Raw genomic sequence first — 288,358 nt, 5'->3', positions numbered from 1 at the left:
GGTAGACTAAAAATGAAAGGCAAACCTTTCAAGAGTGAAGTCAGGAAACACTTATGAATTCAGCTGTTTGGAATTATCTTTGATCAATAGCAACTGATGTTCAATCAATTGTTAATTTTAACTCAAAGCTTATTGACCTAACTTATGAAGGGATGAGGGGCAAAAGCAGGTAAGTAGAATTACATCACAATTATCATTGAATGGTGGAACAGGCTTGAAGGGCTGAATGGCTTCCTCCTGTTCCCATATTCCAAAGAGACTTTCAGGACCAGGAGAATACTAAGGCATTAGGTACAAATGGGCAGATCTCTCTGGTGTTTCCAACTAGAGATTACATGATCCCATTCTGGGTTGAGTTCCTATGTTATTACAGCTGTGTAAGATGGAACTGTATCACACTTGGTAAAATAGAGCAAACTGCTTAAAGTGAAACACATTCAGACTTTAGTTATGTCAAATAACCACATTAATAGCATCCATTTGCAAAGGAAAACATTCTGCAGAAGAACACAGTCATAATTTATCTCCCGTTTTCCATTTGATGTCACAGGAGCTGCTTACATCTCTGTTGGGAAGTTAATCATCATGTTTCAACATTCCTTCACATAAACGTTATTAAAATTATCCAAAAAGACAGTGAGTTTGGCAGGAAAATCCGTATTAAGAAAAACTTGACTGCCAGGAAACCATTGAGGTCAAACTTATTGATTGCTGTTGGATGTGACTTTTTCATTGGTTGAGAATAGGAATATAAAGACTTTAAAAAATGAAGTCTCATACAAAGTGTTTACACATAATTAATGGTACAAATTAAAAAGAAGAAATGAGCTAACATTGAATATTAGAAATCTGAAGTTGTCAAAGCACACAAGTCAGTTAACAATTGCTGGCTTAGCCAATAATGCCCACAATCCTGTGGAAGGACTTAATAAATCAGCAGGTTAATGTTAAAGTGTAAGACTTTCTTTAGAATAGGGAGATTTCCCAGCAGGTGCTTACCATCTTTATATTGACGCTCCAATGCTGTCTCTCTGACACTGAGGTAAAAACAATGACTGCAGATGCTGGAAACCAGATTCTGGATCAGTGGTGCTGGAAGAGCACAGCAGTTCAGGACCTACTTATATTGAGCTCCGAACATTGATCCACAGATGTTGAGTTCTCAATATCGATCCTCTGATACTCAATTCCCAATGTTGCCTACCTCTTATTAACTTACAGATGCCGATGCTTTGATATTGAGTTCTCAATATTTACTATCTCTTATTAATTCTATTAGATTGACTGCAGACATTGAGGCTCCAGTATTGACTGTTATATTTCAACTCCCTAATATTGACCCCTTCCCACAATGATTTTGAGGTGTGACTGAAATGTGGTAAATTATCATATTAAATCCTTATACTAATCTAGGGTGACTGACAACAGAATAGGTTATGGTACTCCTTTTCCTTCCTCTTTGACAATGCCAATTATTGCCTATCCCTAATTGCTCTTGGGAAGGTTTCCAATTTCCTCTGCTGGGTGGGGGATACCGTCCAAATAGGTGTGTGTATTCTTAATATTATAAACATACAGTTCAAGATTAATGTCAGATGTGATTCTTCACACAAAGGCGAGTGGAAATCTGGAACTCTTCATAAACAGATCTTCGCTGTTGAGGTTCAATTTAAGTTTTCAAGAGTCAGATAAATTATTGTTAGGGAAGGGCATTAGGGATGTGGAGTCAACTTTCAGATTAGCCATGATCTTATTGAATGGCAGAAAAGATTCGAAGGGATGAATGGCTTCCTCTTTCTCCTATGTTCCTCATTCTTGAGTAGGTCTTAGAGTCACAAAGTCATACATACAGCAGGGAAATAAATCCTTCGGTCCAACCCGAACATCAGGAATCCCGATCTGATCTAGTTCTATTTGACAGCATTTGGCCCTCTAAACCCTTCATAAAGTCATAGAGGTCTAAAACACAGAAAAATGCCCTTCAGACCGTCAGGTCAAAATCAATCAATTAACTACAGCATTCCAATCCTAGTTTCCAACACTGGACCCATAGCCTTGCATGCTTTGGTATGGCAAGTGTACATCTAAATATTTCTTAAATTTTCTGCCTCCACCATCTTTCCAGGCAGTGAGTCCCAGATTCCCACCATTTTCTGGATGAAAAACATTTCTCCTCAAACAACCCAAAACTCATAACAGTGTTCAATGTTAGATATGATTCTACATTGGACAATTTTTCATAGAACATAGAACATAGAACATTACAGCACAGTACAGGCCCTTCGGCCTTCGATGTTTCATTAACCTGTCATACCAATCTGAAGCCCATCTAACCTACACTATTCCATGTACGTCCATATGCTTGTCTAATGACGACTTAATGTACTTAAAGTTGGCAAATCTACTACCATTGCAGGCAAAGCATTCCATACCCTTACTACTCTCTGAGTAAAGACATCTGACATCTGTCCTATATCTATCACCCCTCAATTTAAAGCTATGCCCCCTCATGCTCGCCGTCACCGTTCTTGGAAAAAGGCTCTCCCTGTCCACCCTATCTAACCCTCTGATTATCTTATATGTCTCTATTAAGTCACCTCTCAACGTTCTTCTCTCTAAGGAAAACAGCCTCAAGTCCCTCAGCCTTTCCTCATAAGACCTTCCCTCCATACCAGGCAACATCCTAGTAAATCTTCTCTGCATCCTTTTCAAAGTTTCCACATCCTTCTTATAATGCGGTGACCAGAACTGTACACAATACTCCAAGTGCGGCCACACCAGAGTTTTGTACAGCTGTAGCATAATCTCATGTTTTGTACAGCTGTAGCATAATCTCATGTTTTGTACAGCTGAAGCATAATCTCATGAGTGTGCAAAGAATTACACTGATCTGGAAACATAGAAAACATAGAAAATTAGAGCAGGAGTAGACCATTTGGTCTTTCCAACCAGCTCTGCCAATCATTATGATCATGGCTGATCAATCAACTCCATTCCAGTTTTCTCCACTGTTCGATGTCTTTAGCCCAAAGTACTATATCCCACAACCAATCGCCTGTAAGAACTATATCTAACAATCACTGACAACCAAGTTGGAATAAGAAAAACCAAGAAAGTTCCGATGAAGGGTCACTTGGACCTGAAAAGTTAACTCTGCTTTCTCTAACAGAAGCTGCCAGACCTGCTAGGTTTTCTTTTCAGCAATTTCTGATCTTGTAGCCAATTTGAATTGCCAGTCAAGCTCACAATGGAGCACACTATATATATGAATACACAGGGTCCTGGTTTTTGAAGACAGAATGATCATACATGCAGATTGTGCCTGTTCTAATTCAACTATCATTCTCTGGTTCTTTGAGTCAACGTGCCTGGTTTAAAACTTAAATAAACGCTGGCTCTTAACTGTCAATCATCATGAAATGGTGTTTTTCACATAGCAAAATCTTCACCAGTCAGAGTTCAGTTGTGAACCAAACAGTACTGTCTTCTCATGCAGTATGAATGCTAGTTTAAACCTTGAATCAGTATTCTTGCAAATTGTCCTGATGGATGGAAGACAAAGAGCTTTAATAAGATGTCTTTTTTCAGCAATACTCTAGCTTTATGCTATGAAATGACAATTTGCATTTATGTGTTAACTTTCACAATACTGACTTTTCAGCCAGTTGTGCCCAGCACACTCTCACCAACAGAAACAATAATAATAACCACATAACCAGTTTTTCGTAATGTTACATCAGGGATAAATATTGACCAACACCAAGAAAGTTCCTCTACATGTCTTCAAAATATTCTCATGGAATCTCTTATGTTCATTTGTGAGAGCAAATAGAGCCTCTGTTTAATAACTTATCTCTGAAAGTTAGCACCTCTGGGAGTGTAGCTCTCTTTCTATATACCTCTGGGAGTTTCAGTGTGAATTTTTCTGCTCAAATCTCTGGAGTAGTATGATGAACCCATGACCTTCTGACACACACATATGAAGACTATAGACTGCTATAGCAAACACCCTTTAATAAGCCTTATCAAAATATATTTTTAAACTAACTAATTTAAAAGAAAGCCGTAGAGATCTGAAATAGAAACCACCAATCTCACTTCTGATCGTTTCTCAATGAGTCACCAGTCAGAGTTTCTGAGAACAAAGATGGACTTATATCAACTAAGCATTCTGAACAGACAGCAGTGCGTGCTGAGAGCAGTGCCATTGTCAACAACCTGCCTCCTAAACCCACATCGTGCACTTAACCTGCATTTCAAAATGAATTGACCTGTGGAAATAGCTTTTTCCTCAGGTATGATCTGCATTTGATCTTCAGATTAGCAACCAAACTCAAAATGGTAAATATCTCCTCTTCAGAAAGAAAAGCTTTTTTTTCTTTGTGATGCAGGCTCTTGCAAATATCTTCATGCAATCTCTACATCTATTTTTTGGAGAGGCACTAAGTGAACTGCCTTGTCCTAAACTGCCTGTCCTTTCAGATGGATCCCATGGTAATACTTCAAAGTAGAGCAAGGTACTGTATTGTGGTGATGAGGGTGAGAGTGTTGGGGGTGGGTGTTGTTTCTCCCTGGTTTTCTGGATAATATTTATATTTCAATCAACGTCATAAAAAGCAGGTTTACTGGTCATTGTCATGCAGCTATTTGTGCAAATTGGCTAATGTAACACCTATTCAACAACAGCAACTACAATTCAGTAGTAATTAGTTATTGAGCTCTTTCAATTTGAGATTGTGAGGGTTGCTAAAGAAATGCAATATTTTCTTGCTTTGATTTAAAAAGTTTAATCTTGATCAACTATTTGTGAGCTATTTGAATGGTCAGACTAAATACAATGTGGGGTCAATAATAGTTTGAGTTATGCGAATGTCAAATCTTATTATTGAACAATATCATTAACTTCATCTACTGCCTTTTCAAAGCAGAGTTTCTCATTCACGTTCAGTCAAAACCCTGCCCCGCTTTGACTGTCAATCATCAGTGATCTATTTCCCTGGTATTCACTCATCCTGCGATCAAAGTAAAACAGGCAGATCTGGAAAAGAAACGGTGCTGAGGGGGATCTCAGACATTTTCACACACTCAACAAAGTGAGTCGTAACATTGGCTCAAATTTACCACGATCAGGTCATGTGCAGTGCCCCTCTTTGCAACCCCTTAGTAGCAGGACTACTAACCAGGGCGATAGTGAGGTCTGCGACACAGTTTATTGTCAAAGGTCAGGAGCTTTAGAGGGAACTTAAGGAAACATTATTGGGAACTCACTGTCCAAAAGGGTGGTAGAGGTGAGAACTCTCAAGATGGTTAAAAATTATCTAGATGAGCACTTGTAATGCCATAGCATACAAGGCTATGGGTCAAATGCAGAAAAACAGGATTAGAATAATGGATTTTTGACGACTGGCATTGATATAATGGGCTAAAGGGTTTCTTTCTGTGCTGTAAAACTCTATGACTCCATAACTCGAGTCACAGGTGAGGTGCCGGAAGACTGGAGGTTGGCTAACATGGTACCACTCTTTAAGAAGGGTAATAAGGACAAGCCAGGGAACTTTAGACCAGTGAGCCTGACCTCGGTGTTGGGCAAGTTGTTGGAGGGAATCCTGAGAGACAGAATGTACATGTATTTGGAAAGGCAAGGACTGATTCGGGATAGTCAACATGGCTTTGTGTATGGGAAATCATGTCTCACAAACTTGATTGAGTTTTTTGAAGAAGTAACAAAGAGAATTGATGAGGGCAAAGCGATAGATGTGATCTCTATGGACTTCAGTAAGGCGTTCGACAAGGTTCCCATGGGAGATTAGTTAGCAAGGTTAGATCTCATGGAATAAAGGGAGAACTAGCCATTTGGATACAGAACTGGCTCAAAGGTAGAAGACAGGGTGGTGATGGAGGGTTGTTTTTCAGACTGGAGGCCTGTGACCAGTGGAGTGCCACATGGATCGGTACTGGGTCCTCTACTTTTTGTCATTTACATAAATGATTTGGATGTGAGCATAAGAGGTACAGTTAGTAAGTTTATAGATAACACCAAAATTGGAGGTGTAGTGGACAGCGAAGAGGGTTACCTCAGATTACAACAGGACCTTGACCAGATGGGCCAATGGGCTGAGAAGTGGCAGATGGAGTTTAATTCAGATAAATGCAAGGTGCTGCATTTTGGGAAAGCAAATCAGAGCAGGACTTATACACTTAATGGTAAGGTCCTAGGGAGTGTTGCTGAACAAAGAGACCTTGGAGTGCAGGTTCATAGTTCCTTGAAAGTGGAGTCGCAGGTAGATAGGATAGTGAAGAAGATGTTTGGTATGCTTTCTTTTATTGGTCAGAATACTGAGTACAGGAGTTGGGAGGTCATGTTGCAGCTGTACAGGACACTGGTTAGGCCACTGTTGGAATATTGCATGCAATTCTGGTCTCCTTCCTATCAGAAAGATGTTGGGAAACTTGAAAGAGTTCAGAAAAGATTTATAAGGATGTTGCCAGGGTTGGAGGATTTGAGCTACAGGGAGAGGCTGAACAGGCTGGGGTTGTTTTCCCTGGAAGCGTCGGAGGCTGAGGGGTGACTTATAGAGGTTTACAAAATTATGAGGGGCATGGATAGGATAAATAGACAAAATCTTTTTCCTGGGGTGGGGGAGTCCAGAACTAGAGGGCATAGGTTAGGGTGAGAGGGGAAAGGTATAAAAGGGACCTAAGGGGCAACTTTTTCATTCAGAGGGTGGTGCGTGTATGGAATGAGCTGCCAGAGGAAGTGGTGGAGGCTGGTACAATTGCAACATTTAAGAGGCATTTGGATGGGTATATGAATAGGAAGAGTTTGGAGGGATATGGGCTGGGTGCTGGTAAGTGGGACTAGATTGGGTTGGGATATCTGGTTGGCATGGACGGGTTGGACCAAAGGGTCTGTTTCCATGCTGTACATCTCTATGACTCTATGAACTCTAACCTCTAAAGACACACATTTAATCTCAGGAAAGTGAACGACTCTTCCAAAGATGTTTAGTCCACTCTCAAGGGTAAACAAGCGCCGTCTGTGACTTGGAGACTGTGATATTTGGTGAGGATTTGAATTAAGATTCCCTGATCACATTCGGATTGTGTTCCTTGGGGATTATAAGGGAATGAGGGCTTCACTCCAACTGTGAATCCTATGGATTAACATATTTTCCCACTAGACTAATACATGTTTAATTCTTCCATACATGAAAATCTGGAAAATTAAACTGTTAAAATTCTCAACCATCTTTATGCCCTGGTAGCACAATCAAATCAGATTGATTCTTTTCCTGAAGGTTTCATTACAGGACCTCCTGCTGTGACTGCTCCAGCCCCACCCTCACCCAATTTTTGCAGTTCCTGTCCAGCTCCCTCCCATTCATAAAATAAACAGCCCCTGTGAACTCAACATGAAGGCTTCTAACTGCCAGTCAATCACATTACCTCAAATATTTGTAGAACTGGTAAACAGAGTTGTTCAAAGAAAATGAAGAAGATAACAGCTTGCTTCCATGTACTCATGATTTTTATTTCCCATGGATTGACCGTCCATGAGTCTAATCTCCAATTCCTGAAACTTTCAGGACAATTCCTAATGTGTGTAATTTAGCTGTCAGAGTTCCTGTAGCACAGCAGTGACCACACTCAATGGCCACGAAGCAGTTTGATTTTATGAGCAGAAATAAAACTTTTTTCTTTTTGAATAAAAATGGGAAAAGGAACTCAGTAGGTCTAGCAGCATCTACGCAGAGAAAGCAGAGTTAAAGTTTTGAATCCAGTATGACTTCCGCAGAACACCTGCAGCACTTTCTGTTTTCATCTCAGATTTCCTGCATCCACAGTATTTTGCTTTTATTTGCTACCTAACTGTGGGACCAGAGACCATCAAAAACCATTAAACAAAAGTATCTCTCCAGCATTTCTACTGGTGTTTGAGACAGCAATCAAAATATTGCCCCCTGTTTATGCTTTGGATTAGGAAGCCACCACTTGTCAAACCCTTAAAAAATTTCAAAATCATTTGAAGGATCATCATTCGCTCAAGCGTATGTAGGAAAGAGAATCAGCATGTGACACAATTATGAATAAATATGGAAACTGCTTCACTGAGGTGTTTTCAGCTCTCAGCTTTAAAGCCGAACCAACCATTGTACAGTTCGAAGCAATGGATTTTTAAAAAATTAATCTTTATTGAAATCATAATTACATCAACTGATGGGGCCAAGAGGCAGCAAAAACAAATACTGAAATATAAACTGCAGTGGGGTCAAAGAATTAGACACAGTTTGTGTAAATTAAAAGCAAATAAAGAAATCTGTTAAAAATCACAGCCCGCACTTGTGATGCAGCACAGTAGGAATGTTCTGTTTATTAGGTAAAAACAATGACTGCAGATGCTGGAAACCAGATTCCAGATTAGTGGTGCTGGAAGAGCACAGCAGGTCAGGCAGCATCCGAGGAGCAGTAAAATCGACGTTTCGGGCAAAAGCCCTAGGCCTTTATTCCATGTTCTGTTTATTCTCTAAGGCGAATGAGAGCCAACCTGTTTGCCTACTTTTTCTCATTTCCTGAGCATCATCAATCCTACTTCCACTTTCTGAACATCACCCGTCTCCAGCCCACTTCATCGACTGCAAAAAACTCTCATCTGTCCTTCTTATTTCCCAACTCAACTATTTCAATGCTCTCCTGACCCAGCTTCCTGTCTTCAACTCTCTGTAAAATTCAATTCATTCAAATGCTGCTGTCTATAGCCTAATCCACACCAAATCCTTTCCACCCATCCCTGATTTTACTTGCTGCACCATTGGCGTTTGCACCTTCAGCTTCCTGGGCCCTAAGTTCAGGAATTCCCTTCTGAAAACTTTCCTTCTCTCTGTGCCTCAATCCTCCTTTAAGATGCTCCTTAAAACCTATCGTTTTGACATTATGTGGCTCAGTGTCAAACTTAGAAGAATAATATCCCTTGAAACGACTTGGGATATCTATTTAAATCAAAGATGCTGATGCGGTTCAGCTAATTAAATTTACAAATTATGTCCATGAATCAATCCAGAAACCATTTAATTCCAGGCACCCATTCTGTTTGGAAGACACCGCACTTGTGGGAGTAGCAATCTTCATGGTGCAACATTTACCCTGGCTAATCACTTTATCACTTCAGCAATGAAGTCTGTACCAGTTCTGGGCTACAACAAATCAAAATTCCTTCCCTTTCTGCAGTCCCTACTCACGAGGGACTATGCTTTAACCCTGTGCTCTCTCTTATCTCCATCAAGCAGATTACTCACATTTTTCAAGGAAGTACTTCCTGTAGTTGGCTGACTAAGCTACTGTCTGCAGACTGGCTAATCCAGCAATGGAAAAACCCAAAACACCAGGCAAATAGACAGAGTTGCTCAGTCGACAGACAACAAATGAGTCCATAGATCAGATAAGACAAACTCAGTATGATGTTGCCCACCCACTATCAGTCCATTCTGAGAGTTGTACAAATACAGCTTCAAGCTAATACTGATCTCTGGAATGGTCTCCACTGTTGGTAAGAAATAAACTCTGACCTCTGAACATTGTTTCAAGAAACGTCAACTCAAACAATGACAGCAGCATCTTCTTCCAAAAACTCTGTAGCTGGTTTGGCCTGTTTTTTCGAAAGTGATATCAGCTCACACACACTGTGAGAGCCAGCAGCTGCTTAATGTAACTGTGATAACATTGCCGAGGTGCTCTGAAGTTGCTTTGTAACTGCACTAGAAACTCAACGATGAATGGCTTGCCTTGCAGTCAGAACGTTGTGTGTTCCAAATCTCCAGAAACCCAAGGATAAAGTTTCTCACAATGCAGTACTGGGAAAGTGCTGCACGACAGAGGTGCAGACTTTTAGATGCAAGCAACTCATAAACTCAAATTACTTATGGAGATATTAACTTTTAAGTAAAACGTGTGATTTTTAAAAGAACAATGTATAAGCCAAAAGATGGCTGAGAATGTAAATGTAGCAGCTGTCTGGAACATCTCCGTGTGCATTACACCGAGACCTGAGAGGAATGTTGTACCTGAAGAGTTTCAAGGGAACTTCAAACAGCAACATTTGAAGTGGAGAGGTATTATCCACTAAAACTGGACTGTAATGTTCCCTGGCTACAGAGAGAATGACGGGGTAATTAGCCTCTCCAGCAAAAAAGATTTCCTGTGGGTTGTGTTCCAGTTAGTGAACATGATATGAATTGAAAGAAAAGCAGTTTTGGACTAAAGACGTGTTTGTATTTTATCCCTCCAGAGATACATAAGAAAGAGGAAGGGTTAAAACCAATTGCAATCTCTCGTCTCTGTGTGCTCGAGAGCCAGTGTGCTGGCTTGAAGTTCAAGTTACACTTTGTTAAAGAGTGCTATGAAGGGATAAAGCTAAGGATTTCCACTAGACATTCCAGTTGTGCAAATAAAAAGAATTAAAATCTCCCTCTCTCCGATTGGTGAAAACAACTCTTTAGCATAGTTATTGTTGAAGGAAACTGGACAAACTAATTCCAGCCAACTGCGGAACCAAACATCTCCAAACAAATAACTCAACTTCCAAATTCAGTGGTGCAGGAATCATCCACCAAAACACAGCAACATTTCACAATCTATTGTCACAGACTGATTAATATTTATTTTTTTTTTAGATTAGATTACTTACAGTGTGGAAACAGGCCCTTCGGCCCAACAAGTCCCTACCGCCCCGCCAAAGCGCAACCCACCCATACCCCTACATTTACCCCTTACCTAACACTACGGGCAATTTTAGCATGGCCAATTCACCTGACCTGCACATCTTTGGACTGTGGGAGGAAACCGGAGCACCCGGAAGAAACCCACGCAGACACGGGGAGAATGTGCAAACTCCACACAGTCAGTCGCCTGAGGCGGGAATTGAACCCAGGTCTCTGGCGCTGTGAGGCAGCAGTGCTAACCACTGTGCCACCGTGCCACCTTGTTGATTTTACCTTGTTGATTTCATCTCCCATTCATGATCTGTGTGCATGTGCGTTGAGTTTTATTATCTTTTCTTTTGGTTCAGCAGCCAATAAACTTACATTTCCTGTAACTGAAGAAAGCCTGGTTAACTTAGCTCCTTTTAAAAGACAGATCGATTTTGGCTAGGGAAAGCTACTCGTAGGGGAACAGAGCCTTTCTAAATTAACCTGAAGTGAGGGATGAGTAAAGAAAGGGACAAAACTCATCTCTCTTTTCAACAGATCATAACCGTCTTGGAGGGTATCCCATCCAGAATTGTATTGGATTGAGGACCCTCTCTTGGGGACTGGTTATAAAATATTGCATCATCTTTCTTCTCAAGTAGACAGGAAAGATCCCACAGCCACTACATTGAAGAAGAGTAGGACAGTTCTTCCTGGCTAGTGGATGATAAATATCCCTCCATCAGTGTCATAGTTGCTGCTGGTGGAACCTTGCTGTATATAATCAGTATTCCTACATTACGAAAGTGACCACACCGCATAAAACATGCGTTTGAGGAGTTCTGATGCTGTCAATTGTAAATGCAATCCTTCCTTTCCTTTATTCTCTCTCATGTCCTCTGGTATGACACTGTTCCTTGAGCAATTCCTTCCTCATTAGTGCCCCACACTTAATCAGACTGTTTCCATTATTGGTTGTTCCATGAGTTTAGTTTCTGAGCACACATTTTCTCCATCATGTCTAGATTTGAATATTTCAGTGCTGTCCTGCTGAGTTCCCCATCTTTCACATTATGTAAACTAGTTCATCCAAAGCATACTATTTGTTAAGTCCTGTTCCTCATTACTCCTGTGCTTACTGACCTGCCTTGGTTTCTTGTCCAACAATAACCCAATTTTAAAATTCTCATCCCACAGTTCAAGTCCCTCCATATCCTTACTCATCCTCGTGTCTGCAAAATTGTCCAGTCTTAAAACTTTCAGATTGGGAAATCAAATATGACTTCTCTGTCTAAGAGGGAGGGAGGCAGAAAACTTTAGGTTTGTTAGTTTGGCACAATCGAGAAGAGCCAGCATGGTTTTTTTTTTAGATTCCCTACAGTGTGGAAACAGGTCCTTCGGCCCAACCAGTCCACACTGACCCTCCGAGAAGTAACCCACCCAGACCCATTTCCCTCTGACTAATGCACCTAATATTATGGGCAATTTAGCATGGTCAATTTGCCATCTTTGTGTGTGTGGGAGGAAACCGGAGCACCCGAAGGAAACCCATACAGACACAGGGAGAATGTGCAAACTCCACACAGACAGTCGCCCAAGGCTGGAACCCTTGGGACCCTGGTGTTGTGAGGCAGCAGTGCTAACCACTGTGCCACCCCTTTGTCAAAGGGAAATCATGTTTGACCAATTAATTGGAGGTCTTTGAAGGAGCAGTGTGTGCTGTGGATAGCAGGAAGTCTGTAAATGTCTGTGAAGACACTTAACAAGGCTCTATGCAAAAGAGTTTTGCAAAGTCGGGAGTTATGATGTACAGAGGTAAGATGTTAGCAGGGATAGAAAATTGGCTAGTGGGCAGAAAACAGAGGGTACACATAAATGTGTCTTCCCGTGAAGCATGGGATTTGACAAATGGAGTCCTGCAGGAGTCAGTCTTGAGCCCAGTTTTATTGCAATTTATATCAAAGATAGATAAGGGAAACAAAGGCATGATGGTTAAGTTTGCAGATAATTCAAAAATAGATAGCAAAGCATATTATGAAGAGGAGGTCAAGAGGATGCAGACAGGTTTAGACAGGTAGAGTGAGTGGATAAAAATCTAGTTGATGGAAAATAATGTGGGAAACATGAAGTGGATCACTTTGGCAGGAAAGTGTTTACTCAACGGAGAAGGACTGCCGAATTCCAAAGTGCAGAGGGATCTCAGTGCTTTATGCCACAGGTCAGAAAAAGTGAATATGCAAATACAGCAAGTAATTAAGAAGGCTAATGGAATTCTATCATTTCTTTTGGGAGGAATTGAATATAAAATTATGTATTAGTTATAAAGAATATTGGTGAGAGTTCACCTCAAATACTGTGTGTACGTTTGATTTTATTGAAGGAAGGCTGAAAATGAATTGGAGGTGGTTTAGAGGAGATTTAGTAGATTGATACCTGATATGAATTGGTTGACTTAAGATGAAAAGTTGGACAGACTGATTTTGTTTCTATTGGAGATTAAAAGAGTGAGAGGTGATTTGATTGAAGTAAAACATACTCTAAAGAGCTTGATGAGGACGATTTAGAAACCACGTGTTCTTTTTGGGTCAGTCCAGCACTAGAGTGAATTATTTTAAAATTAGGAGATACACCTTTAGGACAGAGGTGAGGAGATTTTTTTTCTCTATCAGAATGTCGTGTAACTTTGGATCTCTCTGCCTCAGAGGGTGGCAGAAGTTGGGGTCATTGAACATCTTTAAGACAGAGTTAGACAGATTCTTGATCGGCAGGGAAATCAAGGGTTGTTGGGGCTAGATGAAATGTGGAATTCAAAAACAGACAAGTCAACCACAATCTATTGTATGGTGGAGCAAGCTTCATCGGCTGGAAGACCCCCATTGTGCTCCTAATATATGCATTTGTATGGTCGTAGAAATGTTAATTCAGGAAGGTTTGTTGATCATCAATGAAGATAGTACATTGAAGGCTAGAGGGATATTGAGAAACTTCATGACTCAAGTAGTTAAATATATTGATTGGAATTGATTGTTGTTTCAGTTATGGATGGGCTATGGCAGAGGAATTGGATCGATTCTGTGCTTTATTTAATTGTATTTCCATGTGCTGTTGTGAATTTAATAAAACCTGCATTTGAGATGACATTTTACACATTGATTTCAAGATGGCACTAAACCGATGCAAAGAAAATAAGGTTTGGCTGAATTGGACACTTTACTGTGATTTGGCAAGTACATTTAACATTTGTAGACAGAGCCTGCCATTTTCCCATGGGTCAGCAAGAAAGCATCATATTCATTGACAATTACCAACTATACTTTAGATTGCATGAGAGATTGAGGAAGGAAAATGGATAATACTTTCAGCCTTTGAGGAGGCCAATTAATTTAATTTAATAATTACCTTTCATTGACACTTATGGTTGCCAAGAGGGGTTCTGGCCTCGAGAAAGTATTCGTTCTTACCTTCAAACAGTACAAATCATTCTTACATGTCAGAAAAGGTTTGTCACAGCCTCATCAGACAGGCAGCATCACCATCAGTGTAACACTCCCTCAGTACTAGGCGAAAGTGAGGACTGCAAATGCTGGAGATCGTTTCGGGCAGGAGCCCTTCATCAGGAATGAGCTCATTCCTGATGAAGGGCTCCTGCCTGAAATGTCGGTTTTCCTGCTCCTCGGACGCTGCTTGACCTGCTGTGCCTTTCCAGCACGACTCTAATCTTGATTCCCTCAGTACTGCACTGGGAGTATCAGAAAAGCAGCATCACTATCAGTGTAACACTCCCTTAGTACTGCACTGGGAGTATCAGAAAAGCAGCATCACTATCAGTGTAACACTCCCTTGGTACTGCACTGGGAGTACCTGAAAGGCATCATCAGTGTAACACTCCCTTAGTACTGCACTGGGAGTATCAGAAAAGCAGCATCACTATCAGTGTAACACTCCCTTGGTACTGCACTGGGAGTACCTGAAAGGCATCATCAGTGTAACACTCCCTCAATACTGCACTGGGAGTATCAGAAAGGCATCATCAGTGTAACACTCCCTTAGTACTGCTCTTGAAGTATCAGAAAGACAGCATCACCATCAGTAACACTCCCTTAGTACTGCACTGGGAGTATCACAAAGACAACATCACCATCAGTGTAACACTCACCCATACTGCACTGGGAGTATCAGCCTAGATTTTCGTGCTTAAATCCTCATGTGGGACTTGAACCCAACTCTTTTCCAATGCAGAGGCAAGACTGTTATCCAATGAGCTGAATCTGATAGGTCTTGATGCTCAAAAGGAATAAATATGTAGGGAATCAAGAAAAACAGGAGGGAAGCCATTACCCAGAGAGCTCTTTCAAAGAGCCAAGTTAAACATCACACAACACCAGGTTTTAGTCCAACAGGTTTATTTGGAAGCACTAGCTTTAAGAGAGCTGCTCCTTCATCAGGTGGTTGTGGAGTATAAGATCGTAGGACACAGAATTTATAGCAAAAGTTTACAGTGTGATTTAACTGAAATTATACATTGAACAAGACCCAGATTGTTTGTTAAGGCTCTCATCTTTTAGAATGGCTATGTTGATTGCAATTCTTTGAAACCCAGAACTTTCATAAAGTTACATTCTCAAGTGAACTTTAACAATAGGTATCATGTTGGCCCAGATTATGCATTGAAGGTGTGAGTGACCTGTGTGAGGCTGTCTGTGCCCCAATGTTCAGACTGACTCTGATCTAAAAAATGGATTTACAGAATCTTACATGGATTCATGCAGTTTTTGAGCAAAACAAAATGTACTTCTGCAAGTCCAAATTCACCCCACATACTTGTGTGTATGTGTGTGTGTGTGTGAGTATGTGTGTGGGGCAGAGGTGAGTGTGTCTGTGACAGAGTGTGTGTATGTGCAGGTATGTGAGTGTGAGTGTGAGGCTATGTCAAAGGCATCTTAAAACCCATTGTAGTGTCGCGACACTACAGATTTCTTATAGAAACTCAGTCGAACTGGGAACATTCCTCATCACAATAAGTGTTTCAGCACTCTACACCAGCATCTCCCACAATGACGGCATCGCGGCAACAGCCTCAGTACTCAACACCAACAACTGCCAACCTCCAAGCACTGTCCTACAACTCATCTGCCTTATCCTTGACCACATTTTCACCTTTGAAAACCAGTTCTTCATCCAGACACATGGAACAACCAAATTTGCACCCCAATATGCAAACATTTTCATACACAGTTTCGAACAAGACTTCTTCTCTACACAATACCTCCAACCAAGACTATACACCAGATATATTGATGACATTTTCTTCCTCTGGATCCATGGCGAGAAGTTGCTGAAACAACTACACAGTAACATCAATGCATTTCATCCCACCATCAAACTCACCATGGACTACTCTCTAGTATCTGCCTCATTCGTGGACACATACATCTCCAACAAGGATGGGCACCTCACTCTACCACAAACCCATGAGTAATGTCACGATGCTACACTTCTCCACCTTCCACCTGAAACATATTTAAACAGCCATCCCCTACGAACAAGCCCTACGCATACATAGAATCTCTTCAGATGAGGAGGAACGTGATAAGCACCTGGAAGTACTCAAGGATGCCCTCATAGGAACAGGTACGACGCACAACTCATGGACTGCCAGTTCGGACGTGCCACAGTGAGAAACCGTAATGACCTCCTCAGGAAACAGACACGAGCTGCAACTGACAGGGTACCTTCGTTGCCCAGTAATCCACAGGAGCTGAAAAACTACTCCATGTTCTTCGCAGCCTGCACACATTATCAATGAGAATGAGCACCTCACCAAGACCTTCCCCACACCTTCACTTCTCGCCTTTAAATAATCACCAAACCTCAAAATGATCATTGCTTGGAGCAAACAGCCCAGCTTTCAGGACAACACCATACGACCTTGTCATGGTAGATGCTGCAAGACGTGTCAGAGTGATGACATGGACACCACAATTACACGTGGGGACACCTCCCACCATATACGTGGCAGATACATATGTGACTCGGCCAATATTGTCTGACAGGCAAGGATGCCCTGAGGTATGGTACATTGGTAAGACCAAGCAGAGGCAACAGCAACTGATAAATGGACACCTCACATCAATCAACAGACAGGAGTGTTCCCTCCCAGTCAGAGAACACTTCAGCGGTCCAGGACATTCAACCTCGGATCTTCAGGTGACCATCCTCCAAGGCAGACTTGGGACAGGTAACAATTCAAAGTGGCTAAGCAGATGCTGATAGCCAAGTTTGGTACTCATGGGGATGGCCTCAACTGGGATCTTGGGTTCATGTCAAACTATGTATGACCTCACTGCACAACACACACACACACGCACAAACACATTCCTACAGACCCATACACTCACGCAGACCCTCTATCATACACAAGCTCTCTCTCATACGCTCACACACACAGACACACACACATCCCTACAAACCCATACACTAACACAGACCCTCTATCATACACAAGCTCTCTCTCATGCGCTCACACATACACACTCACACTCACATGCACATGCATCCTCTCACAGACGTATACCCCTTTACACTCACACTCACACGCATACACATACACACATTCTCTCACAAACACTCATACCTCCCCGCACATGCATTCAAACATATCAGTTTGTGGGGTGAATTTGTACTTGCAGAATTACATTTTGTTTTGCTCAAAAACTGCATGAATCCATGTAAGATTCTGTAAATCCCTTTTTTAGATTAGATTCAGTCTGAACATTGAGACACAGACAGCCTCACACAGGGCACCTCACACCTTCAATGCATTATCTGGGTCGACATGCCACCTATTGTTAAAGTTCACTTGAGAATGTAACTTTAAGAAAGTTCTGGGTTTACATATGAAAGAACTGAAACCAACATGTCCATTCTAAAAGATGAGTGACTTAACAAACAATCTGAGTCTTTTTCAATGTATAATTTCAGTTAAATCACACTGTAAACTTTTGCTATAAATTCTGTGTCCTCCAATCTTATACTCCTCAACCACCTGATGAAAGAGCAATGCTCTTAAAGCTAGTGCTTCCAATTAAACCTGTTGGACTATAACCTGGTGTTGTGTGATTTTTAACTTTGTACACCCCAGTCCAATACCAGCACTTCCAAATCATAAAAGTTGAAAGGTCTACTTTGGCTATATGATTCTGTTATGAATTTGTACTTGAACAAAAGTTTTATTTAGAATATAAAATTGGAAGGTGTGGCACATGAATCAAACAAACAAATGTGTACACATCACTTGCTCAATCTTCCAACAGTCATTAGACCTTAATCGAATGTAGTTTAACCAATGCATCCCATTGTTGCTGTGCCCTTTGTGTCCACTGTAAGGTTGTTTCTTGCAGATCATCGAATGCATACTGCCACCTGGTGCACATGCTAGTGAAAAACATCAGAATTCATCAAGGAGTGGAGAGTAATTCTTAGGAATAACTCTCAGTAGGTGGTGAAGAAGAGCTTTCTATTTATTTGGCTCTGGGTAGGTTTAAGGCATCAGTGGTTTCTGCTAAGATTACTTACTATTCTTTCGACACTGCATTTGTTGAGATGAGTGATCTCAGGAAGAAGTAACTGGCTTTGAAGAAAGATGTCAGTGAAGATATTTCAAAACTAATTCTTTGGAGGTGAGAATTGCAGACACCACCAACACTTATCGCCCACCATAGCTTGTCTGAGAAGTGGGCTGCCTTCTTGAAGCATATAATGGAATGATTTTCTGGGCCACTTCCGGGGATGGTTGTGAGTTGTTCTCATCCTCAGTGGGATCAACAAACAATAGAACAACGATCACCAAATAACCTCAATGAAAAATTCATTTACATTTTGCCTTATTTACGAATGTTAATCTAATAATAGTCAATTTGAATTACACATTGCACAGTGGATACAACAAAGTTAGGTGTTGCTTTATTCCAAGGTTGCTAAGTGATCAGTGATAGAGTTCTATTTCAGTTATGGTGACTGTAAGCTCCCATGTATGGTGAGATTTTGTACTGTTCCTGGGAGCAGGAAGCAAGATAGGTGTGGGAAATTAATTGAGCGTGAGGCTGAAAATCATGGTACTCAAACCAAATAAAAGTTTGCATTACGTTCTTGGACCTTTAAAGGCAGGTTGTGTTTCCCAGTGACAAATACCAGGAAGCGGTTTCATATGAATTTGCATTTTGTGCATGGAAAAGGGTGGCACGGTGGCTCAGTGGTTAGCACTGCTGCCTCACAGCACCAGGGTCCCAGGTTCAATTCCAGCCACATTCTCCCCGTGTCTGCGTGGGTTTCCTCCGTGTGCTCCGGTTTCCTCCCACAGTCCAAAGATGTGCAGGTCAGGTGAATTGGCCATGCTAAATTGCCCGTAGTGTTAGGTGCATTAGTCAGAGGGAATGGGTCTGGGTGGGTTACTCTTCAGAGGGTCGGTGTGGACTGGTTTCCACACTGTAGGGAATCTAATCAAAAAAAAGGCCAACTTGCTAGAATGAAGTTACCCTTTTGAATTAATTGAATGATCAATTTGTGCTTCCGATTTAGAAGTGCATTTAAGAACTGTGCAGCAAGTGTGGTACTGTACTTGCTAGACTTTGGAATGACTAGCTACTGCTTTATATAATTTTTTTTATACACATACATGCCATGACATGATTAACATCAAGTGGTGGCTGTCCAAATTGTATCGGGCCCAGAGGAAGACTGAAGGAGGGAAATTCAAGAGTAATAAGTATGGGTCAAGGAGGCTGGTCAAGGGTGGAAGTTTGCCTGTTTGTTTTTTATTTGTAAAATGTACATTTACTGCAACATTAAAGTCCCCAGGTATTCAAAGTGCAACACTTCTTTAACTTTTGCAGACAAGGCATCAGGCTGGAAGTGGAAAGGCCTCTATCCACAACCAGAACAAGTCTTTTCTAATCTTTGGTACAACAATTGAGCTTGAATTCCCAGTGTGTCCATGAGTACATTCACTTAAACATTGGCTACCCAGCTTTGTAATGTGATAACAGCATTGACATCTGTCACATTGAATTGTATTGAATTGAATTTATTGTCACGTGTACCGAGGCACAGCGAAAAGCTTTGTCTTGCGAGCAATACAGGCAGATCACAGAGTTAAGTAGCATAGATAGTAAGAATCACATGTAAACCCAGACTGGGTAAGGGTGGCAAATTTCCTTCATTAAAGGTTATTAATATCTTAGGTCGCTTTCACTCAGATCAGTTTCATATTCCCAAATTTTTAAAATGAACTCAAGTTGGGATTTGAAGATGTGCTCTGGCAGAATTGATGAGCTAAATGTCCTCTTACTATGTCATGGTGATTCTCAGAATCTGGATTATTCATTAAGTTACATGATTTATAAGACACCCTGGGTCATGACTACAAACTGTTGTGAAGAAAATGAAAACTTCTTCTTGTTACAAAGAACAGCTGTATATATAATGCAGAGAAATCCTTTCTGTAAATAGTGACAATTGAACTCTTCAGTTCCTTATTCTGACTGCGAATCTAAAGCAATAATCATTGAAAGCATTTCAAATCTGGAGCAAAGTTGGAGTTGGATTCAGTTGTAAATCGTTTTTGCTATTGTAGTCAATAACAGTAATGTCTGAAGAGATGTGGGTAATTAATTCCCAGCATCCCAGGTGCTTGAAAGAGGAGAATCACAATTCAACCTTGGATGATCTATCAGGAAACAGATAAGGAGCTTAAACTTCAACAATAATGAGACGTGCAGAGAAGCAATAGGCTATGAAACAGTGGCATACTCTCAAATCTAAAGAGAAGAAATAGATTGCAGAGCTGTGTTGTTTCCTCTGACAATCGCAGCTAATCACCTGGATTAATACCAGTATTGCGTCTGTTCATTCTCACACCTTATGTTTGAGGATCAAATTCATTTGTTCGGGACTAAAACGTTAATTTCACTGTCAGGCTAACATAATCCTTCAGTTCTATGATGTTCTCTCAGATCTGGAAAAAGGTTAGGACTATAATAGACTTGCAACATGTACCAAGGCAAGGAAAGCTGGAGAAGGTGGGGGGGGGGGGGGGGGGCAGGGGGGAGCAGGGAGCAGGTGGACAGGAAGGAACAACAGGGAAGGTCCATGATAGGTCGAGGACAAGAGAGATTAAATTCCAAGTGGTGTTGATGGTCCAAGAAAAAGAGAGATGGTAATGGATGAGAAAAGGAACAGGAGATGGGCACAGAGATGGTTTGAATGGTAACAGCAGGATCCTATCCAGCATCTGCTTTTCAAGGAATAATGGGAGCAGTAATTATAATCTGAAACTGTTGAACTCAGTGCTGAGTCCAGGATGCCATAAAATGTCCAGTTAAAAGATGGGCTGCAGCTCCTCAAGCTTTTGCTGAGGTTTATTATGAAGATTAACTCTGTTTCTCTCTCCACAAATGCTACCTGACATATTGAGCATTTTGATTTTTATTTCAGATTTTCAGCATCCACATTAATTTGTGTTTGTAACTACAGTGCATCTTATTTACCTTCTCCTGCCTTGATAATTACTTCATGATAATCGATTTCATAGAGTCATGGAGATGTACAGCAGGGAAACAGACCCTTCGATCCAACCCATCCACGCCGACCAGATATCCCAACCCAATCTGGTCCCACCTGCCAGCACTCGGCTCATATCCCTCCAAACCCTTCCTATTCATATATCCATCCAAATGCCTCTTAAATGTTGCAATTGTACCAGCCTCCACCACTTCTTCTGGCAGCTCATTCCATACATGCACTACCCTCTGTGTGAAAAAAGTTGCCACTTAAGTCACTTTTATATCTTTCCCCTCTCACCCTAAACCTATGCCCTCTAGTTCTGGACTCCCCCATACCAGGGAAAAGACTTTGCCTACTTACCCTATCCATGCCCCTCATGATCTTGTAAACTTCTATAAGGTCACCCTCAGCCTCCGACGCTCCAGGGAAAACAGCCCCAGCCTGTTCAGCCTCTCCCTATAGCTCAAATCCTCCAACCCTGGCAACATCCTTGTTAGTCTTTTCTGAACCCTTTCAAGTTTCCCAACATCTTTCCGATAGGAAGGAGACCAGAATTGCACGCAATATTCCAACAGTGGCCTAACCAATATCCTGTATAGCCAAAACATGACCTCCCAACTCCTGTACTCAATACTCAGACCAATAAAGGAAAGCATAGCAAACGCCTTTATCACTATCCTATCTACCTGCAACTCTACTTTCAAGGAGCTATAAACGTGCACTCCAAGGTCTCTTTGTTCAGCAACACTCCCTAGGACCTTACCATTAAGTGTATAAGTCCTGCTAAGACTTGCTTTCCCAAAATGCAGTACCTCGCATTTATCTGAATTAAACTCCATCTGCCACTTCTCAGCCCATTGGCCCATCTGGTCCAGATCCTGTTGTACTCTAAGATAACCTTCTTTGCTGACCACTACACCTCCAACTTTGGTGTCATCTGCAAACTTACTAACTGTACCTCTTATGTTCGCATCCAAATCATTTTATGTGCATGACAAAAAGTAGAGAACCCAGCACCGATCCTTGTGGCACTCCACTGGTCACAGGTCTCCAGTCTGAAAAACAACCCTTCACCACCACCCTCTGTCTTCTACCTTTGAGCCAATTCTGTATCCAAATGGCTAGTTGTCCCTGTATTCCATGAGATCTAACCTTGCTAACCAGTCTCCCATGGGGAAGTTTGTCAAACGCCTTACTGAAGTCCATATAGATCACATCTTCTGCTCTGCCCTCATCAATCCTCTTTATTACTTCTTCAAATAACTCAGTCAAGTTTGTGAGACATGAGAGTTGTGAGACTTGTTGACCAATCACACTGATTAGTCTGTAGCAATGAGTTTATAATACAGTACACCCAGACATGATATGAAGAAACATCCCAGTGGTTAAAAACTATCGTTTTACACCACCATCTTTCTTCCCGAGCTGGACCTGTTTATGGTCAGTGTAGCCAGGCCAACACACTTTTGAATCCGACAGCAACTCTAAGAGTCCGTGCACGCACTCTAAAGAGTAGAAATCTGAATGTTACAATCAATGATTCCCCATCGGGTGCACTGCTGGAGTCCACCAACAGCAATCTACCTGGAATCATTGAACTATTGAAAATCTTTCCTTTAAGACTTTAATATCTCAATTAAAGACCCCTGGAAAAGGTTGCTATCTGTTAATGAGTTGTAACTGAGTTTCTAACAGTGCATTTAATGGCAATTATTTCTAGAAAGCTGATTGTATATTTGTGTAAAGACCAATTTTTCCACCCTGATTAATATTAAACCTTAGGCTTTTAAGTAGTTTTTCAGTTGACTGTGTTTCAGTTTTTAATGTATACATCCCAATCATTTATTTCATTATCTGAAAAAACAATTTAAAACTATCAGCATTTTATTCTCTGCTTTGCTGTCTGATTAACTGTTGGACACCTGGAGATCCATCCTCTCAATTAATGCTAGACATAAACTGATTTCAAGAAGGGGGATCTCGTAAACCTTTGTGAGCTGCTTTCTTTGAGGCCATTAGCAAGTGCTGCCACTTTGCTGCTGATCATCAGATTTGGGTTGATATTCGTTTCCTAAGACGTTTCTGCTTTGTGATGTTGCAGTGTTAGATTTCTCTTCCTTGACAATGACCCAAACCAAGCCCCCACATTGGACTTAATTATTTTCCTGCAAACTTTCATATCTTAATATAATTTTGCAGTGAAGAAATTAAATGTAGAGGCAGCAAGCATTAAAGGTCTCTCTCTCTAAATCTGACTCAAACTCAGAACAAACTGTTAAGTTTGTAGTAGGTTCTGAAGTTCTCTTTCTCATCAAGTGTCTGTTATGGTGGTTAGATCACCCTTCAATCTTCTTAACTCAACAGAACACAAGTTACACCTGTATAACTTCACTTCATTGTTTAATGTTTTAATCTCTGACATATGTCTGACGAATCTGCTGACACATGCACCCACCCTTAGTTGCAGTGCTGGTAACTGATGGACCAGGTTAATGCCCTGATTGGAAGTTCGACATTGAAGGGAGGATATGCTCTTTCTATTGCATTTTCTTCTTTGATTTTGCTTCATTGTTAATGATTCACATCTTATTTATAGAGAATCTTCAGGTGGGAGCACAACCCAATGAGAGCAACGTTTTGTCAGCTGCAGTGGGTGGGGATTGTAGATCACCATTCGCTGGTGCAGGGACTACTGTATCTGGTTCCTTCCTGCAATGGCACTTTTCCGGAGCAACTTGAAAATGTAGCTTGTTAAATTTCTGTGTTCAATGTGCAGACTTTGTTATCAAGTGTCACGTGTAGACTGCTCCCAGTTGTTGGCATCAGTTTAGCAAGAAATGAAGTTTAGTTTGCACGAGTCCTTTTATCTCAGCTTGGTCACCTCCTTGAGTCCACTGGCACCATCAGGCCCTCTATGCAGTGCATCAATTAGTTAGCAAGCATCATCCATTGCAACAATATCATTTTGCTATCATAGCTGATGTCTTTCAGGATGTCTCAAAGTGCTGTACAGCTGATGAATTCCATGTTTAAAAACAATTCTAATGTACGCAGCACAGCAACCAACGTATTCACTGCAATTTGCCTCACAAAACAGCAATGGGATAAATGATTAGATCATTTGCTTTTGGTGATGGATTTTGAAGATAAATATTGACCCAGAATGCTTGGGAGAACACTCCTGTTTTTCGAACAGCACCATTTGCATCACCAGAGCTGGGAGACTGAACTGGAGTCTAATGTCGCAACTAAAAGTGACCACCTCCTCAGTATTGCACTGGGAGTATCAGCCTAGATAATGTGTTCAAGCCTCTGAAATGAGACTTGAATTCAACGTCTCTGACTCAGAGATGAGAACTAAGGCTGAGTAGTCTGCCATGACTTGTCAAGATTAAGAAAGGCAAACCTTTTTGTCCTTGGAACATTTTACTATGTTAACATTTGTATACAGATTCAAGTTGTTGTTGTCTTTAAACATTACAACATCCTGGATGGCCATATGAGATGGTTAACATTATGCCTCATAACTAAAACCTGAGTCAATGCAATGGGCAGCAAGGAATCTTTCTTCATCTGAAGCAATTGCCGCATCATAGCAAAAATATTGTTTATTTGACAAACATTCGCTGAATCTTTAAAAAAAAGATAACAGAGACATCATTTGCAATGTTTCTTGCAGGTGAACTTATTCCCAGCACTTCATCTACAAACTTGCAACTCCTTGTTGAGGTGAGAGTGATGTTAGAGTGAGGTGAGGAATCCCACATTATCCACCATGTTCTGAAGAAGGGTCACTGGATCTGAAACATTAACTCTGCTTTCTCTCCCCAGATGCTGAGTCTTCCCAGCAATGTCTGTTTCTGTTTCTGATTTCTACCACCTGCAGTTTTTTTTAATCCACGTGAGTCAGGTAACTGCTATCCTTCGGAGGTTTGAACTACAAGGTGCAGGTAGATTATTATGTTAGTAAAACCGCATGCTGATGCACTGATAATCACTGAACTTCTCACACCTGAATGATTTAATGCACCTCCTTATCAAAACATTTCCCTTACCTTGTAAAGGCACAGCTTCTCCTAACAGCCATATGGAAAACCAAAAGTCTGGGTTCTGAACTCATTATGACTGAATCCCTTCTGCTGAAATTGACTGTACAAAAAATATAGCTATTAAGGTTATATTGCTTCCATTACTAAACTAATCTCAAATTAAACAATTCCAATTGAATGTATTATTCATGGATGCTCTATCAGCACCTCTGCATCCAACACCACAGATTCTTTTCTGAGATCCCATCGACAATTCTATGGCAGTTCCTGTCATGTACAATGTACAAACAGCAGACTAACAATGCACCTAATTGACTAATTTGGGAATAAATTGCTCGGAGACAGAGTTGAAGGGAGTTCTTGAATTGTCCTGTTTGAATGAAGAAATGGATTTTTATGCAATCTTCCAGAGTTACATTATCATTTGACAACTTGACTACCTGAACCAAATGACTGCCAGCTGAGTAGCATATTGTCTCTTGACAGAGTCAGACTACTTCGGTTTGGATCCTGGCTGTTATTATCCATTGGGAGGGTAGGGGAGGGAGTGGTTGGGGGGAGCAGGTTGAGGGGAGCAGGAGAGTCAGTGGATGCAGTGATCCTCACTCTCCCAGATTGTGGGGGCATTGGACACCATCAGAAATCAAGCTGCATTGACAGCATTTTCCACATCTTCCAAGATATTCAAAAAGTCTCTGTTTGCCTTTTCCTTTTAGATGTGGGTTTGCATCGACACATTCAAAAGGTCTCTTCACCCCTCCATTTTCTGGGAGTTTCCAGCAGGACCATCAGGCCTTTGGTGAAGCCACAGCAGGAGTATGGTGTATAGTTTTGGTTTCCTTACTTAAAGGGAGGATAAACGTACCAGAGAGCGGGAACAACAAAGCTTCATCTGATTTGAAAGTCTGTTCTTTGAGCAGATGGGTTGGTATTCTGCGATATTTATTGTGTGATGTTTAGCTGTGGTATTGTGTATATTCAAGATGGAGATTGATAGGTCTTTAGACACTAAGGGCAGTTAGGGTGAAGCAAATGGAGCACAGAAGTCGACTTGGTGTAGAAGATCAGTCATGCAGTCATTGAATGGTGCAGCAGGCTGGAGGCCTGCTCCTATTTCCTACGTTTTTATGTTAGTATTTCCCCAGAGTGGTTTGCCTTACATGGTGACTGCTCACTGTCGATTGATTGGAGGCACCATAAGTTGCTTTACCAGAGTGCCTGTGATTACATGGAATAACGCTGCCACCTTCTGGTAAATTCAGCATCTTGCTTCAAATAATTTAAGAAACTCAGCCATTTGCTCAACAAAGTAAATGAATTCAGATGCTTTTACCCAGTAATAGTATCACAAACAACGTCCACTTTGTGTACAATCCCATGCTGGATAACCTCAGAGAAATGAATAGGCTCCTAATTGCTGGGCCATGGACTGAAGCATTGATATCTGGATCTTGTTCTGGTCGGTGATCTGCCTAAAGGGCGCAGGGGATTGGACAAATTGCAATTGCAAGGCTGATAGGAAAAGCAGAAGAGGAGTGGGGCGAATCGGACAGCTGTTTCAATGAGCTGGCACACACACGATGGGCCAAATGGACCCCCACTGTCCTGTATAATTCTCTGATATTGTCAGCAGACAGTTGGTTCAGGTAGCATAAATACAGAGGAATCTTGATTATCCGAAAGACACAGATAGGGAATATTTTGTTGGATAATAGAATATTTGGATAATCGAATGCCGGATAACACAGTTTAGCCAAGTATCGGGACTGTACAACCTTGCCAGGTAATCTGAAATTTGGTTAATCGAATGCCGGATAATTGAAGTCCTTCTATATTATAATTACTTTAATCACTTAAGCATACAGGCAGGATTACTCATTGGTCTTGCACCTCTCTGAGGGAGGGTCGATATATATGCACCATTTCTGATATTCCTTAAAGAGGAAATTCACTTTGATAAGGAAAAGATAGGGCTGGTGATGGTGATTCTAGAGCAGTGTAACTTGTGTAATATTGCTGCTGTCAATGACGATGATGAGCACCAGACAGTGTGACATCATGAGGCCCTCAGTGTTGTTCCTGATGATACTCACGTTTCCTCATCCTCTTTCAACAGGTGACCCTTCACATCTGCACTCTCTATCTGACCTATCACTCGATGAATGGTTCCTGAACAGATTCTTGGACACAGAACACACTCTCCTATTACTTGCCGCTTCCTCCTCACTCCACCCCACCCACCACCTCAATATTTTGAGGAAGATCAGGCACGTGACTCCTCTGTATTATCCTGGCCAATGTTTACCCATCAGCCAGCATCATAAAAACAGATTATCTGGCTGTTTCTCTCAGTGTTGTTTAGGGCATCTTGTTGCGTACAAGTTGGCTGCTGCATTTCCAAACATGCAAATGTCTCACTGTATTGTGTAAAGCCTTGGTTATGAAGGAGTTAATGTTTATGATACATTGAGGTCCACCCAGTGTCACACAGTCTCTGGGTAGAGACAGTTGAGATCTGAACAAGTATGCAAAGGGGAGCAGATATTTTCTGTACAGCTCCCAAGACTCCTTCGTACTAAATCTATCAAGCTAGTGTAATTATTACATGTTGTTATCATGATTCGGAGATGCCGGTGTTGGACTGGGGTGTACAAAGTTAAAAATCACACAACACCAGGTTATAGTCCAACAGGTTTAAACCTGTTGGACTATAACCTGGTGTTGTGTGATTTTTAATATTGTTATCATTATATCATAAAATTACATTGTTATGTAAGTCAAATTCCTCTTCTGTTCAGATTCACCACTGATGTCTTCTCTACCGTAGATAATTAGTCAGGCTGGAGACTCAACATAGAGACAGAAGGGCTGTGGGAGCAAAGCAATCAAACCAAAATACCATGAGCCTGAGTCGGTGATATCTGGAAATAGAACATGGTGGTATTAAGAAGACGACTGGAGCTGTATGCTAGTCTATGGTGATCAGCATAAGGCAGACAGAACCCATTTGACCCTGAATTTCTTTTTGGAAGAAAAGTGAATTTACCAGGTTCAAAATATTATCACTTTAAGAATCAGTCAACAGTTGAAATGCAGAAACTGACCATCATCAATAGCCAAGGGAGCTGCAACAGGGTAAATGCTGCACTCCAAAGACAAACTTTCACTGAGAAGGTGATAAGAGATGCAGGGAAATAACGTGAGCAAGGCAAAGAGAAAATTCCAGCCACACTCAGAAAAGGACAGGCCTTGGTTGAAGAAGCTCAGTGTGGTATGTGAAGAGCTCCAGGACTAGAGTTTAATATTGCTGAGGGTAAGTGGGTGAAAGGACATGATAACTGTGCAAAGGTCAGAAATGGAAGGTGTGTGAGTTAAAAAGAAAAGGTGTTCTCATCTCTCAAACTGAATATTACCATCATTATTAGCAGGTTCCATAAGCACAGCTGCAAGGGACAGTGCAAGACATTATATGTGGCTGCAGAACGAGAAAGAATCCAAATTCTTCAGATGGAAAAGGGCAAGTTTAGAGAGATTTGAGTAAAGTGTCTCACAAATAAAGAGAAGATAGAAGGAACTTATGATTTAAAAGGACTGTGACTCAGTATTAAACTGTAATTTCAACAGGAAGAGAACTTTATTTAAAAACATCCATTTTGCCCATGGCTGCAGAAGATGGGTAACTTTTGCAGGAGGTGGAAAGTCATCAATTTGATAATCAACATAGAGACATGAAAAGCCCCCTGTAAGCAGTACAGAGCAAAACAAAACATTTTAAAAGTCTGAACACAGTAAATCACTGCAGAAAAACGTAATTGAAGAATATAATATGGTATTACATCAATAAAGAGGTTTAAAAGTCAGGCAGACAAAGAAATTACTGCAACACTGCTGTACCACAGAGTTTAGCAAACTGCACAGCAACAGAATTTAAAACAGCATTGATGAATGCAAAAATGAGCCTCATGATAAGCAGATTATAAGTAGTATTGAAATGCTACAGTTTTAAAATAGCAATGAGCTCATTGTGCTTAAATTAAACTCATTGGGGAGGAATGGAAAGAGAAACAATCCTTCCACAAAGATTCCAAGGTCTGAGATGGCCCATACAGAACACAGGATTAAGTGTCTTGGTGAAGACAGGATTGCTTCAATTTTAAAAGCTAAGTTTGAAACTATACTGGTTAATGAATTACTATATTCGACAGGCTTTTGTGTGCCTGGACAATTTTCTATATTGTTGGGTAGATGTTAGTGTTATAGCTGTACTGGAACAGTTTAGTTAGTGGCACAGCAAGTTCTGGATCACCGGTCTTCAGTATTATTGCTGGATTGTTGACAGGGACCACATCCCTTGAAGTGTCCCGTGCTTCCAACCATTTCTTAATGTCACGTGGAGTGAATCAAATTGGCTGAAAACTGGCTTCACCAAGTTGACTCATCATTTTTAGGCTCGTCTGATGCTGCTCCTGACCTGCCCTCCAGCACTCAACATTGCAGCAGGGGCAATCCCCTGACTGGATGGCAATGGTGGAGCGGGGGAAGATATCAGCCAATGAGGCTGAAGATGATGTAAGAGTATAATTCTGCTGTAATGTTGGCTTCATGTTCATCTTACCTTGAACTTCACCCAACCTGATGATTCTACGTAGTCTTTAGGTGGCACCTGTTGAGATCTATATGAGTAATCAAAGGAAATTGATGTTTTTCTCTCAAACTTCCTTGAGAAATATGTTAATAAGGTAATGTAAACCCTACCTGCTTTAATGCAGTTAATGTCCTTGTTAGTACAATGTAAGACGCATCATAGAGATGTACAGCACGGAAACAGACCCTTCGGTCCATGCCGACCGGATATCCTAAATTAATCTAGTCCCATTTGCCAGCACTTGGCCCATATCTCTCTAAACCCTTCCTATTCATATACCCATCCAGATGCCTTTCAAATGCTGCACTTGCACCAGCCTCCACCACTTCCTCTGGCAGCTCAGTCCATACATGCACCACCCTTTGCGTGAAAAAGTTGACCCTTAGGTCCCTTTGAAATCTTTTCCTTCTCACCTTAAACCTATGCCCTCTAGCTCTGGACTCCCCCACTCCAGGGAAAAGACCTTGCCCATATACCTTATCCATGCCCCTCATGATTTTATAAACCTCTAAAGGGTCACCCCTCAGCCTTCGACACTCCAGGGAAAATAGCCCAGCCTATTCAGCCTCTCCCTGTAGTTCAAACCCTCCAACCCTGGCAACATCCTTGTAAGTCTTTTCTGAACCCTTTCAAGTTTCACAACATCCTTCCTCTACCATAGATAAATAGACATGCCTAAACTCAGCATAGAGAAAGGCAATCAGTGACAGCATGCTACCTGTAACAGAAGACCACGTGCTTGTCCTAGTAGTATTTGAAACCACATGGTGCCATTGATGAAGAATACCAGAGCCCCATCACATGAAAGGCTGCAAAGTGCTTTGGGACCTTTCTCAGTTCTTAAAGGCACTATAGGAATGGAAGAAGGGTTCATGCCCGAAACGTTGATTCTCCTGCTCCTTGGATGCTGCCTGACCTGCTGCGCTTTTCCAGCAACACATTTTCAGCTCTGATCTCTAGCATCTGCAATCCTCACTTTCTCCTAGTTGATTTTAACTTACTGCGAATCCTCTTACAAGGATGCCTTCCTTGAAGAAGCTCTCTTCCTCCGGAAGAAGGGCTCATGCCCGAAACGTCGATTCTCCTGCCCCTTGGATGCTGCCTGACCTGCTGCGCTTTTCCAGCAACACATTTTTGGCACTATAGGATTGCCCAATCTTCCTTTTTTTTAAATTCACTAAGTTTAAAAATGTGAAGGACTGAGTGTTGTTTGCTGTTTCCCTCTGACTGCTCAGACCATTAGGGTCTCACTGACTCAAATCCAATTATCGGAGATCGTACAGATGCCCAGGTTTTCACACGCCTGGCCGACATTTAATTACATTGCCCTGTTAGTTGGCTGTAATTTGATGTTGGTGAAACCGGACCAGTTTCTAATTTGGTCTGTTCTGCACATGACCCTCCGTCCACCATCATGACCTCTTGCTGAGGAAATTCCAGCCCTGGATCCTTGTGACTTCTCCAGCACCAAAGCATGCACCTACCCAGCACACCAGGGGAGGGAGCCATTGTATTGCTTCTGACACAATCCTCCTTACCCTGGGACACATACAAAAACCCAGATGCTCCCATTGAATTAGCGGCAAACTTTGAGACGTCTGCCAAAGTTGCACAATGGGACACAGAGGAACTCCTGATGTGTGCAACTGAGTGGGACATATCCATAATATCAAAACTTCTGATAAGCTGTGATATGCTGCCTACAGTTGAGTTTTCAATACTTACTCCCCTACTGAAGTCTTGTACTGGAGACCCTGGCTTTGCCTCTAATGTATTCCAGGATGCAAAAAAAAACAGAACAAGTCAGAGAAACTCAGCAGATCTGATAGAACTTGTGAAGAAAGAAACAGAGTTAACGTTTCGGGTCGAGTAACCCTTCTCAGGAAACAATGTATTCCAGGACGCTTAACCAATACTTAATCACAGGCTTGGTTCCTGGGTTGAAAACTATTTACAGCAAAGCTGATTCAGGAAGTTCTAAACACTCACTGAACATTTAACACCCTCAATCTGCACCACCCCCTGTAGTCATCCCTCAGCAAAGCCTCTGACTGGAAGATCTGGTTAAAAATCACATAACAAGTTTATTTGGAAGTAAATTTACTATAAATTCTGTGTTCCATGTTCTTGCCCCGCTAGCTACCTGATGAAGGAGCAGTGCTCCAAAAGCTAGTGCTTCCAAATAAACTTGTTTGACTATAACCTGGTATTGTGTGATTTTTAACTTGGTCTATCCCAGTCCAACAGCAGCTCCTCCACATCATGGAAGATCTGGGCCATTGTGTTGGTTCAGGGTCAATTCCAATAATCAGACTTCGAGGAAAATTGTCCAAGCAGCATTTTATTATGGATGCAGCAGGAGCTATATTGAGAAATAAATATCATTTTCCATGAATCCTGTGTTATATCATCCTCACTATGAAAAATTAAGATGAAAAGATTTCGAGATAAGCTCGATATGGGGTCAGACCGATATGGATTGCTCACTTGTTCCCTCTGACTCAGGAGGTTCTGGGTTCAAGTTACACTTCAGAAACCTGAGCACAGAAAGGAAGGCAGAGTCTCCAGGGTAATGCTGAGGGAATGCTACACTGTCGGAGGCGCCATTTTTTAGATATGACCTTAAAGCTAGGCCCTACTTGCCCTCTGAGGTAAATCTGAAAGATCCCACAGCCACCATTCTGAAGAAGACCAAGTCCAGCCAATGTTTATTTTCCAAATCAACATCACAAGAATCATACCCACAATGCTGCTTGTGGCAGCTTCCTGCATGAAGAAAATGGCTGCTGTGTTTCTGACGTTAGAACAGTAACCACATTTTAAAGGGAGCTCATTGGCTGATGTCTTGAAGTTGTGAAAAGGCACTATAGAAATGCAAGTTGTTTATTTAAAGGTTTGGCAGAATATACCTAAGTCTGTAATTCATAGCAAACCTGCAGCAGTAATGACACCTAACAAGTGCACTCAGACCATATTGTTAGAACAACTTTGGGGCATTGTGCTAGGTTACAATATGTGAAAAAACCAGAAGTTTTTACGCTTAGGGTTTTTAATCGGTGTTTTTATCTGTGCATGTGATCAACTTCATCAGGGCTGTTAAACATCACCTCGCTCCGTTCACTTTACCCAGTTCCCAAACCGTTTCATTCTATCTGCCAATTTCCATTTGTGAGACTGCAATTTAGATGTAATTTAAGAAAATATTTGATATAATCATTGGATCTTTCAAACAATATCAATCCTCTGAAATGTAAACCGATGCTGTAATGAATAAGGTTTACTTTGTTTTAGACTTTAATCAATTTAATTCTTTCTGAATTTGAGGCCTATCTTCCATCTCGATTAAAACACAAACAGGTTTTGGTACAAGTTACCGAGACGGGGAACAATCAGAAAGTGCACACATGTGGATGTCGATAAGTTTGAAATCTGAAAGCTGGAATGAAGGCTTCCACATGAAGAGCTTCCAGCTAAGTAAACTTGAAGAAATCTGCTTTTGATTAATTAATTGACCATTCAAAAGTTACTCTTGCAACACACCATTCAATCTTTTTCTAAAAACTTGATTTTACCCGTTTTTCATTTCCCAGACTGAGGCACATGTGACAAAATAACATAAAATATTAGAGCAAAGAAAGACAGCGAAAGGAATTAAGTCATCAGTAAGGTTCTGGGTTGAGTATATACCCCATCATAGAAATCAGCAAACTGGCACAGTTATCTGTTGCTGTTTTTGGAATTGGTTTATACTGGTCTTCATACTCGACACAAGCCTCCTCCTATTCTGATCACCGTCTCCCAGACTCTCATTCAGATCTTCTCTCACTCATCATACCTCCAGCAAAACACTATATCAGTTTATGACCATATCATACTCACACTGCCTTATTCTGGAACTGACTGCAAGTGAAAAGAACATAATACATCCATAAGATGTACTGCAGCCTTTTCCAAACCCATGACTCTTTAAACCACCTTTAAAGATAAGGTCAGCGGATGCATGTGAACTCCACATATTCCTGTTTCCCTCCGAGCCACATACCATCCTAGATTGGAAATATATCACCATCCCCTTACTGTCGCTGGGTCAAAATCCTGGAAGTGAAGATTTAATTGACATATTTAAATTAAAATTGTGTGAGATGCTTGTTAGAGTAAATAATAAGAAATTGTTTCCACTGACAGGAGAGTTGCTCACCAGAGAACACAGATTAAAAGTGATTAACAAAAGAAATTTTTTTTTACACATACTTGTGGTCTGTAATGTGCTGCCTGAAAGGGTGGTGGAATCAGATTCAACAGTAACTTTCAAAAGAGATTTGAATAAATACATTGAAAAGGAAAACAAAATGTTTGATACAATATAGAGGAAAAACAGATGGGTAGATCTACTTAGACAGCTGGTTCAGTAACAATGAGCAGAATGGCCTCTTCCTTTGCAAACAGCACAGTAACCTTCCACAACTAGTAATGAGATAAATGACCAGTTAATAACATCTTTTGGTTGCATTGATTGAGAGATAAATTTACTGGCCAGGACATCACACACAGACGCTTTCCATCAGTGTTGGAGATCTCAGCAGATTCTGGGGCTGGAAGAGATTGCAGAGACGTGGAGGGATGTAGCCATGGTTGGATTTGAACACTTGAAGGTTGTGAATTTTAAACTGGAGGTATTGTCAGACAAAAGGCCAGTGAAAACGAGTGAGCACACACTGAACAAGACTTGGTGCAAGTTAGATTAGAGACAACAGAGTTTTGGATGAACTTTAGGGTTTTGTAGGTGCAGAATGTTGAAATCATCACGTTTGGAGGTAACAAAAGCAAGGAAAAGGGCATCAGCAGCAGTTGATCTGAGGCACTAATTGTCTCGATTCAGTTTGGTAGATTTGGACTTGCCACAACCTAGTGTGATAGGCGGCCTGTCTGTAAGTCAGATATGAAGAGAAAGAAGACTTCCACTTCGACACCAATCTTTTCAGGTATGCTTCCTTCAATGATTACACTTCAACTGAATTGAACGTGGCAAATGTACAACCATTAACATTCATCATAACAAGCCTAAACCTTTGGGACACCAACTCAAATCATCTCTTTCTTCACATTTCAGCAGAACCAATTGCAAGTACAATGTTTCAGATTTCATTGGGAAGTGATTGTGGTGCTTTAGTTACTGTCACATGTACCTCAATCCTCCCAGCCCTATGTGATGAATCCTGACAGCAACCAAATGCAGTGTAGGTCAGAGAAGGTCAAATAAACTTGATTTAATGGTGATGTTATGACATAGCGAAGTTGTGATGGTGCCCATGGATACAAAGACTATGAAAAGTGTTAAGGCAATAAAACTCCACAGGTTATTATATCATCAAATAATTTCCTTAGTAACATTGCAATGAAGTATTGTTACTGCTCATCAGTTCAGTGACTATCTCACTATCGAGGCAGCCTCTGAACAGTTCACTTCCAATCATCAAATGCAAATAGGCCATAGCCCAACCAGACCATGGAACTGCTCTCTCATTAGACGGAGTTGACTGGCCGTGGCTTAAGCTGAGGGTCACCGCACCTCAGAAGAGAGAATTTGAGATGGAGAATCTTTCATGGCAACCTCAGCCAACGTAGGAAGCTAGTCTGAGGTTAAAGGGCTCTTGTAGTGCAGTACTGCCTCTGAAGGAGGAGGTGTGCATTCACATCTCACTAAGGTGTAAGTGAGGGCTGCAGATGCTGGAGATCAGAGTCAAATTTAGAGTGGTGCTGGAAAAGCACAGCAGGTCAGGCAGCATCTGAGGAGCAGGAAATTCGACATTTCGGGCAAAAGCCATTCATCACAAGGGCTTTTGCCTGAAACATCGATTCTCCGGCTCCTCAGATGCTGCCTGACCTGCTGTGCTTTTCCAGCACCACTTTAATCTTGACTCGAATCAATTCTCACCTAGAGTCTAGAGTAACCTCTGAACAGGTTAATTAAAATATCTATACTATAGAGTCAAGTGTACATAGACAGTAAGTCCTCCTTGGATAATGATTTATGCACATTTTAAGTGGTCTTGTGGCATAATGGTATTGTCCCAACTTATAGGCCAGAAAGTCTGGGCTCATGTTCCACCAAACTAACCTGTCCCAACAGGTTGATTGAAAAGACAGATTTGTGGACCCCACTGGAGTGTTGTAGAATTAAGGGTTTTACCGTGATAATATTTTCACTTCAAACTATTCCAGAAGCAAGTATTCCACAACATAGACATTGGAAAAACAACTGAAAAACACGAAGCCTATATTTTGAAAGAGGCTTTACTCACTGAGAGTTCTATCATGGAAACAGAATATTTTGTCTGGGTAAGACTGGAGTTAGAATACTGATGTTAGAATGACAGATAATGATACTATATCAGATTTCCTCTGTTGTAGCAATCAGATGCAGTTACATTTCGATCGATAAGCAGAGGAGCACAGATTGTACGTGATTGGTTAAAGAAGCAGAGGTAACATGAAGAAAAGCTTTTTAATGCAATGAGTTGTTATGACCAAGACTGTACAGCCTGAGGGTGGCAGGAGCAGATCATATGGTAATAGATCACACCAGCATTTAACATGATCAACATTCAACATCAAGGCCCACCCCTCACTCTAACCCGAATCCTGCTTTCTCCCCATTCCACTTGACACTTTATCCTGTCTACCATAAGATTGTAATAAATAGGAAAAGGAATAGGCCATTTGGCCCCTCAATCCTACTCCACCATTCAATACAATCATGGCTGATAGAATAGAATAGCCTTTATTGTCACATGCACTCGAATGAGTGCAGTAGAAAGTTTGTAATGTCACCTCTCGGCATCATCTTAGGTACAGGGTACCTAGGTACAGATACTTTTAAGTGTTGTCACAGAATTGACATAGTAGAACAAAGATTAGCATGGGAATACACAGTTTAAAAGTCAAGAATGAGAATAAAAAGTGTCTATAATGTACACAAATTCTTGTCCTTTTCCAACACGAGTCTGTGCCTGCCAGCTTCAGAACGCGAGGCAACGCTGCCTCTACGCACGGGCTCAATCCAGAGCTCACTGTGCTGCAGCTCCGGGGTCTGGTCCATGTTCACTCTGCTCGCTGATCCAAGAACCCACACCTCACCATACTCCCCACTCCGGCACCCCAGCCCAGACTCACTTAGCTCGCCGCTCAGGACTCAGCCCACAATCGCTCTGGTTCCCCTCCGGGAGTCAACTCACACTCAATCTGCTCCTCACTCCAAGAGTCGTTCTGCTCCTTGCTCCAGGACTAGGCCCACACTCACTTGGCACTCCACTCCGGGATTCGCTCGGCTCCCCACTCTGGGACCCGTTCTGCTCCCCGCTCCAGGGCTTGGCCCACACTCGCTCTGCTCCCTGCTCCGGGACTCGGCCCACACTCGCACTGCTCCCTGCTCCAGGAGACGGCCCACACTCGCTCTGCACCCTGCTCTGGTACTCGGCCCACACTCGCTCTGCTCCCTGCTCTGGGACTCAGCCCACACTCTCTCTGCTCCCCGCTCCAGGGCTTGGCCCACACTCGCTCTGCTCCCCGCTCCGGGACTTGGCCCACATTCGCTCTGCTCCCCGTTCTGGGACACGGCCCACACTCACTCTGCTCCCCGCTCTGGGACACGGCCCACACTCGCTCTGCTCCCTGCTCTGGGACTCAGCCCACACTCTCTCTGCTCCCCGCTCCAGGGCTTGGCCCACACTCGCTCTGCTCCCCGCTCCGGGACTTGGCCCACATTCGCTCTGCTCCCCGTTCTGGGACACGGCCCACACTCACTCTGCTCCCCGCTCTGGGACACGGCCCACACTCGCTCTGCTCCCCGCTCCGGGTCTCGGCCCACACTTGCTCTGCTCGTGCTCTGGGACTCGGCCCACACTCTCTCTGCTCCAGGACTAGGCCCACACTCACTTGGCACTCCACTCCGGGATTCGCTCGGCTCCCCACTCTGGGACCCGTTCTGCTCCCCGCTCCAGGGCTTGGCCCACACTCGCTCTGCTCCCTGCTCCGGGACTCGGCCCACACTCGCACTGCTCCCTGCTCCAGGAGACGGCCCACACTCGCTCTGCACCCTGCTCTGGTACTCGGCCCACACTCGCTCTGCTCCCTGCTCTGGGACTCAGCCCACACTCTCTCTGCTCCCCGCTCCAGGGCTTGGCCCACACTCGCTCTGCTCCCCGCTCCGGGACTTGGCCCACATTCGCTCTGCTCCCCGTTCTGGGACACGGCCCACACTCACTCTGCTCCCCGCTCTGGGACACGGCCCACACTCGCTCTGCTCCCCGCTCCGGGTCTCGGCCCACACTTGCTCTGCTCGTGCTCTGGGACTCGGCCCACACTCTCTCTGCTCCCCGCTCCAGGGCTTGGCCCACACTCTCTCTGCTCCCCGCTCCAGGGCTTGGCCCACACTCGCTCTGCTCCCCGCTCCGGGACTTGGCCCACATTCGCTCTGCTCCCCGTTCTGGGACACGGCCCACACTCACTCTGCTCCCCGCTCTGGGACACGGCCCACACTCGCTCTGCTCCCCGCTCCGGGACTCGGCCCACGCTTGCTCTGCTCGTGCTCTGGGACTCGGCCCACACTCGCTCTGCTCCCCTCTCCGGGACTCTGCCCACACTCACTCTGCTCCCTGATCCGGGACTCGACCCAAACTCGCTCTGCCCCCTCCTCCGGGACTCGGCCCACACTCGCTCTGCTCCCCGCTCCGGGGTTCGGCACACACTCGCTCTGCTCCCTGATCCGGGACTCGGCCCACCTTCGATCTGCTCCCTGCTCCGGGACTCGACCCACACTCGCTCAGCTCCCCGCTCCCGGACTCGGCCCACACACGGTCTGCTCCCCGCTCTGAGATTCAGCTCATACTCACTCTGCTCCCTGCTCTGTGACTCGGCCAACACTGGCTCTGCTCCCCGCTCTGGGACGCGCCCCATACTCGCTCTGCTCCCCGCTCTGGAACTCGGCACACACTCGCTCTGCTCCCCGCTCTGGGACGCGCCCCATACTCGCTCTGCTCCCCGCTCTGGAACTCGGCACACACTCGCTCTGCTCCCTGCTCTGGGACTCAGCCCACACTCGCTCTGCTCCCCGCTCTGGGACGCGCCCCATTCTCGCTCTGCTCCCTCTCCGGGACTCGGCCTACACTTGCTCTGCTCTCCTCTCCGGGACTCGGCCCACACTCGCTCTGCTCCCCGCTCTAGGACTTGGCCCACACTCGCTCTGCTTCCCGCTCCTTGGCTGGGCCCACACTCGCTCTGCTCCCCGCTCTGAGAGTCGGCCCACACTCGCTCTGCTCCCTGCTCAGGAGCTCTGCCCACACTCGCTCTGCTCCCTGCTCGAGGCTTAGGCCCACACTCGCTCTGCTCCCTGCTCGAGGCTTCGGCCCACACTGGCTGTGATCCCTGCTCCGGGACTCGGCCCACATTCGATCTGCTGCCCGCTCTGTAAGTCAGCCCAAACTCGCAATGCTCCCCGCTCCGGGATACAGCCCACACTAGTTCTGCTCCCCGCTCCCGGACTCGGCTCACACTGGCTCTGCTTCCCGATCTGGGACGCGCCCCATACTCGCTCTGCTCCCTGCTCTGGGACTCGGCCTACACTTGTTCTGCTCCCTGCTCTGGGACTCGGCCACCACACGCTCTGCTCCCTGCTTTGGGATTCGGTCCACACTGGCTCTTATCCCCGCTCTGGGACTCGGCCCACACTCGCTCTGCTTCCCGCTCCAGGGCTCGGCCCACACTCACACTGCTCCCCGCTCAGGGAGTCGGCCACACTCGCTCTACTCCCCGCTCCGGGAATCGGCCTACACTCACTCTGCTCCCTGTTCCGGGACTCGGCCCACGCTTGCTCTGCTCGTGCTCTGGGACTGGGCCCACACTCGCTCTGCTCCCCGCTCTAGGACTCGGCCCACACTCGCTCTGCTCCCTGCTCTGGGACTCGGCCCACACTCACTCTGCTCCCTGATCCGGGACTCGGCCCACATTCGATCTGCTCCCTGCTCCGGGACTCGACCCAAACTCGCTCTGCCCCCTGCTCCGGGACTCAGCCTACACTTGTTCTGCTCCCTGCTCTGGGACTCGGCCACCACACGCTCTGCTCCTTGCTTTGGGATTCGGTCCACATTGGCTCTGCTCCCCGCTCCGGGATTCAGCTCATACTCACTCTGCTCCCTGCTCTGTGACTCGGCCAACACTGGCTCTGCTTCCCGCACTGGGACTCAGCCCACACTCGCTCTGCTCCCCGCTCCAGTGCTCGGCCCACACTCGCTCGGCTCTCTGCTCTAGGACACGGCCCACACTCGCTCTGCTTCCCGCTCCTAGACTGGGCCCACACTCGCTCTGCTCTCCGCTCTAGGACTCGGCCCACACTCACACTGCTCCCCGCTCAGGGACTCGGCCACATTCGCTCTACTCCCCGTTCAGGGGCTCGGCCCACACTCGCTCTGCTCCGGGATTTGGTCCACATTGGCTCTGCTCCCTGCTCCGGGATTCAGCTCATACTCACTCTGCTCCCTGCTCTGTGACTCGGCCAACACTGGCTCTGCTCCCCGCTCCGGGACTCAGCCCACACTCGCTCTACTCTCCGCTGCGGGACTCAGCCCACACTCGCTCTGCTCCCCGCTCTAGGACTCGGCCCACACTCGCTCTGCTCCCCGCTCTAGGACTCGGCCCACACTCGCTCTGCTCCCCGCTCTAGGACTCGGCCCACACTCGCTCTGCTCCCCGCTCTAGGACACGGCCCACACTCGCTCTGCTCTCCGCTGCGGGACTCAGCCCACCCTCGCTCTGCTCCCCGCTCCGGGACTCGGCCTACACACGCTCTGCTCCCCACTCCGGGACTCGGCCCACACTTACACTGCTCTCCGCTCAGGGACTAGGCCACACTCGCTCTGCTCCCCGCTCTGGGGCTCGGCCCACACTCGCTCTGCTCCCTGCTCAGGAGCTCGGCCCACACTCGCTCTGCTCCCTGCTCGAGGCTTCGGCCCACACTCGCTCTGATCCCTGCTCCGGGACTCGGCCCACATTCGATCTGCTGCCCGCTCTGTAAGTCGGCCCAAACTCACAATGCTCCCCGCTCCGGGATTCAGCCCACACTAGTTCTGCTCCCTGCTCTGGGACTCGACCAACACATGCACTGCTCCCTGCTCTCGAACTCGGCCCACACTTGCTCTGCACCCCGCTCCGGGATCCAGCCCACACTCGCTCTGCTCCCCGCTCCCGGACTCGGCTCACACTGGCTCTGCTCCCCGCTCTGGGACGCGCCCCATACTCGCTCTGCTCCCTGCTCCGGGACTCGGCCTACACTTGCTCTGCTCCCTGCTCTGGGACTCGGCCCACACTGGCTCTTATCCCCGCTCTGGGACTCGGCCCACACACGCTCTGCTTCCCGCTCCAGGGCTCGGCCCACACTCGCTCTACTCTCCGCTCCGGGAATCGGCCTACACTCACTCTGCGCCCCGCTCAGGGGCTCGGCCCACACTCGCACTGCTCCGGGATTTGGCCCACACTTGCTCTGCTCCCTGCTCTGGGACTCGGCCCACACTCACTCTGCTCCCCGCTCTGGGAGTCGGCCCACACTCGCTCTGCTCCCTGTTCCGGTACTCAGCCCACGCTTGCTCTCCTCGTGCTCTGGGACTCGGCCCACACTCGCTCTGCTCCCCTCTCCGGGACTCTGCCCACACTCACTCTGCTCCCTGATCCGGGACTCGGCCCACATTCGATCTGCTCCCTGCTCCGGGACTCGACCCAAACTCGCTCTGCCCCCTCCTCCGGGACTCGGCCCACACTCGCTCTGCTCCCCGCTCCCGGACTCGGCCCACACACGGTCTGCTCCCCGCTCCGGGATTCAGCTCATACTCACTCTGCTCCCTGCTCTGTGACTCGGCCAACACTGGCTCTGCTCCCCGCTCTGGGACTCAGCCCACACTCGCTCTGGTCCCCGCTCTGGGACGCACCGCATACTCGGTCTGCTCCCCGCTCTGGGGCTCGGCCCACACTCGCTCTGCTCCCCGCTCTAGGACACGGCCCACACTCCCTCTGCTTCCCGCTCCTAGACTGGGCCCACACTCGCTCTGCTCCCTGCTCAGGGGCTCGGCCAACATTCGCTCGGCCCCCCGCTCCAAGGTTCGGCCCACACTCGCACTGCTCCCTGCTCCAGGAGACGGCCCACACTCGCTCTGCACCCTGCTCTGGTACTCGGCCCACACTCGCTCTGCTCCCTGCTCTGGGACTCAGCCCACACTCTCTCTGCTCCCCGCTCCAGGGCTTGGCCCACACTCGCTCTGCTCCCCGCTCCGGGACTTGGCCCACATTCGCTCTGCTCCCCGTTCTGGGACACGGCCCACACTCACTCTGCTCCCCGCTCTGGGACACGGCCCACACTCGCTCTGCTCCCCGCTCCGGGTCTCGGCCCACACTTGCTCTGCTCGTGCTCTGGGACTCGGCCCACACTCTCTCTGCTCCCCGCTCCAGGGCTTGGCCCACACTCTCTCTGCTCCCCGCTCCAGGGCTTGGCCCACACTCGCTCTGCTCCCCGCTCCGGGACTTGGCCCACATTCGCTCTGCTCCCCGTTCTGGGACACGGCCCACACTCACTCTGCTCCCCGCTCTGGGACACGGCCCACACTCGCTCTGCTCCCCGCTCCGGGACTCGGCCCACGCTTGCTCTGCTCGTGCTCTGGGACTCGGCCCACACTCGCTCTGCTCCCCTCTCCGGGACTCTGCCCACACTCACTCTGCTCCCTGATCCGGGACTCGACCCAAACTCGCTCTGCCCCCTCCTCCGGGACTCGGCCCACACTCGCTCTGCTCCCCGCTCCGGGGTTCGGCACACACTCGCTCTGCTCCCTGATCCGGGACTCGGCCCACCTTCGATCTGCTCCCTGCTCCGGGACTCGACCCACACTCGCTCAGCTCCCCGCTCCCGGACTCGGCCCACACACGGTCTGCTCCCCGCTCTGAGATTCAGCTCATACTCACTCTGCTCCCTGCTCTGTGACTCGGCCAACACTGGCTCTGCTCCCCGCTCTGGGACGCGCCCCATACTCGCTCTGCTCCCCGCTCTGGAACTCGGCACACACTCGCTCTGCTCCCCGCTCTGGGACGCGCCCCATACTCGCTCTGCTCCCCGCTCTGGAACTCGGCACACACTCGCTCTGCTCCCTGCTCTGGGACTCAGCCCACACTCGCTCTGCTCCCCGCTCTGGGACGCGCCCCATTCTCGCTCTGCTCCCTCTCCGGGACTCGGCCTACACTTGCTCTGCTCTCCTCTCCGGGACTCGGCCCACACTCGCTCTGCTCCCCGCTCTAGGACTTGGCCCACACTCGCTCTGCTTCCCGCTCCTTGGCTGGGCCCACACTCGCTCTGCTCCCCGCTCTGAGAGTCGGCCCACACTCGCTCTGCTCCCTGCTCAGGAGCTCTGCCCACACTCGCTCTGCTCCCTGCTCGAGGCTTAGGCCCACACTCGCTCTGCTCCCTGCTCGAGGCTTCGGCCCACACTGGCTGTGATCCCTGCTCCGGGACTCGGCCCACATTCGATCTGCTGCCCGCTCTGTAAGTCAGCCCAAACTCGCAATGCTCCCCGCTCCGGGATACAGCCCACACTAGTTCTGCTCCCCGCTCCCGGACTCGGCTCACACTGGCTCTGCTTCCCGATCTGGGACGCGCCCCATACTCGCTCTGCTCCCTGCTCTGGGACTCGGCCTACACTTGTTCTGCTCCCTGCTCTGGGACTCGGCCACCACACGCTCTGCTCCCTGCTTTGGGATTCGGTCCACACTGGCTCTTATCCCCGCTCTGGGACTCGGCCCACACTCGCTCTGCTTCCCGCTCCAGGGCTCGGCCCACACTCACACTGCTCCCCGCTCAGGGAGTCGGCCACACTCGCTCTACTCCCCGCTCCGGGAATCGGCCTACACTCACTCTGCTCCCTGTTCCGGGACTCGGCCCACGCTTGCTCTGCTCGTGCTCTGGGACTGGGCCCACACTCGCTCTGCTCCCCGCTCTAGGACTCGGCCCACACTCGCTCTGCTCCCTGCTCTGGGACTCGGCCCACACTCACTCTGCTCCCTGATCCGGGACTCGGCCCACATTCGATCTGCTCCCTGCTCCGGGACTCGACCCAAACTCGCTCTGCCCCCTGCTCCGGGACTCAGCCTACACTTGTTCTGCTCCCTGCTCTGGGACTCGGCCACCACACGCTCTGCTCCTTGCTTTGGGATTCGGTCCACATTGGCTCTGCTCCCCGCTCCGGGATTCAGCTCATACTCACTCTGCTCCCTGCTCTGTGACTCGGCCAACACTGGCTCTGCTTCCCGCACTGGGACTCAGCCCACACTCGCTCTGCTCCCCACTCCAGGGCTCGGCCCACACTCGCTCGGCTCTCTGCTCTAGGACACGGCCCACACTCGCTCTGCTTCCCGCTCCTAGACTGGGCCCACACTCGCTCTGCTCTCCGCTCTAGGACTCGGCCCACACTCACACTGCTCCCCGCTCAGGGACTCGGCCACATTCGCTCTACTCCCCGTTCAGGGGCTCGGCCCACACTCGCTCTGCTCCGGGATTTGGTCCACATTGGCTCTGCTCCCTGCTCCGGGATTCAGCTCATACTCACTCTGCTCCCTGCTCTGTGACTCGGCCAACACTGGCTCTGCTCCCCGCTCCGGGACTCAGCCCACACTCGCTCTACTCTCCGCTGCGGGACTCAGCCCACACTCGCTCTGCTCCCCGCTCTAGGACTCGGCCCACACTCGCTCTGCTCCCCGCTCTAGGACTCGGCCCACACTCGCTCTGCTCCCCGCTCTAGGACTCGGCCCACACTCGCTCTGCTCCCCGCTCTAGGACACGGCCCACACTCGCTCTGCTCTCCGCTGCGGGACTCAGCCCACCCTCGCTCTGCTCCCCGCTCCGGGACTCGGCCTACACACGCTCTGCTCCCCACTCCGGGACTCGGCCCACACTTACACTGCTCTCCGCTCAGGGACTAGGCCACACTCGCTCTGCTCCCCGCTCTGGGGCTCGGCCCACACTCGCTCTGCTCCCTGCTCAGGAGCTCGGCCCACACTCGCTCTGCTCCCTGCTCGAGGCTTCGGCCCACACTCGCTCTGATCCCTGCTCCGGGACTCGGCCCACATTCGATCTGCTGCCCGCTCTGTAAGTCGGCCCAAACTCACAATGCTCCCCGCTCCGGGATTCAGCCCACACTAGTTCTGCTCCCTGCTCTGGGACTCGACCAACACATGCACTGCTCCCTGCTCTCGAACTCGGCCCACACTTGCTCTGCACCCCGCTCCGGGATCCAGCCCACACTCGCTCTGCTCCCCGCTCCCGGACTCGGCTCACACTGGCTCTGCTCCCCGCTCTGGGACGCGCCCCATACTCGCTCTGCTCCCTGCTCCGGGACTCGGCCTACACTTGCTCTGCTCCCTGCTCTGGGACTCGGCCCACACTGGCTCTTATCCCCGCTCTGGGACTCGGCCCACACACGCTCTGCTTCCCGCTCCAGGGCTCGGCCCACACTCGCTCTACTCTCCGCTCCGGGAATCGGCCTACACTCACTCTGCGCCCCGCTCAGGGGCTCGGCCCACACTCGCACTGCTCCGGGATTTGGCCCACACTTGCTCTGCTCCCTGCTCTGGGACTCGGCCCACACTCACTCTGCTCCCCGCTCTGGGAGTCGGCCCACACTCGCTCTGCTCCCTGTTCCGGTACTCAGCCCACGCTTGCTCTCCTCGTGCTCTGGGACTCGGCCCACACTCGCTCTGCTCCCCTCTCCGGGACTCTGCCCACACTCACTCTGCTCCCTGATCCGGGACTCGGCCCACATTCGATCTGCTCCCTGCTCCGGGACTCGACCCAAACTCGCTCTGCCCCCTCCTCCGGGACTCGGCCCACACTCGCTCTGCTCCCCGCTCCCGGACTCGGCCCACACACGGTCTGCTCCCCGCTCCGGGATTCAGCTCATACTCACTCTGCTCCCTGCTCTGTGACTCGGCCAACACTGGCTCTGCTCCCCGCTCTGGGACTCAGCCCACACTCGCTCTGGTCCCCGCTCTGGGACGCACCGCATACTCGGTCTGCTCCCCGCTCTGGGGCTCGGCCCACACTCGCTCTGCTCCCCGCTCTAGGACACGGCCCACACTCCCTCTGCTTCCCGCTCCTAGACTGGGCCCACACTCGCTCTGCTCCCTGCTCAGGGGCTCGGCCAACATTCGCTCGGCCCCCCGCTCCAAGGTTCGGCCCACACTCGCTCTGCTCCCCGCTCTAGGACTCGGCCCACACTCGCTCTGCTCCCCGCTCTGGGACTCAGCCCACACTAGCTCTGCTCCCCGCTCTAGGACTCGGCCCACACTCGCTCTGCTCCCTGCTCCAGGACTCAGACCACACTCGCTCTGCTCCCTGCTCTGGGATTCAGCCCACACTAGCTCTGCTCCCCGCTCTAGGACTCGGCCCACACTCGCTCTGCTCCCTGCTCCAGGACTCGGCCCACACTCGCTCTGCTCCCCGCTCTAGGACTCGGCCCACATTCGCTCTGCTCCCTGCTCTCGGACTCGGCCCACACTCGCTCTGCTCCCTGCTCCAGGACTCGGCCCACACTCGCTCAGCTCCCTGCTCAGGGGCTCGGCTCACACTTACACTGCTCCCCGCTCAGGGACTCGGCCCACACACGCTCTGCTCCCTGCTCGGGGACTCGGCCCAAACTCGCTCCGCTCCCCGCTCTGGGACCCGGCCCACACTCGCACTGCTCCAGGATTTGGCCCACACTTGCTCTGCTCCCTGCTCTGGGAGTCGGCCCACACTCGCTCTGCTCCCTGTTCCGGGACTCGGCCCACGCTTGCTCTGCTCGTGCTCTGGGACTGGGCCCACACTCGCTCTTCTCCCCTCTCCGGGACTCTGCCCACACTCACTCTGCTCCCTGATCCGGGACTCGGCCCACATTCGATCTGCTCACTGCTCCTGGACTCGACCCACACTCGCTCTGCTCCCCGCTCCCGGACTCGGCCAACACACGGTCTGCTCCCCGCTCCGGGATTCAGCTCATACTCACTCTGCTCCCTGCTCTGTGACTCGGCCAACACTGGCTCTGCTCCCCGCACTGGGACGCGCCCCATACTCGCTCTGCTCCCCGCTCCAGGGCTCGACCCACACTCGCTCGGCTCTCCGCTCTAGGACACAGCCCACACTCGCTCTGCTTGCCGCTCCTAGACTGGGCCCACACTCGCTCTGCTCTTCGCTCAGGGACTCGGCCACATTCGCTCTACTCCCCGTTCAGGGGCTTGGCTCACACTCGCTCTGCTCCCCACTCCGGGATTCGGCCCACACTGGCTCTGCTCCCTGCTCTGGGATTTGGCCCACACTCGCTCTGCTCCCTGCTCTGGGACTCGGACCACACTCGCTCTGCTCCCTGCTCTGGAACTCGGCCCACACTCGCTCTGCTCCCTGCTCTGGGACTCGGCCCACACTCGCTCTGCTCCCTGCTCTGGGACTCGGCCCACACTCGCTCTGCTCCCTGCTCTGGGACTTGGCTCACACTGGCTCTGCTCCCTGCTCTGGGACTCGGCCCACACTCGCTCTGCTCCCTGCTCTGGGACTTGGCTCACACTGGCTCTGCTCCCCGCTATGGGACGCGCCCCATTCTCGCTCTGCTCCCTGCTCCGGGACTCGGCCTACACTTGCTCTGCTCTCCTCTCCGGGACTCGGCCCACACTCGCTCTGCTCCCCGCTCTGGGAGTCGGCCCACATTCGCTCTGCTCCCCGTTCTGGGAGTCGGCCCACATTCGCTCTGCTCCCCGCTCTGGGAGTCGGCCCACACTCGCTCTGCTCCCTGCTGCTTGGATCAGCGCACACTCTCTCTGCTCCCCACTCCGTGACTCGGCCACACTCGCTCTGCTCCCCGCTCCAGGGCTTGACCCACACTCGCTCGGCTCTCCGCTCTAGGACACGGCCCACACTCGCTCTGCTTCCCGCTCCTAGACTGGGCCCACACTCGCTCTGCTCTCCGCTCTAGGACTCGGCCCACACTCACACTGCTCCCCGCTCAGGGACTCGGCCACATTCGCTCTACTCCCCTTTCGGGGGCTTGGCCCACACTCGCTCTGCTCCCCACTCCGGGATTCGGCCCACACTGGCTCTGCTCCCTGCTCTGGGATTCGGCCCACACTGGCTCTGCTCCCTGCTCTGGAACTCGGCACACACACGCTCTGCTCCCTGGTCTGGGACTCGGCCCACACTCGCTCTGCTCCCTGCTCTGGGACTTGGCTCACACTGGCTCTGCTCCCCGCTCTGGGACGCACCCCATTCTCGCTCTGCTCCCTGCTCCGGGACTCGGCCTACACTTGCTCTGCTCTCCTCTCCCGGACTCGGCCCACACTCGCTCTGCTCCCCGCTCTAGGACTTGGCCCACACTCGCTCTGCTTCCCGCTCCTTGGCTGGGCCCACACTCACTCTGCTCCCCGCTCTGGGAGTTGGCCCACATTCGCTCTGCTCCCCGCTCTGGGAGTCGGCCCACACTCGCTCTGCTCCCTGCTGCTGGAATCAGCGCACACTCTGTCTGCTCCCCACTCCGGGACTCGGCCACACTCGCTCTGCTCCCCGCTCCAGGGCTCGACCCACACTCGCTCGGCTCTCCGCTCTAGGACACGGCCCACACTCGCTCTGCTTCCCGCTCCTAGACTGGGCCCACACTCGCTCTGCTCTCCGCTCTAGGACTCGGCCCACACTCACACTGCTCCCCGCTCATGGACTCGGCCACATTCGCTCTACTCCCCGTTCAGGGGCTCGGCCCACACTCGCTCTGCTCCGGGATTTGGTCCACATTGGCTCTGCTCCCTGCTCCGGGATTCAGCTCATACTCACTCTGCTCCCTGCTCTGTGACTCGGCCAACACTGGCTCAGCTCCCCGCTCTGGGACTCAGCCCACACTCGCTCTACTCTCCGCTGCGGGACTCAGCCCACACTCGCTCTGCTCCCCGCTCTAGGACTCGGCCCACACTCGCTCTGCTCCCCGCTCTAGGACTCGGCCCACACTCGCTCTACTCCCCGCTCTAGGACACGGCCCACACTCGCTCTGCTTCCCGCTCCGGGACTCGGTCCACACTCGCTCTGCTACCTGCTCCCGGACTCGGCCCACACACAGTCTGCTCCCCGCTCCGGGATTCAGCGCACACTCGCTCTGCTCTCTGCTCCGGGACTCAGCCCACACTCGCTCTGCTCCCTGCTCTGTGGCTCGGCCCACACTCGATCTGTTCCCCGCTCCGGGATTCATCCCACGCTCGCTCTGCTCCCCGCTCAGGGGCTCGGCCCAAACTCACTCTGCTCCCCGCTCTGGGACTCGGCCCACACTCGCTCTGCTTCCCGCTCCAGGGCTCGGCCCACATTCCCTCTGCTCCCTGTTCCGGGACTCAGCCCACACTCGCTGTGCTCCCCGCTCCGGGACTCGGCCCACACTCGCTGTGCTCCCCGCTCCGGGACTCAGCCCACATTCGCTCTGCTCCCCGCTCCGGGACTCGGCCCACACTCGCTCTGCTCCCTGCTCTGGGACTCAGCCCACACTAGCTCTGCTCCCTGCTCCAGGGCTCGGCCCACATTCGCTCTGCTCCCCGCTCCGGGACTCAGCCCACACTCGCTGTGCTCCCCGCTCCGGGACTCGGCCCACACTCGCTCTGCTCCCTGCTCTGGGACTCGGCCCACACTCGCTCTGCTCCCCGCTCTGGGACTCGGCCCACATTCGCTCTGCTCCCTGCTTGGGGACTTGACCCACATTCGCTCAGATCCCCGCTGCTGGGCTCAGTCCACACTGGATCTGCTCCCTGCTCAGGGGCTCGGCCCACACTCGTCTGCTGCACGCACTGTAAGTCAGCCAAAACTCACAATACTCACCGCTCCGGGACTCAGGGCTCAGCCCACACTCGCTCTGCTCCCTGCTCTCGGACTCAGCCCACACTCGCTCTGCTCCCTGCTCTGGGACTCGGCCCACACACGCTCTGCTCCCTGCTCTGGGACTCGGCCCACACACGCTCTGCTCCCTGCTCTCGGACTCAGCCCACACTCGCTCTGCTCCCTGCTCCGGGACTCGGCCCACACTCTCTCTGCTCCCCGCTCGGGGAGTCGGCCCACACACGTTCTGCTCCCTGCTCTGACACTCGGCCCACACTTGCTCTGCTCCCCGCCTGGGGACTCGACGCACTCTCGCTCAGATCCCCGCTCCTGGTATCAGCCCACACTTGCTCTGCTCTCTGCTCTGGGACTCGGCCCACATTCGCTCTGCTCCCCGCTTTGGGTTTCGGCCCACACATGCTCTGCTCCCTGTTCCGTGACACAGCCCACACACGCTCTGCTCCCTGCTCTGGCACTCGGCCCACGCTCGCTCTGCTCCCCGCTCCGGGATTGGGCCCACACTCGCTCTGCTCCCTGCTCTCGGTCTCGGCCCGCACTCGCTTTGCTCCCCGCTCCGGGACTCAGCCCACACTTGCTCTGCTCTCTGCTCTGACACTCGGCCCACACTCGCTCTGCTCCCTGCTCTGGGACTCGGCCCACACTCGCTCTGGTCCTCGCATCGGGGTTCGGCCCACATTTGCTCTGCTTCCCGCTTTGGGTTTCGGCCCACACTCGCTCTGCTCCCTGCTCTGGGACTCGGCCCACACTCGCAGTGCTCCCTGCTCTGTGACTCGGCCCACACTCACTCTGCTCCCCGCTCTGTGACTCGGCCCACACTCACTCTGCTCCCCGCTCGGGGACTTGGCCCACACTCGCGCTGCTCCCTGCTCCGGAACTCGACCCACACTCGCTCTGTTCCCAGCTCCGGGACTCGGCCCACACTCACTCTGCTCCTTGCTCCGGGACTCGACCCACACTCACTCTGCTCCCCGCTCCGGAACTCAGCCCACACACGCTTTACTCCATGCTGCGGAACTCAGCCCACACTCACTCCGTTCCCTCCTCAGGGACATGATCCACACATGCGCTGCTCCTTGCTCCGGGACTCGGCCCACACTCGCTCTGCCCCCCGCTCTGTGACGTGGCCCATACTCGCTCTGTTCCCCGCTCTGGAGTTCGGCCCACAATCGCTATGCCCCGTGCTCCGGGATTCAGCCCACACTCACTCTGCTCCCTGCTCTCTGACTCGGCCAACACATGCTCTGCTCCCCGCTCCGGGACTCAGCCCACACTCGCTCTGCTCCCCGCTCCAGGGCGTGGCCCACACTCGCTGTGCTCTCCGCTCTGGGACTCATCCCACACTCGCTCTGCTCCCTGCTCCCGGATTAGGCCCACACGCGGTCTGCTCCCCGCTCCGGGACTCAGCCCGTACTCGCTCTGCTCCCCGCTCCGGGACTCGGCCCACACACGCTCTGCTCCCCACTCCGGGACTCGTCCCACACTTACACTGCTCTCCGCTCAGGGACTAGGCCACACTCGCTCTGCTCCCCGCTCTGGGGCTCGGCCCACACTCGCTCTGCTCCCTGCTCGAGGCTTCGGCCTACACTCGCTCTGCTCCCTGCTCGAGGCTTCGGCCCACACTCGCTCTGCTCCCTGCTCGAGGCTTCGGCCCACACTGGCTCTGATCCCTGCTCCGGGACTCGTCCCACACTTGCACTGCACCCCGCTCCGGGACCCAGCCCACACTCGCTCTGCTCCCCGCTCCCGGACTCGGCTCACACTGGCTCTGCTCCCCGCTCTGGGACGCGCCCCACACTTGTTCTGCTCCCTGCTCTGGGACTCGGCCCACACACGCTCTGCTTCCCGCTCCAGGGCTCGGCCCACACTCACACTGCTCCCCGCTCAGGGACTCGCGCCACACTCGCTCTACTCCCCGCTCCGGGAATCGGCCTACACTCACTCTGCGCACCGCTCAGGGGCTCGGCCCACACTCGCACTGCTCCGGGATTTGGCCCACACTTGCTCTGCTCCCTGCTCTGGGACTCGGCCCACACTCGCTCTGCTCCCCGCTCTGGGAGTCGGCCCACACTCGCTCTGCTCCCTGCTCTGGGACTCGGCCCACACTCGCTCTGCTCCCCGCTCTGGGAGTCGGCCCACACTCGCTCTGCTCCCTGTTCCGGGACTCAGCCCACGCTTGCTCTCCTTGTGCTCTGGGACTCGGCCCACACTCGCTCTGCTCCCCTCTCCGGGACTCTGCCCACACTCACTCTGCTCCCTGATCCGGGACTCGGCCCACATTCGATCTGCTCCCTGCTCCGGGACTCGACCCAAACTCGCTCTGCCCCCTCCTCTGGGACTCGGCCCACACTCGCTCTGCTCCCCGCTCCCGGACTCGGCCCACACACGGTCTGCTCCCCGCTCCGGGACTCGACCCACACTCACTCTGCTCCCCGCTCCGGAACTCAGCCCACACACGCTTTACTCCATGCTGCGGAACTCAGCCCACACTCACTCCGTTCCCTCCTCAGGGACATGATCCACACATGCGCTGCTCCTTGCTCCGGGACTCGGCCCACACTCGCTCTGCACCCCCGCTCTGTGACGTGGCCCATACTCGCACTGTTCCCCGCTCTGGAGTTCGGCCCACAATCGCTATGCCCCGTGCTCCGGGATTCAGCCCACACTCACTCTGCTCCCTGCTCTCGGACTCGGCCAACACATGTTCTGCTCCCCGCTCCGGGACTCAGCCCACACTCGCTCTGCTCCCCGCTCCAGGGCGTGGCCCACACTCGCTGTGCTCTCCGCTCTGGGACTCATCCCACACTCGCTCTGCTCCCTGCTCCCGGATTAGGCCCACACGCGGTCTGCTCCCCGCTCTGGGACTCAGCCCACACTCGCTTTGCTCTCCGCTGCGGGACTCAGCCCACACTCGCTCTGCTCCCCGCTCTAGGACTCGGCCCACACTCGCTCTGCTCCCCGCTCTAGGACTCGGCCCACACTCGCTCTGCTCCCCGCTCTAGGACACGGCCCACACTCGCTCTGCTCTCCGCTGCGGGACTCAGCCCACACTCGCTTTGCTCCCCGCTCTAGGACTCGGCCCACACTCGCTCAGCTACCCGTTCCGGGACTCAGCCCACACTCGCTCTGCTCCCCGCTCTAGGACTCGGCCCACACTCGCTCAGCTACCCGTTCCGGGACTCAGCCCGTACTCGCTCTGCTCCCCGCTCCGGGACTCGGCCCACACACGCTCTGCTCCCCACTCCGGCTCGTCCCACACTTACACTGCTCTCCGCTCAGGGACTAGGCCACACTCGCTCTGCTCCCCGCTCTGGGGCTCGGCCCACACACGCTCTGCTCCCCACTCCGGCTCGTCCCACACTTACACTGCTCTCTGCTCAGGGACTAGGCCACACTCGCTCTGCTCCCCGCTCTGGGGCTCGGCCCACACTCGCTCTGCTCCCTGCTCGAGGCTTCGGCCTACACTAGCTCTGCTCCCTGCTCGAGGCTTCGGCCCACTCTCGCTCTGCTCCCTGTTCGAGGCTTCGGCCCACACTGGCTCTGATCCCTGCTCCGGGACTCGGCCCACACTTGCACTGCACCCCGCTCCGGGACCCAGCCCACACTCGCTCTGCTCCCCGCTCCCGGACTCGGCTCACACTGGCTCTGCTCCCCGCTCTGGGACGCGCCCCATACTCGCTCTGCTCCCTACTCCGGGACTCGGCCTACACTTGTTCTGCTCCCTGCTCTGGGACTCGGCCCACACACGCTCTGCTTCCCGCTCCAGGGCTCGGCCCACACTCACACTGCTCCCCGCTCAGGGACTCGCGCCACACTCACTCTACTCCCCGCTCCGGGAATCGGCCTACACTCACTCTGCGCCCCGCTCAGGGGCTCGGCCCACACTCGCACTGCTCCGGGATTTGGCCCACACTTGCTCTGCTCCCTGCTCTGGGACTCGGCCCACACTAGCTCTGCTCCCCGCTCAGGGACTCGGCCCACACTCGCTCTGCTCCCTGCTCTGGGATTCAGCCCACACTCGCTCTGCTCTCTGCTCTGGGATTCAGCCCACACTCGCTCTGCTCTCTGCTCTCGGATTCAGCCCACACTCGCTCTGCTCTCTGCTCTGGGATTCAGCCCACACTTGCTCTGCTCTCTGCTCTAGGACTCGGCCCACACTCGCTCTGCTCTCTGCTCTGGGACTCGGCCCACACTAGCTCTGCTCCCCGCTCTGGGAGTCGGCACACACTCGCTCTGCTCCCTGCTCTCCGACTCGGCCCACACTCGCTCTGCTCCCTGCTCCAGGACTCGGCCCACACTCGCTCAGCTCCCTGCTCAGGGGCTCGGCCCACACTCGCACTGCTCCGGGATTTGGCCCACACTTGCTCTGCTCCCCGCTCTGGGACTGGGCCCACACACGCTCTGCTCCCTGCTCCGGGACTCGGCCCAAACTCGCTCTGCTCCCCGCTCTGGGACCCGGCCCACACTCGCACTGCTCCAGGATTTGGCCCACACTTGCTCTGCTCCCTGTTCCGGGACTCGGCCCACGCTTGCTCTGCTCCCTGTTCCGGGACTCGGCCCACGCTTGCTCTGCTCGTGCTCTGGGACTGGGCCCACACTTGCTCTGCTCCCTGCTCCGGGACTCGGCCCACACTCGCTCTTCTCCCCTCTCCGGGACTCTGCCCACACTCACTCTGCTCCCTGATCCGGGACTCGACCCACACTCGCTCTGCTCCCCGCTCCCGGACTCGGCCAACACACGGTCTGCTCCCCGCTCCGGGATTCAGCTCATACTCACTCTGCTCCCTGCTCTGTGACTCGGCCAACACTGGCGCTGCTCCCCGCTCTGGGACGCGCCCCATACTCGCTCTGCTCCCCGCTCCAGGGCTCGACCCACACTCGCTCGGCTCTCCGCTCTAGGACACGGCCCACACTCGTTCTGCTTCTCGCTCCTAGACTGGGCCCACACTCGCTCTGCTCTCCGCTCAGGGACTCGGCCCACACTCGCTCGGCTCTCCGCTCTAGGACACGGCCCACACTCGCTCTGCTCTCCGCTCAGGGACTCGGCCACATTCGCTCTACTCCCCGTTCAGGGGCTTGGCTCACACTCGCTCTGCTCCCCACTCCGTGATTCGGCCCACACTGGCTCTGCTCCCTGCTCTGGGACGCGGCCCACACTGGCTCTGCTCCCTGCTCTGGGACTCGGCCCACACTCGCTCTGCTCCCTGCTCTGGGACTCGGCCCACACTCGCTCTGCTCCCTGCTCTGGGACTCGGCCCACACTCGCTCTGCTCCCTGCTCTGGGACTTGGCTCACACTGGCTCTGCTCCCCGCTATGGGGCGCGCCCCATTCTCGCTCTGCTCCCTGCTCCGGGACTCGGCCTACACTTGCTCTGCTCTCCTCTCCGGGACTCGGCCCACACTCGCTCTGCTCCCCGCTCTAGGACTTGGCCCACACTCGCTCTGCTTCCCGCTCCTTGGCTGGGCCCACACTCGCTCTGCTCCCCGCTCTGGGAGTCGGCCCACATTCGCTCTGCTCCCCGCTCTGGGAGTCGGCCCATATTCGCTCTGCTCCCCGCTCTGGGAGTCGGCCCACACTCGCTCTGCTCCCTGCTGCTGGGATCAGCGCACACTCTGTCTGCTCCCCACTCCGGGACTCGGCCACACTCGCTCTGCTCCCCGCTCCAGGGCTCGACCCACACTCGCTCGGCTCTCCGCTCTAGGACACGGCCCACACTCGCTCTGCTTCCCGCTCCTAGACTGGGCCCACACTCGCTCTGCTCTCCGCTCTAGGACTCGGCCCACACTCGCTGTGCTCTCCGCTCTGGGACTCATCCCACACTCGCTCTGCTCCCTGCTCCCGGATTAGGCCCACACGCGGTCTGCTCCCCGCTCTGGGACTCAGCCCACACTCGCTTTGCTCTCCGCTGCGGGACTCAGCCCACACTCGCTCTGCTCCCCGCTCTAGGACTCGGCCCACACTCGCTCTGCTCCCCGCTCTAGGACTCGGCCCACACTCGCTCTGCTCCCCGCTCTAGGACACGGCCCACACTCGCTCTGCTCTCCGCTGCGGGACTCAGCCCACACTCGCTCTGCTCCCCGCTCTAGGACTCGGCCCACACTCGCTCAGCTACCCGTTCCGGGACTCAGCCCGTACTCGCTCTGCTCCCCGCTCCGGGACTCGTCCCACACTTACACTGCTCTCCGCTCAGGGACTAGGCCACACTCGCTCTGCTCCCCGCTGTGGGGCTCGGCCCACACTCGCTCTGCTCCCTGCTCGAGGCTTCGGCCCACACTCGCTCTGCTCCCTGCTGGAGGCTTCGGCCCACACTCGCTCTGCTCCCTGCTCGAGGCTTCGGCCCACACTCGCTCTGCTCCCTGCTCGAGGCTTCGGCCCACACTCGCTCTGCTCCCTGCTCGAGGCTTCGGCCCACACTCGCTCTGCTCCCTGCTCGAGGCTTCGGCCCACACTGGCTCTGATCCCTGCTCCGGGACTCGGCCCACACTTGCACTGCACCCCGCTCCGGGACCCAGCCCACACTCGCTCTGCTCCCCGCTCCCGGACTCGGCCCACACTCGCTCTGCTCCCCGCTCCCGGACTCGGCTCACACTGGCTCTGCTCCCCGCTCTGGGACGCGCCCCATACTCGCTCTGCTCCCTGCTCCGGGACTCGGCCTACACTTGTTCTGCTCCCTGCTCTGGGACTCGGCCCACACACGCTCTGCTTCCCGCTCCAGGGCTCGGCCCACACTCACACTGCTCCCCGCTCAGGGACTCGCGCCACACTCGCTCTACTCCCCGCTCCGGGAATCGGCCTACACTCACTCTGCGCACCGCTCAGGGGCTCGGCCCACACTCGCACTGCTCCGGGATTTGGCCCACACTTGCTCTGTTCCCTGCTCCGGGATTTGGCCCACACTCGCTCTGCTCCCCGCTCTGGGAGTCGGCCCACACTCGCTCTGCTCCCCGCTCTGGGACTCGGCCCACACTCGCTCTGCTCCCCGCTCTGGGAGTCGGCCTACACTCGCTCTGCTCCCTGTTCCGGGACTCAGCCCACGCTTGCTCTCCTTGTGCTCTGGGACTCGGCCCACACTCGCTCTGCTCCCCTCTCCGGGACTCTGCCCACACTCACTCTGCTCCCTGATCCGGGACTCGGCCCACATTCGATCTGCTCCCTGCTCCGGGACTCGACCCAAACTCGCTCTGCCCCCTCCTCTGGGACTCGGCCCACACTCGCTCTGCTCCCCGCTCCCGGACTCGGCCCACACACGGTCTGCTCCCCGCTCCGGGATTCAGCTCATACTCACTCTGCTCCCTGCTCTGTGACTCGGCCAACACTGGCTCTGCTCCCCGCTCTGGGACTCAGCCCACACTCGCTCTGGTCCCCGCTCTGGGACGCACCGCATACTCGCTCTGCTCCCCGCTCCGGGGCTCGGCCCACACTCGCTCTGCTGTCCGCTGCGGGACTCGGCCCACACTCGCTCTGCTCCCCGCTCTAGGACTCGGCCCACACTCGCTCTGCTCCCCGCTTTAGGACACGGCCCACACTCGCTCTGCTCCCTGTTCTGGGACTCAGCCCACACTAGCTCTGCTCCCCGCTCAGGGACTCGGCCCACACTCGCTCTGCTCCCTGCTCTGGGATTCAGCCCACACTCGCTCTGCTCTCTGCTCTGGGATTCAGCCCACACTCGCTCTGCTCTCTGCTCTGGGATTCAGCCCACACTCGCTCTGCTCTCTGCTCTGGGATTCAGCCCACACTCGCTCTGCTCTCTGCTCTGGGATTCAGCCCACACTTGCTCTGCTCTCTGCTCTAGGACTCGGCCCACACTCGCTCTGCTCTCTGCTCTGGGATTCAGCCCACACTTGCTCTGCTCCCCGCTCTGGGACACGGCCCACACTCGCTCTACTCCCTGCTCGGGGACTCGGCCCAAATTCGCTCTGCTCCCCGCTCTGGGACCCGGCCCACACTCGCACTGCTCCAGGATTTGGCCCACACTTGCTCTGCTCCCTGTTCCGGGACTCGGCCCACGCTTGCTCTGCTCGTGCTCTGGGACTGGGCCCACACTTGCTCTGCTCCCTGCTCCGGGACTCGGCCCACACTCGCTCTTCACCCCTCTCCGGGACTCTGCCCACACTCACTCTGCTCCCTGATCCGGGACTCGACCCACACTCGCTCTGCTCCCCGCTCCCGGACTCGGCCAACACACGGTCTGCTCCCCGCTCCGGGATTCAGCTCATACTCACTCTGCTCCCTGCTCTGTGACTTGGCCAACACTGGCTCTGCTCCCCGCTCTGGGACGCGCCCCATACTCGCTCTGCTCCCCGCTCCAGGGCTCGACCCACACTCGCTCGGCTCTCCGCTCTAGGACACGGCCCACACTCGTTCTGCTTCCCGCTCCTAGACTGGGCCCACACTCGCTCTGCTCTCCGCTCAGGGACTCGGCCCACACTCGCTCGGCTCTCCGCTCTAGGACACGGCCCACACTCGCTCTGCTCTCCGCTCAGGGACTCGGCCACATTCGCTCTACTCCCCGTTCAGGGGCTTGGCTCACACTCGCTCTGCTCCCCACTCCGGGATTCGGCCCACACTGGCTCTGCTCCCTGCTCTGGGACGCGGCCCACACTGGCTCTGCTCCCTGCTCTGGGACTCGGCCCACACTCGCTCTGCTCCCTGCTCTGGGACTCGGCCCACACTCGCTCTGCTCCCTGCTCTGGGACTCGGCCCACACTCGCTCTGCTCCCTGCTCTGGGACTTGGCTCACACTGGCTCTGCTCCCCGCTATGGGGCGCGCCCCATTCTCGCTCTGCTCCCTGCTCCGGGACTCGGCCTACACTTGCTCTGCTCTCCTCTCCGGGACTCGGCCCACACTCGCTCTGCTCCCCGCTCTAGGACTTGGCCCACACTCGCTCTGCTTCCCGCTCCTTGGCTGGGCCCACACTCGCTCTGCTCCCCGCTCTGGGAGTCGGCCCACATTCGCTCTGCTCCCCGCTCTGGGAGTCGGCCCATATTCGCTCTGCTCCCCGCTCTGGGAGTCGGCCCACACTCGCTCTGCTCCCTGCTGCTGGGATCAGCGCACACTCTGTCTGCTCCCCACTCCGGGACTCGGCCACACTCGCTCTGCTCCCCGCTCCAGGGCTCGACCCACACTCGCTCGGCTCTCCGCTCTAGGACACGGCCCACACTCGCTCTGCTTCCCGCTCCTAGACTGGGCCCACACTCGCTCTGCTCTCCGCTCTAGGACTCGGCCCACACTCGCTCTACTCCCCGCTCCGGGAATCGGCCTACACTCACTCTGCGCACCGCTCAGGGGCTCGGCCCACACTCGCACTGCTCCGGGATTTGGCCCACACTTGCTCTGTTCCCTGCTCTGGGACTCGGCCCACACTCGCTCTGCTCCCCGCTCTGGGAGTCGGCCCACACTCGCTCTGCTCCCCGCTCTGGGACTCGGCCCACACTCGCTCTGCTCCCCGCTCTGGGAGTCGGCCCACACTCGCTCTGCTCCCTGTTCCGGGACTCAGCCCACACTTGCTCTACTTGTGCTCTGGGACTCGGCCCACACTCGCTCTGCTCCCCTCTCCGGGACTCTGCCCACACTCACTCTGCTCCCTGATCCGGGACTCGGCCCACATTCGATCTGCTCCCTGCTCCGGGACTCGACCCAAACTCGCTCTGCCCCCTCCTCTGGGACTCGGCCCACACTCGCTCTGCTCCCCGCTCCCGGACTCGGCCCACACACGGTCTGCTCCCCGCTCCGGGATTCAGCTCATACTCACTCTGCTCCCTGCTCTGTGACTCGGCCAACACTGGCTCTGCTCCCCGCTCTGGGACTCAGCCCACACTCGCTCTGGTCCCCGCTCTGGGACGCACCGCATACTCGCTCTGCTCCCCGCTCCGGGGCTCGGCCCACACTCGCTCTGCTGTCCGCTGCGGGACTCGGCCCACACTCGCTCTGCTCCCCGCTCTAGGACTCGGCCCACACTCGCTCTGCTCCCCGCTTTAGGACACGGCCCACACTCGCTCTGCTTCCCACTCCTAGACTGGGCCCACACTCGCTCTGCTCCCTGCTCAGGGGCTCGGCCCACATTCGCTCGGCCCCCCGCTCCGAGGTTCGTCCCACACTCGCTCTGCTCCCCGCTCTAGGACTCGGCCCACACTCGCTCTGCTCCCTGTTCTGGGACTCAGCCCACACTAGCTCTGCTCCCCGCTCAGGGACTCGGCCCACACTCGCTCTGCTCCCTGCTCTGGGATTCAGCCCACACTCGCTCTGCTCTCTGCTCTGGGATTCAGCCCACACTCGCTCTGCTCTCTGCTCTGGGATTCAGCCCACACTCGCTCTGCTCTCTGCTCTCCGACTCGGCCCACACTCGCTCTGCTCCCTGCTCCAGGACTCGGCCCACACTCGCTCAGCTCCCTGCTCAGGGGCTCGGCCCACACTCGCACTGCTCCGGGATTTGGCCCACACTCGCTCTGCTCCCTGCTCTGGGATTCAGCCCACACTCGCTCTGCTTTCTGCTCTGGGATTCAGCCCACACTCGCTCTGCTCTCTGCTCTGGGATTCAGCCCACACACGCTCTGCTCCCTGCTCGGGGACTCGGCCCAAACTCGCTCTGCTCCCCGCTCTGGGACCCGGCCCACACTCGCGCTGCTCCAGGATTTGGCCCACACTTGCTCTGCTCCCTGTTCCGGGACTCGGCCCACACTTGCTCTGCTCGTGCTCTGGGACTGGGCCCACACTTGCTCTGCTCCCTGCTCCGGGACTCGGCCCACACTCGCTCTTCTCCCCTCTCCGGGACTCTGCCCACACTCACTCTGCTCCCTGCTCCGGGACTCGACCCACACTCGCTCTGCTCCCCGCTCCCGGACTCGGCCAACACTGGCTCTGCTCCCCGCTCTGGGACGCGCCCCATACTCGCTCTGCTCCCCGCTCCAGGGCTCGACCCACACTCGCTCGGCTCTCCGCTCTAGGACACGGCCCACACTCGTTCTGCTTCCCGCTCCTAGACTGGGCCCACACTCGCTCTGCTCTCCGCTCAGGGACTCGGCCCACACTCGCTCTGCTCTCCACTCTAGGACTCGGCCCACACTCGCTCTGCTCCCCACTCAGGGACTCGGCCACATTCGCTCTACTCCCCTTTCGGGGGGCTTGGCCCACACTCGCTCTGCTCCCCACTCCGGGATTCGGCCCACACTGGCTCTGCTCCCTGCTCTGGGATTCGGCCCACACTGGCTCTGCTCCCTGCTCTGGAACTCGGCACACACACGCTCTGCTCCCTGCTCTGGGACTCGGCCCACACTCGCTCTGCTCCCTGCTCTGGGACTCGGCCCACACTCGCTCTGCTCCCTGCTCTGGGACTTGGCTCACACTGGCTCTGCTCCCCGCTCTGGGACGCGCCCCATTCTCGCTCTGCTCCCTGCTCCGGGACTCGGCCTACACTTGCTCTGCTCTCCTCTCCGGGACTCGGCCCACACTCGCTCTGCTCCCCGCTCTAGGACTTGGCCCACACTCGCTCTGCTTCCCGCTCCTTGGCTGGGCCCACACTCGCTCTGCTCCCCGCTCTGGGAGTTGGCCCACATTCGCTCTGCTCCCCGCTCTGGGAGTCGGCCCACACTCGCTCTGCTCCCTGCTGCTGGGATCAGCGCACACTCTCTCTGCTCCCCACTCTGGGACTCGGCCACACTCGCTCTGCTCCCCGCTCCAGGGCTCGACCCACACTCGCTCGGCTCTCTGCTCTAGGACACGGCCCACACTCGCTCTGCTTCCCGCTCCTAGACTGGGCCCACACTCGCTCTGCTCTCCGCTCTAGGACTCGGCCCACACTCGCTCTGCTTCCCGCTCCTAGACTGGGCCCACACTCGCTCGGCTCTCCGCTCTAGGACTCGGCCCACACTCACACTGCTCCCCGCTCAGGGACTCGGCCACATTCGCTCTACTCCCCGTTCAGGGGCTCAGCCCACACTCGCTCTGCTCCGGGATTTGGTCCACATTGGCTCTGCTCCCTGCTCCAGGATTCAGCTCATACTCACTCTGCTCCCTGCTCTGTGACTCGGCCAACACTGGCTCAGCTCCCCGCTCTGGGACTCAGCCCACACTCGCTCTGCTCTCCGCTGCGGGACTCAGCCCACACTCGCTCTGCTCCCCGTTCTAGGACTCGGCCCACACTCGCTCTGCTCCCCGCTCTAGGACTCGGCCCACACTCGCTCTGCTCCCCGCTCTAGGACTCGGCCCACACTCGCTCTGCTCCCTGCTCTAGGACTCGGCCCACACTCGCTCTGCTCCCTGCTCTAGGACACGGCCCACACTCGCTCTGCTTCCCGCTCCTAGACTGGGCCCACACTTGCTCTGCACCCCGCTCCGGGACACGGCCCACACTAGCTCTGCTCCCCTCTCCAAGACTGGGCCCACATTCGCTATGCTCCCTGTTCTAAGACTCGGCCCACACTCGCTCTGCTCCCCGCTCCGGGACTCAGCCCACACTCGCTCTGCTCCCCGCTCCGGGACTCAGCCCACACTCGCTCTGCTCTCTGCTCCGGGACTCAGCCCACACTAGCTCTGCTCCCCGCTCTGGGAGTCGGCCCACACTCGCTCTTCTCCCGCTCTGGGACTCGGCCCACACTCGCTCTGCTCCCTGTTCTGAGACATGGCCCACATTCGCTCTGCTCCCCGCTTGGGGACTCGACCCACATTCGCTCAGATCCCCGCTCAGGGGCTCGGCCCACACTCGCTCTGCTCCCCGCTCTGGGACTCAGCCCACACTCGCTCTGCTCCCCGCTCCGGGACTCAGTCCACACTGGTTCTGCTCCCTGCTCTGGGACTCGGCCCACACTGGCTCTTATCCCCGCTCTGGGACTCGGCCCACACACGCTCTGCTTCCCGCTCCAGGGCTCGGCCCACACTCGCTCTACTCTCCGCTCCGGGAATCGGCCTACACTCACTCTGCGCCCCGCTCAGGGGCTCGGCCCACACTCGCACTGCTCCGGGATTTGGCCCACACTTGCTCTGCTCCCTGCTCTGGGACTCGGCCCACACTCGCTCTGCTCCCCGCTCTGGGAGTCGGCCCACACTCGCTCTGCTCCCTGTTCCGGGACTCAGCCCACGCTTGCTCTCCTCGTGCTCTGGGACTCGGCCCACACTCACTCTGCTCCCCTCTCCGGGACTCTGCCCACACTCACTCTGCTCCCTGATCCGGGACTCGGCCCACATTCGATCTGCTCCCTGCTCCGGGACTCGACCCAAACTCGCTCTGCCCCCTCCTCCGGGACTCGGCCCACACTCGCTCTGCTCCCCGCTCCCGGACTCGGCCCACACACGGTCTGCTCCCCGCTCCGGGATTCAGCTCATACTCACTCTGCTCCCTGCTCTGTGACTCGGCCAACACTGGCTCTGCTCCCCGCTCTGGGACTCGGCCCACACTCGCTCTACTCCCCGCTCTAGGACACGGCCCACACTCGCTCTGCTTCCCGCTCCGGGACTCGGTCCACACTCGCTCTGCTCCCTGCTCGGGGACTCGGCCCAAATTCGCTCTGCTCCCCGCTCTGGGACCCGGCCCACACTCGCACTGCTCCAGGATTTGGCCCACACTTGCTCTGCTCCCTGTTCTGGGACTCGGCCCACGCTTGCTCTGCTCGTGCTCTGGGACTGGGCCCACACTTGCTCTGCTCCCTGCTCCGGGACTCGGCCCACACTCGCTCTTCTCCCCTCTCCGGGACTCTGCCCACACTCACTCTGCTCCCTGATCCGGGACTCGACCCACACTCGCTCTGCTCCCCGCTCCCGGACTCGGCCAACACACGGTCTGCTCCCCGCTCCGGGATTCAGCTCATACTCACTCTGCTCCCTGCTCTGTGACTCGGCCAACACTGGCTCTGCTCCCCGCTCTGGGACGCGCCCCATACTCGCTCTGCTCCCCGCTCCAGGGCTCGACCCACACTCGCTCGGCTCTCCGCTCTAGGACACGGCCCACACTCGTTCTGCTTCCCGCTCCTAGACTGGGCCCACACTCGCTCTGCTCTCCGCTCAGGGACTCGGCCCACACTCGCTCGGCTCTCCGCTCTAGGACACGGCCCACACTCGCTCTGCTCTCCGCTCAGGGACTCGGCCACATTCGCTCTACTCCCCGTTCAGGGGCTTGGCTCACACTCGCTCTGCTCCCCACTCCGGGATTCGGCCCACACTGGCTCTGCTCCCTGCTCTGGGACTCGGCCCACACTGGCTCTGCTCCCTGCTCTGGGACTCGGCCCACACTCGCTCTGCTCCCTGCTCTGGGACTCGGCCCACACTCGCTCTGCTCCCTGCTCTGGGACTCGGCCCACACTCGCTCTGCTCCCTGCTCTGGGACTTGGCTCACACTGGCTCTGCTCCCCGCTATGGGGCGCACCCCATTCTCGCTCTGCTCCCTGCTCCGGGACTCGGCCTACACTTGCTCTGCTCTCCTCTCCGGGACTCGGCCCACACTCGCTCTGCTCCCCGCTCTAGGACTTGGCCCACACTCGCTCTGCTTCCCGCTCCTTGGCTGGGCCCACACTCGCTCTGCTCCCCGCTCTGGGAGTCGGCCCATATTCGCTCTGCTCCCCGCTCTGGGAGTCGGCCCACACTCGCTCTGCTCCCTGCTGCTGGGATCAGCGCACACTCTGTCTGCTCCCCACTCCGGGACTCGGCCACACTCGCTCTGCTCCCCGCTCCAGGGCTCGACCCACACTCGCTCGGCTCTCCGCTCTAGGACACGGCCCACACTCGCTCTGCTTCCCGCTCCTAGACTGGGCCCACACTCGCTCTGCTCTCCGCTCGAGGACTCGGCCCACACTCGCTCTGCTCCCCACTCAGGGACTCGGCCACATTCGCTCTACTCCCCTTTCGGGGGCTTGGCCCACACTCGCTCTGCTCCCCACTCCGGGATTCGGCCCACACTGGCTCTGCTCCCTGCTCTGGGATTCGGCCCACACTGGCTCTGCTCCCTGCTCTGGAACTCGGCACACACACGCTCTGCTCCCTGCTCTGGGACTCGGCCCACACTCGCTCTGCTCCCTGCTCTGGGACTCGGCCCACACTCGCTCTGCTCCCCGCTCCAGGGCTCGACCCACACTCGCTCGGCTCTCCGCTCTAGGACACGGCCCACACTCGCTCTGCTTCCCGCTCCTAGACTGGGCCCACACTCGCTCTGGTCTCCGCTCTAGGACTCGGCCCACACTCGCTGTGCTCTCCGCTCTGGGACTCATCCCACACTCGCTCTGCTCCCTGCTCCCGGATTAGGCCCACACGCGGTCTGCTCCCCGCTCTGGGACTCAGCCCACACTCGCTTTGCTCTCCGCTGCGGGACTCAGCCCACACTCGCTCTGCTCCCCGCTCTAGGACTCGGCCCACACTCGCTCTGCTCCCCGCTCTAGGACTCGGCCCACACTCGCTCTGCTCCCCGCTCTAGGACACGGCCCACACTCGCTCTGCTCTCCGCTGCGGGACTCAGCCCACACTCGCTCTGCTCCCCGCTCTAACACTCGGCCCACACTCGCTCAGCTACCCGTTCCGGGACTCAGCCCGTACTCGCTCTGCTCCCCGCTCCGGGACTCGGCCCACACACGCTCTGCTCCCCACTCCGGGACTCGTCCCACACTTACACTGCTCTCCGCTCAGGGACTAGGCCACACTCGCTCTGCTCCCCGCTCTGGGGCTCGGCCCACACTCGCTCTGCTCCCTGCTCGAGGCTTCGGCCCACACTCGCTCTGCTCCCTGCTGGAGGCTTCGGCCCACACTCGCTCTGCTCTCTGCTCGAGGCTTCTGCCCACACTCGCTCTGCTCCCTGCTCGAGGCTTCGGCCCACACTCGCTCTGCTCCCTGCTCGAGGCTTCGGCCCTCACTGGCTCTGATCCCTGCTCCGGGACTCGGCCCACACTCGCTCTGCTCCCCGCTCCCGGACTCGGCTCACACTGGCTCTGCTCCCCGCTCTGGGACGCGCCCCATACTCGCTCTGCTCCCTGCTCCGGGACTCGGCCTACACTTGTTCTGCTCCCTGCTCTGGGACTCGGCCCACACACGCTCTGCTTCCCGCTCCAGGGCTCGGCCCACACTCACACTGCTCCCCGCTCAGGGACTCGCGCCACACTCGCTCTACTCCCCGCTCCGGGAATCGGCCTACACTCACTCTGCGCACCGCTCAGGGGCTCGGCCCACACTCGCACTGCTCCGGGATTTGGCCCACACTTGCTCTGTTCCCTGCTCTGGGACTCGGCCCACACTCGCTCTGCTCCCCGCTCTGGGAGTCGGCCCACACTCGCTCTGCTCCCCGCTCTGGGACTCGGCCCACACTCGCTCTGCTCCCCGCTCTGGGAGTCGGCCCACACTCGCTCTGCTCCCTGTTCCGGGACTCAGCCCACGCTTGCTCTCCTTGTGCTCTGGGACTCGGCCCACACTCGCTCTGCTCCCCTCTCCGGGACTCTGCCCACACTCACTCTGCTCCCTGATCCGGGACTCGGCCCACATTCGATCTGCTCCCTGCTCCGGGACTCGACCCAAACTCGCTCTGCCCCCTCCTCTGGGACTCGGCCCACACTCGCTCTGCTCCCCGCTCCCGGACTCGGCCCACACACGGTCTGGTCCCCGCTCCGGGATTCAGCTCATACTCACTCTGCTCCCTGCTCTGTGACTCGGCCAACACTGGCTCTGCTCCCCGCTCTGGGACTCAGCCCACACTCGCTCCGGTCCCCGCTCTGGGACGCACCGCATACTCGCTCTGCTACCCGCTCCAGGACACGGCCCACACTCGCTCTGCTCCCTGTTCTGGGACTCAGCCCACACTAGCTCTGCTCCCCGCTCAGGGACTCGGCCCACACTCGCTCTGCTCCCTGCTCTGGGATTCAGCCCACACTCGCTCTGCTCTCTGCTCTGGGATTCAGCCCACACTCGCTCTGCTCTCTGCTCTGGGATTCAGCCCACACTCGCTCTGCTCTCTGCTCTAGGACTCGGCCCACACTCGCTCTGCTCTCTGCTCTGGGACTCGGCCCACACTAGCTCTGCTCCCCGCTCTGGGAGTCGGCACACACTCGCTCTGCTCCCTGCTCTCCGACTCGGCCCACACTCGCTCTGCTCGCTGCTCGGGGACTCGGCCCAAACTCGCTCTGCTCCCCGCTCAGGGACCCGGCCCACACTCGCACTGCTCCAGGATTTGGCCCACACTTGCTCTGCTCCCTGTTCCGGGACTCGGCCCACGCTTGCTCTGCTTGTGCTATGGGACTGGGCCCACACTTGCTCTGCTCCCTGCTCCGGGACTCGGCCCACACTCGCTCTTCTCCCCTCTCCGGGACTCTGCCCACACTCACTCTGCTCCCTGATCCGGGACTCGACCCACACTCGCTCTGCTCCCCGCTCCCGGACTCGGCCAACACACGGTCGGCTCCCCGCTCCGGGATTCAGCTCATACTCACTCTGCTCCCTGCTCTGTGACTCGGCCAACACTGGCTCTGCTCCCCGCTCTGGGACGCGCCCCATACTCGCTCTGCTCCCCGCTCCAGGGCTCGACCCACACTCGCTCGGCTCTCCGCTCTAGGACACGGCCCACACTCGTTCTGCTTCCCGCTCCTAGACTGGGCCCACACTCGCTCTGCTCTCCGCTCAGGGACTCGGCCCACACTCGCTCTGCTCTCCGCTCTAGGACTCGGCCCACACTCGCTCTGCTCCCCACTCAGGGACTCGGCCACATTCGCTCTACTCCCCTTTCGGGGGGCTTGGCCCACACTCGCTCTGCTCCCCACTCCGGGATTCGGCCCACACTGGCTCTGCTCCCTGCTCTGGGATTCGGCCCACACTGGCTCTGCTCCCTGCTCTGGAACTCGGCACACACACGCTCTGCTCCCCACTCCGGGATTCGGCCCACACTGGCTCTGCTCCCTGCTCTGGGATTCGGCCCACACTGGCTCTGCTCCCTGCTCTGGGACTCGGCCCACACTCGCTCTGCTCCCCACTCCGGGATTCGGCCCACACTGGCTCTGCTCCCTGCTCTGGGATTCGGCCCACACTGGCTCTGCTCCCTGCTCTGGAACTCGGCACACACACGCTCTGCTCCCTGCTCTGGGACTCGGCCCACACACGCTCTGCTCCCTGCTCTGGGATTCGGCCCACACTGGCTCTGCTCCCTGCTCTGGAACTCGGCACACACACGCTCTGCTCCCTGCTCTGGGACTCGGCCCACACTCGCTCTGCTCCCTGCTCTGGGACTTGGCTCACACTGGCTCTGCTCCCCGCTCTGGGACGCGCCCCATTCTCGCTCTGCTCCCTGCTCCGGGACTCGGCCTACACTTGCTCTGCTCTCCTCTCCGGGACTCGGCCAACACTCGCTCTGCTCCCCGCTCTAGGACTTGGCCCACACTCGCTCTGCTTCCCGCTGCTTGGCTGGGCCCACACTCGCTCTGCTCCCCGCTCTGGGAGTTGGCCCACATTCGCTCTGCTCCCCGCTCTGGGAGTCGGCCCACACTCGCTCTGCTCCCTGCTGCTGGGATCAGCGCACACTCTCTCTGCTCCCCACTCTGGGACTCGGCCACACTCGCTCTGCTCCCCGCTCCAGGGCTCGACCCACACTCGCTCGGCTCTCTGCTCTAGGACACGGCCCACACTCGCTCTGCTTCCCGCTCCTAGACTGTGCCCACACTCTCTCTGCTCTCCGCTCTAGGACTCGGCCCACACTCGCTCTGCTTCCCGCTCCTAGACTGGGCCCACACTCGCTCGGCTCTCCGCTCTAGGACTCGGCCCACACTCACACTGCTCCCCGCTCAGGGACTCGGCCACATTCGCTCTACTCCCCGTTCAGGGGCTCAGCCCACACTCGCTCTGCTCCGGGATTTGGTCCACATTGGCTCTGCTCCCTGCTCCGGGATTCAGCTCATACTCACTCTGCTCCCTGCTCTGTGACTCGGCCAACACTGGCTCAGCTCCCCGCTCTGGGACTCAGCCCACACTCGCTCTGCTCTCCGCTGCGGGACTCAGCCCACACTCGCTCTGCTCCCCGTTCTAGGACTCGGCCCACACTCGCTCTGCTCCCCGCTCTAGGACTCGGCCCACACTCGCTCTGCTCCCCGCTCTAGGCCTCGGCCCACACTCGCTCTGCTCCCTGCTCTAGGACTCGGCCCACACTCGCTCTGCTCCCTGCTCTAGGACACGGCCCACACTCGCTCTGCTTCCCGCTCCTAGACTGGGCCCACACTTGCTCTGCACCCCGCTCCGGGACACGGCCCACACTAGCTCTGCTCCCCTCTCCAAGACTGGGCCCACATTCGCTATGCTCCCTGTTCTAAGACTCGGCCCACACTCGCTCTGCTCCCCGCTCCGGGACTCAGCCCACACTCGCTCTGCTCCCCGCTCCGGGACTCAGCCCACACTCGCTCTGCTCTCTGCTCCGGGACTCAGCCCACACTAGCTCTGCTCCCCGCTCTGGGAGTCGGCCCACACTCGCTCTTCTCCCGCTCTGGGACTCGGCCCACACTCGCTCTGCTCCCTGTTCTGAGACATGGCCCACATTCGCTCTGCTCCCCGCTTGGGGACTCGACCCACATTCGCTCAGATCCCCGCTCAGGGGCTCGGCCCACACTCGCTCTGCTCCCCGCTCCGGGACTCAGCCCACACTCGCTCTGCTCCCCGCTCCGGGACTCAGTCCACACTGGTTCTGCTCCCTGCTCAGGGGCTCGGCCCACACTCGCTCTGCTGCACACACTGTAAGTCAGCCAAAACTCACAATGCTCACCCCTCCGGGACTCGGCCCACACTCGCTCTGCTCCCTGCTCCAGGAATCGGCCCACACTCGCTCTGCTCACTGCTCAGGGGCTCGGCCCACACTCGCTCTGCTCCCTGCTCGAAGCTTCGGCCGACACTGGCTCTGCTCCCTGCTCTGGGACTCGACCAACACATGCTCTGCTCCCTGCTCTCGGACTCGGCCCACACTTGCTCTGCACCCGCTCCGGGACCCAGCCCACTCTCGCTCTGCTCCCCGCTCCCGGACTCGGCTCACACTGGCTCTGCTCCTCGCTCTGGGACGCGCCCCATACTCGCTCTGCTCCCTGCTCTGGGACTCGGCCTACACTTGTTCTGCTCCCTGCTCTGGGACTCGGCCACCACTCGCACTGCTCCCCGCTCTGGGACCCGGCCCACACACACGCTCTGCTTCCCGCTCCAGGGCTCGGCCCACACTCATACTGCTCCCCACTCAGGGAGTCGGCCACACTCGCTCCACTCCCCGCTCCGGGAATCGGCCCACACTCACTCTGCGCCCCGCTCAGGGGCTCGGCCCACACTCGCACTGCTCTGGGACTCGGCCCACACTCGCTCTGCTCCCTGCTCAGGGGCTCGTCCCACATTCGCTCGGCCCCCCGCTCCGGGGTTCGGCGCACACTCGCTCTGCTCCCCGCTCCGGGACTCAGCCCACACTTGCTCTGCTCCCCGCTCTAGGACTCGGCCCACACTCGCTCTGCTCCCTGCTCTGGGACTCGGCCCACACTCGCTCTGCTCCCCGCTCTAGGACTCGGCCCACACTCGCTCTGCTCCCTGCTCTGGGACTCGGCCCACACACGCTCTGCTCCCCGCTCTAGGACTCGGCCCACACTCGCTCTGCTCCCTGCTCTGGGACTCGGCCCACACTCGCTCTGCTCCCCGCTCTAGGACTCGGCCCACACTCGCTCTGCTCCCCGCTCTAGGACTCGGCCCACACTCGTTCTGCTCCCTGTTCTGAGACATGGCCCACATTCACTCTGCTCCCAGCTCTAGGACTCGGCCCACACTCGCTCTGCTCCCCGCTCTAGGACTCGGCCCACACTCGCTCTGCTCCCTGTTCTGAGACATGGCCCACATTCGCTCTGCTCCCCGCTGCTGGGCTCAGTCCACACTGGCTCTGCTCCCTGCTCAGGGGCTCGGCCCACACTCGCTCTGCTGCACGCACTGTAAGTCAGCCAAACCTCACAAAGCTCACCGCTCCGGGACTCGGCCCACACTCGCTCTGCTCCCTGCTCTCCGACACGGCCCTCACTCGCTCTGCTCCCTGCTCCAGGACTCGGCCCACACTCGCTCTGCTCCCTGCTCAGGGGCTCGGCCCAAACTTACACTGCTCCCGCTCAGGGACTCGGCCCACACTCGCTGTGCTCCCCAGTCTGGGACTCAGCCCACACTCGCTCTGCTCCCTGCTCAGGGGCTCGGCGCACACTCGCTCTGCTCCCTACTCCAGGACTCAGCCCACATTCGATCTGCTCCCTGCTCAGGGGCTCGGCCCAAACTTACACTGCTCCCCGCTCACTGACACGGCCACACTCACTCTGCTCCCCGCTCCGGGAGTCGGCCCACACACGCTCTGCTCCCTGCTCAGGGACTCGGCCCACACTCGCTCTGCTCCCCACACCGGGACTCAGCCCACACTTACACTGCTCCCTGCTCACTGACTCGGCCCACACTCGCTCTGCTCCCTGCTCTGGGACTCGGCCCACACACGCTCTGCTCCCCGCTCTAGGACTCGGCCCACACTCATACTGCTCCCCACTCAGGGAGTCGGCCACACTCGCTCCACTCCCCGCTCCGGGAATCGGCCCACACTCACTCTGCGCCCCGCTCAGGGGCTCGGCCCACACTCGCACTGCTCTGGGACTCGGCCCACACTCGCTCTGCTCCCTGCTCAGGGGCTCGTCCCACATTCGCTCGGCCCCCCGCTCCGGGGTTCGGCGCACACTCGCTCTGCTCCCCGCTCCGGGACTCAGCCCACACTTGCTCTGCTCCCCGCTCTAGGACTCGGCCCACACTCGCTCTGCTCCCTGCTCTGGGACTCGGCCCACACTCGCTCTGCTCCCCGCTCTAGGACTCGGCCCACACTCGCTCTGCTCCCTGCTCTGGGACTCGGCCCACACACGCTCTGCTCCCCGCTCTAGGACTCGGCCCACATTCGCTCTGCTCCCTGCTCTGGGACTCGGCCCACACTCGCTCTGCTCCCCGCTCTAGGACTCGGCCCACACTCGCTCTGCTCCCCGCTCTAGGACTCGGCCCACACTCGTTCTGCTCCCTGTTCTGAGACATGGCCCACATTCACTCTGCTCCCAGCTCTAGGACTCGGCCCACACTCGCTCTGCTCCCCGCTCTAGGACTCGGCCCACACTCGCTCTGCTCCCTGTTCTGAGACATGGCCCACATTCGCTCTGCTCCCCGCTGCTGGGCTCAGTCCACACTGGCTCTGCTCCCTGCTCAGGGGCTCGGCCCACACTCGCTCTGCTGCACGCACTGTAAGTCAGCCAAACCTCACAAAGCTCACCGCTCCGGGACTCGGCCCACACTCGCTCTGCTCCCTGCTCTCCGACACGGCCCTCACTCGCTCTGCTCCCTGCTCCAGGACTCGGCCCAGACTCGCTCTGCTCCCTGCTCAGGGGCTCGGCCCAAACTTACACTGCTCCCGCTCAGGGACTCGGCCCACACTCGCTGTGCTCCCCAGTCTGGGACTCAGCCCACACTCGCTCTGCTCCCTGCTCAGGGGCTCGGCGCACACTCGCTCTGCTCCCTACTCCAGGACTCAGCCCACATTCGCTCTGCTCCCTGCTCAGGGGCTCGGCCCAAACTTACACTGCTCCCCGCTCACTGACACGGCCACACTCACTCTGCTCCCCGCTCCGGGAGTCGGCCCACACACGCTCTGCTCCCTGCTCAGGGACTCGGCCCACACTCGCTCTGCTCCCCACACCGGGACTCAGCCCACACTTACACTGCTCCCCGCTCACTGACTCGGCCCACACTCGCTCTGCTCCCTGCTCTGGGACTCGGCCCACATTCGCTCTGCTCCCTGCTCAGGGACTCGGCCCACACTCGCTGTGCTCCCCGCTCTGGAACCCAGCCCACACTCGCTCTGCTCCCCACACCGGGACTCGGCCCACATTCGCTCTGCTCCCAGCTCTGGGACTCGGTCCACACTCGCTCTGCTACCTGCTCCGGGATTCAGCCCACACTCGCTCTGCTCCCCACACCGGGACTCGGCCCACATTCGCTCTGCTCCCAGCTCTGGGACTCGGTCCACACTCGCTCTGCTCCCCGCTCTAGGACTCGGCCCACACTCGCTCTGCTCCCTGTTCTGAGACATGGCCCACATTCGCTCTGCTCCCCGCTGCTGGGCTCAGTCCACACTGGCTCTGCTCCCTGCTCAGGGGCTCGGCCCACACTCGCTCTGCTGCACGCACTGTAAGTCAGCCAAACCTCACAAAGCTCACCGCTCCGGGACTCGGCCCACACTCGCTCTGCTCCCTGCTCTCCGACACGGCCCTCACTCGCTCTGCTCCCTGCTCCAGGACTCGGCCCACACTCGCTCTGCTCCCTGCTCAGGGGCTCGGCCCAAACTTACACTGCTCCCGCTCAGGGACTCGGCCCACACTCGCTGTGCTCCCCAGTCTGGGACTCAGCCCACACTCGCTCTGCTCCCTGCTCAGGGGCTCGGCGCACACTCGCTCTGCTCCCTACTCCAGGACTCAGCCCACATTCGCTCTGCTCCCTGCTCAGGGGCTCGGCCCAAACTTACACTGCTCCCCGCTCACTGACACGGCCACACTCACTCTGCTCCCCGCTCCGGGAGTCGGCCCACACACGCTCTGCTCCCTGCTCAGGGACTCGGCCCACACTCGCTCTGCTCCCCACACCGGGACTCAGCCCACACTTACACTGCTCCCCGCTCACTGACTCGGCCCACACTCGCTCTGCTCCCTGCTCTGGGACTCGGCCCACATTCGCTCTGCTCCCTGCTCAGGGACTCGGCCCACACTCGCTGTGCTCCCCGCTCTGGAACCCAGCCCACACTCGCTCTGCTCCCCACACCGGGACTCGGCCCACATTCGCTCTGCTCCCAGCTCTGGGACTCGGTCCACACTCGCTCTGCTACCTGCTCCGGGATTCAGCCCACACTCGCTCTGCTCCCCACACCGGGACTCGGCCCACATTCGCTCTGCTCCCAGCTCTGGGACTCGGTCCACACTCGCTCTGCTACCTGCTCCGGGATTCAGCCCACACTCACTCCACTCCCTCCTCAGGGACACGGCCCACAATCGCTCTGCTCCCCGCTCCGGGACTGGGCCCACACTCGCTCTGCTCTCTGCTCCGGGAATCGGCCCACACTCGCTCTGCTCCCCGCTCCGGGACTCGGCCGACACTCGCTCCGCTCCCTGCTCCGGGACTCGGCCGACACTAGCTCTGCTCCCCTCTCCGGGACTGGGCCCACACTCATCTGCTCCCTGCTCCGGGAATCGGCCCACACTCGCTCTGCTCTCTGCTCTGGGAATCGGCCCACACTCGCTCTGCTCCCCGCTCTGAGACTCGGCCCACACTCGCTCTGCTCCCGGCTCTGAAACTGGGCCCACACTCGCTCTGCTCCACAATCTGGGCCTCGTCCCACACTCGCTCTGCTCCCTGCTTCAGTACACGGCACACACTCGCTCTGCTTCCCGCTCAGGGGCTCGGCCCACACTGGCTCAGCTCCCCACTCTGGGACTGGGCCCACACTTGCTCTGCTCCCTGTTCCGGGACTGGGCCCACACTCATCTGCTCCCTGCTCCGGGAATCGGCCCAAACTCACACTGCTCCCAGCTCTGGGACTCGGCCCACACTCTCTCTGATCCCAGCTCTGGGACTCGGCCCACACTCGCTCTGCCCCCTGTTCTGGAACTCAGCCCACATTCGCTCTGCTGCCCGCTCTGTGACTCGGCCCACACTGGCTCTTCTTCCTGCTCTGGGACTCGGCCCAGACTGGCTCTGCTCCCTGCTCTGGTCTCGGCCCACACTGGCTCTGCTCCCTGCTCTGGAACACGGCTCACACCCGTTCTGCTCCCTGTTCTGGGACTCAGCCCACACTCGCTTTGCTCCATGCTGCGGAACTCAGCCCACACTCACTCCGCTCCCTCCTCAGGGACACGGCCCACATTCGCTCGGCTCTCTGCTGCGGGATTCGACCCACTCTCGCTCTGCTGCCCGCTCCGGGCGTCAGGCCACACTAGCTCTGCTCCCCGCTCCGGGACTGGGCACACACTCGCTCTGCTCCCCGCTACGGGAATCGGCACACACTTGCTCTGCTCTCTGCTCCGGGAATCGGCCCACACTCGCTCTGCTCTCTGCTCCGGGAATCGGCCCACACTCGCTCTGCTCCCCGCTCTGGTCTCAGCCCACACACATTCTGCTCCCGGCTCCTGGACTGGGCCCACACTCGCTCTGCTCCACATCCGGGACTCGGCCCACACTCGCTCTGCTCCCAGCTCCAGGACATGGCCCACACTCGCTCTGCAACCCGCTCAGGGGCTTGGCCCACACTGGCTCTGCTCCCTGGTCTGGGACTCGGCCCACACTGGCTCTGCTCCCTGCTCTGAAACTCAGCCCACACCCGCTCTGGGATTCGGCTCACACTCGCTCTGCTCCCTGTTCCGGGGATCGGCCCACAATCGCTCTGCTCCCTGCTCTGGGACTCGGCCCACACTTGCTCTGCTCCCCGCTCCGGGACTCGGCCCACACTCACTCTGGTCCTCACTTCGGGGTTCGGCCCACACTCGGTCTGCTCCCTGCTCTAGGACACGGCTCACACTCGCTCTGCAACCCGCTCAGGGGCTCGGCCCACACCCGCTCTGCTCCCTGCTCTGGCACTCGTCCCACACTGGCTCTGCTTCCTGCTCTGGGACTCGGCCCATACTGGCTCTGCTCCCTGCTGTGGTCTCGGCCCACACTGGCTCTGCTCCCTGCTCTTGGACTAGGCCCACACTGGCTCTGCTCCCTGCTCTGGGACTCGCCTCACACTCGCTCCGCTCCCTGCTCTGGGACTCGGCCCACACTCACTGCTCCCAGCTCTGGGACTAGGCCCACACTCGCTCTGCTCCCTGCTGGCGGACACGGCCCACACTCACTCCGCTCCCTCCTCAGGGACACGGCCCACAATCGCTCTGCTCCCCGCTCCGGGACTGGGCCCACACTCGCTCTGCTCTCTGCTCCGGGAATCGGCCCATACTCGCTCTGCTCCCTGCTCCGGGACTCGGCCGACACTAGCTCTGCTCCCCGCTCCGGGACTGGGCCCACACTCGCTCTGCTTCCCGCTCAGGGGCTCGGCCCACACTGGCTCTGCTCCCCACTCTGGGACTGGGCCCACACTTGCTCTGCTCCCTATTCTGGGACTAGGCCCACACTCGCTCTGCTCCCTGCTCCGGGATTCGGCCGACACTAGCTCTGCTCCCCGCTCCGGGAATGGGCCCACACTCATCTGCTCCCTGCTCCGGGAATCGGCCACACTCGCTCTGCCCTCTGCTCTGGGAATCGGCCCACTCTCGCTCTGCTCCCTCTTCTGGGACTCGACTCACACTCGCTCTGCTCCCTGCTCTGGGACTCGGCCCACACTCACACTGATCCCAGCTCTGGGACTCGGCCCACACTCACACTGCTCCCAGCTCTGGGACTCAGCCCACATTCGCTCTTCTGCCCGCTCTGTGACTCGGCCCACACTGGCTCTGATTCCTGCTCTGGGACTCGGCCCAAACTGGCTCTGCTCCCTGCTCTGGTCTCGGCCCACACTGGCTCTGCTCCCTGCTCTGGAACTCGGCTCACACTTGTTCTGCTCCCTGTTCTGGGACTCAGCCCACACTCGCTTTGCTCCATGCTGCAGTATTCAGCCCATACTCACTCCGCTCCCTCCTCAGGGACACGGCCCACATTCGCTCTGCTCTCTGCTCCGGGACTCGGCCCACACTCCCTCTGCTCCCCGCTCCAGGGCTCGGACCACACCCGCTCTGCTCCCTGCTCTGGGACTCGGCCCACACTGGCTCTGCTTCCTGCTCTGGGACTCGGCCCACACTGGCTCTGCTCCCTGCTCTGGTCTCGGCCCACACTGGCTCTGCTCCCTGCTCTGGGACTCGGCCCACACTGGCTCTGCTTCCTGCTCTGGGACTCAGCCCACACTGGCTCTGCTCCCTGCTCTGGTCTCGGCCCACACTCACTGCTCCCACCTCTTGGACTAGGCCCACACTCGCTCTGCTCCCTGCTGGCGGACTCGGCCCACACTCACTCCGCTCCCTCCTCAGGGACACGGCCCACATTCGCTCTGCTCTCTGCTCCGGGAATCGACCCACACTCGCTCTGCTCCCCGCTCTGGTCTCAGCCCACACACGCTCTGCTCCCGGCTCCTGGACTGGGCCCACACTCGCTCTGCTCCACAATCCGGGACTCGGCCCACACTCGCTCTGCTCCCTGCTCCAGGACACGGCCCGCACTCGCTCTGCAACCCGCTCAGGGGCTCGGCCCACACTGGCTCTGCTCCCTGCTCTGGGACCCGGCCCACACTGGCTCTGCTCCCTGCTCTGGAACTCAGCCCACACCCGCTCTGGGATTCGGCTCACACTCGCTCTGCTCCCTGTTCCGGGGATCGGCCCACAATCGCTCTGCACCCCGCTCCGGGACTCGGACCACACTCACTCTGGTCCTCGCTTCGGGGTTCGGCCCACACTCGGTCTGCTCCCTGCTCTCGGACTCGGCCCACACTCGCTCTGCAACCCGCTCAGGGGCTCGGCCCACACTGGCTCTGCTCCCTGCTCTGGGACTCGGCCCACACTGGCTCTGCTCTCTGCTCTGGGACTCGGCCCAAACTCGCTCTGCTCCCTGCACCAGGACACGGCCCACACTCGCTCTGCAACCCGCTCAGGGGCTCGGCCCACACCCGCTCTGCTCCCTGCTCTGGGACTCGGCCCACACTGGCTCTGCTCCCCGCTCTGGGACTCGCCTCACACTCGCTCTGCTCCCTGCTCTGGGACTCGGCCCACACTCACTGCTCCCAGCTCTGGGACTAGGCCCACACTCGCTCTGCTCCCTGCTCCAGGAATCGGCCCACACTCGCTCTGCTCCCCGCTCCGGGACTCGGTCCACACTCACACTGCCCCCCCGCTCTGGGACTAGGCCCACACTCGCTCTGCTCCCTGCTCCGGGACTCGGCCCACACTCATCTGCTCCCTGCTCCTGGAATCGGCCCACACTCGCTCTCCTCTCTGCTCTGGGAATCGGCCCACACTCGCTCTGCTCCACAATCCGGGACTCGGCACTCTGGGACTCGGCCCACACTCGCTCTGCTCCCCGCTCTAGGACTTGGCCCACACTCGCTCTGCTTCCCGCTCCTTGGCTGGGCCCACACTCGCTCTGCTCCCCGCTCTGGGAGTTGGCCCACATTCGCTCTGCTCCCCGCTCTGGGAGTCGGCCCACACTCGCTCTGCTCCCTGCTGCTGGGATCAGCGCACACTCTCTCTGCTCCCCACTCTGGGACTCGGCCACACTCGCTCTGCTCCCCGCTCCAGGGCTCGACCCACACTCGCTCGGCTCTCTGCTCTAGGACACGGCCCACACTCGCTCTGCTTCCCGCTCCTAGACTGTGCCCACACTCGCTCTGCTCTCCGCTCTAGGACTCGGCCCACACTCGCTCTGCTTCCCGCTCCTAGACTGGGCCCACACTCGCTCGGCTCTCCGCTCTAGGACTCGGCCCACACTCACACTGCTCCCCGCTCAGGGACTCGGCCACATTCGCTCTACTCCCCGTTCAGGGGCTCAGCCCACACTCGCTCTGCTCCGGGATTTGGTCCACATTGGCTCTGCTCCCTGCTCCGGGATTCAGCTCATACTCACTCTGCTCCCTGCTCTGTGACTCGGCCAACACTGGCTCAGCTCCCCGCTCTGGGACTCAGCCCACACTCGCTCTGCTCTCCGCTGCGGGACTCAGCCCACACTCGCTCTGCTCCCCGTTCTAGGACTCGGCCCACACTCGCTCTGCTCCCCGCTCTAGGACTCGGCCCACACTCGCTCTGCTCCCTGCTCTAGGACTCGGCCCACACTCGCTCTGCTCCCTGCTCTAGGACTCGGCCCACACTCGCTCTGCTCCCTGCTCTAGGACACGGCCCACACTCGCTCTGCTTCCCGCTCCTAGACTGGGCCCACACTTGCTCTGCACCCCGCTCCGGGACACGGCCCACACTAGCTCTGCTCCCCTCTCCAAGACTGGGCCCACATTCGCTATGCTCCCTGTTCTAAGACTCGGCCCACACTCGCTCTGCTCCCCGCTCCGGGACTCAGCCCACACTCGCTCTGCTCCCCGCTCCGGGACTCAGCCCACACTCGCTCTGCTCTCTGCTCCGGGACTCAGCCCACACTAGCTCTGCTCCCCGCTCTGGGAGTCGGCCCACACTCGCTCTTCTCCCGCTCTGGGACTCGGCCCACACTCGCTCTGCTCCCTGTTCTGAGACATGGCCCACATTCGCTCTGCTCCCCGCTTGGGGACTCGACCCACATTCGCTCAGATCCCCGCTCAGGGGCTCGGCCCACACTCGCTCTGCTCCCCGCTCCGGGACTCAGCCCACACTCGCTCTGCTCCCCGCTCCGGGACTCAGTCCACACTGGTTCTGCTCCCTGCTCAGGGGCTCGGCCCACACTCGCTCTGCTGCACACACTGTAAGTCAGCCAAAACTCACAATGCTCACCCCTCCGGGACTCGGCCCACACTCGCTCTGCTCCCTGCTCCAGGAATCGGCCCACACTCGCTCTGCTCACTGCTCAGGGGCTCGGCCCACACTCGCTCTGCTCCCTGCTCGAAGCTTCGGGCGACACTGGCTCTGCTCCCTGCTCTGGGACTCGACCAACACATGCTCTGCTCCCTGCTCTCGGACTCGGCCCACACTTGCTCTGCACCCGCTCCGGGACCCAGCCCACTCTCGCTCTGCTCCCCGCTCCCGGACTCGGCTCACACTGGCTCTGCTCCTCGCTCTGGGACGCGCCCCATACTCGCTCTGCTCCCTGCTCTGGGACTCGGCCTACACTTGTTCTGCTCCCTGCTCTGGGACTCGGCCACCACTCGCACTGCTCCCCGCTCTGGGACCCGGCCCACACACACGCTCTGCTTCCCGCTCCAGGGCTCGGCCCACACTCATACTGCTCCCCACTCAGGGAGTCGGCCACACTCGCTCCACTCCCCGCTCCGGGAATCGGCCCACACTCACTCTGCGCCCCGCTCAGGGGCTCGGCCCACACTCGCACTGCTCTGGGACTCGGCCCACACTCGCTCTGCTCCCTGCTCAGGGGCTCGTCCCACATTCGCTCGGCCCCCCGCTCCGGGGTTCGGCGCACACTCGCTCTGCTCCCCGCTCCGGGACTCAGCCCACACTTGCTCTGCTCCCCGCTCTAGGACTCGGCCCACACTCGCTCTGCTCCCTGCTCTGGGACTCGGCCCACACTCGCTCTGCTCCCCGCTCTAGGACTCGGCCCACACTCGCTCTGCTCCCTGCTCTGGGACTCGGCCCACACACGCTCTGCTCCCCGCTCTAGGACTCGGCCCACACTCGCTCTGCTCCCTGCTCTGGGACTCGGCCCACACTCGCTCTGCTCCCCGCTCTAGGACTCGGCCCACACTCGCTCTGCTCCCCGCTCTAGGACTCGGCCCACACTCGTTCTGCTCCCTGTTCTGAGACATGGCCCACATTCACTCTGCTCCCAGCTCTAGGACTCGGCCCACACTCGCTCTGCTCCCCGCTCTAGGACTCGGCCCACACTCGCTCTGCTCCCTGTTCTGAGACATGGCCCACATTCGCTCTGCTCCCCGCTGCTGGGCTCAGTCCACACTGGCTCTGCTCCCTGCTCAGGGGCTCGGCCCACACTCGCTCTGCTGCACGCACTGTAAGTCAGCCAAACCTCACAAAGCTCACCGCTCCGGGACTCGGCCCACACTCGCTCTGCTCCCTGCTCTCCGACACGGCCCTCACTCGCTCTGCTCCCTGCTCCAGGACTCGGCCCACACTCGCTCTGCTCCCTGCTCAGGGGCTCGGCCCAAACTTACACTGCTCCCGCTCAGGGACTCGGCCCACACTCGCTGTGCTCCCCAGTCTGGGACTCAGCCCACACTCGCTCTGCTCCCTGCTCAGGGGCTCGGCGCACACTCGCTCTGCTCCCTACTCCAGGACTCAGCCCACATTCGCTCTGCTCCCTGCTCAGGGGCTCGGCCCAAACTTACACTGCTCCCCGCTCACTGACACGGCCACACTCACTCTGCTCCCCGCTCCGGGAGTCGGCCCACACACGCTCTGCTCCCTGCTCAGGGACTCGGCCCACACTCGCTCTGCTCCCCACACCGGGACTCAGCCCACACTTACACTGCTCCCCGCTCACTGACTCGGCCCACACTCGCTCTGCTCCCTGCTCTGGGACTCGGCCCACATTCGCTCTGCTCCCTGCTCAGGGACTCGGCCCACACTCGCTGTGCTCCCCGCTCTGGAACCCAGCCCACACTCGCTCTGCTCCCCACACCGGGACTCGGCCCACATTCGCTCTGCTCCCAGCTCTGGGACTCGGTCCACACTCGCTCTGCTACCTGCTCCGGGATTCAGCCCACACTCGCTCTGCTCCCCACACCGGGACTCGGCCCACATTCGCTCTGCTCCCAGCTCTGGGACTCGGTCCACACTCGCTCTGCTCCCCGCTCTAGGACTCGGCCCACACTCGCTCTGCTCCCTGTTCTGAGACATGGCCCACATTCGCTCTGCTCCCCGCTGCTGGGCTCAGTCCACACTGGCTCTGCTCCCTGCTCAGGGGCTCGGCCCACACTCGCTCTGCTGCACGCACTGTAAGTCAGCCAAACCTCACAAAGCTCACCGCTCCGGGACTCGGCCCACACTCGCTCTGCTCCCTGCTCTCCGACACGGCCCTCACTCGCTCTGCTCCCTGCTCCAGGACTCGGCCCACACTCGCTCTGCTCCCTGCTCAGGAGCTCGGCCCAAACTTACACTGCTCCCGCTCAGGGACTCGGCCCACACTCGCTGTGCTCCCCAGTCTGGGACTCAGCCCACACTCGCTCTGCTCCCTGCTCAGGGGCTCGGCGCACACCCGCTCTGCTCCCTACTCCAGGACTCAGCCCACATTCGCTCTGCTCCCTGCTCAGGGGCTCGGCCCAAACTTACACTGCTCCCCGCTCACTGACACGGCCACACTCACTCTGCTCCCCGCTCCGGGAGTCGGCCCACACACGCTCTGCTCCCTGCTCAGGGACTCGGCCCACACTCGCTCTGCTCCCCACACCGGGACTCAGCCCACACTTACACTGCTCCCCGCTCACTGACTCGGCCCACACTCGCTCTGCTCCCTGCTCTGGGACTCGGCCCACATTCGCTCTGCTCCCTGCTCAGGGACTCGGCCCACACTCGCTGTGCTCCCCGCTCTGGAACCCAGCCCACACTCGCTCTGCTCCCCACACCGGGACTCGGCCCACATTCGCTCTGCTCCCAGCTCTGGGACTCGGTCCACACTCGTTCTGCTACCTGCTCCGGGATTCAGCCCACACTCGCTCTGCTCCCCACACCGGGACTCGGCCCACATTCGCTCTGCTCCCAGCTCTGGGACTCGGTCCACACTCGCTCTGCTACCTGCTCCGGGATTCAACCCACACTCACTCCACTCCCTCCTCAGGGACACGGCCCACAATCGCTCTGCTCCCCGCTCCGGGACTGGGCCCACACTCGCTCTGCTCTCTGCTCCGGGAATCGGCCCACACTCGCTCTGCTCCCCGCTCCGGGACTCGGCCGACACTCGCTCCGCTCCCTGCTCCGGGACTCGGCCGACACTAGCTCTGCTCCCCTCTCCGGGACTGGGCCCACACTCATCTGCTCCCTGCTCCGGGAATCGGCCCACACTCGCTCTGCTCTCTGCTCTGGGAATCGGCCCACACTCGCTCTGCTCCCCGCTCTGAGACTCGGCCCACACTCGCTCTGCTCCCGGCTCTGAAACTGGGCCCACACTCGCTCTGCTCCACAATCTGGGCCTCGTCCCACACTCGCTCTGCTCCCTGCTTCAGTACACGGCACACACTCGCTCTGCTTCCCGCTCAGGGGCTCGGCCCACACTGGCTCAGCTCCCCACTCTGGGACTGGGCCCACACTTGCTCTGCTCCCTGTTCCGGGACTGGGCCCACACTCATCTGCTCCCTGCTCCGGGAATCGGCCCAAACTCACACTGCTCCCAGCTCTGGGACTCGGCCCACACTCTCTCTGATCCCAGCTCTGGGACTCGGCCCACACTCGCTCTGCCCCCTGTTCTGGAACTCAGCCCACATTCGCTCTGCTGCCCGCTCTGTGACTCGGCCCACACTGGCTCTTCTTCCTGCTCTGGGACTCGGCCCAGACTGGCTCTGCTCCCTGCTCTGGTCTCGGCCCACACTGGCTCTGCTCCCTGCTCTGGAACACGGCTCACACCCGTTCTGCTCCCTGTTCTGGGACTCAGCCCACACTCGCTTTGCTCCATGCTGCGGAACTCAGCCCACACTCACTCCGCTCCCTCCTCAGGGACACGGCCCACATTCGCTCGGCTCTCTGCTGCGGGATTCGACCCACTCTCGCTCTGCTGCCCGCTCCGGGCGTCAGGCCACACTAGCTCTGCTCCCCGCTCCGGGACTGGGCACACACTCGCTCTGCTCCCCGCTACGGGAATCGGCACACACTTGCTCTGCTCTCTGCTCTGGGACTCGGCCCACACTGGCTCTGCTTCCTGCTCTGGGACTCGGCCCACACTGGCTCTGCTCCCTGCTCTGGTCTCGGCCCACACTGGCTCTGCTCCCTGCTCTGGGACTCGGCTCACACTCGCTCTGCTCCCTGCTCTGGGACTCGGCCCACACTCACTCTGCTCCCTCCTCAGGGACACGGCCCACACTCTCACTGCTCCACACTCTGGGACTGGGCCCACACCCGCTCTGCTCCGTGCTCTGGGACTCGGCCCACACTGGCTCTGCTCCCTGTTCTGGGACTAGGCCCACACTCGCTCTGCTCCCCGCTCCGGGACTCGGCCGACACTCGCTCTGCTCCCTGCTTCGGGACTCGGCCGACACTAGCTCTGCTCCCCGCTCCGGGACTGGGCCCACACTCGCTCTGCTCCCTGCTCCGAGAATCGGCCCACTCTCGCTCTGCTCTCTGCTCTGGGAATCGGCCCACACTCGCTCTGCTCCCGGCTCTGGGACTGGGCCCACAGTCGCGCTGCTCCACAATCCGGGACTCGGCCCACACTGGCTCTGCTCCCTGCTCTGGGACTCGGTCCACACTGGCTCTGCTCCCTGCTGTGGTCTCGGCCCACACTGGCTCTGCTGCTTGCTCTGGAACTTGGCTCACACTCGCTCTGCTCCCTGTTCCGGGGATCGGCCCACACTGGCTCTGCTCCCTGCTCTGGGACTCGGTCCACACTGGCTCTGCTCCCTGCTGTGGTCTCGGCCCACACTGGCTCTGCTCCTTGCTCTGGAACTTGGCTCACACTCGCTCTGCTCCCTGTTCCGGGGATCGGCCCACAATCGCTCTGCTCACTGCTCTGGGACTCGGCCCACACTTGCTCTGCTCCCCGCTCCGGGACTCGGCCCACACTCCCTCTGCTCCCCGCTCCAGAGCTCGGACTACACCCGCTCTGCTCCCTGCTCTGGGACTCGGCCCACACTGGCTCTGCTTCCTGCTCTGGGACTCGGCCCACACTGGCTCTGCTCCCTGCTCTGGTCTCGGCCCACACTGGCTCTGCTCCCTGCTCTGGGACTCGGCCCACACTCACTGCTCCCAGCTCTGGGACTAGGCCCACACTCGCTCTGCTCCCTGCTGCCGAACTCGGCCCACACTCACTCCGCTCCCTCCTCAGGGACACGGCCCACACTCGCTCTGCTTTCTGCTCCGGGAATCGGCACACACTCGCTCTGCTCCCCACTCTGGGACTAGGCCCACATTCGCTCTGCGCCCTGTTCTGGGACTCGGCCCACATTCGCTCTGCTCCCTGCTCCGGGACCCGGCCGACACTAGCTCGGCTCCCCGCTCCGCGACTGGGCCCACACTCATCTGCTCTCTGCTCTGGGAATCGGCCCATACTCGCTCTGCTCCCTGCTCCAGGACACGGCCCACACTTGCTCTGCTCTCTGCTCTGGGACTCGGCCCTCTCTCGCTCTGCTCCCTGTTCTGTGAATCGGCCCACACTCGCTCTGCTCCCTGCTCTCGGACTCGGCCCACACTTGCTCTGCTCCCTGCTCGGGGAGTCGGCCCACACACGGTCTGCTCCCTGCTCTGACGCTCGGCCCACACTTGATCTGCTCCCCGCCTGGGGACTCGACGCACTCTCGCTCAGATCCCCGCTCCTGGTATCAGCCCACACTCGCTCTGCTCCCCGCTCTGGGAATCGGCTCACACTGGCTCTGCTCCCTGCTCTGGGACTCGGCCCACACTGGCTCTGCTCCCTGCTCTGGTCTCGGCCCACACTGGCTCTGCTCTCTGCTCTGGAACTCAGCCCACACCCGCTCTGGGATTCGGCCCACACTCGCTCTGCTCCCTGTTCCAGGGATCGGCCCACAATCGCTCTGCTCCCTGCTCTGGGACTCGGCCCACACTCGCTCTGCTCCCTGCTCTGGTCTCGGCCCACACTCGCTCTGCTCCCTGCTCTGGGACTCGGCCCACACTCGCTCTGCTCCCTGCTGCCAAACCCGGTCCACACTCACTCCGCTCCCTCCTCAGGGACACGGCCCACAATCTCTCTGCTCCCTGCTCTGGGAATTGGCCCACACTCGCTCTGCTCCCCGCTCCGGGACTCGGCCGACACATGCTCTGCTCCCCGCTCCGGGACTGGGCCCACACTCATCTGCTCCCTGCTCCGGGAATCGGCCCACACTCGCTCTGCTCTCTGCTCTGGGACTCGGCTCACACTCGCTCTGCTCCCTGCTCTGGGACTCAGCCCTCACTCACTCTGCTCCCTGTTCCGGGGATCGGCCCACAATCGCTCTGCTCCCTGCTCCGGGACAGGGCCCACACTCGCTCTGCTTTCTGCTCCGGGAATCGGCACACACTCGCTCTGCTCCCTGTTCTGGGACTAGGCCCACACTCGCTCTGCTCCCTGCTCCGGGACTCGGCCGACACTAGCTCGGCTCCCCGCTCCGGGACTGGGCCCACACTCATCTGCTCTCTGCTCTGGGAATCGGCCCACACTCGCTCTGCTCCCTGCTCGGAGAGTCGGCCCACACACGGTCTGCTCCCTGCTCTGACACTCGGCCCACACTTGCTCTGCTCCCCGCCTGGGGACTCGACGCACTCTCGCTCAGATCCCCGTTCCTGGTATCAGCCCACACTTGCTCTGCTCTCTGCTCTGGGACTCGGCCCACACTCGCTCTGCTCCCTGCTCTGGGACTCGGCCCACACTCGCTCTGGGCCTCGCATCGGTGTTCGGCCCACAATCGCTCTGCTCCCCGCTCCGGGACTCGGCCCACACTCACTCTGGACCTCGCTTCGGGGTTCGGCCCACACTCGGTCTGCTCCCTGCTCTGGGACTCGGCCCACACTCGCTCTGCTCCCTGCTCCAGGACACGGACCTCACTCGCTCTGCAACCCGCTCAGGGGCTCGGCCCGCACTGGCTCTGCTCCCTGCTCTGGGACTCGGCCCACACTGGCTCTGCTTCCTGGCTCTACAACTCTGCTCACACCCGCTCTGGGATTCGGCTCACACCCGCTCTGCTCCCTGTTCCGGGGATCGGCCCACACTTGCTCTGCTCCCTGCTCTGGGACTCGGCCCACACTCACTCTTGTCCTCGCTTCCGGGTTCGGCCCAAACTCGGTCTGCTCCCTGCTCTTGGACCCGGCCCACACTTGCTCTGCTTCCCGCTCCGGGACTCGGCTCACAATCCCTCTGCTCCCCGCTCCGGGGCGCGGCCCACACCCGCTCTGCTCAGTGCTCTGGGACTCGGCCCACACTGGCTCTGCTTCCTGCTCTGGGACTCGGCCCACACTGGCTCTGCTCCCTGCTCTGGTCTCGGCCCACACTGGCTCTGCTCCCTGCTCTGGGACTCGGCTCACACTCGCTCTGCTCCCTGCTCTGGGACTCGGCCCACACTCACTCTGCTCCCTCCTCAGGGACACGGCCCACACTCTCACTGCTCCACACTCTGGGACTGGGCCCACACCCGCTCTGCTCCGTGCTCTGGGACTCGGCCCACACTGGCTCTGCTCCCTGTTCTGGGACTAGGCCCACACTCGCTCTGCTCCCCGCTCCGGGACTCGGCCGACACTCGCTCTGCTCCCTGCTTCGGGACTCGGCCGACACTAGCTCTGCTCCCCGCTCCGGGACTGGGCCCACACTCGCTCTGCTCCCTGCTCCGAGAATCGGCCCACTCTCGCTCTGCTCTCTGCTCTGGGAATCGGCCCACACTCGCTCTGCTCCCGGCTCTGGGACTGGGCCCACAGTCGCGCTGCTCCACAATCCGGGACTCGGCCCACACTGGCTCTGCTCCCTGCTCTGGGACTCGGTCCACACTGGCTCTGCTCCCTGCTGTGGTCTCGGCCCACACTGGCTCTGCTCCTTGCTCTGGAACTTGGCTCACACTCGCTCTGCTCCCTGTTCCGGGGATCGGCCCACACTGGCTCTGCTCCCTGCTCTGGGACTCGGTCCACACTGGCTCTGCTCCCTGCTGTGGTCTCGGCCCACACTGGCTCTGCTCCTTGCTCTGGAACTTGGCTCACACTCGCTCTGCTCCCTGTTCCGGGGATCGGCCCACAATCGCTCTGCTCACTGCTCTGGGACTCGGCCCACACTTGCTCTGCTCCCCGCTCCGGGACTCGGCCCACACTCCCTCTGCTCCCCGCTCCAGAGCTCGGACTACACCCGCTCTGCTCCCTGCTCTGGGACTCGGCCCACACTGGCTCTGCTTCCTGCTCTGGGACTCGGCCCACACTGGCTCTGCTCCCTGCTCTGGTCTCGGCCCACACTGGCTCTGCTCCCTGCTCTGGGACTCGGCCCACACTCACTGCTCCCAGCTCTGGGACTAGGCCCACACTCGCTCTGCTCCCTGCTGCCGAACTCGGCCCACACTCACTCCGCTCCCTCCTCAGGGACACGGCCCACACTCGCTCTGCTTTCTGCTCCGGGAATCGGCACACACTCGCTCTGCTCCCCACTCTGGGACTAGGCCCACATTCGCTCTGCTCCCTGTTCTGGGACTCGGCCCACATTCGCTCTGCTCCCTGCTCCGGGACCCGGCCGACACTAGCTCGGCTCCCCGCTCCGCGACTGGGCCCACACTCATCTGCTCTCTGCTCTGGGAATCGGCCCATACTCGCTCTGCTCCCTGCTCCAGGACACGGCCCACACTTGCTCTGCTCTCTGCTCTGGGACTCGGCCCTCTCTCGCTCTGCTCCCTGTTCTGTGAATCGGCCCACACTCGCTCTGCTCCCTGCTCTCGGACTCGGCCCACACTTGCTCTGCTCCCTGCTCGGGGAGTCGGCCCACACACGGTCTGCTCCCTGCTCTGACGCTCGGCCCACACTTGATCTGCTCCCCGCCTGGGGACTCGACGCACTCTCGCTCAGATCCCCGCTCCTGGTATCAGCCCACACTCGCTCTGCTCCCCGCTCTGGGAATCGGCTCACACTGGCTCTGCTCCCTGCTCTGGGACTCGGCCCACACTGGCTCTGCTCCCTGCTCTGGTCTCGGCCCACACTGGCTCTGCTCTCTGCTCTGGAACTCAGCCCACACCCGCTCTGGGATTCGGCCCACACTCGCTCTGCTCCCTGTTCCAGGGATCGGCCCACAATCGCTCTGCTCCCTGCTCTGGGACTCGGCCCACACTCGCTCTGCTCCCTGCTCTGGTCTCGGCCCACACTCGCTCTGCTCCCTGCTCTGGGACTCGGCCCACACTCGCTCTGCTCCCTGCTGCCAAACCCGGTCCACACTCACTCCGCTCCCTCCTCAAGGACACGGCCCACAATCTCTCTGCTCCCTGCTCTGGGAATTGGCCCACACTCGCTCTGCTCCCCGCTCCGGGACTCGGCCGACACATGCTCTGCTCCCCGCTCCGGGACTGGGCCCACACTCATCTGCTCCCTGCTCCGGGAATCGGCCCACACTCGCTCTGCTCTCTGCTCTGGGACTCGGCTCACACTCGCTCTGCTCCCTGCTCTGGGACTCAGCCCTCACTCACTCTGCTCCCTGTTCCGGGGATCGGCCCACAATCGCTCTGCTCCCTGCTCCGGGACAGGGCCCACACTCGCTCTGCTTTCTGCTCCGGGAATCGGCACACACTCGCTCTGCTCCCTGTTCTGGGACTAGGCCCACACTCGCTCTGCTCCCTGCTCCGGGACTCGGCCGACACTAGCTCGGCTCCCCGCTCCGGGACTGGGCCCACACTCATCTGCTCTCTGCTCTGGGAATCGGCCCACACTCGCTCTGCTCCCTGCTCGGAGAGTCGGCCCACACACGGTCTGCTCCCTGCTCTGACACTCGGCCCACACTTGCTCTGCTCCCCGCCTGGGGACTCGACGCACTCTCGCTCAGATCCCCGTTCCTGGTATCAGCCCACACTTGCTCTGCTCTCTGCTCTGGGACTCGGCCCACACTCGCTCTGCTCCCTGCTCTGGGACTCGGCCCACACTCGCTCTGGGCCTCGCATCGGTGTTCGGCCCACAATCGCTCTGCTCCCCGCTCCGGGACTCGGCCCACACTCACTCTGGACCTCGCTTCGGGGTTCGGCCCACACTCGGTCTGCTCCCTGCTCTGGGACTCGGCCCACACTCGCTCTGCTCCCTGCTCCAGGACACGGACCTCACTCGCTCTGCAACCCGCTCAGGGGCTCGGCCCGCACTGGCTCTGCTCCCTGCTCTGGGACTCGGCCCACACTGGCTCTGCTTCCTGGCTCTACAACTCTGCTCACACCCGCTCTGGGATTCGGCTCACACCCGCTCTGCTCCCTGTTCCGGGGATCGGCCCACACTTGCTCTGCTCCCTGCTCTGGGACTCGGCCCACACTCACTCTTGTCCTCGCTTCCGGGTTCGGCCCAAACTCGGTCTGCTCCCTGCTCTTGGACCCGGCCCACACTTGCTCTGCTTCCCGCTCCGGGACTCGGCTCACAATCCCTCTGCTCCCCGCTCCGGGGCGCGGCCCACACCCGCTCTGCTCAGTGCTCTGGGACTCGGCCCACACTGGCTCTGCTTCCTGCTCTGGGACTCGGCCCACACTGGCTCTGCTCCCTGCTCTGGTCTCGGCCCACACTGGCTCTGCTCCCTGCTCTGGGACTCGGCTCACACTCGCTCTGCTCCCTGCTCTGGGACTCGGCCCACACTCACTCTGCTCCCTCCTCAGGGACACGGCCCACACTCTCACTGCTCCACACTCTGGGACTGGGCCCACACCCGCTCTGCTCCGTGCTCTGGGACTCGGCCCACACTGGCTCTGCTCCCTGTTCTGGGACTAGGCCCACACTCGCTCTGCTCCCCGCTCCGGGACTCGGCCGACACTCGCTCTGCTCCCTGCTTCGGGACTCGGCCGACACTAGCTCTGCTCCCCGCTCCGGGACTGGGCCCACACTCGCTCTGCTCCCTGCTCCGAGAATCGGCCCACTCTCGCTCTGCTCTCTGCTCTGGGAATCGGCCCACACTCGCTCTGCTCCCGGCTCTGGGACTGGGCCCACAGTCGCGCTGCTCCACAATCCGGGACTCGGCCCACACTGGCTCTGCTCCCTGCTCTGGGACTCGGTCCACACTGGCTCTGCTCCCTGCTGTGGTCTCGGCCCACACTGGCTCTGCTCCTTGCTCCGGAACTTGGCTCACACTCGCTCTGCTCCCTGTTCCGGGGATCGGCCCACACTGGCTCTGCTCCCTGCTCTGGGACTCGGTCCACACTGGCTCTGCTCCCTGCTGTGGTCTCGGCCCACACTGGCTCTGCTCCTTGCTCTGGAACTTGGCTCACACTCGCTCTGCTCCCTGTTCCGGGGATCGGCCCACAATCGCTCTGCTCACTGCTCTGGGACTCGGCCCACACTTGCTCTGCTCCCCGCTCCGGGACTCGGCCCACACTCCCTCTGCTCCCCGCTCCAGAGCTCGGACTACACCCGCTCTGCTCCCTGCTCTGGGACTCGGCCCACACTGGCTCTGCTTCCTGCTCTGGGACTCGGCCCACACTGGCTCTGCTCCCTGCTCTGGTCTCGGCCCACACTGGCTCTGCTCCCTGCTCTGGGACTCGGCCCACACTCACTGCTCCCAGCTCTGGGACTAGGCCCACACTCGCTCTGCTCCCTGCTGCCGAACTCGGCCCACACTCACTCCGCTCCCTCCTCAGGGACACGGCCCACACTCGCTCTGCTTTCTGCTCCGGGAATCGGCACACACTCGCTCTGCTCCCCACTCTGGGACTAGGCCCACATTCGCTCTGCGCCCTGTTCTGGGACTCGGCCCACATTCGCTCTGCTCCCTGCTCCGGGACCCGGCCGACACTAGCTCGGCTCCCCGCTCCGCGACTGGGCCCACACTCATCTGCTCTCTGCTCTGGGAATCGGCCCATACTCGCTCTGCTCCCTGCTCCAGGACACGGCCCACACTTGCTCTGCTCTCTGCTCTGGGACTCGGCCCTCTCTCGCTCTGCTCCCTGTTCTGTGAATCGGCCCACACTCGCTCTGCTCCCTGCTCTCGGACTCGGCCCACACTTGCTCTGCTCCCTGCTCGGGGAGTCGGCCCACACACGGTCTGCTCCCTGCTCTGACGCTCGGCCCACACTTGATCTGCTCCCCGCCTGGGGACTCGACGCACTCTCGCTCAGATCCCCGCTCCTGGTATCAGCCCACACTCGCTCTGCTCCCCGCTCTGGGAATCGGCTCACACTGGCTCTGCTCCCTGCTCTGGGACTCGGCCCACACTGGCTCTGCTCCCTGCTCTGGTCTCGGCCCACACTGGCTCTGCTCTCTGCTCTGGAACTCAGCCCACACCCGCTCTGGGATTCGGCCCACACTCGCTCTGCTCCCTGTTCCAGGGATCGGCCCACAATCGCTCTGCTCCCTGCTCTGGGACTCGGCCCACACTCGCTCTGCTCCCTGCTCTGGTCTCGGCCCACACTCGCTCTGCTCCCTGCTCTGGGACTCGGCCCACACTCGCTCTGCTCCCTGCTGCCAAACCCGGTCCACACTCACTCCGCTCCCTCCTCAGGGACACGGCCCACAATCTCTCTGCTCCCTGCTCTGGGAATTGGCCCACACTCGCTCTGCTCCCCGCTCCGGGACTCGGCCGACACATGCTCTGCTCCCCGCTCCGGGACTGGGCCCACACTCATCTGCTCCCTGCTCCGGGAATCGGCCCACACTCGCTCTGCTCTCTGCTCTGGGACTCGGCTCACACTCGCTCTGCTCCCTGCTCTGGGACTCAGCCCTCACTCACTCTGCTCCCTGTTCCGGGGATCGGCCCACAATCGCTCTGCTCCCTGCTCCGGGACAGGGCCCACACTCGCTCTGCTTTCTGCTCCGGGAATCGGCACACACTCGCTCTGCTCCCTGTTCTGGGACTAGGCCCACACTCGCTCTGCTCCCTGCTCCGGGACTCGGCCGACACTAGCTCGGCTCCCCGCTCCGGGACTGGGCCCACACTCATCTGCTCTCTGCTCTGGGAATCGGCCCACACTCGCTCTGCTCCCTGCTCGGAGAGTCGGCCCACACACGGTCTGCTCCCTGCTCTGACACTCGGCCCACACTTGCTCTGCTCCCCGCCTGGGGACTCGACGCACTCTCGCTCAGATCCCCGTTCCTGGTATCAGCCCACACTTGCTCTGCTCTCTGCTCTGGGACTCGGCCCACACTCGCTCTGCTCCCTGCTCTGGGACTCGGCCCACACTCGCTCTGGGCCTCGCATCGGTGTTCGGCCCACAATCGCTCTGCTCCCCGCTCCGGGACTCGGCCCACACTCACTCTGGACCTCGCTTCGGGGTTCGGCCCACACTCGGTCTGCTCCCTGCTCTGGGACTCGGCCCACACTCGCTCTGCTCCCTGCTCCAGGACACGGACCTCACTCGCTCTGCAACCCGCTCAGGGGCTCGGCCCGCACTGGCTCTGCTCCCTGCTCTGGGACTCGGCCCACACTGGCTCTGCTCCCGGCTCTGGGACTGGGCCCACAGTCGCGCTGCTCCACAATCCGGGACTCGGCCCACACTGGCTCTGCTCCCTGCTCTGGGACTCGGTCCACACTGGCTCTGCTCCCTGCTGTGGTCTCGGCCCACACTCGCTCTGCTCCCTGCTGCCGAACTCGGCCCACACTCACTCCGCTCCCTCCTCAGGGACACGGCCCACACTCGCTCTGCTTTCTGCTCCGGGAATCGGCACACACTCGCTCTGCTCCCCACTCTGGGACTAGGCCCACATTCGCTCTGCTCCCTGTTCTGGGACTCGGCCCACATTCGCTCTGCTCCCTGCTCCGGGACCCGGCCGACACTAGCTCGGCTCCCCGCTCCGCGACTAGGCCCACACTCATCTGCTCTCTGCTCTGGGAATCGGCCCATACTCGCTCTGCTCCCTGCTCCAGGACACGGCCCACACTTGCTCTGCTCTCTGCTCTGGGACTCGGCCCTCACTCGCTCTGCTCCCTGTTCTGTGAATCGGCCCACACTCGCTCTGCTCCCTGCTCTCGGACTCGGCCCACACTTGCTCTGCTCCCTGCTCGGGGAGTCGGCCCACACACGGTCTGCTCCCTGCTCTGACGCTCGGCCCACACTTGATCTGCTCCCCGCCTGGGGACTCGACGCACTCTCGCTCAGATCCCCGCTCCTGGTATCAGCCCACACTCGCTCTGCTCCCCGCTCTGGGAATCGGCTCACACTGGCTCTGCTCCCTGCTCTGGGACTCGGCCCACACTGGCTCTGCTCCCTGCTCTGGTCTCGGCCCACACTGGCTCTGCTCTCTGCTCTGGAACTCAGCCCACACCCGCTCTGGGATTCGGCCCACACTCGCTCTGCTCCCTGTTCCAGGGATCGGCCCACAATCGCTCTGCTCCCTGCTCTGGGACTCGGCCCACACTCGCTCTGCTCCCTGCTCTGGTCTCGGCCCACACTCGCTCTGCTCCCTGCTCTGGGACTCGGCCCACACTCGCTCTGCTCCCTGCTGCCAAACCCGGTCCACACTCACTCCGCTCCCTCCTCAGGGACACGGCCCACAATCTCTCTGCTCCCTGCTCTGGGAATTGGCCCACACTCGCTCTGCTCCCCGCTCCGGGACTCGGCCGACACATGCTCTGCTCCCCGCTCCGGGACTGGGCCCACACTCATCTGCTCCCTGCTCCGGGAATCGGCCCACACTCGCTCTGCTCTCTGCTCTGGGACTCGGCTCACACTCGCTCTGCTCCCTGCTCTGGGACTCAGCCCTCACTCACTCTGCTCCCTGTTCCGGGGATCGGCCCACAATCGCTCTGCTCCCCGCTCCGGGACAGGGCCCACACTCGCTCTGCTTTCTGCTCCGGGACTCGGCCCACACTCGCTCTGCTCCCTGCTCTGGGACTCGGCCCACACTCGCTCTGGGCCTCGCATCGGTGTTCGGCCCACATTCGCTCTGCTCCCTGCTCTGGGACTCGGCCCACACTCGCTCTGCTCCCCGCTCTGGGACTCGGCCCACACTGGCTCTGCTCCCTGCTCTTGGACTCGGCCCACATTGGCTCTGCTTCCTGCTCTGGGACTCGGCCCACACCTGCTCTGCTCCCTGCTCTGGTCTCGGCCCACACTGGCTCTGCTCCCTGCTCTGGGCTCACACTCGCTCTGCTCCCTGCTCTGGGACTAGGCCCACACTCGCTCTGCTCCCTGCTGCGGAACTCGGCCGTCACTAGCTCTGCTCCCCGCTCCGGGACTGGGCCCACACTCATCTGCTCCCTGCTCCGGGAATCGGCCCATACCCGCTCTGCTCTCTGCTCTGGGAATCAGCCCACACTCGCTCTGCTCCCCGCTCTGGGACTGGGCCCACACTCGCTCTGCTCCCTGCTCCAGGACACGGCCCACACTCGCTCTGCTTCCCACTCAGGTGCTCAGCCCACACTGGCTCTGCTCTCTGCTCTCTGCTCTGGGAGTCGGCCCACACTGGCTCTGCTCTCTGCTCTCTGCTCTGGGAGTCGGCCCACACTGGCTCTGCTCTCTGCTCTGGGACTCGGCCCGCACTCGCTCTGCTCCCTGTTCTGGGAATCGGCTCACAATCGCTCTGCTCCCTGCTCTCGGACTCGGCCCACACTCGCTCTGCTCCCTGCTCCGGGACTCGGCCCACACTCTCTCTGCTCCCCGCTCGGGGAGTCGGCCCACACACGTTCTGCTCCCTGCTCTGACACTCGGCCCACACTCGCTCTGCTCCCTGCTCTGGGACTCAGCCCACACTCGCTCTGGTCCTCGCATCGGGGTTCGGCCCACATTCGGTCTGCTCCCTGCTCTGGGACCCAGCCCACACTCGCTATGCTTCCTGCTCCAGGTACGGCCCACACTCGCTCTGCAACCCACTCAGGGGCTCGGCCCACACTGGCTCTGCTCCCTGCTCTGGGACTCGGCCCACATTCAGTCTGCTCCCTGCTCTGGGACTCGGCCCACACTGGCTCTGCTCCCTGCTCTGGCCTCGGCCCACACTGGCTCTGTTTCCTGCTCTGAAACTCAGCCCACACCTGCTCTGGGATTCGCCTCACACTCGCTCTGTTCCCTGTTCCGGGGATCGGCCCACAATCGCTCTGCTCCCCTCTCCGGGACTCGGCCCACACTCACTCTGGTCCTGGCTTCGGGGTTCGGCCCACACTCGGTCTGCTCCCTGCTCTGGGACTCGGCCCACACTTGTTCTGCTCCCCGCTCCGGGACTCGGCCCACACTCCCTCTGCTCCCCGCTCCATGGTTCGGCCCACACCCGCTCTGCTCCTTGCTCTGGGACTCGGCCCAGACTGGCTCTGCTTCCTGCTCTGGGACTCGGCCCAGACTGGCTCTGCTTCCTGCTCTGGGACTAGGCCCACACTGGCTCTGCTTCCTGCTCTGGGACTCGGCCCACACTGGCTGTGCTCCCTGCTCTGGTCTCGGCCCACACTGGCTCTGCTCCCTGCTCTGGGACTCGGCTCACACTCGCTCTGCTCCCTGCTCTGGGACTCGGCCCACACTCACTGCTCCCAGCTCTGGGACTAGGCCCACACTCGCTCTGCTCCCTGCTGCCGAACTCGGCCCACACTCACTCTGCTCCCTCCTCAGGGACACGGCCCACAATCGCTCTGCTCCCCGCTCCGGGACTGGGCCCACACTCGCTCTGCTCCCCGCTCCGGGACTCGGCCCACACTCACTCTGGTCCTCGCTTCGGGGTTCGGCCCACACTCGGTCTGCTCCCTGCTCTGGGCCTCGGCCCACACTCACTCTGCTCCCTGCTCCAGGACACGGCCCACACTCGCTCTGCAACCCGCTCTGGGACTCGGCCCACACTGGCTCTGCTCCCTGCTGTGGTCTCGGCCCAACTGGCTCTGCTCCCTGCTCTAGAACTCTGCCCACCCGCTCTGGGATTCGGCACACGCTCGCTCTGCTCCCTGTTCCGGGGATCGGCCCACAATCGCTCTGCTCCCTGCTCTGGGACTCGGCCCACACTCACTCTGGTCCTCGCTTCGGGGTTCGGCCCACACTCGGCCTGCTCCCTGCTCTGGGACACGGCCCACACTTGCTCTGCTCCCCGCTCCGGGACTCGGCCCACACTCCCTCTGCTCCCCGCTCCAGGGCTCGGACCACACCCGCTCTGCTCCCTGCTCTGGGACTCGGCCCACACTGGCTCTGCTTCCTGCTCTGGGACTCGGCCCACACTGGCTCTGCTCTCTGCTCCGGGACTCGGCCAACACTAGCTCTGCTCCCCGCTCCGGGACTGGGCCCACACTCATCTGCTCCCTGCTCCGGGAATCGGCCAACACTCGCTCTGCTCTCTGCTCTGGGAATCGGCCCGCACTCGCTCTGCTCCCTGTTTTTGGAATTGGCCCACAATCGCTCTGCTCCCTGCTCTCGGACTCGGCCCACACTCGCTCTGCTCCCTGCTCCGGGACTCGGCCGACACTAGCTCTGCTCCCCGCTCCGGGACTGGGCCCACACTCATCTGCTCCCTGCTCCGGGAATCGGCCCACACTCGCTCTGCTCCCTGCTCCAGGACACGGCCCACACTCGCTCTGCTTCCCACTCAGGTGCTCAGCCCACACTGGCTCTGCTCTCTGCTCTCTGCTCTGGGAGACGGCCCACACTGGCTCTGCTCTCTGCTCTCTGCTCTGGGAGTCGGCCCACACTGGCTCTGCTCTCTGCTCTGGGACTCGGCCCGCACTCGCTCTGCTCCCTGTTCTGGGAATTGGCTCACAATCGCTCTGCTCCCTGCTCTCGGACTCGGCCCACACTCGCTCTGCTCCCTGCTCCGGGACTCGGCCCACACACTCTCTGCTCCCCGCTCGGGGAGTCGGCCCACACACGTTCTGCTCCCTGCTCTGACACTCGGCCCACACTCGCTCTGCTCCCTGCTCTGGGACTCAGCCCACACTCGCTCTGGTCCTCGCATCGGGGTTCGGCCCACATTCAGTCTGCTCCCTGCTCTGGGACCCGGCCCACACTCGCTCTGCTTCCTGCTCCAGGATACGGCCCACACTCGCTCTGCAACCCACTCAGGGGCTCGGCCCACACTGGCTCTGCTCCCTGCTCTGGGACTCGGCCCACATTCGGTCTGCTCCCTGCTCTGGGACTCGGTCCACACTGGCTCTGCTCCCTGCTCTGGCCTCGGCCCACACTGGCTCTGTTCCCTGCTCTGAAACGCAGCCCACACCTGCTCTGGGATTCGCCTCACACTCGCTCTGTTCCCTGTTCCGGGGATCGGCCCACAATCGCTCTGCTCCCCGCTCCGGGACTCGGCCCACACTCACTCTGGTCCTGGCTTCGGGGTTCGGCCCACACTCGGTCTGCTCCCTGCTCTGGGACTCGGCCCACACTTGTTCTGCTCCCCGCTCCGGGACTCGGCCCACACTCCCTCTGCTCCCCGCTCCATGGTTCGGCCCACACCCGCTCTGCTCCCTGCTCTGGGACTCGGCCCAGACTGGCTCTGCTTCCTGCTCTGGGACTCGGCCCAGACTGGCTCTGCTTCCTGCTCTGGGACTAGGCCCACACTGGCTCTGCTTCCTGCTCTGGGACTCGGCCCACACTGGCTGTGCTCCCTGCTCTGGTCTCGGCCCACACTGGCTCTGCTCCCTGCTCTGGGACTCGGCTCACACTCGCTCTGCTCCCTGTTCCAGGGATCGGCCCACAATCGCTCTGCTCCCTGCTCTGGGACTCGGACCACACTCACTCTGGTCCTCGCTTCGGGGTTCGGCCCACACTCACTCTGCTCCCTGCTCTGGGACTCAGCCCACACTCGCTCTGCTCCCTGCTCTGGTCTCGGCCCACACTCGGTCTGCTCCCTGCTCTGGGACTCGGCCCACACTTGTTCTGCTCCCCGCTCCGGGACTCGGCCCACACTCCCTCTGCTCCCTGCTCCATGGTTCGGCCCACACCCGCTCTGCTCCCTGCACTGGGACTCGGCCCAGACTGGCTCTGCTTCCTGCTCTGGGACTCGGCCCAGACTGGCTCTGCTTCCTGCTCTGGGACTAGGCCCACACTGGCTCTGCTTCCTGCTCTGGGACTCGGCCCACACTGGCTGTGCTCCCTGCTCTGGTCTCGGCCCACACTGGCTCTGCTCCCTGCTCTGGGACTCGGCTCACACTCGCTCTGCTCCCTGTTCCAGGGATCGGCCCACAATCGCTCTGCTCCCTGCTCTGGGACTCGGCCCACACTCACTCTGGTCCTCGCTTCGGGGTTCGGCCCACACTCGGTCTGCTCCCTGCTCTGGGACTCAGCCCACACTTGCTCTGCTCCCTGCTCTGGTCTCGGCCCACACTCGCTCTGCTCCCTGCTCTGGGACTCGGCCCACACTCACTCTGCTCCCTCCTCAGGGACACGGCCCACAATCTCTCTGCTCCCTGCTCTGGGAATTGGCCCACACTCGCTCTGCTCCCTTCTCCGGCACTCGGCCGACACATGCTCTGCTCCCCGCTCCGGGACTGGGCCCACACTCATCTGCTCCCTGCTCCGGGAATCGGCCCACACTCGCTCTGCTCTCTGCTCTGGGACTCGGCTCACACTCGCTCTGCTCCCTGCTCTGGGACTCGGCCCTCACTCACTCTGCTCCCTGTTCCGGGGATCGGCCCACAATCGCTCTGCTCCCCGCTCCGGGACAGGGCCCACACTCGCTCTGCTTTCTGCTCCGGGAATCGGCACACACTCGCTCTGCTCCCTGTTCTGGGACTAGGCCCACACTCGCTCTGCTCCCTGCTCCGGGACTGGGCCCACACTCATCTGCTCTCTGCTCTGGGAATCGGCCCACACTCGCTCTGCTCCCTGCTCGGGGAGTCGGCCCACACACGGTCTGCTCCCTGCTCTGACACTCGGCCCACACTTGCTCTGCTCCCCGCCTGGGGACTCGACGCACTCTCGCTCAGATCCCCGCTCCTGGTATCAGCCCACACTTGCTCTGCTCTCTGCTCTGGGACTCGGCCCACACTCGCTCTGCTCCCTGCTTTGCGACTCGGCCCACACTCGCTCTGGGCCTCGCATCGGTGTTCGGCCCACATTCGCTCTGCTCCCTGCTCTGGGACTCGGCCCACACTCGCTCTGCTCCCCGCTCTGGGACTCGGCCCACACTGGCTCTGCTTCCTGCTCTGGGACTCGGCCCACACCTGCTCTGCTTCCTGCTCTGGTCTCGGCCCACACTGGCTCTGCTCCCTGCTCTGGGCTCACACTCGCTCTGCTCCCTGCTCTGGGACTTGGCCCACACTCGCTCTGCTCCCTGCTGCGGAACTCGGCCCACACTCACACCGCCCCCTCCTCAGGGACACGGCCCACAATCGCTCTGCTCCCCGCTCCGGGACTGGGCCCACACTCGCTCTGCTCTCTGCTCCGGGAATTGGCCCACACTCGCTTTGCTCCCTGCTCGGGGAGTCGGCCCAAACACGGTCTGCTCCCTGCTCTGACACTCGGCCCACACTTGCTCTGCTCCCCGCCTGGGGACTCGACGCACTCTCGCTCAGATCCCCGCTCCTGGTATCAGCCCACACTTGCTCTGCTCTCTGCTCTGGGACTCGGCCCACACTCGCTCTGCTCCCTGCTCTGGGACTCGGCCCACACTCGCTCTGGGCCTCGCATCGGTGTTCGGCCCACATTCGCTCTGCTCCCTGCTCTGGGACTCGGCCCACACTCGCTCTGCTCCCCGCTCTGGGACTCGGCCCACACTGGCTCTGCTTCCTGCTCTGGGACTCGGCCCACACCTGCTCTGCTCCCTGCTCTGGTCTCGGCCCACACTGGCTCTGCTCCCTGCTCTGGGCTCACACTCGCTCTGCTCCCTGCTCTGGGACTAGGCCCACACTCGCTCTGCTCCCTGCTGCGGAACTCGGCCAACACTCACACCGCCCCCTCCTCAGGGACACGGCCCACAATCGCTCTGCTCCCCGCTCCGGGACTGGGCCAACACTCGCTCTGCTCCGTGCTCCGGGACTCGGCCGACACTTGCTCTGCTCCCTGCTCCGGGACTCGGCCGACACTAACTCTGCTCCCCGCTCCGGGACTGGGCCCACACTCATCTGCTCCCTGCTCCGGGAATCGGCCCATACTCGCTCTGCTCTCTGCTCTGGGAATCGGCCCACACTCGCTCTGCTCCCCGCTCTGGGACTGGGCCCACACTCGCTCTGCTCCCTGCTCCAGGACACGGCCCACACTCGCTCTGCTTCCCACTCAGGTGCTCAGCCCACACTGGCTCTGCTCTCTGCTCTCTGCTCTGGGAGTCGGCCCACACTGGCTCTGCTCTCTGCTCTCTGCTCTGGGAGTCGGCCCACACTGGCTCTGCTCTCTGCTCTGGGACTCGGCCCGCACTCGCTCTGCTCCCTGTTCTGGGAATCGGCTCACAATCGCTCTGCTCCCTGCTCTCGGACTCGGCCCACACTCGCTCTGCTCCCTGCTCCGGGACTCGGCCCACACTCTCTCTGCTCCCCGCTCGGGGAGTCGGCCCACACACGTTCTGCTCCCTGCTCTGACACTCGGCCCACACTCGCTCTGCTCCCTGCTCTGGGACTCAGCCCACACTCGCTCTGGTCCTCGCATCGGGGTTCGGCCCAAATTCGCTCTGCTCCCTGCTCTGGGACCCGGCCCACACTCGCTATGCTTCCTGCTCCAGGTACGGCCCACACTCGCTCTGCAACCCACTCAGGGGCTCGGCCCACACTGGCTCTGCTCCCTGCTCTGGGACTCGGCCCACATTCGGTCTGCTCCCTGCTCTGGGACTCGGCCCACACTGGCTCTGCTCCCTGCTCTGGCCTCGGCCCACACTGGCTCTGTTCCCTGCTCTGAAACTCAGCCCACACCTGCTCTGGGATTCGCCTCACACTCGCTCTGTTCCCTGTTCCGGGGATCGGCCCACAATCGCTCTGCTCCCCGCTCCGGGACTCGGCCCACACTCACTCTGGTCCTGGTTTCGGGGTTCGGCCCACACTCGGTCTGCTCCCTGCTCTGGGACTCGGCCCAAACTTGTTCTGCTCCCCGCTCCGGGACTCGGCCCACACTCCCTCTGCTCCCCGCTCCATGGTTCGGCCCACACCCGCTCTGCTCCATGCTCTGGGACTCGGCCCAGACTGGCTCTGCTTCCTGCTCTGGGACTCGGCCCAGACTGGCTCTGCTTCCTGCTCTGGGACTAGGCCCACACTGGCTCTGCTTCCTGCTCTGGGACTAGGCCCACACTGGCTGTGCTCCCTGCTCTGGTCTCGGCCCACACTGGCTCTGCTCCCTGCTCTGGGACTCGGCTCACACTCGCTCTGCTCCCTGCTCTGGGACTCGGCCCACACTCACTGCTCCCAGCTCTGGGACTAGGCCCATACTCGCTCTGCTCCCTGCTGCCGAACTCGGCCCACACTCACTCTGCTCCCTCCTCAGGGACACGGCCCACAATCGCTCTGCTCCCCGCTCCGGGACTGGGCCCACACTCGCTCTGCTCCCCGCTCCGGGACTCGGCCCACACTCACTCTGGTCCTCGCTTCGGGGTTCGGCCCACACTCGGTCTGCTCCCTGCTCTGGGCCTCGGCCCACACTCACTCTGCTCCCTGCTCCAGGACACGGCCCACACTCGCTCTGCAACCCGCTCTGGGACTCGGCCCACACTGGCTCTGCTCCCTGCTCTGGAACTCTGCCCACCCGCTCTGGGATTCGGCACACGCTCGCTCTGCTCCCTGTTCCGGGGATCGGCCCACAATCGCTCTGCTCCCTGCTCTGGGACTCGGCCCACACTCACTCTGGTCCTCGCTTCGGGGTTCGGCCCACACTCGGTCTGCTCCCTGCTCTGGGACACGGCCCACACTTGCTCTGCTCCCCGCTCCGGGACTCGGCCCACACTGGCTCTGCTTCCTGCTCTGGGACTCGGCCCACACTGGCTCTGCTCTCTGCTCCGGGACTTGGCCGACACTAGCTCTGCTCCCCGCTCTGGGACTGGGCTCACACTCATCTGCTCCCTGCTCCGGGAATCGGCCAACACTCGCTCTGCTCTCTGCTCTGGGAATCGGCCCGCACTCGCTCTGCTCCCTGTTTTTGGAATTGGCCCACAATCGCTCTGCTCCCTGCTCTCGGACTCGGCCCACACTCGCTCTGCTCCCTGCTCCGGGACTCGGCCGACACTAGCTCTGCTCCCCGCTCCGGGACTGGGCCCACACTCATCTGCTCTCTGCTCTGGGAGTCGGCCCACACTCGCTCTGCTCTCTGCTCTGGGAATCGGCCCGCACTCGCTCTGCTCCCTGTTCTGGGAATCGGCTCACAATCGCTCTGCTCCCTGCTCCAGGACACGGCCCACACTCGCTCTGCTTCCCACTCAGGTGCTCAGCCCACACTCTCTCTGCTCCCCGCTCGGGGAGTCGGCCCACACACGTTCTGCTCCCTGCTCTGACACTCGGCCCACACTCGCTCTGCTCCCTGCTCATGGACTCAGCCCACACTCTCTCTGGTCCTCGCATCGGGGTTCGGCCCACATTCGGTCTGCTCCCTGCTCTGGGACCCGGCCCACACTCGCTATGCTTCCTGCTCCAGGTACGGCCCACACTCGCTCTGCAACCCACTCAGGGGCTCGGCCCACACTGGCTCTGCTCCCTGCTCTGGGACTCGGCCCACATTCGGTCTGCTCCCTGCTCTGGGACTCGGCCCACACTGGCTCTGCTCCCTGCTCTGGCCTCGGCCCACACTGGCTCTGTTCCCTGCTCTGAAACTCAGCCCACACCTGCTCTGGGATTCGCCTCACACTCGCTCTGTTCCCTGTTCCGGGGATCGGCCCACAATCGCTCTGCTCCCCGCTCCGGGACTCGGCCCACACTCACTCTGGTCCTGGCTTCGGGGTTCGGCCCACACTCGGTCTGCTCCCTGCTCTGGGACTCGGCCCACACTTGTTCTGCTCCCCGCTCCGGGACTCGGCCCACACTCCCTCTGCTCCCCGCTCCATGGTTCGGCCCACACCCGCTCTGCTCCATGCTCTGGGACTCGGCCCAGACTGGCTCTGCTTCCTGCTCTGGGACTCGGCCCACACTGGCTGTGCTCCCTGCTCTGGTCTCGGCCCACACTGGCTCTGCTCCCTGCTCTGGGACTCGGCTCACACTCGCTCTGCTCCCTGCTCTGGGACTCGGCCCACACTCACTGCTCCCAACTCTGGGACTAGGCCCACACTCGCTCTGCTCCCTGCTGCCGAACTTGGCCCACACTCACTCTGCTCCCTCCTCAGGGACAAGGCCCACAATCGCTCTGCTCCCCGCTCCGGGACTGGGCCCACACTCGCTCTGCTCCCCGCTCCGGGACTCGGCCCACACTCACTCTGGTCCTCGCTTCGGGGTTCGGCCCACACTCGGTCAGCTCCCTGCTCTGGGCCTCGGCCCACACTCACTCTGCTCCCTGCTCCAGGACACGGCCCACACTCGCTCTGCAACCCGCTCTGGGACTCGGCCCACACTGGCTCTGCTCCCTGCTGTGGTCTCGGCCCAACTGGCTCTGCTCCCTGCTCTGGAACTCTGCCCACCCGCTCTGGGATTCGCGACACGCTCGCTCTGTTCCCTGTTCCGGGGATCGGCGCACAATCGCTCTGCTCCCTGCTCTGGGACTCGGCCCACACTCACTCTGGTCCTTGCTTCGGGGTTCGGCCCACACTCGGTCTGCTCCCTGCTCTGGGACACGGCCCACACTTGCTCTGCTCCCCGCTCCGGGACTCGGCCCACACTGCCTCTGCTTCCTGCTCTGGGACTCGGCCCACACTGGCTCTGCTCTCTGCTCCGGGACTCGGCCGACACTAGCTCTGCTCCCCGCTCTGGGACTGGGCTCACACTCATCTGCTCCCTGCTCCGGGAATCGGCCAACACTCGCTCTGCTCTCTGCTCTGGGAATCGGCCCGCACTCGCTCTGCTCCCTGTTTTTGGAATTGGCCCACAATCGCTCTGCTCCCTGCTCTCGGACTCGGCCCACACTCGCTCTGCTCCCTGCTCCGGGACTCGGCCGACACTAGCTCTGCTCCCCGCTCCGGGACTGGGCCCACACTCATCTGCTCTCTGCTCTGGGAGTCGGCCCACACTGGCTCTGCTCTCTGCTCTGGGACTCGGCCCGCACTCGCTCTGCTCCGTGTTCTGGGAATCGGCTCACAATCGCTCTGCTCCCTGCTCCAGGACACGGCCCACACTCGCTCTGCTTCCCACTCAGGTGCTCAGCCCACACTCTCTCTGCTCCCCGCTCGGGGAGTCGGCCCACACACGTTCTGCTCCCTGCTCTGACACTCGGCCCACACTCGCTCTGCTCCCTGCTCTGGGACTCAGCCCACACTCTCTCTGGTCCTCGCATCGGGGTTCGGCCCACATTCGGTCTGCTCCCTGCTCTGGGACCCGGCCCACACTCGCTATGCTTCCTGCTCCAGGTACGGCCCACACTCGCTCTGCAACCCACTCAGGGGCTCGGCCCACACTGGCTCTGCTCCCTGCTCTGGGACTCGGCCCACATTCGGTCTGCTCCCTGCTCTGGGACTCGGCCCACACTGGCTCTGCTCCCTGCTCTGGCCTCGGCCCACACTGGCTCTGTTCCCTGCTCTGAAACTCAGCCCACACCTGCTCTGGGATTCGCCTCACACTCGCTCTGTTCCCTGTTCCGGGGATCGGCCCACAATCGCTCTGCTCCCCGCTCCGGGACTCGGCCCACACTCACTCTGGTCCTGGCTTCGGGGTTCGGCCCACACTCGGTCTGCTCCCTGCTCTGGGACTCGGCCCACACTTGTTCTGCTCCCCGCTCCGGGACTCGGCCCACACTCCCTCTGCTCCCCGCTCCATGGTTCGGCCCACACCCGCTCTGCTCCATGCTCTGGGACTCGGCCCAGACTGGCTCTGCTTCCTGCTCTGGGACTCGGCCCAGACTGGCTCTGCTTCCTGCTCTGGGACTAGGCCCACACTGGCTCTGCTTCCTGCTCTGGGACTCGGCCCACACTGGCTGTGCTCCCTGCTCTGGTCTCGGCCCACACTGGCTCTGCTCCCTGCTCTGGGACTCGGCTCACACTCGCTCTGCTCCCTGCTCTGGGACTCGGCCCACACTCACTGCTCCCAGCTCTGGGACTAGGCCCACACTCGCTCTGCTCCCTGCTGCCGAACTTGGCCCACACTCACTCTGCTCCCTCCTCAGGGACACGGCCCACAATCGCTCTGCTCCCTGCTCCGGGACTGGGCCCACACTCGCTCTGCTCCCCGCTCCGGGACTCGGCCCACACTCACTCTGGTCCTCGCTTCGGGGTTCGGCCCAGACTCGGTCAGCTCCCTGCTCTGGGCCTCGGCCCACACTCACTCTGCTCCCTGCTCCAGGACACGGCCCACACTCGCTCTGCAACCCGCTCTGGGACTCGGCCCACACTGGCTCTGCTCCCTGCTGTGGTCTCGGCCCAACTGGCTCTGCTCCCTGCTCTGGAACTCTGCCCACCCGCTCTGGGATTCGCGACACGCTCGCTCTGTTCCCTGTTCCGGGGATCGGCGCACAATCGCTCTGCTCCCTGCTCTGGGACACGGCCCACACTCGCTCTGCTCCCCGCTCCGGGACTCGGCCCACACTGGCTCTGCTTCCTGCTCTGGGACTCGGCCCACACTGGCTCTGCTCTCTGCTCCGGGACTCGGCCGACACTAGCTCTGCTCCCCGCTCTGGGACTGGGCTCACACTCATCTGCTCCCTGCTCCGGGAATCGGCCAACACTCGCTCTGCTCTCTGCTCTGGGAATCGGCCCGCACTCGCTCTGCTCCCTGTTTTTGGAATTGGCCCACAATCGCTCTGCTCCCTGCTCTCGGACTCGGCCCACACTCGCTCTGCTCCCTGCTCCGGGACTCGGCCGACACTAGCTCTGCTCCCCGCTCCGGGACTGGGCCCACACTCATCTGCTCCCTGCTCCGGGAATCGGCCCATACTCGCTCTGCTCTCTGCTCTGGGAATCGGCCCACACTCGCTCTGCTCCCCGCTCTGGGACTGGGCCCACACTCGCTCTGCTCCCTGCTCCAGGACACGGCCCACACTCGCTCTGCTTCCCACTCAGGTGCTCAGCCCACACTGGCTCTGCTCTCTGCTCTCTGCTCTGGGAGTTGGCCCACACTGGCTCTGCTCTCTGCTCTCTGCTCTGTGAGTCGGCCCACACTGGCTCTGCTCTCTGCTCTGGGACTCGGCCCGCACTCGCTCTGCTCCCTGTTCTGGGAATCGGCTCACAATCGCTCTGCTCCCTGCTCTCGGACTCGGCCCACACTCGCTCTGCTCCCTGCTCCGGGACTCGGCCCACACTCTCTCTGCTCCCCGCTCGGGGAGTCGGCCCACACACGTTCTGCTCCCTGCTCTGACACTCGGCCCACACTCGCTCTGCTCCCTGCTCTGGGACTCAGCCCACACTCGCTCTGGTCCTCGCATCGGGGTTCGGCCCACATTCGGTCTGCTCCCTGCTCTGGGACCCGGCCCACACTCGCTATGCTTCCTGCTCCAGGTACGGCCCACACTCGCTCTGCAACCCACTCAGGGGCTCGGCCCACACTGGCTCTGCTCCCTGCTCTGGGACTCGGCCCACATTCGGTCTGCTCCCTGCTCTGGGACTCGGCCCACACTGGCTCTGCTCCCTGCTCTGGCCTCGGCCCACATTGGCTCTGTTCCCTGCTCTGAAACTCAGCCCACACCTGCTCTGGGATTCGCCTCACACTCGCTCTGTTCCCTGTTCCGGGGATCGGCCCACAATCGCTCTGCTCCCCGCTCCGGGACTCGGCCCACACTCACTCTGGTCCTGGCTTCGGGGTTCGGCCCACACTCGGTCTGCTCCCTGCTCTGGGACTCGGCCCACACTTGTTCTGCTCCCCGCTCCGGGTCTCGGCCCACACTCCCTCTGCTCCCCGCTCCATGGTTCGGCCCACACCCGCTCTGCTCCCTGCTCTGGGACTCGGCCCAGACTGGCTCTGCTTCCTGCTCTGGGACTCGGCCCATACTGGCTCTGCTTCCTGCTCTGGGACTAGGCCCACACTGGCTCTGCTTCCTGCTCTGGGACTCGGCCCACACTGGCTGTGCTCCCTGCTCTGGTCTCGGCCCACACTGGCTCTGCTCCCTGCTCTGGGACTCGGCTCACACTCGCTCTGCTCCCTGTTCCAGGGATCGGCCCACAATCGCTCTGCTCCCTGCTCTGGGACTCGGCCCACACTCACTCTGGTCCTCGCTTCGGGGTTCGGCCCACACTCGGTCTGCTCCCTGCTCTGTGACTCAGCCCACACTCGCTCTGCTCCCTGCTCTGGTCTCGGCCCACACTCGCTCTGCTCCCTGCTCTGGGACTCGGCCCACACTCGCTCTGCTCCCTGCTGCCAAACCCGGTCCACACTCACTCCGCTCCCTCCTCAGGGACACGGCCGACAATCTCTCTGCTCCCTGCTCTGGGAATTGGCCCACACTCGCTCTGCTCCCCACTCCGGGACTCGGCCGACACTCGCTCTGCTCCCTTCTCCGGCACTCGGCCGACACATGCTCTGCTCCCAGATCCGGGACTGGGCCCACACTCATCTGCTCCCTGCTCCGGGAATCGGCCCACACTCGCTCTGCTCTCTGCTCTGGGACTCGGCTCACACTCGCTCTGCTCCCTGCTCTGGGACTCGGCCCTCACTCACTCTGCTCCCTGTTCCGGGGATCGGCCCACAATCGCTCTGCTCCCCGCTCCGGGACAGGGCCCACACTCGCTCTGCTTTCTGCTCCGGGAATCGGCACACACTCGCTCTGCTCCCTGTTCTGGGACTAGGCCCACACTCGCTCTGCTCCCTGCTCCGGGACTCGGCCGACACTAGCTCGGCTCCCCGCTCCGGGACTGGGCCCACACTCATCTGCTCTCTGCTCTGGGAATCGGCCCACACTCGCTCTGCTCCCTGCTCGGGGAGTCGGCCCACACACGGTCTGCTCCCTGCTCTGACACTCGGCCCACACTTGCTCTGCTCCCCGCCTGGGGACTCGACGCACTCTCGCTCAGATCCCCGCTCCTGGTATCAGCCCACACTTGCTCTGCTCTCTGCTCTGGGACTCGGCCCACACTCGCTCTGCTCCCTGCTCTGGGACTCGGCCCACACTCGCTCTGGGCCTCGCATCGGGGTTCGGCCCACATTCGCTCTGCTCCCTGCTCTGGGACTCGGCCCACACTCGCTCTGCTCCCCGCTCTGGGACTCGGCCCACACTGGCTCTGCTCCCTGCTCTGGGACTCGGCCCACATTGGCTCTGCTTCCTGCTCTGGGACTCGGCCCACACCTGCTCTGCTCCCTGCTCTGGTCTCGGCCCACACTGGCTCTGCTCCCTGCTCTGGGCTCACACTCGCTCTGCTCCCTGCTCTGGGACTAGGCCCACACTCGCTCTGCTCCCCGCTCCGGGACTGGGCCCACACTCGCTCTGCTCTCTGCTCCGGGAATCGGCCAACACTCGCTCTGCTCTCTGCTCTGGGAATCGGCCCGCACTCGCTCTGCTCTCTGTTTTTGGAATTGGTCCACAATCGCTCTGCTCCCTGCTCTCGGACTCGGCCCACACTCGCTCTGCTCCCTGCTCCGGTACTCAGCCCACACTCTCTCTGCTCCCCGCTCGGGGAGTCGGCCCACACACGTTCTGCTCCCTGCTCTGACACTCGGCCCACACTTGCTCTGCTCCCCGCCTGGGGACTCGACACACTCTCGCTCAGATCCCCGCTCCTGGTATCAGCCCACACTCGCTCTGCTCTCTGCTCTGGGACTCGGCCCACACTCGCTCTGCTCCCTGCTCAGGGACTCAGCCCACACTCGCTCTGGTCCTCGCTTCGGGGTTCGGCCCACATTCGGTCTGCTCCCTGCTCTGGGACTCGGCCCACACTCGCTCTACTCCCTGCTCCAGGACACGGCCCACACTCGCTCTGCAACCCGCTCAGGGGCTCGGCCCACACTGGCTCTGCTCCCTGCTCTGGCCTCGGCCCACACTGGCTCTGTTCCCTGATCTGAAACTCAGCCGACACCCGCTCTGGGATTCGGCTCACACTCGCTCTGCTCCCTGTTCCGGGTATCGGCCCACAATCGCTCTGCTCCCTGCTCTGGGACTCGGCCCACACTCACTCTGGTCCTCGCTTCGGGGTTCGGCCCACACTCGCTCTGCTCCCTGCTCTGGGACTCGGCCCACACTTGTTCTGCTCCCCGCTCCGGGACTCGGCCCACACTCACTCTGCCCCCCGCTCCGGGGTTCGGCCCACACCCTCTCTGCTCCCTGCTCTGGGACTCGGCCCACACTGGCTCTGCTCCCTGCTCTGGTCTCGGCCCACACTGGCTCTGCTCCCTGCTCTGGGCTCACACTCGCTCTGCTCCCTGCTCTGGGACTCGGCCCACACTTGTTCTGCTCCCCGCTCCGGGACTCGGCCCACAATCGCTCTGCTCCCCTCACCAGGGTTCGGCCCACGCCCGCTCTGCTCCCTGCTCTGGGACTCGGCCCACACTGGCTCTGCTCCCTGCTCTGGTCTCGGCCCACACTGGCTCTGCTCCCTGCTCTGGGACTAGGCCCACACTGGCTCTGCTCCCTGCTCTGGGACTCGGCCCACACTGGCTCTGCTCCCTGCTCTGGGACTAGGCCCACACTCGCTCTGCTCCCTGCTCTGGGACTCGGCCCACACTCGCTCTGCTCCCTGCTGCGGAACTCGGCCCACACTCACACCGCCCCCTCCTCAGGGACACGGCCCACAATCGCTCTGCTCCCCGCTCCGGGACTGGGCCCACACTCGCTCTGCTCTCTGCTCCGGGAATTGGCCCACACTCGCTCTGCTCCCTGCTCCGGGACTCGGCCCACACTCACACTGCTCCCTACTCTGGGACTGGGCCCACACTCGCTCTGCTCCCTGCTCCGGGACTCGGCCGACACTCGCTCTGCTCCCTGCTCCGGGACTCGGCCGACACTAGCTCTGCTCCCCGCTCCGGGACTGGGCCCACACTCATCTGCTCCCTGCTCCGGGAATCGGCCCATACTCGCTCTGCTCTCTGCTCTGGGAATCGGCCCACACTCGCTCTGCTCCCCGCTCTGGGACTCGGCCCACACTCGCTCTGCTCCCGGCTCTGGGACTGGGCCCACACTCGCTCTGCTCCCTGCTCCAGGACACGTCCCACACTCGCTCTGCTTCCCACTCAGGTGCTCAGCCCACACTGGCTCTGCTCTCTGCTCTCTGCTCTGGGAGTCGGCCCACACTGGCTCTGCTCTCTGCTCTGGGACTCGGCCCGCACTCGCTCTGCTCCCTGTTCTTGGAATCGGCTCACAATCGCTCTGCTCCCTGCTCTCGGACTCGGCCCACACTCGCTCTGCTCCCTGCTCCGGGACTCGGCCCACACTCTCTCTGCTCCCCGCTCGGGGAGTCGGCACTCACACGTTCTGCTCACTGCTCTGACACTCGGCCCACACTCGCTCTGCTCCCTGCTGTGGGACTCAGCCCACACTCGCTCTGGTCCTCGCATCGGGGTTCGGCCCACATTCGGTCTGCTCCCTGCTCTGGGACTCGGCCCAAACTCGCTCTGCTTCCTGCTCCAGGATACGGCCCACACTCGCTCTGCAACCCACTCAGGGGCTCGGCCCACACTGGCTCTGCTCCCTGCTCTGGGACTCGGCCCACATTCGGTCTGCTCCCTGCTCTGGGTCTCGGCCCACACTGGCTCTGCTCCCTGCTCTGCCTCGGCCCACACTGGCTCTGTTCCCTGCTCTGAAACTCAGCCCACACCCGCTCTGGGATTCGCCTCACACTCGCTCTGTTCCCTGTTCCGGGGATCGGCCCACAATCGCTCTGCTCCCCGCTCCGGGACTCGGCCCACACTCACTCTGGTCCTCGCTTCGGGGTTCGGCCCACACTCGGTCTGCTCCCTGCTCTGGGACTCGGCCCACACTTGTTCTGCTCCCCGCTCCGGGACTCCGCCCACACTCCCTCTGCTCCCCGCTCCGTGGTTCGGCCCACACCCGCTCTGCTCCCTGCTCTGGGACTCGGCCCAGACTGGCTCTGCTTCCTGCTCTGGGACTCGGCCCAGACTGGCTCTGCTTCCTGCTCTGGGACTAGGCCCACACTGGCTCTGATTCCTGCTCTGGGACTCGGCCCACACTGGCTGTGCTCCCTGCTCTGGTCTCGGCCCACACTGGCTCTGCTCCCTGCTCTGGGACTCGGCTCACACTCGCTCTGCTCCCTGCTCTGGGACTCGGCCCACACTCACTGCTCCCAGCTCTGGGACTAGGCCCACACTCGCTCTGCTCCCTGCTGCCGAACTCGGCCCACACTCACTCTGCTCCCTCCTCAGGGACACGGCCCACAATCGCTCTGCTCCCCGCTCCGGGACTGGGCCCACACTCGCTCTGCTCCCCGCTCCGGGACTCGGCCCACACTCACTCTGGTCCTCGCTTCGGGGTTCGGCCCACACTCGGTCTGCTCCCTGCTCTGGGCCTCGGCCCACACTCACTCTGCTCCCTGCTCCAGGACACGGCCCACACTCGCTCTGCAACCCGCTCTGGGAACTCGGCCCACACTGGCTCTGCTCCCTGCTGTGGTCTCGGCCCACACTGGCTCTGCTCCCTGCTCTGGAACTCTGCCCACCCGCTCTGGGATTCGGCACACGCTCGCTCTGCTCCCTGTTCCGGGGATCGGCCCACAATCGCTCTGCTCCCTGCTCTGGGACTCGGCCCACACTCACTCTGGTCCTCGCTTCGGGGTTCGGCCCACACTCGGTCTGCTCCCTGCTCTGGGACACGGCCCACACTTGCTCTGCTCCCCGCTCCGGGACTCGGCCCACACTCCCTCTGCTACCCGCTCCAGGGCTCGGACCACACCCGCTCTGCGCCCTGCTCTGGGACTCGGCCCACACTGGCTCTGCTCCCTGCTCTGGTCTCGGCCCACGCTGGCTCTGCTCCCTGCTCTGGGACTCGGCCGACACTCGCTCTGCTCTCTGCTCCGGGACTCGGCCGACACTAGCTCTGCTCCCCGCTCCGGGACTGGGCCCACACTCATCTGCTCCCTGCTCCGGGAATCGGCCAACACTCGCTCTGCTCTCTGCTCTGGGAATCGGCCCGCACTCGCTCTGCTCCCTGTTTTTGGAATTGGTCCACAATCGCTCTGCTCCCTGCTCTCGGACTCGGCCCACACACGCTCTGCTCCCTGCTCCGGGACTCGGCCCACACTCTCTCTGCTCCCCACTCAGGGAGTCGACCCACACACGTTCTGCTCCCTGCTCTGACACTCGGCCCACACTTGCTCTGCTCCCCGCCTGGGGACTCGACACACTCTCGCTCAGATCCCCGCTCCTGGTATCAGCCCACACTCGCTCTGCTCTCTGCTCTGGGACTCGGCCCACACTCGCTCTGCTCCCTGCTCAGGGACTCAGCCCACACTCGCTCTGTTCGTCTCATCGGGGTTCGGCCCACATTCGGTCTGCTCCCTGCTCTGGGACTCGGCCCACACTCGCTCTGCTCCCTGCTCCAGGTCACGGCCCACACTCGCTCTGCAACCCGCTCAGGGGCTCGGCCCACACTGGCTCTGCTCCCTGCTCTGGCCTCGGCCCACACTGGCTCTGTTCCCTGATCTGAAACTCAGCCGACACCCGCTCTGGGATTCGGCTCACACTCGCTCTGTTCCCTGTTCCGGGGATCGGCCCACAATCGCTCTGCTCCCTGCTCTGGGACTCGGCCCACACTCACTCTGGTCCTCGCTTCGGGGTTCGGCCCACACTTGGTCTGCTCCCTGATCTTGGACTCGGCCCACACTCGCTCTGCTCCCCGCTCCGGGACTCGGCCCACACTCCCTCTGCTCCCCGCTCCGGCGTTCGGCCCACACCCGCTCTGCTCCCTGCTCTGGGATTCGGCCCACACTGGCTCTGCTCCCTGCTCTGGTCTCGGCCCACACTGGCTCTGCTCCCTGCTCTGGGCTCACACTCGCTCTGCTCCCTGCTCTGGGACTAGGCCCACACTCGCTCAGCTCCCTGCTCTGGGACTAGGCCCACACTCGCTTTGCTCCATGCTGCGGAACTCGGCCCACACTCACCCCGCACCCTCCTCAGGGACACGGCCCACAATCGCTCTGCTCCCCGCTCCGGGACTGGGCCCACATTCGCTCTGCTCTCTGCTCCGGGACTCGGCCCACACTCACACTGCTCCCTACTCTGGGACTGGGCCCACACTCGCTCTGCTCCCCGCTCCGGGACTCGGCCGACACTCGCTCTGCTCCCCGCCCTGGGACTCGGCCCACACTCGCTCTGCTCCCGGCTCTGGGACTGGGCCCACACTCGCTCTGCTCCCTGCTCCAGGACACGGCCCACACTCGCTCTGCTTCCCACTCAGGTGCTCAGCCCACACTGGCTCTGCTCTCTGCTCTGGGAGTCGGCCCACACTGGCTCTGCTCTCTGCTCTGGGACTCGGCCTGCACTCGCTCTGCTCTCTGTTCTGGGAATCGACCCGCACTCGCTCTGCTCCCTGTTCTGGGAATCGGCTCACAATCGCTCTGCTCCCTGCTCTCGGACTCGGCCCACACTCGCTCTGCTCCCTGCTCTGGGAATCGGCCCACACTCGCTCTGCTCTCTGCTCTGGGAATCGGCCCGCACTCGCTCTGCTCCCTGTTCTGGGAATCGGCTCACAATCGCTCTGCTCCCTGCTCTCGGACTCGGCCCACACTCGCTCTGCTCCCTGCTCCGGGACTCGGCCCACACTCTCTCTGCTCCCCGCTCGGGGAGTCGGCCCACACACGTTCTGCTCACTGCTCTGACACTCGGCCCACACTTGCTCTGCTCCCCGCCTGGGGACTCGACGCACTCTCGCTCAGATCCCCGCTCCTGGTATCAGCCCACACTCGCTCTGCTCTCTGCTCTGTGACTCGGCCCACACTCGCTCTGCTCCCTGCTCTGGGGCTCAGCCCACACTCGCTCTGGTCCTCGCATCGGGGTTCGGCCCACATTCGGTCTGCTCCCTGCTCTGGGACTCGGCCCACACTCGCTCTGCTTTCTGCTCCAGGATACGGCCCACACTCACTCTGCAACCCACTCAGGGGCTCGGCCCACACTGGCTCTGCTCCCTGCTCTGGCCTCGGCCCACATTCGGTCTGCTCCCTGCTCTGGGACTCGGCCCACACTGGCTCTGCTCCCTGCTCTGGCCTCGGCCCACACTAGCTCTGTTCCCTGCTCTGGAACTCAGCCCACACCCGCTCTGGGATTCGCCTCACACTCGCTCTGTTCCCTGTTCCGGGGATCGGCCCACAATCGCTCTGCTCCCCGCTCCGGGACTCGGCCCACACTCACTCTGGTCCTCGCTTCGGGGTTCGGCCCACACTCGGTCTGCTCCCTGCTCTGGGACTCGGCCCACACTTGTTCTGCTCCCGGCTCCGGGCCTCGGCCCACACTCCCTCTGCTCCCCGCTCCGGGGTTCGGCCCACACCCGCTCTGCTCCCTGCTCTGGGACTCGGCCCAGACTGGCTCTGCTTCCTGCTCTGGGACTCGGCCAACACTGGCTCTGCTTCCTGCTCTGGGACTCGGCCCACAATGGCTGTGCTCCCTGCTCTGGTCTCGGCCCACACTGGCTCTGCTCCCTGCTCTGGGACTCGGCCCACACTCGCTCTGCTCCCGGTTCTGGGAGTGGGCGCACACTCGCTCTGCTCCCTGCTCCAGGACACGTCCCACACTCGCTCTGCTTCCCACTCAGGTGCTCAGCCCACACTGGCTCTGCTCTCTGCTCTCTGCTCTGGGAGTCGGCCCACACTGGCTCTGCTCTCTGCTCTGGGACTCGGCCCGCACTCGCTCTGCTCCCTGTTCTGGGAATCGGCTCACAATCGCTCTGCTCCCTGCTCTCGGACTCGGCCCACACTCGCTCTGCTCCCTGCTCCGGGACTCGGCCCACACTCTCTCTGCTCCCCGCTCGGGGAGTCGGCCCACACACGTTCTGCTCCCTGCTCTGACACTCGGCCCACACTCGCTCTGCTCCCTGCTCTGGGACTCAGCCCACACTCGCTCTGGTCCTCGCATCGGGGTTCGGCCCACATTCGGTCTGCTCCCTGCTCTGGGGCTCGGCCCACACTGGCTCTGCTCCCTGCTCTGGGACTCGGCCCACATTCGGTCTGCTCCCTGCTCTGGGACTCGGCCCACACTGGCTCTGCTCCATGCTCTGGCCTCGGCCCACACTGGCTCTGTTCCCTGCTCTGAAACTCAGCCCACACCCGCTCTGCGATTCGCCTCACACTCGCTCTGTTCCCTGTTCCGGGGATCGGCCCACAATCGCTCTGCTCCCCGCTCCGGGACTCGGCCCACACTCGGTCTGCTCCCTGCTCTGGGACTCGGCCCACACTTGTTCTGCTCCCCGCTCCGGGACTCGGCCCACACTCCCTCTGCTCCCCGCTCCGGGGTTCGGCCCACACCCGCTCTGCTCCCTGCTCTGGGACTCGGCCCAGACTGGCTCTGCTCCCTGCTCTGGTCTCGGCCCACACTGGCTCTGCTCCCTGCTCTGGGACTCGGCTCACACTCGCTCTGCTCCCTGCTCTGGGACTCGGCTCACACTCGCTCTGCTCCCTGCTCTGGGACTCGGCCCACACTCGCTGCTCCCAGCTCTGGGACTAGGCCCACATTCGCTCTGCTCCCTGCTGCCGAACTCGGCCCACACTCACTCCGCTCCCTCCTCAGGGACACGGCCCACAATCGCTCTGCTCCCCGCTCCGGGACTGGGCCCACACTCGCTCTGCTCTCTGCTCTGGGAATTGGCCCACACTCGCTCTGCTCCCCGCTCCGGGACTCGGCCCACACTCACACTGCTCCCCACTCTGGGACTGGGCCCACACTCACTCTGCTCCCTGTTCTGGGACTAGGCCCACACTCGCTCTGCTCCCCGCTCCGGGATTCGGCCCACACTCGCTCTGCTTCACAATCCGGGACTCGGCACTCTGGGACTGGGCCCACACTCGCTCTGCTCCCTGCTCCAGGACACGGCCCACACTTGCTCTGCTTCCAGCTCAGGGGCTCGGCCCACACTGGCTCTGCTCTCTGCTCTCTGCTCTGGGACTCGGGCCACACAGGCTCTGCTCTCTGCTCTGGGACTCGGCCCGCACTCGCTCTGCTCCCTGTTCTGGGAATCGACCCACAAACGCTCTACTCCCTGCTCTCAGTCTCGGCCCACACTCGCTCTGCTCTCTGCTCCGGGACTCGGCCCACACTCTCTCTGCTCCCCGCTCGGGGAGTCGGCCCACACATGGTCTGCTCCCTGCTCTGACACTCGGCCCACACTTGCTCTGCTCCCCGCCTGGGGACTCGACGCACTCTCGCTCAGATCCCCGCTCCTGGTATCAGCCCACACTTGCTCTGCTCTCTGCTCTGGGACTCGGCCCACACTCGCTCTGCTCTCTGCTCTGGGAGTCGGCCCACACTCGCTCTGGGCCTCGCATCGGGGTTCGGCCCACATTCGCTCTGCTCCCTGCTCTGGGACTCGGCCCACACTCGCTCTGCTCCCCGCTTTGGGTTTCGGCCCACACTCGCTCTGCTCCCTGCTCTGGGACTCGGTCCACACTCGCAGTGCTCCCTGCTCTGTGACTCGGCCCACATTCACTCTGCTCCCCGCTCGGGGACTCGACCCACACTCGCTCTGCCCCCTGCTGCGCGATGTGGTCCATACTCGCTCTGTTCCCCGCTCTGGGGTTTGGCCCACAATCGCTATGCCCCATGCTCCGGGATTTAGTCCACACACGATCTGCTCCCTGCTCTCGGACTTGGCCCACACTCGCTCTGGTCCCCGCTCCAGGGCTTGGCCCACACTCGTTCTGCTCTCCGCTCTGGGACTCGGCCAACAGTCGCTCTGCTCCCTGCTCTGGGACTCGGCCCACACTCGCTCTGCTCCCCGCCTCGGAACTCGGCCCACACTCGCTCTGCTCCCTGCTGCGGAACTCAGCCCACGCTCACTCCGCTCCCTCCTCAGGGACACGGCCCACAATCGCTCTGCTCCCCGCTCCGGGACTGGGCCCACATTCGCTCTGCTCCCCGCTACGGGAATCGGCCCACACTCGCTCTGCTCTCTGCTCCGGGAATCGGTCCACACTCGCTCTGCTCCCCGCTCTGGGACTCAGCCCACACTCGCTCTGGTCCTCGCATCGGGGTTCGGCCCACATTCGGTCTGCTCCCTGCTCTGGGACTCGGCCCACACTGGCTCTGCTCCCTGCTCTGGCCTCGGCCCACACTGGCTCTGTTCCCTGCTCTGAAACTCAGCCCACACCCGCTCTGGGATTCGCCTCACACTCGCTCTGTTCCCTGTTCCGGGGATCGGCCCACAATCGCTCTGCTCCCCGCTCCGGGACTCGGCCCACACTCACTCTGGTCCTCGCTTCGGGGTTCGGCCCACACTCGGTCTGCTCCCTGCTCTGGGACTCGGCCCACACTTGTTCTGCTCCCCGCTCCGGGCCTCGGCCCACACTCCCTCTGCTCCCCGCTCCGGGGTTCGGCCCACACCCGCTCTGCTCCCTGCTCTGGGACTCGGCCCAGACTGGCTCTGCTTCCTGCTCTGGGACTCGGCCCACACTGGCTCTGCTTCCTGCTCTGGGACTCGGCCCACAATGGCTGTGCTCCCTGCTCTGGTCTCGGCCCACACTGGCTCTACTCCCTGCTCTGGGACTCGGCCCACACTCGCTCTGCTCCCGGCTCTGGGAGTGGGCGCACACTCGCTCTGCTCCCTGCTCCAGGACACGACCCACACTCGCTCTGCTTCCCACTCAGGTGCTCAGGCCACACTGGCTCTGCTCTCTGCTCTGGGAGTCGGCGCACACTGGCTCTGCTCTCTGCTCTGGGACTCGGCCCGCACTCGCTCTGCTCCCTGTTCTGGGAATCGGCTCACAATCGCTCTGCTCCCTGCTCTCGGACTCGGCCCACACTCGCTCTGCTCCCTGCTCCGGGACTCGGCCCACACTCTCTCTGCTCCCCGCTCGGGGAGTCGGCCCACACACGTTCTGCTCCCTGCTCTGACACTCGGCCCACACTCGCTCTGCTCCCTGCTCTGGGACTCAGCCCACACTCGCTCTGGTCCTCGCATCGGGGTTCGGCCCACATTCGGTCTGCTCCCTGCTCTGGGGCTCGGCCCACACTGGCTCTGCTCCCTGCTCTGGGACTCGGCCCACATTCGGTCTGCTCCCTGCTCTGGGACTCGGCCCACACTGGCTCTGCTCCATGCTCTGGCCTCGGCCCACACTGGCTCTGTTCCCTGCTCTGAAACTCAGCCCACACCCGCTCTGGGATTCGCCTCACACTCGCTCTGTTCCCTGTTCCGGGGATCGGCCCACAATCGCTCTGCTCCCCGCTCCGGGACTCGGCCCACACTCACTCTGGTCCTCACTTCGGGGTTCAGCCCACACTCGGTCTGCTCCCTGCTCTGGGAGTCGGCCCACACTCGCTCTGGGCCTCGCATCGGGTTTCGGCCCACATTCGCTCTGCTCCCTGCTCTGGGACTCGGCCCACACTTGCTCTGCTCCCCGCTTTGGGTTTCGGCCCACACTCGCTCTGCTCCCTGCTCTGGGACTCGGTTCACACTCGCAGTGCTCCCTGCTCTGTGACTCGGCCCACATTCACTCTGCTCCTCGCTCCGGGACTCGACCCACACTCGCTCTGCCCCCTGCTGCGCGATGTGGCCCATACTCGCTCTGTTCCCCACTCTGGGGTTCGGCCCACAATCGCTATGCCCCGTGCTCCGGGATTTAGTCCACACTCGCTCTGCTCCCCGCTCCAGGGCTTGGCCCACACTCGTTCTGCTCCCTGTTCTGGGACTAGGCCCACACTGGCTCTGCTCCCTGCTCTGGTCTCGGCCCACACTGGCTCTGTTCCTTGCTCTGGAACTTGGCTCACACTCGTTCTGCTCTCTGATATGGGACTAAGCCCACACTCGCTTTGCTCCATGCTGCGGAACTCAGCCCACACTCGCTCTGCTCCCCGCTCGGGGACTCAGCCCACACTCGCTCTGCTCCCCGCTCCGGGACTCAGCCCACACTCGCTCTGCTCCCCGCTCTGGGACTCAGCCCACACTCGCTCTGCTCCCCGCTCTGGGACTCAGCCCACACTCGCTCTGCTCCCTGCTCTCGGACTCGGCCCACTCTCGCTCTGCTCCCTGCTCCGGGAATCGGCCCACACTCGCTCTGCTCTCTGCTCTGGGACTCGGCTCACACTCGCTCTGCTCCCTGCTCTGGGACTCAGCCCTCACTCACTCTGCTCCCTGTTCCGGGGATCGGCCCACAATCGCTCTGCTCCCTGCTCCGGGACAGGGCCCACACTCGCTCTGCTTTCTGCTCCGGGAATTGGCACACACTCGCTCTGCTCCCTGTTCTGGGACTAGGCCCACACTCGCTCTGCTCCCTGCTCTGGGACTCGGCCGACACTAGCTCGGCTCCCCGCTCCGGGACTGGGCCCACACTCATCTGCTCTCTGCTCTGGGAATCGGCCCACACTCGCTCTGCTCCCTGCTCGGAGAGTCGGCCCACACACGGTCTGCTCCCTGCTCTGACACTCGGCCCACACTTGCTCTGCTCCCCGCCTGGGGACTCGACGCACTCTCGCTCAGATCCCCGCTCCTGGTATCAGCCCACACTCGCTCTGCTCTCTGCTCTGGGACTCGGCCCACACTCGCTCTGCTCCCCGCTCGGGGACTCGGCCCACACTCACACTGCTCCCCGCTCCGGGACTCAGCCCACACACGGTCTGCTCCCTGCTCCGGGACTCGACCCACACTCGCTCTGCCCCCCGCTCCATGACGTGGCCCAAAATCGCTCTGTTCCCCGCTCTGGGGTTCGGCCCACAATCGCTATGCCCCGTGCTCCGGGATTCAGCCCACACACGCTCTGCTCCCTGCTCTCGGACTCGGCCAACACTTGCTCTGCTCCCCGCTCCGGGACTCGGCCCACACTTGCTCTGCTCCCTGCTCCGGGACTCGGCCCACACTCTCTCTGCTCCCCGCTCGGGGAGTCGGCCCACACACGTTCTGCTCCCTCCTCTGACACTCGGCCCACACTCGCTCTGCTCCCTGCTCTGGGACTCAGCCCACACTCGCTCTGGTCCTCGCATCGGGGTTCGGCCCACATTCGGTCTGCTCCCTGCTCCAGGACACGGCCCACACTGGCTCTGCTTCCAGCTCAGGGGCTCGGCCCACACTGGCTCTGCTCTCTGCTCTCTGCTCTGGGACTCGGGCCACACTGGCTCTGCTCTCTGCTCTGGGACTCGGCCCGCACTCGCTCTGCTCCCTGTTCTGGGAATCGACCCACAATCGCTCTACTCCCTGCTCTCAGACTCGGCCCACATTCGCTCTGCTCCCTGCTCCGGGAATCGGCCCACACTCTCTCTGCTCCCCGCTTGGGGAGTCGGCCCACACACGTTCTGCTCCCTCCTCTGACACTCGGCCCACACTTGCTCTGCTCCCCGCCTGGGGACTCGACGCACTCTCGCTCAGATCCCCGCTCCTGGTATCAGCCCACACTCGCTCTGCTCTCTGCTCTGGGACTCGGCCCACACTCGTTCTGCTCCCCGCTCCGGGACTCAGCCCACACACGCTCTGCTCCCTGCTCCGGGACTCGACCCACACTCGCTCTGCCCCCCGCTCCATGACGTGGCCCAAAATCGCTCTGTTCCCCGCTCTGGGGTTCGGCCCACAATCGCTATGCCCCGTGCTCCGGGATTCACCCCACACACGCTCTGCTCCCTGCTCCGGGACTCGACCCACACTCGCTCTGCCCCCCGCTCCATGACGTGGCCCAAAATCGCTCTGTTCCCCGCTCTGGGGTTCGGCCCACAATCGCTATGCCCCGTGCTCCGGGATTCAGCCCACACACGCTCTGCTCCCAGCTCTCGGACTCGGCCAACACTTGCTCTGCTCCCCGCTCTGTGACTCGGCCCACACTGGCTCTGCTTCCTGCTCTGGTCTCAGCCCACACTGGCTCTGCTCCCCGCTCCAGGGCTTAGCCCACACTGGCTCTACTTCCTGCTCTGGGACTCAGCCCACACTCACTCTGCTCCCTGTTCTGGAACTCGGCCCACATTCGCTCTGCTGCCCGCTCTGTGACTCAGCCCACACTCACTCCGCTCCCTCCTCAGGGACACGGCCCACAATCGCTCTGCTCCCCGCCCCGGGAATCGACCCACACTCGCTCTGCTCCCCGCCCCGGGACTCAGCCCACACTAGCTCTGCTCCCCCCTCCGGGACTGGGCCCACACTCACTCTGCTCCCTGCTCCGGGACTGGGCCCACACTCACTCTGCTCCCCGCTCGGGGAGTCGGCCCACACACGGTCTGCTCCATGCTCTGACACTCGGCCCACACTTGCTCTGCTCCCCGCCTGGGGACTCGACGCACTCTCGCTCAGATCCCCGCTCCTGGTATCAGCCCACACTCGTTCTGCTCTCTGCTCTGGGACTCGGCCCACACTCGTTCTGCTCCCTGCTCTGGGACTCAACCCACACTCGCTCTGGTCCTCGCATCGGGGTTCGGCCCACATTCGGTCTGCTCCCTGCTCTGGGACTCGGCCCACACTCGCTCTGCTTCCTGCTCCAGGACAGGGCCCACACTCGCTCTGCAACCCGCTCAGGGGCTCGGCCCACACTGGCTCTGCTCCCTGCTCTGGCCTCGGCCCACACTGGCTCTGTTCCCTGCTCTGAAACTCAGCCCACACCCGCTCTGGGATTCGCCTCACACTCGCTCTGTTCCCTGTTCCGGGGATCGGCCCACAATCGCTCTGCTCCCCGCTCCGGGACTCGGCCCACACTCACTCTGGTCCTCGCTTTGGGGTTCGGCCCACACTCCCTCTGCTCCCCGCTCCGGTGTTCGGACCACACCCGCTCTGCTTCCTGCTCTGGGACTCTGCCCACACTGGCTGGGCTCCCTGCTCTGGTCTCGGCCCACACTGGCTCTGCTCCCTGCTCTGGGATCGGCTCACACTCGCTCTGCTCCCTGCTCTGGGACTCGGCCCACACTCACTGCTCCCAGCTCTGGGACTAGGCCCACACTCACACTGCTCCCCACTCTGGGACTGGGCCCACACTCGCTCTGCTCCCTGCTGCCGAACTCGGCCCACACTCACTCCGCTCCCTCCTCAGGGACACGGCCCACAATCGCTCTGCTCCCCGCTCCGGGACTGGGCCCACACTCGCTCTGCTCCCCGCTCCGGGACTCGGCCCACACTCACACTGCTCCCTAGTCTGGGACTGGGCCCACTCTCGCTCTGCTCCCTTCTCCGGGACTCGGCCGACACTTGCTCTGCTCCCCGCTCCGGGACTGGGCCCAAACTCATCTGCTCCCTGCTCCGGGAATCGGCCCACACTCGCTCTGCTCCCCGCTCGGGGAGTCGGCCCACACTCGCTCTGCTCCACAATCCGGGACTCGGCATTCTGGGACTGAGCCCACACTCGCTCTGCTCCCTGCTCCAGGACACGGCCCACACTTGCTCTGCTTCCAGCTCAGGGGCTCGGCCCACACTGGCTCTGCTCTCTGCTCTCTGCTCTGGGACTCGGGCCACACTGGCTCTGCTCTCTGCTCTGGGACTCGGCCCGCACTCGCTCTGCTCCCTGCTCTGGGAATCGGCCCGCACTCGCTCTGCTCCCTTCTCTCGGACTCGGCCCACACTCGCTCTGCTCCCTGCTCCGGGACTCGGCCCACACACGGTCTGCTCCCTGCTCTGACACTCGCCCCACACTTGCTCTGCTCCCCGCCTGGGGACTCGCGCACTCTCGCTCAGATCCCCGCTCCTGGTATCAGCCCACACTTGCTCTGCTCTCTGCTGTGGGAGTCGGCCCACACTCGCTCTGCTCCCTGCTCTGGGACTCGGCCCACACTCGCTCTGGGCCTCGCATCAGGGTTCGGCCCACATTCGCTCTGCTCCCTGCTCTGGGACTCGGTCCACACTCGCAGTGCTCCCTGCTCTGTGACTCGGCCCACACTCACTCTGCTCCTCGCTCCGGGACTCGGCCCACACTCACACTGCTACCGCTCCGGGACTCAGCCCACACACGCTCTGCTCCCTGCTCCGGGACTCGACCCACACTCGCTCTGCCCCCCGCTGCGCGACGTGGCCCATACTCGCTCTGTTCCCAGCTCTGGGGTTCGGCCCACACTCTCTCTACTCCCTGCTCCAGGGCTTGGCACACACTCGTTCTGCTCTCCGCTCTGGGACTAGGCCCACACTCGCTCTGCTCCCCGCTCCGGGTCTCTGCCCACACTCACTCTGGTCCTCGCTTCGGGGTTCGGCCCACACTCGGTCTGCTCCCTGCTCTGGGAATCAGCCCACAATCGCTCTGCTCCCCGCTCCGGGACTCGGCCTACACTTATGCTGCTCCCCGCTCAGGGGCACGGCCACAATCGCTCTGCTCCCTGATCTCGGACTGAGGCCCACAGTCGCTCTGCTCCCTGCTCCGGGACTCAGCCCACACTCTCTCTGCTCCCTGCTCTGACACTCGGCCCACACTTGCTCTGCTCCCCATCTGGGGACTCGACGCACTCTCGCTCAGATCCCCGCTCCTGGTATCAGCCCACACTCGCTCTGCACCCTTCTCTGGTCTCGGCCCACAATCGCTCTGCTCCCCGCTCCGGGACTGGGCCCACATTCGCTCTGCTCCCCGCTACGGGAATCGGCCCACACTCGCTCTGCTCTCTGCTCCGGGAATCGGCCCACACTCGCTCTGCTCCCTGCTCTGGGACTCAGCTCACACTCGCTCTGCTCCCTGCTCTCGGACTCAGCCCACACTCGCTCTGCTCCCTGCTCCGGGACTCGGCCCACACACTCTCTGCTCCCCGCTCGGGGAGTCGGCCAACACACATTCTGCTCCCTGCTCTGACACTCGGCCCACACTTGCTCTGCTCCCCGCCTGGGGACTCGACGCACTCTCGCTCAGATCCCCGCTCCTGGTATCAGCCCACACTCGCTCTGCTCTCTGCTCTGGGACTCGGCCCAGACTCGCTCTGCTCCCTGCTCGGGGTTCGGCCCACACTCACACTGCTCCCCGCTCCGGGACTCAGCCCACACACGCTCTGCTCCCTGCTCCGGGACTCGACCCACACTCACTCTGCCCCCCGTTCCATGACGTGGCCCAAAATCGCTCTGTTCCCCGCTCTGGGGTTCGGCCCACAATCGCTATGCCCCGTGCTCCGGGATTCAGCCCACACACGCTCTGCTCCCTGCTCTCGGACTCGGCCAACACTTGCTCAGCTCCCTGCTCTGGGACTCAGACCACACTCGCTCTGCCCCCTGTTCTGGAACTCAGCCCACATTCGCACTGCTGCCCGCTCTGTGACTCGGCCCACACTGGCTCTGCTTCCTGCTCTGGGACTCGGCCCACACTGGCTCTGCTCCCTGCTCTGGGACTCAGCCCACACTCGCTCTGCTCCCCGCTCCAGGGCTCGGCCCACACTGGCTGTGCTCTCCCCTCTGGGACTCGGCCCACACTCGCTCTGATCCCAGCTTTGGGACTCGGCCCACACTCCCTCTGCCCCCTGTTCTGGGACTCGGCCCACACTCGCTCTGATCTCTGCTCTGGGACTCGGCCCACACTGGCTCTGCTTCCTGCTCTGAGACTCGGCCCCCACTGGCTCTGCTCCCTGCTCTGGTCTCAGCCCACACTGGCTCTGCTCCCCGCTCCAGGGCTTGGCCCACACTGGCTCTGCTTCCTGCTCTGGGACTCAGCCCACACTCGCTCTGCTCCCTGCTCTGGGACTCGGCCCACACTCGCTCTGCTCCCCGCTCCAGGGCTTGGCCCACACTGGCTGTGCTCTCCCCTCTGGGACTCGGCCCACACTCGCTCTGATCCCAGCTTTGGGACTCGGCCCACACTCCCTCTGCCCCCTGTTCTGGAACTCAGCCCACATTCGCTCTGCTGCCCGCTCTGTGACTCGGCCCACACTGGCTCTGCTTCCTGCTCTGGGACTCGGCCCACACTGGCTCTGCTCCCTGCTCTGGTCTCAGCCCACACTGGCACTGCTTCCTGCTCTGGGACTCGGCCCACACTCGCTCTGCTCCCCGCTCTAGGGCTTGGCCCACACTGGCTGTGCTCTCCGCTCTGGGACTCGGCCCACACTCGCTCTGATCCCAGCTCTGGGACTCCGCCCACAATCCCTCTGCCCCCTGTTCTGGGACTCGGCCCATACTCGCTCTGATCCCTGTTCTGGGACTCGGCCCACACTCACACTGCTCCCAGCTCTGGGACACGGCCCACAATCGCTCTGCTCCCCCCTCCGGGCGTCAGCCCACACTAGCTCTGCTCCCCGCTCCGGGACTGGGCCCACAATCGCTCTGCTCCCCGCTACGGGAATCGGCCCACACTCGCTCTGCTCCCCGCTCTGGTCTCGGCCCACACTGGCTCTGCTCCCTGCTCTGGGACTCGGCTCACACTCGCTCTGCTCCCTGCTCTGGGACTCGGCCCACACTCGCTCTGCTCCCTGCTCTGGGACTCGGCCCACACTCGCTCTGCAACCCGCTCAGGGCCTCGGCCCACACTGGCTCTGCTCCCTGCTCTGGGACTCGGCCCACACTGGCTCTGCTCCCTGCTCTGGGACTCGTCCCACAGTCGCTCTGGGATTTGGCTCACACTCGCTCTGCTCCCTGTTCCGGGGATCGGCCCACAATCGCTCTGCTCCCCGCTCCGGGACTCGGCCCACACTCCCTCTGCTCCCCGCTCCGGGGTTCGGCCCACACCCGCTCTGCTCCCTGCTCTGGGACTCGGCCCACACTGGCTCTGCTCCCTGCTCTGGGACTCGGCCCACACTCGCTCTGCTCCCCACTCTGGGACTGGGCCCACACTCGCTCTGCTCCCTGTTCTGTGACTACGCCCACACTCATCTGCTCCCTGCTCCGGGAATCGGCCCACACTTGCTCTGCTCCCTGTTCTGTGACTAGGCCCACACTCGCTCTGCTCCCCGCTCTGGGACTCGGCTCACACTCGCTCTACTCCCGGCTCTGGGACTGGGCCCACACTCGCTTTGCTCCCTGCTCCAGGACACGGCCCACACTCGCTCTGCTTCCCGCTCAGGGGCTCGGCCCACACTGGCTCTGCTCTCTGCTCTGGGACTCGGCCCACACTCGCTCTGCTGCCCGCTCCGGGACTCGGACTACATTCGCTCTGCTCCCTGCTCTGGGACTCGTCCCACACCCGCTCTGCTCCCCACTCGGGGACTTGGCCAAACTCACACTGCTCCCCGCTACGGGAATCGGCCCACACTCGCTCTGCTCTCTGCTCCGGGAATCGGCCCACACTCGCTCTCCTCCCCTCTCTGGGACTCAGCCCACACTCGCTCTGCTCCCGGCTCTGGGACTAGGCCCACACTCGCTCTGCTCCCTGCTCCAGGACACGACCCACACTCGCTCTGCAACTCGCTCAGGGGCTCGGCCCACACTGGCTCTGCTCCCTGCTCTGGGACTCGGCCCACACTGGCTCTGCTCCCTGCTCTGGTCTCAGCCCACACTCGCTCTGCTCCCTGCTCCAGGACACGACCCACACTCGCTCTGCTCCCCGCTCCGGGACTCGGCTGACACTCGCTCTGCTCCCTGCTCCAGGACTGGGCCCACACTCATCTGCTCCCTGCTCCGGGAATCGGCCCACACTCGCTCTGCTCCCCGCTCTGGGATTCGGCCCACACTCGCTCTGCTCCCGGCTCTGGGACTGGGCCCACACTCACTCTGCTCCACAATCCGGGACTCGGCACTCTGGGACACGGCCCACACTCGCTCTGCTTTCCACTCAGGGGTTCGGCCCACACTGGCTCTGCTCTCTGTTCTGGGAATCGGCCCATAATCGCTCTGCTCCCCGCTCCGGGACTCGGCCCACACTCACTCTGGTCCTCGCTTCGGGGTTCGGCCCACACTTGCTCTGCTGCCCGCTCCGGGATTCGGCCCACATTCGCGCTGCTCCCTGTTCAGGGACTCGGGCCACACTCGCTCTGCTCCCTGCTCTGGGACTCGTCCCACACTCGCTCTGCTCCCCGCTCGGGGACTTGGCCAAACTCACACTGCTCCCCGCTCCGGGACTCGGCCCACATTCGCTCTGCTCCCCGCTCCGGGACTCGGCCCACAATCACACTGCTCCCCGCTCCGGGACTCGGCCCACATTCGCTCTGCTCCCCGCTCCGGGACTCGGCCCACATTCGCTCTGCTCCCCGCTCCGGGACTCGGCCCACAATCACACTGCTCCCAGCTCCGAGGCTCGGCCCACACTGGCTCTGCTCCCTGCTCCGGGACTCGGCCCACACTCACTCTGCTCCCTGCTCAGGGACTCGGCCCACACTCACTCTGCTCCCTGCTCAGGGACTCGGCCCACACTCGATCTGCTCCCCGCTCGGGGACTCGACCACGCTCACTCAGATCCCCGCTGCTGCGCTCAGCCCACACTCGCTCTGCTCCCTGCTCAGGGACTCGGCCCACACTCACTCTGCTCCCTGCTCAGGGCCTCGACCCACACTCGCTGTGCTCTCCGCTCCGGGACTCGGCCCACACTTGCTCTGCCCCTTGCACCGGGGTTCGGCCCACACTTGCTCTGCTCCGGGACTCGGCCCACACTCGCTCTGCTCCCTGCTCCAGGGCTTGGCCCACAGACGCTGTGCCCTTCGCTCCGGGACTCATTGGACACTCGCTGTTCTCCCTGCCCTGGGACTTGGCCCACACTCGCTCTGCTCCCCGCTGGGGAGTCGGCCCACACACGATCTGCTGCCCGCTCCGGCACACGGCCTACACTCGCTCTGCTCCCCGCTCGGGGAGTCGGCCCACACTCGCTCTCTCTCTGCTCCGGGAATCAGCCCACACTCGCTCTGCTCTCCGCTCCGAGACTGGACCCACACTCGCGCTGCTCCCTATTCTGGGACTGGGCCCGCACTCGCTCTGCTCCCTGCTCTGGGACACGGCCCACACTCGCTCTGCTCCCCACTCCGGGATTCGATCCACACTCGCTCTGCTCCCCGCTCTGGGGCATGGCCCACACTCACTCTGCTTCCCGCTCTGGGACTCGTCCCACACTCACTCTGCTTCCCACTCCGGGGCTCGGCCCACACTCGCTCTGCTTCCCGCTCCGGGACTCAGCCCATACTCACTCTGCTCCCCACTTTGGGACTCGGCTCACACTCGTTCTGCTCCCTGTTCCGGGACTCGGCCCAAACTCGCAGTGTAGCCCGCTCCAGGACTCGGCCCACACTCCCTCTGCTCCCCGCTCCGGGATCGGCCCACACTCATTCTGCTCCCTGCTCCGGTACTCGGCCTACACTCGCTCTGCTCCCCGCTCTAGGGCTCGGCCCACACTCGCTCTGCTCCCTGCTACGGGACTCGGCCCACACTCGCTCTGTTCTCTGCTCTGGGTATCGGCCCACACTCGCTCTGCTCCGGTATTGGGCCCATACTCGCTCTGCTCCCCGCTACGTGATTTGGCCCACACTCACTGCTCCCTGCTCCAGGGTTCATCCCATACCCGCTCTGCTCCCCGCTCCGGGGCTCGGCCCACACTCGCTCTGCTCCCCGCTCTGGTCTCGGCCCACACTGGCTCTGCTCCCTGCTCTGGGACTCGGCTCACACTCGCTCTGCTCCCTGCTCTGGGACTCGGCCCACACTCGCTCTGCTCCCTGCTCTGGGACTCGGCCCACACTCGCTCTGCAACCCGCTCAGGGCCTCGGCCCACACTGGCTCTGCTCCCTGCTCTGGGACTCGGCCCACACTGGCTCTGCTCCCTGCTCTGGGACTCGTCCCACAGTCGCTCTGGGATTTGGCTCACACTCGCTCTGCTCCCTGTTCCGGGGATCGGCCCACAATCGCTCTGCTCCCCGCTCCGGGACTCGGCCCACACTCCCTCTGCTCCCCGCTCCGGGGTTCGGCCCACACCCGCTCTGCTCCCTGCTCTGGGACTCGGCCCACACTGGCTCTGCTCCCTGCTCTGGGACTCGGCCCACACTCGCTCTGCTCCCCACTCTGGGACTGGGCCCACACTCGCTCTGCTCCCTGTTCTGTGACTACGCCCACACTCATCTGCTCCCTGCTCCGGGAATCGGCCCACACTTGCTCTGCTCCCTGTTCTGTGACTAGGCCCACACTCGCTCTGCTCCCCGCTCTGGGACTCGGCTCACACTCGCTCTACTCCCGGCTCTGGGACTGGGCCCACACTCGCTTTGCTCCCTGCTCCAGGACACGGCCCACACTCGCTCTGCTTCCCGCTCAGGGGCTCGGCCCACACTGGCTCTGCTCTCTGCTCTGGGACTCGGCCCACACTCGCTCTGCTGCCCGCTCCGGGACTCGGACTACATTCGCTCTGCTCCCTGCTCTGGGACTCGTCCCACACCCGCTCTGCTCCCCACTCGGGGACTTGGCCAAACTCACACTGCTCCCCGCTACGGGAATCGGCCCACACTCGCTCTGCTCTCTGCTCCGGGAATCGGCCCACACTCGCTCTCCTCCCCTCTCTGGGACTCAGCCCACACTCGCTCTGCTCCCGGCTCTGGGACTAGGCCCACACTCGCTCTGCTCCCTGCTCCAGGACACGACCCACACTCGCTCTGCAACTCGCTCAGGGGCTCGGCCCACACTGGCTCTGCTCCCTGCTCTGGGACTCGGCCCACACTGGCTCTGCTCCCTGCTCTGGTCTCAGCCCACACTCGCTCTGCTCCCTGCTCCAGGACACGACCCACACTCGCTCTGCTCCCCGCTCCGGGACTCGGCTGACACTCGCTCTGCTCCCTGCTCCAGGACTGGGCCCACACTCATCTGCTCCCTGCTCCGGGAATCGGCCCACACTCGCTCTGCTCCCCGCTCTGGGATTCGGCCCACACTCGCTCTGCTCCCGGCTCTGGGACTGGGCCCACACTCACTCTGCTCCACAATCCGGGACTCGGCACTCTGGGACACGGCCCACACTCGCTCTGCTTTCCACTCAGGGGTTCGGCCCACACTGGCTCTGCTCTCTGTTCTGGGAATCGGCCCATAATCGCTCTGCTCCCCGCTCCGGGACTCGGCCCACACTCACTCTGGTCCTCGCTTCGGGGTTCGGCCCACACTTGCTCTGCTGCCCGCTCCGGGATTCGGCCCACATTCGCGCTGCTCCCTGTTCAGGGACTCGGGCCACACTCGCTCTGCTCCCTGCTCTGGGACTCGTCCCACACTCGCTCTGCTCCCCGCTCGGGGACTTGGCCAAACTCACACTGCTCCCCGCTCCGGGACTCGGCCCACATTCGCTCTGCTCCCCGCTCCGGGACTCGGCCCACAATCACACTGCTCCCCGCTCCGGGACTCGGCCCACATTCGCTCTGCTCCCCGCTCCGGGACTCGGCCCACATTCGCTCTGCTCCCCGCTCCGGGACTCGGCCCACAATCACACTGCTCCCAGCTCCGAGGCTCGGCCCACACTGGCTCTGCTCCCTGCTCCGGGACTCGGCCCACACTCACTCTGCTCCCTGCTCAGGGACTCGGCCCACACTCACTCTGCTCCCTGCTCAGGGACTCGGCCCACACTCGATCTGCTCCCCGCTCGGGGACTCGACCACGCTCACTCAGATCCCCGCTGCTGCGCTCAGCCCACACTCGCTCTGCTCCCTGCTCAGGGACTCGGCCCACACTCACTCTGCTCCCTGCTCAGGGCCTCGACCCACACTCGCTGTGCTCTCCGCTCCGGGACTCGGCCCACACTTGCTCTGCCCCTTGCACCGGGGTTCGGCCCACACTTGCTCTGCTCCGGGACTCGGCCCACACTCGCTCTGCTCCCTGCTCCAGGGCTTGGCCCACAGACGCTGTGCCCTTCGCTCCGGGACTCATTGGACACTCGCTGTTCTCCCTGCCCTGGGACTTGGCCCACACTCGCTCTGCTCCCCGCTGGGGAGTCGGCCCACACACGATCTGCTGCCCGCTCCGGCACACGGCCTACACTCGCTCTGCTCCCCGCTCGGGGAGTCGGCCCACACTCGCTCTCTCTCTGCTCCGGGAATCAGCCCACACTCGCTCTGCTCTCCGCTCCGAGACTGGACCCACACTCGCGCTGCTCCCTATTCTGGGACTGGGCCCGCACTCGCTCTGCTCCCTGCTCTGGGACACGGCCCACACTCGCTCTGCTCCCCACTCCGGGATTCGATCCACACTCGCTCTGCTCCCCGCTCTGGGGCATGGCCCACACTCACTCTGCTTCCCGCTCTGGGACTCGTCCCACACTCACTCTGCTTCCCACTCCGGGGCTCGGCCCACACTCGCTCTGCTTCCCGCTCCGGGACTCAGCCCATACTCACTCTGCTCCCCACTTTGGGACTCGGCTCACACTCGTTCTGCTCCCTGTTCCGGGACTCGGCCCAAACTCGCAGTGTAGCCCGCTCCAGGACTCGGCCCACACTCCCTCTGCTCCCCGCTCCGGGATCGGCCCACACTCATTCTGCTCCCTGCTCCGGTACTCGGCCTACACTCGCTCTGCTCCCCGCTCTAGGGCTCGGCCCACACTCGCTCTGCTCCCTGCTACGGGACTCGGCCCACACTCGCTCTGTTCTCTGCTCTGGGTATCGGCCCACACTCGCTCTGCTCCGGTATTGGGCCCATACTCGCTCTGCTCCCCGCTACGTGATTTGGCCCACACTCACTGCTCCCTGCTCCAGGGTTCATCCCATACCCGCTCTGCTCCCCGCTCCGGGGCTCGGCCCACACTCGCTCTGCTCCCTGCTCCCGGACTCGGCCCACACTCGTTTTGATACCCGCTCCATGGTTCAACCCACACTCACTCGGCTCCTTGCTCTGGAACTCGGCCCACACTCGCTCTGCTCCAGGACTTGACCCACACTCGCTCTGCTCCCCCCTCCGGGACTCGGCCCACACTCGCTCTCCTCCCCCCTCCAGGACTCAGCCCACACTCGCTCTGCTCCGGGACTCGAACCACACTCGCTCTGCTCCCCCCTCCGGGACTCGGCCCACGCTCGCTCTGCTCCCCACTCCGGGACTCAGCCCACGCTCGCTCTGCTCACCGCTCTGGGATTCGGCCCACACTCGCTCTGCTCACCTCTCTGGGATTCGGCCCACACTCTCTGCTCTGAGCTCCAGGGCTCGGCCCACACTCTCTCTGCTCCCCACTCTGGGACTGGGCCCACACTCACTCTGCTCCCCAGTCCTGACTTGTCTCCTTTCGTCTTGAATCCATTCTCCAGTTAAGGTCGGGGAGGGTATTTCAAGAAGTTTGTGGGGGAAGGGGAAGAGAAACTGCTGCAATGAGGGAAAGAAAGAAAGAAAAAGGATAAGGAACTGGCGAGGAAAGAAGCTCTGATTGGAATGTATCACTCTGCTGCCATCCAACATCCATCCTATCTGCTCTCCTGCATGCTCTCTGTAACCCTTGATTCCCCGACTGACCAAGCACACATCTATCTCAGCTTTAAATATACACAAAGACTCTGCCCCTATGGCTCTGTGTAACAAGGAGTTCCAACTACTTACCCCCGGCTGAGAGAAGAATTCCTCCTCATCTCAATTTTAAGCTGGGCCTCTTTACTCTGAGACTCTGCCCTCTGATCCTGCCATGAGGGGAAGCATCCTTTCAGCATTTGCCCGGCCAACTCCTTATGAATGCAAATGTATCAATAAGGTCACCTGTCATTCTTTTCCGAATAGAGTCCCAACCAGTTTAACCTTTGCTCATAAGACAATCCCTCCGTACTGGGAATCTTCCGAGTGAACTTTTTAGGAAGTGACTTAATCTCCACAGTCTCCTGTGGTAAAGGCTTGCACATTCCAGGATCTTAAGGGTTTAGATGGAGAGGAATTTGTTAAGTGTGTACAAGACAATGTTCTGATTCAGTATGTGGATGTACCTACTAGAGAAGGTGCAAAACTTGACCTACTCTTGGGAAATAAGGCAGGGCAGGTGACTGAGGTGTCAGTGGGGAGCACTTTGGGGCCAGCGACCATAATTCTATTCGTTTTAAAATAGTGATGGAAAAGGATGACCAGATCTAAAAGTTGAAGTTCTTCATTGGAGGAAGGCTAATTTTGACGGTATTAGATAAGAACTTTCAAAGGCTGATTGGGGGCAGATGTTCGCAGGTAAAGGGACGGCTGGAAAATGGGAAGCCTTCAGAAATGAGATAACTAGAGTCCTGTTAGGGTGAGAGGAAAGGCTGGTGGGTGTATGGAATGCTGGATGACTAAAGAAAAATTAAGAAGCATATCTCAGGTATAGACAAGATAGATTGAGTAAATCCTTAGAAGAGTATAAACGCAGTGGGAGTATACTTAAGAGGGAAATCAGGAGGATAGAAAGGGGACATGAGATAGTTTGACAAATAGAGTTAAGGAGAATCCTAAGGGTTTTTACAAGTATATTAAGGACAAAAGGGTAACTAGGGAGAGAATAGGCTCCTCAAAGATCAGCAAGACAGCCTTTGTGTGGAGCCACAAGAGATAGAGGAGATACTAAATGGGTATTTTGCATCAATATATACTGTGGAAAAAGATATGGAAGATATAGAACGTAGGGAAATAGATGGTGACATCTTGAAAATGTCTAGATTACAGAGGAGGAAGTGCAGGATGCCTTGAAATGGTTAAAGGTAGATAAATCCCCAGACCTGATCAGGTGTATTCTAGAACTCTGTGGGGAGCTAGAGGAGTGATTGCTGGGCCTCTTGCGGAGATATTTATTTGTATCATCGATAGTCACATCGATAGTAATACGGACATTTTTTAAGATCGTATCCATGTCCCTCATAATTTTGTAAACCTCTACTAGGTCACCCCTCAGCCTCTGACTCTCCAGGGAAGACAGCCCCAGCCTGTTCAGCCTCTCCCTATAGCTCAAATCCTCCAACCCTGGCAACATCCTTGAAAATCTTTTCTGCACCCTCCTGGTGAACCTCCTCAGCATCTATTTCCCTACATTCTATACCTTCCATGTCCTTTTCCACAGTTAACACTGATGCAAAATATTCGTTTAGGATAAATAGACAAAGTCTCTTCCCAGAGTGGGGGAGTCCAGAACTAGACGGCATAGGTTTAGGATGAGAGGAGAAAGATATAAAAGAGACCTAAGGAGCAACTTTTTCATGCAGAGGGTGGTACGTGTATGGAATGAGCTGCCAGAGGAAGTGGTGGAGGCTGGTACAATTGCAACGTTTAAAAAGCATCTGGATGGGTATACAAATAGGCAGGGTTTGGAGGGATATGGGCCGGGTGCTGGCAGGTGGGACTAGATTGGGTTGGGATATCTGGTCGGCGTGTTCGAGTTGAACTGAAGGATCTGTTTCTGTGCTGTACATCTCTATGACTCTATGATTAGATTACGTAGAGTGTGGAAACAGACCTCTCGGCCCAACAAGTCCACACCGACCCTCCCACCCAGACCCATTCCACTACATTTACCCCTTCACCTAACACTACGGGCAATTTAGCATGGCCAATTCACCTAACCTGCACATTTTCGGATTCTGGGAGGAAACCGGAGCACCCGGAGGAAATCCACGCAGTCATGGGGAGAATGTGCAAAATCCACACACAGACAGTTGCCTGATGCGGGAATTGAACCCGGGTCTCTGGTGCTGTGAGGCAGCAGTGCTAACCACTGTGCCACCGTGCTGCCTATGACTTAAACATTAATGCAATGAAGGCCAACATATTATTTGTCTTCCTAAATGATTGTTGCACTTGCATGCTTGCTTTCAGTGACTGGTGCACAAAGACACCCAAGTCCATTTATACATCAATATGTCCCAATCTATCATCATTTAAACAACAGTCTGCCATTTCGTTTTCCTACCAAAGGGCACAACTTCACATTTAGCCTTGTCATCATGCATTTGCTCAGTCTATTCAAAATCACTCTGATGCCTTTCTATATCTTCCTCAACATTCACAATACTACCCGGGTTTTGTCATCAGCAAACTTGGAAATATTACATTTGATTCCCTCATCAAATCATTGATGTACATCGTGAACGGCGTTGTAGTTCCCAAGTCAGGATGGTGTGTGATTTAGAGGCCATCTTGCCAGTGGCAATGTTCATCTGTTGATTCTGCACCATGTATCTGCAGTCCTGCTCCTTCAGGGTGGCTGAGGTTGGGAATTTGGAAGGTGTTGTTGAAAGAGGTTTAGTGATTTGCTGCAGTGCAAATTGTGTGCAGCTGCCACTGCGTTTCTGGTAAAGGAGTGAATGTTTAATCTGATGGATTGGGTGGCAATCAAACGAGCTGTTTTACACTGAATGTTCGAGAGTGTGGTGCTGGAAAGAGTGTGGTTCTGATGAAGGGCTTCTGCCCAAAATGTTGATTTTCCTGCTCCTCGGATGCTGCCAGACCTGCTGTGCTTTTCCAGCACCACCCTCTCACTTTAGTAGTCCTCACTTTCGCCTTGTACTGAATGGTGGTGAGCTTCTTGAGTGCTGCTGGAGTTGCACTCGACCAAAGGAAAGTACCCCAACACATTCCTGACTTGTGCCTTGTGGATGCTGGACAGCTTGTGGGGTGGGGGGTGGGGGGGTAGCTCTGTAGAATTCATAGCCTCTGACTTTCTCTTAGAGTCACAGTATCCATACAGCTGATCCAGATTCCTGATAGATTCATAGAGTCATCAAGATGTACAGCACAGAAACAGACCCTTCGGTCCAACCCCGTCCATGCTGACCAGATATTCCAATCCAATCTAGTCCCACCTGCCAGCACCCAGCCCCTTTCCCTCCAAACCCTTCCTATTCATATTCCCATCCAAATGCCTTTTAAATGTTGCAATTGTACCAGCCTCCACCACTTCCTCCAGCAGCTCATTCCATACATGTACCCCCCTCGGCGTGAAAATATTGCCCCTTAGATCTCTTTTATATTTTTCCCCTCTCACCCTAAACTTATGGCCTCTAGTTCTGGACTCCCCCACCCCAGGGAAAAGACTTTGCCTATTTATCCTATCCATGCCCCTCATAATTTTGTAAACCTCTATAAGGTCACCCCTCAGCCTCCGACGCTCCAGGGAAAACAGCCTCAGCCTGTTCAGCCTGTCCCTATAACTTAAATCCTCCAACCCTGGCAATATCCGGGGCTTTTGCCCGATACGTCGATTTTCCTGCTCCTCGGATACTGCCTGACCGGCTGTGTTTTTCCAGCGCCACACTCTTGGCTCATACAGCTGATCCAGAGCAGTCCCTAGTCAGGTTTTGATAATGGGAGAACCCACTAACGGTAATGCTGTTCAATATCTAGGCAACATAATTGGATTCTCTCTTATTGGAGATGCGTGATGTGAATGTTACTTGCTGCCTATGTGGCCAAGCTGGAATGTTGTCAAGCATGCAGGGATGCCATCTTCAGGATCCGAATGGTACTGAACATTGTGTAATCATTAGCAAATATGCCCACATTTGATCTTATGGTAAAGCAACTTGATATGTTTGGGCCGAGGTCACTATCCTGAGGAATCCTGCACTGAATAGTTTGGACTGAGATGGTTGACCTCCAACAACAACAACCATCTTCCCTTGTGGTTGGTAAGATTGCGACCAGTGAAGAGCTTTGTCCACTTCTTAGTGACTCCGGATTTGCTAGACCTCCTCAAGTGGGTCACATCTTAGTCTTCCACATTCAAGTTGAAGAGTTCATATCCCAACCCTAACCAGGAGTAAGTGATTAACAGTTAGTTTTTACAGAGCATTAGTTCTTGGTGAATTGTGATCATAAACGGGAGCACAACTAAGAGAATCAGATCTTCAGGTTTGTAGACCTGATCCAGTTCCTGTCCAGCCAGGATCTGATGGAAATTAGGCGAATTGACAATGTGTAACAATAGAGGAGCTCAGTTTGCAGTGTTTCAATGGGAGTGTTCATCTTCATATCTTCAGTGAAAACTTCAATTAATCACTGCTGGAAAAGACCGTCGCGATTTATTATTCCTTTTTTCCGTGTCTCATCATGTATTATTCTGATACTTGTGCATTTGGTGACTTTCTGTTTTGTTTCTGTTAATAGTACTGAAAGTTCTGATTTGTACTTACACCAGGTCATTAAGGATGAGTGACAAATGCTGGCCTTAGAGTGAAATTTGCATCCCATGAAAGACTAAAAGGAGACAAATAAACCATGTGTTATCTTTACCTCAATAAATCGTACTGTTGTCTCTGAGTCAGAAGATTCTGGATTCAGATTCCTCTTCAGACAATTGAGTACAAAAGCTAGACTGATGTTGCAGTACACTCCTAATCTCATATGACTAGGCAAACAGTTATGGTTTAACATTGAAGCTAACAATCCATACCATGGTGTCAGCTGATGCATGTGATTAGTTATGATGCCGTCAGGAATCAGTCTGTCAGAGTTGGAGTTCAGTATAAGGGTAATAGTCTGACTTGGATCACCACGGTTACAATTTGAGCTGTTCCACATGTAGAGCAAGTGGCCACACATCTTCCCTGGCCTGTCCTGTAATGAAGCTGTGTAACGAAAGGTGCCTTTCCAATACATCATTAAACAACGACCTTATCCGCTCTCTCAGACAGCAAATACACTATTTCAGGGAAGAGCAGGGAATTTGTCTTCAAAGTCAATTTAGAACCCTGAACCAACATCAGGGTTCTATAAATAAATTAATTGGTCATTATTACACAGTTGCTTATGGAAGTTTGCTGGGGTTTAATTAGTTTCTGCATTTCCTATGGTACAGAAGTGCCAACATTTCAAAAGTACTTCATTGCTGCAAAGTGTTTCGGAGTGCCATAAATACAAGGACATGTTTCCTTCCTCTTCAAAATTGATTTTGCAACTCTTCCTTCATTGAGGAAGACAATTGTTAGACAGTTCTTTTGCAATTTCTACTTGGTTTCCTTTGAGCACTTTGACGTAAAGAAAATATCAGAATAAAGTTTACATAGAAACTTTATATAGTTAGTGTGATGATAGTTCCCTCACCAGAGAATTGACACAAAAGAAACACTAGAGGGATTCATGAAGACGCAACTGCATTCTTGAGATTCTCTTTGCAATGTTTCTGAAACAATTTAAACAACTAATTGGTCTGGAAGCACTAATGGATAGATTTTATTACATTCACAATTGACTTAAACATTTCTAAATCCAAACACAAGAGACAGTCACAATTTCAGAGTGAATGTTTAATGGCTAGTAAATTAATTTTGGTTTGAGAACATATTTTTCAAATGACATAACATATTTTAGAGTGGTGCAAATTTACAGGTGACCTTTTAAAGTATACATTACTTCAGAAGGAGCAGACGTGCAGTGGAAACAGTTCAGAGAAGGTTCACTCGGCTGATTCCCAAGGAGAAAGAACTTGTCTTTTGAGGAAAGGGTGAGCAGACTGGCCCAATATTCACTGGAGTTTCAAAGAATGAGAGGAAACCTTATTGAAAGAAAAGGTTCCGATTAGACTCAACGGGATGGATACTGAGAGGATATGTGTTAGAACTAGGGGGTGCAGTTTAAAAAATAAGGAACCTTCCATTAAGACATATATACTAAAGACATATATATTAAAGTTTTGTTAGTCACTGAGTGTTGGCTGGAGTGGTTTTGATTTATTTTGGTAGATTTCCTACCTGAAAGCAAACCAGAAACTAACAAGAGTAACATAAAGCATAGTCTTGCCAGAAACCTGATTTTTAAAATGTAGGAGAACTCAGCATGTCAGGCAGGCTCTGTGGAGAGAAAAACAGAGTTAGGGCAGCATGGTGGCTCAGCAGTTAGCATTGGTGCCTCACAGCACCAGGGACCTGGGTTCAATACCAGTCTCGGTGACTGTCTGTGTGGAGTTTGCGCATTCTCCCTGTGTCTGCATGGGTTTCCTCCCACAATCCAAAGATGTGCAGATTAGGTGGATTGGCCATGCTAAAATGCACAAAGTATGCAGGTGAGGTGGGCTAGCCATGGGGAATGCAGGGTTACAGGGATAAGGTAGTGGGGTGGGTCTGGGTGAGTTGCTCTTCAGAGGGTTGGTGAGGACATAATGGGCTGAATGGCCTGCTTCCACACTGTAGGTATTCTTGGGTTTATTTCAGGTGGAAGTTGTTTATAAATGACTCGGATGAGGAAGGAGGAGGGTGGGTTTGTAAGTTGCTGATGACAAGAAGGTTGGTGGAGTGGTGATAGTGTGGATGGCTGTTGTGGGTTGCAACAGGACATTGACAGGATGCAGAACTGGGCTGATAAGTGGCAGATGGCATTCAACCTGAAAAAGTGTGAAGTGATTCATTTTGGAAGGTTGAATTTGAACACAGAATACAGGGTTGAAGATGGGATTCTTGCCAGTGTGGAGGGAACAGAGGGATCTTGGGGTCCTTGTCCATAGATCCCTCAAAGTTGCCACCCAAGTTGATGGGGTTGTTAAGAAGGTGTAATGTGTGTTGGCTTTCATTAACAGGTGGATTGAGTTTACGAGCCATGAGGTTACACTGCAGTTCTATAGAGCCCTTGTTAGACTACACTTGGAATATTGTGTTCAGTTCTAGTCATCTCATTATAGGAAGAATATGGAAGCTTTAGAGAGGGTGCAGAGGAGATTTACCAGGACATTGCCTGGACTGGAGGGTATGCCTTCTGAAGAAAGGTTGAGGGAGCTAAGGCTTTTCTCATTGGAGCGAAGAAGGACGAGAGGTGACTTGATAGAGGTGTATAAGATTATGAGAGGCATAGATAGAGTGAATAATCAAGAAACTTTTTCCCAGGGTGGAAATGGCTATCACAAGGGGGCAGCTCTTCCAATAATATCAGGAGGGTATTGAATATAGTGCAAGTATGTCAGCAGAGATTGATTCCAGGCTTGCTGGTCTCCCTGGATGCAGAAAAGGCACTTGATCAGATGGAATGGTCGTATATCTTTGATAGAACATAGAACAATACAGCTCAGACAGGTCCTTTGGCCCTCAATGTTGTTCCGACCTGTGAATTATTCTCAGCTCGTCCCCCTACACTATCCCATCATCCATGTTCTTATCCAAGAATTGTTTAAATCTCCCTAACTATGGCTGCGTTAACTATATTGGCAGGTAGGGCATTCCACGTCCTTACCACTCTCTGAGTAAAGAACCTGCCTCTGACATCTGTCTTAAATCTATCACCCCTCAATTTGTAATTATGCCCCCTCATACAAGCTGACATCATCATCCTAGGAAAAAGTCTTTCACTGTCTACCCCATCTAATCCTCTGATCATCTTCTATGTCTCTATCAAATCCCCTCTTAGCTTTCTTCTTTCCAATGAGAACAGACCCAAGTCTCTCAGCCGTTCCTCATATGACCTTCCCTCCAGACCAGGCAACATCCTGGTAAATCTCCTCTGCACCTTTTCCAATGCTTCCACATCCTTCCCGAAATATGGCGACCAGAACTGTACATAATATTCCAAGTGCGGCTGCATGAGTGTTTTGTATAGATGCAGCATGGTATTGTGGCTCCAGAACTCAATCCCTCTATCAATGAAACCTAACACACTATATGCCTTCTAAACAGCACTATCCACCTGGGTGGCAACTTTCAGGAAACTATGTACATGGACTCCCAGATCCCTCTGCACATCCACACTACCAACAATCTTTCGATTGACCCAGTACTCTGCCTTCCTGTTATTCCTCCCAAAGTGCATCACCTCCATTTGCCACCTCTCAGTCCAATTCTGCAACTTATCCAAGTCCCCCGGAACCTGTAACATTCTTCCAAACTGTCCACTACTCTGCCGACTTTAGTATCATCTGCAAATTTACTAATCCATCCACCTATGCCTGCGTCTAAGTCATTTATAAAAATGATAAACATCAGTGGTCTCAAAACAGATCCTTGTGGCACACCACTAGTAACTGGACTCCAGGCTGAATATTTTCCATCAACCACCACTCACTGCCTTCTTTCAGAAAGCCAGTTTCTAATCCAAACTGCTAAATCACCCTCAATCCCACTTTACTGAAGTCCATGTATACCACATCAACTGCCCTACCCTCATGTTCTAGATTGCTTTGGTCTAGGGGGTGGCTTCTTCACCAGGTGGGTGGCAGTGTTATATGGAGACTCCAAGGCAGCATCTATCACGAATGGTGTCAAATCGACCAATTTTATTGTGGGGAGAGGCAGCCGATGTCCCCTGTCACCGCTACTGCTGACCTTGGTAATTGAGGCGCTTGCGAAGGCCATCTGAAATAGTGGCACCAAAAGTGGGAATTGGGGGAACATAAAATTACTCTTTATGCGAATGATGTCCTTCAGTTTCCGGTTAATCTGGAAAAGTCTGTAGCCCGGCTAATACAAAAAAATTCAATTATTCAGGAGCTTTTCAGGATACAGGATAAATTTGGCAAAGTCAGAAGTCATGACTGTGGGAGGATTGGGGGAAGTGCTGAGCCTGGAGGATGGAACGCTGTTTCTTTTTTGGTGTTCGCAGAAAGGTTTTCCCTACCTGGGAATTTTTATTACCCCTACCTTCCGTCAGCTGCACAGAGCTAACTTTGTACAATTGTTTGAGAGAATAAAGCAGGACTTGCAGTGGTGGGAGAGGCTACCCATATCATGGTTAGGCCATATAGCCCTGATTAAAATGAATGTTCTTCCTCGGCTATTATATCCTATGAGGATGCTCCCGTTGTTATTACCCAGACAGGTGCTGCGGAGGTTTGCGAGATGGCATGGATCCTTTATTTGGTGCCATAGGTGCCTCCTAATTAAATTTACCAAACTGCAACTTCTGCAGGATGTTGGGGAGGGGGGCAATGGATCTCCCAGATCTGAAAAGATACCAAATAGGTGCCCTGCTGTCATATATGGGTGATAGGGTGCGTAAGGACTCGAGATTGATATGGCTTGATGTTGAGGCCTCGCAGGCGAGGTGTCTCCTCATCAACTTACTGTTTATAGACAAGATGTGATCCATGGCTGGGCACTGTGAGAGCCCAATTATCATAAACACGGTGAAAGCATGCAGGATAATACGGCAGGGTGAGGGCAATTTGTTTAAGAATTCGCCATTCACTCCGTTAGTGGGAGCCCCAGGATTTAGGCTGGGGTCAATGGGCTCCAGCTTCAGAGCATGAGAGGGTAAGGAAATTTCCTGATTGGGAGATTTATTTGAGGGGGAGGTCTTGATGTCTTTCAACCAATTTAAGTCAGAAATACGGAATTCCTAATAGGGAACATTTCCAATACTTTCAGGTTAGGGATTATACACAGAAGATGATCATGCTCTTGGCTCAGTTCCACAAGTCAAATATAGAGAGAAAAGTGCTCCGATGTGAGGGTGCTCTCTCAGTTAGTACCATATACCATCTGCAGAGAGGGAACGCCTTAGGGGATATGGAGACACTCCATGGGATCTGGAATCAGGAGTTGGGGAACAAATTTCATCAGAAACATGAGAGGATAGATGGGAGAATGTAAAGAAAATCTCAGTATGCAATAAAGCACAAGCAATGCAATTAAAGAGCCTTCACAGGGCCCATATGGCACTAGAGAGATAAACTAAGTTTAACAAAGGATCGTCTCCAGGATGTCTCAAATGTAACATCAGCATAGGCACCCTCACACATTGCTTTTGGTGCTGCTACAAGATTTGTGGATACTGGGGTGCCATAGTGAGTGAGCTGGAGAAGATCCTGGGAATTGAAGTTAAGGAAGATCTGGTATCCCTTCTTTTGAGATTGCCGAATCTGCCCTCTCTGGGTGAGCATGGGAAGCAGTTATTTAACATTCTTACACACTGTGCGAGGAAGAACATTCTAATGAACTGGATATCAGAAAAACCTCTAGGTCTTGCAGGGTGGCACAGATTTGTGATGGAGCACATCCCCTAAGATTATCTGACAAGTATGGTGCACCATGGAAAGGAGCAATTTTATAAGACATGGCAGCCCTTCCTAAATTACATAGACATGGATCTGTCGGCGGTATTGATTAGGGCCTTTATATAGCCACAACAGCCATATTTGGTGATCTGCGGACCCTGGGGAGTGGGGGGGAGGCCTAAAGTCATAGAATCATAGAGATGGACAGCATGGACACAGACCCTTTGGTCCAACCCGTCCATGCCAACGAGATATCCCAACCCAATCGAGTCCCACTTGCCAGCACCCGGCCTATATCCTTCCAAACCCTTCCTATTCATATACCCATCCAAATGCTTTTTAAATGTTGCAATTATACCAGCCTCCACCACTTCCTCTGGCAGCTCATTCCATACACATACCACCCTCTGCGTGAAAACGTTGCCCCTCAGGTCTCTTTTATATCTTTCCCTTCTCACCCTAAACCTATGTCCTCTCGTTCTGGACTCCCCTACCCCAGAAAAAAGACTTTGCTTATTTACCCTATTCATTCCCCTCATAATTTTGCAAACCTCTATAAGGTCACCCCTCTGCCACCGATGCTTCAGGGAAAACAGCCCCAGCCTGTTCAGCCTCTCCCTATAGCTCAAATCCTCCAACCCTGGCAACATCCTTGGAAATATTTTCTAAACCCTTTCAAGTTTTACAACATCTTTCCAATAGGAAGGAGATCAGAATTGCATGCAATATTCCAACAGTGGTCTAACCAATGTCCTGTACAGCCGCAACATGACCTCTCAACTCCTGTACTCAATACTCTGACCAATAAAGGAAAGCATGCCATATGCCTTCTTCACTATCCTATCTACCTGCGACTCCACTTTCAAGGAGCTATGAACCTGCACTCCAAGTCTCTTTGTTCAGCAACACTCCCTAGGACCTTACCATTAAGCGTATAAGTCCTGCTAAGATTTGCTTTCCCAAAATGCAGCACCTCGCATTTATCTGAATTAAACCACTTCTCAGCCCATTGGCCCATCTGATCAAGATCCTGTTGTAATCTGAGGTAACCTTCTTCGCTGTCCACTACACCTCCAATTTTGATGTCATCTGCAAAATTACTAACTGTACCTCTTATGCTCACATCCAAATCATTTATATAAATGATGAAAAATAGACGGTCCAGCACCGATCCTTGTGGCACCCAACTGGTCGTAGACCTCCAGTCTGAAAAACAACCCTCCACCACCCTCTGTTTTCCACCTTTGAGCCAGTTCTGTATTCAAATGGCGAGTACTCCATGTATTCCGTGAGATCTAATCTCGCTAACCAGTATACCTTGTCAAACGCCTTACTCAAGTCCATATAGATCACATCTACGGCTCTGCCCTCATCAATCCTCTTTGTTACTTCATCAAAAAGCACAATCAAGTTTGTGAGACATGATTTCCCATGCACAAAGCCATGTTGACTATCCCTAATCAGTCCTTGCCTTTCCAAATACATGTACATCCTGTCCCTCAGGATTCCCTCCAACAACTTGCCCACCACTGACGGCAGACTCACTGGTCTATAGTTCCCTGGCTTGTCCTTTTCCCCTTCCTAAATAATGGCATCATGTTAGCCAACCTCACCTGTGATTATCCGATAATACAAATCGACAATCAGCAAGAGGCCCAGCAAACACCTCCCTAGCTTCCCACAGAGTTCTCGGGTACAAATAAGTGTTGCTCCCATGGATGGGGGCTTCAGTGGAGTTGCAGTGAGTGGGGTAGTGTAATGTAACATAATTTAATTTAGTTTAATTTAATTTAATTCAATTGCAATTTAATTTAATTCTATTTCATTTAATTCGGGTTTATTTTAACTTGGGTTAAGTTAAAATGAGACGATTGTATCCCAAAGAATAGTAGGTAGTTTATTGTTAATACTACTGTAAAATGTGTATTTATTGACAAAAATTTATTCTTTTACAAAAAAAGTCATAGAAGTACAAAAATACAGTGTAGGAGTAATAATAATATGATATTATTACTCATACACTGTATTTTTGTACTTATATGACTTTTTTTGTAAAAGAATAAATTTTTGTCGATAAATACATATACTTAAAAAAATGAAGGGTATGTAGGTTAGTTTGATCTTAGAGTAGGGTAAAAGGTCAGCACAACATTGAGGGCTGAAGGACTGTGCCAAGCTGTTCTATATTCTATGATCTATGCTCTATGTTAAGAAATATAACAAAAGGAAATATTGATGTAGTTATGCAAAAAATCAGTAAAACAACACATTCGAATGAACTCGTGGAAATACAAATACGTGGAACTAGAAGCTGGAATAGAGCATTTGGTCGATCAAGCTGGACCACGTTTCAATAAGATCTACTAACTCCACATTCCCATCTATTCCTAATAACATTTCATCCCACAGTTTATCAAGACCTTGAATCAAGGCTAAAGTGAGGACTGCAGGGGGAGAAGGTAGCCAAGAGTAGCTTCAGGGCAGAGGAGATGACCTGGGGGTTGCAGAGAGAGAGAGAGAGAGAGACTCACTGAGATTTTTGTAGAGAGAGGAGGAGAACTTCTTCAAGGTAGGCATCCTTGCAAGAGGATTCAACTAGGCAAAAGTGAGGACTGCAGATGCTGGAAATCAAAGTCTAGATTAGAGTGGTGCTGGAAAAGCACAACAGGTCAGGCAGCATCCGAGGAGCAGGAAAATTGACATTTAGGGCAAAAGCCTTTCATCAGGAATAAAGGCAGGGTGGAGAGATAAATGGGGGGGTAGGGCTGGGGAGAAGGTAGCCAAGTGCTCTCTACAAGAATATCGGCGAGTCTCTCTCTCACTGCAACCCCCAGGTCATCTCCTCTGCCCTGGATTCTAAAACCCATTGGACAACTTTCACCGTCAGAAAATTGCAATGTCAACATCAAGCATGGGATGCATGGTGAGTTGGTAAGTTGGATATAAAAGTGGCTTGGTCAAAGAAGATAGAATGAGTTTTGCAGATTCCCCTGATTCCCATTAACTTGGCTCTTGCTATAGCATCTCGATGCCACATTTGGCCAAGAGTATCAACAACAGTCACTATCACTACATCTCGGATGTGCAGCTATTTTGTCCATGTTTGGACCAAGATTGCAATGTAGTCAGCAGCCCTTGTGGAACCCAAACTGAGCATCAGTGAGCAGCTTATTCCTTTACAAGTTCCACTTGACAACACTGTCAATAGTGTCATTGGTGGTTTGGATTTGTTCTGCTTTTTATGCACAATAGAGACCTGGTTAATTTTCCCACATGATCAGTTAGATACCAATGGTGTTGTTTGGATCATCATTGTCTGTAAAGCTTGACATTGCATTGTTGGGGAGAAATGAATAAGTCCGAGAAGTCAAATTGCTTATACAATTGGCTTTGATGCATCAAATATTTACAAAGAGTTCCCCACATAATCCTTCTTTCTCTTCTGGAGCTGGAATCTTCACTTTAAACTTGAATTCTTGGATTTGCCAGTTTCTGTAGCCTTCCTGTATGAGACAGTGTCATGAAGGTTCAATTCCTTGGCTAGGGATTTACAAATGCCAAAGGTGCAGGATGCTTGAAAAGAAAATCAACAAAAGCAGCTTTCCATTTTATAATGCACAGTAGTTTAGAGTCATAGAGGTATACAACACGGAAACTCGTCCATGCCAACCAGATATCGCAACACAATCTAGTCACACCTACCAGCACCTGACCCATATCCCTGCAAACCCTTCCTAATCCTATACCCATCCAAATGCCTTTTAAATGTTGCAATTGTACCAGCCTCCACCACTTCCTCTGCAGCTCATTCCGTACACACATCACCCTTTACATGAAAAAACACCCTAAACCTATGCCCTCTAATTCTGGACTCCCCCTGGGAAGCGACTTTATCTATTTATCCAATCCATGCCCCACATGATTTTATAAACCTCTATGAGGTCACTACTCAGCCTTCGATGCTCAAGGGAAAGCAGCTCCAGGTGTGTTCAGGAGGGTTTCCTTACTCAGTATGTAGACAGGCCAACAAGGGGACAGGTAATTTTGGATTTGCTGCTCGGCAATGAGCCAGGACAGGTATCATATCTCACGGTGGGAAAACACTTCGGTGACAGCGACCACAACTGCCTCACATTTACCATAGCCTTGGAGAGGGAAAGGAGCAGTTACCAAGGGAAGATATTTGACTGGGGAAAAGAAAACTATGATGCTATCAGACAGGCATTGGGAAATACAGACTGGGAGCAATTGTTCCACAGGAAGGGCACAGCAGACATGTGGAGACTGTTTAAGGAGCAGTCGTTGCGAGTGATGCAAGAATTTGTCCCCCTGAAACAGGTAAGAAGGGGTAAGAGTAAGGAGCCTTGGATGATGAGAGCAGAGGAGCTTCTCATCAAAAGGAAGAAGACAGCTTACGTAAGTGGAGGAAACAAAGATTTCGCATAGCTTTAGAGGATTATGGGCTTGTCCAAAAGGAGCTCCAAAATGGACTGAGGAGAGCCAGGAGGGGTTACGAGAAAGGCTTGGCAGGAAGGATTAGGGAGAACCCAAAGGCATTTTACTTATACATGAGGAATAAGAGAATGATCAGGGAGAAGGTAGGGCCAATCAGGAATAGCGTAGGGAACTTGTGTGTGGAGTTTGAGCAGATAGGGGAAGGCCTAAATGAGTTTTTTGCTTCAGTTTTCACTAAGGAAAGGGACCTTGTTGTGAATGAGAACTTTGAGGGACTGGGAAACAGGCTTGAACAGATCAGGATTGATGAAGTTGATGTGCTGGAAATTTTGGCAAACATTAAAATTCATAAGTCCTCAGGGCCAGACCAGATTTATCCTAGGTTACTCTGGGAAGTGAGAAAGGAGGTTGCTAAGCCGTTGGCGAAGATCTTTGCTTCCTCACTCTCCACGGAAGTTGTACCGGAGGATTGGAGGGAGGCGAATGTTGTTCCGCTTTTCAAGAAAGATAATAGGGAAATCCATGGCAATTACAGACCAGTCAGTCTTAAGTGTGTGGTCAGCAAGGTTTTGGAAAGAATTCTGATGGATAGGATTTATGAGTATTTGGAAAAACATAGCGTGATTAAAGGCAGTCAGCATGGCTTTGTGAAGGTCAGGTCATGCCTAACTAATCTTATTGAGTTCTTTGAGGAGGTGACAAGACAGGTCGACGAAGGTCGAGCAGTGGATGTGATATATATGGACTTCAGCAAGGCATTTGATAAAGTTCCCCATGGTAGACTTATTCATAAAGCTGAGAGATATGGGATACATGGAGATTTGGCTATCTGGATTCAGAATTGGTTGGCTGACAGAAGGCAGAGAGTGGTTGTAGATGGAAAGTATTCTTCCTGGAAGTCAGAGTTGAGTGGGGTCCCGCCGGGCTCTGTTCTTGGGCCTCTGGTCTTTGTAGCTTTTATAAATGACTTGGATGAGGAGGTTGAGGGGTGGGTTAGTAAATTTGTGTCATCTGCAAAGGTTGGAAGTGCCATTGATAGTATCGAGGGCTATTGCTGGCTGCAGCGCGACGTAGACAGGATGCAGAGCTAGGCTGATACAGAGGCTTTGGAGAGGGTGCAAAGAAGGTTTACCAGGATGCTGCCTGGACTGGAGGGCTTGCCTTATGAAGAGAGGTTGACCAAGCTCAGACTTTTCTCTCTGAGAGGAGGAAGAGAGGTGGTAATCGAGGTATACAAGGTAATGAGGGGCATGGATAGAGTCAATAGCCAGAAATCTTTTCCCAGGGCAGGACTGATTGGCACGAGGGGTCATAGTTTTAAGATATTAGGAGGAAGGTATAGAGGAGACGTCAGAGGAAGCTTCTTAACACAGAGAATTGAGAATACAAGGAATGTGTTGCCAGCAGTGGTGGTGGAAGCAGAGTCATTAGTGACATTTAAGCGACTGCTGGACATGAACATGGACAGCAGTGAATTAAGGGGTATGTAGGTTAAGTTATTTTATTTTAATTAGAATTAATCCTTGGCACAACATTGTGAGCCTAAGGACCTGTTCTGTGCTATACTTTTCTATGTTCTATTCAACTTCTCCCTATAACTCAAACCCTCCAACCCTGGCAACATCCTTGTAAATCTTTTCTGAACCCTTTCAAGTTTCACAATATTCTTCCGATAGAAAGGAGACCAGAATTGCACACAATATTTCAAAAATGGCCGAACCAATGTCCTGTACATGACCTCCCAACTCCTGTACTCAATACTCTGACCAATAAAGGAAAGCATACCAAACATCTTCTTCACTATCCTATCTACCCGGGAGTCCACTTTCAAGAAATTATGAACCTACACTCCAAGGTCTTATTAAATTTAAGACTTTTTCTGCTTTACTCAGTACCTTAACTTAATGGGTTGTGATCTGTTTTCTGAGTTAGAAGGTTGTGAAATCAAATCTCACTCCAGAGACTTAAACACATGGACTGACTATCTCAGTGCAATACTGAGAGAATGCCGCAGTGTCTGACAGACAAGATGTCCACAGACAAGATGTAAAACCTTTGCCTCTTTGGTCGATATATTGCACAATTTCAAAGAGAAACAGAGCAGTCAATGTTTGATATAAAAAGAGAAAATGCTGGAGAAATTGAACAGATCAGGCAACATCTGGAGAAATTGGTGATATAGTGGACAGTGAGGAAACTTATCTAAGAGTACAACAGGATCTTAAACAGCTGGGCCAATGGACCAAGGAGTGGCAGATGGAGTTTAATTTAGATACACGCAAGGTGTTACATTTTGGTCAGACAAACCAGGGCAGGACTTACACAGTTAATAGTAGGGCCCTGAGAGTGTTAACGAATGAAGAGACTTAACATTCAGGTACACAGTTCCTTGAAAGTGGCGTCACAGGTAGACAGAGTGATGAAGAAAGCTTGCCTTCATTGGTCAGAGCAATGAGTACAGGAGATGGGATGTCAAGTTGCGTTGGTAGAGGACATTGGTGAGGCCTCTTTTGAAATGCTGCATGCAGTTCTAGTTGCCTTGTTACAGCAAGGATTAAATTGGAAAAGCTGCAAAGAAGATTTACTGAACCTGGAAGGTTTGAGTTACAAGGAGAGGCTGGATAGCCTGGGACTTCTTTCACTGGAGTGTAGGAGGCTGTGGGGTGACCTTATAGAGGTTTATAAAAATCATCACTCACAGATAAGGTGAATAGTAAAGGTCTTTTCCCTAGGGTAGGGGAATTCAAAATTGAGGAGCATGTTTTTAAAGTGAGAGGGGAAAGATCTAAATAGGAGCTATGGGGCAGCTTTTTCACACAGATGGTGGTGCGCAAATGGAATGAACTGCCAGAGGAAATGGTAGATGCATTTACAGTTAAAATCTTTAAAGGACATTTAGACATGTACATGAATAGGAAAGGTTTAGAAGGATATTGGCCAAATGTATGCAGGTGGAACTAGTTCAATTTGAGAAACCCGGTTAGCAAGGCTGAGTTTGGACTGAAGGGTCTGTTTCCATAGTGTTTGACTGTATGACTCTAGGTCTGAAGAAGAGTATTATAGGACTCAAAACTCTGCTTTTCTCTCCACAGATGCTGAGTTGAAAAGGATGGCTCTGGAAAGGCACAGCCAGTCAGGCAGCATCTGAGGAGCAGGAGAGTCAACGTTTCGGGCATAAGCCCTTCATCAAGATTGTGGAGGGAGAGATAAATAGGGGGGTAGTGGTGGGGCTGAGGGGAAGCTAGCTGGGAAGGCTATAGGTAGATGCAGGTGGGGGGGGTGATGGCGATAGGTTGGTGGGGAGGGTGAGGTGGATAGGTGGGAAGGAAGATGGACAGGTTGGACAGGTCAAGAGATGGTGCCAAGTTGGAGGGTTGGATCTGGGATGAGGTGGGGGAAGGGGAGGTGAAGTCAAGGCTACGAGGTTGAAGGTCGCAAGACAGAAGATGAGGTGTTCTTCCTCTCGTTGTAGCATGGCTTGGATTTGGTGGTGGAGGCAGCCCAGGACTTGCATGTCCTTACGGGAATGCGAGCGGGAGTTGAATTTGTTCGCCACGGCTGCCAGACGTGCTGAGTTTCTCTGGGATTAAGTGAATTCATTACAGATTTTCAGCATCTGCAGGATTTTGCTCTTATTTGAGTAGTCTCTGATGTCCTGGCCAATAGTTAGCCACTAACAATCACCACTGAATTAGATTGGCTAGTCACCACATACTATTATTTGCAGGAGTGTTTTGTATATAAATGCATAGTCACAGTCCCCTACATTACAACAGTGAATGCACTTTATAAGGTCCTTCCTTTATAAGGCCCTTCCTTGGTTGTAAAAGGCTTTGAGAAATCCTGAGCTTGTGAAAGGCCTTAAGCAAACAAATGCATCTCCTTCTTTTCAAAAGTTTCAGTGCCCCAGCAAATGGCTCCCACTCAATCATGAGCTAGTTCAGAATTGGAACTCTGCAGGGGCAGTTTGGATTTTGTGGCCCTTTTGGATTTCACAGGGGGAATGTGTGACCTCGCACTGCTTCCTCACAGCTGCCTCAGTCATTCTCACGTGACTCTGAGGCATGATCCCTGCTATTTCACACAAATCAGTACAAGTCTCTTACTTGGCATAGCAGCTTACTAAAATGTACTTGCTGTTTCTTTCAGCTGGTACCCATTGTCCCAATAAAGAATTTAATAATATTTTGATTTGAGGTAAATACCAAGCTGTCTCCTTTTTTAAATAAAGATGTATTAGATCGCATAGCTCTGTCCTGCACACATCCTCTCCTCCTTGCAGATATAACAGGTGGTATGGATTCCATGGAGGAAAATAAACTTTATTGCTTTTAAATTCTTTTCTGCAACTGATGTTTGAAATCTTGTCCTCAGTATCTCACTGGATGCCAAGAGCAGTGGAAACAACTCCACATCTGGTTCAGCTCAGAAGGTGCTGTGTGCTGATCATCAGGAATGATACGGGTTTACCATACAGTTCTGCCAGCAGCTCCAAGATTTCTGACAATTTTGTCATTCATTTCTTTTCGATCAGACCATTGCAAAGAAAATATTTCCAGTGCAGTAAACAGAAGGGCATCAGCTCGCCCTCAATTGGCCAAACCAGGAAGGTGATTGGAAGCATGTGTGCATTCTGAAAAGTGACAGCTCAATTCTTCATGAACTGCCGATACAAGTAAAACAAACTGGAAACCATTTACAGAGCTGTGAGAGTCCTGCCAAGACACTTTTGATTTAAAAACGAAATTGAAGACATCTAGATATGAAGACAGTGAAATTTAACTTCAGTTGTGAAACAAAAAAAAAAGTGGTGGTTGCTTGAAAGGCAGGGTAGATTATAGCCTACCATTCTCACACCTCCGGGTCATAGGTTCAGATTTTGCTGAGTTCTAATGGGATGAAAAGCCCTTTGCCTTATCTTCCTTGAAACTGGGTTCAGTACAAGAGACACAGCTCAAACCTCCAGGGATTCCACGTTCTCTTGATTGTTCCTTCACTTCCCAACAAATCAAACATGTCCCACCCGGAATCCCTTCTATTTAGCCCTGAGAAATCAGACAAGTTAGTTTCTGTCCCAACCATCTCCTTCTCCAAACCTTTCACCCAAGATTCACACTCATGCATCCCTCGACCTTCCCAGAACCAATTCCACTAAATTCCTGCCCTCGCCTCAAACTCTCTTAGCTGACATTGTAAATGATATCCTTTCCTCAGGCATCCTGCCTGCCCTTTATATAATGGTCACTATCCAAAGAAAATGCACCCTTAGGCCCTCTCCTACTGACTTTATCATCTCAACCAATCATCCCTATGTTTTCCTCTCTAAGGTCCATTATACATGTTGTTAGTCTCACAACTGCAAGTCTGTTTGACTTCACATTCAAATTATATCTCCAGCCATGGCGTAAGGTGCTTACAAGGAGTCACAGATGACATCCTCTGTAAATGAGTTCCCTCTTCAACTTCTCTGCAGCCTTCCACAGAATTGATCCCATCCTCATTGCTTCTCTCTATCATCTAGTCCTGTGAGACTGCCCTCACCCACTCACATTCATGCTCATTCAACCATAGCAACAGCAGTTCCAATAATGGCTTCTTACTCTGCTTCTGCAGAATTAGCTTTGAATTCTTGCATAGATTTGCCATTGGGATTCTCTTCCCCATCTCCACGTTGTAATGATTTAATAGCACAGGCAGTGCTTGCTTTGCAAACGGACCCATGTTGGGGGCGGGGAAGGGGGGGAATGAACCAAGGTCCCTGACATTCGCATGAATTTCACACCTCCAACAATCTATGACCTACTGGCGCAGAGTTGGCTGAGAAAACTCATCTCCACTCCACGGCCACATCACTTAACCACTCCTTTTAACAAGCTACTTATTATTAAATCTGCTTCCAACACCTTTTCAGACAAGTCGTGTGTTCCAAATCATAACAATTTACTGTGTGAAAATCTCTCACTTCCTATTCTTTTGCCAATTGTCATAAATCTATGAACTCTAGTTATCAAACCAATTCTTCGAGAAAACAATTTCTCCCAGCTGCTCCACTGAAACCTCCTTTATTAAATATCTCTCTCGTCTTTCTCTCCTGAGAACAGGCTCATTTCTCCAATCTCTCCATGTAACTGACTTGACTGGGATCCAGTATTTGTGGAAGTCATTTTGTTTAACTCAGGAAACCACTGGGATGATCAAAGCTTTCGCCTCCATGCTCCCATTGTAATCTCTTTACTCTTGCCACAAAATCCATGGCCACTATCTCTTGTTTAGTTTTGCTTTCCACAATTGCTATAGAAACAACTGGTTTACTAATGGCCTTTAGGAAGGGAATCTGCCATCCTTACCAATTATGGGCTGCATTTGACCTCTCACCCATAGCAATGTGATTGACTCTTAACTGCACTCCAAAATGACCTGGCAAAATACTCAGTTGTAACAAACTGCCAAAAAGTCTCAGAGGAATGAAAATTGATGAATGAAACTGGCATCATCCTAGGCACTGTAAAACTCAGCCCTGTCCACCCTGCAAATCCTTCCTTACTAATATTTGGACAGCAGCCAAAATTAGGACAGCAGTCTCAAATACTAGTCAAGTGACAGCCTGACATAATCATTTGCATGGAATCATCACAGGTTGTCTCATTTACAATACGCACTGCAGAAATTCACCAAGGCTTCTTAGACAACACCTTCAAACCCTCAGGCACTTCCACCTAGAAGGACAAGGGCAGGAAATAATTGGGAATATCACTGCCTAAGTTCCCCTCTAAGCTGCACACCATCCTGATTTAGAAATGTACTGCCATTCCTTCAGTGCCATTGAGTCAAAATCCTGCAATTCCCCAACAACATTGTGGGTCTACCTACGCCAAATGGACTGCTGTAGTTCAAGAAAGCATGTTCACCACCACCTTCTCAAAGGGCAACCAGGGATGGAAATAAATGCTGGCCTAGCCAGTGACACCCATGTCCCACGAATGAATGAAAAGCTTCAGTGAGAGGTCTGAGCCTTGAACTAAGCATCCAACCCCTTATCCTTTACATGCTTCTCAGATCCATCTGTTCACACAGCAAGGTCTTCTCTTCTATGATCCCTAAGTGGTGACGTAATAGCAGGGAGTCCCAGTTGCTGCAGCAATCTGCACTATTTTCATGTATGGTGTGTCCTGGAGCTTTGGAGGGTGACCGTGTGCTGCAACATGACTTGTCAATTTTTATACTGTATGCCCTGATCAATGAAGGGAAGCATGTCGTATGCCTTCTTGACCACCTTATCCATTAGAGTTGCTACTTTTAGGGAACTGTGGACCTGTATGCTAAGGTCTCTCTACATGTCAATTCTTCTAAGGGTTATGCCATTTACTGTATAGTCCCCACTAGCATCAGACCTCCCAAACGCAATGCCTCACATTTGTCCAGATTAAATGCCCATCTGCTAGTTTTTCACCCAAGTCTCCAGTCTATCTATACCCTTCAGTATTCTCTGACAATCCTCCCTACTAGCTGCAGTTTCCCTAATTTTTGTCTCACGTGCAAACTTACTAATCAGACTCTCTACATTCTCCTCCAATATATTTGTGTATATATATATATATATTACAAACAACAGGAGCCCGAGCACTAATCCCTGTGGAACACAGATCTCCAGTCAGAAAAACACCTTCTATCACTAACGTCTGTCTTCTATAACCAAGTCAGTCTGTATCCATCTTGTCTGAAAATGTGTTGCTGGAAAAGCGCAGCAGGTCAGGCAGCATCCAAGGAACAGGAGAATCGACGTTTCGGGCATAAGCTCTTCTTCAGGAATGAGGAGAGTGTGTCCAGCCGGCTAAGATAAAAGGTAGGGAGGAGGGACTTGGGGGAGGGGCGTTGGAAATGCGATAGGTGGAGGGAGGTCAAGGTGAGGGTGATAGGCCGGAGTGGGGTGGGGGCAGAGAGGTCAGGAAGATGATTGCAGGTTAGGAAGGCGGTGCTGAGTTCGAGGGATTTGACTGAGACAAGGTGGGGGGAGCGGAAATGAGGAAACTGGAGAAATCTGAGTTCATCCCTTGTGGTTGGAGAGTTCCTAGGCGGAAGATGAGGCGCTCTTCCTCCAACCGTCGTGTTGCCATGGTCTGACGATGGAGGAGTCCAAGGACCTGCATGTCCTTGGTGGAGTGGGAGGGGGAGTTAAAGTGTTGGGCTACGGGGTGGTTGGGTTGGTTGGTCCGGGTGTCCCAGCGGTGTTCTCTGAAACGTTCCGCAAGTAGGCGGCCTGTCTCCCCAATATAGAGGAGGCCACATCGGGTGCAGTGGATGCAATAGATGATGTGTGCGGAGGTGCAGGTGAATTTGTGGCAGATATGGAAGTGTCCCTTGGGGCCTTGGAGGGAAGTAAGGGGGGAGGTGTGGGCGCAAGTTTTGCATTTCTTGCGGTTGCAGGGGAAGGTGCCGGGAGTGGAGGTTGGGTTGGTGGGGGGTGTGGACCTGACGAGGGAGTCACAGAGGGAGTGGTCTTTTCGGAACGCTGATAGGGGAGGGGAGGGAAATATATCACTGGTGGTGGGGTCCGTTTGGAGGTGGCGGAAATGACGGCGGATGATACGTTGTACATGGAGATTGGTGGAGTGGTAGGTGAGGACCAGTGGGGTTCTGTCCTGGTGGCGGTTGGAGGGGCGGGGCTCAAGGGCGGAGGAGCGGGAAGTGGAAGAGATGCGGTGAGGGCATCGTTGACTACGTCTGGGGGGAAATTGCGGTCCGTGAAGAAGGAGGCCATCTCAGTTGTACGGTTTTGGAACTGGTCCTCCTGGGATCAGATGCGGCAGAGACCAAGGAATTGGGAATATGGGATGGCGTTTTTACAGGGGGCAGGGTGGGAGGAGGTGTAATCTAGGTAGCTGTGGGAGTCGGTCGGTTTATAGTAGATGTCCGTGTCGATTCGGTCACCTGAGATAGAAATGGAAAGGTCTAGGAAGGGAGGGAGGAGTCTGAGACGGTCCAGGTGAATTTGAGGTCGGGGTGGAAGGTGTTGGTAAAGTGGATGAACTGTTCAACCTCCTCGTGGGAGCACGAGGCAGCGCCGATACAGTCATCGATGGAGGAATAGCGCCTCATCTTCTGCCTGGGAACCCTCCAACCACAAGGGATGAACTCAGATTTCTCCAGTTTCCTCATTTCCCCTCCCCCCACCTTGTCTCAGTCAAATCCTCGAACTCAGCACCGCCTTCCTAACCTGCAATCATCTTCCTGACCTCTCCGTCCCCACCCCACTCCGGCCTATCACCCTCACCTTGACCTCCCTCCACCTATTGCATTTCCAAAGCCCCTCCCCCAAGTCCCTCCTTCTTACCTTTTATCTTAGCCTGCTGGACACACTTTCCTCATTCCTGAAGAAGGGCTTATGCCCGAAACGTCGATTCTCCTGCTCCTTGGATGCTGCCTGACCTGCTGCGCTTTTCCAGCAACACATTTTCAGCTCTGATCTCCAGCATCTGCAGCCCTCACTTTGTATCCATCTTGTTCCTACTTTGTCTGTTATGATCTTATGAAAGACTTGTATTCTGACTCAAATAGATTAATTTAACTCCCAAAAATATTTCCAGGCTCCTACATACCCAGCCAGACTACAGCAAAAGAGATAAAAGTGAATAAAAGACAAAAGGGTGGGCAAATAGTGCTTGGACATTGGCAATGAATAACATACCAGGTGCAGACCACAATTCCAGCTATTGTTACACTCCGGCCAGAAGTTTCAGGTATCCACCTTGTAAAGGGGAACTGCAAGTTAATATTGGTCCAACGATGGAAGTTCTGATTGTAGTGCTGTGCTTTGAATAATAGTCAGGTAAGGTACCTAATGTCAGGGATCATCTATTGTAACAGTACAATGAAATATTTAATTGTAGGGTAGATAACTGTGACTGAGATAGCTGCTGGTTTGATACATTGATCCCAGGACACTAATTATACATGTCCCAGGTGTGTTGGAATGGGGGCGGGAGGCACAACCATAAAGTATTGACTACAGAGTATGAACGGTTACAAATAACTATTTACTCTTTCACCTTACTTTGTGCTAATAATACATCAATTGACATTCCAAGCACAACTATTCATCTTTCACTAATTGTAGGTCTATTGCTAGTGTCCTTTTAGTGTGAGTAAGTTTCAGGAATGCTGAGGAATCCCATTATACAGTGTACTGTTCCTGTTAACAGGTTGGTGTGATGTATTACCTTGCTGCAATTTGTAGAATGGGCATCTTATAACACGACATAGATTCTAGACTTAGGCTGCAAATAACCAATCCAGACCAACTGTAAATTTTACACTGCATAAAGTTGAGAATAAAAAGTTATCTTGGCCATGAAGGTGCCCAATTATCATAAAAATTCACCTGGTTCACTCATGACCTTTAGGGGGGAAAATCTGCCATGCTCATTTGTTCTGGTCTCTATGTGATTCCAGACTATAGCAATATGTTGACTTTCAACTGCTGTCATAAGTGGCCGAGCAAACCACTCAGATATATTCAAGAAACTGGTTCACTATCACCTTCTGAAGGGCAATTATGAATGGGCAACAAATGCTGGCCTTGCTAGTGAGGCTCATTTGTTTCCTTTTGTGATGTGAGTATCATTGGCTATTTTCTGTCAATCCCTCACTGCCATTCAGAAGTTTTCTTTAAACCCTGCAGTCCATTTGGTTCTCGTACATCTGTAATGCTGTTAAGGAAGAAACTCCATGCTTTTGACCTCGTGATATTGAAGGATAATGATATAGTTTTAGTCAGAATAGCGTATGGCTTGGAGGGGAATGCTTGGGTGTTCCCATACATTTGCTATTCTTGCCCTTTGAGGGATAAGAGGTCACAGGTTTGAAGTTTCCTGTCAAAGGAGTCATGGCAAATTGCTGTATTGCATACTGTAAATGGTACACACTGCTACCAGTGTGCATTGGAGTGAAGAGAATAAATATTGAAAGATTGCGTGCCAATCAAGCAAGCTGCTTTTTTATGGGTCAGAAACCCAGAATTCCCTCGTTTACAGCATTAAAGATGTACTAGCACCAACTGAACTGTAGTGTTTGAAGAAAGTAGCTCAATTCCAATTGCTAAATGACAATGAGGGATGGTATTGAACTTCATGAATGTTGTTGGAGCTGCATTCATCCAAGCAAATGGAGTGTATTCATTCATATTTCTGACATATATTTTGTAGTTGGTGAATGGTCTTTGGCAAGTAGGGAGGGGAGTTATTCTCCATAGAATTTCCAGCCTTTGACCCATTCTCACAGCCAACATGTGTGTGTGGCTGGTCAAGCGGATTCTGACAATGGTAATCCCCAGGATGTTGACAGTGGACGATTCAGTGATGGTATTGCCACTGAATATCAAGGGAACAGGATTATGTTTTCTCTTTTGGAGATCGTCATTATCTGGCACTCGTGAGGCACAAATGCTACTTCCCCCCATCAGCCCGCACCAGAATATTTTCCAGGTCTTATTACAAATGGACACAGGCTGCTTCAGTCCCTGAAGAGTTTATGGATGGGACTGAACATCCTGCATTGACCTTATGCTGAAGGTTAGGTGACCGATGAAGGAGCTGGGCAGAGGACACAACCCTGGGGGAGTCCTGCAGCAATTTCTTGGATTGAATTAATTTACCTCCAACAGCCACACTATCTGCTAACTGTAACTACTGAAATTATTCGCAATTCTCACTGACTTCACGTTTGCTCAGGCTCATTGATGCCAAACTATGTCAAATACTGCTTTGATGTCAAAGGCATTCACTTTCTCCACAGCTCATTACACAAATGAATTAAAGAAGCAAAGATTTTGGCTGATCTTCAATCTCAACACCACTTTCCTGCACTATTCCCACATCTTCCAATCACCTTCATGCTCAAAACTCCATCCTTGAATGTACCCAAATACTGAACATCCACGGAGAGAATTCCAAAGAATCACAGCTCACTAAGTGAAGAAATTTCTCCTCATCTTAGAGCTAAAGGATCAGTCCCTTATTCAGAGGAAATAGCATCTACCCTGCAAAGCCAATAAGAATTTGATACTTCATGCAATTGGGCCTAGTTTTAAACAATACTATTTGGGCTGAAAGCAGTTGATGAAGAAGGTTTTCAACCCTTTTCTCAAGGGGCAACTAGGGAATGGATCATTAAAGTTGACTTTCTCATATCCTGAAATGCACCATGGTTATAAACATGTACGTTGATGTTGAGTTTTCATCTGTCAATGAGGGTTTCTCATGATGAATCCATCAGCTCTTGGCTTTGTCATGATATCAGACAGGATACTCAAAAGTTTTCCCACCCAAGGCTATGAGACAATAATCTAGCTCACCTGTTTCTGCTTTCTGACAGATATTCCTTTTCCTGCTGCTTAGTCATTTGAAGTTTCTTCACTTGAGATTTGACAAGGTGAAGAGGCTAATAAAAAGTTGGGCCTTTTTTCTAAAGGAAAGACAAGCAACAATCATAAATTGCAGGAATCGGTTGACTGGTTATGACTCGCAGGCAAACTGTTGGAAAACTTAAATGCATTTGAACACCACCTCACAGATGAATTCCAAGATATTGTTTGGTGTCAGCTGCTTTCAATTCGATGCGTGGCCACTGTGAGGGGATAAACAAGCAGCTTACAATAATCCAGTTACAGAGGAAAACTGGGGGCTGATCCATTAAAGCCAACCACCCTAAAGGAGATCTGCAAGAAGTTTTGCAATTAATTATATTGTCTCGGATTTAAACCACTTGCTTATGTTTTAATATCCAGTGAGGTAAATGACAGGCTGATTTGAATGCTGATTAGTTTTACTGAGTTAAAGCTCAGTCTCCTTCACCAGCCTTCACCTTTGGACATTTGCACTGATGCCCAACTCGCATCCCACTGGATGGGACAACTTAAGCCTCCTCAATTAAGAGAATTTCTTACACAGAAACAGGCCTTTCGGCCCAACATCTATCTGCCATCCATGTGCCAGATGAGCGTTTTCAAACTACACATCACTTCACCACATCAGCATAAGATTCTTTTGCTGTCTTGCCAATTCCTTTCCAATAAGTGTTATGCACCTCAGCTACTGCTGTAGTAGTGAGATTCAAATTGTAACTTCTTTTTGGGTTCTATTGGATTCCTAAAGGCCAACTTTTATTTATGGGCCCTGGTTTTGATTTCGCCAGAATTAGCAACGTTTTCTCTGAATCTACCCTGTCGACCTCCTTCCGGATTTTAAAGACTTTTATGAAGTGACCCCTCAGCCTTCTCTTTCCTGGAAAAGAGGACCCTAGATGTAACCTCTCAGTTCTGGTATCGTCTTTATAACTCTTCTTTGCATCCGCTCCAATGCCTCTGTATCCTTCTTTTAATATGAAGACCAGAACTTTGTAGAGTTCACCAACTGCAGTTTAACCAAGGTATATGGAAACCAGAAAATCATCATTTATGAACAGGTAGAACATCAAGTCATGGATTGTAAGTCTTGACCGAAATAAACCACAAACTGAGGTGCAACTACATTCTCCTGCTTTGATATGAGAAGTAACAAACTGCTGGAACTAACAAAATTCCAGACAATAAGATCAATGACTAGAGAATTGTAGCTCATAACTTCCATTTTCATAACAGCCAATCTAAGAAATCCTCTGCAATTACAATTATTGAATAGAACTTCTACAATTACAGAAAGATCCTTTCTTGTCATTCAAAGCGTCTGAAACTTATTAAAGTAAAATGAAAAAATATACCTCAAATATATAAGACAGACATTCAATTAACACAGCAGAAGTATGGTGCAGCTGCTTACTTAGATTTAAATTAGTTCAATATTAACTTTTTAATCCAGGTCTGTCTTCTCTGACATGATAGCTTGAAATATTAGCTTATAATAAGCCTTTACAAGTTAAGGATTTTCATTAAATTACAGAATTTCAACTCTTCAAAAACAATCAGTCTAAAATATGGAAAAGATTCTGCTATCAATCACCATGATGTTAAAAGAAACATATCAGTTTCTCTCATAGATTTGACCCTGTTTCTCCATTTGATGTTGTTTTCCTGTCTTATTTATTTAAAGAGAAGGTATGTTGACCAAATAGCGAATTCTTTTTTAGTCAAACAAGTTGTGATTGTAAAAAAAAACTTACATTTCATGGTGCCCGTCACTTGGTAAAATGTCTCAAAAGGCACATCACTGCAGCAATCTGACAAAATTTGACACCAAGTCACGTAAAAAATTATTAGGACAAGTGAAAGCAATCTTCATCAAAGTGGCAGATCTTAAGGAGCACCTTAAAGCAGGAGCGGTGAGGCGACTTAGGGGGAGAATTTCCTCAGGGAGCGCTGATGGTATGGCAGGGTAAAGACAATCAGGGATTGTAAATAAAATCACAGAATGGTTATGGCACAAGAGCTCATTCAGTTTTGGCGTGCTCTTTGCATGAGAAATTCTGCTCAGCCCAGTCTCGCACATTTTCCTTATAGCCTTGCATTTCTTTTTCTTTTGAGGTGCTTATCAAATTCCCCTTTGAAAGCCACAGTCAAATCTACCTCCTTCACATTTGCAGGCAATACATTCAGATCATAATCACTTACAATGCGAAAATGTTTTTTGCTCATATTGCGTTTGCTCTTCTCACCGTCACCTTAAAGTAGTGACCACTGCTTCTTGGTCCTTCCACTAATGGGAACAATTTTCTCCATCCACTCCACCCTCAACATATGAGAGCGCAGAACTGGAGGAGCACAGAGAGTTGTAGGTCTAAAGAAGGTTACAGAGATGGTGAAATAAAGCAAAAATATTGTGGGTGCTAGAAATCTGAATACAAAGTGCTCAAGAAACTCAGCAGGTCAGACAGCATCCATGGAGAGAGAAATGTGTGAATGCTCTGAATTGATTGTAGAGATCCTAAGAAGTCACAGAGGTTGTGAGTTCGAGAGGCCGTGGAGGAAATCTAAATCAATTGTGCCACCAGTGATTATTGATAATAATCCATCACTAAGATGAGAACATTTGTGGAAGGAAGGGGGCCAGGATTTGTATTGCTCAGTTTGGTGTAAGATATTGGATTCAGATTTTAGCATCTGCTGTGGGATTCTAACCCTTGTCACAGAAAAATTTTGGTATGTGATATACTGAATTCAAATATTGTTACTGCCTGCTGGTCTGACGGTGGACTCACAAATAATACACAAGTTCAATTGTACTTACCTGTAAGCACTCTGATGGTCTAAATGAGGTAACTGTCAGATTTCACATGCACCTCAATGAGGCCCAGCTCTGCATCATCATCTCTCTCAATTGTCTGTAATGTGCCACACTGGTTGCCCAACATTCAATTCTGAAATACTTGATAGGTAACTAATTTTGTCCCCACCACAGAGCTTATTCTTTCTCTCCCAACTCTCCAACTCTCTCCCCGGCCATTCCCCCAGGCTCTGCCAGGAGGCCCTGTTCCTTTCCATAGCCTTCTGCAATGTTGCCTGTCTGTGTCCTTTCTCAGCTCAAACACTGCCCCAAGACTCAACCCATGCACTGGCTGGTCCCAAACCATTTCAATGCTCACTTAACCAGCCTCCTACCTTGCACCTTTTGTATAATGGAGCTCATCCAAACCTCACACAGATCACCGCTCCACTCTTTCTTTGTGCAGCAAAAGAGCTCTGCAATTCTCACTGAGAGGAGATTCCAATCAGGCATCCTTCAGAAATGCAGAGCTGTACTTCTATTCTAACAAGTGTCCCATAGTGTAAAACTTAACATGGCAGTCAGCTGCTGAATTCTGACATTAAAAGATCCTGAATCCCAGGCAGCCACTTTGACACCTGTTGTCAAACAGTAAGTACTTAAAGTGTGAAGTTATGATACCAAGAGGGTAGAGCATAGGGTGCCATGATGTAAGGTGGCAATGGGACAGGTAAGTGGAATGCTTAGTATAGGTCAGGTGGGTGAGACCAGGCCTCTCAGATGGCATGGGCTGGTGAGAGCGAGGGCGAGGGAGAATGGGAGTGCTGTTGTGTGGTTTGTGGTTGGAGGGGGGCTTGGGGGAGGGAGTCAGTTCTGGAGCATTCAAAGGGGTTGCTAGGTCTAAGGCAGGGTGGGGAATGGCTGTCGTAGGGTCTGGCACTGTTGGATTTGGAATGAAGGAATCAGGATTGTTAGGAGATCTACACCACAGCATTGTGGGGCATCAGCGGCAGGTCAGGGAGGTTGGGTCCTTGGAGGTTTTATAAGGTTAGGATCTGTGGGGCATGAGAGGTCTGAGGAAGGTATAGGTAGGTTAGGGCTCAGAAATTCTGTGTGGTTTTTAATTGTCTAACTATCCTGAGTCATTATTTACAGAAGTGTAGCAGAACCCTCTGAATTTTCTGATTTAAACAGATACTTTTGGAGGGTTCCAGGCACAGGAGAATTGACCAGCAGAATCGTCAATTTCCCAGGCAATTCCTTCAGAGTATGCTACGATGGGGATTCTTCAAGGTCCCCTTGTGCAAACCCACCTTACACTGAAGTAATGACTGTCTGGTTATACATCCTACATCACAACAGTGATCATCCCCTTAAAAAAGAATGACTTCATTGGTTGCAACACATATTAGGGTGAGCTGAACTTGTGAAAGGAACAGTATAAATGCAGACATTATATTGTATTGCACTCACACAAAGCAGGTAAATCTAAATCTTAGAATCACTACAGTGCGTAAAGAGGCCATTCAGCCCATCAAGACCATCCAAAGAACATCCGCACAGACCCACCATATCACTCCCACCTTATCCCTACATTTCCCTTGGTTAATTCACCTAGCCTGCACATCTCTGGACATTATGGGGCAAGGTAGTATGCCCAGTCCACTTAACCCGCTCACCTTTGGACTGGGGAGGAAACCGGAGCAAACTCATGTAGACACAGGGAGAACGTGCAGACTCCACACAGACAATTGCCCGAGGCTGGGATCAAACCTGAGTCCTTAGCACTGTGAAGCAATAGTGTTAACCACTGAGCCACAGTACTTCAATTGTGGATATGTACTGATATCTCTCACCCACCCTGACTGTCTGTGAGTAAGGAAACAAAGTGTTCTCAATGATCAAAAGCCTTCTGTGCACTCTGCTTGCTGTCTCACTGCCATACCAACATGCGCACACAGCGCCCCCCCTTAGACTTGAATTATTCTTTCTCCAGACCCTCAGCTGTTAGTCACTTAACATGCCCACCTCATCCTCATTCTCAGTGATCCAGAAATCAGGCATGTTGACTCTTACCTGTCAAACAGATTTGTCACATCTTTGACTCAAATCAAAAAGACTGCACAGTAAATGAAAAGTAATCATATTTTAAAATGCATTTGTGACTTTTCTCTTAGGTTTTCACCTGCTTGAAGATTAATCTTAAACTCTGGGCAGACTCCAGGTCACTCCTGCAGAATTGGCAACCCTATGTTTTATTAGAAAAAAAATCCGTTGCCTACAATATGTACTTTATTAAAGCATAGAGCAGCTAAACAGCTTTCATACTTTAGGTATGAAGTCAAATGGCCTGGCCTATTAACATGAATGTTTCTCCCTTCAATATTAATTCAATCACTTTGGCAAGCACAGGTCATTTATTCCAGATGTGTTAGAACCTTGACTTCCACTGGTGCTGTGGTTGATTCATTTCCCCTATATACCCATTCACCTCATCATCTACACACCTACACAATACCACAGAAGCAGATGTAAACTTCCTCACAGATTGCAACAATTAATCTGCACATGTGTAAGTCAAAGTCCTGCTGAAAATCCATATAAAATGCATTTTTAGAAACAAAATCAACGTCACATCTCTATTCTCTTTCAAATGAGTGATAAAACTGGCATATTGCATGCAAGTACTCTAAGTTAGAGACTATAACATATTGTTATTGTAATAATGCTGCATGCCTGGTGCATCTGAGGAAGTGTGTAAAGGAGTAATTGATAATTGTCTCAATAAATTATAGGATGTATAACATTAAACAGCTCACTTAATACTTGCTTTTTGAAGCAAAAATTATGATTTTTATCTTTGATTAACAAATCTTTTATGAGTTTTGCAATAATTTAAGCTTTCATTTAACTGCCTACAATATTTGGGGAGGTCTGGAGGGATTAAATTCTCAAGTCAACTCAAATCCCCTTCCTATTTGCTGATGTGTGTGTCACAACAAGCTGGCAACACAGTAGTCACTTAACATCACTAATTTCTGTTAAGTTCTGTTAAATTTCACCTTAAACACTCTATTTGGAGAAGAATCAGAGCTTCTCTGGCCTCTCCACAGAACTGATGTTCCTCATCCTCAGTATAGTCACAAAAAAAATCTCCTTTTTTGCTTATTTCAAACGTTGATGTGACACCTTTTCAAAGGTGCAATTGCACTAAGATTTTCTAAGTGCCCTACTTTAACATCCCTAATAACAGATTCAAGCATTTCGCCTCCAACAATTGTCTGGATAACTGGCCTGTAAAGTTTCAGGCTTTCTGGAGGAAATTTAATAGAGGCCGTCAAGATAACAATAGGCTTAGGGAAGGAAGATAAAGAAGCATTCCGTCCATTAGCTGAGTAGACAAGGGGGCAGAGATTCAGGTTTATGGGCACCAGAAATGAAGAGGAATTTGAAGAAGAACTTCTTTTACACAATGTGTGTTAATATTCTGGATTTGCCTGGGAGGAGGGTACAAGAGGAGAAAATCAGTTATTTCAAAAGGAAATTGGATAGGCACTTGAGGGAAATAAACATTCAGAGCCACAAGAACCAGAATGGACTTAAGAGCTGAAAGATCTTCCCTCTGCGCTGTAAAACTCGATTTATGGCTCTCTAGTTTTGTTCTCCTCCACTTTCTTTACTTGTTAAATTTTTTTTAGTAAACCTGGGCAATTCATTCTGAATGTGAGCCCAGTGCACTGTAGCATGTTGCTTAATGAAGCACACATCGAGTGCTGAAATTCTGAAAAAAGCCCATTAAAACATACTCAAATCCCAGCACTCCATTAGCAACAAGTTGAAAGATGTATCCATTCTGTCATCTCTCCCATTTTGCAATCATCTGTCATCACAGCATATTCAAAATCAGATGGATGCTGGATATCCAAAAATAAAAACAGAGCACGCTGGACAAACTGAGGGGTCTGACAGCAGCTGTGGAGACAGAAACAGAGTTAACATTTCAAATCCGAAATACCCTGAAAAACATTTTAACATTAGTTTATACGGGTTAGATTATTGTCCAAGAATGTCTAACCTTAATACATCAGTTTTGAAACTTACTCAGAATACAGAAGAATGTTATCGTTCCTAATTACCTTGAACTTACAGATAATTGTTTCCAAATTCTGAGTAAATCATGTACTCACTGAAGCTGAACCACAGGCATTCTTCTAAATCGGATTCTCACTTTTAGCCCATTGCATTGGCTCATCATCAGAATCTCAGAACTAAGCCTTCTCAAAAGGATCTGCGTACCCGGATCACACCCTACCTCATGAATGAAACAACTTTCAGTGTTCAGGTGACATAATCGGGAATCCACAGGACACCAACACAGCTGATTCAGTGATACACACCTAGTGAACAGAGAATATACATTGCATGCAGACTTTCACAACACAATGTATAAAGCACTCTGCCATTCCCTATATCAGTAACTAAGGTGACTCAATTCTGAAAGTACTGAGGAAGGATGCTAGATTTAGACTGTATGCTATATTGGTGTGTTATCAATGCATTTCAACAAAGGTGGACAATCATATTTATAAATAGTTGCTCAAGATGCCTCAAACATTTTAAGTCTGGCCTTAGTACCAAGTATTTTTGTTGTGTAGGATCAGTCCAAATGAAAAGGAGCCTCTCCAAGATGGTGTGGTGTCTTTATTGGGGATGTTACTGCTCCAATTGAAAACGGTCTTTCATAATTTACTTACTGGAATTTTGTTAACTCTTCAATATTGTCTTGACCAGCCTTCCATCTTCAAAGATCCGTAAATGTAAACTCAACCAAAACTCTGCTACCCATGTCCTGCCATCCAGTCCCATTCATTGACACCATAATTTAAAAATTCTCCACCATCTACCCAAATCCCACTCATGGCTTTGCCCTTTCCCTACCTTTGTAACCTCTTTCTAAGGGTAGTGTCCTTGGCCCCACCAACTTCAGCTGCTTCATCAATCACTACCTCTTTGAACATCTCCAATCCCTTGATTGCATTATTGATGGCTGGGCCTGAAGTTCTGGAACTCCCTCAACATTGACACTCCTTGAAACCGATTTTATTGCTTAAGCTTTTATTACCTGTTGTAATGTCAGTTTTCTATGTCCAGTTACGTTCCTGTGAATTGGACCCTTAACGGCTTTGTGTATTAAAGGCTGTAGAGTAAGTCACATTTCAACTTCTGCTGCAGCCCCATCATCTATTCTCAGTGGAAAAGAGCTGATGATAAAGGCCTGGAAACAGCAATCCATGCATGCACAGTTCGTGACTCTACGCACATACTTAATTTAACTGGCACAAGTTGTGTTGTGTGGTGACATGACCTGTATAGCCCACCCTCATTGCTACTAGCCTACATGAATAGGCAGTGTATTGTAACATTGCAAAAGCTATTTCATACCTGGTTAGCACTGCATCATTACAAAAGTTTAAATTATTTCAAAGAATTTGGGTGTCTTTGGTAAGAACACCATTGATTGCCCATCGTTATTGCCCTTGGAAAGGTGCTGGTGAATCACCTTCCTGAACCACTGCAGATCAGTTGGTACAGACACACACAGTGCTATTGGCAGGCTTCTAGATTTTGACCCAGTGACAGTGAAGGAATAGTGATGTAGTTATAATTCAGAGTGATGTGCGGCTTGAAAAGAAATTGTTGTTTCAAAGCTTTGCTCCCTTTCTCTTTCTAGACAGTAGAATTTGAAGGTTTTGAAGTGTCTGTCAAGAGTGTTTTGGTGTGGTTTCTGTCATGAATCTTGGAGAAAGTACACATTGCTGCTGCTCTTTGCCAACAGTGAAGGAAGAGAAAGAGTGAAAGTTTAAGTTGGTGGATGGTGTGCAGATCAAGCAGGTTGCTTTGTTGCAAATGGTACAGAACATTGTTCAATCACCAGTGAACATCCCTACTTCTGACATCATGATGGGAAGTGATTGATGAAGCAGCTGAAGTTGGTGGGGCCAAGGACACTACCCTTAGGAAGTCCTCTTATATTGATGAGCTGGAGTTGAGATGAATGATCTCCAACAATCACAACTATCTTCTCTTCGTGCTAGGTATAACTTCAACCAGTGGAGTGCCTAATGACAGATGGCGAAAGAGAGAGATCAGAGCAGAGGGTCTAAAAAGGTCAATTAATAGCAGATATCCGAAAAGCTCAAATTTTAATTCAAATAGGACAACCTCATCCTGATATTCTGGATTTTGAAATTTATCATTTAAAAGTTCGGTACACTTTATATTGGTTAACAGTTACATAATTGTGGAAAATGTTAGAGACAGATACATTTCATTGCACGTTCTCAATGTGTCTGTCTTCAGCATCAGCAAAACATAATTTTCTCATTTTTCTTCTTACAACTGGGAAACCGATCAATGAGCTTTCTTTTTTAATGACTGGCGTATCCAAGAGTAAATAATATTGGCAGCTTTTAAAATCAGCATGCAGTAGATGGCGCTGCTAGATAGCTCCATTGCTCTTTACTCTATTCTCTGCGCCGGTTTGAACACAGTAGATTATTTTAGTGGAGGCAAATAGTTTCAATTCTTCAAAATGCACTGAAACCTAGTGAAATAATCTCCACATTTCTAACAGACAATTTAAGTATTCCTTTAATCTTATTTGCTTATAGCACAGACTATGCCAAAATACTTTTTCAAATCCTGGTGACCTCTCTGGAGGAACAAGGGAATTTAACATTATTTCAACACCATTTTCTTCATCCCAATATTTTTAAAAGTGTGAAGTATCACAAGATAAGTGAATGGCAATAGTCCAGAGAAGCCCCATGGACATTTACTTCTACAACGCAGCCAGATGTTTGAAATTTTACCACAGTACATATCACTAAATGAGAGGCAGGAAATCACACCTCACAGTGCTCTGAACCTTAGCCACAACCTGACCATGTTCCACAACTGCTTTCATGTAACGGCAGACATTGCCAATGTGGGCACAGATCTCAGATTAAGCATAAGTAATCTTGCTGATCAATATGTACCACTGCAAATTTTTGTTACAAAGTTACAATTGCAACAGATCAGACTTAGAGTCATTGCCCACGTGTGAAAATAGGTACAATAAGCAAACGCTTATTTACAGAACTAATGCAAAATCCAGAAACTTCACAAACGGTAAATTTGCAACAGCATTACTGGAGTGTATTAGGATTTATGCCCAAGCCAATGTGAAAGTTACAGAAAGGTCTTTTATCAAGCAGTGATCAGACACTTAAACATTGGGGTCTTAATATGCACAACAAGCGGCATTGGTGACCTTGTTACAGTAACTGGGCTGGTGTGGGTGACATCTGATATACTCCAGTGAGGTACACATCACCAACTCTTGATGAATGTGGCCTCAGTTTAGACAACTACACTAACTGGATAGGACAATATTGGCGTGGTGTATTGTTTATATTTTAGGTAAGGGGGTAACATAATCATTGTATCTTTTATCACAAAGGTATCTAAACACTGTATAAGGAAGGTTTGCAAGTCAGAGATCACTGAGTTCACTAGTGATTGGTAAAACACTCACTTTATTGGTGAATATGCTTTTCCATAGATTTATAAATATTTAATAACTCCAACATTACAAGCTATCAACCGGTCTCTAATTGAACATTGGTTAATTGCCCCTGATGTGAAGTAGCAGTCACATTGGCAGTAAATCTCTGAATTAAGTTCACAAAGTTTGCAGCTGTGCCAGCATTGAAGAGGACAGAGGAGGTGTGCTGAAGCCAGATCCCAAGAGTGCACGAAGTTGCAGGGTTGAATGCGACAGATCCACACAAACACAATGACTTCACGACTGTGTGATCTGCAACGCTTCCAGCATATCTTCCACAACCTTTAGCGAGTACTTGGTCTCCTTTCTGCTGCGACCTGCAAGCTGAAAATTGAGAGGAGGAAGAATTAGATATAACTATAGCCAGCGCATTGCTTTAGTTTATGACGTTGAGCCATTAAGCATCAGAATCACTCAAATTTGACTGCTGAAATGACTTCTTATGCAGCTTTCAAAAGACAATTAAACTACAGACACTTTACTTGAATCCAAGAGACTTGACATATTTTCAATACAACGCTTTTCCCACAAACTTCAATGTAAATGTGTCCTCACTTTGCACTCAAAATTCTAAGCAACTGGTTTCTATCCACATGAGAAAGGAGATATTTAATTGAGATTTGGTGGGAGGAATGGAAAAGGTTCATGTTAATTCCTAAAATGTTCGAGTATTCTGATAATATGGTGAAGAGGAACTCTTTGACACATCTGATGGCAATCATCCAATAATTTGCACTCACTCTAGCTGGGTTTCACTGCCCTACTGAACAGAAGCAGAAACGAAGGATAAAGGAAAAGGCTATGAGCTCAGTAAAGCTCATCACTTTGTCTGAAGCACTTGCCATCCATCAATGTGTCATCAAATTTAATTCCAAATTGTATTTGAATGTTAAGTACCCATGGACCACAGGAGTGGATTTTTAATTAAATTTCAAAAGTTTCACTGCTCTTTGGATGGATGAAGTGAGACTATCAAGCACTTCGATTACACTCCTGCTGTCTAAATTGGTCACTGGGTTTAAACACTGTTCAGATAGCTGTGCCCAAAATCACAAGCATTCGAATATCCAGGCTCACTCAACACTCTCAAGCTTGGGAGAGCACTGCAGAGGCAGTAACAGAGTGAGAGCAGACTGTAGCTGATTTAGACAGCAAGCTTGCTCTGCCATCAGTTTGAAAAAAAAATCTTGGCTGCGTTCCTAAACTTAATCCATTGCTATTAAATGTCTGTGTTGACATAGATATTTGACATTTTGTGATATGATTTCTTTTCTTTTTTTGCAGAGAGAATGGTGGACTGAGCAGTTTTAAAAAAGCTCTCAATAATGTGATTTAATAGAAAACACAAATTATATTAAAACAAAATTCACAGCTAAGGAAGAACTTCCAGAACGTGTTACTTTTTCTTGCATTTACATTCAGCATCTAAAATATGCATAATTACAACTGACTTACCACAAACTCATGAGGTGCAGAAAAAAACGAAGAATATTAAAAATGTTTTTCTGTTCACAGAAGCTAGTATTTTCTGCATATGTCCCATTCTAAATGTTTATTTAGGTAACACTTAGGAAAAAAAGCATTTTCCATCAATTGTTTCTTTTTCTTCACATTTCATTTTCAAAGATTCATTCGCATCCAGGAAACCTGTCATGCTCATCTGGTCTGAGCCTGAGACCAAAGTCCCATACTAACAAGTTTGATTCTTAACTACCCTCTGAAATTTCAAGCAAGCCATTTGTTTGTATCAAACTGCTAGCATCTTCTTCCTGACCTCTCCGCCCCCACCCCTACTCCGGCCTTGTCTCAGTCCCAACCCTCAAACTCAGCATCGCCTTCCTAACCTGCAATCTTCGTCCTGACCTCTTCGCCCCCCACCCCCACTCTGGCCTATCACCCTCACCTTGACCTCCTTCCACCTATCGCATTTCCAACACCCCTCCCCCAAGTCCCTCCTCCCTACCTTTTATCTTAGCCTGCTGGACACACTTTCCTCATTCCTGAAGAAGGGCTCATGCCCGAAACGTCGATTCTTCTGCTCCTTGGATGCTGCCTGACCTGCTGCGCTTTTCCAGCAACACATTTTCAGCTGCTAGCATCAGTAGTTCAAGGAGAAGGTGCGTGACAAATACCAGAACAGGCAGTGGTATCAATATCATAGCAATGAATGAGAATGCAGTAAATACTTTTACAGAAAATTACTGTTCTGCAGCTGTTAAAGAGATTGAAAACGAGAGTGAAAACCATCCAGGGCATTTAAGGGAGGAATGTTTAATGCTGTGGCAAAATGATGACAAACTAGTCCTAAAGGTGATGTTGCTGGCTTTCACTGTGGCTCAATCAGGAATACTCCTTTCCAAGAGTATCTGGTAGGATGAGCAATTATGGTTTTCACTCCACACAATTTTCTGCATTAAAAGGGCATCAGGCATTTCATGCTGACATCTGCCCACGACTTGCACTCCCACCCTTAAATTCAATGGAACTCTTTCTTCACATGGAAACTATTATTCAAACATAAAAAAATCACAACCCACAAAGATTCAATACTCTTCTCCTTATTGAACAAGGGAGAGGAAACATGGAGACAAATTCTGAAAGAATGTCAGAGACCTAAAACATGAGGTCTGTCTTTGTTTAGAGATTCTGCCAAGCTTCAGAATATCTCTGGCTAACATACTTCATTATGTAAAATGATTTGATAAAATGTGCTGCAGGATTTAATTCCAGCATTCAATTTTAAGTGCCAGAGAAATTATTGAACACTTGCCTTTTTCGTACAAGAAGTAATGCTCTGTCTTGAAAAAAAAACTTATCACCCATTCTTCTCCAACTGATGAATCATATTTATATGATATTTTCAAAATCAGCAATTACTTTATCTTCTGTAAATAAGGTTTCCACTGGCAGCCAGTGTTGGTAATCAGAGGATATAGATTTATGGTAGCTGGCAAAAGATCTAAAAGGGAGGTGATGAGAATTTTTTTTCCACTTACTGAGTTATGAGAAGGTACTGGAAGGAGATGCAATCATATATATTTCAAATGGAATGAGAAAAATATCTGTAAAGAAATGTTTTGCAGGACAACAGAGAAAGACACATGAAATGGGGCTAATGGCAAAAAGCCAACACAAGAACAAATGGGTTGAATGGCATCTTTTTGTGCTTAAGATTCTGATTCATCAGTTGGAGAAGAATGGGTGATAAGTTTTTTTTCAAGACAGCGCAGCAGGTCAGGCAGCATCGAAGCAACAGGAGAATCGACGTTTCGGGCATAAGCCCTTCTTCAGGAAGTCGGAAATTTGACTAATTTAGAAGAGTGCATCATAATTTATGAGCTGAGTAGAATATTATAAGCACGTGGGCAAGATGAAGCAACTTAAGGTCACCTGAATCCCAATATCCATATATTAACAATCATGAAGTTCCACGTCTGAGTGCAATTTACTTCAAGTTTTAATTGGGAACTGTGGCTCAGTTGAAAGCACTCTTGCTGCTGAGTGAGAGAAAGCTGAGAGTATGACCCCGACTCTACAGACTTGAGCCTAAAAAAATCCACACTGATGCTCAAATGCAGCATTGCTAGAGGTGCCTTTTCTCAGAAGAGATGCTAAGCCCTGCCTGCACCCTCAGGTACACGGAAAAGATCCCACAGAATCATTTCAAAGGAGAATAGGGAGCTTTCTCAGGGGTGCTGGGGCCAAAAGTTATCCCTGAACCAAAACCTAAAAACAGATTATTTGGACATTATCCATTGGTGTTTTTGTAAACAGACAACTGCATTTCCTGCAATAATATTGACTACGCTTCAAAAAGCACTTCATTGACTATGAAATGTAAAACAGGATATGCCTGTTAAAAACTGGCAATTCTGTAACTGTACACTCTCCTTACAAGCATTACAGGCAGTTACTATTTTAATTGCAGATACAGGTTTATAATAAAATTAGAAAAAATAGCGAAGAAGACACAAAAAAAAAACCAAATTCCAGTTGCTTGACTTAGCACAATTACTCTCCACCTCTCACCCTGCTCCACCTGAACATTACTTTATATCTTCAACTCCCTGCAACACACATATGCAAACTTCAGAGTTTTATGTAAAAAGTAAGCAGATCTTTCTAATGTAGTATGCACCTTGGTCATCTAGCCCACATTCCTCTTTGTTCATGAATCTTCCACATTAGACATTCACCAGTTGTTGAATGAGCACTGGCTGTTTTATGATAGGTAAATCCCACAGCCACAGCATCAGCCCATGGAGTGAAGGGCTGAATTCAACAGGGCAAGAAGGCAACATTTATGTGTATTCCTGACATCATTCCATCTGATGTATCAAATCTTCTCCATCTCAGCAACTTTGATTGAGCAATTCCTTACAAGGATTTTACAGACAAGGGTGAATTAATTTATAGCTTCAGTAGCATAGGCCAAGTAGGACCAAATAAAAGAACAAAGCTACATGAAACTGGGCTGGCACATCATTCAAGGCGACCTTTTCCTCACTGAGGACTAAAACTAAAGTATTAAAGCAAGGAAGAGCTGCTCCTTAGAGAAAAAGAAATTACCTTACATTTTTAAAGCATCTTTAACAATTTCAGGTCATCCCAGCAAGCTTTATAGCCAAAGAAATACTTTTAAAGTGTAGTCACTGTTGTAATATAAATGCACCAACCAAACTTCACAAAACAAGATTCCACAAACAGCAATGTGACAACGACCAGATAATCTATTTTAGTGATGTAGCTGGAGGGACAAATATTGGTCAAGTCCTCGTCCTTGCATTTAATGTCAAGTGTTGAGGCAGAATCAACAGGTTCACTGTAATATAAATCCAGCCACCTTTCCGTGCTGGGGAACAGAAAGACTGTGAATATTTTTGGTGCACTGTGCCCCAAATTAATCGTAATACGGGTCTGACAATCCAAAGGTGATTAAGATCATAAGACACAGGAGTAGAAGTAAGGCCATTCAGCCCATCGAGTCCACTCCATCATTCAATCATGGCTAATGGGCATTTCAACACCGTTTACCCACTCTCCCCTATCTCACTTAATTCCTTGCGAGGTTAAACTCACAAGCTAGCCAGTGAAAGTCCCATCCTGGATCAGCGATAAACAGCCAGAACATCTGGTCCAAGCAAGAAGGTATGTCAACATTGCTGTCAACTAAGGCAGTTAACCAAGGTGTGGTTCAAGAAACATTCCTACCTGTGCCTCACACTCTAGACCTGTAAAGACTGAATAAGACCAGCAATTTTTAAATAAAACTGGCAATTTCAGAGAATTTGCTTGTATCAATTAGCGAATGCAGAGGCTGAAGGGAAGCATAAAACAACAAAAAGAAAGCAAGCTGGGGTGAGGGGGGTGCAGAATGGGGAAGAAGGTTTGTATCATTATGTGGAAACACTACAGAACCTGGACTTTTTTGCCCCCTCTAACTGAAAACAATTTGCAAAGGGAAATATTATTGACATATGATGCTATACAAATTTCAGCATGAAAGTTCAGTGGTAGCAGATCCAACTGTACAGTCTTTGTGTGTCTGTATGAGAGTGCACCTGTATCGTGGCAGCCTTTGGTTCAATTAAGTTCAATGAATAAAGTTAGGACTGTGATGGAATCCTCATCACTTGTCCGAATGAGTGCAAACCCAACATCACTAAAGAAGTAGGACTGACAAATTAAACTGCATTTCAATGCAAGAGGCCTAAAGGGAAGGCAGATGAACTCAGGGTATGGGTTAGAAACATGGGGCTGGGATATCATAGCAATTACAGAAACATGGCTCAGAGATAGACAGGATTGGTAGCTCAATATTCCAGGATACAACTGCTACAGGAAGAATAGAAAGTCGGGGGGTGGGGGGGGGCGTGCAAGGCAGGACAGGAATGGCGTTTTTGATAAAGGATAGCATTGTAGCTGTACTTAGAAAGGTTTTCCAAGAAATACATCCAGGGAAGTTAATTGGGTGGAACTGAGAAATAAGAAAGGGATAATTAATTTATTTGGATTGTATTATATACCCCCTAATAGTCAGCGGGAAATTGAGCAAAAACTTTGTAAGGCAATCCCAGTTATCTGGAAAAATAATAGGGTGGTTACAGTAGGGGATTTTAACTTTCCAAACATAGGCTGGGACTGCCATAGTGTTAAGGGTTTAGATGGAGAGGAATTTGTTAAGAGTGTACAAGACAATTTTCTGATTCAGTATGTGGATGTACCTACTAGAGAAGGTGCAAAACTTCATCTACTCTTGGGAAATAAGGCAGGGCAAGTGACTGAGGTGTCAGTGGGGGAGCACTTTGGGACCAGCAACCATAATTCTATTAGTTTTAAAATACTGATGGAAGAGGATAGACCAGATCTAAAAGTTGAAATTCTAAATTGGAGGAAGCCAATTTTGACGGTATTAGGCCAGAACTTTCAAAAGTTGATTGGGGCAGATGTTTGCAGGTAAAGGGACGGCTGGAAAATGGGAAGCCTTCAGAAATGAGATAACAAGAGTCCAGAGACAGCATATTCTTGATAGGGTGAAAGGAAAGGCTGATACGTGTAGGGAATGCTGGATGACTGGAGAAACTGAGGTGTTGGTTAAGAAAAAGAAGGAAACATATGTCAGGTACAGAAGAGCAGAGATCGAGTGAATCCTTGGAAGAGTATAAAGGTAGTAGGAGTATACTTAAGAGGGAAATGAGGAGGGCAAAAAGGGGACATGAGATAGCGTTGGCAAATAGAGTTAAGGAGAATCCGAAGGGATTCTATAAATACATTAAAGTCAAATAGGTAGCTAGGGAGAGAATAGGGCCTCTCAAAGATCAGCAAGGCAGCCTATGTTTGGAGCCGCAGGAGATGGGGAGAAGCTAAACAAGTATTCTGCATCAGTGTTTACTGTGGAGGAGACAGAAGATATAGAATGCGAGGAAATAGATGGTGACATCTTGAAAAATGCCCACATTACCGAGGTGGTGGTACTGGATGTCTTAAAATACATAAAAGTGGGTAAAACCCCAGGACCTGATCAGGTGTACCCTGATGAGGATTGATGAGGTCAGAGCTGTGGACATGATCTATATGGACTTCAGTAGGGTGTTCGACAAGGTTCCTCATGGTAGACTAGTTAGCAAGGTTAAATCTCATGGAAGTCAAAGAGTGTGGTGTTGGAAAAGCACAGACAGTCAGGCAGCATTCAAGGAGCTGGAGAGTTGATGTTTTGGGCATAAGCCTTTCATCAGGAATATGCCCGAAACTTTGACTCTCCTGCTCCTCAGATGCTGCCTGGCCAGCTGTACTTTTCCAGCACCACATTCTTCGACTCTGATCTCCAGCACCTGCAGTCCTCAACTTCTCCTAAATCTCATGGAATACAGGAACTAGCCATTTGGTGACGGAACTGGCTCAAAGGTAGAAGACAAAGGGTAGTGGTGGAGAGCTGCCTTTCAGACTGGAGGCCTGTGATCAGTGCTGGGTCCACTGCATTCTTATATAAATGTTTTGGGTGTGAACCAAGGAGGCATAGTTAGCAAGTTTGCACATGACACCAAAACTGGTAGTGCAGTGGACAGCGAAGAAGTTACCTCAGAGTACAACGGGGTCTTGAGCAGATGGGCTAATGGGCTGAAGAATGGTAGATGGAATTTAATTTAGATAAATGTAAGGTGCTGCATTTTGCAAAGGCCAATCAGAGCGGGACTTTTACACTTAATTCAAAGTTTGTGCGAAGATTTGTAGCTCGGGTGCTCGTTGTTGTGGTTCTGTTCGCCGAGCTGGAAGTTTTTGTTGCAAACGTTTCGTCCCCTGGCTAGGTGACATCATCAGTGCTTGGGAGCCTCCTGCGAAGCACTTCTTTGATGTTTCCTCCGGTGTTTATAGTGGCCTGTCCCTGCCGCTTCCGGTTGTCAGTTTCAGCTGTCACTTTTACACTTAATGGTAAGGTCCTGGGGAGTGTTGCTGAACAAAAAGACCTTGGAGTGCAGGTTCATAGTTCTTTGAAAGTGGAGTTGAGGCAGGTAGGATAGTGAAGAAGGCATTTGGTATGTTTTCCTTTATTGGTCAGAGCATTGAGTATAGGAGTCAGGAGGTCATGTTGTGGCTGTATAGGACATTGGTTAGGCCACTTTTGAAATATTATGCGCAATTCTGGTCTCCTTTCTATCGTAAAGATGTTGTGAAACTTGAAAGGGTTCAGAAAAGATTTACAAGGATGTTGCCAGGGTTGGAAGATTTGAGCCAAAAGGAGAATAGGTTGGGGCTGTTTTCCCTGGAGCGTCAGAGGCTGAGGGGTGACCCATATAGAGGTTTATGAAGTCATGAGGGGCATGGATGAGGCAAGGCCTTTTTCTTGGGATGGGGAATCCAGAACTAGAGGTCATACGTTTAGGGTGAGATGGGATAAATTTAAAAGGGACCTAAGGGGCAACTTTTTCATGCAGAGGGTGGTGTATGTATGGAATGAGCTGCCACAGGAAGTGGTGGAGGCTGGTACAATTACAACATTTAATACCAATCCAGATACCTATATGAATGGAAAGGGTTTAACAGGGGTATGGGCCAAGTGCTGGCAAATGGGACTAGAATAGGTTAGAATATCTGGTCAGCATGGACGAGTTGGACCAAAGGGTCTTTTTCTGTGTTGTACATCTTTATGACTCTATAACACTCAAGGAGCTTGACATGATCCAGGTCAAAGCAAACCGTTTGACTGGCACCACGTCGACTACCTTCAACATTCACTCCCTCCACTACTGCCAACAGCAATAGTGTGCTCCATATACAAGGATATACTGTTGTAATTCACAAAGGTTCCTTCAACAGTGATTTGAAACCCACAACTTCCATCATCGAAAAGGGCAAGGGCAGCATGTGCATGGGAACATATAACTGTTTCTTCAATGTCACTGGGTCACATCCTGGAACTCCCTTCCTAACATTATTGTGGGTCTCCCTACACTCCAAGGACTGCAGCAGTTAAAGAAGGCAGCTCACCACCACCTTCTCGAGGGCAACTAGGGATGGGCAATAAATGCTGACACCCACATCCCAAACAATTTTTAAAGAAAATATGGCATTGAATCTCAGTAATGGTGACTGACGAATATCACTGATGGTTGTGAAAACTCATCTGACCCACTTAGTGAACTTCAGGGAAGGAGTTTGCCACCCTCACTGAAACAAGCAATGGAAGCATCACAATTAAGAGTTGAAGTTCTCTCTCTTGGAGAAATCTCATTTAAGTCTTCACTTCCTGGGTCCTGAGCTGACACTCTACTACAATGTTGAAGGGACAGCTGCACAGTTAAAAATGTGGTCTTTCAGTAAATTGATGCTGTCAGCTTTCACATATTGGTAGAAAATATTCCATAGCATTATATCAGGGTAAAATAGAAATGTCCTCACTAACCAAATGTTTAGTTGAACACCCAAAAGACAACTATTTGATGATTGTCATATTGTTGTTTGTGGGTGCTCGCTTTGTACAAGTTGACTGCTGTGTTATTGACATTACAAAGATGGCACATTTCAAAAACAGCTACATTTCTTGTAAAACATTTCAGCCATTTTGAGATGGGTGATGCATTCCTGTGTGTTATTTCAAAGGAATCAGCTATCTATCTGATCTGCATGATACAGATAGTGCACTTACCATAGTGCCCTAAATAGTGTACTTACTTTCTCAGCTGTTTTTAAAAACTAGTTTTGGCAGTAATAGCAAAACTTACTTCCCCTCTTTAAAGTTTATGTCTTGCTTTTTGTGTCATTTCTAGGATGAAATAGTGGATAATTGGTTAGGGATTGTCTTTGGATCAACTTCAGTTGATATTTGCAAATACAAGGCAATACAGACAAGTACCCAGTATCTACTGGGTTCAAAAGTCATTCAGCTCAGCTGGCTGGACGGCTGATTTGCGTTGCAGAGTGATGTCAATAGCATGGGTCCAAATCCCGCAACAGCTGAGGTTACCATCAACCTTGCCAATCTCTCCCTTTACCTAACACGTGGTGGCCCTCAGGTTCAAACATCACCCAATGTTCTGCACTTCTCAATAAAACCAGAACTGATACAGTTCAAGACATGAGTGTGTGTTTAAATAACAGATGATCACTTCTTCCAAATCCATAGCCCAATTGGAATCATTCTCATTTAGCTTAATTAAAGTAGGTTATATGACAGAAGCAGCACTTTGCTAGTTAACTACTTATTTTTATGGACTAAATATGCATAGTCTATTTCCTGAATAAGTAGTGCCAATTTTTAATACCAGTTTCGAGTGAGAGCAAAGTCATGCCTCTCTTCAATCCTATCAGATTAACAAAAATGTAATGAGTTCTCTTTCAAAAACATTCAAGTAAACATTCTAAGACTATTCAAATCATGGCTCCTTAACTACCATCTTATTATGCTTTCTGTAATTGTTTCCTTCCCTTCATAAGAAAAACTTGATCATTTTTTTTTGAAAACGAGTAATCCAATTCCTATTAGCTGAATACGGATACATTGGATAAGAAAGGTTTTTAAAATTCCGTATGGTATTATTGGCATGCTTTGAAATCAATTTCTGTAGCTGTACTCTTCTGCAGTCAGTTTAAAACTATCATTTCCTGACTTGATTAATGTGACAGTACAGTGGAGGTATTTTTCAGTAATGGCCCATGTGGGTACACAAATACCAGCTGTTGGCCTGCAGCTGAACTCTCAGTTCAGCTCTGACTCTTGATCCACCCAGGCCTCTGTTCCTACCCGCCCTCCCAGCCCCCACTGACAAATGCCTGAATATCTTCTAAGTGTATACTTCCCTGGAATAGTGATGATAATCACCAGGTAGCAATGGCACTGATGTTCTAATGACCAAATCCTGCAAAGGAGGTAACCCTTTGTCACAATCAATCAATCAGCACGCCCTGTCCAGCAGTGTATTTCAGCCAAAGATGATGGCGGTTTCAAAGAAATGGAACATTAGGGTGAGCCTAAAGGGCAAAGAAAGATGTCCTTTAATTTCCATTTGCCGATAGGTGTAGGCACCTTTCACACACTCAGTTCCCACAACTGGTGAGAGTGATAAAAGCTTTCAAGTGGGGTTAGAGGCAGTCGAGGAGGTTGCTTGTTACTTCCTTTCCCTGGCTGATTAAAAAAAAGTTACATTTGTGTTCGAGGAGAACAGAAGCCCTTTCTTCACTAGCCTCCCATTCCTGTGCAAGCCAAAACAATCCTAATCAGATGCCAGGGGAGTCCCAGTCCCTCAAGGAACAGCTTTGATGCAGAGTGCATTTTAACTTGGCTGCAGATGTCAGCTCTTGGGAACCCAGAGATAACAATCAGGCAAACTAGAACAGAACTAGAATTGCTGACTTACAAAACCAGCATTAGAAGTGAAAAGAACTGCAATGAAACAGAAATTGCATGGCGAGTAACGCAATGTCAGATTTTTTTAACAATATGTAAGGCAGCTAACTTTCAGAACGATCATTAATTCATTGAATACTGAATGAACTTGAACAATATTTTGTATGATCGGGAGATTAAATGATATTCAACACCCAAATACCGCAAAAAGATTTTGACTTAGAGAAGGATGTCCTTGAATCAAGTTTAATTGATGAGCTGAAGTTTAATATTGAGAAATACAATTTAGCAGCGTTAGACAAACAGGCAAAGCAGCAAATCCAAAGTGTAAGCCATTCCATAGAATGGTGCATGATGACTGTGTGATGCCCTTAATGCTAAACAGATGGCTATTATAATTTATCCCTTTACAACCAGGCATATCCATCCAGAATGCAGCTCAACTCTGCCAAGTTCTCTGAAATAAACAGTTTGTCTTTGGTTAAATTAGGTTCTTAAACCTAAAGGTTGCAGCGTTACTGATAATGAATACTGTTAGCAGTTTTGCCATGGGATGGAAGCCACATTATGCAATTTGTAAACTCCAGTGTTTGGAACAATGCAGCTGAGTGAAATACATGGACAGCTTCTGAACTTAAAGCATTAATGTCACCTTCCATACAGGGAATAAAGTACACACTCACCAACCAACAGGCAGCAGATAGCAACATATGCCAACCATGAGGCAACAATTAAACACATTTAGTATAGCCTGGAACTTAAAGGGATCAGAGAAGTAACCACATGCCATTCTGCCCATGTTGGAACCCACTCCTTCCACCAACCCACAAAGGAGCAAAAAGGACTAGTCAGGATTGCCAGAGGGTTGTACATCTGCCAGGGTTCAGACCTGATATGAAGCTCAGCAAGCAGATAGTCCGAACACTGTTTGTCTTGTCTCCTTAAGTTGTCTTTGGCAATTTGGTTCCTGCCACAGACCTCAGGGGGCAGGAAACTAGTGGTGATATCATTGAGAATGACTTTTTATTGCAACTGGTACCATTCTGTCACTTTACTGTGTAGCTGTTTCCTTTTTTAAAATAAGGTACGTTATAAATTTCAACAAAGACCAGAACATTCCAAAGCATTTTAAATACTTTTCAAGGGTTAGTCACTATTGTAATATGGGAAAAACAAACCAACCAACTTACAATCAACAAGCTCCCACAACAGACACTCTGATAATGATCAAATATTTTTTATGATGGTGGTTGAGAAATAAATACTGCCCAAGAACAACTACAGGACAGCTCTCCCGCTTTTTTGAGAAGTAACACCATGAGATGATAACCTGAGAGGGGAGTTGGGAACTTCATTTTAAGATTTACTCTGAAAATATTCCTTCAGGATTGCACTCCAACGCCACTCAGAGTAGTATACTTGAAAGTTTGGAGGGGACCTTCTGATACAAACACACACCAAATCAGAAAGACAGTTTCAATACTTGTAAATGGAGGTGATGATGGAAAGGAACACAACAAAGCAATGAACAAAGTTTGTATTGAAAGAAAGAAAGTTTCCAGATGGAGCTAATCATATCTGCAACAGCCAGAATAAGTGCATCCAGTCAGGAAGGTGAAGGTTACCCTATTACAATGATATAGAAAATACACCAGTGAAATTTCCCTTTTTCTGCCTGGGTCACTTTCCGACCAATCAAACCCAATACACTGAGTAAAAGTTATTGACTGTAACTGAATGACACTACAGCTACAAAGAGCAGGTGGATCACGGAAGTGAGAATCCCAGGACCTGAATCCCAGGCCATCCAATGTGGTTATTTAACAAGAAAATTGTGGTTGCCATTTTAAGCTGCTTGAAAGGGACTTATCAATAATGACTGCTAATACCATAGCAGCAATTAGTTTTTATGTTGTTGCTCATAAAAACACAATCAATATTTCTTGAGTTCCAGCTAACAAGATGCCATTTTACTCCATTTACTTGGTGAATGCAGGGTGACCTTGTTGAACTTGTGACAACTCCATCTAACATTAGAAGATGTTTTCTGACTATGTAGTTCAAGTAGAATATAAACCTACAGTTGTGGTTAGTGATCTGTCCCATCACACTGCCAATTGGCAATGAAAGGTGGGCAAACCATCAACCCAACAGTTTCATTAATACTAGATAACAGTTAAAATAAATATGAGATTGAATATATGCTTGTAGTTTAAATACTGTGAACAAATAACTTGCAACGTAAAAAAAGAACAGAAATGATCATATATGGTTCACCAGTGCCGAATAAACTAGGTTTAACACGATTGTATTGATTCCAAGCTATCAAAACAATTTTCACTGATGATCATATTTTTATTATAGCACACTGCAGGTTGCACTGTGATAAATTATTGGTGAAAGATCCTCTGAAGTAAATAATAAATAGCATCATTCTCACTAGCACAATGGCATGAAACATATTTAACTATGTCTTACATTTCAGGCTATTCATAACACCCTCAGCTGAAAACACATCAGAATAACTGATTGTCAAACCACACAAAAACAGAAGACAATGCAAAATGACTGCAAGTTTTAAGTAGATGGCAGTGCTCCCACTGGCAATGTATATATATTTCTTTAACGCTTATGGGGAAGCTATTGAAAAGATTTCCAAACTACATATTGGGGCATTTTACTACATTAAAGATATGAGAAAGACACATAAGCTGCTGTTGAAAACTTTCAATAAACAATTTCACATCAGTATATCTCAACAATACACATAAAAAATTATGAAGATTTCTGTACTTGACAGAAGAGATGATGAAGAAAGCTACACCAGAAACCTGCATTCAGTGTCTAAGGCATATTTCACTGTTCAGTGAACATGTAGTATTTGAATTCAAAGATAACCCAGAGCGTGCAAAGTAATAATTTGAGTGATTATTACAATGATTATGAAGGAAACCCATTGTTGCTACATTGGATAAAATACAAGGTTATGGAATAATTTAATTGATTAAAATCCAAGCTTTTAAAAACAAAAACATAGCAAGATTTTTTAGCCATCAACTAAAGGCTTATCCCTCCAGTGGGATTTAAGACTTGAAATCAAATATTGTTCTGCAAGCAGGTTGCAAATATAATTTCAGTGCTCTGATATGACCTTTATAACAATCAGATTTTATTTGAAGATACTCCTTTGAAACACCATGCAGTGTTCTACCAAATACATGTGAAAACATTTGAATTAGATTAGATTAGATTAGATTACTTACAGTGTGGAAACAGGCCCTTCGGCCCAACAAGTCCACACCGCCCCGCCGAAGCGCAACCCACCCATACCCCTACATTTACCCCTTACCTAACACTACGGGCAATTTAGCATGGCCAATTCACCTGACCTGCACATCTTTGGACTGTGGGAGGAAACCGGAGCACCAGGAGGAAACCCACGCAGACACGGGGAGAATGTGCAAACTCCACACAGTCAGTCGCCTGAGGCGGGAATTGAACCCAGGTCTCTAGCGCTGTGAGGCAGCAGTGCTAACCACTGTGCCACCCACTTTTTTTTTATTTTTTTTTTATAATCTTGTTTGTGTCATTAAAAATAAAAATCATCACTTCCTTGACATTCTCTCTCTCTCTCCAAACACAGTCAAAGTAAAGGTGTTTAACTATTTGTAACAAAATTAAAAGACAAAGTCCCTCAGAACCCCTCAATGAACCATCAACGTTTGCTCAGAGTACAGCAAAGCTTCATTCAAATCAACATTCATCCCATTTTTCATGCTAATGCAAAAGTGAGCACTGGTGTTCTCCACACTCCCATCTACATTGCTTTCTCTGCTCAATCCACGAAGGCAGCTCTGAAAAACATTTTACGAAACCATTGCAGCAATTTTACCTTTGAGTAGTAGCTCAGGTGAGATAGGGTGGGGGTTAAGGTGAGGAGCAGGCGATATGTGGTTCTGGCAACTTCAAACACCAGGCTTTCTTTCCAAAGTGCATGCTTTAGTGTACATGGGGAGGGACTGCTTCACACAACTGTGATTTCTCAGAGCTGCAACACATCGTTCCCCGAGAACGAACATTAGTCAGGACGTCCATGATTGCATACTTTTGAGCATCAATTCGAAAGCTTCTCTGAAAGGAGCTTGTGCGCCTCTTAGCGAGTCTTCAATCCTGCTGTACAAGCTGAAGGATTTCAGATCCAGCCAGATGAAGCCAAAACATTGCTCATCAAATAGGACAAAAAGCCCAGGTGTCCTTTCGGGGCTGGTGAATCCATGACCTGCGATCAGGCCTGTGCCATAAAAACAGGCCCTACATGTTCTTGGATACACTTCATTTCGAGCCATCACTCCCACAGGTAGCACAAAGGGTTGCCCAGGCACTGACGGTGCTGGTGACCCTCCTGCAGTTGCTCCCTCTGATTCCCCTGTCTCAAGCGTTGTGCTCATCGCAGCAGCTTTCTTTTCTTGGTCTTCTGGTTCTTGGACACCATTACATGTAGGCTGCAAGCTGCTTGGATTTTGTTGAGAGCTGTCATGCCAGTGCTCCTGATTCTGTTGGTCACATTGCACTTGTTGGTGAACTTCCAGCACAATTTGAGACAGCTTGTCGAAACTTCGAAGATGTTCGACGTCAGGAAATAGGACAGGCCGAGTGACATCAATGTGCAAAGTCAGCTGACCAGCAGGTATATTCGGGTCTCCAGTGATTTTTGTTACTTTGATATGGGTTCCATGGAAGCTCAACATTACTATCTCCAGCCCGTGGCTTCCATATGTTCCTTTAAAGAGACCAGGTGGGAGAAGGTCTTCTGGAGCAGATGGCGGTAAGTAGATCCTACGCTATGTCAGGCAGTTATCATATTGGCTGGTGTAGATAAACTTCATAAGGATCAGCTCCTGCATGTGCTCATGGAAAATATCCTCCAGTGTACGACCCCACTCCTCTGCTAACCAAGTCCGGAATTCCTCCTGTCTCCCTCCAGCCATCCGGTGGAAATCAGTCTGATTACACTTGGTTGAAAACTCATCCTTCTTTACAATCTGAATATCACCTTTGTGAGATTTGCTGTATTATTACGAGGTATATTTGGTCAGTTAATTTGGTCTCTGTTGAATGGACATCCAATTTATCTGTAAATGCATTCTGCTGCAAATGGTCTTGGAGTGGCCAGCAGCAGAATGACTGAATTATCAACATCCAATAACAAGTCTGCTCATGGACAGGGAGGCATTCACCCTGCTCTTTCCTCTTTTACTTGAGATTAGGATTTGCAATTCAGCATTCACTCAAACCAATTCAGTTTACCAAAGTCTGAATCTTTCTGCAGGGGTTTATAGAAACAAGGAACTTAAGAATAGATTAGATTTGATTCGTAGTCATTTGATAGTACAAAACTTGACTATTTTTCATAAAGTAGAAAATGCGAGGAAATACATCTTCTGTATCTAATTGCGTTGTGTGGACTTGCAACTTGCCAAAACTAACATTTAAATACTTGGGATTCCAATGCCGATTACATTTGATCTTACCTCAGAACAAGAGTGAGAGGGTAAAATCTAACCCCAATTAGAGTACTACGTGCGGATCTGGGCACTACAACTTAAGGAGGACATTTTGGCCTTGGAAGGAGTAGAATGTAGATTTATAATGATTTACCTGAAGTTTAGGGGTTAAGCTGAGGATAAATTATACAAATTAGCCATGTTTTCTCTAGAGTTTAGAAAGTTAAGGGATGGTCTGATTGAAGTCTTCAAGGTATTAAGAGAAAAGACAGGATAGATAACCTATTTCCACTGGTTTGGGACTCTAGAACTAGAGTCCCAAACCACTGCCGTACAATTGGAGCCAGACCATTCAGGAGACAGAATCATAGAATCGTTACACTACAGAAGTAGGCTATTCAGCCTATTGATTCCACACTGACCCTCCAAAGAGCAGCCCACGCAGACCCAACCCCCGACATTAACAATTTCCCATGGCTAATCTACCCAGCCTGCACTTTCCTGGACATTATGGGCAATTCAGCATGATCAATCCACCGTACCTGCAGATCTTTGGACTGTGGCAGGAAACTGGAGCACCCGGCAGAAACCCACGCAGACACAGGGAGAATGTGCAACCTCCCCATAGTCAGTTGTCCGAGGCTGGAATCAAATCAGAGATCCTGATGCTGTGAGGCAGCAGTACTAACCACTGACCCCCCCCCCCCCCCCCCCCACCCCACGCCGCCCCAATGTTAGGAAACTGTTCTTGAAACAATGGCAGATGGTCAGTTATTAATTTTAATTCGAAGACAGTTTTATTTTGTTAAGCAAAGGTATTAAGGGATATGAGTCAAAGGCAATTATGTGGAGTTTGGCCCCCAGATCAGCCATGATCTCATTGAATGGTGGAACAGGCTCAATGGTCCACTCCTATTCACATGTTTGGCGCAAGGTTTTCAATAAATTATTCAAATTAGCTCAAGGGTCACTGAGCAGAAATGTCAGTGGGAAGAATCAATCAGAGAAGGTTGCTGAAATGTTTTTGGCTCCTTGCACTGGAGAAAAAGTTGACCTGTGAGCAGATACAGAGCTGAACTGTGATAGAGATTAGATGCTGGAATTTAGCCTTTAAAAGTCCAGTGAGACACAGCCTCAGCAGTTGGCTAGTCCAGCAGGCAAGTCCACCTATCAGGCTGTGTGCAAGAGAACAGGGGAATTCAAAATCAGAACCAGCTTGAAGTTAGCTGTTTGGTAAAAAGCTGAAATGATGCTGGTAATTGGGCTCTTACATGCAGCCTTAGGAATCCAGAGAAATGCCTTCTTGGGAGAGAGATTAAGCTATCAGTATGTGAGCAGGTGTTTCTGAGTATACTCAGGGTCTAGATTTTTGAAAATTAAACCTTGATATCCCCTGCAAAATAGGCGATGTTTAGCGAGATTTGGTAGCTCACAACGTCACTAACATCTGGATGGGTTACTGAGTAATCGGGGGATCTGTCATGACTGCGTCTGCTATTTGATGTGCTCTGTGGTGTGAGACCACATGATTTGTTAAATCATATTTCCCTCATGTGAATTCTGAACATGAAGAGCATATGTTAAGAGCGTATGTGCTTGCTCTCTCTGTGCATGAGTGTGTATGAGAGAGAGGGAGAGTGAGTGAGTGAATGTGAAAGAGTGAGCGAGTGGAAGAGAGACAGAAGCTATTGTTTTAACACTAAGGAGTATTCATTTTGCAAAACCATGGAATCTTGAGTCATTATTCTCTCTTAAGTACCTGAAATTTCAAACGCTTCATTTCTCTTGATTTTTTTTTCATGGGATTTGGGCATCACTGGTGAGGCTAGAATTTGTTTCATATCCCTAACTGCCATTGAACTGACTAGCTTAAAGGCTAGTTCAGAGGAAAGTTAGGAGTCAATCACAATGTGAATCTGGAGGTCACAGGTAGACAAGACTGGGTAACGATAGCAGATTTCCATTTCAAAGGACATCAGCAAACCAGGCTGGTTTTTACAACCATTACTGAAGCTAGCTTTCAACTTCAGATTTATTATCAGAATTTAAGTTCTTTCAGCTTCAATAATAGGATTTGAACACATGGCCACAGTACATTAATCTGGGTGCCTGGTTTACTATTTCAGGGACATTAATGTGATGCCATCTCTTTCCAAACATTAAACAAAAACACTCCAGATCACAACATAAATTTGATGGTTTCATCAGGAATTGCCACAAATACAAAAAGCTTTGACGGCACATCTTTTTCTTTTAACCATACTCAGGTTTGATAGCTGTCTAGACAGCAACTGAAATGAGAGTTATATTTCTGACATTGCTTGAATTCTGAACACCCATTCAGCTTGTGGCCTGCCATAAAGTCCCAAAAGGTTCACCCAACTGCCAGCATTTAATCTGTGTAAAACACATGAAATCCTAGAGGCACAGCAAGTCCTTTTAGCTTCTAAAAGGGTTTTAAGAGAATTGACAACCTGAAATGCTCTCTTCTGGTCTTGAACTAAATCCATCTGCGTTTGATTTCCATTTCTCACTTCCAGCATTTATTATAAGATCCATTTTAATTGATTAGTTTAATATGCCCTCATAGTTTAGGTACATCCTTATGATTGAAATATACTGCAGTTCGCTATCAGGAAAACACAACTTTTTTCATAACTTAACGTTCAAAAGGGAGTTAGATAAATATTGGACAAAGCACATGCACTTCATATCACTGTTGAGCATTTGAAAAGTCTACATAAAATTTCACCCTCTACTACCCTCAAGCTCATGATAATTATTTGTTATGTTTTAGCAAATACTTGACAGATTGTTTACCCACATTTTGAATGCTGTCTTATGTTGAAGAGAAACCTGAAGAAACAAATCCTGTCAGCCTTTTCTCAAAAGAAAACTACTCTCAGATAGTTCTTGCCAATTTATAGTCATGCTAAATATTTGATTTCCAGTCCCTGGCCAAGTCCACTGATCACAGCCAAGCAAGTGATGGATGCTCAATAATTGGCATGCCAGGAGCAGGGATGTCAAAGCATCATGGCAAAAACTGTGACGTTCCTAGCAAACTCCTGCTACAATTTGACAGGCAGATCAGGAAAGGCTAGAATCAGAAAGAAATATACAGCATTTTGAGATATTTAAAAATCCCAAAAGATGGGATAAACAATCACAGTGCTTGTGGAGAATGGAGGGGGCAGACTAACATTTCAGGTCAATAGTCCTTTGTCAGAAGCAAATGGTTATCAAACTCAAATGTTAACTGAGTTATCTTTAACTCTTCAAGAGAGGAGAAAGCCAGTCACAATTATCTAACTTCCATGGTTGGATGGTCCATCAGCTTCACAGTTCATATTAGGAGTTGCTGCTTGGGCAAGGTAATGGAGCAGTATATCCTGGCACGGACAGAACAAGGAGAGGAAAAAAGAATTTCACAGTATCTACAGCACAGAAACCAGGCATTTGGTCCAACTGGCCAATACTAGCTTATACTCTAGTCAGTCTATATCTCACTATGACAGTATAACCTTTGATTTCATTCTACTTCACGTATTGATCGAGTTTCTCCTTAAATGCATCTAAAATAATTTCATCAACCATTTCATATTATCACAGATTTCTCAATCTCACTACTCGCAGGGTAAAACAGTTTCTCCTGAAGTCATTCTTCAGTTTATTGGTTATTATGTTAGAAATATGGCCTGTAGTTTTGGTGTCAGACCACACATTGAAACATCAACTGTACATCTACCCTATCAAACCCTACTATGCCTTTCCTAATAACTCAGCAAAGAAATCAGGTGCAACTATGTCTGGACAGGAAACAATTGCAAAACCCGTGAAATGATATACACATACTAATATTCCCCCTCCGCCATTAAATCCAACCATTGCATGTATGATAGAAATTGTAAAACACCACCATAATTCAGGGTGCAGAAAGTTCTTCAATCTAATGGCGGAGTTTAACTACTTACCTATCAGCAGTGTTCCTGGCAGTGGAGCATGATTGTTGTGCAGCTCATGGACCACTGATCTTGTGTCTTTCAGTCACTACCCTAAATCTCAGCTCTCCAGTTTCTTGGGCATAACAGTTTCTCATGAGTTGCGCAGTTATGTGCTATTAGTTAACAAGATATTAAAAATGTATTTAACTTCCCAACCATTGAGTCATGACATTCTGTTGAAAACTATTTATTTCGGATGAGCTAGATCGTCAAATCCTCTTTGATAATATCACAGTCTCCCACATAACTGAAAGCATTATGACATACTGTGCAGCAAAGTTAATTTCATATTTGAATTGATGCCAACATCTGAAAACACTGGAAAGGATCTGAAAGCAGGGAAAGGAAGAAAAGAATAATACTAGTTATATTACAAAACCTAACGTGCTATAGAGTGATGCCTCTCAAAAGCATTGATAAATCCTCAGTGATCAGTCTTTGGCTCCTTCCAACCCATTTGATGTTGGCCTTCATCACAATCATCTAAAAGTACATCAGGCTCCAATCTCATCATTTGTCTCGACTGCTCGAATGCTTTTGTGATGATACACTGCATGTCAAGACATTCAATCCATCATGAGCTGCAATTTCCACCTATTAAATATTGGGAGGATTAAAGCCAGTGCCTTCGACCTAAGTGATGAATTCTGTCGCATTACCACCGATTCCAACCCAGCAATCCACCCATCACTAACACTGGAAGAACCAGACTATTCTCAACTTGAATGTCTTATTTAACCCACAAGTGAGATTTGAATCCCATATCTTTGCCATTGCCAGACTGCCTCATCCCATTTTTCCAGTATAACCCTCCTGTCATCTTAACCCACACCCTACCTCAGCTCATCTGCTGGTAAAAGCACAAGAACAGGAAGGGGCCAGGCTAACACTCCACAGAAGAGGGAGAGAGAGACAGAACATTCTTACATCTGAGCGTGGGGTGGGAAGGAGAGTGCAGGCTGGTCACCAGTCACCAATGAGGAGTTACTCAGCAATTCAACAAAAAAGCTCATAAATTTGCTCACATGGTCTTCCTGTTGCAGCAGCAACACACTGTCCTTGCCATGGTCCCAACACAGTGCCATTCATCAATTTTTTTTTTTTACTATTTATTTACAGATAAAAATAACAATCTGCTCCTAACTATGAACACGTGACATAAAGATTAACTTAAGCTCTGGAAACTACAAACAACTGGGCCACATTTCTTAGGAGCCAAGCGGATAACGCACAAGTAAAATCACACAAATTCTCTCAATAACACAAGTATTTGATTTTAGATTTTCAGCTATTATTTTTGACGTGAAGAAATTCTTGATATGGGCTGGAAACTCAGGTTCATAAATTTCAAAGGTTTATCAATGTTCCCACCAAATTGCTGGGGGGAATATGGCTTGCTTGGTTTTCCAACAGCCTGGAAGGTCACACACAGACCTTGCTCATGGTTGAACACCTTGCTCCACAGCTGTGCAAATAGTTTCATGCTACTGCATGTTTTTTTAAAAACTGACCATGTGAAAAAAATAATTTTTAATGGGGACACTTGGCTTTCCACACTATATGGGTTTAGATGGATATGGGGTAAAAACAATAACTGCAGATGCTGGAAACCAGATTCTGGATCAGTGGTGCTGGAAGAGCACAGCAATTCAGGCAGCATCCAACAAGCAGCGAAATCAACGTTTTGGGCAAAAGTCCTTCATCAGGAGATGGATATGGGTCAACTGCTGGCAAATGGATCGAGATCAGTTTTGGATATCTAATCTAAATTGCCCGTAGTGTTAGGTAAGGGGTAAATGTAGGGGTATGGGTGGGTTGCGCTTCGGCGGGTCGGTGTGGACTTGTTGGGCCGAAGGGCCTGTTTCCACACTGTAATGTAATCTAATGTCATCTAATCTAATCTAAACGCAGACGAGTTGATCCGAAGGGTCTTTTTCCGGGCGGTGTAACACTATGATTCTATTTATTTCCTAACATTCTTCAAAACAAAACAATGCTAATAATACAGAAATGTATGACTTCTTCAACTAAATAGTTGCTCACCAGGTCATCCTGAAAACACCAGTAGCAGTAAAACAAGATCTGATCTGTCTACATCTAAGACCCTTTTGAAAACTATCACAATCCTGTGAGTTGTTACCTGTAGCATATCTTCATTCTTCATGAAACTCTTGATTTACAGTCATAAGCATGGATGTAATTTACCATAACATCAGTAATAATGAAGTTGATAGAACAGACTAGTTTACAGTGAGTTCAACTGGATGCAACTACACAACGACTGACACAGACTTTGCAGCACTTAACGCACCATGTGTATTTTAAATGATCTATCTTGATTCATGCAATTACCTGGAAAATACAAAAATTTTTACATTCTTTAAAGTAAAATGTGGATGAAGCAAATTGATGATTGAAGCTGCCAACACATCCATACAAAAGGTAAAACATTTGCAGCAATCTTCAGCCAGAGCAAGTGGATGATCCAGCTCGTTCCCCCAAGTGGTCTCCAGCATTACTGCCGCCAGTATTCAGCTAAGTCAATTCACGCCACCTGATATGAAGAAATGGTCAAAGGCACTGGATATTACAAAGATTACAGACCCTGACAACATTCAGCAATAGTACCGAAGACTTGTGCTCCAAAACTTGCCACTGTCCTTGTCAAACTCTTCCAGCTGATGCAACGCTGGCATCTACCTGATAGCGTGGATATTTGCCCAGCTTTGACCATTACGCAAAAAGCAAGACAAATCCAACCTGGTCAATTACCATCCCATCAGTCTATTCTCGGTCATCAATAATGTGATGGAAGGTATTATCAAGTGTTATCAAACAGTACCTGCTCGGTGATGCCCAGTTTGGGTTCTGCCAGCGTCTCTCAGCACCCAACCTCATCACAGCCTTGATCAAACATGGACAATAGAGGTGAACTCCAGAGGTGGGATGGAAGTGATAACCCTTGACATCAAGGCTGCATTTGACCAAATGTGGCAACAAGGAGCCCTAGAAAAACTAGAATCAATGCGTAGCAGGGGCAAACCCCTGAATGGCTGGAGTTACACCTGGCATGTTGGAAGATGGTTGTGGTTGTTGGAGATCAGTTATCTCAGCTCCAGGATATCTCTGTACGAGTTCCTCAGTGTAGTGTCTGAGGCCCAACCATCTCTAACAGCTTCATCAATGACCTTCCGTCCATTATATCGTTGGAAATGGGGTTGTCTGCCGATGATTGCACAATGTTCAGCACCATTCGTGACTCCTCAGAGACTGAAACAGTCCATGTTCAAATGCAGCAAAACTTGGACAATGTCCAGACTCAGATGACATATGGCAAGTAACATTTGCACCACACAATGCCAGGCAATGACTATCTCCAATAGGAGACAGTCTAACTATCACCCCTTGATATTCAATGGCGTTACCATCACTGAATTCCCCACTATCACCATCCAGGGGTTACCACTGACCAGAAACTGCACTCTCCACATAAAATGGAGAGTGGTCAGAAGCTAGAAATGGTGCAGCAGATAACTCACTGCCTGACTCCTTAAATCCTGTTCACCATGTACAGGGCACAACTCCGGAGTGTGACAGATTACTCCCCCACTTGCTTGGATGGGTGCAGCTCCAACAACTCTCAACAAGCTTGATACAATCCAGGACAAAATAGCTACTTCCTCTATCACTGACATTCAGTAACTGCAGTATGTACCAGCTACAAGATGCACTACAAAAATTGAAAGATCCTCAGACAGCACCTTCCAAACCATGACCACGTGAATCCAAAAGGACAGGGATAGCAGATATTTGGGAACACCAAGTTGCCCTCCAAGCCATCCCGACCCACAGACCACAATCAGTGAGAACAGGCAACAGCAACTCTTCCATGACAATCCTCAACACTGGTGCTCCACAAGGAAGCATTATCAGCCCTTTTTACGCTCCTTGTACTCATGACTGTGTGGCCAAATTTCATCCTCCTTCCACCTAAAAGTTTGCTGACAATACCATGGTAGTAGGCCGGATCTCAGAAATATATGAGACAGAAGAGAGATAGAGTGCTTGGTAGCATGGTGTAAAGACAACAACCTCTCCTTCAACATGAGCAGAACAAAACTACTCATCGACTTCAGGAAGAAAGGTAGAGAATATGCCAGTATCTACATCAATGGAGCTAAAGTGGAGATGGTTCACAGCGTCATGTTCCTAGGAGTGAAATCACCAACGTGTCCTGGTTCACCTATGTTGATATGATGGTTAAAAAAACATAACAACGCCTCTACTTCCTCAGGAGGTTAAGGAAATTCAGCATGGCTGTGAAGATATCAACTTTTATAGATGCACCATAGAAAATATTCTATCGGGATGCATCCTGGCTTGGTATAGCAATTGCTCTGCCCAGGACCTCAAGAATCTACTGGTCATGCTGTTATAACGTGTGTTTTGTCAACACAAATTCGCTGTAGCATGACTGATGAATTGGGGACACTGTTTCTACAGTGCAAACTTTTAAAATGTGTGTTGGCTGTAATTTGATCATAGCACCAACACTTTAAGCACTGTTTCTAAAGTGCATTTCTTCTATAATATGAACTTGCATAAGAACACAACCATCACGTTATAGAAGGACTGACAGTACAGACAATTGTGAACACAGCCTAGTCCATCACGTAAGTCAACCTTCCATCCATTGACTCCATCTATATCGTTAGTTGCCTTGGAAAGGCAGCCAACATAATCAAAGATCCTCTTCCATTCCAGTTATAATCTCTTCCAACCTCTTCCATCAGGCAGAAGATACAAAAGCTTAAACACGTACCAATAGATTTAAGGCCACCTACTTCCCCGCTGTTGAGAGACTTCTTAATTGACCTCTCAAATTTTAAACTTAATGTTGACCTCACTCTTTGTGCACCTTCTCTGCAGCCTCAACATTGTATTCCTCGCCCTGTTATATTATCCTTATGCACTCTGCATGGTATTATCTGCCTGTACTATAAGCCAAACAAAAAAACTTTACACTATACCTCAGTACATGCGGCAATAATAAATCAAATCAAAATCAAATTCACAGTTGCTGGGTCAAAATCCTGGAATTCCCTTCCAAAGGGCATTGTAGGCTAAACCAAAACACATAGGCTTTAGCAGTTCAAGGCGGCAACTCAAAAGCACCTTCTCAAGAGCAACTAGGTACAGAAAATAAGCAAGTGACACCCATGTCTCATGAGTGAATAAAATAAATTGGTTAAACTGTCCAGTGGTTTGTTTCTTTCTCATTCTAGTGTGAAGAGTAGAAAAGATTTTGTATCTTCCAGGTAGCTGCACATACACCACTACATTATAACTTATCTGGTTGACTTTACATTAAACAACACGATACCATTTCACAGTCCCTTCATTCCCTGGAGTGAGTGAAAAGGAGATTAAATATTCATGTGATCACTTTCAAATCACACGGAGAAATGTGACATTGAATTTGGCAATAAATCACCATGTGGTAGAATGCAACCGTTCCCTCAGGAAATGAGATCCTAAGTACCACAATACAAACAAATCAAAAGCTCCTTAAAAGTGGCTGAAATTACAAAATTAAGGGCATTGGCAATGCTCACCTTTAAGATCATCTTGAACAATACTGACTCTAATACCCTCAAATTGATCTATGGCACTCAGTGGAAGTGTCTCCTTCTGTAAATTTTTCACTTCAATTGGAAAGAGGGAAATAATTGCAAACAATGAAATTCTGAGCTGTCTTGTGGACTCTGGCACGAATGGTCAAAAAGACAGAAGTTTTGTTTTTATTTCTTGAAGAATTTAAGTTTCTTTGGAGCAGTCAATTTAAGCAATGAACATCTGTCACAGTAATTATCTTACTGCTGCCAAAGCAAGCTCAACTTCAGAACTAAATTAATTATTAACCACCAAAGATAAATGAAAATATCTTCACATAATGAATTGAACAGCCAGTCTTCATAAAGCTGACAAGTGTCAAAAAATCATGATCAGAGGACAATCCAAATATGCTTTTAATAGGTTTCACTAATTCAGGTCTTTTGTCAGGTCCACTCTGGTGCCCATGCCTTCTGCTGCTTCCACCTTGAGTCCTGAAATCTCTCTTTTTCTTATTCATTCATAGGTTGAGGGCTTTGTTAGCTAGGCCAGCAATTATTGTCCACCCCTAATTGGCCAGAGGGCAGTTAAGAGTCAACCACAGTTCTGTGGGTCTGGAGTCACAAGTAAGCTAGGCCAGGTAAAGATGGCAGTTTTCCATCGCTAAAAGACATCTGTGAAGCAGGTAGGTTTTTCCCAATGATAGACAATAAATTCCTGGTCAACAGGACTCTTAATTCCAGACTTATATTGAATTCAGATTTAATCACTTAACTGAGGAAAGGTCACTGGACACAAAACATTAACTCTTGATTTCTCTTCATAGACGCTGCTGAGTTTGCCCGGCGATTTGTGTTTTGGTTTCTGATTTACAGCATCCACAGTTCTTTCTGTTTTCAAGCAAATTATGCTTCTTCGGAAGAGCTCTCCTGTTTCTGTTCTGAGAATACTACAAACGTTTGGTATGAGAAAACGTTTGGTTTTCAACTATTATCCAATTCCTTTTCGAATATTACTTTTCAATGAGCTTCTACTTTTCCTTCTGGCATTGTACTGCAGATAAACATTTCCTTCCAGTGTAATTGCCTTGTCAATGATCTTAAATATATGCCCTCCTGTTACTGACCCTCCAGCCACTGTTGTCATCAAGGGAACTGAACAAAACGTTGTCAAGGAATTTTACTATTTGGGAAAGTAATCTCATTTGATACCACCATAGGAGAGGAAGTGGGTAATAGGGTTTCAAAATTAAATAGCACATTTAGCAATCTCTACAAGCTAGTTTGGAATAACCACAGCCTTGAACCAGGCACCAAGCTCCAAACGTATCAAACTGTAGTCCTCACCAGCCTTTCTGTATGGAGTGAATCGCGTGTCCTGTACTGTTATCATGTACACTCTAGATTATCCTTTCACTGTTACTGACTGCGGGTGAATCTGACAGTCAGATAAACCTGATGAGCTAGCGGCACGCCAGCAACTGATAAAAACAAATTTCCTAAAATCTTTGTGTGTGAAAAAAATGCCGAGACAGAACTGAATCAATCACATATTTACTGTGGATACAAATGCAGGTCAGAGGCTGGAAATCTGTGATGAATAACTCAACTCCTGAATCACAAGAGGTCTTTTCACTGCCTTCAGGCATACGATGGGATATACACCATTTGCCTGTTGAGTGCAGCTCCAAATAATACTGAAGTAGCATAATGCCAACCAGCATAAAGTATCCTTATTGACTGGCACTCCATCCACCAACTTGAGCATTCACTCTTGGATGCAGTGCTTAGTGTGTGTACCATCAACAGGATACAATGCAATAATTCAACTCAACTCATACCTGTGACTGCCACTATCTAAGGGCCAAGAGCAGCAGGGATAAAGGAACACCACCAGCTCCAAATCATAAACGATCCTGAAAAATACCATTGCTTCATCTATGCTGGATCAAAATCCTGGCACCTCCCTCCCCTACATCATTGGGGTGCTAGCATCATCACACAAGCTGCAGCAGTTCTAGATGATGGCTCACCACCACCTTTTGAGGAGAAATTAACAATAGCTAACAAATATCAGCAAAAGCAAATCCCACAAATGAACAAAACTGTTCATAAACAACAATTTATCTACTATACAAAACATTTTTCATACAAATTATATAGTGGTACACAAACTTGTGTGGCTGTGATGGATTAAGGCGAACTGAAGCTTAGTATTTGTTCAAAGAAGCATGTGTTGGATGTATCAGCTCTCTTCTCTTTGATCTCAGGTTGCACATCTATATGATGAGTTTGCAAAGCGGAATGCTGCCCAAGGACAACATGCCAAAAATTTGTATATTAAAAATTTCAGGAGAAGTTACATTTTTCATTTCATCAGACCTCCAGAAGTTAAGAACAATTCTGGTTGGCAATTGTACAATTATTCAGAACTGAGAATGAGCAACTGACGGTGATATTATTATACCATGTCAAAATATATCTTCCGCCAAAACACACAAACACACTCCCAAACTTGGAGTACTTTACTAGAAGCTTGTATGTATAGTTTCCACGTGTTTGTTTTCAGAAAACGACAGGATATCTGGACAGAACATAAAAGACAAAGACCAAAGAATCTAATAAAACATCCAAATGCTGTAGATATTGGAAATCTGAAATGAAAACAGAAAATGCTGGAAACACTCAACAAGTTTGACAGCACCCGTGGAGGTGAAAAGTCATTGATCTAAATATTAACTGTTTCTCTGTATACAGAGGGGCCTGGCCTACTGCACATTTCCAGTATTTTCTGTTTACATTTCAAAATAATCCTGCAGTCTTATTTTTTGGTAACCTCACTAACTGCCGTAATCCTAATAGATCAATGGCAAAGTGATACAGATCATATCGGATTTCTGGGAGAACTGTTGAAAAGAAATTAAAATTGCAATGCATTCTTCGCTACTAAAGGTGCAACCCAAGTCACAAAACTATCCTATTAACTCCATAAGATTTTAACAATAGCATTTAATGTCAAGTCATTAGCACGAACCGAACCTTCTCTTTTCAGTAAATCTGCTTGCAAGCATTTATGTGAACAGTAATCTAAAGGTTATCGTACTAGACTTGCTAACGCTTCAGAGGTTGTAAACTCAAGTCCAAACAAGCAAGTTGTGAAATGGATTCAAGCTATCGAGTAAATCTGGCCATGACAACTGCAATTCTATTTAACAGCTGTTCTCTTGCATTATTTGCAGAAAATAGTGGCAGTTAATAATAAAAATGGAATTGAGTGTTTAGAAATTAAATGCTGATGAGTCTATCAAGCTTGTCAATAATATGGATATAAACAAATGTTCAGAAATTCACAAATCGATTTGAGATCTGAGGACAAAATTTAGAAATATGTATGAATAAAATTAAATCACAAGAACAGATGCCACAAACACAGCACACTAGACTGTCCATTTGTGAGTTCATGCGATGTCATAATTTGTACTCAGATGTGGATTAACCTCTAAAATTTGGGTTATGATCTCACTTGTGTGAGAAAAGGTGGCAATGTACATTTTGGAAAGGTTTGCTAATAAATTGAAATTTCCAGCAACCACACACTGCAGTGCAATGCAGAGTGCCTAGCCATCCCAATAAAGCTGGAGAATTTAACAAGAATACAGGCTGACTAGTTGTGGTTTACAGAGCTCAATTGTAAACAACTGATAACGATTCTTCACAAGCGGTTCTGAACTCTTCAGAAAAGACTCAATTCTGAAGAAGGATCACTAGTCTTGAAACATTAACTATTTTCTCTCTCCAGATGTTGCCTAACTGATTGTGTTTCTCCAGCAATTTTCTGTTTTTGTTTCAAATCTTCAGCATTTGCAGTTCTTTGTTTCATGTAAACAAGCGATGCCCTAGTGAAAGACTGCAAACCGCTGAAACTTTGATGCTTCAGTGAAGACCCCTTGATTATGCACATTCCAGATAACCAAAAATTCATAGCCTATTCGAGAGTGTAGAAGTGGCCTAACCAGTTAACTGAAAATGGAACTAGGAACAAACCTTCTACAATTCATATGCAGCACTATTTTCTTACTCACCTGATAAGCTTTGTTGATCTGTGTAGCTGCCCAAGATGCATACTTCATGTTGTCCTTTTTCATTTTAGCATTAGCTTTAGGGTTAGACGCAATATGACTTGCAGACTGTAAAGGAAAATGCAAAAGAAGAAAAATCAACTTCTGATGGGGTGCTAACCACACAAAATAGTATTTTCCATTCTTACTGTATTAGGGTACACCTTAGAACAAGGTAAGGATTTGCATGGATTTTACCTCTGAGTACCTCAAACTTTCACTGGCAAACAGAAACAACATAAAACAGCAGCATGAAGAATCTACTATATTGAACAGCATCAGCTGAACGAAAACAAAATGTGCATTAGCCTAGAGAAATAAATGAAGGTGGCACATCATGATAGATTGCTCTTCAGAGCAGGTAATCACAAGATTAAAGGGAGTTTAACAGGTTTAAAATTAGAGAATATTTAGCAAACGTTATCATCAGCAGGAGTTTGGTAACTGCAGGACACGGATTTGAGACAAGAGGAGAGTTCTTTTTTTCTTTTAAAATAAATCATTGTGATTTGGGATTAACTGCCTGAAAGCATAATGGAAGCATTCAACAGTAATGCCCAAAATTCGATGATTAGTTGAAAAAGGGAAAAAACATTGCACAGCTATGGGGAAAGAACTGGGGAATGGAGCTAATCAGATAGCCTGTTCAAAAAGCTAGCACAGATATATTAGGTCAAGTAGTTCCTACTATACTGCATCACTATCATTCATGAGTCAGAGTTACAATGATGATAAATAAATAGTAATCTAACTTCGCCAGTGAGCCATGATTTGGAGGTGCCGGTGTTGAACTGGACTGGACAGGACAAGGTTAAAAATCACACAACACCAGGTCATAGTCCAACAGGTTTATCTGGAAGCACTAGCTTTCAAAGCTTTTGTCACAACCACCTGAAGAAGCAGCGCTTCGAAAGCTAATGCTTCCAAATAAATCTGCTGGACTATAACCTGGTGTTGTATGATTGTTAACTATCTCCAGTGAGTTAATTACATGATATTACTGGCAGAAATTCCCTCAGCTTACCATGTAAAGCCCAAACAAAGAACGCATGTTTCTGTTGTTTAGTTTCAGGGACTGAGAAAAATACTTCCGAGAGATTTCCAGGTTTTCCAGTCCACCTTGGGTATATTTCACCTGTAAGACACAGAAGTTTATAAGAATAGAATAAATACTGGATTTCATGCAGTATTCTTGTTTTACACTTTATCTCACTTTATGCATATAACCTTCTATCACATTTTCTCACATATGTTTAGCTAATGTTCTCTTAATAAGGCCATATGGTAACAAGTTCCATATTGTAATCACACCATCATCTAAATAAATCACTCATGAATTTCTTATTGGAATTAGTAGTGACTATCTAATCTAAAGTATGGATGTTATTGCTGACAGCTGAAGTTTTTGTATTTTTTTCATACTCAGTCTTAGCATTTCTTTGTCTTTCACATTATGAGTTGGCTACTTTCTCAACCCAAAAATTCACATAACTATAGCCTCACAAAGCACAGCATAAGTTCCATATTTTGATACAATCATAGAAAGAAAAAACACACAATCAATCTGATATTATATCTCTAAAGCTTTCTAGTTATGATAAAGATCATCAAAACGAAACATTAACTGCTTCTCTCTCCACAAATGCATCTGGGCCACAAGTATTTTGAGAATTACCATTTTTAAAAAATCTTTCTGAAATTAGTTACTATCCTCCTCGTCATTTACTTCAATTTTGAGTTTCATGTTACCAGCAAGTTCTGATGCTTAAATGTGACAGGTGACTTGTGTGTGGCAAAACTCGACAAAAATATTAATTAGTTATTACCACACGCTGTTTGTGCAAATTTCCTGTAGTATTTCCTACATTACAACAGTGATTGCATTCCATAAGTTCTTAATGGCTGCAAAGTGTCACGGGATGCCCTGAAATCATGAAAAGCACTTTATAAGTGTGTCTGTGTGGGTTTCCTCCGGGTGCTCCGGTTTCCTCCCACAATCCAAAGACGTGCAGGTCAGGTGAAATGGCCAAGCGAAATTGCCCATTGTGTTAGGTGCATTAGGGGTAAATATAGGGTAGGGGAATGGGTCTGGGTGGGTTACTCTTCGGAGGGTCAGTGTGGACTTGTTGAGCCAAAGGGTCTGTTTCCATACTGGAAGGAATCTAATCTAAATGCATGCCAGTCTTCCTTTCTATTGGGGAAAAACACCGTATTGCTATAACACCATTCGTGAAATCAGGATATCCTAATGCTCATTACAATTGTAATGTTTTAGTTTCGGAAACACAAGATAATTTATACACTGCAAGCTTCAGTAAACAACAATGTGATCTTGACCATATAATCTTTGTTTTGTAATGTTGTTTGAGGGAATAATATTTGCCAGAACACTGTGGAGAAATCCTGCACTTTTGAAAAATTGTCACGAGGACCCATACTCTCCCTTTCACAGATCAATTTATAGCCATTTTATACCCCTCTTTCTCTTTCACCATCATTAACAACCCCTTTGTCTTTGTATTAGGCCCCAACACCATCTGTTCCTTTCACCCTTCCTCTGCCTCTGTCAAAAGTATATAAAAACTTTCAGCATCTTTCAGTTCTGAAGATAATTCTGGACTTGAAGTATTAATTGTTTCTCTCATCACAGATGCTGCTATGCCTGCTGAGTTTCTCCAGCATTCTCTGTGCTTGTTACCATAGGATCTTTTACAACTACTTCAGAGCACATATGCAGCCTGGGATGAATGTCAGCGCCTCTAATAGCACAGTGCATCCTCAGTACGACACTGAAGTGGCAGACTGGATTATCTGCTCAAGTATTTTGTGTGGGATTTGACTCTCAAGTTTCTGGCTCAGAATAAGAGTGCAATCTTAGCCACAACTAACACATATCCCTCTTACATTTGTCAAGGTTGTGAAACAGAAAGAGATCAGATTTATCCCATGACATTCCATGGTTCTCTTCCTCTCCTACCTCTGCATAGTGTTGACAGTACAAATGATTATGAGGGTTAGTCATCATAAGTTCCTCTAAGCAAAATGCTGCTTTTCCATAACTGTGGAAAGACGACAAAAACAAGAGTCAATTTCATTTCAAATCTAGTTCACATTGCAACCAGTTTGTGCCAGTTATTTTATGTTCTAGATATTTCCACAAATATACATTGTGGTTTTGAAATTCACTGTAATTCAAAAGGCTTGTAAAATAATGAAGGTTTCCATCTGCTGAGATTGTGACCAGCAATGTGTTTTGAGCAGACTTACTAGACTGCAACACCATAATGCCTTGTATGATACAACACTTAATAAAATCTAGTGTTTACTGGTATATTGGAAAAATTAAGTTATGCTTTAGTCTTAAAGGAAGTTTTGTGCTATATTCATTACCAATCGCACAGCACCTTTCAACTGTTTATAACACTCCTGGACCATTAACTTGATGGATCCATCAAATTGCATCCTACTCTCTATTTAGGAGTGAAAGGGCTATAAAAGCCTGTCATTTATAATTTGCAATGTGACTTTGGTCTAAAACAACTTTAAGCCTTTTCCATTCCCCCTAAACATAAAAGAAAAATTAAAAACTAAGTAGTTAATAGCTTTTCATCAGTTAGGGACATACAAGAAAATGGAGTAAAAGTGTAATACTGAATTTCAGCTACCAATCAGCCATGATTTAGTTCAATGGCAGAGTAAATCGGAGGACCTGAGCGGTCTTGCCCATTTCTGTTCTTTCATGCCTCTGCGATTAATGACAGCCATGAGATCGTTTAAACGACGTAAGTTAATTTCACCATATCAAAGCAATGGTTAAAATCACAAACCTTTTAAGACTCATCAGCTGTTGCCCGCCTCAGATTTCAACATGGAAAGTACCGTTTACAGCATCACAGTCCACAGTATGAACTGCTCACCACTGAAAATGACCAGTCATAAAATGCTGGAAGCCATTTGTTTGGCTAATCATTTCATTAGCCCACTGGCCAACTAAGTCACCTCCAACATTTCTGTCAGTCTGCTGAAATAAACTGTGCACACTGCAAATCACTGAGCTACAGCAGTGGGAAACAACATACAAAGCACACCACAACAGATGAAGGAAGAAATGCTTTAATGATCAACTCATGGCTGAGCATTGACAGAAAACTAAATATAATTTCACAACTTAAATTTAAAATCAAGCCCCTAATTACTTATTTGATCTCCAGACATGTTAAAAAAACTTTTGGAATACTGGCTTGCAATCCTCATTTAATTTGTGCGTTCAATATAATTATTCTTTATGATTCCTTCTGTTGCTCTGTGATGTTTTCTCTTGCTCTGTAATGTTTAGTTACTTCTAATTAAATTCAACTTTGTACTCCATGAAGTCAGTGACCGGTTTGCAAATTATGCACCTTTTCCTTTATACTGTAATTAATACTGAGTTTATTAAAATATTAATTATTGCCCTAGCAATTTTTCAAATGGATAACGGAACAAATAGAAAAAAAAAATCAAGTTCCTATGGTGCCTGAAGTAAAAATGAACCAGCAACAAACTGCAGGATCGGAGAGGAGACACCAGCCTCAATCAAGAGCAAGGGCAACAGGACATTTTAAAAATGTTCTTTCATGGGATGCTAGCATCACTCAGAGACCATTACAACAGCTGTTTCTTGAATTTCTGCAGTCCATAGTGTGTAGGTATACCCACAATGCAGTTAAGGAGTGAATTCCAGGATTATAGCGAGTGAAGCTGCAATTGTTGGATCTGTACTGCAAGACAGGGTAGATAGAAAGAAACCTTTCCCATGGTGAGGGTGTCTAAGACATTGGGAGATAATCGTAAAATAGGAGCCAGTCTATTCAGCTTGTTGAAGCTTTAATTATTCAGTCTATAACCAAATCCTCGAATGAATTATTTCAAGAACCAAATTTTACAAAAGGTGAGTTAACCACAGTCCCTTGTTATGTGAAAACTGCATTCACAATTTCAAATTTTATGATGTCTGGCTATTTTTTTCCTGTTTAAATATGTGTAAGTAACAATATACACCCTGTTTTTTTAAAAAAAAGCAGATTGAACGGCTTTATTGTAGGTCATTAAGTAATTCATTGCTTGGAATTATGTCATTCAATCAAAAGCTGGCAAACAACCCTACATTAAGGTCACTGAGTTTGATATTTGAGGTACTTGAATATAAGTAGAGTATATGACCTGTACATGATAAACACAGTTCCTTCAAGATTGATTTGCTCTTTTCAGAAATAAACATAAATAAATCTAAAATACTTTCTACATCACATGTGCAGTTGGCATCCTTTTATTTCAAGTTTGCAATGTCTATCAATTAAGTTGCACCATTCTACTCCTCCTTGACTTGGGTGGAAGGGGAAGAGGAGATTTTTTTTTCCCCCCCAGTGGAAAGCCAATGCTATGAGCTCTTATTCAAATTATAGCTTGACAAATTGTTGTATTAATTTCTCTTCAAAAACCCTACATATTACAGTTTCTCCAAGGAGACCAAATCCAACAGAGCACTGACCTACAAGTAATCCTTTGTGCAAGTTCTGCCTGTGAGGCCAAAATAAGGTTAACACTTGCACTAATTGCAAACAGGGAATCATCTGTCAGTTTTTCCAAATAAAACTACCGTTTGAAATATTTCTACCAGGAATAATGGGGGGTTCAAATGCCAAGTACTAAATTAAAGATTCCGGTATCATTTCTCATATCCAGAAATGTTAATAAGGTTAATTTACTTAATAATCCAAATATGGTTAATAAATGGCCACGTATTCTTCATTTGTTTCATCCTAAAATTAAACAATTACCAGACATTCCTCAGAGGCAGATCTCTCTCATGGCCTACAGTGGCACTTTCATGAGCATAGGGGCTCAAACCTAAAGAACTATTCTAATTGCTCCTTTCAGATTTCATAATGAGGTGGTTTGGCTACATTTACACCTCTTGCTCTTGAAGGCTGATGAAAATGTAAGGATTGTTGGAATCGCATAGAAACCTAACAATGTTTGGACTGCACTATGGTCTTGAAAGTTAATTTACACTGAAATTCAGATCAGGTTTCAAATAATGGGAATCAAAATTGCCATCAGCTGCACAAACATAAGATTTTGTACATTCTTAAATTGAAGCTTATGAAAGTCCAAGAACGGTGTTCCCATTCATCAGAGTTTATTTTGGTGAGAAGGCTTGAATAACCATGTCACAAATTCCTTGAAGGTGCTATGTGACTTCAATCATACAGCTGCTGACCCCCAGAGGTGTGATGTCAAATTCTGGTTTGCGTTTAGGCAAGAATATTCACTCCTGGCAAAGGCAGGCTGCACGCCAGTCTGGAAATACGCCAGATAAATTAACATGGCTGTGTCATCGACGAATCCATGACGCTGGTGAAAGGAAAATCCGGGAGCGGTCACAGCTGGACCGTGTGTCTGCTCTTCAGCTCCACATCATCCAAGTCACAAAGAGATTCTGCAACAATCCCAGTGCTATCTTAAAATGTGATCTAACATCATATGGAATATAACATCTAAAAATCCCATTTAGTTGGTCGTGGATTTAAATGGTCCAGAACGTTCCAACTTAGCTCAGTAGTAAAATTCACTTCCAATTATTAAGCCAGGTTGAAAGCATTGGTCGACATCCACTGCACTATATTAGATGTCATCAAAAATTCAGCACAATCATTGGTAAATATTCAATTATAGCATGGTTAGAGTTTGGCAGATGCATCATAGGAAAGGAAATACTGGCCTCTAATTTCTTTCATGTTTATACAACTGTTTTGCTGAGAAACTAGTCAAAAGAAACTTTCATGATCAAAAAGAAATTGTTTTGGAAAGCAACAAGAAATTGTTTTGAAAAGCAATTTTGATCATCAGACCTCGAGAATATTGTTTAAAAGTTAGTGTAAAGGGATATGACAAAACAACCGTATGCAACGTTTTCCACGACTACAATTTAGAAATAACCTTTTCTTTCTTTTTTCTCCTTTCTTTTCCTCAAACAGATGCTGAAGACACCCATTCGACTTGCTAACTCATCACCATCTAATGGGTATTTGAGTTTGGCATAGTTTGTTTCTTGGCTATATTGTGAAAGGGAAGGAATGAGGTGACAGAATCTAGGAGTCTGTATAGAAAAAAATTGTGACAAAAGTGACATGGGCTTTTTAGAAAGGGGTGGAAAATGCCGTGATATTAAAAGACTTATTAAGCTTGAACCTAATCCTCTCACATTGGGATTTCCTTTTTCCACTGCCACAACAAATGCAGCTAACAAAACCATAAATATCCAATAAACAGTTTTTGTGCTATGACTGGGATTCCTAGGCCAGCTGCTTTTTCACCCTGACAACAGACTGCAGAGTCTGAACTCCTAATTCTCATCCCTTAACAATAATATGGCATGGATGTGACAGAAACCAAATGATTTTTCCATCACCCTCGCGCCACAGCCTATTCTCCTAGCAACATAGCCACCGGCGAGGATATGGAAGTGCTTTCTTCTCCCACAAGTGAGGGGGGCTTACAGTTAAATCCTATTAAAGTCTGATTCCACGAAACAAACAAGCAATGTTCAATCTTGCCCCAGGAGACCTTGGCATTTTGTGAACCATTGTGATCCTCTTGGAACCTCAATAGGTCATGCTGTCTACTCTTGTGATAAAATGAAGCGCAGTAACTTGTAAAAGAAACACAGCACATTTCAAACAGATAACATACTTACTCATGCTCGTTGATGTAAAGCTCTGCTAGTTCGTGCCAAGCCTCTTGGTCTCCAACAAACCTGAAGATAAGAGAACAGGTACTTTTTGAACGAGTGTATGAGGGAAAGAGGGGTGGTTTGAATTAGAATGCAAATTCCCTTTTAATTAAAAATGGTTTATCACAGGGCATAGCTCAATCCCCTTGTAAAACACTCACTGTTCCAGATACTCATTCAGTTCTCTGATGGCTTCAGTGGTTTTCCCGAGGGCTTTAAGAATGGCAATCTTGCGCTTCCGTGCTGCCTGTGGATTGACATTAATGGAGGATTATGGTCTCATAATTCCTCAAGTGTTTGCAAAGAAGGTAATTTGACTGTGCAAATTATTATCTCAAAGCCAGAAAATTCCATTGCAGAGTGATTGCATGACTAGAGTTCATCGACATCCCCCTGTGAATTCAAAACCTGCCAGTACAATCATACTGCGCTTTGCTTCTGGTGCAAACAATGCATGCATCATTTCATCCTGATAAATGATTTTACTGCTTTCCATAAGGGCAGAATAGCAGGATCCCTGAATCTGTACCCATCAGATGTTTACTGTCATTCACAGGATTTGTCTTCTTAAGGATAAACTGTATTGAAGGATTAAAGCACCTACTGCGTTACCTCCTTGTCAGCTAAACAATCTTTCTAACAGCAGTTCAGATGGATTTTCTTTTGCCGTGGTTTTCTTGACATAAGACACAGCAGTAAATAAGAGACTCTTTACAGGTATAACACCACACACCTTCACTAAAGGAGGGTCAGAAACATAGCGCGCCAACACCAAATGAGCATATGTAAAAAGTTAAAATGATGCTTAAAAGCTATTCTTTAGGGCTCAATGGTAGTCAATACTTGAAGGCATTTAACCAATGTAGTATAAAGCTAGCTGGACCAGAAGGTCTCAGATTTAATTCTTTGTCAGTCAAATGTTAGTCAATTTTAGATGTAGTCAAACATGGATTGGTGGCTGTGGAGGAGTGGAGTTGGATGGCATGTATAGTCGTTGCTCATTGACAGTGCACGAGAGTGAATATGACAGAGACTGCAACACTGTCCATGGCAATCTGCCTTTGCACACTCACCACCCAGGATCATGCAAGAATGATACTTGCTCAAAGAATCAGAAACCAGAACCCATGGAACAGGGTTTAATGGCAAGACCCCCAAGGGTGAAACAGCAACCAAGGTGAGGCAACAGACAGAACAAGGCCCATGGATAAAGCTTCACTCATGGCACCAGACCAAAAGCAAGATAGCAACCATGGAGCTAAACGCTAGGATGAGGCAAGATTATCTGGAGCAGAAGAATTATGGAGAAGTGAAATCTCTTCCTGATTAAGTAGACAAAGCAACACTTGAAGGAGATTCAAATCAAGAGGAAGTATATACCATGCTATATATTTACAAGATTCAAATTCATGGCGTCTTAGTGTGAAATTCTAAGATCTAGCGTTTCCCCGTTGGGTCAACTCACTAACTGCAAGTTCCATTACTAGCAGTGGACTTTCAGGAGGTCTCACACCTCTGGAAAGTCTCCTAAACCACAAGGAAGTTTGAAGCCAACAGCTAATGACATTCTTTTCCAGGACAGGGCTGTTAAGTTATATTTCTACATGTCTGTTTTCTGCAAAAAGTACTCCAAGGTTCCCTTTTTACATCTAACTTCAATCTGTTGTGCCGTATCTTAGCATTTTTGAAAAAAAAAGGACTAACAAAGCTTAATTATATTGCTAATCCTTTCCCACACAGCTGATATTTATAAGGTCAACCACAAACTTGCCTTCTATCCAACAATAGCTATCATGGCACCTTTCTGTGTTTAAAATCATCTCCGGATTCTTCCTAGTTCTATTGTAAAATATATAACAGAAGGAACAAGTATTGTCCATCATGACATTTAAATGACTTATGTAATAAAGCTGTTGTATGAGAAAAAGATTTGTAGGTTTCATTAAGCATTCTTAATATGTTGCGACTGACGTATCTTCTCTTAGTGGGTCATGAGCTCAGGGCCTCAGCAAAGCAGGCTTACACTTTCTTTGTCCTCACTGGAGTTCAGACTTAGACAGATATAACTTGAATTATCTCAATTGTGTTCCATCCTTGCAATAAACAAACACAAACACTTGCATCCCAGTTTATGCTCCAAATTTGTATTACAGCCATTCAAGCTGTGGTTTCCTTGGCCTTAAGTGTTCTGAACTACACTTTAAAAGTCTGGTTGATTTTGTTTGCCTGAGTAAAGCTTACACAGATATTTCCATCTCTGATTAAGTGCTAACTTTAAAATTACAGCAGGGTAAATGGAAGCCTTCTACAGGAAATGCTGCAACAACCCAGAAATGGGACAGTGATGAGAGAATGATAAGATTAAAAACATAAAAATAAAAGATTCAGATGCAAGTTATTTAAAATAAATTACTCCATTATAAATTGCTCAAAAGCTCTTCCTTAGCTATTTAGCTCCTGGAACCTTTTGGACATTATCTTCCTCACTTTCAATGCATTTGTCCCAAGAGATTCAAAAAATACCTGATTATATTTAAATTAATTGTGTCCATACAGACAGCTCCAACCTTGGCCATAACACTTCTAAACTTAACCCAAAAAACTGAAATAATTTATTTATAATCTAACTGAAGGATCTAAAACAAAAATCCTCAGCCAATTAGGTGATTAAAAATATACCTTTCAATAAACCCAATCATTTGCACTCAAGTATTAATTGGAATTTTTTGATTTAACATTTTACGTTCATCTTCCTTATGTGAGCATCACTGACAACATTGGCATTAATTGCCATTACCGCGATTGTCCTTGAAAAGAAGGGAACAAAACAATGTTGGTTCACTCAATCTTACCCAGTGCTGAGATAGTCCTCCTTATATTTACTGCTATCCCCACAGCCAACACACACAGATAATCAAGATTCAGGAAGTGAAAGGGTACCAACACTGTCACCAAGCTATCTTTTGCACATTGTATGCCTCATTGGAAGCTCCCCTATGAAGATATAGTCACTATGTAAGCTTGCAAGTTGACCCAAAGGCCTACAGTTCTCTGTGAAAAGAAATGCTTGCAACATCTAGATCATTGATCAAAGTGAAGAGATCATTGATCAAAGCTGAACATTGATGTTCACAGGGCCCAATGAGTGACCAGCCGACCAGCCAGCCACCCACCCCCCCACACAGCCTCCATCATAAATAACTACCTTTAAACAGCCAATTTCTTATCTAAAGATTTGGCAGAGGGGTTGGAAGCTTGGCAGAAAATTCATTTAGGAAGGAATCCAAGTTGGCAATGCTCAAAATAAACATTTCAAATAATTGGAAGGTAGCAGAAACAAAGGCTCACCATCAGTGTCAAATTCTGGAAAAAGATTGAGAAGGCAAAAATAAAGGCACTATTTAAATTCAGACAGCATTCATAATGTCGATGAACTGACAGCACAAATAGAGATACAGTATACGGGTATGAAATAAATGCCACATGGAGACAGTAAGGTGACCAAATCTGGGAATGTGAGGTGGTGTTTTTAATAAAAGCTGTGGAATCAGTTTAGATGGAACTAAGAAACAGCAAGGAACCCGGTCTCTGGTGTGACTTCATTACAAGCCACCAAAAAAAGTTGTGTTGATGTAGAGCAGAGTACAAATCAGAAAATTGGAAGTGCATGTGTAAGAGTAACAGAGTAACATGCAGCACTTCAATCTATGTTGAGGCTGAGCACATCCAAGTGGCACTAATGCTCTGGAGGACAAACTCCTGACACATACACAAATGACATGGTTTTCTAGAACAGTACGTTGAGGAATTAACTCCACAATGTAGGGCAATGTAGGATTTTAGATCTAGCATTGAGCATTAAGGGGAAATTAATCTTGTTGCAAAAGAGCCTCTAGGAAAGAGTAATCATAATATTATGGAACTTTAGATTAAGTTTAAAATTACAGTAAATTGATCTGAAGCTTGGGTCAAAATCTAAACAAAACAATCTATGAAACTATAAGAGCAAGTTAGCTACAACAGATTGAGTAACTACTTTAAATTACTGCAACATTGCAGTATTTACAGAACAGTTAGTTTAGAACAAATATACATTCCTTTGAGGCATTAAAAAACCAAGAGAAATAGTGATCTAACCATGGTTAACAACACAAGTTTAAGATTGTATTAAATCTAAGGAGAGGGCTTACAAATTTGCCAAAAAATAAAGCAAGCCTAACAACTGGAAGCATTTTAGAATCCTGAAGAGGTGGAACAAGCACCTAATAAAGAAAAGGAAAATATATGAAAATCAACTCATCAAAAACACAAACTATGAAAGTTTCTAGAGCTACGTTAAAAAAAAGGAAAGATTAGCAAACAAATACAGGGCAATTACAGGAACAGGCAGGAGACTTTATCAAGGAAAATAAGAAAAAGCCATAAAAACTGTGCAAAGATTTGTGTCTGATTTCTCCGAGGAAATAACGAAGTACTTGTTAAAATACCAGAGAACCAAGGGATTAGTAAGTATGGAGAACTGAAAGAAATTGGTCACAGTATAAAGTACTGGAGAATTTAATGGAACAGTGTGGTTAATCCCCTTTTTCTGATTATCTACACCCTAGTTAATTGAAAGGTCTTTGGAAATAGTGGATGCATCGATTACTATTTTCCAAAATTCCACAGATGCTGTAACAGATGCAGATTGGGAGATTGAAAACGTTACCTCACTCTTTAAAGAGGAAACAGGGAATTCTAGATCTGTTAGCCTGTAGAAGAAAATATTCTGGAATTTATTATAAAGGTTGTGATAACTGAAGACCTGTAGAATAGTGGTGGGATTGGGCAGAGTCAGCTGCATTCATGAAAAGGAAGCCATGTTTGACAAATCTGTTGTCGTTTTTCTTCAGATGTAACTCGCAGAACGTGCATTGGATTTTCAGTAGGAGTTTTAATAAGGACCCACATAAGAGGTTAGCAAACAAAATTACAGCACATAGGTTTGAAGGAAAAGATTTTAGCATGGTTTCACAATCTATTGGTTTCAGAAGAGAACAGGAATAAAGGGGTTATTCGCAGGTTGATAGCCAGTGACCAGTAGTGTGTCCAAGAATCAGAGCTTGATGCCCCAGTTATTCACAATCCATATCAATAATTTGGGAGGCAGGAACCAAACAATGTCTCCATGTTTGCTGATGTTACAAGACTAAGTCGAAGTGAGGGCTCGGAGGAGGATTCAGAGGAAATTAAACAGACTAACTGCTCGGGCAAGAACATTACGAGAAATATAATACAAAAAAATGTGTAGTTATCCACTCTGGTAGGAAAAACACATGAAGAAAGATGAGGAAGTGTCGATTTTCAAAGGGATTTGGGTGTTTTTATTCACAAATCACTGAAAGCCAACATATAGGTACAGAAAGCAATTATGAAGACGCATAGCTTCTTGACCTTTATTGCAACAGGATTTGACTGCAGGAATAAAGATGTCTTGGTGAAATTGTATAGAACATTGCTGAGACTGCAATGTTCTATACAAAACCTGAAGAAGGGCTTATGCCCGAAACGTCGATTCTCCTGTTCCCTGGATGCTGCCTGACCTGCTGCGCTTTTCCAGCAACACATTTTCAGCACCATATGTATGGTGTATATTTTTGGCAATTTTCCCCAAGGAAAGATATACTTGCCATGGGGACAGGGTGTGCAAAAACATCTTCACCAGGCTGATCTCCAGGGATAGTGGGATTGTTCAATGAGGATACTGAGCCTTTATTCTCTAGAATTTAGAAAAATGAGAAGTGTTGTCATGAAAGCATATAAAGTTCTGCCAGGGATAGGGAGGAAAAATGCAGAAAGGATATTTCTCCAGGCTGGGGTGCTTATAACTAGGGTACACAGCCTCTGATTAAAGGAGGTCATTGAGGTGAGAAATGAAATGCTTTGTTAGCTTTCTTATAGGAGCTTGTCAAACTACCTTTGAATGTTTAGATACACAATGTCAACCAAAACTGCGACTACAACAACCATGTCAATCGACCTGGCTAATCAGGACCCTCTGCTCCAGAAAACCTGCCACGATTCCCAAATAGTCTCAGAGTCATAGAGATGTACAGCATGGAAACAGACCCTTTGGTCCAACCTGTCCATGCCGACCTGATATCCCAACCCAATCTAGTCCCACCTGCCAGCACCCGGCCCATATCCCTCCAAACCCTTCCTATTCATATACCCATCCAAATGCCTCTTAAATGTTGCAATTGTACCAGCCTCCACCACATCCTCTGGCAGCTTATTCCATACACGTACCACCCTCTGCGTGAAAAAGTTGCCCCTCAGGTTTCTTTTATATTTTTTCCCCTCTCACCCTAAACCTATGTTCTCTACTTTGGACTCCCCGATCCCAGGGAAAAGACTTTGTCTATTTATCCTATCCATGCCCCTCGTAATTTTGTAAATGTCTATAAGGTCACCCCTCAGCCTCCAACGCTCCAGGGAAAACAGCACCAGCCTGTTCACCCTCTTTCTATAGCTCAAATCCTCCAACCCTGACAACATCCTTGTAAATCTTTTCTGAACCCTTTCAAGTTTCACAACATCTTTCCGATAGGATGGAGACTAGAACTGCATGCAATATTCCAACGTGGCCTAACCAATATCCTGTACAACCGCAACATGACCTCCCAACTCCTGTACTCAATACTCTGACCAATAAAGGAAAGCATACCAAATGCCTTCTTCACTATCCTATCTACCTGTGACTCCACTTTCAAGGAGCTATGAACCTGCACTCCAAGGTCTCTTTGTTCAGCAACACTCCCTAGGATCTTACCATTAAGTGTATAAGTCCTGATAAGAGTGGCTTTCCCAAAATGCAGCACCTCGCATTTATCTGAATTAAACTCCATCTGCCACTTCTCAGCCCATTGGCCCATCTGGTCCAGATCCTGTTGTAATCTGAGGTAACCCTCTTTGCTGTCCACTACACCTCCAATTTTGTTGTCATCTGCAAACTTACTAACTGTACCTCTTAATCTCTCTCTTTCAAGCATTTCTACTTAACACTTTAAGCAACCTGTCCATGATCAAAGTCAGGTTGAAATCTTTGAGGAGAAAGTGCTGGAGATCAGAGCTGAAAATGTGTTGCTGGAAAAGCGCAGCAGGTCAGGCAGCATCCAGGGAACAGGAGAATCCGACGTTTCGGGCATAAGCCCGAAACGTCGATTCTCCTGTTCCCTGGATGCTGCCTGACCTGCTGCGTTTTTCCAGCAACACATTTTCAGCCATGATCAAAGTCAAACTAATGTGGTTAAGTTTCCTGATTTTGGCTTTGTGTTCTTTTTAAATATTGGCACTAAATGGGCCTCTCTCAAGCCCATAGAAAGAATTTCAAACTATTAGATCAGCCAGTTTTTCAGCACACCATCCCCATGAACAACTTAGGGTGAATTCAGTGAGGGCAAGCTATTCTAACTGTTTGAAGAGCAGTAATTCTAGGAAGGAATGAACAACAGGCAAATAAAAATCTAAAATTGCTTTGGAAGATATAATTTTCAAACATTTAGTCAAAGGGTCAGCATTTATAGGAGGCTTGTCCTGGGCATGCTATATGAATGGTCAGTCTTATTGACAACAAAGCAGAGTACACAGGTACACACTGGAGAAGTGTAAATGTCTTGCTTCTAGGTTTTTGTTCTCAAAATGGATGCACCTCTGACAAAATGTGAATCATTTCAAAATACGTTTTAAAAATGTAAACTGTTTTTGTGTTAGAGATGACATTCCACCTAGAAGGATTTGATTGGTTTCCTTTTGAGTATAAAGTTGATAACTGTTTGCCAACTACTGATAACCACTTTTCTCCTGAGCTTCGTAACTAGCAGCTTTCCTTCATGTTTGCTATTTGCTGATTTATGATGTTCCGTGGCACTTTGTGAATTTTGAAACCTGTCATGCATTAGCGCTTCATCACATATAACTTGCTGTAAATGACCACTGAATACAGAAGCGGAGTTCTAACCAACAGAGAAAATAAAGAACTCACCTTTGAAAAGGTTGGAGCATTGGGAGGAACAATAGCTTAACACCTAGCTGCTACAACATATTGTATTACAAAAAAACTCTCAAGAGGATGTATTCTGCAGTAAAGTTGAAACCGAGACCCCTTGTGCAAAGTTTAATTGCAGTTCCATTATGTACGTCTTGCATTCAAACATATTTGTTTGGCATGGCAACAATTCCAAATTACTTTGGTTTAACTGCACTTCACAACACAAATAAAAATCCTGAAAAGAAAACATTCAACTTTCATTTTGTTTTCTTTTCTTAGAAGAATTACAAGCATTTAACGAGTCAAAGACTAAACAAGTAGACTCATGAGTTAAGGAGCATCAGTTGGTGTCAGTGCAAAGATTTTGTATTTTCCTTTATTAGAAAAGATGAAAGGAATTTGCGTGGATGTCATTTATCTGGAAGAAATATGGATTAGAATAAATGTGACAATAATACAAATGTGACTGGCATGAAATGTTAACTTATATACCACTTTAATTCTCATTCTGGCACCCCTCCAATAACAGTGCTCAGTGAGTCAGATGATAAATTGTTTTTCAACAATGGACTGTGAACAAAGTGTGTGGGATAAGACTTTTACGTTAGTGCACATTAAACACAAGCCAAATTTATGTAGATGTATATTAATCCGTGCAAGGCAATACCTCAAATTGTTGAGGTTAAAAAGCTCTTCTCAACAGAGATAATTGTTCCAAAGTCTCTAATGTTAATGGAAACATATATGGTGACAATCTGTTTAAGGGTTCAGAAATTAATGGACGGTTAAGTAATGACATACAGCACAGCAAGGTCGAAATAAAACTTGCACAAGGCTGCAACAACAGTATTAACCTTTTTTTTAAAAAGCACACTGGATATGTGGCACAATAAAATAATAACGGAAATGAGGAAAGAAGGAACTGACCAGCATCGGAATGTCAATTTCCTCTTACTACTGATTACTTTTATGATAAATAATACTGTGGCACTGTACGCTTATACAAAACAATTCTTTTGGGAGCTCATCAAATATTTACCTTCAGCATTAATCCTTTATTGTCAAAATATTTTCACCTCCTTTACTTTTCTTAAATTAAACAGATATAGCTACAAGTGATAGGAGCTTTCAATTCCCTCTTTTGCCAGCAATTCTGTTAATTTTATCAAGTTTCCCAAATCGCTTTTTTTACAAGTTCTGATATAGAAGATTCTTTGGATATTTTAGCTCCTGTTGTGCAGATAGATCCAATAGTTCCTTACTTGATCATGCGTCTAATTATTTCTTAAACAGTTACAGGGTATTTACCTCACTGATCATCCCAGCCTGTGTGCCAGTTTGTGAGAAAACTTCTTCCCACAACAGTCCTCAATTTTACTTTTCCTAAGCAGAACCATGAAATGCAGAAATGAGAGAGAAATGGCTAGAGAGATAGTACTAGGAATGAGGTTTCTTTAGGTTTCTAAGAGTAGCCAGCATGGTATTAGTACTTTAGCCATATGGATGATAAATTGTTGCAATTTTGATACTGTTAGGTTTGTGCCCTTTTGACCTATCTACACTGAGTGGTTTAATATGAATTAATTTTCTGAATTCATGCTCTCCAACCTGTTTCCTACTGTACATCTACATTTATATTTCAGGTCACATTCAGTTGCTTCTATTTCATGTTTTGCACCTGAAAAATCTGCAAGTCTGTCCACAAACATCAGTGATGAGCACTTTCAGAAATTGACAATCCTTAATGACCACGGTTGAAGTGCTCTTCTCGAATATTTCTTCTCACACATCACAATCAGTCAATTATAAAAAATGCATCAGCGCAGGCAGTGAGTCAGAGAGATCTACAGCAAAGAAAAAGGCCCATTGTGTCTACACCGATTAAAACAACCATCTATTTTAATCCCATTTCCCAGCACTTGGCCCATAGCCTTGTATGCCTTGGCGTGCTTGCATATCTAAATACATCTTAAATGTTAGGAGGGCTCCTGCTTCCACCAACCTTACAGGCAGCGAGTTCCAGATTCCCACCACCCTCTGGGTGAAAAGAATGTTCCTAACATCTCCTCTAAACCATTTGCCACTTACCTTAAATCTGTACCCACTGGTTATTGATCACTTGATAAAGGGGAGAAGTCTCTTCCTGTCTAATCTATCCATGCCTCTCAATTTTATACATATCAATCATGTCCCCTCCTAATCTCCTTTGCTCTGAGAAAAATAACTTCAGCCTGTCCGATCTCTCTTCATAACTGAAACTCTCCAGCCCAGGCAACATACGAGTAAATCTCTTCAACCTTTCCAGTGCTAGCACATCCTTCCTGTAATGTGGATTCCAAAACTGCACACAATACTCTAGCTGTGGCCTAACCAAGTTTGGATTCAGTTCCAGCAAAATGTTCCTGCTCTTTAATTCTATGCCTCAGCTAATAATGGTAAGTATACTAAATGCCTTTTTAAACGCTTTATCTACTTGTCCCGCTACCTTGAGGAACCAGAGTGCATACTGGTGTTCCTCGGTGTTTCCCAGGGTCCTACCATTCAATTTGTATTCCCCTGCCTCGCTTGTCCTGCCCAAGTGAATTATATGTGGACCAAATTCTATTTGCCACTGATCGGCCCAAATCGCCAGCTGCCTATATCCTCCTTTAATCTCAGGAAATCCTTCTCACTATTTACAACCCCAATTTTTGTATCATCTGTGAACTTACTGAACAACTCTCCTGCAGTCAAATCTAATTTACTTATATAAACCATAAACAGCAAGAGCCCACACTGACACTTAATAAGGGAAACTGTGATGTCATTTGATGACAGTTGGCTGTGGCGGATTAGGAAATGTTATTGAAAGGAATAACAGTGGAAAGGCAATGGCAAATATTCAAAGAGCGAATGGGTGAACTACAAAAATTACTTATTTCTGTCTGGCAATAACACAGAGAACAGTAGCTAAACCATTACTTATGAGGGACTTTGGAGACAGTATTAGATGCAAAAAAGATGCATACAAATTGGCAATAAAAAAAAAGACCCAAGTATTGTGAACAGTTTAGAAATTAACAAAGGAGAACCAAGGCATTGAATAAGGAGTATAAAAGTAAGCTTGCAGAAAAGAAAAGGTGACTGCAAAAGTTTCTATAGCTATGTGGAAAGAAAATAATTAGTGAAAACTAATGTAGGTCCCTCACAATCAAAAAGGGAAGAATTTATAATGGGGAACAAAGAAACTGCTAGCAAACTATATTTGTGCTTCATTTCTGTCTTCACAAAGGAGGACATGAAAAATGTACCAGAAATAACGGGGAGCAAGGGGTTAGTGGGAGGGAGGAAAAGAAACACATCTGTATTAGAAGAGAAATAGTCATGAAGAAATTGATGAGATTGAAGGCTGATAAAACACCAGAGCCTGGTAATCCTGTGGTCCTCGAAATACTGAATGCATTAGTAGTCATCTTCCAAGATCCTTTAGATTCTGGAACATTGCACAAGTTGGAGGATAGCGAATGAGACTGTGATTTAAAAATAGGAGGTAGAGACAGAATGCAGAATTATTGCTGTTTGTGATATTTACAAATGACTTGGATGAAAATGAAAATGGGTGGATTAGTAAGATTGCAGACGATACAAAGATCAGTGGAGTTGTGAATAGTGTAGAAGCTTGTCAAGTGCTACAATGGGATACAGATCAATTGCAGATATGGACGGAGAAATGGCAGATAGACTTTAATCTGACTAAGCACAAGATGCTGCACTTTGGGAGATCGAATGTTAAGGAAAAGTATATAGTTAATGGCAGGACCCTGAACAGCATTGATATACAGAGGGAACTTGAGGTTCAGGTCCACAGATCCCTGAAAGTGGTCATGCAAGTAGATAGGGTGGTAAAGGCAGCCTGTGGCATGCTCGCCTTTAATAGTGAGGGAACTGAGTGCAAGAATCAGGGTGTCATGTTGCAGCTTTATAAGACTTTGGTTGGGCCACACAATATTTCATTCAATTCTGGTTGTCACATCACAGGAAAGATGTAGAGGCTTTGGAGAGGGTACAGAACAGGATTACCAAGATGCTGTCTGGATTAAAGGGTTGAGCTATAAGGAGAAATTAGAAAGCCTCAGGTTGTTTTTTCTAGACTGGCAGAAGCTGAGGGGAGACTTGATAGAAATCTATAAAATTATGAGATGCATAGATAGTGTTGATGGTCAGAATCTTATTCTCAGAGTTGAAACGTCTAAAACCAGCAGGCGTGCATTTAATGTGAAAAGGAGATGTGAGGGGCAGGTTTTTTTTTTACACAGAGAATGATAGAAGCCTGGAACATGATGGCAGGGGTGGATACGATAGGGGCATTTAAGAGACTTTTAGATAAGCACATGAATACGCAATGATTGAAGGGATATGGAGTAAGAGCAGACAGAAGGGATAAGTTTAATTTGGCATCATTTTCAGCACAACATTGTGGACCAAAGGCCCCATTCCTGTGCTGTACAGTCTACGTTGTGTTCTATAGACTAGTGGGTCTGATATCGGTAGTGGGGAAAATATTAAGTCCATTAATGAGGATTTTTATAGCAAAATACTTGGAAAACACTGGTACACAGTCAGAATAGATTTGCAAATGGGAAATCAGGCTTGACAAATCCAATGGAAGTATTTGAGGATGTAACTTGTACAGTTGATTAGCGAGCCAGTGAATGTGGTTTATTTAGACTTTCCAAAGACTGTCCAAGTCTCACGCAAAAGATTAGATTAGATTAGATTACATTAGATTAGATTAGATTACAGTGGAAACAGGCCCTTCGGCCCAACAAGTCCACACCGACACGCCAAAGCGCAACCCACCCATACCCCTACATTTACCCCTTACCTAACACTATGGGTAACTTAGCATGGCCAATTCACCTGACCTGCACATCTTTGGACTGTGGGAGGAAACCGGAGCACCCGGAGGAAACCCACGCAGACACGGGGAGAACGTGCAAACTCCACACAGTCAGTCGCCTGAGGCGGGAATTGAACCCGGGTCTCCGGCGCTGTGAGGCAGCAGTGCTAGCCACTGTGCCACCCTCGGTGAGGATAGATGAGTTGATTAGGATTGTAATCACTAGAGTTAAGAATGGGGGTGGGTGGGGTCTCATAGAAACCTATAAAGTTTGAACACGACTGGACAGGTCAGATGCAGAGGAAGGGTGTTCCTAATGGTGGAGGAGTCCAGAACCAGGGGAATTAGTTTACGCATAAGGGATAAACTTTTTAGGACTGAGATAAGGAGAAATCTTTCACCCAGAGAGTGGCAAGTCTGTGGAATTCACTACCACAAAAAGTGGCTGAGGCCAAAACATTGTGCAATTTCAAGGAGGCACGTATATGTGGCTGAACAGTCAAGAGATATGGGGGTGGGGGGAGAAAAGAAGGGCAAGATTTGGGTATCGAGTTCGCTGATCAGCCATGATCAAAATGAATGGTGGAGCAGACTTGTGGGTTTAAATGGCCTACTCTTGCTCCTATCTTCTATGTTTCTATGACCGTTGTTGGATGCCACTGGACACAGACTTCCAGTCAGAAAAATACCCCTGAACTGTCACCCTCCACTTTCTGCCTCTCAGCCAATTGTTGATCCCTATTTGCCAAATTTCCTTGGATCCAATGAGCAATCCCTCATGCAAGGCCTCAGCAAAAGCCTTCATATAATCATTGAATCCCATGGTAAAGTCCAAGTAGACTACATCAAAAACACTATATTCACCCACAGACTGGCCACCTCACTGAAAAATTCAATCAGGTTTTCAGACATGATCTCCCCCTTAAAAAAACCATGCTGACTGTTTTTGATTAATCCCTGCCTTTCCAAATGCAGATTAATTCGGTCCTTCAGAATTGCTTCCAATAGTTTCCCCAACAGTGAGGTTTGACAGACAGGCCTGTATCACCTGGTTTATACTTCGCTCCTTTCATGAATGACGGTACCACATTGACTGTCCTCTAGCATCTCTGTGGCCAGAGAGGGATTGAAAATTTTGCAAGCCACCCTTGCTGTTTCCCCCCTTGCCTCACTTAAACGGAAATACATTTCATTGGCCCTAGAGATTTATCTACTTTAAATCTTGCCAGTCCAGATGAGACGGTATCAATTCCAACCTCATCTGGGTGCAAATACTGGAATATTTTGATTCCTTATTATAATATTGTCCTTTGGTTACAACATGTTACATCCATGGTATAACAGTACAAAACAGAAGTAAGATAATGTGGATGTAAGTTTGCTCACTTAGCTGGAAGGTTCAATTTCAGACGTTTTGTCACCATATTAGGTAATATCATCAGTGAGCCTCCGGTGATGCATTGGTGGTATGGTTTGCTTTGTGGTATGGTGGTATGTGTTTAGGTTTCCTTGGGTTGGTGATGTAAATTCCTGTGGTGATGTTGTTTCCTGTTCTATTTCTCAGGGGTTTGTGTGTCATGCTTCTAGGAATTCTCACACATGTCTCTGTTTGGCTGGTCCTAGGATGGATGTGTTATTCCAGTCGAAGTGGTGTCCTTCCTCATCTGTATGTAAAGATAGTAGCGAGTGGGGGTCATGTTCTTTTGTGGCTAGATGATGTTCATGTATCCTGGTGGCTAGTTTTCTGCCTGGTTGTCCAGTGTAGTGTTTGTTACATTTCTTGCTAGGTATTTTCTAAATGACATTAAGCAAACCTAATATCATTTACAAAATACCTTGCAAAAACTGTAACAAATAGTACACTGGACAAACAAGCAGAAAACTAACCACCAGGATACATGAGCATCATCTAGCCACAAAAAAACATGATCCACTCTCGCTACTATCTTTACATACAGATGAGGAAGGACACCACTTCGACTGGGACAACACATTCATCCTCGGACCAGCTAAACAGAGACATGCGCGAGAATTCCTAGAAGCATGGCATCCCAATTGGAACTCTATCAACAAACACATTGACTTGGATCCCATTTACTAGCCCCTGAGAAAAAAAACAGGAAATGATATCACCAACACAAGGAAACCTAAACACAAATAAAAAGTGGGCTATACCACCAGTGCTTCACCGGAGGCTCACTGATGATGTTAACTAGTATGGTCATGAAACATCTGAAAATGAACCTTCCAGTTTTGTGAGCAAACTTACATCCAGAACCTCAACCTGAGCTACTAATCTTCTCAAAGCTCGTTAAGATACTGTGAATTGCATTCATGAATGAGCTTTACTCAGTGGTCTAGGTTGAGAGAATTCTGGTGATTGTTGCCAGCAGATATCTGACTGACATCGTGTTTGGAAGAATGAAGCATACACCAGGTATAACCCTTGGTGCGGGGAAAACTACTTCTTGATTTGCCAAAAAATGACAAGTAGAGATTATTCTTGGGTTGGCCTCAGTTCAGAATGTATGCACTATCATTGGACAATACAACTTTAGTTGTGTTCTGGTTTATCATGACGACTTGTTTTTATGCAGGTGAGGAGGCGTGAGTAAGTAGGGTGATGGACAGTGGGGAAAGAGAAGTGCCTCCATCTGCCACCTCAATGAGACCTGCCTGAATGCAACCAATGAAATGCAAGAAACTACTCACGGTTAAAGTCAGGGGTTCACAATAAAGGCACCTAATGAGCATTATGTCAGATCTGACTTCCATCTGGATCACGGTTGAGTGAATGAAAGCTACAATTATCATTTTCGCTTGTGACAAAATAGAAGAAGTTCTCCTCACACAGAAGATAGAACAGCAGAGAACAGGAATAGTCCATTTGGGCCGCCATAGCTGTGATAACCATGACGGCATTCTAATTCCATCTATGTGCTCATGGTTGGTAGGTGCACATTCCCTGCAGATGCAGGTATTTGTCTAAATACCCCTTAAATAGTGCTACTGTATCTGCTTCTACCACCTCACTAGCAGCAGATTGCAGGCAACTACCACCCTCTATGGCTTGCCCATTTCCTTTAAAGCTTTACCCCTCTCACCTTAAACCTAATATTTGACATTTCCACCCTGGGGGAAAACACTCTGACTATCAACCCTATCCATAATTTTATATACTTTCAGTATACTTCGCCCCTCAGTCTCTGATGCTCTAACAAAAACAATCCAACTTTGTCTAACCTCTCTTTTATAGGTAATAAACTCCAATATAAGCAATACCCTGGTAAATCTCTTTTGTACCATCTCCAATGCTTCCACATCCTTCATATTGTGTAACAACCAGAACTATAGACAATACTCCAAATGTGACCTGATAGTGTCATAAGGGGCAATACTGTAAACTTTGCACTGTATTCTTGTACCTCTGTACTTGAATACACATAACAATAAACTTAATTCTAAATTCTAACTAAAGTTTTATACAGCTGCAATATGACTTGCTATACTCAATGCCTCAATTGATGAAGCCAAGCATGCTGCATGCCTTCTTTACATCTTATCCACGTGTTGCCATTTTCATGGCTTATGTACTTGCACCCCAAGATCCCACGGTATGTCAATGCTCCTAAAGTTTCTGCCATTTACCCTATACTCTCCTCTTGCATTTGACTTCCTAAAACGCATCACGACTAAACTTCATCTACTATTCCTCTGACCAACTTCCCACTGATCATTATCCTGCTGTATCATTTGATAAACTTTCTCCCTATCCACAATTCTACCAATTTTCACTGTCTGCAAACTTAGTAATCAGACCATCACATTTTCATCCAAATTATTTAAATAGTATAAACGAACAGAGGTCCCAACACTGATCCTTATGGAATACCACTGGTCATAGATCTTCAGTCAGAAAAACAGCTCCCCACAACTACTCTATGACCAAGCCAATTTTGTAACCAACTTACCAATTCACCACAGATTCTCATGTGGATTCCCAACTCTTTGAACCAGTCTACCATGAGGTAATTTGTCAACTGCTTGAGTGAAGTCCACAACATCCAGTGTCCTACTTTCATCAATTAGTTTCCTCAAAAATCTCTATTAAATTTGTGAGACAAGACCTCCCGCACATAAAGCCATGCTGACAATCTCGAATAAGTCCATTCTTTTCCAAATGCAGGTATGTCCTGTTCCTAAAAATCTTCTCCAATAATTTACCTATCACTGATCTAAGGGTCACCGGCTGAATAATGTCCTGGATTATTCTTGTTGCCCATCTAAAACAAACAGACAACTCTGGCTATTCCCAAGATTTCTGGGACCTCCCTGTGACTACAGAGGATCTGAACAGCTTCCTCCCTTACTTCTCTCAGTATCCTGGTCTCGAGCCCAATAGGCTCTGGGGACTTTTCGATTTTATATTTTTCAAGACATCCAACACCTCATCCTCTTAATACTAACATGCCCTAAAATATCAACATACCCTTCCCTAATCTTACCATCATTCACGTCCTTCTCCTTCCTGAGTATAGTTGTCAAGTACACATTAAAAACCTCACCGATTTTCTCCGATTCCAAACAAAAGTTCTCTCTTTTGTCCTCCAGTGTACCTACCCTTTCCCTGATATATGTATAAAATGCTTTTAATTGTACTGGACCCTTTTAGCCATCCTAATTCCTGTGTAAATTATTTTCTGCTACTGTTATGTTTTTCAAGGGCCTTGTCTGATTTCAATTTCTTAGACTTTACATATGGTTCATTTTTCTTTTGAACTTCCAATATCCGTTACCCGGGGTTCCCGAATCTTGCCAGCTTTATCTTTCATCTTCACAGGAACATGCTGGTCAATGCACTTCTCTTCTCCATGGATACTCAGCTAAACACTGATCTTCTATTTAAAATACTCCAAGTTTAAAGCCTAGTATATGGTGAGTTGTTCCCAATTATAGACAGTCAGGGCTGGATAAATTATCCAGAGACATGAGTTTAAATCTTCACAAAATGAGAGAATGTACTTATTACAAATTAAATAAACCTGAAATAAAAACATAATCTCAGGAATCAACCACTGGATTGTGGTAAAAACCCAACTAGTTCTCTAGTGTCTTTTGGGGAACAGAATCTGCCATTCTTACCCAATCTGGCTCACATGTGACATCAGAGATATAATAATGTTGCTAACTCCTAACTAATTGTTGAAATGGACTAGCAAGCCACTGTTGTCAAGTTAATTTCAACTATAAACTCGACCAAGCAATTCTCTGCCATGGATCCAAAACAGACCATTTGAGGAGCACTAATTACAGCATTCAGAAATTAGTTGCCTTAAAACAATGTAAATGAAAGAGATGTAGCTTCATAAAAGGAAGGACAAGTGTATCTGTGCCAGAAAAGAATACAATAATTACTGCATTTATGATATAAAAATAAGTAGTATCAGTCTTTCAATCCTTCAAACCTGCTCCACAACCATGGCAGATCTGATTGGGATTTCAACTTCACATTCCCACTTACCTCCCAAAATCTTTCACTGCCTTGTCAATCAAGAACCTATCTAACTCTGCCTTGTAAATATTCATGACCTGGCCTCCACTGCACTCAGAGAAAAGTTCTAAAGACTCTCAACCCTCAAAGAAAATGAGTTCTCATTTCAGACTTAAATGGGAGGCCCTTAATTTTAGACAGTGCATCCTAGATTCCTCACCAAAGGGAAGCACGCTCTCAGAATCTACTCTGTCAAATCCACTCAGAATCTTCTAAGACTCAGTAAGATCACCTCGTTTCTCTCAACTCAAATCAATACAGGACCAACCTATCCAACTTTTCTTCACAGGGTAATCTCTTCATCCTGCTTCCCCCACTTCACCCAGTCAACCACACATATTAGTCAACTGAACCTTTTTTAAATATGCTTCAAATACACTTATATCTTTTCTTAATAAAGTGGATCAAAACCGCACATAGCACTCCAAGAGTGTTACCCGTGTCTTATATAACTGTTTAAAAAAAAGTCACACACCAGGTTACAGTCCTAGTAGCTACCTGATGAATCTTTGAACCTGCTAATAATCTTTGCAGAAGTATACATTTTCAATTAAATAATATCTTTAACTTCTTTAGTTACCCACGGTGACATACTACCTTTGGAGTCTTTCTTTCTCACGTCAATGCATCTTTACTGAATATTGCAAAATAATTTTGCCACTGCATCTCGACTGACCCACCCATAAGCTAGCCAAACAGTTCATTTTACCAAGGTGTGTTTTAATACTGTCATTTAAGTTTTAAACAAGAGTATTTGATCCACTTGTATAAAAACTACATCATTTTAAATTGAAACATAAACGGAAAATGATAGTTTAGATGCTCAGAGAATAAAACCTTTTTAAAAATTACATCTCAAAGGAAAAGCCGTCCTGAGCAGTCATTTTTTTAAAAAACCTGGATTTGATACTTTTGTGAGAACACTGGCACCAGGTGTTGTTGGGTTGAAGCAAAAGGAAGAACCAACATCTTTTGAACTGGTTTCAAGTGGCATCTTAACATAGAACTGAAAGCAGTGACAGCAATTGGACTCAGACCTTCAGAAGCTCACCAATGAGCCAGGTCTTTCACTCTCCCTGGAAGAAACAATATTCAAAAACACTGCAAAGAAAGAAAACTTCTACTCGAGCTAACAAGAGCCCAACTGACAGGCTACCAAATTGAGGATCATTGCAATTGACAACGTGATATCATTGCCAAAAATTTAAAAAGTGAAAGGTTGATCCACAGACTTTGTCTCATTTGTCCTGTCCATATTATTTGTGAATTAATCTGTACACATTTGGATTTAAATGGAGTATAGCTCAAGTTTGCACTTTAGTAATAAATAATCCTTTCAACATATGCTGGAGAAACAGGTTATCAATAAATCAATTATTCTTCTTGTTAATTGAGGAAACCTTGAGAGAGTTTCTTTTACATTAGAAGTGGTTGCAGACAGATATTACCTACTTGTGATTAAGTTGTTCATGGCTAATACTTGAAATGACTCATGGAATAATGGAGTTTGATTTTGAGTGCACAGTTCCAATCGGAGTTAGGACGTATTCATTGTTACTGAGGGCTGTCTTCACTATGAGGTAACTAATAGAGGCCTATCCCAGTGTACATTACAGATCTATAACAATAGCTCTCTGGTTGATTCTAGAACACACTACTGACCAAGAGACTGTCTTAAAAACAGTCCACCAACTCACAATCTAAGCATACTTTGCTAATCATCTTTGTGAAGGCTATACGTAGATTAACATCCATGACTGTTGTCGTACCTTTTGCACAAGTTCCAAATATTTCTCCCTGTATACCTATGTTACAGTGTGGCTGTAACCATTCATACAAGTGACTTCTCACCTTGGCGATTGCTCATCTTACCCAAACCGATTCTACATCTTGAGTTTCTGAACTAGGGTCATCTCTTTTTATTATATCAATGTCATCCTGAATTAACAGAGGTAATCCTTCACCTTTTGCTAGCTTCTTGCCCTTCCTAACTGTACATTTGAATATTCAGGTGTCACCTCTGCAATGGCTACCTATGCCTATTTGAGTTTTCAATTAATTAATTTTGTTGAAAATACTGTGCAACTCAGACACAGAGCCTTTTGTTCTGTCTTTTTAATATTTTTGTAACCTCTTATACCCTACACACTCTTAGGTTTCTATATTCATTTGAGAGCATTTATCTACCTCCTGCAACTCATCCTGTTTTGACTGAAACATAGTTAATTCATAGCACTTTCAAAGGAATATTTCTTCACACAAGGATGCATTTCAGTCATGTGAAGCAGTACATAATTTGTGTTAAAACACTGTTAAATAGCTATTTAGCAAAAAAAAAAGTTCAATTTCAAGCTCACAGAAATAAGTCAAATGAGCCCAATCTCAAGCTCTCTGACTTTGGATCTCTTGTCTCATACCCTTTATGAGACATGAGTCCAATGAAAGGCAACACACAATTTGCCCACCTAAAACAAGACAGTATTCCAATCACACTTCCAATACTTTCCCACTGATAAAACCAACATTTAGATATTTTGAAGCTGGCATCCCCTACATATTCCAGTGAAGCAGAAATTCTTGAACTTTGCCAACAATTTTCCCATAAACTGGAAACTGCAAACTCTACATTTTAAGCACATTTTTCTCCCCACACATTTTCGGTGGTTTGGCTATCTGGAGAAAACACAACACTTACACTATTCTGTGAAGATGCACCACTGTGCTTGTATTCCAAGATGTCTAGACAAATATTAATTTATTAAATATTTAATATATTCATGCAATAAAACAAACGTAATCAGTTTTTACATGTTATTCCATTCTGCAGTGTAACAGTTTAATATATTTGCCAAGGCAAGACGTGGTTTTATTAATGTTTTCATTACTGCAAAACATATTTTACAAAATGGATACTGAAAATACATTACTAGTGGAGAGAAATGCAATAATAATTATCTTGATTATTATCTGGACTGTCATACTTATCATTTAAAGGCAGTTTCAGCATCTTCAAAGTTTACCCCAGTTTTTAGCAAGTTTAACCAACTGAGTAGCTGACTTAACAGGCTTCGTGAAAGCTCAAGTCATGCTGCGTACTGGTAAAATGGAAGCTGGTGGTACTGTATTAAGTATGTACATGAGCAAAGAAAACCATTGTGCCCATGTGGTCAATGTGCATGTTGGTAGGGAGATTATAGTTAGTGCACAACTCATTCAGGAAGCACACAAACCGTCAATGACACTGAGCAATTCCTGCCGTGGTTTGGAAAATTTGTAAATGACAAGATAACTAACTAACCTCACTCATAGTGAATGGACTACTTGAGATTCTCTGTTGTGGCGCAGATATATTGGGGGAGGCAATGGTCTAGTGGTATTGGTGCTAAACATCCAGGTAATGTCTCGGGGGGGGACACAGCTTCGAACCGCATCATTGCAGAATTTTAAAAAAATCTGGAATGAAAGATCTCCTTCCATCTGTGAAACCCATTGTCAATTGTCATCAAAACCTGATTCATTCATTTTATTCAGGGAAGGAAACTGCAATCCTTTCGTGGTCTACCTAGGTGTGACATCAGACCCACAGTAATTTAAATGGTTTTCAATTGCTCTCTGAAAAGGCCTTAGCAAGCCACTAAGTTGTCAACCTCTACAAAGTCTGAAGAAAGGAATGACAGACAACATGGCATTGAGGTCAGAGTATTGAGTACAGGAGTTGGGAGGTCATGTTGCAGCTGTACAGGACATTTCTTAGGCCACTGTTGGAATATTCCATGCAATTCTGGTCTCCTTCCTATCGGAAAGATGTTGTGAAACTTGAAAGGGTTCAGAAAAGATTTACAAGGATGTTGCCAGGGTTGGAGGATTTGAGCTATAGGGAGAGGCTGAACAGGCTGGGGCTGTTTTCTCTGGAGCCGTCGGAGGCTGAGGGGTGACCTTACAGAGGTTTACAAAATCATGAGGAGCATGGATAGGATAAATAGACAAAGTCTTTTCCCTGGGGTTGGGGAGTCCAGAACTAGACGGTATAGGTTTAGGGTGAGAGGGGAAAGATATAAAAGAGACCTACAGGACAACTTTCTCACACAGAGGGTGGTACTTGTATGGAATGAGCTGCCAGAGGAAGTGGTGGAGGCTAGCACAATTGCAACATTTGAAGGGCATTTGGATGGGTATATGAATAGGAAGGGTTTGGAGGGATATGGGCCGGGTCCTGGCAGGTGGGACTAAATTGGATTGGGATATCTGGTCGGCATGGATGGGTTGGACCAAAGGGTCTGTTTCCATGCTATACATCTCTATGACTCCAGCACCAAAACAACAGTGGTAAATAGAGTACTGTCAACCCTGCACACCCTCCCTACCACCATTTGGGAGCAAGTGCCAAAATTGGGAGAGTTGTCTCTCAGACTGGTCAGGCAATGACCTGACAAAGTCATACCCATGAAATCAAAGCTTACACACAACGTCCCTGACAACCTCATCTTCCGCCTCGGAACACTTCAACCCCAGGGCATCAATGTGGATTTCAACAGTTTCCTCATTTCCCCTTCCCCCACCTCATCCTAGTTTCTAACCTCCAGTAACTCGACCTGTCCGGACTTGTCCGACCTGCCTAGCTCCTTTTCCACCTATCCACTCCACCCTCTCTTCCCCACCTACCTATTGTACTCTATGCTACTCTCTCCCCACCCCCACCCTCCTCTAGCTTATCTCTCCATGCTTCAGGCTCTCTGCCTTTATTCCTGATGAAGGGCTTTTGCCCGAAAAGTCGATTTTGCCTGTCCTCGGATGCTGCCTGAATTGCTGTGCTCTTCCAGCACCACTAATCCAGAATCTGGTTTCCAGCATCTGCAGTCATTGTTTTTACCTCAACAACAAAAATTATACTGTTAATCTGCATGTTGTTAGAGGGATATGCAAACCAAACAGAGATGGCAGCACAATGGTATATACAGTACTGAATTGCCCTAAGAGTCCTTAACATCAACACCCAACCCCAGAAAGTCTCATGGCATGAGAAACAGGAGCAAGGAAGAGCTTCAATGTCTATGCCCAACAGTTTCACAACTATAGCAGGAAGATCAGAATTGAACACAGTATTCCAAATATGGCCTAACTAAAGTCCTGTACAGCCACACCATGTCTTCCCAATTCTTATACTCTGTCAAATGAAGGCAAGTGTATCAAAAGCCATCTCCTCTACCTTGTCTACCTTCAAGCAACAATGAACCTTGTATTGCACAGGCCACGAGCCCAGAAACAATCCAGCAGTAGTCCTGGTTACGTAGTCCAGATTTTGCCATAACCCATGCCAAACTGCTCCAGTATAGTTACAACAATGGAATCTATTCAGTAGTCGCCCATCAACCCTACCAGTCCACTCTCAATCATCAGTAAAGTGATGGAAGGTGTCATCAACAGTGCTATCAAACAGCACTTTGAGCAATGACTTTCTGTCAATCTGTCGATCAGTGTGGATTTTAGTCAGGGCCTCTCATCGCCAGACCACAATACAGCCTTGGTTCAAACATGGACAAAATATTCAAATTCTCTGGTGAGGTGTGATTGGCCTTGACATTGAGGTTACATTTGCACTTGTGGCATCAAGGTGGCCTAGTAGAACTGGAATCAGGGGAAAAGCTTTATGTTGGTTGATGTTATATTTGGCACAAAGGAAAACAGTTCGGGCTGTTCGAGGTCAGTCATCTTAGCTCCAGAACAACTTTGCAGGAGTTCCAGAGGAGTGCCTTGGGTCCAACTATAGTCAGTTGCTTCAGTGACTTTGCTTCCATTTTAAGGTCAAAAGTGGTGATGTTCTATGATGATTACAGAATATTCAGCACCATTCACAGAGATATCTTCATATATTGAAGAAGACCATGTACAAATGTAGCAAGACCTGAGCAATATCCAGATTTGGGTGGATAAGTGGCAAGTTACACTCATGGAAATTAAGTGCTAGGCAGTGACCACATTGAACAAAGGAGAATCTAAAGATTGCCCCTCGACATTCAACACATTATAATAATTGAATCCCCACTATTAGCATCCCTGGGGTTAACGCTGACCAGAAACTGGAATGGGCTGGCCATATAAAGGTCTTGTCAGAGGCATAGAATCCTGCGGAGAATAACCCACCTCTTGACTCCTCAAAGTGATGGATCACTCTCCACTGGCCCAAATGAATGCAGCTCCAAGAAGCTTGATACCATCCAGGATAAAGCATCCCACTTGGTTGGCGCTACATCCATAAACATCTACTCCCTCCACCAGTATCCACAAGATGCACTGAAAAAGAAATTCACTTCTTGGACAGCACCTTTTGAATCCATGACAACTATTATCAGGAAGGACAAGAACAGCAGATACATGGGAACACCGCTAACTGCAAGTTCCCCTCCAAGCCACTCACCATCCTGACTTGGAAATATTTTACCATTCTTTAAGTGCCACTGGGTTAAAATCCTTGAACTCTCTTCCTCACAGCATTGAGGGTGTATCTAAATCAAAGATATTGAGTCAGGAAGGCAGCTCACTACCACCACCACTCAAAGGCACCTAGAGTTGGGCAGTAAATGCTGGCACAGGGAGCAACGTCCATATCCCATGAACAAATAAAAATATTCAGCACCTTCAAACTCTCATCTTGCATGGGGTGACGATGGCAGACCAGTAATGTCACAAGATAAGGAATCGAGAAGTCCATAACAATTTTACAGGAGTGAAGATAATTTGCTGCAATTATGAAGACTTTTGGTGAGACCACAACTGGAATATTATGCTTAGTTCTGATGTCTTTAAGTAAGGATATACTTGCGTTAGTGTGTGCAACAAAGGTTTACTTGACTGGATCTCAGGATGGCGGAAAGGCAGATGCAGGAAAGATATTTCCCTGGATGGTGGTTCTAGAATTCATTGCTCAGTCTCAGAATGATAATCAATAGATTTCAAGATATTCAAGATATCAAGGGGTACGGCAATAGTGTGGAAAATTGCGTTGATGAGCTAAATTGCCTACTCATGCTCCTATTTTCAATGCAGCTAATGCTCTGAGAACACAGGTTCAAATCCAACTATAGCAGATAATGGAATTTATATTCAATTAACAAATATGAAATCAAAAGCTACACTCAGTAATCATCAATCATTACAATAACTCATCTGGTTTACCAATGTCCTTTCGGGTAGGAAATCTGACATGCTCAACTGGTCTGGCCTACATGTGATTTCCAATCTACAGCAATGCAATTAAGTTCAAGTAGCCTCTAAAATGGCATAGCATATCTCTGAGTACATCAAACCGCTATGAATTCTAAAAGGAATAGTGTAGATGTACCTACAGCATAGGGGTCTGAAGTATTTCAAGAAATCTCACAACCACCTTTCCAATGGCATTTCGGGATGGCAATGCCAAATATTCCCTTTAATTTTTATGCTGTGTTTTAAGACAGACTCACGACATGCAAGCAAGCACTTTAAAGAGAAGGCTGCTTGCATAAAGAGACTTGGTAGATCCCAGACTGCAAAGGAGAAATATGTGGTCTTTCCAGGCCATTGTACCCTGAAGAGTTTGAAAATCATCCCAAGTTGAAACAAAGAATGATAAGGAAAAATAACATACAAGGCTTTTGATCTGTGAACATGAAGTATATAGTGGGTCTTTATTATCCACTGCCATCAGTCAATGCAAAGGAGGCATCACCAATGCTGCTTCCCAACTATGTGGTTGCACAGAAACAAGGCATCTGCCAAGTAAAGGACAAAACAAGCTGTGTATAGCGACATTCGGCTTAAGATAAACCCATGCACAGATGTGCACCAACTTTAATGCGACCAGACTGTACAGCAAGCCTGCTACATACAGCAAATGAAAATTAAGAGTGAACACTAGACATCACCCACCAAACTTTTATCAATACAGCTTTATGTGCAGGATGCCAGAGGGTCAGGGAACATCCAAGAGAGATCACGAGCACTCAACACATAGAAATGGAGACATATGCAAGGAGCAAACAGTCTTTCTTTCTGTAGTGGTAATGATTTAACTGTTTTCACAGTCAATTGTGCAAGCAATTAAATCACCAGCAGCTCTAATTCTACTCCTGTCAGAGAATGTAATTCGGTGTCCTCAGAAAACAAGAACTCTACACTTTGTTGCCACTTGGACAAGTTATAACATAGAAAGGAGAATCAAAGATTCTGTGATCTGCATGGACAAATATTTTGAACTGTGGTAGGGAAAAAAGCAGTGAGACAAACTGCACATCAGCCTGACAGACATGGAAATCAGCTCTTGATCTCCAATACTCTGTGCCATGACAAACTGCATCCACAGTAAAACAGGAATTGAGAGACAAGAGTAGTTCAAGGTCCTACCTAGATTACCTTCAACCACTGTAACAATTCATGTTGCAAAGACACTGGAGTTGTTGACAAGTCACAACCATCAACCTCAATAAATTAGACCCACACTTGCAACAATTCAGACTTGAGGTGAGAAAAATACTTGTGGGTGACAACTTTGGCAATCATCAGATCTAAGTCAGCCATTTCCCTCAAAGAAGCTATGCTAATAGCCGCATATTTTGATGGAATTTTCTTGAGTCTCTTTTATTTGATTATTACATTTTCTTTGGCATTGTTATTGTATTGGCATTGTAATTCATCTGTCCTGCATCACTCCCCATCACAGCCTTATAATTTGTTCTTTTCCCCACCATCCTCTTGCCCATAGCATTTTCCAGCTCTGACAAAACTCTGCTTCTCTCCATTAACTATAATAGACCTGCTGAATATTCAGAATAAAGGAACAGGAAAAGTTACTCAGTCCATCAAGATAGCTCCACCTTTCAGTAAAATCACAGCTCAGGATCTAATTCAATAATACTTTTCTACACTTCCTTCATATCCCATGATGACATTAGTGTCTATCAATTTCTGTGTCTAGATTAGAGTGGTGCAGGAAAAGCACAGAAGGGCAGGCAGCCTCCGAGGAGCAGGCAAATTGACGTTTAGGGCAAAAGCTCTTCATCAGGACTGAAGGCAGGGAGCCTCCAGGGATAAATGGGAGGGGTGGGGAGAAGGTAGCAAAGAGTACAACAGGTGGATGGGGTGGGGATGAAGATCATAGATCAGAGAGGAGGGTGGAGGGGAAGGTAGCAAAGAGAACAATGGGTGGGTGGGGATGAAGGTGGTAGGTCAGAGAGGAGGGTGGAGCGGTTAGGTAGGAAGGAAGATTGGCAGGTAGGCAGGTGACCCATCTGACCATTCACCTATTGTTCTCTTTGCTACCTTCTCCCCATCCCCCCACCTCCCTCCCATTTATCTCTCCACCCTGGAGGCTTCCTGCCTTCAGTCCCGATGAAGGGCTTTTGCCAGAAATGTCGCTTTTCCTGCTCCTCGGATGTTGCCTGACCTGCTGTGTTTTTCCAGCACCATTCTAATCTAGACTCTGATTTCCAGCATCTGCAGTCCTTGTTTTCCTGAAGAAGGGCTTATGCCCGAAACGTCGATTCTCCTGTTCCCTGGATGCTGCCTGACCTGCTGCGCTTTTCCAGCAACACATTTTCAGTCCTTGTTTTAACCAAGGAAAACACCTAATCTACATCCATTCTGTCAAGCCTTGCAAGAATTCTGTAAGTTTTCATGAGGTCACTATTTTTCTTAACTCTAAGGAGTACAGACCTAGTCTCCTCAACCTTTCCTCCATGGAAAATCTTGCAATCCCAGTGATCAATTTGGTGAACCTCTGTTGCACACCCTTAACTTCCTGTATTTTCTCATTTGTTCCTTGTACAAAAACACTACTTTTTGCTCAAATCATAAGCTACAGAATCATTGCCATAATCAGAAGCAAGCTTTCTCCTTTTATTTATACCACTACTCGGATACAGCAAGATAGGGGGATTTTAAGTTGAAATTAGATCAGGACTTACTACTAATAATGCTAATGTTTCAAAGTGCACAGTGAAAGAAATGACAACCTCAGCTCAAGATACTGGTCTCATAATCAGCCTGTATAAGGCAGCTCTTCACTGTGTGCAAAATTACATTAAAAGAGAAAACTTCCTATGAACTCAGAGTTTCCAACTGATTCAGTGACCTCTGGTGAGAATAAAATTTGCTGAACTCCAAAAAGTAGCTGCATTAACACATCTACAGACACAGAATAAACTATTAGACCTTTTCTTAAAAAGGCTCCTTGTTTTTGGCAGGTGGCTTGCCAAAATATAATTAAGAGTGTGCAGTCTGCAAATGGCTTTTATTAGTGACATTTTCCTCGTTTCCTGGAGCACAGCTCTTTTTTTTTATTCCCCCTCAAATCTGTCTGTTTACCTTGCAGCAGCTGCCAACATGGAAACTTAATATTCTGAGGCAACACCATGAACTGGCAAACTGACTCATCAAAAGAAACCATTACAAATTTCTCACTGTGCCAAAGCAAACAAGGCAAAAGATCTCTGTTTAAAATCATGCACTATGTTATTCTCCTGCTACGGCTTCACGGCCCTGATGGAAATGATTATTAGCAGGTACCTAACATCTCGACAATTTCCAATACACAAGACTGTGATTTTACAGGTTATAATGACAAGACCGAATAAATAAGGAATCATTTTGTCTGCTGTACATCCACAAGATAGTTGACACACTATTACAACAGATGTTGCCCAACTGCAGATCAGAAAGAATACAAAGACATAATCCATCTTCATATAATTCCTGGCCGATAACATGCATTTCATGCCACTTTTGAAGTACTATGTCTTACTTGACAGTTGGTTTGATCTCTACATCTTTTCGCATCTATTCAATCAGTCTACACTCCACAAATCCGACAGGTAAGCAAGCTGATCCAAGAATGCAAAGCACAATCACTTCCTGACCCTCTCCAATGATTAGACACAAATGATGACTAAAAAATGAACTGTTCACTTGCAAACAACATGACTGCCCTCTTTCTCGAACCCAAACTCACCCAAGTAAGCTGAATTTTAATTACTTGAAAGAGATAACAACATGAACACAAATTACGCAAACAGTATATGAATCAGCAATCATGTATTATTGCAATCTCAAGGACTGAGAAGGGAGAAACAAACCCTTATTTCTGTTATAGAGTAAGATTCTTTATATTTTCCAGCAGTTTTAACCCAACAACGTGAACATGTGAGGGTAGAAGAAGGGAATCCTGACTTCCAAGGTGTTCTGGTTAGGAACAGACTTTGTGCCATGTGTTAAAAACACATGAGGAATCAAATGTATTTCAATTTTTTTTTGAGTAATTGTATTGTGAATAAAGTTCTTTTGATCATAAAATTAATCTTGCCCTATGCCCTTATCCCAGCTACAACTGTATAAATCTTCATTAATGTCACTGAATACTATTATGAGTGGTCAGGAGCTTCATTAATAGCTCTCACTTTCAACATCAATTGACCAAACAAAATCACAAAAATGTTAATGAAGGCTGAATCTAACCTCAAATTATTTAATTATTCCAGTCTTGTAGAAACAAACATTAGTTGAACAGAATAGGTAACAATTAACAGAGGTGTTTTTCATTTCCATTAACCATTTATTCAGCGGCTGACATTGGCTGGTAACCATATTGGGACCCTTTGAATCAAAATGCACTGAAAACATTTTTACTTACTGTGTTTGTTGCATCTTCCTGCAAAATTGCATCATACATCCTGTTGGCTTCTTCATACCTTGTGGAAGAACAAAGCATGCGATAGTTGACTTTTATATGATCAAGTGCTTAAGGGCAACAAATGTTCTTTCATTATCAAATGACAGGCTCCTGTCATGTATCAATACATGAAAATGCATGAGATGACAAATGTGCAACACCATTCCTTTCATTTGCCAATTGTCTGCTTTAAAGCGTTGAAAACCAATAATAGCACTATTAAATAGTAAATGATATGGTAGGACAAGGCATGCAAACATATTTTGAAAATGATCTGTACACCTTCAATATGCCTTTCATAATTTCTACTCTTATCTTCCTGGAGCAAAATAAACACGTTCTCACATACCTTTCGAGGGATTCAAATCGCATCCCAGTCAATCGCTTCACTCGGTGGCTGCCTGGAAATTGTTTACGTAGTTCGTGCAGACACAGCTATGGATGGAGTAACATTAGTGTAAGTTTTATATGCCTCTCACTCACACTTTCATTCTACTTACAACATACTGATAGTCAACCAACAAGTATTGCAGAATCTATTTGCATTAATACCTTGAAAACTTGGATAAAATCACCCTATAACCACGTCAATTCAAATCACTTTGTAATAATTTCATGGCACAATGTAACTAGGTTTGAAAATGGAAACACAACATTCCAAAAACACAGATTTTCATTTCACAAATAAAGCCAGTAAGTTTGCTTTGTGAACAAAGTACAACAATGCTTGGCAATTTCTTTCAAATAAGCAAAATGCATAAATTTCTAATTTGTGCAGCTGCATGGATGAAGTCTTGACACTTAAATGTCCCATACATGCACATATATCATGTACGTGAATGAAGTTGCAAGATTACACTATGCTTTTCCATTCATTACTTACAGTATAATGATATAATATATCACTGGTTTATAAAAATGTGATGGTAAAGTGCTGCACTTAAAACCAACGGTGTGAAATCCAACTGAGAGTTTCTGGTCAAAGTTAAGCCAGCATATTCCCTTACCTAGTTCCTCTACCATTAATCCAGTGCAGGCTGCAAGTATTTCCTAATTTTGAAAACCTTCTTGGGAGACTCAACATGGTTCTAGCAATATGTCAATGCTATATTAACATATGAACATTAGACAGGCCGCTTTGTTTCTGAACAAATGTACAAACATCTTGAGATTCGTATTGAATCCCACAGTTGTAAATGATCTGCTGACCATGTCAGAGCTGTTAAAATTGCTACTGAAATAAATTACACCAAATCAGTTCAAACCAAAAGTTGATTAACCTGAAATGTTAACAATTTCCTTCTACATAAATGCTATCAAGACCTGATGAATATTGACAATTTGTGATTTTATTCCAGATTTTCAATACCTGCAGTATTTTGCTTTTGCAGGAGTTATTTTCCATTTGTTCAGGCATTTCAGCTGCACCAGGGCATTGAGATTAACAGATTTTTAAAGTCTAAAAGGGACACAAAATCAGCTTGTGAAAATTAACATCAATCTATGTAAAGTACTGAAAACATTGACAAGGACCAGACAGAGAAAATGTCAAATGGGCAAGAGCCTTGAAACTTTTAACTTCAATTTGTGATTGTTACCTATCAGAGTTGGAAAGTGCCTGCAGCCTTTTTAGGCTGTTTTGCCATTTCAGTAGACCATGTCGCATTTACTGATGTTAGTCCCACAGCCCTAGAGACTCCTATCTTACAAAGGTATACTCCATAAATTTTCAGAAATCCTTTCATGAGTTCCCACATTAAGAACCTGGGAGATGTCACACAGATTCATTATACTGATAATGGGGCTTAGTGAGTTAAATTGAGGGAACTTTGCTTGATTTGCATTTCCTCGAGTATACGAATTGAGTCATTACCTCATAATTGTACTTAAAATGTTAGCAGGATTTGGTACAATTGGTATAGGAAAATTAGTTCCTCTGATGGGACGGAATCAAGAACAAAGACAAAAATCTTAAAATTCAAGACAGGCCATTTGGAAGCAAGACTGGAGAGCACATCCACATAAAAAGGAGAGTAGATACTAGAATTCTCAAGATGAAAAGGCTATCAATAGTGGGGACCATCTGAAACTTTCAAATCGGTGATCAATGGACTTTTATTGGACAAAGATATAAAGCCAAAGAGCACAGGCAGATGAAGAGAGTCAAGGTATGAATCAGCCATCAAAGCCAGAACAGGTTTGAGATGCTGAATGGTCTCTTGTTCCTAAAAAAAAGTTTCAATTTTTGGAATAAGTTGCCAGGTAAGATGGAAGAGTGAAGGATGTGAGAAATGTTAAAAACGCTGTCAAGTGGGTCCAGATAGAATAACTGTCAGAGTCAAATTACATGCATTCGCTCTTAATTTGTCCTTTGATATTTGTACTTTAATATAAATACCAATGAAAAATAGCTTAGATTTCCATCATAAATTTCTTCAAAATGCCCAAACAGCATTTTAAGCTGAAGAGCAAATCAGTAACGTAAACCAACTTAAAATCATTGTGGTGCTTTGGAATGGATTGCTGTTTTGAATAGGGGAACGCAAACTTCCATCTGTTAAAACAACCTGATCCAAGCAAAGGGAATTTTCTTCTCAGTGCTTTTTTGACTTGACATTTAGTATTAAAATGTCCAGGTGCTTCTTGTTAAACTTGAAGCAGTGTAACAAGGTAGCATTTTAATACTGATCCATTTCAGAGTACATAATGGATAGAACATTATGCACTGCAAGTATGTTGCAAATCAGAACCACTTGGCAAACACTGTTCACTTCCAATTTAAAATTGCTCTTATTTATTACCTAAATCCAAGGAATGAATGAGCGTGAGCATGCCCATCTCCTGCAAAGCTGTGTTGAGGTCTGTGCCACTAGTTTTGGCACAATCACAAAAGAACCATGTTGGGTGTTTTATTTATTTTTATTAATTAAAACTCTTAGAAATTGACCACTCGGACTAGATTTGGAGCTCTGGTCAGTTAACACTGTTAGTGATGAGTTTGCGAATTTCCATTCCGTTTTAGGTAAAAACTAGGTACGCTCCAAAATGTTCTGCTGAATAGGAGGGAAAAAGAAAACTTTAGCTGATGATACAACAACCAGGCGTGCAAATTCAAGAATTCAAGCATAAATTCTGAGGGGGGAACCATCAGGATGATTTTTTTTTAAGGCAGCAAATAGTATAGTTCTGGATCTCACAATCTAGGAATAAGTGGAGATGATGAATGACTTGGAAAAGAAATTGGATGGGCTCTGGTTTAAATTTGTACCTCTGGCACAAGCTGCACACGACATTGATGAGGCCACTTTTAGAATACAGCATTCAATCTCGTCTCCCTGCTACAGGAAGGATGTTGTTAAACTGAAAGAGTTCAGAAAAGATTGATAAGGACATGGCCGGAATTTGGAGGGTTTGAGTTCTCGGGAAAGGCTGAATAGGCTTAGGCGATTTTCCCTGGAGAAGAAAAGTTTGAAGGGTGACCTTTCAAAGATTTATAAAATCATTACAGGCATGGATAGGGTGAACAGCCAAGGTCTTTTTCCTAGGATATGGGAGTTCAAAACTAGTGGGTATTGGTTTAAAGTGAGTGGGGAAAGATTTAAAAGGCACCTGACAGGCAACTTTTTCCACAGAGTGATGCTTGAATGGAACGAGCTGCCAGAAGAGGTGCTGGAGGCAGGTATAATTACAACACTTAAAAAGCATCTGTGTGGGGATACATGAATACTAAGGGGTTAGAGGTATATGGGCCAAATGCTGGCCAATGAGACTAGATCAGTTTAGGCTAGCACGGTCAGTACGGACAGGTTGCACTAAAGGGTCTCGGTCAGTGCTTTATACCTCCATGAATCCAAGTGGGACTTGATCCTGGGTCTCCTGATCATAGTTTTTTTTTCAAAATGCAATTCAGACTGATAACAACCAATTGATATTCAGTGGACTTCACATGTCCAGCCAGCTGTGCTGAAATTCATAACTAAAATCATCAGACTGACTTGTGCACTTCACTGAAATGACTCATTTACAATATATCACAAAAGATGAGTTTCAATCTTAATTTGATCCATATTTATTCAAGCTATCTCAGATCATGAAAAATGATCTCCTGCAAAATAAAGCGAAGTGCATAGCTATACAACAATAACTCTCATTTATATGGTACCCCTAATGCAGTACAATGCCACACAGTGCATCACAGGAATATCGAACAAAATTTATGATCAAATCAATGCCGGAGATATTAGGTTTGTCAAAGAGGTAATTTTAAGCATGGCCACACAGAAGGATAAAAAAAGGGGAGGGGTTGAAGTAGTTCAAGCACTTGGAGCCCAGACAGTTGAAGGCACAGCAACCAAAGAGTAAAAGATACCAGAAAGCTCAAGAGGACAGATTTGGAAGAGTGCAGTGATTGTGGAGATCTGGAGGAGGTGGTGACAAAGGTGGAAGAAGATTTGGACAAAAACATGGAGCACTTTAAAGATGCTGATAGAAGACGAGTATGGAATGAGCTGCCCGAGGAAGTGGTGGAGGCTGGTACAATTGCAACATTTAAAAGGCATTTGGATGGGTATATGAATAGGAAGGGTTTGGAGGGATATTGGCCGGGTGCTGGCAGGTGGGACTAGATTGGGTTGGGATATCTGGTCGGCATGGAGGGGTTGGACCGAAGGGTCTGTTTCCATACTGTACAACTCTATGACTCGAAAAGGAATCAGCAGAAACAGCGCACTTAATTGCTTGCAGGTTCTGATCAAGTGGTAGCATGTATGCTCTGAATCACAAAATGGTGGGTTCAATTCTTACCCTGGGGCTTGAACACAAAAATCAAGACTGACACTCCACTGTAGCCCTGACCAAATGCTGTAGTATCGACTGACTCGTCTTTTGGATAAGAAATTAACCTAAGGTCTAATCTACTGCCCAGAGCACATTTGAAGGAAGCAGGAGAGTTCTAACCAGTATCCCTCAATCAACAGCACAAGAAAAATTACTTGCTCATTATAGCAGATGGTCAGATGTTGTATCTGAACAGCGAAGTCTGCATGTATAGATGAGGATTTGAACAGGAAATGGAATAAGGTAGGACAAAGATGGATGATATTAATTCAAGTTGAAATTGGTTCTCTTGGCGATTAAGATATGGATTAGAATCATCGGATGAGTACAAGTTTACAAAATGCTCATATGGTTAAAGCAGTCAAACACAGTAGTGTGTCAATGGGTGGGCTAGTACTTGAAACCTGACATTCTGCTGAGCTTCCTGAAGAAGGGCATGTGCCCGAAACGTCGAATCTTCTGTTCCCTAGATGCTGCCTGACCTGCTGTGCTGTTCCAGCAATAAAGTTTCAGCTTTGATCTCCAGCGTCTGCAGACCTCACTTTCTCCCCATTCTGCTGAGCTGTCAGATTACTGAGATACAGACGGTATCTCAGACAGTACAGACCAATTAGGAAGGAAGGCGAGTAGGAGGAATTAAACAAGTACTAGGTTCACTCTTAGGCATGTCTGACTGGCTATAGCTTGGATATGACCAATGAAACTGCATGAATACAGTAACCTGGGGGAAAGCAGAAGCACCAAATCAACAAAGGACAGTGAATACAACACTATCTTTAAAGGAACTGTGTGGCTTCTTTCTGGAAAAGCCCACAATTTTATATCACTTCAGTCAATTTCGGACTACGGATAACTTTAAACTTCAGATTCTTTATTCCAGTATGCTTTATTCTAAAACAAAATATTGTCTATGCTAGAAATCTGAAATATATGCAGAAGATGCTGAAAATCCTTTGCAGGTGGTCTATTCAGACCTATTTTGTACTGAATTATATCTCTAAAATACTTCGTCATAATTTGGCTAGGCACGAAATAGTGGGAAAACATTATTGATTGTACGAATCGAAGCATTTTCTTCAATTCTTAAGCAAGATGCATTTCAATGAATTTAATGACAGTATGCATGTTAAATTCACAGCTAAAACAATGTAAGAAACTATAAAAATGTATCTGTTATAATTACCTACCATTGCCAAGTCATCACGGCTGCAGTCAAGGGCAGCAATCATCACTTGTTCGTAAATTATCCAAACTAAATGCAACAGAAATTGAAAGAAGGAGAAAAAAATTATGACAGCAATTAAAATGTTGTATCTTCTCAATGAAATCACATTTTAAAGTAAAAAAAAGTAATTTATTATCTGTGTAAAACCATACAATGAAAGGGGAGGAAATGGAAGGGGGGGAGGAAATGGAAAGGGGGGAGGGTGAGTGGATGGTCAGGAGAGAAGGAGGGAAGGAGGATGAGGAAGGACGGAGGAAGGAAGAGAAACATCAGAAGAGAGAATGGGAAAGGAGAAAGCAAGAGAGAAAAAAGAAAAATATATGAAGTGAGAGAAAGAGGAAATTCAGAAAAATGAGAAAGGAAGAAAGGCAGGCCAGATATGACGATTCATTTAAACAACATCTGGGGGTGACTGTGTTTCGCAAAATACTTGCCAGGCAATTCATGAGTGCAGAAACATAATTATTTTTTGCTCCATGTTGGAACAGCTAAAACTATTACTTCTCCTTTGAAGTATTTTTCAGGTCTAATCTTCAGCAAATGTCTTAAAAGCACAATATTTCTAAAATTTAAGAAGACAATTTAACAGTGGCCACAGATCAAACAAGACTGCTACTGTGCAGAGAAGAGTTAATGTAACAGAGTAGAAAACAAGGGTGCTCCACAATAAGATTTTATCATGACAGTGGGTCTTTGTTCAACCATCACCTAGGAATAATTGCCATATTAGTAATGATATCAGAGCACTACCTTTGCTGAGAGCACAGTGCATAAACTTCACTCAAATTCTGTGGTTACTGTGGAACCATTGTTTACACCAGAGGCGGTGGAAGCTGCTTTACATTGTTAGTCTTGTAAAGACTGCAGTATTTGCAGAGTGAAAAGGGAAACAGCATTCACCACAGTTTCTCTATGTCGTGTCAAGTCGACTTACTGGTTCAATACTTAAAACAAATTGAAGACAATAAATTCTTAGAAAAAGCCGGACCTTAGAGACGAGGGTGCGGATTATGAAAAAAAATCTTGTATGCTGAGACACACTGGATCACTGTAACCAATTCACAAGTTGACAATCCTCCTTTCCTGTTGTGTAACCCATGTGCTCTACAGCCAAGAATAAAATGTGCTCACTGCCCACTTTTAGTCCCTAATCTCAGAGGCAGACAGAAAACAGATGAAAAGGGTTACTTTAAAACACATAATGTTTGTAATTAACAATAATAGGGAATCTAATTGAGTGCACCAGGACCCCAAGACTTTTAGTTTTGTTTGTCAATTAACCTGCTACTCTCATATTCAACCAACATTGCCAACATCACTTACAGATGCAACATCAAAGTGTGGTTTGAACATTCATGCCGAGAGCTGCATGCCTTCTCCTGGAATCTGGACTTCATTTCACAATCATCACACATACAGAATAGGCATATAATCTACTTGTGGAATATAGTTAAACACACTATGAACAAAATCACAAGTGTTAGGAAACACCAGATGACACAACATAATTAATTAGATAAAGAAATCAGGCAAATGTTTTTTAAACATAAGTTAAACATGAATATTTGAAAAAAATTACTTAAATTTTATTCTCACTGAAACACAAGTAACTGATTATTACAAAATTGGTTTTAGTGATGAAATAAGTATCATTTAAAGGAAGCTAGCTTTTTAATCTAATCTCAAGTGTTCTTAACTCAGGGGTCCTCAATTTGTAATTCTGATTGACAATCATGATCAGACAATTAATTAATTTTTTTTGTACGGCTAGTCATTTATCACAATAAAGGCAGGATATTTGCCAAATTGGCCATAAACAGGTCCAGGCAGCGGACCATGGAGGGGGTCATTAGGGCCGACTGCCTGCCCCTCTTCCGTGATTACGTTTTGGCCCGGGTGTCTCTGGAGAAGGAGCACGCGGTGTCCACTAACACCCTGGAGTTGTTCAGGGAGAGGTGGGCGCCGCAGGGAGTGGAGTGTATCATTTCTCCCTCCAGCTCTACTTTGATTTAATCCCTGCCCTCCCTTTCACTGTTTTGATCACTCAGCATTGCCCTTTGATGTGAAGGGCACTGCTTGTCACTGGCCACTTGGGTGTTTCCTTTCTTCCTGGTGGTGGAAATTAAATAAAGATTTGTACACTTTGTGTCTTCCACTGTTTCTCACACCTGCACACACACAACATGGGAGCTGGAGGAAAAAAATATAAAAGCAGGGTATTTCACAACTAACAGAATAGGAGCCAAAATAGAAGCAATTAGATGTGGGGAGAGGGAAATGTGAGGGACACAGAGGCAGACAGCAACAGCGGGCAGAATAGGAGACTGACCTGCCGGTGAAGAGAGAGCAATACAATGGGAGGGTGAGGTCACTGAATACCTTTAAGTGGGATAAATTCCTGTTAGGCTATGGAATCAAAGACTGTTGACGTCGATTGGAATGTGAAATGTGGAAATCAAAATACTAGCAAATCTCTGATGACCTTATTATATGGTGGAGCAGGATTCTAGGGACTAGTGACCGATCCCTGCTTCGAATTCATACTTATGCTCACCATTGCTCACTATGATGACTTAAGTGTTCATACAACACAAAATAAATTTGCTGACACCATCCTTCTTTTGGGTTGAGAACTATAGGTTCTGCTTTGTCCTTTGCCTGTTGTAGCAAAGGAAAACCATTATGTATATTAATGAGAAGAAGCTCTACTCTTAAACAAGAAGGAGTTTATCACATGATAGAGATCAGGTACAAATTATATTGGGATGATAGCTCCGAGGATTAGGAGGATACTTTCTTTAAAATACAAAGCTGTTTTCCTCACCCAAGTTCTTAGGACATTATCACGTTGGGTGGCACTTAATAAACTCCACTGCCTAATGAGGAAGCAATAGACTAGTGGTATTATTGTTAGACTATTAATCCATAGGCCCAGGAAAGGTTCCAGGGAACTGGGTTCGAATTCTGCTATGGCAGATGGTGGTATTTGAATTCAATAAAAAAGTTGAATTAAGATTCTAATGATGATCTTGAAATCATTATCGATTGTCAGAAAAACTCATCTGTTCATTAATGTCCTTGAGGGAAGGAACTGCCATTCTTCTCTGGTCTGGATTATATCTGATTCCATACATCCAGCAATCCCTCTGGGATGGGAAATAAATCTGGCCTAGCCAATGAGGCCCTCAAACCGTTAATGAATTTTACAAAAAATACTCTCGGCACCGTACACAACAGTAACTTTTCAGGACTCTTGGCTTGACTGCAGTGTGCCTGAGAAAATTGAGGGATGTAGAGAGTGAGGGAGGATATGACTAAGTATTTCAGCTGTTGCTATGGATTCCACATAAGACTTGCAGTTTAAGGCTGGTTGAAGATATTCTGCTGAGACAGATTAACAGATGATGGAATGTCAACTGACTCAATGCATGCGAAGAAAGGTAAAATTTCTGCTACAGTTGATAGCAGTCAATAATTATTGAAGAATACTGAAAAGACAAGGTCATGGCTCTGAGAGTGGAAAGTCTCAGCTGGCAGGTTCATCCTTCAGGCTGATCTGTTTATCATCAATTCTCCAGAAATGGGCAGCCACTTGCTCATTATTTCTTAAGTACACTAGGAACAGAGTTACAGATGGTGAGTGAGTGAGTGAGTGATAAGGCTTTGCCCTGGGAATTCAGAGGACATCATAAACCATTGAAAGGTATTCTCAAATGGTTATGGAAATCTTCACAATACAAGAGAGTAAATTACCACCTTGCACTGACAATATCATCCCTGCTTATGTTCTCAATAGTTCATGTAAAGAATTAAAATATATTAAGTTAAACAATGGATAGTGACAATCAATTGTGACAGATGAGGCCTGGAAACATTGTTGTAAACATTACATGAACAAGTGAAAAACTTCCAAGTGCCTATTAATCAAAGAAGCAATTAACCGAGCAAAGAATTCAAGGAAACAACCTTGTACTTATACAGCAACTTTCAGGAACTCAGGTGTCCAAATGTGTCTTAGGCCCAATGAAACACATCTGAAGGGTTAAAAATCACACAAATCCTGAAGAAGGGCTTATGCCCGAAACGTCGATTCTCCTGTTCCTTGGATGCTGCCTGACCTGCTGCGCTTTTACAGCAACACATTTTCAGCTCTGATCTCCAGCATCTGCAGCCCTCACTTTCTCCTTAAAAATCACACAACACCAGGGTTATAGTCCAACAGGTTTATTTAGAAGCACTAGCTTTCGGAGCACTGCTCCTTCATCAGGTGGTTGTGGAGTATAAGACCGTAAGACAAGTAAACCTGTTGGATTACAACCTGGTGTTGTGTAATTTTTAACTTTGTACACCCCAGTCCAACACCGGCACCTCCAAATCATGACTACCATCAACATCACTAACTGCCAGCTCAAAGTGGAGAGGATCTCCGAGAAGATCACATATATCGACACAGATGTCAAGTTTCCACAGAAATGCAGGAAAGATCCCAAAAAGATTACAGACTTACAACACAGATTACATGGAGAGATTTTGCCGCACCTCTCGCAAAATCCTCAATCATTTCATGCACCAACTCTAAAGCAGGCACCATAACCTTTAAATTAAGATGGAGTCCACACTTAGGATGCAACAGTACAATTATGGGACATTACCAAACAGGCAAGGTGACAAAACTACACCACATACATGCACAAGAACAAGAAACTTGGCATCACCACCAGCAGTAGCCAAGGCCGCCCAAGCACCACAGTGGAAAACGTTATCACCACGAGGAAGTCGATCGTCAACTTATTGGACCACACCCTTCAACCCGAAGAGATTGAAGTTCTTAGCTGGGGTCTCAATTTCTGCCCCACCACTAAATGCAGCAAACATGGAGGAATTCATCAGACGAATGAGACGCCAGGAATTCTTTCAAGATGCCAGCAGTGATCCCAATGAGCCCACTGAGGAGCCGGACCAGTCATCACAGGGATCCGTAGACGGGTGACCAAAGGAGGAGTCAACTTGGACCCCACTGGAGGGTCACTGCCCGAGGCTTGACATGCATGCTCAAACCATAAGGAAATATATAAATGCCAGATTCATCAGCCCCATCCACAAGGTAGAGCAAAACATCAACCGATCACAATGCAAGACCATCCATGCTCTCAAAACAATTGCAACATTGTCATCAAACCAGCAGATAAAGGAGGTGCCATAGTCATTCAGAATAGAACAGATTACTGCAAGAAAGTGTACCAACAACTGAACAACCAGGAGCAACAGAGGCAACTACCAGCCGATCGAACCAAACAGCACACCCGTGAACTAAACACATTGATCAGGACTTTGGATCCAGTCCTTCAGAGTTTCCTACACACCCTCACCCCACATGCTTCTCACTTAGGCGACTTCTACTGCCTTCCGAAGATACACAAAGCCAAGCCACCAGGACGTCCCATCATGTCAGGCAATGGATCCCTGTGTGAGAATCTCTCTGGCTATGTCGAAGGCATCTTGAAATCCATTGTACAGGAGACCCCCACCTTCTGTACAACACTACAGATTTCTTAGAGAAACTCAGCCCCGCGGACCAGTCGAACCGGGAACATTCCTCGTCACAATGGATGTTTCAGCACTCCAACCAGCATCCTCCATGATGAGGGCATTGCGGCATAGCCCATGTACTCAACACTAGCAAATGCCAATCTCCAAGCAAAATCCTACAACTCATCCGCTTTATCCTCGACCACAATGCCTTCACCTTTGACAAGCAGTTCTTCATCATGAAGCACGGAACAGCCATGGGGACCAAATTTGCACCCCAATATGCCAACATTTTCATGCACAAGCTCAAACAAGGCTTCTCAATGCAGCCAACACTATACACCAGATATATTGATGATATTTTCTTCCTCTGGACGCATGGCGAGGAGTCACTGAAACAACTGAAAGTGGTGTCAACGAACTTCACCTCACCATAGACTACTCTCTAGTATCTGTCTCATTCTTGGACACATGCATCTCCATCAAGTACGGGCACCTCTGCACCTCACGCTACCGCAAACCCACGGATAACCTCATGATGCTACACTTCTCCAGCTTCCACCCAAAACATTAAAACAGCCATCCCTTACGGACAAGCCCGACGCATACACAGGATCTGTTCGGATGAGGAGAAAATGACAGGCTCTTGGAAGTACTCAATAATGCCCTCTTAAGAACAGGGTACGATGCTCAACTCATTGACCACCAGTTCCGACGTGCCACAGTGAGAAACCATAATGACCTCCTCAGAAGACAGATACGGATTGCAACTGATAGGGTACCCTTCATTGTCCAGTACTTCCCGGGAGCCAAAAAACCTATGCCATGTTCTTCGCAGCCTACAACACATTCTCAATGAGGATGAGCATCTCATCAAGATCTTACCCACCCCTCCACTTCTCACCTTTAAACAACTACCAAACCTCAAACAGAGGTTTGGTAGTTGTTTCGCAACAAACTTCCCAGCCTTCGGGACAACACCTGTCATGGCAGACACTGCAAGACATGTCAGAGTGCCGACATGGATACCACATTACATGTGGGGACACTACACACCATGTACATGGCAGGCACTAATGTGATTCGGCCAATGTTATCTTTCTCATATGCTGCAGGCAAGGATGCTCTGAGGCATGGTACATCATCTGGAGGCTCTCTGAAGATGTTACCTAGTGTGGTAATGAAATGTCTGAAAATGAACCTTCAGCTCAGCGAGCAAACCTACATCCAGAAGCTCAACCCGAGCTACAAATCTTCTCAAAACCCGCTAACATGGTACATTGGCAAGACCAAGCAGATGCTATGACAATGGATGAATGGACACTGCACAACAATCAACAGACAGAGTGCTCCCTCCCAGTCAGGGAACACTTCAGCGGTCCGGGACATTCGACCTCAGACCTTCGGGTGACCATCCTCCAATGCAGACGTCGGGACGAGCAACAATGTAAAGCAGCTGAGCAGAGGTTGATAGCCAAGTTCAGTACCCATCAGGATGGCCTCAACCAGGACTTTGGGTTCATGTACACTTCAGGTGACCCCAATGCACTACACACTCCCTCTCATACACGCGCGCACACACATAGTACTACAGACCCATACACTCACAGACTCTCTCTCATACACTCACATATACATGCACCCCCACACTCTCACCCACACATGCATCTTCTCACAGACTTATACCACTTTACACTCACATACACATACTGTCACAGACACACACACTCCGACCCCGCGCGTGCGCGCACACACACATATATAAGTTTGTAGGTGAACTTGGTGAACTTGAACTTGCAGAATTACATTTTATTTTGCTCAAAAACTGCATTAATCCATGCAAGACTCTGTAAATGCCTTTTTTAGAAACAGAATTAGTTTCAACACTGGGGCATGGACAGCCTCACACAGTGCACCTCACATCTTCAATACACTATCTGAGACGACATGGCACCTATTGTTAAAGTTTACTTGAGAATGCAACTTTTTAAAAAAGTTCTGGGATTTACATATGAAAGAACTGAAACCAACATGGTCATTCTAAAAGATGAGAGACTTAACAAACAATCCAGGTCTTTTTAAATATATCAATTCAGTTGCATCACACTAAATGTTTGCTATAAATTCTGTGTCTTACAATCCTATACTCCACAACCACCTGATGAAGGAGCAGCACTCTGAAAGCTAGTGCTTCCAAATAAACATGTTGGACTATAGTCTGATGTTATGTGATCCTTACAGTGACTATGTTTGAAAAGTACTTCATTTGCTTTAAAACACTTTGGGATGTGCTAAAATTGTGAAAGGATTTGTACAAATCTGTAGTTTATCATGAGGATTAAAATTAACCTTAGAGATTTAGGAGCTGTTCCATACCAACAGATTCACTCAGCCCAATATTTTGAGAGGGGCACAAATCATAATTATCAAGGCTTTATCGAGTGAAGACTGACCTTCAGCAAGATAAATTTAAAATGTAAACCTCTGTTAAAAGTTCATATGGCAACTGCATTTTATCCAATGACAATAGATTTATGAAATTACAGTTTGAAAATGCCACCAGGAAAGAGACACGACAACTTGGACAGGTATTTTGAAGCAGTCTGGATTTAAGATTAAGACCAGCTTTAAGACCAAAAGCAAAGTTAATAATCTGGTTGACACTTAACAAATAAAACAGTACTGGCTTCAGCAGGTGACACCAAAAACTGCAACTGTGCTGTTGCTCTCTCAATGATGATCAATGGTGAGAAAATATATAATAGGCTGGAACTGAACGAGTGCACTGTAGATTGCAGTGATGGAAAGTTAAGAGACCTTGGAAGAATTCAAACCTGAGAATGAGAATTTTAAACGTTGAAACGTTGCTAATTTAGAACAACTGTAAGTGCGTGAATGTGGGTTAGAAACAAAATATGGACAGTAGACATGTTTATCAATTCCCAAGTAAATGGTGCGCGTTTCAAGCTTCAGTCAGTCACAAGAGCCAGATTATTCTAAATTCTACATCTAATTGATATGATCTATTCAAATGAGTCTAGGTCAAAATAGATTGAGTAATATCCCAGTTACGCCTGGAGGCTTTATCACTGCAAATGCCTTGGATTATTTTGTGTAGAACATTGTGTATATCATCACACATCTATCCTCCACTAATTACATTGTGCTGGAGAAATTAACTTGATTGAATCAGGTGATATTGGTGCATTTTTTTTGAGACTCCATTTGTTGAGTAAATATACTTTGCCCTAAAATAGACTAATTGCTACAATTCTGTTGTTAAAACCTGCCTTTCCTCCAATTCATTAGTTAATAAAGGGTAACTTGATGTCGAATACACTGTCATCAACAGACATTCATTATCAATTTGATTTAATCCTGGGCACTAAAAGTGGAGTAAATAAAAAGTACTGGAAATATTCAGCAGGTCTGGGCAGCTTCAGTGAACAGAAAAACTGAGTTATGTTTCATGTCAGTGACACTTCTATCAACTTACCACTGGCTTGACTTGCATGACATCTATCTATGCAATGATGGAGCTTTACAAGAAATTCCTATATAATATTTTATGTCAATGTTAATTAATCTTACTTAGCCATCAGCCAAAGTAACTTCATAAAGCAATAAAATCAGAGGAAAGAATCTTGCCCTTTTGCCAGAAGAATCACAATAGTTGTACAGAACTGTTATTCATTATAGTAACCGTGAAAATAATTTAGTTTAACCTAAGGTCACACACCCAACATTTAACTGTTTTTACATACTATAAATGTATATATAAAAAAGCCGTTTATAACACTGACTAGTGAACACATGCAACTTATCAGCAAGTTATTATATATGACCACATGTTTAGATAATTTAAACAATACTTACAATGTATGCAGTTTACAAAACCTGCTAACCCATCGCAACCAATTTAGAAACCAACTCTCGTTTCAAACACCCATCCTATCAATCAGACTGAATAGATTTGAGATTGTTCCATGATTAAAACCCAAACTTAGCAGTCAGCCTGGATTCAGTGTGTGGATGCAAACTCTAACTCAATGGTTAAATTACAAGTCCCACTCCAAAAACATGAGTACATTAACTATTCTGATTCTCCTGAGCATTGGTACACATCAGAGGTGCAGGTTTTTAAGTTGAGACATCAAACCACAGCACTGTTTGCCCTCCCAGGTAATATAAAGAATCCCACTGTACTATTTGAAGAACAGGAGGTTGAGTTCTCCCAGGTGTCCTGACCAATACTTCCAATTAAATCAAATCAAACTACTTCTGTCTGTGACCTTAACATGCAAAATTGGCTGCCACATCACCTCTATTATAACAATGACAACACTTCAAAAGTACTTCATTGGATGTGAAGCAGATTTGGACGGCTTAAAATTGTCCATGGTGTGATATGAATCCACGCCCTTCATTTTCTTAAAATATCAACTTATGCTCACATTCTGTTCATCTTTTGACCAATCCGAACTATTCTAGCATATCTTTCTTGATGCTGTCCATGGTAAGTCAGACGTTGCTGTTCTCTGAGGGAACAGGTGCTAGCTGAAGCAATTAGGGGAGTGACATATCTCCATTGAAAGAGCTAGTGAATCAATTTGTATGCAATTTCCCCAGGGATAATTAAGTGCCTGTTCAATGGCACATGGAAAATAATATTCCTGCAAACAAAAATATTTGCGCTCTTTTGAACCTGCCTTGCATCACATTTTATGAAGTCCAAGAAATGGATAAAACTTCAGTTTCGCTGTTACTTAATTGCACCATTACATCTTGACAAAATCTCTCATCAACAGTGCAAATGTTAACTTTCTCCAGTTAAAATAATGAAACAGTGAATCCGAAACCTAACTAATTTAATTAATTTAAAATCCTTTTTAAATCAAAGACTGGGCTTTGAAAGTCATAAACATTGAAAAGTTCATATTTTTTACAAATACTATAAATCATTCCAAAGAAACTTTGTGGAAACAGAGTTTATACCTCACACTGTTGCGGTCATATATAGTCATTATTAAACTCCATTAATTGTTTTGTAGAAATAATTTGTCAAAAATTGCTAGCATATATTAAAATTCTCATCCCTGTTTTCAAATCCCTTCATGACCTCATCCCTCCATATCTCTTCTAGTCCCATAACCTTCCAATATCTCTGCTTCCTCCATTTCTGGTCATTTTAATACAAGTATCATGACTGACCATACCTTCAGCAACCTGGGTCCTAACTTTTTATCATTTACATAAATGATTTGGATGCTATCATAAGAGGTACAGTTAGTAAGTTTGCAGATGACATCAAAATTGGAGGTGCAGTGGACAGCGAAGAGGGTTACCTCAGATTACAACAGGATCTTGATCAGATGGGCTGAGAAGTGACAGATGGAGTTTAATTCGGATAGATGCGAGGTGCTGTATTTTGGGAAAGCAAATCTTCGCAGGACTTATACACTTAATGGTAAGGTCCTAGAGAGTGTTGCTGAACAAAGAGACCTTGGAGTGCAGGTTCATAGCTCCTTGAAAGTGAAGTCGCAGGTAGATAGGATAGTAAAGAAGGCATTTGGTATGCTTTCCTTTCTTGGTCAGAGTGTTGAGTACAGGAATTGGGAGGTCATGTTGCGGCTTACAGGACATTGGTTAGGCACTTCTGGTTTCCTACCGATTGGAAAGATGTTGTGAAACTTGAAAGGGTTCAGAAAAAAATTTACAAGGATGTTGCCAGGGTTGGAGGATTTGAGCTATAGGGAGAGGCTGAACAGGCTGAGGCTGTTTTTCGTGGAGTGTCGGAGGCTGAGGGGTGACATTATAGAGGTTTACAAAATTATGAGGGGCATGAATAGGGTAAATAGGCAAAGTCTTTTCCCTGGAGTCGGGGAGTCCAGAAGTAGAGGGCATAGGTTTAGGATGGGGGGGAAAGATATAGAAGAGACCTGAGGGGCAACTTTTTCACGTAGAGGGTGGTGCGTGTATCGAATGAGCTGCCAGAGGAAGTGGTGGAGTCTGATACAATTGCAACATTTAAAAGGCATTTGGATGGGTATATGAATAGGAAGGGTTTGGAGGAATATGGGCCGAGTGCTGGCAGGTGGGGCTAGATTGGGTTGGGATATCTGGTCGGCATGGACGGGTTGGACCGAAGGGTCTGTTTGGATGCTGTACATCTCTATGACTCGATATGAAAAGGTACCTTTGATATAGGGTGTTTCCTAGTCTCTTGGGTCTCTCTCGATGGCAGTTGCTCTCTCAGCAATTTTCAAAATGTCTGCATTTTTATATTTTTTTATATCCCCAACATTGGATTGTCTCATTGGTTTGATGGTGGCACAACAATAAATTGAAACTTGATTGGGTTTTAGTATCCTGGGGCATTGTTTAAACTAGGAGAAAGTGAGGACTGCAGATGCTGGAGGTAGGAATCAACAAGTGGATGTTGGAAAAACACAGCCGGTCAGGCAGTATCTGAGGAGCAGGAGAATTGATGCTTAGGGCATAAGCCCTTCATCATGAAGGTTCATTCCTGATAATGGACTTATGCCCGAAACATCGATTCTTCTGCTGCCTGACTGGCTGTGCTTTTCCAGCACCACACTCTTCACATAATTTAAACTGCTTGGTTAAATTTGAATTGTTCTCAAAACAGCAACCAAAACTCAGGTATCAATTTCACAGCCAAGTGTTACATATTTTCAACTTTTCAGTATACTGTGACACTGCCATCTAGTCATCTACCCAGGTGCTTGAAATTGCTCAGTTCAGAACAGCATTCACTCTCTCACAGGTACAGTACACGCCTTCAACTTCATAACACTTTCAAGCCATAGATTCTGTTCTTGTTTTTGTCTAATACTTTTATTCATACTTAAGTGTAAAATTCTAGAGAGTGTTGTATGGCCTGTAGGTTGTGTCATTGAAGATGAAGGCTTAGAGATGCACCCAAGGCACACCAATACCTGTATAACCAAATTTACTAAGACAGTTTATAAATGTTTACACAAGAGTTAATACAATCCTTGACATTATTGTGAAAGGAAAATGTTTACATAGCATTCTCCTTAACTATAATCACAGAATTATTATGCTGCAGGAGTCCATTTAGCTCATGATGTTGGCGTGGTACTCTGAACATTAACTGAGTGTCAAATTCCTTTTCACATATCCTTGCATGTTACTTCTATTTAAATATCACCTCTTTTGAATGCCTCAGTTCAATCTGATACATCATATTTCCAAAGTGGGCTACTTGCTGTGTGAAAAAGTTTATTCTCAGCTTGTGTTTGCATCTTTTGCAAAACACTTGAAAGCTGTGCCCTCTGGTTCTCAGTGAGAACAATTTTCTCTCTACTGATTTTGAAGCTTTCTATCTCGCTTTTAACTCTCCAAGGAAAACAATCCCATCTTCACCAGTCTATCTTTCTAACTGAAATTTCTCATTTCTGGAATCATTCTCCTAAATCTCTTTTGTACTCTCTCTAATATATTGATATCCTTCCGAAAGTGTGGCACCGAGGTCTGCACTCAGTACTGCAGCAGAGGTACAGCCAGGTTCTTCATAACCTTGGGCTCTGTGTTTTTAATACTGAAGCCCAGAATACTCTATGGCTACTGTCTTTAATATGCAGATTTACAAGATATCTGCATTTGCAACACGTTGAGGACAGTAACTTTTATACTGTTCTTCCATGTTGTTTGTATCAATGTTTATCATATATTACTTCTCCACATTGAACGTCACTTGCTACCTACCTGCCACTCCATCAGCTTGTCAATGTCCTTTTGAAGTTCTGCATTGTCAACCTCAGTTTATAAATCGTACAGGTGTGTGTCTTTTACAATCCTTTGAAATTGTTCCCTGAACTTTGATCATTTTTAGTTATAAGGAAATCGAGGGTCCCATTACTAACCCCTGGTGAACTCCACTGCAAACCTTTTGCCATCCGAAAAAGCATCTTTTAACTATTACTATCTGTTTCCTATTTCTCAGCCCTGTTTGTGTCAGCGTTACTACTGAGCCATTTATTCTAAGTCATTTTCCTCACAAATCTGCTTCATGGTACAGTATTGAATGACGTTTGGATATCCACAATGTACCACATCTCTCACCTTGCCCTGATTGTTCTCCCTGTTATTTGTTCAAAAAACACCAAGTTAGTTAGACACAGTTTTTGTCTGAGACAATCTAGGCTAATTCTTGCGAATTTACCCACATTTTCCTTTGTAATTATTAATTCCATTGTAAATGTATCTAGAAGTTTCCCCAATACCAAAGTTAAATTGATTGGTCTATCATTGCTGAGTCTACCTTTCCAACCTTGAACAAGGGTGTTATATTTGTAGTTTTTCATCTATGAATCACTCAAACCGTTCCACATTTACAACAGTTAAACATTGATGTGCTTCTAATGTAGAAAACTACACCAAGGCACAACTTGGACGTTAAATAAACTGGGCACAGGCTCATGTCAAGAAATATCAACAAACTTGGAAAAAGGCTTGATTTTTAAGGAGTGGCTTAAAGGAGGCGAAAGAAGTTTAAGGAGGGAATTTAGGAATTCATAGAGTCATAGAGATGTACAGCATGGAAACAGACCCTTCGGTCCAACCCGTCCATGCCGACCAGAACTCAATCTAGTCCCACCTGCCAGGAAATCAGGAACTTCCTTTTACAAAAGCTAGCCTACCTAATAGCAACCATGTAACCTCAGTTGACTATTCTAGAAACTAATCAAGTTCACAACTATCCCCGAAACGTCGATTCTCCTGCTCCTCGGATGCTGCCTGGCCTGCTGTGTTTTTCCAGCACCACATTTTTCAACTAAAGAAATTGAGGGTTTGGTTAAGAAAAAGAAGGAAGCATATGTCAGTGAATAAGAAGCATAACATCGAGTGAATTCTTAGAAGAGTATAAACAAAGTAGGAGTATACTTAAGAGGGAAATCAGGAGGGCAAAACAGGGACATGAGATAGCTTTGGCAAATAGAATTAAAGAGAATCCAAAGGAAAATAGATGGTGACATCTTGTAAAATGTCCAGATTACAGAGGAGGAAGTGCTGGATGTCTTGAAACGGTTAAAAGTGGATAAATCCCTCAGGACCTGATCAGGTGTACCCGAGAACTCTGTGGGAAGCCAGAGAAGTCATTGCTGGACCTCTTGCTGAGATATTTGTATCATCGATAGTCACAGGTGAGGTGCCGGAAGACTGGAAGTTGGCAAACATGGTGCCACTGTTTAAGGGTGGTAAAGACAAGCTAGGGAACTATAGACCGGTGAGCCTGACCTCGGTGGTGGGCAAGTTGTTGGAGGGAACCTTGAGGGACAGGATATACATGTATTTGGAAAGGCAAGGACTAATTCGGGATAGTCAACACGGCTTTGTGCGTGGGAAATCATGTCTCACAAACTTGATTGAGTTTTTTGAAGAAGTAACAAAGAAGATTGATGAGGGCAGAGCAGTAGATGTGATCTATATGGACTTCAGTAAGGCGTTCAACAGGGTTCCCCATGGGAGACTGATGAGCAAGGTTAGATCTCATGGAATATGGGGAGAACTAGCCATTTGGATACAGAACTGGCTCAAAGGTGGAAGACAGAGGGTGGTGGTGGAGGGTTGTTTTTCAGACTGGAGGCATGTGACCAGTGGAGTGCCACAAGGTGCTGGGCCCTCTACTTTTTGTTATTTACATAAATGATTTGGATGTGAGCATAAGAGGTACAGTTTGTAAGTTTGCAGATGACACCAAAATTGGAGGTGTAGTGGACAGCGAAGAGGGTTACCTCAGATTACAACAGGATCTGGGCCAATGGGCTAAGAAGTAGCAGATGGAGTTTAATTCAGACAAATGCGAGGTGCTGCATTTTGGGAAAGCAAATCTTAGCAGGACTTATACACTTAATGGTAAGGTCCTAGGGAGTGTTGCTGAACAAAGCGACTTGGAGTGCAGGTTCATAGCTCCTTGAAAGTGGAGTCGCAGGTAGATAGGATAGTGAAGAAGGTGTTTGGTATGCTTTCCTTTATTGGTCAGAGTATTGAGTACAGGAGTTGGGAGATCATGTTGCGGCTGTACAGGACATTGGTTAGGCCACTGTTGGAATATTGCGTGCAATTCTGGTCTCCTTCCTATCGGAAAGATGTTGTGAAACTTGAAAGTGTTCAGAAAAGATTTACAAGGATGTTGCCAGGGTTGGAGTATTTGAGCTACAGGGAGAGGCTGAACAGGCTAGGGCTGTTTTCCCTGCAGCGTCGAAGGCTGAGGGGCGACCTTATGGAGATTTACAAAATTATGAGGGGCATGGATAGGATAAATAGGCCAAGTCTTTTCCCTGGGGTTGGGGAGTCCACAACTAGAGGGCATAGGTTTAGGGTGAGAGGGGAAAGATATAAAAGATACCTAAGGGGCAACTTTTTCACGCAGAGGGCGGTATCTGTATGGAATGAGCTGCCAGAGGATGTGGTGGAGGTTGGTACAATTGCAACATTTAAGAGGCATTTGGATGGGTATATGAATAGGAAGGGTTTGGAGGGATATGGGCCGGGAGCTGGCAGGTGGGACTAGATTGGGTTGGGATATCTGTTGGCATGAATGGGTTGGACCGAAGGGTCTGTTTCCATGCTGTACATCTCTATGACTCATTTAATTCATGAAATAGAAAGAGTTGTTGCTTACATGAGTTGTGTGCATTTGCTTCCTACTGGAACTAGTAAACAACACAAACATTAGCTTAAAGTTTGATAAGTTTGAAACTACTGTACTAAGCTGAATGCAGCTGCCATTCCTTGCAAAGTATACACCTGTAAAATATGTTATTTTATGCAATGCAAACACATCCTTTCAGAGATTAATTTCCCTATATGTAGGATAACATAGACCGTGCTCTAATGTAATACAGCACCAAAAATTATGCTATTATCCTCGGGAGAGTACAGCTACCTCGTATAATTTAATTATAATGCTTTAACCTAACGTCATTCCACAAACCCAAGAAGAAAATTGGCTTCCAGATGTTTAGCTTGCTCATGTAGACATAAAAATCATTAAAAAACAATTATTTCATCTATAAAAGACTATAAGTCTGAAATTAAGATTCAGATGATGAGGTAATGTAATTATGCAAAGGAATTTCCGCTTCCAGGGATTTCCTGTGGGTCATAACTGAAACAAAAGGATTTGGAAACTCAGTGTTTACCCTTTTATGAGTTCACAGTTCATGCTTTAGCTAACTCTCATTTTTTCATGTGCCTGTACTTTATCTCCATAAAATAAGAAAAATAAAAACTAAAGCCAAAGATAACACAACACCGGATTATAGCCCAACAGGTTTATTGAAACCGCAAGCTTTCCGACGGAGCAGGGGCTCCAAATGCTTGCGGTTTCAAATAAACCTGTTGGGCTATAACCCAATGTTTTGTCATTTCTGACTTTGTCCACCCCCAGCACCTCTGAATTGCGGCTACCATTGACACCACCAACTGCCGGCTCAAAGTGGAGAGGACCTCCAAGAAGATCGTGCATATTGACACAGACATCAAGTTTCTGCAGAGATGCAAGAAAGCAGGCAAGATGCCAAAAGGACTACAGATCACAAACACAAAAGTCTATGTACACCACAGATTACGTTGAGAGACTTTGCCGTCACACCTCTTGCAAACTCCTCAATCGTCTCATCCACCAACTTTTCAGCAGGCAATTTTTGAAACAACAGTAATCTAAGTGAAGACTTCACCTTCCAATGAGGAGGATGTGGTGAAATTGCTTCCACTGGTGGGATAGTCAAAACTAGGGGCTAGAATTATAAGACAGTCATGAATCAATCCAGCAGGGAATGCAGAAAACTCCACTTTATGCCAAGAGATTGGAGCTTGCGCATGTATGGAGTAATTGAGGCCAATAATACAGATTCAGTTAAGGTGAAGTTAAATAAATATTTGTGGGGAAAATGTACTAATCAGGTGAGATGAAGGGGGTGGAAAAGACAAAGCATAAATAAACCATAAAAAGAATGGTCCAATTGTGTTGAATAGCTAGTTTCTATGCTGTAATTCAATGCAAATCTTTGTAATTGATGGATATATTTAAAGTTCCAAGCAGGCAGTACTATAAAAATTTAAGTTAAACAGAGATTTCTAACAAGAACAATTCTACTAAGGGAGAGCCTGAATACAGGTGTTATCTCAGGGCCAACTGCAGCTCTTATTCACCTGTTAGAGCTAGCAAATGGAGAAGGATGATCTCCCTGAGGCGAAAGAAGTTTACAAAGTGGTCCAACAGTTGATCAGTTCTCACTGTTACAGGGAAATTATCATTGAACATCCACAGAACATAAAACTCCTATGCCCATACATAGCACTTGCCTGTGCTACTCCTTGCCTTCTTGTCACGTTTCTGTCACACTTTGTCATTCCTTTTTCCTTTTCAATTAAGAAACATGCCACAGTAGTCACTCAGAAGTATGTGCGAGAGCAACAGAGATAAAAGGAGTGACAGAGAAAATTATGTCTCCATCTTCAAACTCATGTGACTTTCACCCTTGACAAAAAATTCAATTTTGAAGTTGGGCATTTATCTTGAATCTCACAGCATATTCAGCCCATTGTGCCTGCGCCTGCTCTTTGAAAAAGCTACCAAAAAGCACCATGGCCCTTCTGTTAGCCCATAGCCCTGTACATTTTTCCTTTTCAACTCGACATCCAATTCCTTTTGAAAGTTATTATTGAAACTGCTTTCACTTGCCCCTTCAAGCACTGCATTCCAGATCTCCAAAACAAATTCACATCTTCCCTTTAGTTCTTTAGCCAATTATTGGTGCTCTGTGGTCACAAACTCGCCTGCACTCCAATCTGACAGATTCTTCTTATGTACTCTGTTAATATCCTTCAGAATTGCAAACACAATTAAAATTTGTTATGAAAATTGTCAATAACTTTGTAAATTTAAACTTCTCCAAGTTGATTTTTCAATACTGATCTGCTTTTCAAACACAGGCCACTTTGTGTGATATGGCATACAGATCACTAAGCAGATGTACATGAAGCATACAACCAGCCTCGAGAAGAATCAGTCTTTTCTTTTTCCTTGACATTTAAATTACATTAGATTGTAAGTGTGGAATGTGCTCAATCACTGTAATCAGGGAAGCTCTATTCCTATCCTTTCTCCTGTAATTCCATACTCACCGTCATCTCCAAGTTTTGATGCATAGTCACTTATTAGCTCTTCTCCGACTTCCACTATCTGTTCACTGTTGCGGTAGTTCTCGTCTCGCCATTTCCTCAGCTTGTCGCGCATATCTGAAAAATCAGAAAAAGGATTTTTGAATAAACAGAAACAGAAAAAATCTTGTAAACAAATATAATCAAACATTTGGAGAACTAATGATGTGTGAAATATGAGGATAGCTTCTTATTAACATAAATTAAAACATCATGTAGATCAGTAAAAGACACAAGGAATGTCAAATTGCCCACTTGACTTGAACAAGCATCTCCACAAGGTAATGTATTGCTGATCCTTCTCATGAACTACAGTAGACATTTTGCACATCGAAGTAACAGGCACCACAGAGACACCACAGGCCCAACAGCGACATGGTCAGAGACAACTTTCCAAAAATGGACACTCTTTGGGTCATGGCATTAAAATAAAGAGTCTTAAGCCTGCCACAAATGCTTCAGCAGAAATTTCCAAACAAGACGACTCCCAATCAAAAAAGGAATTCTTTTGTCATTGTACGTGTCTAATGACTGACTGAACAGCAAGAATGGACAAAATTAGGATTACATTTTTAAAAATTAATTTCAGAATGGTTAACAGACAGACAGCAGAGAATATACAAAATGGATCATTCTCAGGATGGCAGGCTGTTACTCGTGAAGTTCTGCATGGATCAGTACTAACGCGACATGGTCAGAGACAACTTTCCAAAAATGGACACTCTTTGGGTCATGGCATTGAAATAAAGAGTCTTAAGCCTGCCACAAATGCTTCAGCAGAAATTTCCAAACAAGACGACTCCCAATCAAAAAAGGAATTCTTTTGTCATTGTACATGTCTAATGACTGACTGAACAGCAAGAATGGACAGAATTAGGATTACATTTTTAAAAATTAATTTCAGAATGGTTAACAGAGAGACAGCAGAGAATATGACAAAATGGATCATTCTCAGGATGGCAGGCTGTTACTAGTGAAGTTCTGCATGGATCAGTACTAAGTCCGCAGCTGTTCAAAACCTACAGAAAATGTGGATGTGGAAACCAAATGTAATACTTATGACAACACCAAACTGGTTGGGAATCTAAGTTGTGAGTAGAATACAAGGAGGTTTTAAGAGGACTTGGGTTTGCTAAGTGTATGGGCTAAAAGATGGAATATAACGTGAATACATGTTAAGTTTCCACTTTGGTATAAAAACAGTGGGGCAGATTATTTCTTAAACGTTAAGAGCCTGGAGGTTTCGGTGTCCAAAGGGATCAGGGTGTCCTTGTTTGAGTGTCACAAAGTTAGCATTCAGACACAGCAAGCAATCAAGAAAGCAAACGTTGGCTGTCATCGTGAAGGGATTTGGGAGAACACAGAAGTAAAGGTTTCTTGCTGCAATTATATCAAGTTTTGGTGAGAGCTCGATCACCTGGAATAAGGTGCAAAGTTTTGGTCCCTTCATGTAAGGAGGGATATACTTGCCAAAGATGGCATGCACCTTTGGTACAGTGTTTTGGTGCTGGAAGGATTGAATGTTTAAGATCGGAGGATCACAGAATCTCTACAGTGTAGAAGCAAGCCGTTTGGCCCATCACATACACACTGACTCTCCGAAAAATATCGCCCCACCCAGACCCACCCCATCCCTGTAACCTTGTATTTTGCATGGCTACTCCACCGAGCCTGTACACTTCTGGACACTATGGGCAATTTAGCTGGTGGATCAGATGTCAATCATTCAAACATTTTAACTGTATTGGCCCAGTAGGTCAGTTAGCACATGTTATACCGTGACCAAATAGGCTTTACGAATCAGCCATGGCTGAGCAGTTGCATTCATGCTTCGGAGTCAGAAAGTTATGGGTTAAAGTGCCCGCTTCAGATGTGATCACAGAATCAAGTCTGACACTCCTGGTGTCGTAACAAGGGAATACTAATACTGCACTATCAAAGGTGCTTTCCTTCAAATAAAACATTAAACCAAGGACCAGTTTAGCCGTGTGGGTGGTAAACATCCTGCAGCTCAATGCCCTGGTCAACGTTCATCTCCTATTTATATGCACCCAAAACAATGATTATTTGATTATTTATCTCATTGCTGTTTGTGGAAATTTGATGAGATTTTATTCGATTAGATTCCCTACAGTGCAGAAATAGGCCCTTTGGCCCAAAAACTCAGAGTTGTGAATGCATGGAATGCGTTGCCAGCTGTGGTGGTGAAAGCAGAGTCACTGGGGACATTTAAGCAACTGTTAGACATGCACATGGATAGCAGTGAGTTGAGGGGTGCATAGGTTAAGTTACTATATTTTACATTAGGATTAAACCTCGGCACAACATCGTGGGCCAAAGGGCCTGTTCTGTGCTGTACTCTTCAATGTTCTATGTTCGAAGTCCCAACGACCCTCCGAAGAGTAACCCACCCAGACCCATTCACCTACTCCCCACTAATGCACCTGTCACTATGGGCAATTTAGCATGACCAATTCACCTAACCCACACATCTTTGGACTGTGGGAGGAAACCAGAGCATCCGGAGGAAACCCACGCAGACACAGGGAGAATGTGCAAACTCCACGCAGACAGTCGCCTGAGGTTAGAATCGAACACCTGGGTCTCTGGCACTGTGAGGCAACAGTGCTAACCACTGTGCTGCCCCATTGATAGGCAAGATTTCTAAGTTACAATTCAAAGTAAAATTCAAAAATATTTATCTGGCTGCAAGATACTTCATAGTGTCATGAAGTTGTGAGAGGAACTGTCGACATGGAAGTCATTACCTTAGTGTGCTGTTTCACATGCAAGACTTAAAAGATGAATTGCATCATTTGTGTCGATTGCATAAGAAACCATTTGCCTCATACCCACTGCCTAAGCTTCAATCCAACAAGTGTTTGGCTTGGCACAAACACGTATAATATTCCATCCCTTTGCACGTTCTCCCCGTGTCTGCGTGGGTTTCCTCCGGGTGCTCCGGTTTCCTCCCACAGTCCAAAGATGTGCAGGTCAGGTGAATTGGCCATGCTAAATTGCCCATAGTGTTAGGTGCATTAGTCAGAGGGAAATGGGTCTGGGTGAGTTACTCTTTGGAGGATCGGTATGCACTGGTTGGGCCAAAGGGCCTGTTTCCATACTGTAGGGAGTCTAATCTAACATCACCTGATCAAATTCATTTTAGTGCAGAATCAACAAGCTTCCCAACAAATTGTTTTTAACTTTTGCAAGATGTTCAAAATCATAAAAGAGAATAGCTTGTGATGATATCATGCTTTGTAATTACATAAAGAGTAATAAGTAATGGAATTACTATGGGAGATCTTCAGACATAAAAAAATTGGAGCGCTGAACCATAACTCAGCACACTGATGAGAAGTTTGCAGAAACAATTACAGCTTCAAACACAAAGAATGTGTGAACAATGTGGACATTGAAGACCAGTCTGCAGGAACTTCCACCTTGCTTGACATGAAAATGATTAAAAGATCAACCATTGTATACAGTTTGCAAAATCTGGCTTGTGAAACAGGTTTTAAAACTTCTCTCGAAAATGATGCTAACACCATACAAAAAGACACACTTTAAAAAAAAAGCACAGAAGGAAGAGATTAGTTACGATTGAATACCAGTTTAAGAAAAACAAAAATAAAAATAGCAGTGCAAGCAAAACGACCACAACATTCAGAGTTCCAGGTTTCATTCTAAGACTGACTGTCATAGAATCATACTGCATAGAAACAGACCCTTCAGTCCAACTAGTCCACGTTGACCATGTTCCCAAACTAAACAAGTCCCACTCGTCTGTGGTTGACCTATATTCCTAAATCTTTCTTATTCATGTACTTATCCAAATGTGTTTTAAATATTGTAACTGTACCTGCAAACACCATTTTCTCTGGCAGTTCATTCCACACACAGAGTCATAGAGACATACAGGACGGAAACAGACCCTTCGGTCCAACTCGTCCATGCCAACCACAAATCTGAAATTAATTTAATCCCATTTGCCAGCACTTGGCCCATATTCCTCTAAACACGTCCCATTCACAAAACCCTCCAGATGCCTTTCAAATGTTGCAATTGTACCAGTCTTCACCACTTCCTCTGGCACCTCATTCCACAGAAGCACCATCTCGAGTAAAAAAGGTTGTCCCTTCGGTCCCTTTTATATCTTTCCCCTCTCATCCTAAACCTATGCCCTCCAGTTCTGGACTCCTCCACCGCAGGAAAAAGACTTGGTCTATTTATCTTATCCACGCTCCTCATGATTTTATATACCTCGATAAGGTCAACCCTCAGCCTCCAACCTGTTCAGTCTCTCCTTATAGCTCAAATCCTCCAACCCTGGCAACATTCTTGTCAGTCTTTTCTGAACCCTTTCAAGTTTCACAACATCCTTCCTGTAGGAGGGAGACCAGAATTGCACACATAAGCCCCTCTGTGTAAAAACGGTTGCCACTCATGTCCTTTTTAAAACTTTCTCCTCTCACTTTAAAACATATGCCCCATAGTTTTGAATTCCCCCACACTAGGGAAAAAAATCCCTTGCTATTCACCTTATCTATGCCCCTCATGATGTTATAAACCCCGCAACCTCCTTCACTCCAGTGAGCAAAGTCCCAGCCTATCCAACTTAACTAAAATCCTCCATTCCCACCAACATCCTGGTAAATCTTTTCTGAACCCTCTCCAATTTAATAATATCCGTCCTACAGCAGAGTAACCAGAACTGCACACAGTACTCCAAAAGAGGCCTCACCAATATCCTGCACAACTTCAACATGACGTTCTAACTCCTATACTCAAAAGGTCTAAGCAATGAAGGCAAGCTTGCTAAACATCATCTTAAGTACCCCCATCTACCTGTGACACAAATTTCAAAGAATTATGTACCTGAACCCCTGGGTCTTTCTGTTCTACAATACTACACAGGGCTCTGCCATTAATTCTCTAAGTCCTGCCCTTGTTTATTTTATCAAAATGCAATACCTCGCATTTTTCCAAATTAAATTCTATTTGCCACTTCTCAGACCACTGAACCAAATGATCAAAATATCTTTGTAATCTTAGATAACCTTCTTCACTGTCAACTATACCACTGATTTTAGTGTCATTCGCAAACTTACTAACCATGCCTCCTATATTCTCATCCAAACCATTTACATAACTGACAAACACAAGTGGACTCCAGTACTGATCCCAGAGGAACACTGCTGGTCTCAGGCCTCCAGTCTAAAAAACAACTCGCTATGACTGTCCTCCAATGCTTCCCACTCACCACTTTCACAACTCACTCACTTAATCCTAGCCTCTTTGCTATCTCCAATTTTCTTTACTCCAAAATTGGCAGCCATGCCTTCAGCTGCCTGGATCTCAAGCTCTGGAATTCTCTCCCTGAAGCTCTCCACCTTTACTTCTCCTGCTTTAACATGTTCCTTATAAATCAAACTAAAAAAACTAAAGAAAAAAATCTCTCTCTTTGATCAAGTCTTTGGACACTTAACCCAATATCTCTGCCAAATTTCTGTGAAGTGAGCAATTTACTCCATTGCAGGTGCTATATAAATACAATACATTACAACCAACCTTGCAAGTCAACCCTTTGTCAATCCTCACTGATGCTGTTTCAAGACATCCAGTCACTTCCAAGCCTCCAATAATAAAACTATGTGGCACCCAGCTTTCACTAGCTAAACGTAAATATGCTTAGGCTGCCGATCTCAATTAGCTTGAATGGAGCAGAATACCTAGCACAGACTGTGGGGCAAATGACCAATTTTCAGGCAGCATATTTCATGTAAATCAGTACAGGACCAACTCATACTCTGTTGTACCTCTCTTGTTAAGAATTTAAGATTATTCCCCTCTTTATGTTCCTGCCAAATCTGCCTCATCCTCCTCATTATGTTTTATATCTCTATCTGCCTTAACTGTTCGCTGCCTTCTTGCATCTTATAGTTCTTCCATTAACTTATTCTCCTTTCCCACTGACTGTGCTTCAACTTGGACACTGAACTGACCTTACACTGTCCAGAAAGTGAACTTACAGTTTTCTCAGACATCTTCCAGGTAATCTCTCTCCAGCAGAGATTAAATACACATGGAAAAGCTAAAATCATAGATGGGCATGACTGAAGTGCAGAAAATGGAGTAGCACTGCGTGGTATCCTGGATCTAAAAAGTATGCCCATTGTCCACAAGGCTCAGGATATAATGGAGTACTTGAATGAGTGCAGTTCTAACAACACTCAAGAAGCTCAACAGCATCCATGGCAAAACAACCCACTTTATATGCTCAAGCAATCAAATCATCTAAACATTTGCTCCATCCACAAATGCAAATTAGCAGCAATATGTCAATCTACATGATGCATTGTGACAACTCACGAGGCCTTTTTTGACAGTATCTTTCAAATGTGTGACCTCTACTACCTTGAAGAACAAGGTCAGCAAGTACTTGGGAACACCACTTGCAACTTCCCCTTCAAGGCTCACACTAAACTGATTTGGAACTATGGCGATGCCTCTAAACGGTCAATGGGTCAAAATTCTAGAACTCAATCCTTCACATATGAACACAATTTAGGAAATGTTGGCCATTTCACTCCTCAAGTCTGCTCCATCATTCAATAAGATCATGGTTGACCTGATGATGTGATTCCCACCTATCCCTAATAACGTTCACCCCTTTGCTAATCAAGAATATATTTACCTATATCTTTTAACTAGTCAAAGACTCTGTTTCCACCACCAGTTGAGGAAGCGATTGTTGAAGATTCAGGACTCAGAGACAGATGATTTCTTAATCACAGTCTTAAATGGACAACTACTGATTTTTACATGTTATAGATTTTCCCAAAAGTGAAAACATCCTTTCACATGCACTGTCAAGATCCCTCTGGATGTTGTATATTTTAATCAAGTAGTCTCCTACTCTTTTGAAATCCAGCAGATACAAGCCTAAGAGAAAGTGAGGACTGCGGATGCTGAAGATAGAGTCAAAAAGTGTGGCGCTGGAAAAGCACAGGTCAGTCAGCATCCGAGGAACAGGAGAAGGAAGGGCTGATGCCCGAAGGTACAAAGCTAGCCTGGCCAACGTTTGCTCTGAAGACAACTCACCCATTCCAGGTATTAGTCCTATCTCTGAACTGCTTCCAACACATTTATATCCTTCCTTAAATAAATACTGTACAGAATGCTCAAAATTTGGCATACCTGGTAACTGAAACATAATCTCCCTACGTTTGTATTCAACTGCCCTTGCAAAAAAAATCTAACAGTTTCCCTAATTAGTCACTGTACTTTGATTAGATTAGATTCCCTACAGTGTGCAAACAGGTCCTTCGGCCCAGCAAGTCCACATCAACACTCCAAAGAGTAACCCACCCAGTCCCATTTCCCTCTGACTAATGCACCTAACACTACAGGCAATTTAGCATGGCCACTTCACCTGACCTGCACATCTTTGGACAGTGGGAGGAAACCAGAGCACCCGGAGGATACCCACGCAGACACGCGGAGAATGTGCAAACTCCACACAGACAGTCACCCAAGGCTGGAATCGAACCTGGCACCCTGGTGCTGTGAGGCTGCAGTGCTAACCACTGAACTGCCATGCCACCACCGTGATGATCTACTTCATCAGATGGTGTTTGCAGCGTAATATTGAAGGGTTATATCACACTGCCTAGCTTACTTTCCCATTAAATCAACCACTTTCTAAGTTACTACATTATTGCTTGGTGATGCTCGACACCTCAGCAGGTACGAGCAGCAGACAGAGGAGTACATTTGTGACACCACAGGCCAGCTTTCAGCATCACAGCCATGCCTTCCTTCCATTTGTCCTTTAGCCTTCCACCAGAGCTTCTGACATGATGTGATGGATGTTTTGATAGGGTCTCATTACCACCAGTGGGAATAGAGGAAATTACATAACTGTCCAAAATAAGTCATGATTTAGAGGAGCCGATGTTGGACTGGAGTGTACAATGTTAAAAAAAAAATCACACAACACGAGGTTACAGTCCAACAGGTTTACTTGGAAGCACTGCTTCTTTGTCAGCTGGTTATGGAGTATAAGGTTACAGGACACCACCTGATGAAGGAGCAGCGCTCTGAAAGCTAGTGCTTCCAAATAAACCTGTTGGACTACAACCTCGTGCTGAGAATTTTAGCCCAAAATTGGAATATTGCATGCAGTTCTGGTCTCTGTCCTATCAGAAAGATGTTGTGAAACTTGAAAGGGTTCAGAAAAGATTTACAAGGATGTTGCCAGAGTTGGAGGATCTGAGCTACAGGTTGGGGCTGTTTTCCCTGGAGCGTCGGAGGCTGAAGGGTGACCTCAGAGGTTTATAAAATTATGAGGGGCATGGATAGGAAAAATAGACAAAGTCTCTTCCCTGTGATGGGGGAGTCCAGAACTAGAGGGCATAGGTTTAGGGTGAGAGGGGAAAGGTATAAAAGAGACCTAAGGGGCAACTTTTTCATGCAGAGGGTGGTACGTGTATGGAATGAGCTACCAGAGGATGTGGTGGAGGCTGGTACAATTGCAACATTTAAGAAGCACTTGCGATGGGTATATGAATAGGAAGGGTTTGGAGGTATATGGGCCGGGTGCTGGCAGGTGGGACTAGATTGGGTTGGGATATCTGATCGGCATGGACGAATTGAACCGAAGGGTCTGTTTCCGTGCTGTACATCTCTATGACTCTATGATCCACTGGCAGAAGGGCCAGTCACCACATGACACAGCATGAAGCTAATTGGGAAAAGCGCTGGAAAAGAGCCAAGCTTACTTTGTTTTGAAGTAAGTTGATCTGGAATGTACAGCTCAAAGTGGTGGAAGCAGATGCATTTCAAGAAGAGAGCTGAATATATATTTGAAAAAAAGGGGTGAAAAGAAATCTTGCAGAAAAAGGACAGGCAAGTGGGACTAAATTATCTTATTAAAAACAAAAAGTTTACAATTGGGCATCATTGAATCATTATTGCACAGGAGAACACCCATTTCAACTGTTATGTTCAAAGTATCAAATAATTTTCGTTTAGCATTCAACTGACATTTCATACACTAAATGTTATAACGTAGACCACAGCATTTATACACATTAGACTCTACATTAGGCAGTCAGCAGGTTGTGAACAAGTTCTGTTCTGGAATCCATTTGATCGCACAATGCAGGACAATATTTTTAAAAAAGGATCAATTGACAACCACAGACGCTGCAAATCAGAAGCTAAAATGGAAATTGCTGAAAAATACTCAGCAGGTCTGGCAGCATCTGTGAAACTGAGGAAGGGTCACTCAACATGAAACGTTAACAGATTTCTCTCCACAGGTGCTGCCAGGCCTGCCGAGCTTTTCCAGCAATTTCCATTTTTGTTAAAAAAGTAATTCATAAGTACAGGAAATACTTGTACATCAGATCTTTGGAATGACACCCCTGTACGAGATCACATTTGTAGGCATAATCATTAAGTTCGGCATGCCCTGTACAGATTATAATGGAATTAAAAATTTTTTTTTGCTAATTTGGATAGCAAAAAAACAAAAAGTCACTTACTTTTCTTGTATAGCAATGTTTTGCAATTCATGCATAAGGACATCTGGAACTTCTGCAATTTTTCACTATCTAAATAATACTACTTTTTTTTATTCCTCCTCCAAAATGGGTCGCTTCATGTTTTCCCACACTGTACTCCATTTGCCAGATCTTCGTCCGCAACTCATTTATACCTCTCCATTGTATGCTTCATGTCCTCTTCACAACTTAGTTTTCCACCTATCTTCACAACAACAGTAAATGTAGCAACCATTCTGTGTCTCTTCATTCAAGTCACTGATATCAAGTGCAAAACAGTCAAAGCCCCAGCAGTGATCCCTGTGGCACACCTTGAATTAGATAATGTCAATCAGAGGATTCTGGGTAATCCATGTTAGACGATGGGGGAAAAATTTGTGGCTGGAAGAGCTGCTCCTTTTATGAGGTATTTTAGGTGTTACAAGTGAATTCCTCGAATTGTAGGAGCAGCAATTACTGTCTTATGTGCTGTTGCATTGTTTTGGAACTTTGGGGGAGAAAAGATCAAAACAACGGCACTTCAAAAAATCAAAACAGACAAGGCACATGGTCAGAGAAAGAAACCTGGGCTACTCTCTGATCACAGCAATGAATCTGCATAGTTACTGCCTTTGCTGTTTGAGTTCAGGCATCTCTAGACATGACTTGTGTAGGAGAGTTCACAGCATAGGAACAGATAAGTGCATAGTTTTTAAATGCTGCCTTACTGAAAATCTACAATAGTCAGCACAGTGGATTCTTTCTTGATTTTATGTTTTATTGAGACTTTTCTCTTGATTAATTTTTAAAGATGTAACACTGGCAAGTGTTTTTTTCGAGCAATAAGATGGTGCTATTTTCTTGGTCTGTAAGTTGTGAAGGATAGCCTTTATATAGAGATGTGCTTTTCAGTGGGATGTAGGAGTTTAGAGAGAGTTTCCATATTACTGATGATTATGTCTGCAGGAAGTGCCTTTGACTGCGAATCCCATTAGATTGTGTACAGCAGTTGGACCGGCAGTTAGAGGGAATAAGGAATTTACAGGTGCTAAGGGATGTGATGGATGGATGTTATAGGAAGGGAGAATAGATGTAGATACAGTCAGGTAGATGGGTTGGCAGGTAGTGCAAGAGTCTTCTGTGGCTATCCCATCTCAAACAAGTATGCTGTTTTAGGAAAAGTAGGGGGTGATGGACTCTCAGGGGAACATAGCACCAACAGACAAGTTTCTGGTACCGAGAATGACTCTAATGTAGTGATGGGTATGTCGGTTCAAAGTGATTGATTGTGATAGGGGACTCTCAAGTCAGAGGCACAGACAGATGTTTCTGGGGCCAGCAGCAAAAAGTCAGAATGGTGTATTGCCTCCCTGGTACTAGGATCAATGGGTCTCAGAGAGGGTGCAGAATGTTCTCAAAGTGGGGGAGGGACCAATAGGAGGTCATTGTACACATTGGAACTAATGACATATGAAGGGAAAAGGATGAGATTCTGAAGGGAGAATACAAGTAGTTAGGCAGGAATTTTAAAAATACGTCCTCGAGGGTAGTAATATCTGGATTACTTCTGGTGCTACAAGCTAGTGAAGATAGGAACAAGAGGATAGAGCAGATGAATGCCTGGCTGTGGAGCTGGTGAGGGGAGAAGGGTTCACATTTTTGGATCATTGGAATCTCTTCTGGGGTAGAAGTGACCTGCACAAGAAGGATGGATTGCACCAGAATTGGAAGGGGACTAATATGCTGGCAGGGAGATTTGCTTGAGTTGCGCAGGAGGATTTAAACTAGTAATTGTGGCCGGGGGGAGGGGACACCAAGGAAATAGTGAGGAAAGAGATCAATCTGAGACTGGTTGTGTTGGGAAAAGGAGCGAGTCAAACAGTCAGGGCAGGCAAGAACAAAGCAGAGAACAAGGTAGGACTGATAAAGTAAACTGCATTTATTTCAATTCAGGAAACCAAACAGGGAAGGCAGATGAACTCAGGGCATGGTTAGAAACATGGGACTGGGATATCATAGCAATTACAGTAATAGAGCTCAGGGAAGGACAGGATTCGCAACTTCCAGGATAAAAACGCTATAGGAAGGCTAGAAAGGGGGTGTGGGTGGTTGGGGTGGTGTTTTTCATGAGGGACTACATTACGGCTGTACTTAGGGAGTACATTCCTGGGAATACATCCAAGAAAGTTATGTGGGTGGAACTGACAAATATGAGAGTGATGATCATCTTAGTTGGATTGGATTGTAGACTCCCAACAGTCAGCAAGAAATTCAGAAACTAGGAGATCTCAGTTATCTGTAAGAATAATAGGGTGGTTATGGTAAGGGATTTTAATTTCCAAACATAGACTGGGACTGCCAAAGTGTTAAGTATTTAGATGGAGAGGAATTTGTGAAGTGTGTATCAGAAACTTTTGTTATTCGGAATGTGGATGTACCTACTAGAGAAGGTGCAAAACTTGGCCATAAGGCAGGGCAGGTGACTGAGGTGTCATGGGGGAGCATTTTGGGGCCAGCGACCATAATTCTATTAGTTTTAAAATAGTGATGGAAAAGGATACGAGAATATGTAAAGGGTATAAGCTGGCAGGGAAAGAGTTAAGCTGAGTTTTGTGAAACAAGAAGTTCAGCTGAGCATGACTCAGACCAGATACCAACTTACAGTTAACAATGGTATGGAGGCAAGGGTAATGGGTTAACAAGGTGGAAAAGCATTCATTATGTAGAGCTGTTTAACAAGATGAGGTAGCATTCAGTATGCAACATCAGTTAACAAGGTGAAATGTGCACGGTGGCACAGTGGTTAGCACTGCTGCCTCACAGCGCCGGAGACCCGGGTTCAATTCCCGCCTCAGGCGACTGACTGTGTGGAGTTTGCACGTTCTCCCTGTGTCTGCGTGGGTTTCCTCCGGGTACTCCGGTTTCCTTCCACAGTCCAAAAACTGTGCAGGTCAGGTGAATTGGCCATGCTAAATTGCCCGTAGTGTTAGGTAAGGGGTAAATGTAGGGGTATGGGTGGGTTGTGCTTCGGCGGGTCGGTGTGGACTTGTTGGGCCGAAGGGCCTGTTTCCACACTGTAATGTAATGTAATCTAATCTAATCATGTGAAACCATTTAACAAAATTAAGATCATTTATTATGTAACAGCAGATGACTTAATCTTGAACTGTTCATTGCTGTTGATTGTAGCAATCACCCAATCAATATGTATGTTGCCTTATCTGGATGCTCCTCCTTGTAAAATGACTATATTATTCACTGAGAAACTGTTATTCCAGAGAAGATTGCGAACTCATGTCCCTGTACACATAGGCGATCAGTCTCTCTCCCTCCAGGGCACAGAATAAAAATGAAGGAGGTAAAACTACTCTGTATCTCCGAGTGTTCTGCTTTGACTGAGGGGGGAAATGGGACGACAATAGATAGACCAGATCTAGAAGGTGAAGTTCTAAATTGGAAGGCCAATCTTGACAGTATTAGGCAAGAACTTTGAAAAATTAATTGGGGGCAGATGTTAGCAGGTAAAGGGATAGCTGGAAAATGGGAAGCCTTCAATAATGAGATAACGGAAATCCAGAGACAGTGTATTCTTGTTAGGGTGAAAGGCAAGGCTCGTAGGTGAATGCTGGATGATTAGAGAAATTGATGTTTTGGTTTAAAAGAAGGAAGCATACATTAGGTATAAACAGCAGAGATCAAATGAATCCTTAGAGTATAAGGACAGTATGAGGATACTTAAGTGGGAAATCAGGACATGAGATAGCTTTGGCAAATCGGGTGAAGGAGAATCCAAAGGGATTCTATAAATATATTATGGTCAAAAGGGTAACTAGGGAGAGAATAGAGCCGCTCAGAGAACAAAAAGGCAGCCTACAGAGAATGCAGGAGACAAGGGAGATACTAAACGAGTAATTTGCAACAGTGTTTACTGTGAAGGACATGGAAGATATAGAAAATGGGAAAATAGATGGTGACATCTTGATAAATGTCCATATTAAAGAGGTGGTGGGGCTGGATGTCTTAAAATGAATCAAGGTGGATAAATCTCCAGGACCTGATCAATGCCCGAGAACTCTGTGGGAAGCTAAAGAAGTGATTCCTAGGCCCCTTGCTGAGATATTTGTATCATCGATAGTCACAGGTGAGGTGCTGGAAGACTGGAGGTTGGCTAACGTGGTGCCAATATTTAAGAAAGGTGGTAAGGAAAAGCCAGGGAACTATAAGCCGGTGAGCCTGACATTGGTGGTGGGAAACGTGTTGGAGAGAACCCTGAGGAACAGGACATTAAATGTATTTGGAAAGGCAAGGACTGATTAGGGATAGTCAACATGGCTTTGTGCATGGGAAATCATGTCTCACGAACTTGATTGAGTTTTTTGAAGAAGTAACCAAGAGGATTGATGAGGGCAGAGCAGTGCTCATGATCTATGTGGACTTCAGTAAGGCATTCGACAAGGTTCCTCATGGTAGACTATTTAGCAAGGTTCGCTCTCATGGAATACAGGGAGAACTCATTTGGATACAGAACTGGTTCAAAGGTAGGTGGTGGTGTTGGAGGGTTGCTTTTCAGACTAGAGGCCTGTGACCAGTAAGTCCACTGCTTTTCGCCATTTATATAAATGATTTGGATAGGAAGTGTAGTTAGTAAGTTTGCAGATAACAACACCAAAATTGGAGGTATAGTGGACAGCGAAGGTGGTGACATCAGAGTACAACGGAATCTTGATCAGATGGGCTAATGGGCTGAGGAGTTGCAGATGGAGTTTAATTTAGATAAATGCGAGGTGCAGCATTTTGGAAAAGCAAATCAGAGTAGGACTTGTACACTTAAAGTCCTGGCAAGTGTTGCTGAACAAAGAGACCTTGGAGTGCAGGTTCATAGTTCCCTGAAAGTGGATTTGCAGGTAGATAGGATAGTGAAGGCGTCTTTTGGTATGCTTTCCTTCATTGGTCAGAGCATTGAGTATTGGAATTGGGAGGTCATGTCGTAGCTGTACAGGAGACTGGTTAGGCCACTTTTAGAATTTTGTGTGCAATTCTGGTCTCCTTCCTATTGGAAAGATGTTGTAAAACTTGAGAGGGTTCAGAAAAGATTTACAAGGATGTTGCCAGGGTTGCAGGATTTGAGCTATAGGGAGGCTGACTAGGAGAGAGGTCGGCAGCTGAGGGGTCACCTTATAGAGGTTTATAAAATCATGAGGGGCATGGATAGGGTAAATAGGCAAAGTTTTTTCATTGGGGTAGGAGGGTCCAGAATTAGAGGGCATAGGTTTAGGGTGAGAGGGGAAATATTTAAAAGGGACCCAAAAGGCAACATTTTCATGCAGAAGGTGGTGCATATATGGAATGAGGTGCCAGAGGATTTGGTGGAGGCGGGTACAATTGCAGCATTTAAAAGGCAGCTGGATGAGTATATGAATAGGAAGAGTTTAGAGTGATATGGGCCAAGTGCTGGCAAATGGGACTAGATTAGGATATCTGTTGTGGTTCTGTTCGCCGAGCTGGAAGTTTTTGTTGCAAACGTTTCGTCCCCTGGCTAGGCGACATCATCAGTGCTTGGGAGCCTCCTGCGAAGCGCTTCTTTGATGTTTCCTCCGGTGTTTATAGTGGTCTGTCCCTGCCGCTTCCGGTTGTCAGTTTCAGCTGTCCGCTGTAGTGGTTGGTATATTGGGTCCAGGTCGATGTGTTTGTTGATGGAGTTTGTGGATGAATGCCATGCCTCTAGGAATTCCCTGGCTGTTCTCTGTCTGGCTTGCCCTATGATAGTAGTGTTGTCCCAGTCGAATTCATGTTGCTTGTTGTCTGCGTGTGTGGCTACTAAGGATAGCTGATCGTGTCGTTTCGTGGCTAGTTGATGTTCATGTATGCGGATTGTTAGCTGTCTTCCTGTTTGTCCTATATAGTGTTTTGTGCAGTCCTTGCATGGTATTTTGTACACTACATTAGTTTTGCTCATGTTGGGTATCAGGTCCTTTGTCCTTCACCAGAACGAAGGACCCGATACCCAACATGAGCAAAACTAATGTAGTGTACAAAATACCATGCAAGGACTGCACAAAACACTATATAGGACAAACAGGAAGACAGCTAACAATCCGCATCCATGAACATCAACTAGCCACGAAACGACACGACCAGCTATCCATAGTAGCCACACACGCAGACAACAAGCAACATGAATTCGACTGGGACAACACTACTATCATAGGGCAAGCCAGACAGAGAACAGCCAGGGAATTCCTAGAGGCATGGCATTCATCCACAAACTCCATCAACAAACACATCGACCTGGACCCAATATACCAACCACTACAGCGGACAGCTGAAACTGACAACCGGAAGCGGCAGGGACAGACCACTATAAACACCGGAGGAAACATCAAAGAAGCGCTTCGCAGGAGGCTCCCAAGTACTGATGATGTTGCTGAGCCAGGGGACGAAACGTTTGCAACAGAAACTTCCAGCTCGGCGAACAGAACCACAACAACGAGCACCCGAGCTACAAATCTTCGCACAAACTTTGAATTAGGATATCTGGTCAGCATGGACAAATTGGACCAAAGGGTCTATTTCCGTGCTGTACATCTCTGACTCTATGACTTCATGACCTACTTATAGATACTCTATTTCTTGTTAGATAGTCAATCTTCTCTATACACCATGATCGTTCACTTTCCACAATAACATTTGAAGTGACAGCTCAACAATTGTTTTCTGGAAATGCAAGTATAGTACACCCATCAGTTCCCCTTTATCCAAGGAACAAATTGCTTCATCCAAGATCCCAAAAATTAATTAAACATGATTTCCCTTTCATAAAACCATGTTGACTCTCCCTGATTACCTTGATCTTTTCTGCCCTGCTGTAAGATCTTTAACGATAGCTTCTAACATTTTCCTTCTAACAGATGTTAAAGTCACTGGCCTGTGTTTTCTTGCTTCTGTCTCTGATGTTTTCGAACAAAATCATTATTTATTATATTCCAATCCACTGGAAGCTTCCAAAAATATAAGGAATTCTGGAAAATTAAAACCAATGCATCAACTATCTGACTTGTCATTTCTCTTCAAACTCGATCATGAAATCCTTCAGGGCTTGGGTCTTGACAGCCCTCTGGTCCAACAGTTTGATTAGGTACCACTTCCCTGCTGATTGTAATTTTGAGTTCTTCACTCTCTTTCATTTCCAGACATACCGTTGGCTTTCTCTCATAGTCTAATTTTCCCCCAGCTTATTAATCTATTCGTCATTCTTTGTTTTATTGTATATTCTGTCCAATCTTGTTGCCTGCTGTCAATCTTGATGTAATTATATTTTATCTTTTAATTAAAGATAATACAAACTAAATGTAACATTTGAATTTAATCACAGATGGTAGGTCTTCCCTTTGGACTTTTTCTTTCTTGTTAGAATGCATCTATTCTGAAATATTCCCATAAATACCTTCCATTGCTTCTCACTGAAATATCTCAATCTTGTTTGCCAGGTTATTTTAGCTATCTCTGCTTTCATGTCCTCATAATTGCTCTTATTTAGAATTAAATATCACATTGGACCTATTCTTCTGTTCCTCAAATTGAATTTAAAACTCAATCATATTCTAATTGTTGCTATGTCAGGGCACTTTCACTGAGGTTATTAATTAATCCTATCATGTTCATAATACCAAGTCTAGTATACTCTGCTTTCTGGCTGGCACCAGAAGTTACTAATCTAAGAAAAATCTAGCCTGAAAACATTATGTTTTTAGACTACTTCTGTCCATCTTTTCCAGTTTATATATAGATTAAAATCTCCATGAATTTCATTATATCTTTGTAACAATCTTGCATTAGCAGCACTCTATGCAGATTTACATCACACAGACTGCAGTGGTTCAACGAAATGTTTTCAAGAGAAATTAGAAATGGGCAGTGGATGCTGGTCTTGGTGGTGATAGCATGTGTCCTGGAAATGATTAACAAAAGCACATACAGGGAGACACAAAGTAATGCAAGTTGTGAATTTCTTCTTTTGCAGCAGATTGAGATCTGGAATGTACCGACTGAAAGAGAGGCGGAAGCACATTCAATAGTAGCTTTCCAAGAGAGAATTAGATAAATACTTGAAGGGGAAACATTGAAAAGTCTATCGGGAAAGCCCGGGTGAGTGTGACTAATTCAATAGCTCAAAGAGCCCGAAAAATCATATTAGTAGAATTGGTCATCTTGTTTCTAAAAACTTATGCAAGGACAAAATGTCTGGCAGCAAAGCAAAGGCAAATGACAGTCCTCTGAGAAGAGAGGTTATTCCATGGAACTGTGGCTGGATTAATCAAAAACTGGGATTAGTAACTTTTGTGATTTCTCACTGCAAAACTGGATTTTTTATGTTTTACAAGTGTAGTCTGGGAGATCTCTTATCATCTTGTACTCAGTCAAGATATGATATCTACTGTCTTTCCATTGCTGTGTAAATTTCAAAAATCATCTGAACTTAAACCAAGTCTTGTTCATACATCAACCATACTTGCTGACCTACACTGACTCTTGAATCAGAAATGCCTTGCTTTTCAAATTTTTGTCCGTTTTCAAATCATTACCTGGTCTCATCCTTATCTATATAATCGCCTCCAACCCAATAGTATATCTCGGGTTCTTGATTTCTCGCAGCTTGTACTTGGTGAATTTTATTTGTTCCACCAATGTCTGTGTCTCAGTCACAAAGGTTACTCTGGGATACTCTTGCTACACTTCTCTACTTTGCTCATTTAAGGCTCTCCTTAAAATCAACTTCATTGACCAAGCTTTTGGCTATCTGTCTGAATATCTCATATAGCTTGTGTCAAATTTGGTTTGATAATTGGTTCTATGATGTTTAAAAATATAACAATTTTATGCAATTGCTGTGTCTCTACCATTTCTCCAATACTTTCTGCTTCTTTGTCTGTTCTTTCTGCTCATGTTTTAAAAGTTTAACTTGCAGATGGGACACTGGTCAAGAGAACAGCCAGGAAATCCCCTCAACCATCCAGGTAGTGTGTGGGGTGATGTTATGATGATAATGGCACTTTCACTTTACAACATCTCCTACTTAAATGAACCCAGTCCCCTGGGCAGACACAAGTTCCTGACATCATCTGAGTCTGAAGATAGCTGCGTTAGTTTCTGCTTTCTGTTTTAATCAAGTATTGGTCATTTTATCTGATTGCACCTCCAAACCACTCACTCCCATCATATCCATAACTTCTCATCTTTCAAACAACACTCATCACCATCCTTTCATTTTCAACTCTTCCTCCTCTGTAAATTATTTGCTCAATCTCTCAACTATCACTTACATCGCCCTTAATCCTCCATTCACAAGCTCAATGAAAGTCTAATGGTGGGGGTCAGAGGCTTGACCCTTCCTCATGTCCCTCTGAGATGGCGTGAGCCTCAAAGGTTTAACCTGCTGACATTCTCTATCACACTGAATGCAAGGTCCTGCTACCCTTGTAATATGTCCACCAGACTTGACAGTTTAACAGACTCCAACTGGCCGAGTGAGACACTTTTATCCAACTATTTCAAGCAGCCCATCACCAACTGCTTTGGCCATTGATGGATTTGAAATAATGCCTATGTGACTGCAGTACCCATGTCTGACATCCTTAAATATGCCCTTTTGAAGAACTAACCTTAAGAACAAATTAAAGAACTTTTTTTGCAGGCTTCCTGACTAATTACAGTTACTTGACGCTGTATTCCATTAAATCAGCTCCTTAATTACTGATATCACTGCTGAGGTCTTGAAACACAGCAGTCTATGACATGTGTAGAAAGGGACAGCAGAAATAATTCCAGACATACTTATCAAGTTAAGGCTTTTCAGGTTGCACAGGAATATATTTATTTCTACAGACTGATTTTGCTTTCACTAAGATGATGACATACCATCCACGGTACAAATATCAGTAACTACAATCCTGTTTTAACCAAAAAAAGAGCAGTCAGCAGGTGACTTGCCAGTTAATGTCAGTTACACAATGACGTATTCAAAATGAAGTCATCTTCAAATCAACACAACGATGCGATGTTCTCATCAGTCTCACTGCACACTAAGAAGGTGTAATCCTAATTTATTCCAAAATTTCACACCAAACACTATACTGTTCTGGCATTATTTCCACAGCACAGCGTATTGGATTGTCAGCACAACTAATCTGCACAAATTAGGACGATATACACCATAACTAATAACTCAGTCAAACCTCCCAATGTCAGCTTGGTTCACGCATTGGGCATCACAAATATGAGCATCTGTAGTTGTATTTGTAACCAGCCTTTTGCAATATTCCATGTTAGAAATACTTATTTTGAGTACACTGAGCAGCAGCAACTCTGATCATTCAGCAACTGCATTAATCATATGGTTATGACACTGTTTATTAAGGGAGATGTTGCAGTCAAGTCACTTGTACATAAAATCAAGGTTGACACTCCACTGCAGCACTGATAGAAAGCTGCATTATCAGATGAACATCTTTCAGATAAAACATTAAGTGAAGGCTCTATTTGGATGGCTAGAAAATAACCCACTATAGTAAATCATGTTCTGAGTCAATACTTATCCCTCAAAATCAGAACTTAAATAAACTGCTCATTATCATACTGTTGTTTCAATGATCTTGTGATGTACAAATTGACTGCCATGTTTTCTACATTATAACAATAACGATACTGATAATTCAAAAGTGCTTCACTGCTTTATTGCAGAGAGCATTTTGGAGTCTCCTGTAATTGAGAAAAGCAATCCACAAACGCAAGGATGTCCTACAGGAGCAATCATCCCAACACCCACAAACAGAGCTGCATCAGACGTTATTTAAATGGGCCACAACACACTGCAACACCAGGAACTATGAGCAGCAGAAGAAAAATACTTATACAGCGTGTTCAAGAACAATGGGTACCCGATAAACACAGTCCACTGATTCTTAAACAATAAACCCAAACAAGACACAACAGCCCCAAAGACTCTAGCCCCACTACCATACATCAAAGATATCTCAGAGATGACCACAAGACTACTCCGACCCCTTGGCATCATGGTAGCCCATAAACTTATCAACACAGTGAAATAGCTACTGATGAACCTGAAGGACCCTGTACCAACAACCAGCAAAACGAATGTCATTTACAAAATACCCTGCAAGGACTGCAACAAACACTACATCGGACAGACAGGCAGGAAACTAGCCACCAGGGTACATGAACACCAACTGGCCACCAAAAGACATGGCCAGCTATCAGTTGTATCCTTACACACAGACGAAAGAGGACACCACCTCGACTGGGACAACATCCGTTCTCGGACAAGCTAAGCAGAAACACACACGGAATTCCTAAAGGCTTGGCATTCAAGCTGGAACTCCATCAATAAACACATCGATTTTACCTCATTTACCAATCTCTGAGAAAAAGAACCCCAAATAATATCACCCACCTTAACATATCAAGACATATAAACAGTGCCTCAACAGAGATTCACTAATGATGTTAGCTAGCATGATGACGAAACAGCTGAGAACAAACCTACCAGCTCAGCGAGCAAACGTACAATCTGAACCTCACCTGAGCTGTAAACCTTCTCAAAAATCACTTTGTTTCCCTTTGACAAAATATGAACTTGTACTTAAATATCATTTTTCATGATATTTCACGGAGTTTAATTTAGATAAGTGTGAGGTGCTGCATTTTGGGAAAGCAAATCTTAGCAGGACTTATACACTTAATGGCAAGGCCCTAGGGAGTACTGCTGAACAAACAGACTTTGCAGTACGAATTCATAGCTGCTTGAAAGTGGAGTCGCTGGTAGATAGGATAGTGAAGGTGGTATTTGGTATGTTTTCCTTTATTGGTCAGAGTATTGAGTACAGAAGTTGGGAGGTCATATTACAGCTGTACAGGACATTGGTTAGGCCACTGTTGGAATATTGTGTGCAATTCTGGTCTCCTTCCTATTGGAAAGATGTTGTGAAACTTGAAAGGGTTCAGAAAAGGTTTACAAGGATGTTACCAGGATTGGAGGATTTGTGCTATAGGGAGAGGTTGAATAGGCTAGTGCTGTTTTCCCTGGAGCATCGGAGGCTAAGGGATGACCTTATAGAGATCTGTAAAATCATGAGGGACATGGATAGGATAAATAGACCAAGTCTTTTCCCTGAGGTGGGGGGAGTCCAGAACTAGAGGGCATAGGTTTCCACAAAGGATGGTACGTGTATGGAATGAGTTGCCAGAGGAAGTGGTGGAGGCTAATACAATTACAACATTTAAAAGGCATCTGGATGGGCTATAACTGGGAAGGGTTTGGAGGGATATGGGCCAGGTACTGGCAGGTGGGACTAGATTGGGTAGGGATATCTGGTCGGCCTGGATGAGTTGGGCCAAAGGGTCTGTTTCTGTGCTATACATCTCTATGAACTCAGGATATGCTAAAATGTCTTGCAGCTCAAGTATTTTTGTTCTGTTGTCACTGCTTTAATGCAGGAAGTGCACCAACCAATTGGCACAAAGCAAGATCCCCACAAGTTGCAACAGATGAATGAACAGATAAACCTATGGTTTTCATTGAGGGATAACTACTGACAAGTGACCATGAGATCTCCCTGCTCTTTGTTAGATTGCTGTGGAATCTTTTACACCTGCCTGATTTCAATTTTTTAAAATGACACAATATGGTTCAATTGTAATAAACATCTGTCAGATTTACTGATGTTTGGCCTTGCAAACTGTGCATCACCCCTAATATTATGGTTCAAGCAGCATAAAGCTTACCAGATGACTCAATCACATTTATCTCTTTACCCCAGGACTGAAACAGCAATGTGACTTGCTGTTTTGTATTCCAAGAACATTGCCACTTGGATTGACCACTTAGGATCAAAATAAGTGAATATAGGGTTTTCTTCAAGGCATTGTGGGCGGCACGGTGGCACAGTGGTTAGCACTGCTGCCTCACAGCGCCAGAGACCCGGGTTCAATTCCCGCCTCAGGCGACCGACTGTGTGGAGTTTGCACATTCTCCCCGTGTCTGCATGGGTTTCCTCCGGGTGCTCCGGTTTCATCCCACAGTCCAAAAATGTGCAGGTTAGGTGAATTGGCTATGCTAAATTGCCTGTAGTGTTAGGTGCAGGGGTAAATGCAGGGGAATGGGTCTGGGTGGGTGCGCTTTGGCGGGTCGGTGTGGACTTGTTGGGCCGAAGGGCCTGTTTCCACACTGTAAGTAATCTAATCTAATCTAATTAAATGTTTGAAATTCATTACTCTGAAGTGTTAGCTACAGAGATTCTGGATGCTTTGGTTGTAATTTTCCACAAATCCTTAGATTCTGGAGACGTATCAGAGGATTCAAAAGCGATCAATGAGAGTCCCCTATTCAAAAAGAGATGGAGCCAAAAAGTAGGTAACTAAAGGCCAAATAGCCTAATATCTATTATTAGAAAAATGTTAGAATCAGTAATTAGGGAAGTACTAAGAGAACATTTGGAAGATCATAAACTAATCAAACAGACTTTTTGAGGAATAGATAGAGTGGAACCAGTAGATAAGTTGTGATTGGATTTCCAGAAGCCATTCAACAAGGTACCTCTCAAAAGTACAACAGTAGAGAAGTCTAACTACAACCGTTCAAAGTTAGACCACATTTGGAGCAGTTTTAGTCCTCTCATTTGAGACAGTTCAATGGAAGGACAGTCTTATGAACAAAAGCCAAACAGGTTGGGACTCTGCTCACAAATTTAGAAGAATGAGGTGATCTCATTGAAACACATAGGATATTAAAGAGGCTTCATAGAGTAAACGGTGAGAGGGTGAAAGTGTCTCGGACCAGAGAAGATGGTCTCAAGATAAAGAAGTGCCAATTTAAAGCTGACATAAGGAGCATTTTCTTCTCAGAGGGTTGAACGCTTTAGAACTCCTTGCTGAGAGAGCAGCAGGTACAGAGTCCTTGTGTATATTTAAGGCTGAGATAAATAGGCTCTTGATCAGTAGGGGAAATCAAAGGTTACAGGTAAAAGGCAGGAAAGTAGACCTAAGGAATGTCAAATCAGCCATGTTCCTATCGAGTAGGAGAATAGGCTCAAGAGACTACTGTTTGTTATGATCTTAAAGACATTTCATGGATAGATAATTTTTAAAGCTAGGCAGTTATTTGGTAGCATAATTGAGGGAAATGGGGAGCAGACAAGAAAGGAAGATTGAGGCAAAGTATTAGCCATAACTACATGGAATTTTGGAGCAGTTGAGGGCCAACTAGCGCACCCCTACTGTTATTTATATTAATGTGTCAACTGAAGGAAGAAGCTTTTATGCAAAATAAACTTCTGTTGTGGCATTTAAGTTTAAGAATAGTCAACAAGGTTAATATAAAGATTAAAAAATCTACCTCACAAACCATCACCAAATCGTTCAATTAATTAGAGTTGATGCTTAAAACCTAAGTACACAAATTGATTAAGTTTACACCCTCTGATCATCCAATCAGAGGTCTTAATCCTGCAGGCTATCTGAATACCATTTTTCGGTCTTTACATCCCTTGCCCAATTCCTACTTGGAGTTGTCATTTACATGCAACTAATCTCTTCGCCACTATGCACATATCTATGGAGAAAGAAGCACAACAACAGAATGGGACGACACAGATGTTGTCTAATCCCTGGACTTTGGTATTTACTGCTTTCACGTCAGACTTCCAATATCTGCAGTATTTTTCTCTCCTAAGCCTCTTCTCATCGGACCTGTGTGCCTGTTTTCCAGCGGCATTGTACTTCCAGCTTAACGTTACACACACTCCATGCCCTCATCCCCACTCAATCCGACTCGTGTAACCAACACCCGTGGAGTTCTCCCTCCACTCAAGCGAACTTCCCCTCGACTTTCGCTGAAGCGAAAAACCTCCCAAACCCCGGTCTGGATGTCGGATCACCACGATCCACTTGCTCCATTGCCCGCAGTCTGCCCACTCACCCTCCCAAGTCACATCGTACATCTCAGCAACAGACGCCATCTTGACTGCACGGTCAGCTGACCCTGTCCGTTACGTCATGGACACGCCCACCAGGCCGCGAACAATCAGAGGAGACAAGGCTGGACTAGACTGCGCAATCCGCCTGGACGGGGGCGGGGTCTCCGTGTGAGTGACAGACAAGGTCGCACATATCCTGCAGCTGATTGGTGCAGTTGGCCGATAGTGATGTAAACAATCATACCACGTGACATTGTCTCCGGCAGCTCAGCCCAACTCACCTGAATGTGGGAATGAATCTGCTTGTTCTTTCGGCCACAGGGCTGGTGATCTACCTCAACTTTATTTCCCTTCAGTATCTCCACATTCCTTTGATATCTTTAATATCTACACATCTATCAATCTGT

At 49.4% G+C, this 288,358-nt stretch overlaps 1 protein-coding gene and 1 pseudogene across 1 annotated transcript; both read right to left on the bottom strand.

The window, feature by feature from the left end:
- Positions 1-170,052: 170,052 nt before the first annotated feature.
- On the bottom strand, positions 170,053-288,073 carry emc2 (ER membrane protein complex subunit 2). The gene is made up of 11 exons (XM_043688741.2): positions 287,954-288,073; positions 263,381-263,494; positions 244,635-244,699; positions 238,961-239,046; positions 238,573-238,630; positions 208,616-208,701; positions 208,419-208,478; positions 203,658-203,739; positions 201,705-201,815; positions 200,645-200,749; positions 170,053-170,425 (listed from the first exon to the last, which is right to left on the bottom strand). Exons 1-11 carry the CDS (start codon positions 287,991-287,993, stop codon positions 170,339-170,341), a joined length of 894 nt encoding a protein of 297 aa, XP_043544676.1. The 5' UTR covers positions 287,994-288,073; the 3' UTR covers positions 170,053-170,338.
- On the bottom strand, positions 185,314-193,646 carry LOC122549251 (F-box only protein 31 pseudogene; annotated as a pseudogene).
- Positions 288,074-288,358: the final 285 nt, after the last annotated feature.

The sequence above is a fragment of the Chiloscyllium plagiosum genome, unplaced genomic scaffold (genome assembly GCF_037043375.1).
Source record: "Chiloscyllium plagiosum isolate Xiang-an unplaced genomic scaffold, Cpla_swu_hap1 HiC_scaffold_4, whole genome shotgun sequence".
Classification (NCBI taxonomy): Eukaryota; Metazoa; Chordata; class Chondrichthyes; order Orectolobiformes; family Hemiscylliidae; genus Chiloscyllium; species Chiloscyllium plagiosum.
The sequence above is the reverse complement of the archived record's forward strand: the minus strand, read 5'-3'. Positions and strand labels throughout refer to the sequence as shown.

Bases quoted from the DNA above. Each gene is read 5' to 3' on its own strand.
- emc2 (XM_043688741.2), bottom strand. From the start codon at position 287,993: ATGGCGTCTGTTGCTGAGATGTACGATGTGACTTGGGAGG. The intron at 244,700-263,380 runs GTGAGTATGGAA...TGTTGCATTTAG, and splicing joins ATCAAAACTTGGAGATGACG to TTTGGATAATTTACGAACAA. The intron at 200,750-201,704 runs GTAAGCTGAGGG...TTTCCTTTACAG, and splicing joins CTTTGTTTGGGCTTTACATG to TCTGCAAGTCATATTGCGTC.